The sequence below is a fragment of the Ailuropoda melanoleuca genome, chromosome 10 (assembly GCF_002007445.2).
Source record: "Ailuropoda melanoleuca isolate Jingjing chromosome 10, ASM200744v2, whole genome shotgun sequence".
Lineage (NCBI taxonomy): Eukaryota > Metazoa > Chordata > Mammalia > Carnivora > Ursidae > Ailuropoda > Ailuropoda melanoleuca.
In genome coordinates, this window is record NC_048227.1 from 76,522,413 (window position 1) to 76,802,038 (window position 279,626).

Here is a 279,626-nt window from a genome sequence, read left to right on the forward strand (position 1 = left end):
GGTATTTTCAAAATAATAGGAAAAGGAAGAAAGCTAATGAATAAAAGGGCATGGTGTGGGTGTGAAATTCTAATTGCTTCTTAGAATGTCTTTGTTTTCAAAGAAGTTATGCTTAAAACACAAACACTTAACAGAAAGGAAAATTAGAAGCAAAGACTACAGATCTTATACAGTGATTTAATACTGTGTTCTGTACAGGGTCTATCACACTCAGTGTTTAATGAATGTTCATTGACACAAATAATACTATCTTACATTTACGTAGTGCCTTTATCATGTGCGGTGCTGTTATATGCATCTCATAAACCTATTCACTCTTTACAACAACCCTATCCTTCAGTCAACCCTGAAGTCCTTGTGGGCAGAGACCACTTTGTACCCCCAAAGGCTAGCAAAGGGCCTGGCGCACAGTGATTGTCCAGGAAATGTCTGTGGAGAGGGGCACTCATTGACATACACTTATTATCTTCATTTTACAGATGAAAAAAATAAGATCCAATGACTTGCTCAATATCATTGAACTAATGATCAATGATAAGCTGTCTTCTGATTCCTAAATCAGTGTTCTCCCAAGTATTAGATTTAAAGCTTCCTAAAATTTTGGTTTCCTGTTCCTTATAACAGAATAAACTTTTAATAGAAATTTAAATTGTCTACTATTATGTTCTTCCACTACCTTCCAGTTTAACCTAAATAAATACCAGTTTTCTATTATTTTTCTCATAGATGAACCTAGAAAACAATAAAACAGGTATAGGCTCCTTGGTGACTGTAAGTGTCATAAAGCGCCCATTTAATGCTTTCAGGAATATCCTACTTTATTTAGGTTGGGCATATTGACTATAGTAAAGCAATGGTATTCTCTGAAACCATATATACCCTGTATATAACTCTGTATATTTGAGGAGTGGGAGTTAGAACAGGAATCAGGTAACTATCTTGACTCTCTCTGACTTTCCAAATGCCCACCCCCCATCCACTAGCTCACTTCTACCAAATTGTTCTCTTTAATGATTATTCCTGAGTCGCACCATCACCAAACTCTGACTTCTTGTTTCTTTCACATGGAAGCATCTAACTAAATATACCCAGATGCTGTCATGTGAAATATGTTATTTACATATGTATCTTATTGATAAGCTTCATTTCCATATCCCCACTTCCTTCTGATGCTTTCCACATACTGGGTTCCCAGCCACCAGGCCTAGCTTTATCCGTCCTGTCCCTTTTGCTCCCCAAAACCTCTCCTTTCTTTCAATACTCTAAGGCAGCCTCACTCTTCATCCTCATAAAGCCAAACTTCATCAACGGCAACAAATAATCAAATTAAAAACCTACCTCCGCGCCAACTTGTTTATAACAATGGTATCACCCACTTCCAGTACTATTATTTCTCCTCATAGTACTCATAAAATCTACCCAAGAATTCCTAAAATACTGGTTTTTAATTCATAGTCACTTGGTACAGATTTTAGGAAACATAAGAGAGAAGGGCGACAGCAAATTTCAGACGAAATGGGATAATGGGCATGATCAGCAAGCCCCACTTTAGTGAGCCAGGGCGCACAACTAGTCTTCAGTAGCCATTACAGGATGCTTTCTGATTGTGACCAATCTCGAGGCAGCTTTGGAACAATCAAGGAACAGTTATGCCCTATAGGTCAAGTAATCTTTGCAAGAGAGAAGCACACCAGAACTAAGAAAGTGTAATTTCTTAGAAGAAATTTATAATACCTTAATTTTCTTTAGATTTTATACAACCTTAGACCGATTTTAATAGCTAGTGGACCATTTCTAATAAGCCCAGAAAATGTCCTTGACCTTCTTTTTTACCCTGAAATGATATTTTTTTAAAAAAAACTTAATAAAGATTGTCATGCATCTTCATAAAGTAGGAAAAGAGCTGGTTGTTCTAAGTTAGTGTCAAGTCCAAAATTTGCTAGTGACCGTGGATAAATTACTTGGCCTCTTTGAGCCTAAGTTCCCTTATCTATAAATGAGAATAACATTGTCTGCTTCCTAAGACTATTGTGAGGAATAAATGAGATCGTATATGAAAGGATTTCAAAAACTATGAAGTGGCAAACACCTGGTAAGTGCTATCATCCAATTCCAGCACAAGAGCAGATTAGAACAACCCGTCAGATGAGGGAGGAGACCATAACACATACGCTCGGGAGCCCCATTTCCCAAACAGCAAAATTATTCCTGTTTCTAGTCACCATACTGATTTTTTCCCTTTCTTTTCTTTCTTCCTTTCTTTTCTTTTCTTTCTTTCCTTTCTTTCTTTCTTTTTTTAAGTAAGCTCTACACCCAATGAGTTCAAGACAGGATCAAAGCCACATGCTCTACTGACTGACCCAGCCAGGTGCCCCTGATTTTTCACTTCTTAAGGAAGACCTATCTTCAACGATAATGTGTGGAGATTTACAGCGCTCTGGAAAATGGTACTACTGCTGTAAGTATAAGAAAAATAAACACAAATACTGATACTTAAGTGGATCCATTATATTGCAATTTTGTTAGAGTTAACTAGAAAAAAAATCCCAGAAGATTTCATATAAAAATGTGGGTTTTTTACAGAAAATTAATATCTTCCTCTATGTAAAAATAGATAACTAATTTTCTTTTTTCCCCCCCAAGATTTATTTATTTTATTTTAGAGGGGAGAGGGGCAAAGGGAGAGGGAGAGAATCTGAAGCAGACTCCACTCTGAGTGCAGAGCCCCATGGGGGGCTCGATCTCATGACCTTGAGATCACAACCTGAGCAAAAAACAGGTGTCAGATGTTTAACCGACTGTGCCAACGAGGAGCCCCCACACAACTAATTTTCTAAGGTAAACTATATTATTTTTTCCTACAAATGTTGCAATCATTTCTAATTTAGAGTTTTCAATCACCCCTCATTTCTTGTACTCTAATCTGCATGGGTGGCCTCTGCATATCCCCGTAGCCTGCTTCCATCCCCTATGTCTCTCATTTGTTCAATCATTTAAATGCCATGTACATGCTGTCAACTCCAGTCCAGATCTCTCTTGATGGACAGACTTTTTATCCAACTGCCACTTGGATGTCTAACTGGACTCAAACTTAGCATGCCCCTGATCTTTGCCCTCAGTCCTACTTACTCAGTTTTCCCCATCCTTGCTAAAGACTACTCTATTCCCTTTTCGATTACACGAAATATATTGGAGTTGCACTTCCATATGCATTCCCACAGGAAATCTGGTTGACCCCACCTTTTAAAGCATGTCCAGAATCTTACCACTGCTCACTGATCCCACAGGGACCATTTTGATTTGAACCAACAATATCTCTTCCTTAGGTTGTTACAACAGCCCTCTCACTTGTGTCTACTTTCATCCGTATTATCCCCATCCCCTCCCCAACTCTGGATTTATTTTCAAAACAGCAACAGAGTGATTCTTCCAAAAACCTGCTTTAGTGCATTATTTTTTTTAAAGTAGTCTCCACATCTAGTGTGGAGCTTAATGCGGGACTTGAACTCACAACCCTGAGATCAAGACCTGAGCTGAGATCCTGAGCTGAAATCAAGAGTCAGTCACCCAACCAACTGAACCACCCAGGCACCCCTTTAGTGAATCTTATGGCTCTCTTCAAAACCCTTCAAGACTAACCCACTTTATCCAAAGAAACACCTTAGATGATTGGCTCCACTATTATCTCTCTGACCTCATTATCCTACTACTTACTCCACTCTGGCCCACTTTGCCTCAGCCACACTGGCTTCTTACCATTCCACAAACATGGCAGGTATATTCCTTTTCATGGTCCTTGTACTAGTTTGTCTATCTGCCTGGAGAATGCCCTTTCATATGTCCATATGTCTAACTCCTTCAAATTACTCATTTTTTCACTGAGTCTCACATTGACCACCTTATGTAAAATTACAATTCTCCTCCTGTTCTTTTTCTTTTCTCTAAATACATAGCACTTATAATTCCAACATGATAGCTATTGTTTATTTTCTGTCTTCCTCTGTTAAAATATAAAGACCATTAAGGGCAATATCCTAAGTAGAGTGCCCGGTACTCAACAGATATTTGTTGAATGAATGACTTCTGTTTCTCAGTTATGAAGACTCTTGAAAGCTGAATGTGCGGTTAGTTTCCTACTGCTACTCTAACAAATTACTTAAACAATAGCACAAGACAACACAAATTTATTCTCTTAGTCAAAAATCTAAAATCAAGTTGCCAGCATGGCTCTGTTCCTTCTGGAAGGCTCAGGGAGAAGCAGTTTTGCTGTCTTTTTTTCTGGCTTCTAGAGGTTGCCTATATTTTTTGGCTTCTAGCCCCTTCCTTGTAACTCCAACCTCTCGCTTCTGTTGTCACATCTTCTACCGCTTGCTTCCATCTCCTGCCTCCTCTTATAAAGACTCTTGTGATACATCAGGCCAGCCCAGATAATCCAGGATAATCTCCCCATCTCAAGATGCTTAATTCAATCACTTCTGCAAAGTTTTTGTTTTTGTTTTTGTTTGTTTGTTTTTTTGCTATATAAAGTAACATTCACAAGTCCTAAGGACTGGGATGTGGACATCTTTGAGAGGCCATACTTCAGCTTACCACACGTGGAAAATGGTTTTCTGGGTTGGTATGTGAAGCATGGCATAACCAGACGACAGCTGAAGAGATGTGATAAAACTACTGTATTTGCCAGTGTGTCAGACACAATAAGGAACAGCCAAGCAGGAGCTCAGGCTCTTTTTCAGATAACTTGAAAGCCAGAAAATACAATTTCTACTTGAATAGGCATATACCAGAGATGGGAAAGAAAACAAGCAGAAGAGGGTTAGATAAGTTTTGAGTAAAGAGGTAAATACATGAGGCTGAGAACTTGGTCAGTGGCGAGACATGGAACTCTACTAAGCCACGTTAAGGATTCTGGACCTGGTTCCAAGGGAAATTAGAAACCACTCAGGGGACCTACACAGGGAAGTGGCCTGATCAGATTTACATTTTAAAGCATACCATTCTTGTAATAATGTGGAAAAAAGAAAGTGAGAGCACGAGGACATGTGAAAAGACCAGTTGGGAGAATTTGCAATAATCTAGGTGATGGTGGCTTGCTATTACACTGAGCTGTAGTTTCTTCTCTGAAAATGAAGATCATATTACAATCAACCTCACCTGCCTATTGCAATGATCCACTGAGAAAACACATAAAGCAGTGAGTCAGACATATAAACTGTGCTGGCTCCTGGCTTGTAACACTGAATCAGACTTTAGCCATCCATTCCTATCACAAAATTGTGAAGATACTGCTAAAAGGGAAAAAGGTATTGATTATATCTAATGCAAGGTATTTAAAAAACAATAAAATATTGACATAAGCACGACGGGATAGTAGCTAGCCTCTGCACTCTTATTAGGTCCAGAAGACATGTCTGTTAAATACCTCTTCTTAAAGGAGATAAGAGATGATTACGAACTCGGAGAGGATGAATGCTGGATCCCGGATTTCAGTAACAGTGAAACAAGGAGAAACAAAATCGCCACTGGGACTCTTGGCTGCCAAAGACCAAATATTACGAAAATGAACAATGTAGAGGGTTCTCAAAAGTGTTTTTCTTCATGTCCCCAAGCAATGAGTTATAACAGTATTGTGTGCAGAAACATTGACTTGGACAGGACGTGTGGCTTCAGGTCCTATCTCTGCCACTTACTAGGTTTGCCAATAGGAAAGTCATGTAAACTCTGAGTCTCAGCTACCCTTTCTGAAAATTGAGATAATTCTAGAAATACCTCACCATGGTTCTTCATCAGAATTTAAGGAGAAAATGCTTACAGACTGCTAACACGGTGGATGAACCAAAGGAAGTACCCAAATGGTTACTGTTGTCATTAATGTTATTCACTGTTGTCCCTTTTTTCTTATATATCAGTTTGATACCTGAAGGGTAAGGGAGGCAGAAGAGAGGCCAGCAAGGAAGCAGCACAGGGAATGTTAAGGTCAATACCAACTCATCTTTTCAAAGACAGAACATACTTGCCTGTGACTCAGGCAAGGATGGAAGAATTGTGCTGCAGTCAATGCATGTTAGCAAAGAGCAGATGAGGAGCAGGCAAGGAAAGATGAAGGCGGGAGCCAGGGGGAGAATGACAGTATTGATGCGCTGAGAGCAGCTCATCTCCTAGAGTGTCTGGCTCACTGTCACCAGGAATCTGACAGCGCACGAGGAAGAGGATAAAAGGGAACACTGGCCATACTCTCGGGGGTGCAGCTGCCCTCTCTCCGAAAACATAGGCACATTCACCCTCCTTAAATGAAATGTGGGAAGAAGCTGTTTGCAGCCTTCTCCAGAGGCCGTTGTTGGAACATGAAAAAGAACCACTTAAAAATAACAAGAGCGCCATTGTCAACAAATGAAATTCTGCAGACCATCTCATTAGATATTATCAAGACCCAGAGAGCCCATGTTTTGGAGCTTTCCAACAGATTTGGACTGCCACAGCTTTTAAGTTGCACGTGATTAGAAGAAAATTTAAAAGATAATCTAATTCTCCAAAAGCCAAGGGTTAAGTGTAAGTCAAGGAGAAGAAAAAGAAAGATGTCTACATGACCAAACCTCATCAAAAAGGAAGGGAACTGAAGAATCACTTAAGCTGACATTCTTTCTTTTTGATGCCCCATAAACTTAGGCTGAGCCAAGTGCATTTAATCCTATGGAAAAGAAGTAATTTGGTTTCATCTCAGCAAAGTACATTAGAGCAGGCACTTGGAATGGCTGTCATAAGATGAATTTAGCAATTTTCAGAACTAAGAAGGATTAGATGTCTTTGGCAGACTAGATATGATTGATTACATGTCCCCCTCATACAAAAAAGATTTTAGCTCCCCATTGCCTACCCTGATTTTGAAAAACCTTCTCTTTCTCTCCTCAGTCCCCACGATGGGATAAGGAAACCCTAAGTGTCCCAAATACAATCCCAGTTAGGTATGGAGACTAATAAGAGGGTGCTTGGTCTAAATTCTAAATTCCCAGGAAAAAAACTGTCCATCTCAAATCAAGTGTCCACTCTTGGTCCAATTAGACTGGCAAGTTTCACACCACAAACATGCCTCAAGGAAGGGAAACTGGAGACTCAGTAGGGATCCTAAAGTGTGCCCAGCTTACTTGTTCCCTCTCTTACTTTCCTGTTCCCTACATGTGGCCACATCACACCGTTTGCTATTCCTTCTGCTTCCTTTCTCTGGGCTTCCCTCATGATTTCCTCAGGGTGGAATGCCCTTTTTCCAAGATTTACCTGTTGGAAAAAGAAATCAGACACAGCCCTCAAGAACTCGATTTGGGAACTGTTCAGAATACATGCTCAGACTCATAGATCTTAAATTATATTTTACTATGGTAAGCAGAAAGGACATGGATCTTAGTCAAGGTTACAAGATGACATCCCCAACAGTTGGGGATGTTCAGAGTGGGGCTTCTCTGGTATACGCTGGTTCCTTATCCACATATGTGGATACTGGCATATGTGCCATGGAAGCCTGGTACTTGGATAGTTTGAGTCTCTTTAAATCCCAGCCAGGCATTTTGAAATCATAACATTATTACCTTCAAAATATCTCCAGTGCTATATTGTTGAATTAGTCCCAGTTGACATAGCAACTCATAAATATAGTCACAGAATGATATCTGGCTGTGAACGATCTCTCATCTGCAGAGCTACAAGCCCTTGGAGGTACCGAGCATGACAGTCTTGGCCTGCCATGCACCATCTCATGAGGGGGGTCTCTTCTTTCTCCTCTGAAGTGACGTAATACTTGAGCACTTTGTTTTTACCTCCTGGATTGGTTTGTAAACATTATGGTCTATTGTGAGTGGTATGTGCTTTGTTGTCAGCTTGTATCCTGATGCAGCCATTTCACTGACCTTGTTGGAGAAGGTTCCTTACTGATAAAACATGGTATAAAAATATCGCCCTCTTAGATGTAGTGTGAAAGTTAAACAGCGATGTATATAAAAGACATGATACATGGCCTGGTACAAAGTAAGTACCCAATAAATGCTAATAACATCATTACTATTTCTTGTGGGAACAGTCTGTATCTTACTGGTATTTGAGTACATTGCCTATACCTAAGGACAAAAACAATAAATGAATTAAATAGAAAAATGGCTACTTGAGGACAATGCCTCCCATCACCTGACCTAGAATCCTGCCTAATGCCTAATGCGGTGACATGGACATCTTCCCTGATGACAACTTCAAACAGGACAAAGATACCAGCTTCTTTAAGCTAATTATGCCTCTGTTATGGTTAAACCTGCCTGTTTTCTTTGAATCCTTTTCAGAATCCTACCTACATTACACGTGTGTAAGCTCGAGGTGTTTATGAGCCCCAAACATTCACTGATCACCCACAATTTGCCAATTACTGCATTAAATACTGCAGACACCAGATGAGCAAAAGCAGCCTCTGCACTAATGTGCTGACAATCTCATTCCTGGATGCGTTACCTACTTTAACACTTGGCGTAACGCTCACCTCACATTCGCCAATCCACAATTCATACAGCTTCATATTCTCAAGCTGGAGAATCATATTTCCATGGAGGATGCTGTCACCACAAACCCTAGTGCAGACTTGCTCTGGTTACATTAAAACAACATCATCACCACTGCCATCATCATAGCTAATATTCACTAGATAACATGTACAATTTACAAAGCGCATTCACATAAATGTTCACATTTGCTGTACTCAGACTTCACATAGGGGTTGGTTTGCCATAGCTCCATGGAGTATAGTCTCCGCTGGGTTTTTTTGTATTTGATGAGCCTACCATTTGTTCAGTTTGCTTTTTGGCCACAACGTGTCACTGGGTCTTTTGTCTTCATGGAACAATCTACATAGTGTCTGCCAAGTTTCTACTTTAGGTTCAGACCCGAGTAATACACTGTATATTTTAAATGTAAATGAATGTTTCTCCTGTATCTTCGTCTTTGTACTTGCCATCCTTTGTACTTGCCATCCTTTGTACTTGCCATCCTTTGTACAAAGGTCATCTGCTACCTTTGCACCCATTCAGAGATCTGCAAGTTCTTCTTACAGTTCGAGGTCAGATGCCAAATGATCCTCATTCCAGAATGAGCATATGTTGTCCTGAGGCCGAAAGGTTTTTTGGTGTTTTTTGTTTGTTGGTTTACTATTTTTTATTTACCAACCATATATCTCTGGAATCCTAGTCACTGTATTTCTCTACCTAGAGAAGTTCATTTTCCTTATTCTTTATTATTGCCTCCATACGTTCCCTAACCAAGTGACTGACAGTTCCATTAAAATTGCACTCAGATATACCTTGTACATAAATACGTGTTGGTATAAAAGTTTGCGAAACCACTTTTACATCTCAAATATATATATCAGTTTCCAAATACTCAAATGCCTCTTAACCCTCGTTTAGCATAATTTTCAGGTGATATATACCAGTCCAGTGCAAAACCAGGTCTGCGGTGAAATACCATGTTCATTCTGCTGGGCCAGTGCCCATGCCACACCAGTGATTACAATTTGAGAATCACTCCTGTGCCCACAAGTTTATTTGCATATATTTTTGATATAGGATGCCCCAGTTTTATATTGTGTAACTTTGTAGAAAACGACAGATAGTCAGGAAACCTCGAGTTGAATGAAAAATGGCTGAAAGGGAGTTCCTCTTCTCTAGCAATTCCTACACTTAAATCAACAAATTAAAGGAGATGGTGAGAATCAACATCATTTTAAACACTATCTTCCCAAGGATAGATAGTCTACATTTCTAAGGAAGCATTCCTTGTTAAATAATAGCCTCCCAGTTCAAAAGAACTCAATACCTAGAAAAAACAATATGAAAAAAGGAAGTTTTATGTTTTAAAAAAATCAAATTATTTAAAGCCAAACTAAGGAAAAAACATGATAATGAGGATGCCAATGCCAAATGACATTTGTATCACTTACTATGGGTCAGGTGCCCTTCTATATATAACATTTATATAATATCTACTATACATTTATTCTCACTGAATACAAAAATATGATAAATCTAAGTATCCTAATAGGTTAAATATCAAATATGCACATAAATATTTCTGTAATAGAGAAACAAAGACTAAAGAGCTACCTTTCCTGATTTTGCTAATTCACAACATATGAAACATAATTAGCATAATTACCCACAAAGTGCAAATTAAGGCAGTGAAATATAATTTCTTCAACCACGAAATTAATGAATGTTAAAGAAAATAGTGATAGTAAGAAGACATTATCACTTGACTGCCATTGATAGAAGTATAAATAAGTACAACTTTCCTAAAATGCTGTTTGACAACATATGCAATAAGAACCTCAAATATTTTTATACTCTTTGACTCAGTTATCATTTTCCGCCATACTTCTCAGAAACCGACAAAATAAATTACTATAACAACTGAGTTAACAAATCTGTATATGAGTCAAATTGTTCCAAATTATTTGCTTTCAACAGTTATGAAGAAGGACCAATTAGCTAGTACATCACAAATAATTTTGGTAATAGATCACAGTGATTTTTGGCATGTAATGAACTTTAAAGGAGTTTAAAAAACTATCACTGCTATAATTAAGTTTTAAACTTCCGATTTACATGTGTATGGTAACAACTTTCTCAATGCCTACATATTTATATATGTTATATATATATATACACATAAATAAAATTGAAAAAGATAAGAATTGAGGGGCGCCTGGGTGGCACAGCGGTTAAGCGTCTGCCTTCGGCTCAGGGCGTGATCCTGGTGTTGTGGGATCGAGCCCTACGTCAGGCTCCTCTGCTATGAGCCTCCTTCTTCCTCTCCCACTCCCCCTGCTTGTGTTCCCTCTCTCGCTGGCTGTCTCTATCTCTGTCAAATAAATAAAGAAAATCTTTAAAAAAAAAAGAGAATTGAGGTTAAATAATTAGGAATAAGTTATATCTATCCATTGACAGTTGAGAAAAAACTAAAAACCCTATCTTGCTAAGTAACCCCATTTTTAATAAAATGGAAATTTTGTATTTATTAACTTTATCAAGATTTGCAATATATTTTTGTTGTTTTATCAACTATTACTTCAATATATATTTATTGTGCTGCAGAGAAATGTAATTAATCTGTGCCACTGAATATATTACATTAGGATACATTTCTAAGGAGGAAGTACAATGGAAATAGGAAAAAAATGATGTGAAATTTCTTGCTATAAATGAAGAGCTTTCATGTATTTTTTTAAAAACAGATAACAGTATCAAATCACTATGGCATTAAATTTCACCTGAAACATGTTGAAGTATTAGAATTCCTTTGTAGTTATTTAAGCTTATGATAAAAATTTTAGATTCCTATGAAAAAATATGCAGTACTTTGTAAAAATCATTTTTGAGGGTAAAAAACTTGAACAGAATTATATAGCACTTCAACATATTCTGTTCATCACTCAAAAATTAAGATTTGGAAATGAACACGTGTCTTCATCTTGTTTCACATAGCATGATATTTTCCAATTTATCTAACATGTATTTCCCAGGTTTTGCTATATAGATTATAGTGGGCAGAACAATAACTCTTACCACATGCAGCAATGCAGAAAAGCAGTGAGAGACAGAATGATCTCTCCCAACCGAGGGTATTTTCAAAGAGCTGCTAACATGGGACAAACTTAATATATCAAATCATCAACCTCTTAGACACCTGCTTCCAAACAAGCTTATTTTATAATCATCTGCTTTACAGAATCAGACTATAGATACAGAGAACAAACCCGCTTGGTTGCGGGGAGAGCAGGGAGGGATGGAAGAGGGACACAATGGGGGAAGGGGAGTGCGAGACACAGGCTTCCAGTGTTGAAATGAATAACTCAAGGGAATAAAAAGTACAGCATAGAAAATATAGTCGATGATATTATAACAACATTCTATGGTGACAGATGTTAGCTACAGCTATGGTAAGCATAGCATAAGGTACAGAGATGTGCAATCTCTATGTTGTACACCTGAAACAAATGTAACATTATGTATCAACTATACTAAAAAAATGAAATAAAGTTAAAAAAAATCCTTTGCTTTCAAGTTAGGAAAGAGTCTTAAATTTAAAAATCACAAAAACAAAATTAATGATGTCTCTTAAGGACAAACAACATTCTTAGGGATTATTTTACCTTTATCACGGTCAGTTTTCTTCAAGCTACTCAATTATTTTGAGGATTATTTTAGATAACGGGAGGGAAGATGTTCTTGAATTAACTGAAGAAAGAAATACAGGTAATATCAGGTATTAGGAATTATGTGTAAAAACTATTGTATGATCAAGATTCCACCCCTTTGCAAAATGTCAAAGGAAAAAAAACCCACAATAAACCTTATTGTTTTTGCCCCTTGCCAACAATCCCAACTAAATCCATAGCTTCTAGTTCCTATGTACATCTTGGACTATCACGAGAGGCTTCTGTTCCCATCACTCCAAAACTACTTGCTCTCTGGAAGGTCAGCCAGCCCTGGATGTGTAAACTTCAGCTTCAGCTTCTACTCAGCCTTCATCGGCTTCACTTTCCTCAGTTATTTGACACAGTTGACCATTTCTGACTTGCTAAATCTGTTGCTTTCCATGACATCTGCGATTTTGACTCTTCTGGACTGAACTGCTCCTTCTAAGGCATCTCTTCTTTTTTGCATCCCTGAAGTGGTGGGGTACTTCAAAGTTCTTCTTAGCCCTCTCTTGGCTCCACATGTTCAGGGGATGATTCCTTTTGCTCCCATGGCTTTAACCATCACCTCTAAGCAAATATGTTTTAAATATACATCTTTCAGAGTAACCTTTCTTAAAAGAGATCGCATTTCTGTTTAAGTTTTTCATACATCTCAAGTTCAACATATTCTCATTGTCTCTCCCTACCAATTCATAATACCCCCTTTTCTCCTACCCCAATCCCTTTTGTTACAAACCAGCACTTCCCGTTCTGGGGTACAATGCAAAATACTTTCATCCTCTCCCAGGAGTCTTTTTTTTTTTAAGATGTTATTTATTTGAGAGAGAAAGAGAGAGACAAAGAGAGAGAGACCATGCGAGCACAAGCAGGAGAGGGGGCTGAAAAAGAGGGAAAAGCTGACCCCTTGCTGAGCAGGGAGCCTGACACAGAGCTCAATCCCAGGACCCTAAAATCAGGACCTGAGCTGAAGTCAAACACTTAACTGACTGAGCGGTCCTCCCAAGAATCTTTAACACCGACCTCTCTGTCATCTCCACCCCATAGACTCATCAAGTCTTTTTGACCTCAACTCTGGAACATCAATATAACCCACTCTCACTCATTTTTATTCTGAGTCTCATTGTTTCTGGCCTGGTCTAGTTTGCGGCATCCTAACTGGGCTTCCAGCTGAAATGCCACAGCCTCCTTTAACAATTTCCCAATCAACAGCATCTTTTCTCAATACTCCCACTAAATTTTAATCTATCATTAGCTGCACCCATTTCCGCCTCCCTCCAATCAGAGTCCATTTGCTGAGAATACATGCCCTATCACTAGCCCACATTGATGGTATCCACAAATCTAAATCTAGTGTTCTGTAGGAATGCATCAGATGATTGATTTTTTACATCTCCAAAATATAAACCAGTGCAGCACATAGCAAATACTAAAATGTTTGAAAAGAAAGGGAGGAAATGGGGAACAAATGGAGAACCATGTTTTTTCCTGAACCTTTAAAGTATTCCTTATAATAACATTTTCTAAGGAATTCACTCTCTAAGGCATTATCTAATAATGCCTAATAATTTCTTCAGAATAAAGAACATTAATCCCTTCCCCATTTTTAACATGAAGAAAAGCTTGAAGATGAAAGAGGCGTGTCTGAGAATGTGTTTCTAGATTCTTGGACAAAAGGTGATGCATAATCTCTCAATAGTTAATTCTTCCTGTTCTCAGAATTTTCTCTTGCTTAATACAAACTGGGTGATACAAGCAACCAAAGCAAAGATGCCCTAAGAGTTCTCACATTGAAATGAGAGTTTTAAAGACACATGTAATGATGAAATCACTTCCTTTTTGTAAATACTGTCAGGTGAAAGACAGAAAAATTTAACTGATCTACTATTCAGAACTGAGCCACTCTCTGTGACTATCTTTATGACCTTCAGTCCAGGGTTAAGTTCTTTGTTCACTTTGGCCCTGGCTGAAGGGGAATAGGATTTAAGACAGAGATTACATGAAAGCCGCCATTTTGTAAAAGTTATAGGAGATGCAGCAAGAACCGAGCTACTCAGGTGCAACAAGGGGTGAACATCAAACAAAGAATAAAGACAGTGGAGAGTAGACTGTTTTCTCTGAAGCTTCTCTGAGTTCCTTTGGTTGAGAAATCAAGACTTGAAATCTCAAGATAAAAAGCTCGCTTTTGACAAAGTCAGTGCATATTGGCTTTAGTTGGAAATACCATAGAAGCAGCTTTCTGGCAACCAATCTCTTTCTCTTATTACTGTATGCAGCTATGTGTGAAAATAGCTCATGAAACCCTTCAAAGAAATCTTAAGGAGTTTAAGAGAGTTATATGGAGGGGGATTCTAATGTTTCATATAATACCCTTTCTATCAGAGGTAAGTTACCCCATGTAATACTTAAGGTTAGAAATGAAAAAGAAGCTGGATGCCACGTCCAGATTCTAAGACGTGAGGCCAAGTGAAATGGAAGGAAAATTACTATTGCTATATTTATTAAATTTAAATTTGAGAAATCACAAACCCAGAAAATCCAAGACCATGGAGTGGGAGCAGCTAACACCAACTGAAGAGGCCCAGGATTCTGCTTTGAGCAAACAAGGTATCAGGTTAAGAAAAGAAACTGGGTAAGAGTTTGTTTTCTTCTGGGACCTGGCGTACAGGACAGAATTCTCTCTGCATCTCAGACCAGTCTGTTTTCCTCCTAGACCTCCTGGTCTGAGATGCAGAGAAATTTCTGTCCCCTACCCAGTTTACTTTAAACAAAACAAGTCCAATTTAAAATTTGCATTGACCTTGAAGTAGAGAAAACTTGTTATGGAATTATTTCTGTGCCCTTTACAGTATCACAGATACCCTGAGGAAGAGTTACTGCCAGTGATTTCTAGGTGGAAAGTAAGTAGTAGGTGGAAAAGTAATATGGCATTAAAACCAATAATCCTGAATGATAGCAATAATATTGTATCTAATAATACTGATCACTATACTCCTAATGAAACTAATCAAGTTTATTGAGTACTATCAGGCAGATATGCTGCTAAGCCTGCTGAGCCCTTTATATAAATTGATTCTGTAAGCTGCCAAGAAGTAAATATTATTATTCTCATTATACAAAGTATAAAATGAGACCTAAGTGACTTGTCTTAGGTCACATTAGCTAACCCAGGTAGTTGGGCTCCAGGACGCATGTTACCTCTTAATGTATTATATAATTGAATAAATTCCAAAAACTATTTAGCCCAGCATTCAAGGCCCTCAGTACACCTCCTACTTCTTCTGCTAGCTATTATCTCATTTATTTGCTCCCTTGCATCATAGAATTTTAAGAGCTGTCCATACTCACTTGGATTTCTCTCTCTCTCTCTCAACCTGGCTATAATCTTTCAGCCTCTCACTTTACCTAAACTGCTCATCAAGTCAGCAATGACCTCCACATAGTAAATCCAGGGGTCAATTCCTGGCCTTTAGCTCATGTGAGCTATAAGTAGGATCTGACTTGACAATTACTCTCTTCTCTTTGATTGCCTTTCTTCACTTGGTTTCCAGTACATCACAATCTCTTCATCAGCTCAAAGGTCATTTCTTTTCAATGTCTTTGCCGGTTCCTTCTCCTTTTCCTAACCTCTAACAGTGGGCATTTCCAAGGCTTACCTCTTGGTGATGTTCTCTACTATATCCACATTCAGTCCCTTGGTGATCCCAGGCAAGCTTGTAGTTAAAGTTAAAAGTTCATGAACATGCTGCTGACCCCAGCCCAGACCTCTCTCCTACCATCTGCACAAATCACTGCCTATTCAACATTGCCACTTGGATGCCCAATAGGCATCTCAAATTCAACACACCCACAATTGAGCTCCTAAACCCATACTCCCTCAGAATACCCAATTTACCTTCACCTTCCCTATTTCTGTTGTTGGAAGCTCCATACTTCCAACTGCTCAAGTAAAAAATCTTGTGATTTGTCTTGATTAAAAATGCATACCAGAAACCCTATAGACTCGACCTTTAAAACTATATCCAGAATCTGACCTCTTCCTATCACTCCACAGCTACTGCCTTTACCAACAGTGCCCTGTTTTGCTCTCAAAAATGTCTTAAACCATGAATTACAGTTGTCCTAGTACAAGGCCATGAACTCGTCCCCCAACCCTATCCCAGTGTTACTTCTCTGATCTCATCCATTAGTCGTAGCTGCTTCACTCTACTCCAGCCCTGCTTGTACCCTTCTAACCGTTAGTTAAGTCAAGCATACTACTGTTTTGGGGTCTTTGTTCTAATTATTCCCTCTGTCTGGAATGCTTTTCTTCCAGATAGACATAGGCAATTTTCTCACTTCCTTCTAGTCTTCGTTATTAGATGTTCAATGAGAGACTGCTTACTACTACAGTAAACCTATTCCTCCACCCTTCATCCTACTAACCTTGTTCATCTCTGGGTCTACTGCACTTATATCCTTCCAACATATTAGATAATTCTTATTAATTCATTTTTACTTATTATTTTGTTCACTGATTTATCTCAAGGGTAGAACATGTCTGGCATATATACGTAAATGTCCAGTAAATGTTTGTTGATTGAAATGAAGAAACAACTACATACACACTAAAGACAGATGTCATCATGCCTCTTTAGACATCCTTCTTTTTACTTTCCTGGTTCACTGTCTTTCCTCTTGCCCTGATCCTTCTGCTTGAGATAGACATTGTCAAAAAACAAAACGAAACAAAAAAACTCTTGGGTTTTTGGTTCAAAAAAAAAAAAAACCCCACCTCGCGTCTCTCCCTCCCCACTCACGGGTTAAGAATAAAAGCAGACTAATAAATAGAACACAGACAATCTGAAATTATTATTATTTACAATTTTCCAAAAACAGTGATTAAAGTGAGAGATCCATGGTATTCTTACCTAACTGCCTTGTAAATTCCTGGCACTGAGTCTCAACCACTTACCTATGAACTCAGGTTCACTTTTAAAACTTCCCATAGTTCAGATGCAAAGGAATCCCTGACCAATACTGCCACCTACTGATCAAGAGGATGAGAAATCAGTACAATGAGGGAGAAAATGAAATCAGTTTAACAAAAATTAGGAAAAGACAATTCATGAAAACTTTCATGAAGTCAGTAAAATAAACTGCTTTTCCCAAAGAGCACTAGCAAGGAGTTTACATTGAATTCTACAGCAAAGATTGCAAATAATTACAAAACCCTCTTCAGAAAAAAAGAAACATCTCTGAAACATTAACAGGGCATCAAGTCTTCTATAAAAACCAGCTCTTCAACTTTTCAACAGCAGCTGTCTCAAGAATTAAGATGTTTGAGACTCATAACAAATATGTTTGTTGTTTTTATTGTCCCTCACAAACAAGCAAAAACTAATCTACCACAAGATTTAAAGTTCACTAAGAAAAAAAAATTATAGCAAAAACATATGGGTTAATTCCAGGCCATTTATATTTGAGGCTCTACACTAAGTTTCTCCTCTTTAGAAGTGTAGAGAGACATCTTTCTTGATTATATAAAAGCAATATTATTCAATATCAAGGAATATGGGTCATGAGTTCTAAGGACTCGAAATGCAGTTGCATCTTTGTATTTATTTACCAAGATCTGGAATTCTTTTATCAAAAGCCTCTTGTGCTCCCCCCACCAACACACATAGCAGGGGACTAGTAAATGTGGTAAAAAGCTAGTTGACATATGCTTTAGCAAGCCATCTATCTAAATCATTATATTCACTCCTGTCTTTTTTTTTAAATTGTGCACCCCTAAAATTTATTAAGCATTTAATTGAGTTTATATCATTAATTGCTTTCATTAACTTAAGCTATTAATAAAACATTTTGGGAAATTAATATATATTGTCAAAATCAGAAACAGAATACAACATGTTTTTAAAAAATCCTAAAGAACAAAAGTTTGCATAAGGAAAACACTAAGGATGGAAACAGTTTTTTATCTTCCACACGGCTTCCCAATTTAAGTATTACACAGGAGCAACAGGAACAATAAAAGAAGTGGCTTTTAACAAAAACACAAATACAAGCAAAAATATAGTACATTCATAAACATATAGGATTAAAAGTAATAATTCCAAGAGAAGATAATTTAGAAAATTGCATTTAATTATAAAAATTTTTTAAATAAAAAAGCAATGGCACAAATCACCACAATGTTATTTAAGTAATCATATCCACAGGCTGCTCTTATAATTACACACTAAAAATTTATGGCTGTTCTCATTAACAGCATTTTCCCTCCTAACCGGAGTGACATCAAGAGCTTCTGAGAATGTGTATAATTTTCCCTAAAATACTACTAAAAGTATCATAAACACAGTGTGTGCAACATTCATTTACATCACCTTTTATTTACTACACTCTAAACTCATAAAATATTGAACATTTCTCACTTCGTTTCTCTTATTTACAGTTCAGAGACTCATCTCTTGTCACAATATGGTTTGTGCATTAAACTCCCTGGGAATAGTACTTTCCACAGCATTTTAATAAATTTACTCTGATTATTTAAAGTACACAAACAAAAACTTGTTCATATGACTGTGTCATACCCAGAAAAAGAAAATGCTTCCTGCAGTCTTCTTTAGGAGTTAAAAAAAAAAAAAAATCCCTCTTTCAGTAGAATAACATTCTTAACCATTACTGGATTTTATTATCATGCATATTTGTACTAATATGACAATAGGTAAAGCCAGCTAAGACTTCATAAATTTCACTTAGGAGAATAGAGCATACATGAAGTGATTTGGCTTTCACTCTCTTGTTATCCATAATCCAGTTATTCCACATGGATATATTTTATTTATTCTTAGTATGTAAGTATTTAATAGTTCAGTAATAATTGGAAGTTTCTGACAGTTGTATTTGCTTAATAGTGGATACGGTTCTGTGCACATACGTCAGATGAACTGAAAACAATGCAAATCATTTCATGCGGTAGAGCAGGAAGAAGTGGAATGTTATTGTTTGAACAAATGATTAAAAGGGAGGAATATTAACTTTCAATAGTGACAGGAATACTGTTGGATTCAGTCTACTTTAAGATGCATTGTCTTCACGACTTGCCAAATACCTGGTATTTGTGATCTTTTCAGTTAAAAAGCAAACCTAGTTCGGGGGAAGGCAGACATGAGGAGGAGAAAAAGGAGAGGAAGCACATATTACCATGTATATGATTTTAGGAGAAAAAAGTGAGAGGGAAGAGTGTGTTTTCACATAAAATAAACGGTCACATCCAGGCACTTTTCACAGAGTATAATGGCCGCCACGCTAATTAACCCTTTTTCCTCTCACTCCAGAGATATTTGTTTGCTCATTGTATTATTAATAAACATAATTCTGGCAGCAGCATAAATCTGTAACTTTTTAAGGCTTCAGAGGGTCACTATTCAATAGTTGGGTACATTGGAACAATAGAAGGGTCCTGCCGTTTCTTTTATTTGCACTCTTGCCCCAGCAATAGTCTCAGGAGGTCCTCGTGGTTCTCTGCAGCTTCAGCCTCCTATGACGGCTTTGACTTTATGACCCACTCGGCGTTGGGGTTGAGCTGATACAAATCCATCATGTAAGTGTCATCATCAAGGCAGCGTTCTCCTATCAAAGAGACACCGGATCAGCTGAACACAGTGCAGAGACTGGGATGCAATTTTAAACTTATTCCTCACAGTTTAACTCTGAAATCTTAGACTTCAAAATCTCTCTCATCCTTTCCCATCTCCCATAACATTACAAGACGTGGCCAAAATATTGAGAAAGTCAATTTAGTAGGCTTTCTCTAAAGGAATGGGTTTCAAGTTAATTTAGGAAGTTGAAAATACTTTGTGTGAAGGGCTCTGCAATGGCTCATTAAAAGCTTATTCACCTTTTTAAGGGGTGGCAACAGTTTTGGGTCTACCTAATTAAGAAACAATGCTTCATTCTCAATATCCAAGGATAGAAATGCAAGATCAAATACATATAAATATTTAAATAAATCTTTCTTATTTGAGTTAACAATTCCAAGCTTCTAACAGAGTTGCAGTGTATTTAAATTTTAAGAGTAAGCCTTCATATTTCCATGTTAAAGTTTCAGTATTTACTAACACCTTTGTGTCTCAGGAAAAAATTCCACAAAACTTAAAATCTTAAAATATTTTCAATTATTATTTTGAATTAAACACTATTTCATTTATTTGTTAACAATTTCACCTGTACCATTTTCAAGGGTCAAAATAAAGAGAAAAAGTTTACTTCAAATTTTAATAGAGATGAGTATGACAACCCACTGATAACTGAAAATGGGCATATAAAATATAAGGCATGATCAAAATTAATCCAGTTGATCTATTTTTATTTCCTAGGTTACCAATGTGCTTATATTTGTATGTGTGTATATCTGTGTTTGTCGTTGTGTGTGCGTGCGTGCATTACTCAGAAGGCAATCGACAATGGCAAAAATAACTCCTGCTTTCACTAAAAATATCTAGTACTGAGCCATAATAAAAATGTAATCCTGGCCTTAAATAAGCCCAGCCACTTCCTTCATTAAGATGTGATGTAAGCATATCAAAAAGAAAGAAGTTTTGAAAAAGTTCATTACCATTCTAGAAATTGCTACTATTTTAAGAGAATTTGCCCTTGCTGAGGTTTAACACAGATGGGTGAATGGAGGAGCTCAAATAGAGCCTGAAAAGTCAGACCACTAAACAAATCCACAAAATTCATCAACTATCTACAGCATGCTATATTTAACTTCTGAGTTTTGCCCTCAAAGATATAAATAATAACCATTGGCAATGTCAAATCAGCATATGTAACACAGAAACAAAATGTGCTTACCAATATTTCCTCCAATTTCATACAAAAAAACTTCCCCTTTCTTAAGAGTCTGGGCAATCCCACTATTAGGGACAAAACAAACTCATTAGTTATATCATCAAACAGCTTGCAACTAAATCACTTTAATGTGCTTGGGGAATTCTGGCTTGTATGGGAAATTCATAACTTAGACACACTGTAATTATCTAACATTTGTATTTTCCCATCTGTTAAGTGTGCCAAATAGGTAATAAAAATGTCACACCTGTAAATTAAAATAAACAAATGGACTCATACATCTGAAGGCAAAATAATAAATCAGCATCTGAATTTGTAAAATTAAAAAGTAACATTTTAGCTGCCAATAAAATTATTAATATGATCAACTACTTTGCATAGGGGCCAGAAAGGTCCTCCTAAAACTACAAAAAGAAGTATTTCCACCTTCATTTTCACACTGCATTTATTCAATAAGTATCTATCATGTGTTTGCCGTGCTGACAACTTTCATCGTACGCAAGATGAATGTAAAGAATAGGACGTGGTTCACAACCCTTCCTGTGTTGGCCATTCACATACAGGAGTTACATGCACTCAAAGTAGAAGCAAATAGTCATTATGAAGCCCTCACAAGAAGGAGACACATTTACAGAGTTATGCTCTTCAAAGAACAAACTCTTCCAGAACGTTAGGTTTGAATAATAAAAACTAGTAAAATTCAGTGGTTTTCAAAACTCTGTATACAAATTACCTGAGAAGCCTGCTAAAAATTCAGACCCAGAGCTCTAAAACTGATTTTGTACGTCTAGGTCAAGCCAAAGAATCTGTTTTTCAAATGCTCTCTGGTGGACTGTGATGCACGGAAGGGTTTGTGAACCACTCCTGTAAGGCCCCGAAGACACACTCCCTGGAACTGTAAAGGGAAAAGCAGATCTGACTTTTATTCAAACCATCATGAAAAATATGGCACAGTAGACGCTTTCCTAACCAACTGTCCAATGACTCATCGGGGTTATCCAACTCTGACTACTCTCTGTCTGGAACATGATAGACACTCGGGGCTTTACACGCCCCCACACTTAAGGCCCACCTGCTGAGTTGTATCCTCACTGAGGGACAGCTCACTTTAGTCCGAACCAGTGTATGCTTGTTTTTAAAATTAAATAATTGTTTTTATTTATAATATAGTATATAATGCAATGAACTAGGAGTAAAAAAAGAGCCATTATTTCTATGAAAACCAAGCTGAATGATTGGGGAGACTTGATCAGGGAAAAACGAAAGAACCTAGTTAGATATTGCTCTCAGATTGTTTCTCCAGTTATCTGTGTTCTTGTTCTACTTTAAAGAAATCTCGACTGGATTTCCTGGTAAATACAAGCTTTGCATAATGCTAATCAACAAATCCATAATTAGAGAAAAGGCAACAGCCTTTAACAAGACTGGTGAGTAAATGTGAAACTTATTGTACATTCACTTTATGTCATTCATGTGTTCTTATCTTTGGTGGAGAAAGTTGGGGAGGAAAAAAGATGGGGAGGTAGGGTTTCCAACTGCCCCTACGCTGGCAGAACGCAAGTGGGAGAAGAGCAGAACGTGGTGGAAGAGAACGTATATATAAACACTTGCTGAGAATTTCACTTATGAGGCCCAAACAGATAGTGCTCTGTGCTTCACAGTCATTTTCCTAGTTCATTATCACAAGACTATAACCCAGGTCCTATTATGGTCTACTTTTACACATGAAAAACTTCGGACCCAAAGGGATTATAAATCTAGCTTAAAATGAAACAGGAGCAGCTGGGGTGGGGGGTGCTTAGCAATGGATGGAGACGTCTACCAGACTTCCCTCTGGGTGGAGCAGGATGGGGAGAAAGGAGGAGGTAGAGAAACGGACCCCACTCCAGGGGGCAGCAAATGCTTATTTAATAAAAGCATCCCAAGCAGAAAATCCAAATATGCAGAGGACAATTGTCAGAAATCTGGTGCTTTCTATATCAATCATGTTATCCCCTAAATATTAAAGTCACAGTTGACTTCACAATCACCTCTTCTGCCATCTGCAAGGACAGCAGCAAAAGTAGACTCAACTGAACACTTGGGTCCTTAGAGTAAATACTCTGTAAATTAACTGTATCTAGGCTGAAAGAGCTGCTTGTATATCCGAAGTACGGCCAAGTGATCTCCAGGTACCCACTCTGGGGGAAGATGGGCAGTCGTCCCTGGGGAGGAGAATGGCAAGAGCTGATATCTACTAGGTCACAGCAGAGAGTAGACAGGAAGTGGATTGATTTCATGAAGCAGAGACACCTTTTAGGGAGCAAAGATACCTAACTGCTCCAGGGCTTACTCCCCTAAAATTCCATCTCCTCCTTGACTCTGCACCAATGGCCCCAGATCCATGATGGTTGCTAGATCCGGACTTACAAGGAGGGTGTTTAAAGGGAAGCCTTTGGAGATGGAAACCGTGCATTTGGAATTTAGCACCACCACCTATGAAATGTGTGACCTTGAAAAGTCTCGGTTTTCTTATCAGTAAAACAGAAGTAATATTAGTGCTTACTTCACAGTACTGTTGAAAGGGAGTTGGTGCTGGCTTACTGAAAGCCCAGATACGACCAGGAAGCCTCTCTTCTATTTCCCCACCATCTGCTCCTGCTCAGGCTCATCTCTTCTCCCAGTTTATAAACGCTGAGGGAAGACACTTCAAAATATATCTTTACACCCCTTCTGACATCTAGCAGAGGGCCTTAAACAGAGCAGAGGCATGTTAAATACTTGTGGTACTGTATTAACGCTAGAGAGGTTTTGGCAGAAAACTTCACTGATGCCCTTGAACGTTACGATGCAGACGTGACATTCTATGGAAGACTGAATCAGAGAATTCATAAGCTAAAATACCAGTGCCCTGGATTTCCTTTTTAAAAAAAATTTAGATTAATTTTCAATGGGGGGGATCATTAAAATAAAACTTTAGCTAAAAAATAAGAAGGATAAAAACTGCAAACCCAATACACTTGTTAAACCTCTAAAATTTAAGAAAAGTTATTGTAAGATGTTTCAGAAAGCGTATGTTCTAATATCATCAGAGGGATCCCAAAGGCTTTCAGAGGACTCCTCCTACCCCATCAGCACCAGAACAGAGGAGAAGGCTTGGTTGTCCCTGACCTGGACGGTGTGCTCTGTATCCGGGGGACCTCAAAGCTCCAGGGACTGGTTATCCTCTCTTGATTCTTTAGACCTTGCTTTTCAATTTAAGCATTTCTTTTTATTCATTATATTTCATACAAAGAATTGTATTTTTTGTTTCTTTGTTTTAATCCCACCGCATCTTATTTAGTGATTTTCCTAACAGCCCCCATGCAGTAATTAACCTCCAATCCACATATTCTGGAAAGAATATCGAGTGGTCTCCTGTGCTAAACCCACTGCAGGCGGAGTGAAGGCAGGCTCCAAAACCCTGCTCGCAACAGGCTCACCTGCACATAAACTACCTCAAATGAACCCAGCTCATTCCAACCGTCTAATTATTAAGTCTGTTCTTCTTTTCTGCTGGGAAAACAAAATTCTGAAGCACTTCACATCACCCTCGTGATGGAGGGAGAGCGCGCACGTGCGGGGGTGAGTTATACCATGGAATGATGAAAACAAAACAGGCCTCTACCTTTCTTGGCTGAGAAACCTGGCAAGTACATCACTGGCTTTTAGTTCTTCAGTTAGCTGTATTGCCATGGAAACTTTCGAAAGATGGGGAGCTTGCACTCGAATCACTCCCTGAGGAACGTCAGCCTGCAAAGCAATAATGACACTGGAACAAAGCTGGCAGCAGCTGGAACATGTAACTCTGTACAATGCATTATATGGTAAGTGTGCTTAACTACGACGCATTTCACTTCACTACATAAAAACCTTAACTACTGTATAATGTAATTTGCTAAATTACATCAAACCTCAAATATCCTCTTAATGGTGATAGGGGAACTTTATAATGCCTATGCAGTAATGCTTAATTATTTTTAAAGATGTAAAGAATGACAGCAATAACCATTACTGCCATATTAAGTGCTGATTTCTGAGTATTATCTACTAGAGAGTGCTTCTTCATGGAGCAATTTATGAAATTGAATCAGAAAGAAGTTACTTTGTGTGCTATTGCAATGTATGCATTTTAAACATCTTCCTGTGCACTGACCAAATTTCACAGAAATTTTTGTTCCTCAGCGTCTTTGGAAGAAAATGAAACAGACTTTTCTATCCATCTGGATTGCGTCTGCTTCTCCCTTGCCTGTTAAGCTTCCACTGTGACCACATACTTCGAACTTCAGAGGACCAATTCTAAATCCTCTGCCTATAGATGTTAAGAACTGTTTATGTATTTGGTAAGATGTCGGTGAAAGGTTTTGAGGACTATAATACCAAAATATCAGCTGTGACATTCGAAATAGTAAGCTTAATTAATTCCTAATCATTCCACTACAATAAATAGTTAATTGATTATTTACAGTTATATGTCAAGAACAGACCTTAGGACAAATGGCATGCACAAATTATGTTTAAAGATAATGCTTTAAATACTACAAAACCCTGTTTCATTAAACTGAAATTCACTAAGCATTGACTGAGTACCAAGCACTGTGCTCGGTCTACTTACCTAGGAGGTAAGACACAAGTCTCTTAGTACGCAGTATTTTTTGTACTCACAGTATCATTTTTTTTTGTAATGTACATGGTCTTGAATTGCTGTTATCCCCCACCTCAACATAAAGCACAGATAGACCATGAGTGGAATTAATGTGATAACTTTCAAAGTTCAACAAAAATAACATGGCTTTAGAATTAGGCTACATCAAAATGTAAGTGCCTCCAAAAAATTTCCACTTTCTTCTCGGTAACCTGTGAAACGTAGTGTGAGAATAACAAAGAAAAGACGCGATATTCATGTAAGACCATACAAGGAAGCATGGGATTGGGTAAGACCATGGCTTTGCTCCCCAGAGGGCTGCAAGCCCCCGTTACATCTGTGGAGACATGGCAGAGGGCCTCACGCCAACGTGTGAGACTCTGCTGCCCTCACCTGACCACTCAGCGAAGGGCCACGGGAGCCCTCCCTCCAGCCAAAGACAGACAGTGCGTTCCAGGGCTGCCCACTCGCCATCCTGCTGGAAGAGGGACTGCGTTCCTAGTGTCCTTTAACTTCTCTTCCTGGGGGAAATGTGCTCAACCCCATCCCTGAAGGACCCAATCCCAACCCATTCCCAGAACCCTCAATGTCTGCTTCCTTCCCAACCAGCCTTGCCCCTTGGCTTGGTTTGTTGACTTTCAATTTCTGGGGCATGTATTTTGGTCCTATAACTTAGTCTAGTCTCTCACCTCCCTCTCCCCTCAGATTTAAATCTAAGTTACATTTTTCCTTGATTCTGTGACATTTTCATTTGTAACCCTGGAAAGTGAGCTGCTTCTTACAATGGATGGGACATTTTATGTGGTAGTGTGCCCTCCCCCCCCAGCGGATATTAATTCCAAATGGTGTATCTTCTAACTCAGCGATCATGCTACATGCCCTGTTCCCTTGGGTTTCATCACTAGCCTATATCCCACAGTGGTCCTTCTACCTGCTGGCCAGACTTCACCTGTTTCCTCAGAGGAGGTTGCAAACAATATGCTTGCAGACAACACGAATGTTGGGAGTAAAATTGTAAGAGCAACAATGAAGCACAGAGTCTGTGTCCATAAAACCTTAATCTACCTTGTCCACTCAATTAAGAAACAATTATTGGTATTTTGGATTCGGTTAGTCTATTACAATTATATTTGGAGGGCCCTGAACGGCGGGCTAGGGTTTGCAGACACCCAAATACTTTATGCTCATTTAAGAAAGTTAGGAAATCTGCTCAAGTCATAGTGCCAGATATCCTTACATACAGGTTTTCTTTGGCAAAAATAATAGTGACAAAAACTGCCCCCATAATTACATCTTATCCAACCCTAAAATATCAAAAAGGCAGGCAAATCTATGCTGACATTGGAAGTGAAGTAAGGTGATAATAATTTTTTACATATAGAAGGTCCACAAGAAATGAGTGACAAAAGCAAAATGTTCCAGAAAAATAATACACTGCCACAGAGTTCAGGGACATGACAACCTTTCTCTGCTGCCTGCCCTTTTCCCCACTATTCCGGTGGTACATTCTATTGTTCGGATTAAAAAGGCCAACCAAAATTTGCTACAAACACCCAGGCTTTCCTATCTTTCTGTATGCCCCACTCCTCTTCTGTAGTATCTTCTGCTATCAATTTTTCAAGCCCAACTTAAATACATCAAACTCCATAGAACCTTCCATGATCCACAGAGTCAAAAGGAATTTTCTGCCTTCCACTTAAACTCTTCTACGATGGGACTCTAACATATGACACATGCATTCTCATTACATACCACATATCTGAGTCAGCTGGAGCCAGCTAGCAAATATTTATTGATTAGATGAATCACTCCAAAACATTTCTAAGAATGCTATGCTAACACTGTAGTTATTTCTCTAGAATAAAATAACATAGACCAACGTGTATTTCCTAAGTAGCAAAAAGACTGCCTGAGGAACATTTTCTAAAAGAAACAAGTTGCCCCCATCTATAGTACGGTATTTCCTCTACTACTGAGGAAAGACCCCTCATGAACAACGGAAGGCCTCTAATTTAACTGTGGCCATGGCCTACACCTTCTATGTGAGCTCAGAGTGAGTGCTTTAGAGAGAACCACCATGCTTCTTTATACAACACCGCACTGACGTCAGTGTAATGTTGGGGGTTACGCCCAAGAGCAGCCCGTGTGACACAGGAATCCAGAGTCTCTCTGACAGAGTTTGGAAGGAAGAGGTCCAGGGACTAGCTTCTGAGGACACTCGAGAGCTCTCCTGTGTATGTGAAATGTCAGGTAATTGCCGTATTACGGCTCTTGCCAGAAGATGCGGAGTGGCATGGGGACAGATTCCCTCTGGCTGTGAAACTACACTTTCTCACCCCTTCGCCTCTGTGAGCAGGGGGTGAAGCTAGGCCAGTTCTGGATCAGCGTTAGCCCTTCCCAAACTACTAACTATACTATTTTGACTCCTTTCGCATAGCACTAGAGTATCAGCACCTGCGGAACCCTCTTCTCTGGGCTAGCAATGGCACATGGCACCCTCCTAGGTTGACCGGCCACATTCCCTGACAACTAAGGAGACTGTTCTAGGAGGGAAGGTGTATGTGCGTATATGTGCCTGTATGTGTGCCTGCATGGGTGTATATGACAGGAACAATTCTTAAGTGTTTGTTTCTGTAGTAATACATCCCATCCAAATTTTCGCAACAAAACATACATAGAAGAGTCTGACTTACTTTGAATCTGCCATGCCTTTCACTGTTGGAGAAGAAATGCATCTAACTGGTAGATATAATGGTGAAAGAGATATAATGGTGGAAGATGGAGAGTTTAGAAGTTGTTTCTGGAAACTTTTTTTCTGGATATCTTGACAAGGGTGGCTAAATGATATTTGCTAAAGACAATAAACAATAAATGATGCCAAAACGCTGGTTTAAATGGTGTATGACAAATACTATTAAGCTCCAGAATCATGGTGTATCAAGTACTCAAGCTATTAGTATACTAATTACATTGAGCTGCCAAGCTTTGAAGAGACACAACACGCCTGATCATTAAGCCAGTCTGTTCTTAACTTGTGCCATAGTAATAACTGAGTCTACGAATAGTATAATCTTCATAACCTTCCTATTTCACAGGTTTTTTTTTTTTGTCTTAACAGCTGTGACTTTCTTATTTTTTTATGTATTTATTTTTGTTGTGCTGGTGAGCTGAAGTTATGTGATATACGGCAAGACTGGAGAAGAGCAGGATTTCACTAACACACCATTAAAATTTAGTCACAAAGGATTTTACAACTTACAAAATAATAATCTCTTATGCATACAAAAACTGTTATAATGGAGAAAATAATCTCATATGGTCCTCACGTGTTTCATATTTTGAACTAAAGTATATTTTTAAAAACAAGATTCTATTTCTTGTTATTTATTATTTGACCAAATAGAAAGTGATTTTAGTATTTCTTTGTAACACATAGATGAACACAGCATTGCTCATATTTTTGCATCCTAGATTAGAAATTCAACGTCAGACCTTTAAAAGAGATATTAATTTCTTTTTTTTCCATTAAAAGCTAAGTTAAACGTAAAGCTGAGATTTTTAATGCTACAGAGAATCTTTTATCTTCAAAAGAGCAAACTGGAAATACAACTTTCTTAAGAGAAAGAATATAACACATATTTTAGGAAATTAAACAAGGACATTTTAGCAAGGTATCTTAAACTAAAATGGCATATTCATCACCTTAGTCTGATTGGAGGTAGAAATATCAAAGGCATTCTCTGCTATCTTGAACTGCCTAAGTCCTGATTATAATTGGCCCTTTATTATCTAAATGTTTAAACTTTTGTCCAACTCAGATTCGAAGACTTTTAAAGAAGAACCTGAAATAACTTCTATAGTAATATGTGTTTAATTTACAACAAAATTAAGTTCTGATATTTTTCTCTTTTAATATGGTATTTTTATGCACTATAAAAAAATCACAAAAGGTCTTGGGGCGCCTGGGTGTCACAGCGGTTAAGCGTCTGCCTTCGGCTCAGGGCGTGATCCCGGCGTTGTGGGATCGAGCACCACGTCAGGCTCCTCTGCTATGAGCCTGCTTCTTCCTCTCCCACTCCCCCTACTTGTGTTCCCTCTCTCACTGGTTGTCTCTATCTCTGTCGAATAAATAAATTAAATCTTTAAAAAAAAACACACAAAATGTCTTAAAAAGAAACAAGATTTTTGTGCTTGATACTATAATTTGATTTTCCATGTGAGTCCCCAAGTAGATCCACAAACTGTTTCCAGACCTACAGCAGATGCTTAAAACAATACCTGTAATGATGCTCTGGGTCAGGCTGTTAAATGAAACCAGAGATGGAATTCTAAACAGAGTTATGACCATAGACATGCAGCCCTGGCTATAAACAACCCCGAATCTGCACCGCACTGCTGCCAACTCTGGGATTCTTCTGGAGAAGAATGGCAGAAAGTGGCAGCAACAGATTTCTTTTCCATGCCCGAAGCCCTAAATGTTAAACTGTTACAAGATCATTTTGGATCTTTTAGCAAATCATGTAAGCTCTCTAAAAATTGCGTTCCTCAACTGTAAATTAAGGATGTGACACGAGATCATCCTAAAAACCAAAGTTAACCACAGAGGGAACATTCCCTCTACAAATGAGGGAAGATGTGAGGAGCTCGGCTTAGTTCGCAAAATCGCTTTCTCATAAAGGTTCAGCTTCCCAAGGCACCTGGGTGGTACAGTCAGTTGAATGTCCAACCCTTGGTTTTGGCTTGGGTCATGATCTTAATCTCGTGGTGGTGAGATCAAGCCCTGCATCCTCCTCCATGCTGGGTGCAGAATCTGTTTGGGATTCTCTCTCCCTCTCCCTCTGTCCCTCTTGCTCATGTGCATTCTCTCTCTCTCTCTCTCTCTAATAAATAAATGAATCTTAAAAAAAAAAATGTACAGCTTCCCTTTACTTTGAAAGGTGAGCTTGAATGACAGTAGAAAAATCATACAGATCAAAGTCCACAATGGACTGGAAACCTGCATGATTCCGCAATTCATAATCAGATGCTCATCAAAGCTGCCCTAGACTCTTACTAGGCAGAGATGTGATTTGAGGTAATTATGGGCAAAATGATGACATGTCTGTGATTTCCTTAAAAATACTAAAAGGAAACAAAGTGTGGGAGACAGGATGGAATGAGATTAGAAAAACAGTTTGATTATTGGTCATGGGTTTATGGGGTTCATATACTACTTTTTTCATGTATAGGTAAGAAAAATTCAATTTACAATAATACAATTAAATATATGTTTACACACACATACATACCAAATGGGGGGAAAATCACACTTACAGTTTTTATATAATACACATGGCAAGATCCTGCTCTGAGAGATTCTGACCCTGGGTCCAGGGGGTGGCCCAGTCATGTTTTATAAAAAATACTACTACAGATAACCGTATTGAACACTTTGGATGAGATAGCATTAATCTGGTCTTACCCCTCATCTGATAGAGGAAAGTGAGGCTCAGAGAGATAAAATGATTTGTCATTAATGTCTCGTTGATGGCAGAGCTAGAACTATATCCTCAAGCCACATGACTTCTGGTATGTGATGTGTGTGTGTGTGTGTGTGTGTGTGTGTGTAATATCAATCCCAACTGCAAGTTAAAGGCTATCACAAAATTGTTATTTTTAATGGTCTACAATTTTGTTGTTTTCACCAAGTGTTTCCTCCTGCTGCAATTGATGTGTCTTTAGGACTCAAGAAATTCACATTTGTATCAAAAAATTAAGATGCTGCAGTCATTAAAAACATTTGTCTTATTAAGTAGATTGTGTCCCTTACAACCTGGTTCAAACAATTAATTTATCTAGTCAAGCACGTCTCAATCGCATGAATCCTGATTATATATAGTTAGCATTAATAGCATACAGAATGCTTTAAAAAATTGATGAATTTTCATGATCTACAGTCTCTTGTCATTTCCCTCTTCAATACCTGGCAATCTGGCTTCTTCCATCAATAGATACTGACAATGCTTTGGAGAAAGTCAGAAGTGACCTTTCAAAAGCAAAATTCACTGGACCTCTGTCCAACGTTAACCTTACTCAACCTCTCTCTAGCATGGGGTACTACTAACCAAGCTCATTTACCTACCTAGTCTCCCTCCCTGGGCTTCTAAGACTCTATAATTTTCTGCTTCCTCTGACTTCCTATTATTTCTTGGCGTTTTTTACCAGCCCTTCTCCCATGGCCCACCACTAAAATATTGCTGTTTTTGGCTCTAAGGGCAATCTCTCTGCTAGTCCCAAAACCACACCTCCAGCTTTGGCCTCTTTCTGAGCTTCAGACCCTTGTAGCCAAAGCACGTTCACACAGACAAGTCAGCTACAAATGTCAAAAAATGACTACCTCATCAAAGGCTCTTCCTTTCGCGTAGTGGTTTCTCTCAATGAGAAAATCATTGAGAGTCAAATAAGCGAGTCATTCTAGATTTCTCCTCATTCTACATTCTTCATATCCCATTAGTTTCCACATCTTGTGGGTCCTCCTGGCTTGCATTTAACCTTCCTTTCCATTCCCATTGCCGGGTCTTGGCATTGCCCAGGACTGTGTTAAAAGCTATCCATTAGGGGTGCCTGGGTAGCGCAGTCGTTAAGCGTCTGCCTTGGGCTCAGGGCGTGATCCCGGCATTCCAGGATCGAGTCCCACATCGGGCTCCTCCGCTGGGAGCCTGCTTCTTCCTCTCCCATTCTCCTGCTGTGTTCCCTCTCTCGCTAGCTGTCTCTCTGTCACATAAATAAATAAAATCTTAAAAAAAAAAAAAAGCTATCCATTAAACCCATGTTAGTAATAGCAGTAATGCATGTTCGCTGTATTACAACTCATTGGCCCAGGACTGGGGTACATATCCTTCTCAGAGTTTTTCTATGCCCTATAGAAAAATAGAGGATAAAAGTAAAGAGACCCGGACTTAAGGTCATCCAGATTGGGTTTCAAATTCCAGCTGCCCCACTTTCTATCTAGATAACCTTCAGTAAGTTATTTAAGATTGCTGATGCTTACTTTCCTCATCTATTAAAAAAGCGAGACAATAAAACCGTATACTTCAATTAAACTCCTGTAAGTATTAAATGAGATGATGTTTGCAAATGTTTAGCACCATGCCTGACCTCACGATAATTATTACCCCTTACAAATATGGCAATATTCACTAATTTGTAACTTTTCTTTAATATACTAAGAACATCTTCCAATGTCAATATATACACTTGTATTTCCATCATATTTCACCACATAAATATCCTATAACATATGTAACCGACTATATCCTTTTGGACTACTAATTCTCGCCAGGATCAAGAATATGGCAATGAACTTAAGCATAACTCTTTGCACATTCATCTTATTACTCCCTTTGAAGGAATTTCTGAATTCTATGACGAGCATGGTTTTCTGGTCTTTGCCACATGCCAACTGCTCTCCAGAGGGATTCTACCAATTTATGTACTCCCATCAGCAATGAAATTTGCTGGTCTCTCCCACCTAACCTCCTATTTTTCACTGCTCCGAACTTTCCTTCGTCTGACATCATAGCAATGATTTTAAAATGCAAATACAGGGATGCCTGGGTGGCTCAGTGGGTTAAGCATCTGTCTTCAGCTCACGTCATGATCCCAAGGTCCTGGGATCAAGTCCTGAGTCAGGCTCCATCCCCAGCAGGGAGTCTGCTTCTCCCTCTGCCTGCTGCTCCCCCTGCTTGTGTGCACACGTGCTTGCTCTCTCTGACAAATAAATAAAACCTTTTAAAAAAAGGGCAAAAATAATCCTGTAACTCCCGGAGTCAAGACTTTCCTCAGAACAGAAGCCTGGCTCCCACTAGAACCCATTCTGGCCTTCGTTCTACCGCTGCTCCTCCATGCACCTCAATGGCCCCTCTGATCTAATTTTCCCACCAAACACCCTCAAACATCTCTACTTACTTTTCTAACACAAATCTCACACTCAATCTTTCTGCCCCTTCCCTGTTGAAGGGGCAATTCCATCCTTCCAATTTCTTGGGCCAAACACCTTGGAGTCACTGTTTACTTCTTTCTCTTACAACTCATATCATTTTGACTCGAAGGAGTTCTAATGGCTCTAACTTCAAGAGACAGAGAATATGACCACATCATCTCCACTGCTAATATCCTGGTCTCTCACTTGGATTAAGACATGAACCTCACCCTCTTACATGGTCTCCCCACCTATGCTGGCTCTCCTAGAGTCTATTCTCAACCCAATAGTCCAAGGGAACATTTTAAAACATAGATTTTCAAGCTTTTGCTCAAATCCTGCAATGGCTCCACTTCACTCACGATAAACTCAAATTCTTAAAGATGGCCTATGTAATCTATTGGTCCAATGGTCCCTGCGATCTCAATCTCATATTGCCATCTCCCTTGCCAGCTCCAGTCGGGTCACAAAGCACTCCTTGCTGGTCCTCAAATACCTCAAGCAAGTTTCTGCCAAAAGGCCTTTGACAGACTATTCCTCTGTGCTTCCTGAGAAATACATCCAGCTTGGCTCCCTGTCCCCCCTTCCCGTCTTCATACAAATGAATAATACCTAGACCACCCAACTGAACATTGCAAGGGACTCCCTCTCTCAATTCCCTTTTGGTGTGCTATTTTTATTATTTTTACAGCACTTACCACATACTATGTAATTTGCTTATTAATTTTTAGTTATAGAATTTCAGCTGCACAAGAACAGCAATCTTCATCTATTTTGTTTAATAATGTATTTCAGGCGCCTAGAACAGTGCCTGGCACATGATAGCCATACATTAAATAGTTGTGTAGCAAATAAATAAAATAACCCAGGCAATTTTATGCTCCATAATCTCATGCTACACATTCAAATGATTTGGGGAGGGGCGAGAAGTAAAGAAACACAAACTAACAAGAGCGAATGGGATTGGGAGGCCAATCACAAAGCAGATGGCCTGTGTTCCATCCAATAACATCACTGTTGTTGCTCTGTAATTGTTTTCTCTGTGTTGTTATTCCCCCTATTAAAATGAAAGTACCTTCAACAAAATTCTGATAAGTGACTAAAATTTTTCAAACAAAAGGACATCATGGGTCATGATTACCTGGGGTTACCACTCTGCCAGGAAGCTTCTTCTGCTAGTGATACCTCTCTATGCAATTTTCTGCCTAAATAACACCTACGTGTTTTTCACATCTCAGCTCTACTTCCCAGAGAAGCCTCTCTGATGCCCACTTCCTGATTTGTAGCCCAGGACACCCCTCTCAGGCTTCCATCACACCTGTGGCGGCTGTGAGCTCAAGCCTCTGGATCACTCTCCCAGCTCCCTGTGGGTGAGCACCAGCCTCCTCTGTCTGTGAACACCTGACAGGGGTGGGGGCTCCGTGCCAAGGAGGCAGGTAGTAGCATTTCATGAAAAGAAACACTGAATTTCTCAAAAGAGAAATGAACAACTCAGAGAGACTGAGTAACAGGCTAATACATGATAAAATGGAGATTTAAACCCAGGTTTCAATCCCAAGCTTTCAAATGATAATATGGCATCCAACTAGTACAGAGATAATTCTCAGGCCAACTAAGAAATCCAAGTTAACACAAATTCTCTGTAAATAACAAAATCAAGTCAACGTTTCATCTCCAAAACACAACTTTTAAATTTTTTTGTCTGAGGTTTTGTTATTTAAAAGGTACAGGACAAATGTGTCCTCAGATCGATAACGTACCTCAGAGAATCATGTTATAAAAAAGACGGGGCTATAAAGTCACCTAAGTTAATATGAACAAGCAGAGCTATGAAACATGATGATATTCACATATTTGTAATGGTTTTAGAGGAAATAAAATGTTCTAAGTTAAGCAAAAATGGCATGTCAAAAATCCTTTCTAACGTATGACAATATCAAGCCCTTTCTCAAAAAAAATAACACTAGTTAAAATTCCCCTTTATTAAATTTTATGTTCTTAAAGATACTTAAAAATGGACCAAAAATATTTCATACCAAAAAATATGTTATTTTGTAATTGTGAGAGCCATAATATAGAATATATTTATATACTTTTTACAATGACTAGATCCCTAAGTAGGCCAAAGCCAAAAAATAAAATAAAAATTAACATTAAAAAAAAAATCACAAGGTGATAACTGCATTTCCACATTATTCCACAAGATGTCAGCATGTAACTGAATAACTTCAATGGTGGCGCTGGTAGAGGGGGGTGTCTCCACCATAAACAGAACAATAGAAACCCTTTCATTTCAGGATCTCAAGTTAGCTCTGGTAACTCACTTCATAAATGTGTTTTTACATATATTATTTTAAACCTAATTCTTAATATATTCTTACAGCAGTTCGTAAATGCTGATACGTAGATATTTCTTTTTTGAAACATTTTAATTCTCTTCATTCCAACATAAATCTCACCAAATTCTTCTGGTGATCCAATGATTAACCATTTCAGTACCTCCTGAAACCCGGGAAGGATCCTAGGCGTAAGCCAACCACTGACCTATATGTTTTTCTGAGTTAGTTCTTTTTCCCCATTTTACAGATGAGAAAACTGAAGAAAACAGATGGGTGGTTCACACAAGGACTCTTTACTCGGTAGAGATTACACATTCAGTGGGCAACTGCAGTGTCCACAGAGCCCTTTGTGTGTGGGGTGGGTGGGTGGGTGTGTGTTGAGACATTCTGGTCCTGTTCTTTTCCTTTGTTCCCCTTTAACAGCTCACATGCTGAGTCACCAACACCTGAGCAACCGTTAATACTGATCTTTAGAAGCACAGTTACCCTTATTGAGGCTTTCAACTTATAAGTAGTACCAAGGCCCAGGAAGTGTGTAGAAAGTCCTACCACTACAGAAACATACGAAACTCTTTCTCGTGTGTGATAGTAAAAACAGTACTGAATCTGCACAAATACATATCTTCAAGTTTTTCTTACATCACTTGTACTCTTATCTTGCTTTTCGTATTTTTCTCGGTCATAAGCCATTTTCTTCAGCAATTTCTTCATGGCTTTTTTATCTTTTTTATGATTTTCAGTATTTTGCTTCCTCACTTGGTTGACAATAAACTTGGGAATCTATGGAGAAATAAAATTAAGTTTGGGGAGGAAAAAGAAGTGGCACCATTTTTGAACTATGGAAATAATTATCTTTATGTTTTAAATGAGAAGTAAAGGTTTTGTCCATTTCGTAAGACTATGCTATTTTACAGGCACTATTCATTAAATATGCAAAAAAATGCATCGTATTATTCATTCACCATGAGTACAAAGCACGCACACAAAGTAATTTACCTCCCATTGTGTAAGTGAGGTTCAAAAAGAGGCCTGGTGAAGTTCAAGGACATAGTGGCCATCTTCTCTGCCTTATACGCCAAGATTAGAGACTGCTTGAGGTGACTGGCATTATAGGCCACCACCCTGATGGTTGGTCCCTTTAGCAGCCACCTGTCAACAACCTAGCCTTTAGCTAACCTGCAGTCCCTTCTAAAAACCAGCCTCACCTCAAAAGAGAAAGAAAAACTCACCAATAAAAGCTGATGGGTATCTAGCAATAATCTAGGAAAAACTGATCCTCAGAAATTAGCAAACATAAAATATTTTAGGAGTTACCCAATTGAAACAATGAAATAATGCTGGTATTTTAAAAATTGAGATTTAATAAGTGGACATGAATTTTTTTAATTTTAATTCCAGTGTAGTTAACTTACAGTGTTATATTAGTTTCAGGTGTATGGACATTCATTCTTTCAAATTGCACTGAAAATTACCTCTATTGGTTCCATTTTTATAGAAAATCTAACCCTAAAAAGACTTTAGAAACTAGGTATCACCACTCATTAACAGAGCTTAAAAATATACACTTACTGTCCACAGAAGTTGTTGATGCTTAATCATTAAGTGCATGATATTAGCTGTCCCAGCTGCCATTACAAATTCTTGCTGTTCGCTGGACTTCAAACCCAACGTGTGACACATGAAGAGATTCGGGGCCATGACCATTGCTACATTCATGGTTGTCATCTTATTTTTCTCTCTATTGTCTATTACTCTTTGGAGAAATTCAAGCAGGGCCTGGAACAGAAATGACTCTTGGAGATTTGTGTTTTCATGAAGATAAGAGATTAAAGCACTGTCACATATGGGATTTTTACTTAGTTAAAAACAAGCAAGTTATGCATAATAACCACAGTCAGCTAGCTACATTCAATGGGCCTTGCCATCAAAGCTTCTCCGTTTGGTTAGCACCCTGAGGTGGTGCTTTGTTCTGTGAAGGGCTATGGCACAGGGGAATGAGGCAGACAGCACACACATCTGAACTCAGCAGTGGGGAGAGGAATGGAGAAGCGTCAGACATAGAGCCTACCGGAGCCACGGCGCACTGAAAAGCAGTTTCTAATAGCCTACACATATTCACTTGCTTCAGGAAGTGTTTCACTTCAATCTTTAAGAATTAAAAAAAAAAATTCCCCTTAGAAAGGCTCATTTAGCCTCAGTTTCATGTGCTTTAAGGTACTCAATAGCGAGCTGACATGAAATCTAAAAAGAATGGAGATTGTCATGTGGAGGAATGGAGGGAGGAAGAGAGACCAAGCGAAGAGTTTTTAAAAACTGAATGCGTTGGGGCGCCTGGGTGGCTCAGTCCTTAAGCATCTGCCTTCAGCTCAGGGCGTGATCCCAGAGTCCTGGTATATAGCCCCACATCAGGCTCCTCTGCTGGGAGCCTGCTTCTTCCTCTCCCACTCCCCCTGCTTGTGTTCCCTCTCTCACTGGTTGTCTCTCTCTCTGTCAAATAAATAATAAAAAAATAAAATAAAAAGAAAAGAAAAGAAAAGAAAAGAAAGCTGAAGAACCTAAAAAAACAAACAAACAAAAAAAACTGAATGTGTAAATAAAAAGGAACTTTTCACCAGAACAAGCTGGCTTATGCTCATTTTGATACCGCCCACCTCCCACCTCTACTGCCAACACTCCTGTGTGCTCTGAGCCTGCCCTCTGTAACAGCCACAGGCAACTTCGATCGCCCTCCTCCTGACAGGACTTAATGCTTTAAGTTCTTCTTTTGCCTTCTTCCTCGAATTAATTTTGGTCTAGAACAGTAACAACAACAATACAAGTATTCGACGTTCTCTGTGAGTGAGGCATTGTTTTAAGCACATCCTAGACATCATCTCACTTATTCCTTACTGGAGAGAGAGGCTGTAGTCATTCCCATTGTACAGATGAGGAAACAAGGTGTAAGAGAACTTAAGTAACGTACCAGAGATCATAGAGCTAGCAAATGGTGGAGAAGGTCTACTGGCTTTTGTTTCTGAACTCTTAACTACAAAAAGAATGATGTTTTCATATTTAGCTTAAAATCCCAAACCGAAAGGGGTCAAATAAACTGTACTGAAGTAGAAAAAGAAAAAAAAACAAAAAGAAACTGTTCATCTCTCACACAATTTAGGGAGAAAAAATTCCTGGGTTAACAGGTGGATCTTAAATCAAGGTTAGCTGCTACATAGACGTCAAAAATTTGAAACAAACTAAAGGCACAGCCTCTATATCTAACAATAAGATTTATGTATTTAATTTCTGGTACAGCTCTCAGAAAGTTAAACCATAATCCAAGCATAGGTTATATAGTAAGAATACCTTCTCAAATGAGAACAAAAGATTAATTGGTGAAGTTTGGGGAAAAAAATTTAATTTTGTTCCAGAGACCAGAATAATTATTCAGGGACCAGTGTATCTCTTTCTTTACAAAGCATAAATTACAGAGGTTAGGTAATAAACCACTTTAATTGTGGTGCACATATGCAATAAGATTATTTAAACCATTACTATCAGAATATTAGAATGTGTGTGTTTCTGTGTATGTAGATATGAAATTAATAAAATGTTAGCCTTGCCTTTGCTGAAAGCACTTCATCTTCAGATATATTTTCTCTTTACCCAAAATAGAAGAACTGACCTTTTTAAAAAGTATCGGGACTCCTCAGTGGCTCGGTCAGTTAAGTGTCCCACTCTTGATTTCAGCTCACAGTCATGAGATTGAGCCCCAACGCTGGGCTTCACGAGGGGCATGGAGCCTACTTAAGATTCTCTCTCTCCCTCTCTCCCTGTGCCCCTACCCCCACCTCTAAAAAAAAAAAAAAAAAAAAGTATCTACCACTAGTCTGGTATTACCTAAGTCTCACTGGACCCACTCCCTGAAAGCCAGTTTGAATCCCAGCACAGTTACTTATTTCCTGGGTGAGATCTTAGGGTAAACTTTTGACATCTCTGCCCTTTAAAGTCTTATTACTCGTAAAACAGGAATATTAATCTCCCAGCCTGCCAGAACTGAGCAAGACGATGTATATAGCTAACTTCCTAAAAATAAATAAAAATAGATAAATAAACACCAATAATTATATTAATGCGGATCCCCGACTGATATCTTGATACCGGTCTTCATTAATCCTCCAAGTCGAAAGTAGTTATGATCATGATCCAAATATACAATAATCCAAGGTCAAAAAAAAAAAAAACAAAAAAAAAAACCCCAGTCAAGCAGTTTGCCCAGACATCTGTCTCTTCAGGCTTAAAGTAGGACATGGTGCTTAACACAGTGGCTCCTAACCCTTCCATGTGCTGTAGTAGTAGTCTACAAAGGTCATGCACGTGATCCCATTCCTCCAAACAGCAACTGAAAGAGTGATACCACGCTCGTAAAAATTGGAGAAGTTTGCATTAAGCTTCCTGAAATGACCTTGTAATAAGAGTTTTCCTTCACTCTGAACTAAACGTAAATGGTTTATTTTCTTGTACATATGGTATTCCGGTTTCAATGTTTCTATTATTAGAATTCCCGTCTGAAACATTCGTCAAGGCTAGCTGATTAAGCTCTTAAATAAAGCTGAATTACTTAATTATGACATTTACATTTTTTTTTGCATTTTTCAATTTTTTATCCCAAGAAAGTATTTCCCGCTTGATTTATAAAATTGTACTCCCAGTAAACTCATATGCAAAAATTAAAGCTATTTTAAAATTTAAAAAAATATATCTTCTCTTCAAACAGAATTTCCAAAAGACCGTGCCTGGGACTCTGAAGGCAAATTCCAAAATTGAGTTGTAGACCAGCCTTGCCCAATAGAAACCATACTGGAATAAGTGTTTCCTCTCACAATTATTTGAACTCATTTGCATGCAGACATGTTTGAAGCAAATCACGTGTCTTTCAATACCTGCCTTATATTGGTCATTCACAGAGCCATCACAGACAGGTACCTCTATGTGAATAAGAAAAAGATGGATTAAATTTCTCTTTTAAGGACTGTGTGTCAGGGCACAGCTGACAAGCTGATGGGAAATCAGTCCCCACGCTGTCCTATTTCAGCCACAATCTACCCTTACACAGCAACCCTGGTCACACAATGTTTAAATGTAACCCTTTCTGGAGCTGGCCTTTGTCTCCAAAACAACACAACACCTAAGGCTGCCTTCTCAGCCTGTATCAGTGAAGCAAAAGACTTTTTTTTTTTTTCTTCCTGACTTAGTAAAGGGAATAACTCTTTGGAAGTTCTCCTGTAGAGATGCAGGGATTTTACTCCAGTAATCCTCATAAACTCTTTCATCCAGAAAAGTTGAGTATTAACATTCATTCCATAGGCATGAAAGAATATTACCTAGTTTCTGTCAAGGAGTCTTAATGAGGTACAGGAAAAACTTTCAAGATTTACCAGCTGGTTTTGTTTTCTTGACATGAAATTTCTTGGCATGATTTTTCATTTTAAACAGAAAGAAATGTAGGGGGTAAAGGGGCAAGGGTTCTCTACCATTAACTTTATAAAAACAATTTTTCAGGGCAATGGCAAAACTTAGGTAAATACTCTTCCTAAATTTTTTTAGAAGTTTCCTTTTTCTTTCGTAAGTTCATAACTAAACCTTTACAACTACTCTAAAAACTTTTGCTGTTAAGAAAATAAATCAATGTGGAACAATCCACTGATTATTATAAAAGCCTCTGACAATGCTTATAATAAATGGTATTAAATCATATAGGCCAAATCACTTTGAAACGATGATGTAAATCAAGAACTCAGGGTGAGCCCTTAGAGAAATAACTAGAATTTGTTTGAGTTGCTCTATCTTTTGGCTAACCAAACATTTCAAAATCATCGTTATGACTTCTTTCAAACTCTACTGCTTACAACTACAAATATATCTTTAGGCAACAGTAGGTTTTATTGGATGAGCCTTACAACTTTCTTTTGAACATCCATTTTTCAACTTACTACATGCTTTTTTAAAAAAAAAATTGGAAAACATAGAAAAATAAAAAGGAAAAACCAAAAGTACCCGTTTCTATGGGAAAAAAAAAATGAGCCTCACTCCCTGGTTTTGGTAGAAGCGTTACAGCAAAATCAAACACCTGATAATACTATAAACGTGACTAGCCTTGTAAATACAGTAATAAAGAGTTAAAAACTTCCACCATCTATATTTAAAAGTCAGTCTTCTCTTGATAGACTTAACTAAGGAACATTTCCATGAAAACATCACTTTGTTTTGCGACCAACAACAAGCAATGACTCTGCTGAGTTCGGAGGGATATCTAATGTAAATTAATCCGCTGACCTTAAGCATGTCTCTGTTTGCATCAGGCAGGAGGATGACAAGAAGGTTCAAAGCCTGGAGTTGTTGCTTCCTGGTTGGAAGATCTGCAGACAGATTAAATAAATCTGAACTCTTTTTCTTTACCAAACATTTTTTTTTACTTCCTCTTTATCATTTTGTAAGAAAAAAAAGTTATTTGGCATAAACATCACTGTGAAATTTAAGACACAACAACTGAGCAGCAAGCATTCTTGAGAGCGTGTTTGAGAGAGATCAGGAGAAGCAGCTGCCGAGCTAGAGCTTTCTCTCGGAATGCTCACTTCCAACTGTGATCATATGACGAGCGGCCTTATGTTTGCAGACACACAACAGTGCTTTGGAAATAATTTTAACTTCTGCGTGATAATTATTCCCCAGTGAAGAGACACAGAAAGTTGGCCCTTCCACGGTATGGTGTCAGGGAGCGTCTGCAACAGTGAAGGTTGTTTCTTCACTGGTGAGTGGACAAATCACATGGTGAGAGTCCATCAATTCCAATGGGAAGACGTAAAACGGAGCCTGGAACACAGGAAGTGTTCTATAAATGTCTGTGGAATGAATCAGAACACCAACCAGCATATGGCTGAGTCTAAGAGGCACGTGATTATCATTGATAGTTATCATTTTTAGTGACCCTTGACCCATGGAAGTAATACTCATGGATATTTGGAGTCATTCTGGTATTTTGTTCTTCAGTAATCGATTTATCCTTGAATCCGTATCCAAATAAAGTATGCAAAATAGCATGACTTAACTATTATAAATATTTTAAAACTCAAGATCATTTCAGTCATGTCTCCCTTAGAAATTCTGAAGAAATGATATGAGATGACACATGGGAATCATCTCAATATTACATGCTTTAAGAATAGCCTGGAAAACAATGGAATATTACTCAGAATAGGCTGGACATGATGGAATATTATTCATAAAAAAAGAAATCTTGCCATTTACAACAACGTGAATGAAACTTGAGGGCATTATACCAAGTAAAATAAGACAAAGACAAATACCATATGATTTCACTTATATGTGGGATCTCAGAAAACAAACAACAAAACAAAACAAAAAATAAGTTCATAGATACAGAACAATTGGTAGAAGCTGGGGAGGGAGGGGAGTGGGCAAAATAGGTGAAGGGTGTCAAAAGGTACAAACTTCCAGTTATAAAATAGTTAAGTCATCGGGACATAATGTACAGCATGACAACTACAGCGAATACCAATATATCGCATATTTGGAAGTTGCTAAGAAAGTAATCTTAAAAGCTCTCATCACAAGAAAAAAGAATTCTGTGACTATGTGTGGTGATGGATGTTAACCAGACTTACTGAGATGATCACTTCACAATAGATACAAATATTGAACCATTCTGCTGCACATAATGTTGTAGGTCAATTATATCTCAATTAAAAAAAAAATTAGAGTAGCCCAGAACAGTCCTGGCGGCCCTTGTAGCTCACCATAATCACCAACAGTGGCACCCCTTCCCTCTCAAAGTGCCCCAGTTGGGAAGTTAAAGATACAGTCTTTACAATACGGTGATGGCATTTTTCTTCTTTTGATGGCCTCTAGACTAAAAGGAATAATTACAGCAGTGCATAAACCTTGTAAGATCTCTGTGCTCACTGGAAAAGAATCAAGAACTATTCGAGACCTTAATTTGGAGCTTGCCCAAGACCACAAAATGGCAAAGTAGCAGAAGTCCGTAGCCCTCCTCCAAGGAGACAGCCAGATAATTTGTTCCATGTTTCTGTGTGGCAATTTCAGAACTTAATTTCTCAGGAAATAATCACAGACTCTGCCCCATCTCCTTGTGCGTTTATGATAACTGTTAATCCACAGCTTCGCCAGTAAGTGTTGCTTTTAACACTTGGTAAGAAAAATGTATCAGATCTTACGTGACTCATTCTATTATGAAAGAAATGTGAAGTTCCAGGTTTTAACAAGAAAATATGTTGTACGGCTTAATGGGCATACAATTAATCTGTACCTGACGAGAACATTCTGTCATCCATTTACTCAGAGACGTGTATTTATAAAGGAAAAGGACAACAATGTAGGGCATGTGAGCTGTCGCTGACAGAGAGTCAATACGTCCCTCCGAATATATCCGGTTATATTCTTTGCAAGGCAAAGTGTCATTAAAACAATTAGTATGGATGGCACAGCACCAGGGCTGCCTCAACGAGAGATGGCACTTACGCTGGACGGCTTGAAAGGCTCTGAGATACTCCACACTGAGCAGCGGCTGGGGCAGCTCCCGGATGAACAGCTTCAGCAGGCTGGCCGCATCGTGCTGTTTGACGCTTTCCCAATTAAAAGTCCCTTCATAAAACTTTGCTTCCAGTTCTTGGCAAAGATTCTGAAAGGCAGAAGAAGGAGGAAAAAAAAAAAAAAAAAGCTACAAGTGCACTTTTTTTTTTTTCCTGCTGAGAGTGTGATACACTTCCCACTTTCTGAGAGATTCTACTCTTTAGAAAAGAATCTGAAAGTACTAAAGGCAACTCTTCTCTGTCACTCAGAAAAATACTACTTGGCCACGGGTACTTCGCCAGTGACAAATTATAGCCAAGGCCACAGACTTGAAAAACTGGTATACATATTTTCCTGAATCCGCAGCAGACCTTAAGCAGTAAAGGTTTAATCGTGAAAAGATGAGTTAAAATCGACATTCCATGTGGGGGTTTTACTTCAGTTGCTATGATTTCTCGTTCGATTTTAAAAATCATCTTTTAAAAAGTGTGTTTTAAATTATTCAGAAGTACATTACATAACACAATACATAATCCATCTCTAGGCCTAAAGCAGGAGGCTACCTCTGATTAGTCACCTCTGGGAAAGGGAAAACCAAATTCCACAGCAAATGAGGCCTGAAAATACATCAATACCCCTGACTCAGGTGCATGAGCCCTAAGTGGCACAGCCGTCCTGCCACCAGCTGCAGAGAACAGGGTGAGTCCAGGCAGAATTAGAAATACCTAGTTTGTTTACCTCGAGGACTCTATGAGATTTGCCAGACAAATTATTAGTAATCAATTTAGTTTCATAATTACTATTTTCCACAGGCCTTTTCATTGTGGCATAAATCCTATTAGGTTAGAAATCCTTCCAAGTTTCTGTCAGTTCCTCCATTATTTTAAACTCTTCTCCCAAAGAATGTTCTTCGTTTTTCTCGTGAGGTGAATTTATTACACTTTCTCTTCCCCTATACAACTCCATCCTCTCCTCCAGTTATTTCTGTAATTGGTAAAATACATAAAGGTGAGCCTAGAAATGGGGGTAAGGGAGAGAGAGGTAAAGGGAGAGAGGAATGAAATAAGGGAGAAGGGGGAGAAAGGGAAGGAGGAGTGAGGAAGACAGAGAAAGAGGAGAGGGAGAAGGAGAAAGGGAGAGAGGGAAGGAGGGGGGAAAAGAAGGAGGGAGAAAAAAGGAGGGGGATGGAGGGGGGAAGGAAAGAGAAGAGTACAAAGAATTTGGTGGGGCAGGGGAGAAAGACAACCAAAAATTTTGCATATTATCTTTAAATTATTTATAATGGACCAGCTGCTGCATAATATGGATGTGACAACAGGCCGGGTTGAAGAGTTGAGCCAACAGAATCCACTTAATTGACCTTCTTAGAAATTACATTTAGTTGAACTCATGCTTCTGCCAGCTATCCAGTCAAAAATGTAAAATACGCATTCTGTTCACCACTGCGTACTAAAGTAAACGTGTTTATGACTCTTAGGAGTTGGCCCTCACAGTCTGCTAATTAGTGCTGTGACCAGTGGACTGAGAAGAGGTATTCTTGCCCATGCGGGGAATATGAAGTCACGTGACCTGTTTCTGAGGGATTCGTTCTCTGTAAGAGAATTTGCCTCTCAACAGAACTTATCTCAGAATCACACACGATGCCCATGTTTGTGGGTAAAATCGCCCTAAATGTTAGCACATGGAGACAATGGCTGCTTATCAAACTTACACGGGCCCCAAAATGGTTTCAGGGACCTCTGTGAACCAGACACCAAACCCAGGGGACACAAGCTGAATGAAATTTGTCCGCAGGGTATATCAGGTTACTCAAATCCGATTAAACTGAGATCGCTCTATGCAGTAAGAGCCAAGTAGGCCGAAACTAGCATCCTACATCGAGGAACCTTATCAAAATAAGCAGGTGATGTAAACCATGTGATGTCTGAATAGTAATTGCCATCCTGGCAGCCCCACAGCCAGTCACAGGCAAAAAGCGTGTGCACCCACCAACAGTCACTTCTCCCTGATCCAGCTCTAAAAATGTCATATAGAATAAGTCTTAAGGAAATGGACAGAAAAGATCTCTTCGCTCTATTCTATTTTCGCATGGCTTTGCAAAGTCAGGAAGACAATAGATTGGATGTGGGCAATGATTTGTGCCACCTCTGTTGAAAGCTAAAGCTGAATTGAGAGGCTCGGGAGGCTGTTAATGGCTGCTGACTGAAAACTTTTCCTAGATACATTTTCCAGATAGAGCTACAATTCCAAGCATGAGGCCCCTGTAAAATGCAAATCCTCCGGGAGGCTTATGTATTATGCATCATCTGTAGGGTAATTCTACCTTTGCCATGCATTTACTGGATGCTTTATTCCCCAGAGCAGGGGCTGGGCAACAGGGAGAAAGGAGGAAGGTACACAGCGTCCCAAGATAGTGGGAACAAAATGCCAGCTTGCCGGGAAAGGGGGCAGGCGGAAGGGAGAAAGCGAAGTCTGGGAATCACCTTGCCTCTTTCACAAGCCAGACTCGGGCTACCCTGCGTCGGGTGAGACAGGAACTGCGAAAGTCAGTAAAGGAGTTGAGGCAGAGTGTCATTTTTGTCAGCTCCCATAGACTGGTGTATGGGGACTACGGTCACATCTCCTATTCTGCTCACCTGGTGGAGTTTATCATTCTTTTTTTTTTTTTTTAATCCAGTTGCTATTACCAATGCTGACTCCATCTATCACCAGTCTCCTACTAACGTTTTGACTCATAGTGTTCTCTTTCCATCAGAAGGATGGAACTACTCTTGGCTTTTGCTGGTTTACTTTTGTTCCTATTTTATGTTTGCACAGCAAAGAGATTAAAATCATTTGCTTCTCTATCTTAATGCTATTACAGCTAATACGGTGATTTTGAAGAAGAATCAAAACTTAGAAAAATCAGCAGAGACTCTAGAAAAACTGAATATACACTGTATGTTCAGAGGTTTTATCATTATGTTGTATCTACTTTACTAACAATGGGAAGAAGGGGTGGGGAGGACAAGTTAGCTTTTAAAATGCAAAAGCGTAATTAAACAATACAGTGTTAACAGGATTGGAACCCAGAGATTACCTTGATTCTAATAGCAGCTCCAGGTATTCTTAAAAGTCCTTCTGTTTCCAAACCTCCCTCTTCAATTCGAGAAATCAGCTGTGTGTAAACAGAAGAACAGTCTGACTTGGGTATTTGTAAAAGGTACCATTCCAAATTTAACATCTGCTTCACATATAAATAAATGCAAACTGATTACAATGACGTGTAAACTGGCTTTCACAGCGTTTTGAATGCTACTGCCCTAGCACTATCCTTTCAACCAGGGAGTCTCATAACTTGACTTCCCATTTAGAAAAAGTTGGGTTTTATTCTCCTTTGTTACAGCAGTGGAATCATTTCACACAACAGCTGCCATACTCCAAACAAACAGGGACTGGAGATGTTCACCGTGTAAAAGCAACTAAGACCATCGTGTCTTCTGCTTTTCCAGAAACATACATTCTGCAATCAAATAAATCTTATGAAATTCCAGTATTTGCACATTTACATCTCATTTTTAGTTTGTTTGAGAGACTTGTTTATGGTATGAAGGAAAAAAAAAACCTGTTTGCAAATATTCATTTTTAAGCTTTTCAGCTTTTAGTGGCAAACCAAGATAAAAAACAGTTGTTGTATAGGGTTTCTAAATCACCCCCTATACCCAAAGAATATACACAGATCTCTCTACCTCCAGAACCCCATTAAAATAACAAAGATTTTTTTTTAATAATGCAGAACGCACAAGAATGAGGCAAATGGAGAAAATACAATGACATATTGTCGGAAGCTAGGAAGATGATAAAAAAAAAGTGGTTAGTTTCTTGTCAGAGTGATCTTCCAATTGAAATATGTATTCCCTGGGCAGTACACAAAGGCTTTACAGGGGGTATTCTGCTATTTTTAGGAAATCAATTTCCGTGTCCTCAGGTTAAATATAAGGCAATTACTAGCATCTCATAGGTTTTCCTACTTACTACCTACCCGCATTCACCACAGCCTTCTACTTTACAAAAGACAGACCTACTCTTCACTCATCCCCAAACTTACTATAATCTCTCTGCACACCCTAAGGCATAAAATCTTCCAGAGTACCAAAGGATGTAAAATTTTATTTTGTTTTTTTCAGGGAAACCTCCTTTAATGATTTACCAAGACTCTATAAACTACAGAAAGCTTACCGTTTCTCCCTTGCTTATAAAAGTGTCTATTAGGAGCAGAGCAAGGTATCATAAAATGAGGTCTTTTGACCTTTGTCTAGATGCTCTGAAATCAGATATACTGTAGTGTGTAGACACTGGAAGATAGGCAATTTTTCTTTAATGACCTCATCTCTCCTATCCCTGGATTATAGCCAAAGAACGCACCAATCTTCAGGGAGTCAGGTAAGAATAAAGCAAAGAGTAGTCTCAAAATTCTCTTAAGGATTTATTATTAGCTAAGGAAAGAGCCATCTTTGTCCAGTCAAAGCAGTGCATGATTTTTAAAAATTCAACTGGAACGTTTGCCAAGACCACATTTTTCAAGTTACACTAGATAACAAACCCACGGCAAAAAACCTTACAGGAATTATTTTAGATTAGATGGGCATTACTCAATAAAGAATTTAAAACCAAACTTATCAAATAATACCTTGTAAAATTTATTCAATGTTGGAGCAATTTTCATTTTTATTTCATCTTATAAAATGTTTAAAATGTTCTGTTAGCAAAAAATATAATTCTATGCTAGCTGCTAGAGCAAATTAGTTTTTAGCAAGACTACATGCCTTTCATTTTCATCAAATACACAGGAAAAATGGATGATTTCTAAACAACTGAATGAGAGTAGGATCTGAATTTTTGTATTTAAGTTCTTTTTATTACTCTCTAATGTGGAATGCTAGCATTTAATAGAGATATGTATATATAATGCCTGAAAGAATGCCATGTGGTTTTTCATATTTCTCACTTTTAAAATAACTTTTTTAGTCACATTATATTGTATTACTAAAATATAAATGCTTTATAGCTCTCCCTTTATTTTCAAGACTTAAAAATGGAAAATAACTACATTGTTCTATATATTTTAATCATGCTTTTTAGTAATTTATCTTACAAGAGACATTGCATAATTTATCAGTAATGTCCACAGCATTTCCTAAGAGAGACCACATATTTACGTGAATTTATGAATTGAAAATGAAGTCAGCAGTTTTTGACACAAAGTATCTTTAATTTGGCTTTTTAGTCTGACAGTGAGAATAGAATTTACTAATTTGTCAGAATTTTTCTATAGATAAAAATTATTTCCCTTTTTCTAAGAATATAGTTTAAACGATGTACCTATGAGCAAAAACAAAACAAACAAGAAAACAACAGATACAATTCACAAGAAATTAGATAAGCTTTGCTAAAGCCCGTTTTTGGGTATCATTCTTAATAAATGAGTAAGTATAATTCTCTAAAAACTGGTAATAAGCCTTTTGTAAATCAGTGATTTCCAATTCTTTCCTTTGTACAAAATTGAGGAAATACCTAATTGAGGTGACGGTTGATAGAAAAAAAATTTTTCAATGCTAGATCACTGTGATTTTTTTTGCTTTTAATTCAGAGGGGATGTAAATAGATGAGTGTTATCTAATAGTAAACTCTTCATACTCTCCTCTATTTTTTGTGTGAACGAAAAAGTCTTTAAGGCTATTATCTAACAACTTCAAACTGGTTGGAAGCCCAAGTCTTCAGAATATTGAAGAGACCAGAAAGGTAAAATAACTACATAAATAAAACAATTTCAAGAGAAAATGACACAGGATTGCATGCAACCCTCAGCCTGCCTGATCAGGAGACGTCACTGAATATTTGTGGAGATCAAAACTTACTTTTCACTGATGTGATGGTGAATCTGATACAGTCGAACACGACACATCATTGGTTTTTTTGGCCAAACACCAGCCTAGATGTTGCTGTGAAGGTTTTTGTTGTTGTTGTTGTTTTGTTTTTGTTTTGTTTGTTTGTTTTTAGATGCAATTAACATTTAAATCAATACATTTTGGGATGCCTGGGTGGCTCAGTTGGTTAAGCGTCTGCCTTTGGCTCAGGTCATAATCCCAGGGTCCTGGGATCGAGTCCAGCAATGGGCTCCCTGCTTGGCTTGGCGGGGAGTCTGCTTCTCCCTCTGCTTGCCACCCCCCCACACTTGTGCACACGCTCTCTGGCAAACGAATAAAATTAAAATCAATCCATCAATCAGTACATTTTGAGTAAAGCAAATTACATAATGTGGGTAGGCTTCATCCAGTGGGTTTGCGCCTCAACAGCAAAAACTGAGGTTTCCCAAAGCAGCATCAATTCTGCCTCAAGACTGCAATACGGAAAGCCTATAGGAGTTTCCAACCTACAGATTTTGGACTCAACACTGCAACATCAACTCTTGCCCAAGTTTCCAGTCTCTGGACTGCTCTGTTGCAGCCCCCACAATTGCATAAGCCAATTCTTTAGAATAAATCTCTCTCTACAAACATGCGGCCATGAGCGTGCACACACACACATGTGCACACACACCCCTTATTGATTCTGTTTCTTTGGAGAACCCATATCCATTTGGAAAGGATGCTGCTGAGATCCTTGCCTTGCACAGTCAACTGTGGTGGTAACATGCACCTTTTACTTAAATGAATATGAATATATGACCCGCATTTGTCAGTACCTCCCGGCTCATCACAGGCACAGTTGACAACTATCCATACAGATACAAGTTCTATCGGCAGCGGCTGGCAGAGGCTGGTGAGTAGAACTAACTCAGCAGAACAAACTCCATCAGGAGACACAATGAGATACATGTTTGGATGTGATGGTGAGCATGAGAAATAATGGAATCAGAGGTGAGCAGATGAGACAGCTAACGACCGATTTGGAACAGCAGAAGCATCAGTGCCAAGTAGACTGAGCTTTAGTACCAAATAAGTTTGTTGAGCCAGTCGATTGTGAAAGTTCCCACTGCCATCCTTGCCATCCCTAGAACTTTCAGAAATTATGATGTGCTGGGGCTGCTGCAAAAAATCCACATCTTGGGTAGTCCGTAACTGATCTGACGTACCTTCCTCACTACGCATTCCTGGCTTTTATCACATGTAATCTGTGTTTCTGAACAAGGATGGCCCAAGACCAAAATTTTTATATTGCTGTAGATAATCCCCTTATGAATAATTGAGTGCTGATGACAGCAGTGACTTGATAGTTTAGCAATCACTTTCTAATTCTACTTTATGGTTTCTTTGCCTACTTTGGAAGTGGGCATTGGTAAATTAAATTGGACATCCTCACTGTAAATAGGAAAGCTTGGAAAATACACAGTCATGAAATATTCATGAGGATTCAATTCCCTAGAAAGTTATAAGCAGTTCCCACTCCTGTGTATTATAGAATTGAAATCTCAATTATACAAAGCTAGCTAATATAAGACAGGAAAATGATGCCAGGTAATCACAGTTATAGTAATAACACAGAAAACATCACCATGGAATAAAAATTATGAGCCCTTGAAACAAATTTGTTTCCTGAATAGAAAATCAAAGTACAAAATAAAAGAGCACATCAATTGGAAAACTATATTATAATATTATGAATGCCAAAAAAGAAAAAAACTTCTATTAGTTCAAGTATGTTCTCTCTATGCTGACCCATTTAGGCCTACTTACTTTTTGAAATATCAAGGGTATTCGAGTTCCTGGTATTTTCCTCTGATCTTGTTCTAACAACACTGTCAATGGAATACAAAAAAGGCCAGAATCTGCAACAAAAAATAAAATTTCTTAACTTCCATCCATCTATAAAATATTAATGCAAAAATATTAAGGCATCAGATTTCTGATATTGTCATTCAAACAAACAACTATTTATTGAACACCGACTAAGTGAATGACACTGTCTAGCCATTAGGTACATACATCTGCATAGGAAAATCTTGACCCTGTCTTATAGAGCAACCTAGCAAGAAAGACAGCTAAGTAAATGATTGCAAATAATCACCAAAATAAATAGAAAAGTTATACTGTCATATAAGAGAAACAGTGCCATGGGAGTATGTGAAATATGCAAATAATTTACTAAAGGTAATCCAATTAAAAGTTTTGGCTAAAGCAAATACTACTCATCTCTTCCATGCTTAACTGACATTTAACATTCTACAATACAGCAAAACATAAATGTTTGCTTTTTGAGAAATCAGTCAACATTATGATCTTGTTCTACAAATGTTTTTCTTTAGAAAATATAGACACTTGGTAATCTTGGATTGAGATTTGTAGTTTCATATAATTGGGAATAACTCCAGAAGAACTGGAAGGTAATAATTTATAATTTTTCTAAATTAAAATCATATGCCTTCAGGTTTGGTGCAAGCATAGCTTCTGCTTAGCACCTCCCACCTCACCCCCAACACTGAATGAACAGTTAGCACAGAAGTGTAACACACATCATCAGGGGAGATATAAATCATTTGTGAACAAGGAAAGGGGGAATTATATTGTGGAATGAGGACACTGAAAACTGACACTCGATAGAGATGCCATTCAAGAGAATATCAGTAACCTAATAATTTGTAGCTTAAGAACTATGAAAAAAATGTAATCTTCAAAAATGTCAAGAGTCTAGTTTATAAGATGAATATATTAGATGAGCTACAAAAATATTTAAGAAACTGAAAGAAAATCTACTCTTTTAGTAGTTATACTCTTAATGAGAATGGCTTAATATTTCTCTCTCGGCTAGGAAGCAATTCTAAAACATAAAAAAGTCTTTCTAAGCCATTTTAAAAGTCCTGAGCACTGAGTCACAGCTATTTAAATTATATTTCTATTTTATATTTGGAAAAGGCTTTGTGACAAGCTTCTGAAAAAACATCTAAAGTCTTTCGTTATCCATAATGGCCTTGCGGAAAATCAGAAGCACCATTTAACTCAGAAATTCACCATCCCAAGCCTTAAGCTATAATACTCAGAGGAGCTGAGCACAGAATGAGGTCTTCTGAGGCCCAGCATGGAAGAGAGGACCTTGAGGGAAGGTATACGTCAGTCCCACAGAGAAATTGCCTCTAAAACTTAAATCAGGTGAATATGTCTTTATTAATGTTACCATAGCAACTCAATAATCCTCATTCTTGGTATCTCTTTAGGAGAGAACTTAAAAGTTAAGTAAGAGGTCAGAGATTTCTAAACAGTTAAACTTTGTTAAATTAATAGAGAATTATCTGGATTTCTAGACCAATAAAATCTTGGATAAAAACTGAGGAGATGTCTGTTCTCTATCATGTTATAAAATATAAAGTCTGTTTATGTAATGGGTAAAGCAAGTTGCTTACAAAAGAAAAACTACATATATACACAATGAGTACAATTTAGTGGTATTAGGTGCCACAATGGCATTATATTTCTTAATGGAGTGAAGAATGTTTTTGTGAAATAGTTACAGGTAGAATGTAAATGAGCAAAGGGACGGGCTACTAACTACCATATGTATTTCCCATCAAATAAATATGCAAAAGTAACTGACCAGGATCAACTACCTTAAAGTCATTTTCCAAGATCTGATTTTGGAAATAAAGAAGTTTATGCACCAAATGTATCTTTTACACATAGTTTTCAAAGGAGAGTGCATTTAAGATTCCTCAATTCAAAAAAAAATTCTTTAATTCAGAATTTCCTTCCAAGATAATTAAATATCTGATTATCTCTTTATTTTCTATAGTCTAGGAGAATAGTGCCTGTTTATCAAGTTACAAAATTTTTGAAGGCAATGTTTTAGAATCTGAATTTTAGATGTATTCAAGTGGTGGTTTATTTTGTAGGTGTTTCCCCCTCCCAGACAACTGCTAAGAAGCCAAGTTCATCTTTGCTTCTTTTGAAGTAAATCCAACTGTTTTTCATTCCAAAATTACCTTTTGTTTTGATTTTCACAGCTTTTTGTTGCTTCAATTCAATACCCCAAATATCATAGAGGGCAGTCAGCTCAATGAAGGCTAAATTGCAGACTTTCTTCATGTCCTGAGGTGCTAGGTCACCAATCCTGGTGGTGCCTGTTTTGTCTTTTGGCAATCTGAAATTCTAAAATAAGTACCATTAATAGAGTAAGGGTTTATAGGGTCTAACCCCATTTTTAGTGAAAGACGACAATACTGTAACTATAGACAGAGGCTGTACTCAGAGTAGTGACCATGAAAGCCATGGCAAAATTGCTCCAGTAAGAAAGAAGATCCGTCTTGTCCTGATGACACACTCAAAGCTGGGGGGAGTCAGTATGTGAAGTCCAACAGACAAGGTGACCAGACTAAGGACCAGGGGTACTAATCCCAGTGGCTAAGAGCACAACAGAGACAGTAAAACTGAAGGAGTCAAAGAGCTCTGGTTACTGACCCTCAACAACAAAGGAAGATTAGGAGTCAAGAGAAACCATGAAGAGGAAGAAGAGGAAGAGAAAGAGGAATAGTAGCCGTGAGTGTGTACTTAGAACATACAAGGTACCCTTTACCTACGCTACTGTCATGAACATTATATGTAGAATATGATGTGAAATATTGAATATTTACAATGTAACAGATATTATAATGTTGTCGTAAAACCCCAAATAAGGTAGGTACAGAAGGTCTGTATAGCATTGGGGCGACAGGGAGAGTGGAAGGGATAGTAATGGCATGGACTTTAAAAGCCAGAATGCCTACCAGTCATCTAGCTAATGACCAGCTACTAATAATCTGGCAATTGATAGACTACTCTTTCCGTAAAATGGCAGAAAGGGAGGGGGGAGGACAAGACAAGGAGGGGCACTCCCCCAGCACCTGTATACGGTTCCTATTATTATTATTTTTGCTGAATAGAGAGACTTAGAGAGACTACTATCACAGGCAGGTAAGTGGTATTTAGTTGTTTTCTGCCTTTCGCAAATATTATCCACTACCTATTCAGCCACTTTTAATTTTAAATATGTTAAATATAAGAAAACAAACCACAAAGTAAAAACATGAATTTCTCTAATACACTGAATACAAATTATAGTCCCATGGTATTTACTGATTATTAAACTGTGATCGTTCTCTACTGGTTTGATTAAAAAAGTTTATAAAGGTTCTCTCTTTGGGGTTTACCCTTGACTTCCTCATTTAATGGCCAAGGATGATCAACTGGTTCCCTTTTATTCCCTTTACTTTGCTCATTTTTTCACATAAGATTAACACTTCTGGTCTAAAATCTAGTGCAAAAAACATGTCTTAGAGCAGCAGTTCTCAAAGTCAGGTCCAGGGAACCAAGACAAGGTGACCTAACACCCTTTTTCAAGGAGCCTATGAGGTCAAAACTATTAATAATTAATCCTAAGATATTATTTGCCTTTTTCATTCCCATCCACTCATGATTGTACACTGGAGTTTTCCAAAGGTATAAGATAGGTGCTTTTGCAACAGATTGAATACAGATGTAGATGTGAGAATCCAACTGACTTCTCCTAAAGTGAGACACTGGAGTTGCTAAAATATAAAACCATGGCATGCTTCTTAATAATTTGTTTTGAAAATAGGACTATTTTTCATAAAAAAATGTTATTTATGCTAACTGTAATAATGTACTTAAAGTGGATTAATAATTTTTAAATTTCTCAATTTTTAATTTTGAATATGGTAAATATCCATAGGTATAACTGACATAAACAAAACCTCTACTCCCAGTCTTTGTTGTTCATTTATCATGAGTAATGATTCTTGAGCCTACATATTCAGGTTTCATAGTTCAAGAACACAGGCCAGTGACAAAATTCCATGGAACTCAATCCAATGAAATTCTTCACATTCCAAAATCACATATAGCAGTCTTGTTCATCTCCTCAAAATCTTTCATGAAATCCTAATTTCTGTAGAACTCTGAATATGCCTTCTTTCTTGAGCTACAACATACTTCCACAGAGCTGGAAGTCCAGGGAGACAACAGAGGCCCCAACACTAGTAAATCACAGATTCTTGGCCAGAAAGCTGCATATCTGGGGTTTCGTCAAAGTGCTGGAAGCCGTGGTAGATACCATCCTCAATACCAACATCCTTCCTGACTGGTGAAACAAAAGCTTTTTGAAGTCCTCCATGCTTTTTAAGAACCTAAAAGGGTTTTGAGACCAAACTGTTTAAGTATCATTGTTTGAGAGCATTTTCTAAAACCTACAACTTTTGGTAACTGAGCAGCTAAATCCTTTCCAACAAACTCAACTCTAAAAGAGAACCTCTTTACATTGTTCTTTACAGAAACCTCTTCTATAGAATCTGCTATAATTTCAAAAAGAGTCCACTACAGGAGAAAACAGGTCTTTCTTAACTTTTCGTAATACATTTTTTCCCCAATGAGAACATGAAATAAACAGCAATAGACATCATTAAACATGCAGTCTAAGTGAATTTCCAGCGTAATTGTTAATGGGCAGTGCATGCATGGGGTTCGAGAATGTGCAGCCAGACCGCAGATGGTCCACCCTGTCTCTATCACTTACTAGCTGTGTGACCTTTGGCAAATTACATCACCTCTTTGGCAAAATACATCACTCCATCTGTAAAATGGGAATAATGACAGAACCCACTCAGAAAGTGTTATCACTACCTTTCTTTCACAGAGCTTTTTCAAAAATTTCAAGATTTCATGCTTTTCTTCTTCTATTACTGTAAGGCAAGGAAAAATGATAAGGCTAATACTCTTATTTGATAAATGGTCTTTTATCCTATCCTGCCAAAGTCTCCATAGATAAGAATTACTACAGCACATTCTCGGTGGGGAATTGAGGCTTATTGAGAGACTAAATATGGCCACACAGCCAGTGACAAAATAAGGATGCAAATTCAGATCTTCTAGATCCTAAATTCAGCAATAACCATTCTGTTCTGCTCCATTTTCTCTGTCCACCACAGCACACAGGGAGGAATCTGGGTTGATCAGTACTGACAGAGGACTGTGAGCCCCTCAAGGAGAAGAGCCATTGTCTTAATCACTTCCCTATCCCTACTGGACCACAGGCCTGGAACACTGCAGGGGTTCTGTCCCAGGCTATTCAATGAATGAAGAAACACATCCTACAGGAAGAGAAGCACAGAATCAAGCTCAGGGAGGTACGGAGCCACTGGCTGGGTGCTTCTCCACTGTCCTGTGATTCGCACCGAGCCTCACGTTCAAAGTCACACATAACTTTTCACATTTTCTTCCAGGCCTGGCCCCAGAGTTCTGTTCATTGCATTGTTTTCCGAAGGGCTGAACCAATCCTATTTACCAACTTTTTTTTTTTTTTTTTAGTTCTAAATGTTTCATAACAATCAGTTGCTATTGATCTCATAAGCCAAACATATGTAATATAATTATTTAAAGCATTAGCCAAGGTAAATGTTTAGAGAAAACTGAAATATTATTAGTTCAAACATTTGATTTACCTAGCAATCTATGTTGTGAGCTGTATTTATTTATTTATTTAACATTGTGCTTTAATGAAAGGAGTTAGTTCTTTATCCCAATGTTTAATTCATAGCTGCAGCTTTAAATATTTATGAAGTTTCCTGTCATTTTTGTTTAGTTAATAGACTGGATGGTTCAGTTCCTTGGCTAAGAGAAGGCAATGCAATTTCAGCAAAAGAAAGGCTCTTTGCCTTTTGAAAAATGTGCTTCAAGAATGAAGTGAAATAAAATTTTTCAAAAATTATAAGGTTATCGGTTCCCACATGTTACCGTAAATTAATCAGGTAGCTCTCTCAGACCGCACCCCTCTTTTGCAGGCCTCACAATACAAAGGGCCCCTTAGGCACTTCAGTAATGATGGACTCTGATGGACTTGACTTTAATACATTAAGTCACTTCTAACCTCAACTTGGAAAGAGGAGAATCTACCCTCACCTGGTCAATTTCCACAGATGACTTTTTCTTTTTTCTGGTCTGCTAGGAAATGCATTTCTTAGCTAAGATTTTTCCACATGTAAAATGTGATTTTGTATTTTACAGTATTTCATTCATTGTCATTTCCAGAGGATGAATACTTTTCTAGACAAATGAACTTTTGAATTTAGTTTTTTTATATTTCTTGCATTTTTTTTTAAGGGAGAGCAAAGAGCTATAATTTAACCTTTTCTTGACAATTCAGGACCATAACCCTAAACACCAATTTTTGTATTGTGTACCAGTGTGTGTCTGCTTATAGATTTTCAGTGTCCTCAATCAATCCTGAAACAACACCTCTTGCACTGTCCTTCGGCTTCCTCCAGAGGTATTCTTTTCTCTAGCAAACTGCCAACTTGGGCCTCCATGCCTAGTTTTCAGCCTTTAGTATCCATGGAATTGTGTTACCAGACAACCAAAGTCATTATAGAACAAGAATTTACTTGAATTAAACATAATTCAATAAGAACCCAAAAGGCACTAAATAAAGACTTAAGAACTAAATATAGGCGTGCATCTAGGATAATAGGCTTTGCCAGTTATAATTTTAAAAACGATGATCTTAAAAATTTCTGCATAAGCCCTTAATGTTTTGTCTCCAAAGTAGGATGAAGGAGTAATACTAAATTTCTATTGTATATGGTGGACCCAACAAGCCAAAATCTTATTTATATAATATCTCAAGCTATCCTGAACAAGTTGTCAGCAGCACCAATACAGAGCCACTTAAACTCACACCTAAATTAAATGCATTTATACCTTCAGGGCACATTAAATGGAGTCAACATGGTCTTCCAGGAAGAACTCCAGCGCCAAAAGTTGAGTCACGGAAGCCAAGCCTTAGCATGCCACATGTAATCTAACCTGTTTCCTTCCATGAGAAATAGAAATCGAAATATCTACCTCACAGAGATCATCTGATAAATAATTACAGAGAATATTTTCTGAGATAAGTGGGTACACAAAACACAATAAGTAGTAGCTACATTTTCAAACTGAAGCCCGTTAAAAATTATGAAACCTGATCTCCACATTTAAGAGGAGAAATTTGAATCTGTTATGAGAGATCATAAAGAATTACCCAATGTTGTAAGAAGAAGGACATGAATAAAAAAATGAAGTCAACAGAGAACGATGTATTACATAAAGCTTACCACTTATTTACAGAAGCAGGGGAGCGTAGAGTAGAAACGGAATTTAAGGTTTATCTGCTTAGACCCCTGCCTCAGAGTGATGAATATAAATATTCATTCCATCAACCATGCTGAGGACTTGTGAAAAGCTTACACACCCATGCCTTCCAGAATACATACGGATAAATGGTTGCATAGCTGAACAGATGCGTATATGCATAAATAAATACAAGAATACACTGACAATAATATTCAAAAGCATGCCATCTTAATAGCTTATAGTATTGTTTTATATATTGTATCTAATGTAACTTCGCAACCAGGGAAGACTTAATAATACAGTTAGATACTAAACTAGACCCCCAAAGAATGGGCTAAGACTTCCTTGGTAAACAGGGAACAACAGAGGTAGAAATGGGAAGGTCATTTCAAGCTTGGGGCGCAACATGAATAAAGTCAAGAAGGGAGGTTAGCACAGATGTTAAGTAGAGAATGAAATAGAGAGGAAGTCTCAAGTCTCTGAAATAGATATGAACTTCTATTTTATTCCACTTTTGAATTAACAACTTAAAAGTCAACGTCTTCATTTTTTTTTTAATTAGATTCTACTGTCCTTCACTTAAAACCCCTTCCATCTGTTGACATATAGACTATCACCATCTTGAGAGTCTGGGAGTGTAGGTCATTTCATTAGGTAAAAAAACAGATTCTTAAAAATATACGGTAAAACCCGGAAACAACTTAGATGTGCCACATTAGAGAAACGGTTGAATGAATTATGATGCAGTTTCACAATGGAGTACGATGTATCTCTAAAAAAGAATGAGAATTATTTCTGTATATAACTATGGAGTGATCTCCAGAACATACTAAGTCAAAAAAAAAAAAAAAATTCTAGGTTGAGAAAAGTGTGTAGAGTGGGCTACCATTTATCTAAGAATGGAAGGACAAACCATAAAGTTAAAATGAAAAGGAGTTTACCCAGAAAGTAAATTTACCTGTGAGGAGAGGGAGAGAACAGAAGGATAGCTCAAAGATAGAAGCCAGATTTTTAATACATCTTGGTTTTCAATCTGACTTCTGGACCACGTAAATATTTTACATGCTTACAAACAAAATTAAATTTCAAAAAAGCAATCCCTAAAAATTGAAAATAAAATGAAACCATTAACCCAGTCAGGTATTCAGTTGGTAGCTTAACCATACGGACAATAACAGTCTAACGCACAGTAATTTTATTATTATAGTCCTTTGGGGATATATTTTAAGGCCACAACTGATGAAAAGAAAAACAAGTTTAAGCTGTTTTTTCTAGTAATCGTATTGTTGATAGCAGTGGTAGTAATGTTATTCTGAGAATGCTGGGCATTAACTGAGGATACAACAAACAAGTAATTATATGTGTTCTAATCATATCACCCGGGGTATCCTGAGAATGACTATTCTCGGCATGAAAGGAAGAAGATACAGGTGTACTTCTGGCCTCTGCCTCTGAAAAGGCTTTAAGGAATGACCAGCCCACAGAAAGAAACAGTCCAAGTGTCCTAATGATCATTACAGAAGTACACTTCTACTAAATGGAACCATGGTTTCTTGCAAAAACATAATTAGAACAGAAACTATAGCAGATAACCACATATATGATGGGAAATTGTGCCTAGGGTCACATCAGATATGTCTACATCTATGAGCTAAATTCTATTTTTATAAGAAAATTAAAATACAACACTAATTGATCACTAGTGAAAGACACTAAGGAATCAAAACAATGAACACAGGAAAATAAAAGCCATTTTGAGAAACTTTTTCTTAAAAGTAGTATTCAATAAATGAATAAAAGAAGAAATGAAAACATCATCTTGTCAACATTAATAAATGAATCAAGCATTAATTAGGAGCAGCTGCTAATTTCACAAAAAGAGAAAGACAATCAGCTGCTCTGTGTCTTTTGATACATGATCGCATATGAAGTAATATGGATTTTAAAAAAAACACTGAATCTGATAAAACTATAGTCAAACAATCTATAAGAAACGAAGAACATGAGGAATGAAAAGGGGAAATTCTCTACAACTTAATAACCAGGTTTCTTCAACAAATAAATTTTGAGGGACAAAGAGAGAGAATAGCGGATGGAGAGAGAGGAAGGGAGGGAGACAGTAAGTCTCAAAAGACATATCAACCAATTGCAATGCATCAACCTTATTTGGATCCGGATTCAAACAAACCTGAAAAAAAAATGAAATTTGTGATACAATTTGAAATTCAAACACTGACTAGTTATTGGAAATTAAGAATTGTTAACATTTTTTAGGTACAGTAAGGAGAATCTGGGGATGTTTTTAAAACCCCTCTTTTAGAACTACATACTGAAATATTTACAGATGAAAATATATAATTCAGAGCTGTGTTTCAAAATAACACAGAATGGGGTGCCTGGGTGGCTCAGTCATTAAGCATCTGCCTTGGGCTCAGGGCGTGATCCCAGAGTCCTGGGATCGAGCCCCACATCAGGCTGCCTGCTGGGAGTCTGCTTCTTCCTCTCCCACTCCCCCTGCCTGTGTTCCCTTTCTCGCTGGCTGTCTCCCTGTCAAATAAATAAATAAAATCTTAAAAACAAACAAAACACAACAACAACAACAACAAAAATAACACAGAATGGAGCACTGGTCAGGGGTATGGGAATTAGTCATGGGTTAATGAATGTTGGGTTGAGTGGCGAAGTACTGGAAAGTTCATGACACAATTCTTATTAGCTTTTACAGGGTGTGAATTTCTTCAAAATAAATACGTGACTTTTCTTAAATACGTAAGACACACTCAGTAGTAACAAGAACACTCAGTATATGGAGCTTGGTTTCTAAATACTATTTGCTACTAAGAGAAACCAGGGCTGCTTGAAGAAATGGATTCTTTTAAGTCAGAGAGAAAAGTACAAAGTGAGCCTGGACCATTTCATACGAGAAAGCAAACAAGTAAAAGAACGAGGACATGTTAAAATGACACAGGAACCAGCCTGAAGGGTTCCCGTGGGTCAAATTTAGCCAAATTTGAAAGAAAAATAATAATGATTTATAAAACACTGAAAAAAGGAAGCCCTCCATTCATAGTGATATTCAAAAACAAAAAGAGAAAAGGGAGGGCAAGAAAATTTTACAGAAAATTGCCAACCAATCATAATAGAATAAAAAAAATCAGAAAATCACCATTTCTCAAATGCTAGTTTAATTATTGTTTCAGGCAAGGATCACAAGTGTACGGTGATACTGGTGGGCAATGGCTGTTACTGACAAATAGGATATTCACCCAGAATCACAAATTACTATTAACTGCATGCAGGAAAAGGTATCTTCGTAACAGGGAGACCTGGTGAACATCTCCTTAACCAAAGGGTCAAACTTCCATCACCAGTAAAGGGACCATGTGACGCCATGCCCCTTTTCTGATGATGTAATCAGAGGCATCGACCTCATCTATGTGGGAGTTTCGCCATTGAATCCAGTCATGAGGAACAGTCAGATGCGATTTCAACTCTTCAAAAATATTAAAGACAAAGCAAGGGACGTGATCTAAATTCAAAGAAAGCAAAAAGATACGACATCAAATGCAACATCAGACCCCAGAATTCCAGAGGGGTGAAAAAGGTGGAAGCTGTAAATGACAATATTGTGATAATCGGGAACATTTTAATGTGACCATATGTTAAATATAATTATTGCTTTAGTGTTCAATTTCTTAAGTATTATAGCTGTGTTTGTATGTCTTTGTTAAGCTAAAAAAAAAAAAAAAAAGTTGGGAAGGGGGCACCACGCTGGCTCAGTGGGTAGCCCATGGGAGTCTTGATCACAGAGTCGTGAGTTCAAATCCCATGTTGGGCATAGGGCTTACTTAAAAAAAAAAAAAAAAAAGTGAGGGGTGCCTGGGTGGCTCGGTTGAGCATTCAACTTTTGGTTTCAGCTTAGGTCATGATCTCAGGGTTGGGAGATGGAGCCCCGCAGGCCGGCTCTGTGCTCAGCACACAGTCTGTTTGAGAGTCTCTCTCTCCCTCTCCCTTTGCCCCCTTCCCCACACTCTAAGAAATAAATCAATCTTTACAAAAAAAAAAAGTGAGTGCATAGCTGACAGCACAACATATAAACAGACAGATGTAGAAAGAGGAAAAGCAACGGTTGTAAAGTGTTAACTATTAAATGGGTCTACATGAATCCCGTAGGGGTGTTTGCTATACTCTTCTTCCAGCTTCTCTATGGATCTGAAATTTCCAAAATAAAAGCTGATGAAAAATATACTCTTCTATTTTAGTAAAATCTGAATAGTGTACTACATACAGCATCACCGTCTTTGCTCTCCTGGGCCTTCTCCTTGGAGCTCTCTTTCTGATTGGCAGCTTGCTCTGCAAACGATACCACCAGGTTGGTATCTGTTTCAGAAGCAGGGGCCTCCTCAGGAACCAGTGGAATCAGCTCTTTTTCACCAACAACTAGGCTAGATGCCTGGTCTGGGGAAAAAACACAAGGCTCAGTTAATATATTTTATTTCTTTTTTTACTTTTCCACTTCTTTACATCAACTACATAAAAACCTTTGGGGGGAAAACCTATTTACTATAGTCAATAATTAATGGGTATTTTAAAGGCAAAAAGTTTACTCCAAGAATTCTACCAATGGTGGATGAAGGGTATTGGTGGGAAGGTGGAGACTAGAATCCATAGTTCAATTGTGGAATCCTTCTGTGAGGTCACAGTTCTTAGACTGGGTCGAAGTCCAACATTGATAGATGATCTCAAACTCTGAATGAGAAGCCTCACAAAAATGTAGTAGACTTAATTGTTGTTTTATTTTACAATGGGAGATTAAAAGCAAAAGCAAAGCAAAAACAAACAAAAAAAAAAGTGGGGGGAGGGGAGTTGAAAGAGGTTAGTTTTACTCTCTCGGAACTAGTGATACACCATTTCATTTTCTCACAGTGAAATAGATTACTGGACTAGACCTCTTCCACACCCTGCATTTCCTTTCTGGAATGTTATCTACCTATCAGAGGAAGAATTCCGAAATAAGAGTGAGTGCCAAAAACTTGCCACAGTGGGAGTCAGGTCTGGAAGTACCTGGTACAGGAACCAATAGGTTCTGTAACCATTTATATCAAAGACTATTAAGGTTCTCACAACTATAAACCTAGCCAAATAAATTCTGGATATTTACATCAACACTTCAAGGGTATATAATAAGTTTAACATTTTTTTGTCTCTTGTTAATCTTCTAGGAAAGAATTAACATTGGAAAGCCTCTTTGCTGAAAACACTAGCTTTAAAGCTTTGGAGAAAACAGTTCTAATTGACACAATTTGGTAAGTTTTTGGTTTAAACACAACTCACATTAGAAAAACCTTGGAACCAATGACAAGATGACTGGTTTTGTTTTTTCTCATGGCAGACTTTTAATTCATGGTGAGCAGCTCTGAATTACAAAATAAACTTACATAGTGCATTTACACGCTTCTACACTAATGAAACAAGGTGACAGAGGGTAAAGCTAATTTAAAATTTTAATAAAGGCATGCCATGTATATACATGTGTTATTAACACTGCTGCCTTCAGAAAAATATGTTTCTAGTCATCTAAATTTAAAAAAATACATTTTTGTTTCACCCAATAGAAAATTAGGAATAAACATATCTAGCCTCATTACTTTTGTCTGATAAGCAGGGCGGGCTTCTGGGCACATGACCTGAGCGGTCACAGGCCTCTGTGTTCAGAAGGACCCCCCTCCTGTGTTGAACACTGCTGTTGCCACCTTGGAATCTGAGCAAGAAGTCGCACATTTTCGGTTTGCACTGGGCCCTGCAAACTACATCGGTGGCCGGGTAGCATCTCCCAGTTAAAATAGTAAGTAAACATTGACCGATGCCAATTCCAAAAATAAGAATAAATTTGAAGCTCCTCGACGGTAATTATCTGTTACCATCTATGGCACATTTATATATTATTTATGCAGCTATTCCAAGAGCCTGTGAGAATTTTTTTAATTAGAATAACTAGACTGCTTTACAATTAATTTTTATAAAGTATTAACTTAAATGTCAAAGCACAATTTTAGTTTTCCTTCCCCACTGGTTTCCACTGTTATGTGTGTTACTGTGAATATGTATGTTAGGTTTCCTAGGAAACCATTCTGAGAGGGGGAAAAAAATGATTAGCCATTTTCTTAAATTAGAAGCTACCTTTCCAGAAGCAGAGTGCTTATGGACAAGATTTTTAAGACTATTTTTTTTTTCCTCGACACTCCCCTATCACCACTCCTCCACACAAAAGGTCCTGTGTTGGTTGCTGGAGGGGAGGGAGGGTGGAGGGATGGGGTAACTGGGTGATGGACATTGAGGAGGGTATGTATGGTAATGAGCACTCAGTATTACATAAAACTGATGAACCACAGACCTGAACCCCTAAAAAAAAAAAAAGTCCTGTAATGATTACAAAGCTGAGTAGAGAAATTATAATTAAGTTACAATATATTTAAAATATACAGATTTCCTTCAAACTGTGGCAAAAACAAACAAACAAACAAACCTGGAGTATAACAGCTTAAGAGTTCAAATAGATCAAGTTAAGGTACATAGTAGGAAAAACAGTTTCAGGGGTGATTCAAGAAATGGATGAATTGGCTAATAAAGATATCTATGAATCAGTGATCTACTCTCACAGAGAAAAGTTAACAGAGAATTCTGACATAAGCCTTTTGACTCTTAAAGTCCTAAAGCATATATAGTATAATTTCTTTATTCTCCTTTGGTTTTGGGGTGAACAATAGCCCTGTGTTATAAATACTTTACACAACTCCTTAAAGTATCTCAACTGTTCAAAATATTCCAAAGTGCCTTTATTTTTAAAAAAGAATTATTCCTCCTCCAAAGAAATCAAGAGAAAATAAGTAAATATACATACTAACATGAAAGTTTTAAAAATTATTTAGGCATTACTAATGTTTGTAAGTGTATGTATAAAAACAATGGGCCATTCCATAGAGTTTTATAATTTGAAGAAAAGAATAATACTTAGATTAATTAATTTGAAATCTGACAACCCTTGTGACATTAAGACTTCTGTGATTTTTCATTTAGAATAAATATCTTTCACTGAACATATATAGAAACCCAAGTATAGGAAAACATTTAAAAGAGACGAGGTCACCCACACTTTCGGATTTCAAACAGAAAGAGCTCCACTTTTGAACTCCAGACCGTGTTTTTCTGTGCCCTTCGTTCTGAATCTTTCAGTGTTTACATGGCACTGGCGAATTCACTGACTATCAAAAGACTATGGCCTTGCCTACAACAGGTGCGGTGGTAAAAACTCAGTGACTCGGATGGTGTTACACATACTCTCTTATTATTCTGATTGGAGGCTCTATGCCCGCCTCATAGCCTTCCAGCAAAAGCAGATGTAAATCAGGCAAAGTTTGTCATGTTTTACCCGGCAGCTCCAAGCCAGCCTAGGAAGTACTCATATAATGAACTTGTCTTCCAGAATTTCTGTTTATATAGCCTACATCATCACCTCTGGCAAGGGAGGAAAGCATCAAGAAAGGACAATGTTTTCCTCAGTATTCATTAGCAATTGCCAGACACCCTTCCCCAAAGCATACGGACATTGGCACAAAAGGTTCATCTGTCTCTCTCAATGACCGAGCTCTCCAGCAGGCCAACACTGGCTCTTCTAGCTGGCTTGCCACTTCAGCGTTTGCCAGTCTGCAGACTTGGGGAAACACCCAGTAATTTCATTCTGATATAAAAATATACATACAACTAAAGAAACCTCCATGAAATAGCAAGTGCTTTTATTGATAGAAACATATAGACATGTCTGCGTCCATACGCACACATGCACACACTTATTTACTTATTTTTAAAGGCAGGGGTGCAGGAGAGAAGTTCTGAGAAAAGTATGGAAGGAACAAGAGAGATGCTAATGTTTCAAGACTCCAAGACGCCCCGTGTAATCTTGGACTAAGTCGATTGTGAAGAGAAGGTGGGATACACTTCCCGGTCCTCCGCAGTCGGCCTGAGACCGCCCCCCCTACCCAGTACAACACTATTACTGGCATGAGTGCTCCAGGTGCCGGCTCTGAAGATCATAAAACAACAGGACAAGTCCCTGAGCTGCAATCTGGCAGCCACAGACCACCACTGTTACAGTTTTTAAATAACACAGTACAGATTCAATTTTTAAGTTTCATTTGGAATATTTTTTTCCTTTTCACAAATAAGCAGAAAAGCTATAAATTCTTTCTTGATTAAGTGCTAATGAAGTCTTAATACTTATTTTCACCCATGCCATGAATTTCTATTCCATTTCTGAAATAACAGGCATAGAAGAGAAAAAGTATGAGAAGAATTATAATGAATTGCCCAAAAAACTATTTTTTAAGTCTTTATAAACTTTCTGAAAAGGAATCCATTTATGAATTAAGAACTTATGATTTCAGAATGAAGCTGCAAATTCCTTGGCTCCACTCACTAGCTCTATGGCCTTGGGAAAGGGACTTCACATCTCTAAACTTCTGTAGTCTCATCTGTAAAACGGGTTCAACACAGTACCTACTACGTAGAGTTCTTGAGTAAATTAGGTAAACATCTTCACAAGTACCTGGGCCATGGTAAAAGAGTTGGGAAAACTGTGCATAGAGATGTTAGAACAGAGATACAGAAACATTAAAAAAAAAAAAAAATCAAAGGCCCACTATATTCCCAGCCTTATGTAATTATCTACTTGGGCACTTTATATTAGCATTTTAATAAAATTTGCTTACTAGAATTGAAGGTGAATGTTTTAAAAGGTTGTATCTGTTTGTTATGCTAATAAACAGGAAAATACAAGAGAACAGGTTCAACATACCATCTTTTCCTTGATATTTGTTTTCATTTGTTCTGACTGACTGTGAGTCGTTGCCATCTGGAGCCTAAAGATAGAAAGTGGGCCATTGAGTCATCTCCAACTCACAACCAGAGAAATGGTATTGTAAATAATTCCATTACTAACAAGAAACACACTCAGAATTGTAACAACCACAGAAAAAAAAGTACTGTATTTATTATCAACAAGCAATCATCCAACAAATATCAGATTGCCCCCAACTTGTAAGACACAATACTAAGCCCTGTAGGGAAAATAAAAAACATTAAGAGTGTCCTTGCCATTGGGGTGCCTGAGTGGCTTAGTCAGTTAAGTGGCTGACTCTTGACTTCGGCTCAGGTCCTATCTCAGGGTCCTGGCATTGAGTCCCACATCAGGCTATCAGGCTCCACGCTCAGCGGGGAATCTGCTTAAGGATTCTCACTCTCCCTCTGCCCTTCTCCCCACACTCTAATAAATAAATCTTTTTCAAAAAGTATCTTTGCCATCGAGCACACCACTACTTAGTTGAGGGGTGAAGACAAACTTAAAAAAACTGATATCCAGTTACAGTAAACAAAATGTGGTCTATCCACACAATGAAATATTATTCAGCAATAAAAAGAACTTAAGTACTGATACAAGCTACAAGGTGGATGAACCTTGAAAACATTATACTAAGTAAAAGGAACCAGTCACAAGATAGGATTCCTTATCTATGAAAAGCCCAGAATAAGCAAGTCACAGAGATATACAAAGTACATTAGTGGTTGCTTAGGGGTGAGGAGGGGAATACAGGAATGACCACTAATGGGCTTTCTTTGGAGAATAATGAAAATGTGCTAAAACTGAAGTGATGGTTATAAATCTGTGAATGTACTAAAAATCGCTGAATTGTAGACTTTAAATGGGTGAATTAGACGCCATGTGAATTATATTTTGATAACGCTGTTAATAAAACAAAATTACAAGTTGACATGTAGGTAATAAAATCAAAATTCTTCAAATTCAAAAAAAAAAAAAAGCCAGTAATAAATGTGAGATAAATTAAAACTAAATTACCAAGCAGGTAATATGAACTCAGATATTCAAAGAAACTCTTTTTCGAAGGGGTTGGGGCAGTGACAACTGAAAACTGCAGTCCTCCAAGGGTTTAAAGGCACAGTAGAACATGGCTGGCTCCCCTCATCAGTAAGTGTGGCTAGGCAATACTTCCTCCTTCCAAGGAAGTCTTCAGAAGGAATTCAGGAATCAGGAATGGGATTCTAGATCAATCATACACAGAGGTCTGTCTGAAAGAATTATTTTTTAAATAGTCACTCTATCGGATTTTCGTCTCTATTCAAATAAGGCGTTTGAAAGCACGACAGAGCCTACATTTCACCTCATGCTGTTGGCCAGGAAGGGCTCTCCCCTTCACCTGCAGTCTAAGAAGAGTCTAGAAAAACACCAGGGCAGATACATAGAGGCCACCGGTGCACCTCTTAGAGGCAGAGGTACTCAGGACAGTGAATAGTGACTACTCAGTCCCAGAAGGGGTATGAGGGTCACAACACTATTTCAACCCCCCTCAAGACAGAGCACATACCATCCTCCTTTCCTCGCCCACAAGCCTGCGGAAGGCCAGCCCTCCACAGCACCACAAACACAGTGAGCAACGCTAATCTTCCATACGACCACATATTTTGGAGCATGTGGTCAGAACTGTTTTCCTTAGCAAGTGAAGATAACAGTGCAGATGGTATTCATTTCTGTATTATATTTCCTAGTGTCAGCAAGGGCTTCGTGAGGAAGCATTTAAAATGGAAGAGCTGAATTTGTACTTATTTGAGAACAGAAGAACTTCAAGTGAAGATGACTGGCCCCTGTTTCCTTGAGAAATGGGGGACATATTTCTAATGGGTGGGAGTGTTCCAATTAAAGGCATGCAGTGTAAGCAAGTTAATGTGATTTTAATTTACTTGTGCGATTTCTCTGTTTAATGGGGCCATCGGATGATACAATCCACCCATTACCTTGGAATCAAACCATGTGGCTTAGATATTACCAGGAATTTGTTGGAAAATGCTGCTTCTAGCATTGAGTAGCAATGGAGACTGGCAGAGATCCCACAGTAGATATTTTGCTTAGACTCAGTTCTCTCCCCCTCCCCCTTTTTACTTCCTCTTAACTCCCTTAGGGAGGGTTCTTTAATTGGGAAGGAAATGTCATAATACTGTATTTCCTTACCATTCATATTCCTACATCTGGAAACCTAGTCCAGTCCTTCAACCCCAGTGGCTGTCCCAAATAACCACTGGGTGGTAAGTGTTTAACTGCCTCGCAGCAGCAAGAGACCGGCCTGGAGCAATCCAGTGACCCCAAAACGCCTATCAAACAGACTGGATTTGATACACAATTGCCCATGCAAATAGAGTAGCAATCTGAAGCAATTAAGGATTTCTCGGAAGATAGGATGTCTACAAAAAACAAAAAACAAAACAAAAAACAAAAAAAAAACACAAAAAACCACAACCCAAAACCTCTACGTGACAGAAAGATACCTAAATACAAGGTACCTTTCTTTTTTTAGAATCATATGATTTTTGTTACCCTTCACTTGTAGTATAAATAGAATCTCATGTTCAGATTACTGAATATCAGAATCATATATGGAAACCCAAATATAAAAGGATACATAGTGGTGAAACACACATACTTCGAAGTCACACAAATTTGGGTTTACTATCTATGGGACATTGAGCAAGTCACTTAAAGTCTATGAGCCTCAGCCATAGAATGGAAATGGTAATACCTCACTCACAGGACAACTGTAAGGATTAAATGCAAGGCCAGAGAAGTAGTTAGCACAGTAAGTGTTCAGCAGTGGCGGCAGTAATTATTACTACTATCGTCACTGTTCAAGATTCCTTTTGTTTGTTCTCATTCCAACAACCCTCTTGGGTCTTCCAGGCCAGGACTATTCAGTACACCTGAGAATAATCCAGACTATAAATCCACTTTCTCCCTAAGAATACCATTGAGTTCAGCTGACTTTTTTTTTTTAAGAAGATTTTCCTGATAAAGGAAGAGATGATGTTAATTTACGTTTTGTGCAAGCTCCTTAGGTCCTCATGAATGAGTAACAAACAGCCCACCAAGGGAGTGTTCTAGGCCACAGAGGTCTCTAGCTTTCCCCATGCCTACCCTGATCTCTTCATCCATCAGTCCCACAGTCTCTCCCTGATTTCAACAGCTTCCATAATAAATTAATCATCTTGACAAATATTTACTCAAATCTTCTAGATGCTAGGCACTGTGTTAAGCACTAGACACAAAGGGGAAGTTATTTCATGTTTCAGGGTTCCTGCTTTCTAATTATATTGCAGTTAGCTCCCTCACCAACCCCCCTCCTGCCCCACCCCCACCCCCACACATGCACTTCAATTCATCCCCAAATGAGTCTAAGGAAAAGCAAATATTCCTGCAGGAGTTAAAAATAAGGAAGAATCCCTTACCTCCTACTTGTCTGTAAGTAACAATTGGTAGTCCCATGTGTGAGGGGTTAGGGCCACTCCTAACACCGCAAGCACAACTAACACAAGGATTATCACACTGAATTTTAACTTGTTTCATTTTCTGCCCCAGTAGTATAACTTCTAGAAGGATTTCTTGATCCCTGCGAGCACAGAGCTTTAGTGCCTGGCTTACAAGTGCTCATTAAGTTTTTAATGATCTGAATTAAACTGGATTGGTCCAATCAGTTCAAAGCAATTATTCCTTTAACATCAAAAAAGAACACCTACTTTTTCTTTTGACTCTCTCTGTTGAGCAAATATGTCTCTGACGTCAGGAATCTGGTACTGTTTGTTTTTTTTCCTCAAGGTCTGGGAGACTGTCTCTACCCGTTTCTGAACAGCAGCTGCCTGGGTCCGGGTCAATGTTGACAAAAACACCATGCTTTCTTGGGGATCTCCAGCAGACTCGCCAAAGAGATTGGACAAACCAGCCTCCTTAAGCCACTCTTCTTCCAGTTCTCCCTCTAAGACAGTAGAGAAAAATGAGGTTTAAAAATCACAAAACATGAAAATTTTCATTTTTTAAGCTTTTCAAACACGCTTACTGACATTGTTCCATCAAAATCAAACCGCAGTGTTAAGAATCATTATCTGAAACTTGAACAACTGCCATCAATTCCGGCCACAAAGATATCAAATTTGAGATCCATTTCATATATACTCAATTAAAAATTTTAAATGACTTCACATGTGATTAACCTCGATAACTTCCCTGCAGATTAACTAGGGCAAAATAGTACTGCTCCCTTTCTAGAGATGAGCAAGCAATGAAAAGATAACTTACTCCCATCAAGTTACAGAAGGAAAGTCAATGCTGGAGATATCCATTAAAGCCCTGTTTCTTGGCTTAAATTCAGCACTGCCCCAGAGTCCAACACTAATTGATGGAAAGGCTTGTTTCTCTGCTCACTGTAGCTGACACAGAGTATGGCAAAGAAGTAAAGAGTATCCGGACATCAGGAACTAATCAATTTCAAATTAAGTTTTTAATCCCCGTAGTAAGCACATCAGATTCATGTTTTTTACAAATTAAAAAAGAAAAGCACACTATTTTAAACAAAAAAAAATACATACAGATTATGGGAAACTAAGTACATAATTCAGAATACTGAAAGCAGAAAGTAAACAATAAAGCAAATACTGTGTAAGATCTATGAAAATTACAGAAAAACAGAAAGATGAGAAAAGATTCCCTCCAAGCACTAAGTTTCTAGAGGAAAATCAAAGACCGGTGACTTGAGACCCAAAAGACCTTCATCTACACTCCATTTCTCCACCTTGATAGCCATGTGACTTTGGACAAGTCACCCAGCCTCAAGCCTACTCTGTTCTCTCATCTATAACCTAAAGCATAGCAGTCCTGGCTGCCTCCTAAGCAAATGAGAGAACGTTACATGGGGAGAGCTTTGCAGAGCTCTGTTACAGCCTCTGTATCCTTCCACATTGTATAAACTCCTTGAGGGCAGAAATCTAGTATTAAAATATCCTCAGTTTTAAGAAACATAACATAGTGCCAGGCATCCTGCAAGCCGGGCAATAAAAACTGCTTACGGACATAAAAAAGTCAGCCATTATTATGATGCTGTTAAGGTAGAACTCAGTATACATGTATGAAACCAATTGGCCAGGGGAAAGAAAAAAAGCAGATCTAGACGTGATAGGTAAAGTAAACAAGATCTGAATACAGAGTCACTTGATCCATTAAAAGTAGAGGTAAAACTCAGCAAAGGCATGGGCATGTAGGAACATTCCCAATTCTTCTTGACAGCCACATTATGAACAACAATCGATAAACTCATTTTAGTCTTGGAAAATTATGAAACAGATAATGATACACAGCTGTGTATCAGGCTTGAATGCTATTTTCTGTGGAATATTTTCACCTTATTCGGCAGACCACTGGTATGCTGCTTCCATCTCGAAACACTGAGACAGCACGTTTGAGCCATGCACTGATCATCACTAGTTAGCTCAGTTTTACTGGTAAAGTGAGAAAGAATGAGAGTAAAGTAAAGGAGAACCCAAACAAAAGAAAGAGTTGATTATAATGGTACAAATATAAGAAATGTTAAATTTAGAAAAATTGGAGATTTTTCTTTTTGAAGTATTATTGGTAGATTTTTTTAAAAATGTCACAGCAAGGGGAATAACCTGTGTATGTAGATTCTATTGTAGAATAGCTCAGGGCTAAGTCATTTGCTTAAGTTCTCTATTGGGTCAGGAGGCACTGACTGTCTATTTTTTTGGCATCCTGATCAATTGACACCCCAAAAAATACACTTATAAATTTATGGGTGGCACAACGCAGAGAACGTTAAAATGGGGTGTCTGGCTGGCTCGGTCAGTAGAGCATGTGACTCTTGATCTCAGGGCCGTGAGTTCAAGCCCCATGTTGGGTGTGGAGCGTACTTAAAAATTTTTTTAATAAAAAAGAAAGAAAGAAAAAAAGCTAATATAATAGATGCCAGAATTGGTTATCAAAAACTTGGTGACTGCTTGAATTTACGAGATAGAAAAAAAAAAAACAGTATTAATTTTAAGGGGAAAAAATGTTTTCTATGTTTCTTCTATAATATCAAATATAGTAGTAGAGATTGTGGGAGATATAGCTGGAAAGAAACTGGAGACAAATTATGGACCAAACAGAAGAAAGAAGCAAATATGGAGGCTGAAACACTAATGCCATACACTCTTCAAATCTATAGCCTCAGGCTAGCTGGCGAAACCTGCAGCATTATATCCAATCTGGCATACTATACTTTGACAGAGAGGATGACCAGGACTGAGACAGGTCCAAAAACCACCAGAAGGACTAGTATGTAAATATTTTTTTTTCCTTCTAGAAGGACTTGGTGAGGAACAAGATAAGCATCTTCAAACATTTCTAAAGGTTATCCCGTAAAAGTAGGAGAGGCTTGTTTTGATCTTCCAAATGGCAAAAAGTATGTCCAAGGTAGAGGAGGGCAGACTGTCAATCAACAAACTAAAGAACATAGACAACTCAAGCTGACTGAAANTCAACTCAAGCTGACTGAATAGATAAGCATCTTCTAGAAGGACTTGGTGAGGAACAAGATAAGCATCTTCAAACATTTCAAAGGTTATCCCGTAAAAGTAGAAGAGGCTTGTTTTGATCTTCCAAATGGCAAAAAGTATGTCCAAGGTAGAGGAGGGCAGACTGTCAATCAACAAACTAAAGAACATCAAGACAACTCAAGCTGACTGAAATAGCAAAACAGCATCACTGCAAAGCAGTGAGCTTTCCAGCAGCATCTATACTCACTAGAGAACAACCAACCATGTGGCTAGAATACCGCAGAAGGAAGGTTAGATCATTTCAAAGACCAAGTCGAATCCTAGGGGTCTAGGATACAGGAAGCCTAGCCAACAAGAATCTAGCCACCTCTAAGACGAAGTGAATTTACTCATGCTACGTAACTGTGGCAGCTGCAGCCATCAACCTGTCACAAGCAAGTAACTTTCAAGCTGGAAGGCCAACCAGCATTATCTTATTTTGGTTGTCCTATCTTTAATTTTTGTTGCTGCTGCTGCCCTCTTCCTTCCCATGTCGTCATCTCCCAGAAATACATATACGAACAAACAGAATTGTATTTCTTTAGTTATTACCATCAGGCTCTTTGACAACCACCACCTCTTGATCTTGTCTGTTCTCGCTAGATTTCTTGATATTTTCTATTTCCGTCCAATAGGTTTCCAGAGAGAGTTCATCCAAAGAATCCTGAGAACTTGATCGGTCAAACGGAGGCTTTTCGGGAACATTGGTGAATTCCTGATTCATAGTGTACTGGCCATATTTGCGGCTATAAATTCAAAAGAAAACATGGTTCATGTTAATACATGAGGAAGTAGTACAATTTCTAAGACATCAGAGTACTGACTGAACAATTTGGGAACTCCATAAGTTCCCCTTAATACAACCAAAGAGATTTACCTGGAGAGACCAGTAATTACAATATGCCTGTAGAATGAACAAAAGGTTTCACTGGCAAAAAAACAAACAGCAATGTGATAAACCATTTTTCCTTTCCATTTTATGTAAATTATTTTAAGACTTCTTTAAACCTAAAGCTGTTCTTCGAAAGCAACAAGTTAAATCTTGATTAGAGGCCATTAGTTAAAACTCAGTCAGCCCTTATATACAAATATCTACAATCAATAAATGAGATACTATTTGAATTTCCTTTTTATTTTTGGAACCAAAACATAAATAGAAGGATGACATATTAAGTTTGCTATTACATTCTACTATAGAAAGCAACTTTTAACCTTTATTTAAAATTGTACCCATTACTGGTATGTATTTTAAAATATGGTAAAACTTCATTTATTGGGGAAAAAAACATTTATTGGCAATTCTGAATAAGTAGCTAGGAATTACCTCTTAAACATTTATCTCAAATATTATCTATGAAGAAAGAAAAGGATAAATTGAATAAATGAAGGTATTTTTATGACTTCAAGTTATTATACTCTTTTCTTTATAAGTCACATCCCACCTACTACTAAAGTTGAACTAAAAGACCTCATAATAGGGGGCGCCTGGGTGGCACAGCGGTTAAGCGTCTGCCTTCGGCTCAGGGCGTGATCCCGGCATTATGGGATCGAGCCCCACATCAGGCTCCTCCGCTATGAGCCTGCTTCTTCCTCTCCCACTCCCCCTGCTTGTGTTCCCTCTCTCGCTGGCTGTCTCTATCTCTGTTGAATAAATAAATAAAATCTTTAAAAAAAAAAAAAACCTCATAATAAATAAGTACATATATATAATATATATATCTCAGATATAATAGAAATTTTAAATTTTTGTTTTACTTTTTTTTATATTGAGATAGATGGGGAGCCCAATTATGTAAAAAAGGAAAATTTTAGTTATGGCACTTCTTCTTTATATTCTTTTTTTTTTTTTTAATATAATTTGAGGGGTGCCTGGGTGGCTCAGTTGGTTAAGCATCTGCCTTTGGCTCAGGTCATAATCCCAGGATCCTGGGATTGAGCCCCATGTTGGGCTCCCTGTTTAGCAGGGGAGTCAGCTCCTCCCACTCTCTCTGCCCTCCCTGCTCATGCTCTCTCTCAAATAAATAAAATATTAAAAATATATATATATAAAATTTGAGTGGGGACAATAACTGGGGAACTAGTGTTTTGTTATTCTAATTTCAAATTGCTCTTTTATCTCCCAGGAGGATGTTAGGAAGTAATACTTTGCTACATTGGTTTTCTTACTACCCTTATGAAAATAAAAAAAATACCACATAACAACATTCTTTAATAGTGTGTGAACATTTTCACATTTAAACTGGCCTTTCCCATAATTATTTAAAACAGTAGGATTTAATACTACATAAGGAAGAGGGTCACTAAACTCTGGTCAATTCTACCTAGCAGTTTAATTCCAACTGGTTTCTTAGAAAAAGTCAAAAGACTTAATTGCCTATTGCTACAAATAAATACAATAGAACTGAATACTTAACTGTAATATGCTAACAGGCCAATTTTATTCCTTTGAAGATGGTTCTCTCTACCCTGATTATGTACTTTAATAATGCCTATCGCATGAATGAACAGTCGCTATAATATCTCCCCAGTAGCAAGTCTGGGGGGCAATGGGTGGGCGTTAGGAGTAGGGCCAGCTGGAGGAAGTCTAGACATATTTGTGTGCTTCTCTTTCCTCCAGTCTCCATTGTCCATTGTTTGCCTCCCCCATCCCTTAATTCAAGGGGCACTTCCTCCCTCCCTGCCCCAACCCTTGTTTACATCCCTGTATCCCATCCTGGTCCCTTGCTCTTTCCCCACTGGCCACACCTTCGGTGTTGTCATTTTAGAGTTTACACTCCTGCTTCTTAAATTAAAATGTGAATGTAAAAGCTATCTCTCTCAGAAACAAAAACATAAATTATATTTCTATTCCTCTGATCAGCAGCTCAACCTATCCAAACGTTCTATTCCTTAATCCTGCTTTACCAGGATAGTTAGAGCTAATTGACAGCATGTCTCCCAGATTCATTTTTGGTTATTTCATGTCAAATACATAGATACCACATCTTTGTTTTTGTTTTCTCTCTCATTATAATATAAGACTGTCGACCTTATTCCTATCTCCTGCAGCCCTTAGTTCCGTGGGAGACCACAATAAGTACTGTGGAATGTGTGAAGTGTAATGACTAATGCCAAATAATTTGGTTTATCTGCTCACAGAAAAGAGGTGCAGCTGAACTAAAAGTACGTTAAGCTTTTCACTTCTGAAGGAATGTGTTTATTCTGGCAAGAATTTTCCAGTAAATTTCCATTAAGATAGCATATGCAGAAAAAACGCAAGGGCATTGAGCAACAGTATTGTTACGTAAATACACCTTCTATATCAAGCCCTGCTTTCAAAACAAGCATAAAGCAAAAATCTAATCGCCTAGTGCTAATGAATAGACTCAATATTTTCACTTTAATAAGATTCAAAGCTGAATAGGTTTTTTTATAATAACCTGATGATACGGAGTACTAGAATGGAGGCTTTTTTTTTTTTTTTCTTTTTTGGATCATTGGTAAATGTTGGAAGAAAACGTTTTCTTTTTTAAACATTAAAGCATGGAGAGGAGGGAGGAGGCAAGCATTCTGTGGTAGACTACCCTTCTTAGCATGCCATGGATGTTACATTTTCTCTAAAAACGTAGCTGAACATTTTAAAATTACAGTTTACATCAATGAAGACATTGTGTCACCTCTTTTCTTAGAATATACTCTACTTGTGAACTCCAGACAGCCAATGACTTAAAGTGTGGCCCTTCTTAAACCTGCCCAGGTAAGAAGCCAGTTAATCAGTTCCTTTCTTCTGTTTCTAGGAGTACGCTATCTGATAACCACATTCATTCTGCAAATTGGGTTCCGGACCATAAAGTAACATCTGCCAGACATAATGAAGTGCAGAGCACAAATATTTTACATTTCCAAAAGACCCAAGCCAACACATGGTGCTGAAATCAAAGAAATGCACAGTTTGTACCGCAGGCAACTACCAATTACCCCCTCCTGACTTACTGGCAGACAATTGTTCTATGTTTTTCTTCCTGACTTGCCCCCCAAAATCCCATGTGCCAACCATCCTAGGACGACTCTTCAGAAACTTTCACATGTCTCACCTTTTGCAGCTCTAACCACAGAACTAGACGCTGTCCTCTGAAAGGGGTGGCTTCCAGCTGGCTGCAAACTCAGGTCCTATGCTGCTAGCATTCCTCCATGGCACAGTATTATCGCCATGCCTTTTTTTTCCACACTAACATTATCAGCAAATAGTAACTTAACAGACCCTTATGGGCCTTCATGGAATGTCCCTTCTTTTTCCTCTTGCTAGCATGTTCTTACGCTGTGTTTATAAAAAGCAGGGGTTTGTTTTGTTATATTTTCCCCCAGGTATATTTTATCCTATTTTTCTGTGATATTTTTTTTCCCTGGTCAGTGAATTTCACACACAGTGTTATCACTCAGGCCTCTTATTTATTTTGTCATAGAGAATGTTTAATTGGCCTGATGCAATTTGTTCTTCGCAGGGAAGTGGACAGTGCCATGCATTAGACTGTGGTCTGCTAGAAGAAAGTAAGCTGATTGATGATTCATCCTATGGCCAATGCAGAGAAATGACATGCAGATAGATGGGACTGGGAGTCCTAAGTACCAAATGATTCACTTTCTACTTAACTATCTCTATGATTTTGGAAAATCATTTGACTTCTCTAACCCTGACTTTTCCAACCTGTAGAATGGGAAGAATACCGATAGCCTTGACTGCTTGGTGTGTTGTGAGTTACCAAGCGAGAATTCACCCTGAAATGCCTGCTGGGTAACCATGAAGAAAGCGTACAACTTAGTCTCACTGTTTACATGTAAAACTGCTAATAACAAATAACTGCCCCTCCCATAGTTTAATAAGGTCACCTTTGCCCTCTTCTAAGGTTCAGAAAAATTACTTAGCCTCTAGGACAGCCATTTTTGAACATTCTGGTCTCAGGACTCCTTTATATATTTAAAAATGTTCAAGGACCCCCCAAAGAGCTTTTGCTTTTATAGGTTGTATTTATTGAGATGTACACTATTAGCTATTAAAATTGGAAAGAATAAAATACTAATTCATTTAATAAGAATAATCAACATCTTAACATAAATAACTCTGGGGGGGACCTATTTTCCATACAAAAAGATAAAAGTAGTGAGATGAGTAGCATTGTCTTACATTTTTTGAAACTGTCTTTAATGTCTGGCTTAATAGAAAACATCTGGATTCTCACATCTGCTTCTGCATTCAGTCTTTTGTGATACTGCACATCATGTAGTCTCTGGGAAACTCTACTGTGTTCTCATGAGAGAATGAGATTGAAAAAGGCCAATAACGTCTTTGTGTTATTATGAAAACAGTTGTGATCTCCTAGACCCCTGAAAGGGTCTTGAGGCTCCCAGGTGTTCAGGACCATACTTTGAAAACCACCAATCTAGGATTTCTCAAGAACACCACCTAATGGATCTCAAAAAGCACTTTTCAATTCTATGGGCAATGCTCCAGAAAGCCTTACTGAAAGAAACAGCCATGATTTCCTGGTGACTCTTGACCTACTTCTTTGTTTATTTTAGTTTAGTTTTACAGCCTTTCATCAAAACTGGGACTTATTCCAATGATATAACCATATTTAATTTGTACTTCAATGACAAAGAATAGAACATCATTTAAAAACCCCTGTCTTGCCAACGTCTTTCATCATTTGCTTTTATTTATCATGTATAAGGGGCAGAAATTCTCTCTAAGCTTCCCTTTGGGCCAGTGCATTTTTTCAAATGCATTTTCCTTAGCACTCCTTTGTCATCCATACCTCTTCCTCAACCATTTCAAGGCCAATTTTATTTGGAACTAGGATGTTTCTTTGAACTTATATTTAACTATGTGGTCCAATGTCTACTTTCTGTACCCCACCCCAACAAGAGTACAGTTGCGACACTCATTAGTTTGTCTCCTGTTCTGAGCCTTCTAGAGACACTTTTATGGCCCAAAGTCTGCTGTCTTCAAGTCCTTTGATGCTGGGATTCAGCTGTGTTTGTTTTATTTTCTTACAAGATCCTCTCTAAAAGAGCTACACTTTCTTTCATGCTCCTTACCCCAACATTCATTTCCAATGCACAGAAAGAAGTGACTGGGTTGGGAGACACAAAGCAGAAGAATAGGTTTATTTTTGTTTTGTTCTTGTTCTGTTTTTAATGCACCAAAAAACAAAACAAAACAAAACAAAAAAACCCAAAACAAAACAAAGTTCTTATGCCATAACTTACCATCAACCATAATGACCAAGTATATTTTAGATAAAGCCGTATTTATTGAAGCATAAACTTTAGAATGGTATTGGACCCTAGGGATTTAAACCTATCCCATCATTTTCTAGATGAGGTAATGAGGCCCTAGGGTTAAATTTTCCCCAAATCACCCAGTAAAGTGATGGTAGAACCAAGATTAGTGTCCTCGCTTCTTCTTCAGTAGCGATTTTATTATGCCAAATAGACTAGAAAGAGAAGAATTTACTTTTTTTTTGCATCAGATGCTCCAATCTTTCTCAGTTTGTACTGCACACAGCAAAATCAAAAGTGATCATGTTGACACAGTCTATAATTAACGGTTTTAAATGACCAGTGTACTTATCTAGAGAAAAATACACTTAACAATCAAACCATATCTCTTTAAAATGCATGAGACATCTTTTCCAAGGCATTTTCTAAAATACCCCTTGTGTCACTCTGGGACGTGACTTCAAATACACCTGTTTTTAAAACACTTTGTTTTGAAGAAGTCGGAAATTTTCAAAAATGTTTAACTCACTCTGCTTCTCCATTTATATTATCTCTGCATTAAAAAAGAAAGAAAAAAAAACAGAAATAGAAAAAAATGGTGTTTCTGCTGTGTGGGTTTTCTTTCAGGAGGACAGTGGCATTCAAGAAGTAATCACTGCCATCAGGAGATGGCAAAGCTATTAATACTCTGTAATGGCTCTGTCCATCAGAATACACCGAATTTGAATGACTATGAAGAGCCGAAGCCCATGAATGACCCAAGTCATTTTTTTCCCTTGGAAGTGAATGCCTGCTATTGTTTAGCTGAAAGCAGTAATTATTAGAAGTGGTGCTGACATCCAGGAAGAAGGAACACTGAGGATGCCCCGAAGGCAGAAAGAAGTGGATGAGAAAGCAATACCCCATGGCCTCTCCCCGCACCCAGGCAGCTTTCAGAACCCAGGAAAAGGGATCCCTCCTCTCTTCTATCCAACCCAATGGCTGTAGTTTAAAGATCTGTTAAGTCAAATTTCACATTTCAAGTAAATTCACTTTTCCCCCCTTTGTATACATTACCCCTTTCCTTTGGGGGGAAATTAAAATTTGTCATTATTTCTTTCAGCATTCTTTTTCTTTGAAAATAGGAGTATGTGTACAGCACATTTAAGTCTGCACAGAGTGTCCCACCACATATCAACACACAGCAGAACAAGGAGCAAAGAAACGGGATTGCCCTCTATTTACATAACATTGCCTAAGAAGAACTGAGGAGAGTAGCTCCTTCAGTGACCTGTGAAGAGCTAGTTTTCAGAATTTGGCTTTATCACTTTTACAGAAAACTAGGACAAAACCTACTGATGTGCAAACAACGCTAAAGGAACAGGGATACAGGTGGCTGCCACCAGCAGGTGTGGCAGAAAGGAGGGAAGGCACAGGACCAAAAGGCATGTGGGAAAGTCAGGGGGCAGCCAAGGCATGTTGGAAAAGCTCCATTTCTATGTACAGACACAGGCAGTGTACCCAAAGGGGAAATTATGGGCCTTGGTTACAGGCATAGGCCTTTCCTCTTTTAGACTCTGGTTCTGTGTAGAAGCGAGATCCTCTTGGCTCCCGGGCTCCCCAAACATCTCTCAGGAGGCACGTCTCCCTCCTCACTTGGGGGGACAAGTCAACGTAACCAAATGGGAGCCTCAGGATCTCAATGCCAAAATCATTTTCCAAGACAAGGGGAGAGGGATTTGCAGTGGGGCTTTGACATAAAATCTCAAGATCTTGGAACAATGGTGCAAAGCAGAGCAAATTGAGTTCTCCCTCTACACTTCATTCAATTATCCATCCCCATGGTTTACATCTACCCACCACGTTTCTACTCCAGAACTCTTTCCTTTTCTCATTCAAGTTAGCTAGAGAGCCACCTGGAAATTCGTCACCAGCAGCTACTTTGCGCTCTGGTCATAGGCTCTCCAGTTGGATCTGTTTTCCACTTGTTGTTACTCAATGTCATATCTTGGTACCTTTCTCTGTGGGGGTTGGAATAAAAGCATTGCCCTGCTTCTTCAGTCTCCCCACAGCCCTTACCGCATCCTGCACTGTGATGCTCATGCCTTGTATGTCTACCCCTACACTGTGTGATCCTTAGGGCAATAATCCGTGTTTTGTTTTGTTCACCTGGGTATCCCTAAATTCTGCAAACTGCTTGCCATAGCAGATGCTTGTAAATTGTGTAATTATTAATTGTTCAATTATTGCTGCCTCTAAAAAAAAAAACCCCACCTCCTTTTAATTTCCAAGGTGGTTTTTATTAAATTGCACAAAACTACAAAGGAGTAAGACAGGAACGTGAAAAGTAGAGGGTGAAGAAATTAGTCATCAGGAAACCCTAAAAGGCAATTAACAAGTAATTATTCTATGTCTCTGTAATTCTTGAGTGTTCTGTTTGAAAGGAGGCTTCCTTGTGAGAGAATAGAGGTTATAAAACAAAGAGCTGATTTCATATTAGACTCTACCTAATACTAAATCACAAATAAGCACTGGCTTACATTTTATTAAGCTCACATGCCCTGCTTCCATCCTGTCAACTCAATCTCTCAAACAAGTTTTAAAATATTTGTTGAATGCTAACTGTATGTCAGGCACCTTATCAGAGATGTCTGTTCAAGCAAGCTACTCAAACATTTATCATGAGATAGATTATAAATGACACCAACACCAGGTAAGGGTGGAATTTTCCAGTTCCTCACGAAACTTGTGGCCCAGACAACTCTCCAGCATGAGCCTCTGGGTCATGACCTCTGCTTTAGCACTGTCCCTAACATGCTTCAGGCCCTGTGTGGTTCACCATTCCTTCCTCAGAAAGAAGTTCACTTCCTATTACTGCTATCAGCTTACCTCCACCTCATGTCTCCCACCACTCCCCAAACATTTCTGTAGAAACCAATAACTTGAGGTTGCCTCCATAGCCCATTCTGGGATCCCTCTCTCCTGCTCTGTTTCTCACAGTCCTCAGGGCTTTGCCTGAAACCCACTCGCCAGCCTATTTGTAAAGTTTTCCATTCCTGAGATGGAGTCCGGCTTCCTCACCACTCTTGTCTAACACCTCATTCTTACTTTACAACAGTCATCAATTTTGAAGGTAGTTATCAGCATCCCAAGTTTTTGTCAATTTTCTTTCCATTTATTTTTATTGCTCTTAACAAATCAATGTTTTCGCCTTTTCTGTCTCAAAGCTGTGCTGCTCTTCTCTTCCTGAGGAATCCATCAAGTTCTCAACACATTTCCAGACGTGAAATGAAGAAGAGGATTCACTGACGAAGACCAGAAGTCCTCCCATCGTCCCTCGTATTCTTGAACTTGTCATTCAAAAGCTCCCTATCAAGCTATTAGACTAGAATCTCATCATTACGGTTCACAAGTGTGCCTTAAACATACATCAATACAAACGGATAAATTTACACCAGTGTGCAACTGTCACATACAACACTTAACAATATACTTCAGAATCTGGGATCCAGGAGAGATGTTTAACCATTGGCCAGTTGACAAATTACAATCTTCCAATATCCCCATCTACTACATAGAGTAGCCTGCTATTGATACATAAGATACCTATCATCTTATAGGTACTAACAAAATATTTGTTGATATAACACCAAACCACAAACATTAATATTTTTTAATTTAATGTTGGAATAGTAATGAATATTGGTTTTACTTACTGCCTAAGAGCAAAGCTCTCGCCTTTCATAAGACTTTTATATACATATTAACATTAACTTTCCTATGCTAATAAAAACATGAGCACAAGGGATAGTTGGAGTTTTAAAAAAAACCCTTTTGATAATAACTAAAGACAAATATGTGGGCATATTCTAGAAGAAACATGCGCATTATTATTAAACTCTTCTTGCTTCTGATTTTTTTTATTTATGTATTTATTTATTTATTTGAGAGAGCGCGTGTACGCACACACACACACACAGGAGCTGGGGTGGGGTGCAGAGGGAGAGGGAGAGTAGAGAGAATCTTACTTAAGCAGGCTCCACGCCCAGGTGGAGCCCTACACAGGACTCAATCTCATGACCCTGAGATCATGACCTGAGCAGAAATTAAGAGTTGGATGCTTCACCAACTGAGCCATCCAGGCACCCCTCTTTGTGACTATTTATTGAAATAAGATAGAGAAATCATCTCTTATCTCAGTGGGGCCGTAGAAATATAAAACCAACCCTCACCAGCCAGAAGAAAGGCCACAGACACTGGAAGAAAATGTTAAAAGGGAAAGGATCTCTTTGTGTTTATTCTACATACAAAAAATAGGAAGAGGATATTTATACATTATTTCAAAGCATTAATGAATAGTAATGAAACAATTGAAAACAGCAGCAACAGCATGGCAAATACTTGGATAAGAAAAAAGAAATCTGCTTCACGTAGGCTACAAAGTGTAATTTTATGGATAGCTCAGAATGACCTTCAAATACCATAATGTTCTGCAGATAAGTACTGAAGGCCAGGAAGTATTTTTATAGGCCAGGTGCTAAAAGTCAGCTCTGCTGAGGAGATGGAGGGGGTGGAGAAATAATTTCCAGCTAATCAAATAATTTAGCCAAGCTTAGAAACAATTCATCCATAATGGTTTCACTACATGTCTTCCGCAATCAGTTACAAAGTAGAATATGTGAATATTAAGGGGCAATTTTTTCCTCTTTCAATGAGATTATCTAAGACCCCTATTTTCCTAGTATGTTTTAGAATCTCAGCTGACCCAACACAAGACATGTGAATGCACGTAACCTGAAAGATACATGAAAAATAATAACACAGGGAACTAAAGGTCATTTCTAATTATAAAATACTGCTTGCGGAGGGGGACTTAAAGCCTAACATTTGAAGGAAAACAAAACAAAAATCCCGCCAACATAAGTGTTTTCAGTAAAAGCCTCTGAGCTCTGTTTACAGTTCAGGAACAGGGCTCGGGGGGCAGTGAGACCTAATGTGACCATGAGGGATGTGTAAGGGTTTTATGGGAAGAAATTAAGGGAACATTCAGGGGGTGAGCAGGCAATGCAGAAGAAAAAAATAATTTAATATGAAAACATAACTGAAGCTATTCCTTAGCATTACCACATCATCCAGCAAATTATGGGCACACGGAGCTCTGGTAAATGCCACCCACAGGCACATCAAATTCTCAGAGGATTAAATCCTCCAACTGGAAGTATATGAACCTAGCCTTGTTTAATCGCTGTCGTAAAAGGAACCCTCTCAATGTCCTGCTCAGCACCAGGCTTAGGCTAGCCTACTGTTCACTTGTTTCGATATGGCATCTGGTTCCAAAAATGCCATCTCATGTGGGAATCTGAAACAGGCCAAGAAATCCACAAGAAGTTAATGCCCTTGAGAGTTCCCTCCCTGGACCCTCTGTAGAAAACTGATACTAAATGAATGTTCACCTCGAAGATCCCCACTTCTAGTCTTCCACTATCATCCCTCTTGCTCTCCTCTACTTTCCCCATTGCTCTAGACCTGGATTCTCTTTCTGCAGTCCCTACAAAGTAACAATCCAGGTTGATTGATTCCTACTTTTTTCCCCAAAGGTCACCTGATGGACCAGCTTTGGGAGCCCTTCATTCTGCACGGGCCCAGGCTCCGCAGACCTCCTGTCCCAGCCAGGTCTTGTACCAATGATGCTCGTTGTCAGAAAAGAGAGGTAGAAGAAAAGAACTATTGTCTCAGGAGGGAGAGATTAGCCAATGAGCTACTGAACAGAGAACAGAGCCTCTTGACACCAGAACAGAGTCTGAGTAAGTTCTAAAAGGAGACTACGAAAGGATTCAGAGGGTGTAGTTCCCACCAGGGCCGAAGGCAGCATTTGTGCAGTGTACACCAAGTAGTCAGGACGAATGATGGCATCGAAGACGACCTTCCTTTACGACCTGCCAGGGTGAGTCTTCAGGAAGACTTAACTTATCAGATAATTTATAGAAGCGATCCAAGACCAAGAACCGTTTTCTGGTCTTTGTCTCCTTTTCCTTCTTTTATTTTCACTCAGGTGTTTGAGGGTCAACTATTAAGGGTTCCCACCTTGGGGCCCCTGGGCAGCACAGTCAGTTAAGCATCTGACTCTTGGTTTTGGCTCAGGTCCATGATCTCAGGGTCGTGAGATCGGGCCCCACATTGAGCTCGGCACTCAGTGTGGAGTCTGCTTGAGATTCTCTCTCCCTCTCCTGTTCATGTACATGCTCTCTCTCCAAAAGTAAATAAATAAATCTCATATATATATATATATATATATATACATATATATATATATATATATAAAACCAGGTTCCCACTTCATAAAAGACTTCAGTTATTTGCTGAAGCAGGTTCTATAAAGTCAAATGCATAGTTTTTATAAGAAATACTTGTGAAGCTCTAAGCATATGCCAACTACACTAGGACAAGAATGTTAATTTCTTTATCCAGTAGCTTTACGAACAAAAAGTTTCACTGAACAACAATGCTTACATTTATTCACCGGTCTCCCTTCATTATGGATATCAGTCAGAATTCTGTATTTAAGTTTTATTTTTAAAAATCACTGTGATTGTGATTTGATGATGACATTAATCTACATAATGAATTATATTTTCCATTTCAAGTAGTAAAGTAGATACTCAAAAGAACAGTGTGACTGGAATGAAGTCAATACTTCAGTGTTTTGGTGGAACAACGCTCTAGAGACAGATCGCAACATTGTAATTCACACGCTCATCCAACAAATGCTGACTCCTCATTCACTGCAAGGCACTATCCATGCTGATGTCCAAAGAAACACAGGACTTCACCGCTGATCCTTGAGAGGACACACATTCTAATAGTGGAGATAAAGCCCGTAGAAAAAATAACAATACCAGGCAACGGTGGCCTCCTGCTGTGAGTGGCGCAGCCAGTAGCTTGCGTCGCAGTGCCCACTTCCAGTGAAACAAAGGCAGACACAGATGCCAGAAAGTGTACGAAATCTTTGCAGCACAGTGAGAGTAGGTAAGCAGGGAGATTCCAGTCTCTTGCTATACCTCATTCTAATTTTATAATGCTCTCCCCAGAGCCAACCATGTCTTCCTGTTATTTGATTCAAATTTACTTCCCTCTAATTTAAGCCCATTTCCTCTGAGCAAATAATTAATCAGTGTCCTCTTTACATTAACCCCTTTGTTGGGAATAGTCTTCAGTCCTTACTGTATGCATTGAAGTCCCTTTACTTTCTCCGCCTACAGTTTAAGCGTGAATGTCTTAGATATATACCCTATTGCACACATGCTTAAGAGCATCTGAATCGTGAAGAACTACCTACAGGTAACCACATATCATCCTAAAATTTCCCTTTGGGTCTTTTTCAGATTGGCTTTTGCCCTGCAACTGAAACCTCCAAGCTCATGATGATTTTAGAAACGAGAACCTTTTTAGGCCCATGTGGGTGGTCCTTGGCACAGATACCGAAGTTAGAAACCTAATCATAAATGTTTTCTCTTCCTCACTGAGGCAAGGGAGCACTGTTATTAATTGCTTTCTGTGGTTCTGCTTTTTTTTTTTTTTAAAAAGCCTTTGCTGATCATTTGCATTAATATTATGCTAATAAAAGTAAGGGAATGCTAACTAATTCAGTCTCTTTAGTAATAACTAAGGATCAGAGAGAGAGAGAGAGAGAGAGAGAGAGAGAGGAAGGTAATTTGCATATTTTCATGATTGGAGCGAATTGGCATTTAAATACTCGTAACCATTTTTGAAGAGAAATAATAATGCATGTTGGGCCAGCCTGAGCAGAAGTAATTTCTCCAGTGGAACCATCGAAAGCCCAAGTATTTCAGTATACATTCTGCTTCTAAGCATGAATATCCGATGACAAGGATAAGCATTCAAACACAGGGCACCATCTGCATCATAAGTACATTTCAGTTCCTCTCTGCAGAAGGAATTCATTTACTGTTGAAGGCCATTCACTTCCACTTCTGACTGCTTATTCCTCAAAAAGCTTCCAAGTATCGTGAGAACAATGATTAAAAGAAGATCTTTCCATCTGCACTGCATTAGGCTGCAAGACAGCCCCTCCTGCAGAAACAGCTTTTGCATAATTCATTGTGCCATTTTAAACCCTAATCAGTGACTTGCAATGAGCTATGAAGAGAGTAGGAAAGAGAAACACATTCATTGGCTACCTCCTAAGCACTCACCCAACCCGTACTTTGGGATACTGCTCCATGAATTGTTGTGTGTGTGTGCGCGTGTGTGCACACCTTCACCTTATGCCCAGTAGGTTCTTACTCCCTTCTGAAGAGCTGTCATCACTCCTAGGCCATATTAATGTCCCAAGAAAGAATATTTCTTAGCCTATTATAACAGGATAGTTTAGGAAAGAAGATTCTACTGGCAGACAGAAGTTGGCTTATCTCCAGCTCTGCTGTTCTTTGTGTGAGCATGACAGATAATTCTCTCTACGACATGAAGAATAATACCTCAAATATCTTCCAATTTTAAAAATTATATAACTCTAATCTGTTCACACTGATTTTTCACATATAAAGCCTTAATTGAACCTGCCACTTTGCCTTCGTGTTTCATTTTCCAAAGCAGGGCAAACTGAGGTGGTAGGGAAGGCCCTCTCTGGGTCCCCCACTTACCCTTCAACCACAGTAACTTCACTTTGATTTGAGATCCATTTAAGAATGCACTGGAAAAAGTACTTAATGTCTACAGAAAATCAGAAAAACAACTGCCTTAGGCATCTCACGTTTAAAAAAAACTTTTATAGAATCCTTAAGCTTTAAACACTGAAAAATTAATTAGGCAGAAGGTTATAAGGATGGTATGCAATGTATGTGATTTTGATCCAGCACAAGCAGTGAGAAACTATGCAGGCAGTAGAGGTGAGGACATGGATTGCAATTTTTTTTAAAGATTTTATTTATTTATTTGACAGAGACAGCGAGAGAGGGAACACAAGCAAGGGGAGTGGGAGAGGGAGAAGCAGGCTTCCCACTGAGCAGGGAGCCAGATGCAGGGCTCGATTCCAGGGCCCTAGGATCATGACCTGAGCCGAACGCAGACACTTAAAGGCTGAGCCACCCAGGCGCCCCCGGATTGCCAATTTTATAATAAAATTTATCACTTTCCATTTCTTATTACTCCATAGACAATGGTAAAAAAAAATGAATAAACACTTCGAGTTTTTATAGATAGGTGACATTAATATATAGATGAAATTATAGTAAAGTCCCTAAGATTTAGTTTGGCAGTTCAGTAAAGAATCAAGAGAACACTCTCAAAAGACACTACAAATTGAAAACTGAACTCAGTGGTAGTATCTCTGAGTAAATGATTTTTTTTTAAGTAAACTCTATGCCCAACATAGGGCTTGAACTCATGACCCCCGAGATCAAGAGTCACATATTCTACCAAGTGAGCCAGCAAGGTACCCATAAGTGGTTTTATTTTTAACTAAATAACTTATAATGATTGAAATTTTGACCCTAAACATTAAATACTTGACTGAATCTTAGAAAGCACAATTGGAGGGTGGTAGGAAACCTTCCTGTATTATTCAAATTATTGTATAACATTGCTATCCAACTGAAATAAAGGCAAGCCACAAAATTAAAAAATTTTCTAGTGGCCACATTAAAAAAGTAGAAAGAGGGGCTCAGTTGGTTAAGCATCCGACTCAATTTCAGCTCAGGTCATGGTCTCAGGGTCATGGGATAGAGCCCCACATCGGGCTCTGCACTCAGCACGTAATCTGCTTGTCCCTCTCCCTCCACTTCTCCCCCTGCTTGTAGTCTCTCTCTCTCTCTCTAAAATAAATAAAATCTTTAAAAACAAAAGTAAAAAGAGTCAGGTAATTGTAATAGTCTACTTGATTTAACCAAATATCCCCTAAATACTATCACTACAACAGGTAATCAATATTAAATTTATTAATGAGATCTTTTCTCTTTTTTCATTCTAAGTCTTCAAAATCCTGTAACTTCCGTTTGCATTCAGTTTGAAGTAACCATAGTTCAAGTGGTCCATAGTCCCAGGTGGCTGGTAGTGAGCTCCTTGACAGTGCAGCTGCAGAAGGAATGAGGCAGGAGGCAGGTTCTCTTTGTAGAGCCCAATATATACAAATGATGTAATTCCCCCTCCTTCCCACACGCAAAAGTTAATGCCTGTTTGTCTCCAGAATATTCGTTTTTTCATGGGCTCAGAGAATACTGGTTGAAAAACTACTTTATTCCACACTATGCTAAACTACAGAATTCAGGTGTCTTTTAGACACAGTAGATCTAGCATTTAGCAGGCAACAAAGTCCTGTGCAATGGGAACTCCGAAATACTTGCAAGTGATAACTGCTACGGAAGCACAGGTGGCCGAAGTCATAGGCGCTAGGTTGGTGACTTGGTAAAGGCTTCACACAAGAGCAACAGGAGCTGGATCTTGAAGGCTAAATGGGACTTTGCTAGGTAGGACATGACAAGAAAGGCATTCAAGGCAGCGGCAACCACATGAACAAAGCAGGAGAAGCCTCTCCGTGAGCCTGGGAAACTGAATAGACCGAAGCAGATGGACTGCACTGATATACAGGGAGGTGTAACCAGGTGGAAGGGTTGGGGGGGTGTTAGGCATTGGGGGGCAAAAAGGTTACAGCCAAATTGTGCTGGCTGTTGCTTATCCTCTCAAGACACTTGGAATGCGAGAGCAGAAGGTTTTTAAACAAGCAAATGTCACTACCAAATTCATGATTAGGAAATGAAGTTTAAGAAGTAAAATACACAGAGACAGCCTGATGTTACAATGCTCTGGAGTCAGGGGGTCCCTGGGAGATGGTAAGGATTTGAATCCAGAGGGCATGGGTAGAAACAGCAGTGAAAGGACAAAGTCAAGCAGCTTTTCCCAAGTAGATTCAAAGTTATATAAAGTGGATGAAGGAAATAGAAGACATCAAGATGACCATACAGTTTGTTCTCTGATAGGCAAGTGGACGGCTGTCACTCCCTGGGAGAGGGATGCCAGAGCAAAGGGTGGGCTTGGCAGAGAATATGCGTTCAGGTTGGATGTGCTGGATTTGAAATGTTAGAGCCCCCCTGGATGCCCATGGCTCACACCCATCTTCTAGGAGATTCATTTGCTTTCACCTCTGTATTTTACTCCTGGTCATTTGGGTACAAAGTGTGTTCCCAGAACAGGCAGCATCAGCATCAAGCTTGTCAGGAAGGCAGAATCTCAGACCCCACTCTAGACCAGCTGAATGCCAATCTGCATTTTACCAAAATTCCCAGGTGATTTCCATGCACATCAAGTTAGAGAAGAACTGTGGAATACCTGAAAATTGAGATCAGCAGCTTGCGAAAGAGGTACTGACCACTGACCGAAGGGAGGATGATTTTCGCAGTCAGCAGCACATACAGGAGTGGAAACCACAGGGGTGAAAGAGAGCATACAGAAAAGAGAGACATTTAAATAGGATAGAAGAAGCTGTGTGCTGAGAAGAAGGCCACATGTTTGGAATTAAAATAATCATCATAAAGGCAAACAACGGGGCTCTCCTGTTCAGTCCTTTTAATAAAAACCGAAATTTCATGAAGAAGAGGAAGAAGAGAAAAAGGAAACAAAACCTTTCAAAATAATGAAAGAACCACAGTGGTGAATCCCCATTAAAGCTACAAAGAACTTCTATTTACGATGAAGAAAAAATCATATTAATGTTCCTTAATATTCAAAAATACTGAACAAATTTGTTTGTTGAAAAACAAATCTGATGCGAATGGAGGCAGAACTCAATGGAAACTTGGGACCACTGCTTGCTGGGACAGAGGTGACCAGTGTGAGTGAGAGAATCGGAGGCCGGGATTCTAGGCTAGCTCCCCCAGCTCCCACCACACCAGGCTGGGCATCTCACCCCCAGATGCCTGTCGCCTCAACTGGATAATGAGGGGGCTTGAGAACAAGACCTTCTCCTCCTGGAGATTTCCAGCTGCGACTGCCTATTACGTAAATTGGGAGGAAGGTGAGACTGACTTACTGCCTCCAACACTCCCTAACAAGAGCATGAAGATCTTCTATTCCCCACCCTCTCAGCCCATCCTGGCAACCTCATCCCACCATCTCACCCGGCGAACAACTTTCCTGAAGCTTTGTCCAGACTCCAACAGCTGTGCAGAGCTGATTTCAAGTTCACCCAGCATTCTTGTGCGTCTTCTGTTTCCCAGGTGACACTCACTTGCTGCCTGCTGTGTTGCCACACACACTCACACACACCCCAGAATGCTGAGGCTTTGCAACCAAGAGCCCCTCCCAAGGCCCATGCAGGTCGCTGCTCCCTGAGGCCTGAGACCCTCTGAATGCTTCTTGCTCCAGCCAAGTGATTAAAAACCACTGTGTGTAATTTCCATCCCATGTAAAAGCCTTAAAATATATATATTTTTAATTTGGCTTTCCTGCGGGTCACAGAAGCCAAGCTGGGAAGAGCAAGCTGTGCTTTTATGAGGGAGACAGAGCCCGTGAACACACATATGGCAGCAGATGAAAGTGCAGCAGACACGGACAGCCCGCTCTTTCAAGGAGCCACGGCAGGCCCGTCTGAAGGGCCCACGAGGGCGCCACGACTGCTTCTCGGCCACTCGGAACACACACTCAGTGTAAACCTGAACTCTTCTTTTGAAGTGGGCGCAATTTGTCTATTGTCATGCTCTAGCCTTAAATTATGCTCTGGTATGGATCTGAAGAGGTGTTTCGTTCGTCCAGTGCAAATGCCCTTCCCACCAGTACAGGAAAGGCACCTTGTCGCATAGTAAGCTCTTCTCTCCGCAGCCTAGTGGCCTCAGGTGGTGTCTTTCGGCTAACACCAAATCCATACGTAAAGCCTTTGGTTTCACTGTGCAGGGGCTCACGGGCACACCCACCCAGCCACAGATCCCAAAGGCAGCTCTTTGGTTATCATTAGGACTCCTACAACTGCCATCCGCATTGATATAAGATGCACTTGGCTCCACCTCCAGCCTTCATCCATCCGTGTTATTCCAATCCCCAGTGAGACACTAACCCTGCCGACTTTTAATTCCAACACATCTCAGTTCCTACAAAGAGGCTTAAAGGGCCCAAATCTGCTGGGGAAAAAGGGAAAATTCCCAGCTGTATTTCATATAAATATTAAACGTCCAGCAGCGGCTCCAGGAGAACAAAAAAAGGAGCATCTGATGTTTTGCTAGGACCAATGATCTCAACAATAAGACAGTGAGGCGGTCACTATTATTCTCTCCAGCTGACCGTTGGGGAAACTGAAGCTTAGGGAAATCAATCAACATGACCAAGAAAGCCAGGCTGCAACCCACGCCTTAGGGCCCCAGGAGCCACCCATGCTCTTAGGCTCTTTGGTTTCTACCTGATAAAAACCTTTGAAACCTGTCCTGAGAAAGGGAAATTCAAATTGTAGTGGAATCTGGAGCTGGAAGGACCCTGGCAATCACCAGGTCAAATCATTCTCACACCATCTGAGCTTCACAGACCACACAGGAGAGGGACAGCAGCAAATCCACTATAATTATCAATATGCTTACGGACCCATATGATACATAGAAACAATCCATTCCCTGTCCAACACAGGCTTTTTTAAGGGACAAAGACAGAGAACCAAGTTCAAGTCCTGCATGAAATCCTGGCATCCTTTGCTTCCTAGGCCTCGTAGGTCCAGCCCTTAAGGATTCACACATGAATATGGCAGAGCAGAAAAACTGGGTGATGTGTCCAGTGACATATAGGTAGTTAATAGCTGTGCCAAATCTCTAAGAAGGTTTCCTGATTCTCGGTCAGTAAATAGAATAACCAAGTACCTTCCATTAGGACAGATGGTATTATGACAGAGAAAACACATTACTCTTCAACTTTATCACCAGGGCAATAAAGATAGGCAATAAATACTCTTTTATTGATACTTATTTTCCCTCTGTGAACTTTGACAGCCCAACCCACTGATCCTTTGGCTGGTCTAAAGAACAACGAACTACAGTGACAATACTTTGCATATTCTCCTACATCTTCCCACTTACTGAATTGCACTCCTCTGAAAAGAAGAAAAGCTGTTCAGACTAAAACTTCAGCAGTCGCAAACTGGGAGCCTGCAGGCTAGATCTGGCTAGCAGAAGCATTTGGTTTGGTCAGCAGGGTGTCTCGAACATTTTTAGATTCAACTACCACATCTTTCTCTTGTAACATGTTTCTCTGGGCAGGCAGCAGGTGCTGCGGGGCTGGCCCCTTTGATCAAGGGATATACTTCCAGCTTGCTGGAGTTCCCACCTGTGCTACCTGAATGTTAGGCTATCGGCTGGTCCCCGTGGGTATCTGGTTCACAGTCTCCACTTCACTGCATTAATATTAAGGCACTGAAATAACGTGACCACATTATTTCAAAGCCATCACTGATGATGGATATATGAATTCTGCATCAAAATGGGGCTCATTCTATCAAGAAGAAAGCAAATGCAGCAGGGTGAGGGGGAAATGAACTGGAGATTGGGGATGGTCTGGTCCTTCCTCCATCAGTAAAGTGCAGTATTACTTCGATCAAGTCACCTAACCCCAATGGATCATGGTTATTTCCTCATTTGTAGAATTGGAAAGTTGGAATGGCTACTTGAGATTATCCCCTCTCTAAAAAAATCCTGTGAGAGGTCTCTGACTCTGATCTTGTAAAAATACATGAATTTTCCCAGAGGAACATTAATAAAAGGGGATCATGAGAGATTTTAAGAGCCACATAGCCTAGAGTTTGATACGTGGTTCCATCATTTTCCATGAGATCTTAGGCAAATTATCTAAAATTCTGAGAGCTTCAGTTTCCTCCCATCCATTCATTTACTTAAAATGATTTATTGAGCATCAACTATGTACTAGGTAACTTCTAAATGCTGGGAACTCCACAGTGAACAAAATCAAGTGTCCACTCTCACAAAGCTTACGTTCACGTGTTAACGAGACAGAAAAAAACCAAAAATATTTATAGCCTATCAGGGGTGGGAAATGCTATACAAATAAATTAAGTAGGTTAACAGTGTGGGGGAGGGGAGGTTGGATTGTTAGAGATGGAAAGAGAAGACTACTCTGATGAGACACTTGAGCAGAGACCTGATGGAGTTGGGGGGTAGGGGAGGTTTAGCCATGTAGATATTTGGGGATAGACTGTTCCAGACAAAACACCCAGGGGTTACTAAAATTTAATGATGTGACAAGCAGAACTCTTGACGGAACAGTGATAAGCTTTCTTCTCCATCTCTTCCCTTCTAAAGGGGCACAGTCTTCAGGATCTGCTGTCTGTCTTTGTATCATCACCAAACATATGAAAGCAAAGCAGGCCAAGGGTGAGAAAGCCTCACTTCTAATTCCATGTTTAACCAATGACAATCTATGCCTATCAAATCCTATTTTTTGATAGCCAAGTAAGACAGCCAAATTGTTTCTCAACTGTGTTTTGAGAAAAATCCTTTCATAATAAAGTATATTCCCAAATACATACAGGTAGTGAATATTTATGATCTGCTCTCCTTGGAGGGCAGGTGGCAGAGTGTAGAGGTTAAGATCACAGTCTCCTTGTCAGAAAAGCCTGGCTCACATCCCAGCTCTCTGTTTGCTCCCTGACCTTGGTCAAATTAGCCTCCCTGAATCTCAATTTTTTTCACCTGTAGATTGGGGCCCAACATCAATACCTCCTTTCAGAGTTGGAGTGAGACTTAAATGTCCACAAAACACATGGAACTTTCTTGGCTTAAAGAACAGGGCTCAATAATGTGTATCTATTTCTAACCGAGCTTTTAGACTGTAAGTTATAGACATCAGTTCTGATTAAGTAGAAGAGAATTTTAATGAAAAACCCACCAGGAGGCTCCCAGAATGTCCAGCACCCAGGAATAATGTCCCCAAATCAGGCCATGGATCGGTTCAAGCACAGTGTGGAACAGTAGGTGATGCAGCTCACTGTGCCAATACCCACTGCACTAGACACTGTCCTAGTTTTCAGGGAAAGGAGAGCCCTGCACCCCAGCAAAGCTCAGGAGGAGTTCCCCAAATCAGAATGGATGCTCCCATATTGAGCAGCCAAAGGAATGCCAGGTGGTCAACCACACCACTATTACATTCTCACTGAACCCCTCTGGAGCACCCACTAGTTTGTTCACACCCCTTCCCTCACCAAGAAAGCCCCCAGCACTCCCCATACATCTCCATCCTGGAGGCTCACTGCTCTGGGAAGCCTTCCAACCTGACTTCAGTACCTGCTTCCTCTCTTCCCCAGCTAATTCTCTTACAAGGTACCTCATTATAAACTGATTTACACCTGGACTATAAATACTCATATACAGACACAAATCCTTTTGGGAATACACAGGGTAGAGATTAAAAACAAATGCACATGTGGTTATAAATAACACTAGCTGGTGCACTAGTCATTTCGGGTGTGTATATCTCAATGCACAAATGAGGTTATAACTCCTTGTTGACAGGGAACACCATCCTTTTCTCCTGTACCTGTTAGAGTCTATTTCCTGTTCTTTGCCATGCTGAATACCTCCTGCCTTAAATCTGAGATGAAGAATAGTTCTTATACTGAGGATCAAATATCTAATTTATACACAAATATTCCTTTGTTAAGAAAAATAGATTCAAGGGACACCTGAGTGGCTCAGTTGGTCAAGTGTCTGCCTTGGGCTCAGGTCATGATCCCAGGGTCCTGGGATCCAGTCCTGCATAGGGCTCCTTGCTCAACGGGGAGCCTGCTTTTCCCTCTGCCTGCCACTCCCCTTGTTTGTGCTTGCACATTCCCTCTCTCTCTGACAAATAAAATCTTGAAAAAAAGAAAGAAAAAGAAATATAGATTCAAGCTCCCATATAGAATGGAGAAATTAGTCAGTGTCAATAAATTTCACAAAATATTGAAACACAAAATGTAATAATCATTTTATAAAATCATTTTTACTCCTTATTTTCAGATCTTAAAAAACCACTATCTTCCCGCTCTGAAAAGTGGGGAATCCCACACTGCCCCAGTTTTACCAAGAAAAGAAACAGGTTTTGTTTTTTTTTTTTCTTCCCATGGAATAACATCCCCATCTTGTGGGCACTATTGTTTAATGTTTTCAAAAATCATGGTGACATCTTCAGAACTGTGACAATGCAATAGTTTACAGGGGTAAATAAAATGAAACTACAACCCCTATTTGGTCCATAAGCCAGATGTTCCCTATGTCTTTAATAAAGGCTTCCTGCACAGAGCACTTATAAATTTAAAATAACTGAGTCAGGCATCAACCAGGTCTACAGAAAAAGAAATATATATTTATATCCACAGATAGCTAAGGAGGAAGTCTTCCCATGAAAGGGTTCTCTTCTCCCAGTGAGTAACAAACTCATTCAGGAAACATTTACTGAGCTCCAGAGTGGCTTGCACAGTATGGGCTACTATCCTCAGGTTAAGGTCTGCCAAGCAGAAGGCAATATATATGTGAAGGGCAAAGAGAAAGTGACAAGAACCCCAGTGGTTCCCAGCAGGCTCCTGGCCAAAGACTGGAGGCTGTTAATGTCTGCCCGGGCTCCTAGCCAAAGGGAGGAAGGTCATCAGGAATCCTGAAATATGTGTGTGCAAAAGAATCGAAAAACAAAAAGGGAGAAGGGGGTGGAAAGACAATGGAAAACTAGAAAAGCAAGAGGAGGAAGCATCACTGGTATCCTTTCTTCCAGAGGAAAATGGACATGCACGTCTATCAAAAAGAAGTACAAACAGAGAATGAGGAAAGAGGGGAAGAGCGGTTCCCATCTCTCTCCTTCTGCTGGCTTTCAAATGCCCCCGCTGGGAATTTAAGCACGGCTGTAACCTGCAGACACCACACACATTTAAAGTCCCCTAGTCACTACCTACTATCCTTTTGGAATTATCATACAAGTTTACTTGGTATTATTATATTCATTTTTCCTCATTCAAGTAGTCCTTTTCTAGAGGTAGAGGGAATCATGTTTTTTAGGCCAAGACATGAAAGCAACCCACTGCTTTTCGCCATCATTTGAGAACAACCTTTTCTTTATTGAATAAATTCATCACTGCATGATAGAGCACGTGTGCAGTATCAACGTAGCGTCCTCAACCATTCATCCTCAAACCATCGGTTTATCCAAATATTCACCCAAAACTATGGAAAAACATTTTACAGAGTCAACAAGTTTCATCATTTCCAAATTATCTTCTAATGCTCTTTGTAAACCCTAAAAACAGTCAGTACAGGAGCAGTCTGGCTCATTCGGTCTCCAGACCCTTCAGTCTCCAGACCCTTTGGTCTGCCTTTCAGGAGCTGGGAGCTGGGACCTTGGGAGCTCTGCCCCAGCTTCATCCCCCACTCTGGACTCAACCTACTTCTCCCTTCAAAGACCCTACTCTGTCCAACAGCATTTGCCAAGCCCATCTGACTCAGGCACCTTTCCTTCCCAAGATGCCTTGTCTGCACATTCCCCATCCTGTCTCACACTCTCCCTACTTTCCCTGACATCCACCGTGAGTGTATGACACAATCTCAGATTCTCATGGGAGTCCTGTCCCAAGAGAGTCCAGCGCTACAGGGCCAAGTGCAGGCTTGAGTCCAACAACCCTATCACTTACTGCACAAACAGCCTTGGGCAAATTGTCTAACCTCTTGGAACATCCCTTTCCTTATTTGTAAAATTAAATACCGATACCTACATTGCCTGGCTTACGAAGATGTAAATAATACATGCAAAGGGCCAAATACTACACAATAGAGACCCAAGGGGCACCTGGGTGGTGCAGTCAGCTAAGCATCCGACTCTTGGTTTAGGCTCAGGTCATGATCTCAGGGTCCTGAGATGAAGCCCCACGTTGGGCTCTGCCCTTGAGATTCTGTCTCCCTCTCCCTCAGGCCCTCCCAGTCGTGCTTGCTCTCTCTCTATAAATTAAATAAATAAATCTTAAAAAAAAAAAAGATACATATTAAACCAAGGTCATGATTCAAAAAGGAAACACTGTGAGTGCTTCAAGTGCAAAGAAATAAAGCCATCGCAAGAGTGGCTGTGGTACAAGCTGTCGGTCCTTGGGGAGCAGGGTGTCTTTCTCTCGTCCGTGAACTTAGGGTGCCACCCACTGTGCTTCACATTTTTTTAATTTATTTATTTGACAAAGAGAGAGAGACAGAAGCAGGCTCCCCGCTGAGCAGGGAGCTGGATGCAGGGCTCGATCCCAGGACCCTGGATCAAGACCTGAGGCCTAAACCAAGAGTCGGATGCTTACAACTGAGCCACCCAGGCACCCCCACTGTGCTTCCCATTTAATGGCATTTTTTAAAAAAGCAACAGAATAAAAATGACTAAAATAATATGCACCAAAACATTAACATCACCATCTCCAGGCGCTGGTGTTACAGGCAATTTATGTATTTTTTTTAATTTGTGCTTTCCAATATTAACTCAGTTTTCTAGAGTGAGCAATATTACAAAAGCTATGCTCAGTATATTCAACATCTCACCTTAAGTTTGGAGCCCAAACCCCATTACACGTTGCAAACAGAAGTTATATCAACAATTGTTTCCATTTTCACTTGATTTTAAATCTATCGATCCTTTCAAACTTCATCTAATTTTTCTCCTCAAGCACTTACGCTTACATAAAACAGCTGGGCTGAAACAGTTGTTATTAAAGTCTCCTTAAATTTGACTCCAGGGGCGCCTGGGTGGCTCAGTCGGTTGAGTGTCTGTCTTCAGCTCAGGTCATGATCTAGGAGTCCTGGCATCCAGCCCTGTGTGGGGCTACTGCTCAGTGGGGAGCCTGTGTCTTCCTCTCCCTCTGCCCCCTCTCTACTTATGCTATTTTTCTCTCTCTCTCAAATAAATAAAATCTTTAAAAAAATTTGACTCCAAAATATCCCCTCAGAATTTCACTTGTGATCATAGTGAGCATTGGATATCAAGTTCAAACATTTTCTGGTTTAAAACCAAGCTAAAAGGAAAGAAAAAAAAAAAAAAGTCCATTGTCCCTCAGCAGATGAATGGGTAAAAAAGATGTGGTGTATATATACACAACAGAATACTACTCAGCCATAAAAAGTAATAAAATCTTGCCATTTGCAACAACACAGATGGATCTAGAGAGTATAATGCTAAGTGAAATAAGCCAGAGAAAAGACAAATGCCATGATTTCACTCATATGTGAGATTAAAGAAACAAAACAGAAAAAAGGGGGGGGACAAACCAAAAAACAGCCTCCTAACTCTAGAGAACAAGCTGATGGTTACCAGAGAGGAGAAGAGTGGGGGGGGGGATGGGTGAAATAAGCGATAGGGACGAAGGAGGGCACTTGCTGTGATGAGCACTGGGTGTTGTAGGGACGTGCTGAATCACTACATTGTACACCTGAACACTTGTGCACTGTTGGTGGGAATGCAAACTGGTGCTGCCACTATGAAATATTGTATGGAGGTGCCTCAAAAATTTAAAAATAGAACTACCCTAAAATCTAGTGATCTCACTATTGGGTATCTTCCCAAAGAAGAAGGAAACAGTAATCCCAAAGGCTATATGCACTGCTATGTTTATAGCAGCATTATCTCCAACAGCTGACCTACGGAAGCAGCCCAAGTGTCCACTGAGATATGGATGAATAAAGACGACGTGGTGGATATATATACAATGGAGTATTATTCAGCCATAAAAAAAATAAAATCTTGCCATTTGCAACAACATGGATAGCTCGACATAGTATAAATGCTAAGGAAAATAAGTCAGAGAAAGACAAATACCGTATGATTTCATTCATATCTGGAATTTAAGAAACAAATGAACAAAGGTGGGGGAGAGAGACAAACCAAGGAAAAAAACCAAAAACCAAAAACAAAAACCCAGATTCTTAACTATACAGAACAAACTGAGAGGAGGTGGGGTGTGGGGATGGGGTGATAGGGCTTAAGAGTACACTTATCTTGATAAGCACTGAGTAATACATGGAATTCCTGAATCACTATACTGTACACCTGAAAATAATATAACATTGTATGTTACCGACACTGGAATTAAAATTATAAATTAAAGGGGCACCTGAGTGGCTCAGTCAGTTAAGTGTCCAACTGTTGATTTCGGCTCAGGTCATGATTTCAGGGTCACGGGATAGAGCCCCACATCAAGCTCTGCGCTCAGTGCAGTCTGCTTGAGATTTTCCTTCTCCCTCTCACTCTGCCCCTCCCCCTGCTCACATTCTCCTTCTTAAATCTTTAAATAAATAAATTTTGAAGAAAAGGAAATGAACCTAAGAAATCCCACACTGCATTTTAAAGGAGGTCTCATTATTCTGACATTTATACTTTTTCTTATGGCAGGTACCTACAGTCACTTGTAGGTCTACTCTTTAAGGTATTCTTTAATATAGGAGTCAAGCTTACAAGCAGAAGATAGAGAAATTCTCCCATTTGAAACTGAAGTGGCAATAGTGGGCCTATTGAAATAGAAAGGAAGACTGCATATCATGGGTAACATTCTTCCTGCATTTCGGTAGAGGACCTTCACGATAATGATGAGTGATGGTACCCTGCCATAATGTAAAAAAGTAAACTTCCAGAAGAAGGGGATACACACTGGAGGGTAGCTAAATTATTTGAAAAATTTCTTACACCACCTACTTCATATCAAAAGGAGAATCATCCAGATGAAGCTAAAAAAAAAAAATGAGTGTAAAGTCCTAACTCCTATTTTTTAATGCCCTCCTCCCTCTGCTCCCCAGCTCCATGGGCTGCCAAACCAACACACTCTTCTCCCCCTCATCCCATCTGCCTACATCAGCAGGAAACACTCTCTCCCCAAGGACCCATCACGTGCTTCCCCTCCAGATAGATCTCAACCTCTTCAGGCCTTCCTGGATTCGCAAGGAGTGGCTGCTTTCCACTCAACTCCCATCCTGATGCTGTCAGTTTTCAACATCTCCCAGTACAGAAAACCCACCTCTTCAAATCATAACATTCACAGAGCCACAGGATTTTAGAGACGTCACAAGTTAGAAACCTTGAAACCTCTCTAGTTAAGTGGTTCTCAACCTTAACAGACTTGCTCTTAAGAGAATACATACTTTATCATCTCTGCCTTTACCGTACTAAAGTGAAATCCTGATCATTTATCTCTATATAATTTTAATAAGATACATGCGTATGTGCATATGCCCTTTTATCATAAATATTAAGGAAAAATAAAGAAAACATATATTTCAGTAAGTGGATGTCTGGATACCCAAAGATGTAAGGAAGTAGTCAATTGCTTCTATCTACTTATAACAAGTGAGTCTAGATTTGGGGAAAAAACAAGATCAGAAAAAATTCCTCTTAAAAAAATAGAAAATAAGAGATCAAAGGGATCAGTGGCACATGGAATTAAACACCTGAGTTAAGATAAGCAGATACGAGGGGCGCCTGGGTGGCTCAGTAGGTTAAGGATCTGAATCTTGATTTGGGCTCAGGTCATGATCTCAGGGTCGTGAGATCCAGCCCTGCCTGGGGCTCTGAGGTCAGTGGGGAGTCTGTTTGTCCCTCTCCCTCTGCTCCTCCCCCCTCTCACACACGCACTCTCTCTCTCTCAAATGCACCAATAAAATCTTACAAAAAAAAAAAAAAAAAGATAAGCAGAAATGAAACATTTCTACAGCACAGTCTTCAGGAATGCCAACTGGGTCATTCTAAAGGCATGAAGGCCACCCAACAATTCTGTTTGGCAGGACTGTCCTGAAACTGCAGGGTATCTAACACAACAGCAGCCCGCCCTGCGAACAATGAGATGGTATCAAGCAGCCCCACCAAAATGCCCTTTAGAGGGCAATACTGCCCTCACCGAGCAGTACAGACAGTTCAACTCTCTTCACCCTCATTTTGCCTCTGAGAACAGAGGCCCTGTGAGGTTAAGTGATTACACTCACAGGTTTTTCACAATGACACCCCTGGTTTCAGAAACAAGTCTCACAATCAACACACAAGTACTTCTTCCCCTCCCCTCTTTCTCCTGCTCCTGGCTCAGATTTTTCACCCTTGCACTCTGCAATCCTCAGCCGCAGAATTTAAACAACTGTGTCACTCAGCCCCCGCACCTCATGCATTCTCCCCCAAACTGGGTATGCTGACTTGTCCCCATTGCACAGCGCGTCTCATTCATGTGGTCACAGCCTGAGCGTTATTTTTTTTTTTTTTTAGATTTTTATTTATTTATTTGAGAGAGAGAGAGAGACAGCCAGAGAGAGAAACACAAGAGGGGAAGTGGGAGAGGAAGAAGCAGGCTCCCAGTGGAGGAGCCTGATATGGGCTCCATCCCATAACGCTGGGATCACACCCTGAGCTGAAGGCAGACGCTTAACGACTGAGCCACCCAGGCGCCCCAGCAGCTTGAGCCTTGTTAACTCAAATCACAAAGATCTCTAATCCCGTGTTCCCCATCTTGAAGCAGAGCCAACCTCCTGACAGTCTTTGGGACCTTCTAGTTCTCAGCCAGCTCAGTCCCTCTCCTCCCCCGCCTCCCTCTCAGCACCCAGGAGAACTCGTTCCACAAGGCTCCCTCTGCCCAGCCCAGCAGATGTGTCTTCAGTCTTACTTTAATGCCCCTCTGCTAGCTTTTTCCTTAGTCCTGCCTTCATAAAAATGGGAAGTATGTTAAAGTTCGCACCGAAGCAGACCCGTGATCCTTCATATTCACCAACTTCAATATACCTCTATTCAAAGTAGTACTTTCCTTCTGAGGGCTTGAAAATTTCTTTCAATGGCTATCCCAAATCTGCTGAGGTAATCCCTGATTTAATCCCCCTACAGAGTTAATGACTACCGCTTGTCTAATAACCAGGCAATAAGTTACGAGGATGCCCCCTGCCAATGTCTCTGTTCATGTGCTATGTCCAAGACAAATGCCCTCTTGCTGAAAAAGAAGTTTAAGATTTCCTTCAAAGTCTGGTTCCTGTTAATATCCTCAAGGAAGCTTTCAAGCTCTCAGCCCATATTGATCTCTGAATTCTCCAATTATTAATAATGACGGATTTGCAGAGATGAAAGACATCTTTAGATGACCTAGTCAAACCTTTTTATTTTTCAGATGTAGGAACCGGGATCCAGGGAGGTGAGGAAAACAGTCTCCGGTCATAGAACTGGCGGTTTTCAGACAGGCTGCAGCTCCATTCTCTGCCTTCCTGCCCACTTTTCTTTCAAATACTTCAATGAGTGACATTTGCATGCCTCCCCTGCCCCCCCCCAAATTTTTTTGTTTAAAAACATGATTTTGGATAAATTTAAGATAATTCTACTTTGCTTCGTATTGTCGTTCATTCAGTACTTAAAATAGAAAGGTTTTTATTTGTTACATATTTTCATACTACATGGAAATTGAATGCAAATATCCGGTTTCTATTTCCCTTCTTCATTTGTGTTTTATTTTTTTTTTTAAGTAAAAAACCACCTCCAGTTTGCTTTCAAGGATAATTCAGCCATGCCAAACAATCTACAATAGAGCAACCAAATGAATATCCCAAATGAAGCTTTTTTTTTTTAAGTTTTGGTTTCAAACCAAGTTTATTTTACATTTGTCTTTCCTCTTTATTTTATAGCTATATAGGAAGGATGAAGTACAGAAAATCACAATATTTAATCTGAAATCATTTCTTAAAATTCTGTATTGTGGCTTGTGTGCCTTAACCACCGTTAATTAGTCAGCAATAATTCACACACTTTCAGCTCAGGATGGCTGTGTCCTTGCAATTTCTCAGCCCTCAGTCATTTAGATGATAAATGCCTTGAACAACTAGATTGTTTCCACTCTTTTTGAAAACTTCTTTTCGCTATTTGCCTTTTTAAAATTAATGTGCCATCCGTGGATTTGTTTTAATGGTATCAGAAGAAAACCACTGCCAAAACCCAGAATAGCAACTCATTTCAGACGTGCAGGTAAATATTACTGTACTGAGTGCACTTCGTCAGCCTTAAAAATCTGACCTTTCGATCCTTTGGAAAACTTCTATCCTTCAAAGTTATTTTATGCTCTATTTTAAACACAATCAAAATGTGGAAAGGGAAAGTGATAGTCTCCCAAAACCACTCAACTGAATGACAAAATAGGAAAAGGCTTCAAAGATACTGGCTCAAATTGCATTTTCTTAATCTCCTGACCCAGAGTAATTCACACACACACATTCACTCCTCTCTTTGAAGGAGGTTTTTTATCACTGATCTGTTTTTAGCTTCTTCCCAACTCTGCTTCAAGCTTTTCCTTTCCCCATCATTAAGGAAATACACCTTATTGAAGCATTTTATAAACTGTCTAAAAATCTCAATTAGCTATTTTTATCCGCATGAGAAGTGTTCAGTGAAATTCTCATTACAACCATCTGATATCGAAGCAAACTAGTGTCAGATGCTAGCTAAGCACGTGATACTCATGAAAATCTGCAATACATGTCTATGACACAAAAGAGTGAGGCCATAAGCTGCCTGCCTAGCTCTATTATTAACCATGTAATCTCATGTCACTTACCTCTCTGGCCTACTTCCTTCCTTATAAATCAAGGGAGTAGTGAATGTGAACATAACATTTATTTAAGTTTCAAAACTCTATGGTTCTAGGAAATAACCCCCCCCAAAAAAATCAACATTTTTCTGTTACATGCCTAAATGAAGAAAATGTATTTTTCTTAAATACACAAGTGCGTGTGCACGCGTGCGCGCACACACACACACACACACGAACAGCCTCATGAGAGCTAAACTAGGACTCTCATTTATAACATCAGCACATCATCTCATATTAAATGTGGCCAGTTGAATCTAGAAATAATTCCTAAGTTTTATTTTCATAAGGTGCCACTTTTCCTTTTTTTTTTTTTTTAATATTGACAAAATTGCTAGTAAAAACACAAAAGAGCCAAGAGGGAGTAACAGTCACAACGATGCCGGTAGCTTTCCCTTCCTGAGCTCTCGCCATCAGCCCAGAACTCGGTTGGGTGTTTTTGCATTTCCTCCTCACAACCACCTCACTCTTCTGATTTGCCAGCTGAGGAACAGAGGGACAAAGTGGTGAAGAAACTCGACAGGTTCTACCCTAAGTAGGAGATCCAGACCTGGCAAGGCACCTTCAGCTCACTCAGGTGGCGAACCCCTTCACCTCACAGCCTCGAATGAAAGAGGCTGAGGGGCAATATGAAGGTCGGTTCAGTCAGACACTCACTGGCTACCTATCCCTAGAGCTCATTTCCCACATCCACAATGAGAGTGGATGTTGGAGCAGCTTTACCATTCCATGACCTAGCGCTGTAATCTGGAAAAATCCATGTAAGTATGTACCACAGACATCTAAAAAGACTGGCATTTCTCTCCAGAGCATCTCTTACAGCACAGCCACCTGCTGCTCTTTGCCTGACTTTGTATAAATGGATGTCTACCCCAGGAAGCAGCCTTGGTTCCCAGCCCTAAGAGATGGGAGACAGTATTTCAGAAGGAATGAGAAACAGAAACTTGTTTTTTCCACCTCTTGCTCCCCGTATGACACCTGTAATCAATCCCCCTCCCTATGTCCCAAGGACTACCTATACTGCCAATCAAACAGTTCTCAGTGCCAGTCCAACTCTCACTCCAAGTTCAACCAATTGCTACCCACATCACCCCATCCCACCCCACTCTGGTTGTGCTTGCCCACCACTGAAGAAGCAATCGGATTCCATCTAAGGACTGACCAGTAAGTGGCCAGAGATCACTTTTTGAGAGAGCGAGCGAGCAAGAGCAAGTGTGAGTGAGCTCATGAACAAGTAAGTGGGGGAGGGGAGAGGCAGAGGGAGAGAGAATCTTAAGCAGGCTCCACACGCAGCATGGAGCCCAATATAGGGATCGATCTCATAACCCTGAGATCATGACCTGAGCTGAAATCAAGAGTAGTCAAAGCTTAACCTACTGAGCCATCCTGGTGCCCCGCCAGAGACCATTTTAAATGGACGCTCTCATTTCTGCTACAAGTCTAAAACAGATCCACCCAAAAAACCCTGGTTGGCATCACTGAGGTCAGGCAGTTGATGTAGCATATCAAGTGTGAGGCTCTGATTCTCTGCTGGCTCCACTCCAGAGGGGGTTGTTGGATGGTGAGAAACGTGGAAGAGAATGGGGAGAGCAGACGAGGCCAAGCTTCCTCACATCTGACACAGCCGGTCGGCGCTCCTGTGGCAGACGGGAACGTAATACAGCTGTGGCAAGTGTCGTCAATGTTTTCTTACATATGAAAGTGGTAAGTACTGTTAGTTTTGCTCTCTGATCACCCATAGGGTTAAATGACCCTCCACCGCCATGAGCTGCAAACAGGCCAACAGGTTAAATACCCCCACTAGAACCTACATCGGGGGGCCATCCATTAGGTACTTACGGTACTCCTTGAATCTTCACAAGTGTGTGAAACCACCAAATGATCTCAAACAACCAGTGACTCTCAAAAAAAAAAAAAAATGGTGTGCATGCCATGAACCCACTCATCAGCCCTACAGGTAGCTTCTGAGCTCTCACACCCTGAGCACCTCCCAAGTCAGAGCTCATGCTAAAAACATTCCTTTACAATCTGTTACGAAGATGGAATAAAAACACTCTACTCATCTGTGGAGTTCAACATAAGCACTACACTTTGTGGAATTTCATATTAGATTGTTGTAGTCATACTTCTTTTTTAAGGATTTTATTTACTTCTTTAAGAGAGAAAGAGACAGAAGAAGCAGGGGCAAGGGCAGAGGGACAAGCAGACCCTCTGCTGAGTGGGGAGCCCAACATGGGGCTCGATCCCAGGACCCTGAGATCATGACCTGAGCTAACAGCAGACATTTAACCGACTGAGCCAGCCAGGTGCCCCTGTTGCACTAATACTTTTTTTTTTTTTTAAGATTTTATTTATTTATTTGACAGAGACAGCGAGAGAGGGAACACAAGCAAGGGGAGTGTGAGAGGGAGAAGCAGGCTTCCTGCTGAGCAGGGAGCCCGATGCAGGACTCCATCCCAGGATCCTGGGATCATGACCTGAGCTGAAGGCAGACACTTAATGGCTGAGCCACCTGGGTGCCCCGCACTAATACTCTTTAAAATGCTTGGAAAATAAGCAGCATGCAGCAGGTACTTCACTTAACAATGTTGATCAGGGATTCCAGGTTCTGTTCCTTCCATCACCAGCTGTGTATGAGTAACCTTGACCAGCCCTTGAACATTCATCCGTGATGGTAGGTTCTGTTCTTGGTTCCATTACCAGCTGGCTGTCGGTTACCTCCAACAGCCACTTTAGCTCTCCCAACCTCTGTCTGCTCATGTATAAAAGACTTAAGCCAAATGATATTTGAAGTCCTCAGAATTACAACATAAAAGTATTATCCCTGAAAATTATTTAAGAAAGTGATTTATCTGAAAACAGATGAAGAACTGCTTGTACATTTTTTAATTAAAAAGCGGGGTGAGGGTTCCTGGGTGGCTCAGTCCATTGAGCGTCTAACTCTTGAGTTCAGCTCAGGTCTTGATCTCAGGTCGTGAGTTTAGGCCCCGTGTTGGGCTCCACATTGAGCATGGAGCCTACTTAAAAAAAAAAAAAAAAAAAAAAAAAAAAAGGAAAACGGAATATTCAAGGGCAATAATACCATTGAATTTTTATATCTCTGTACCTAGATAAGTAAATGACTAGGCCAGATCTGAAACCGTAAATTAAGAGATTGTCAGGGTCCTAGTGCCAAAGGTCAAATTTAAATAGCTACTTTCGTTAGCTGATATATTCACCATCTTTTTTGGTTCATAAAAATCAAACTTATAATTATGAGTAGCTAGTTTTAGGTAGGTTGGTGAACTCTTACTTTCACTAAGCACAACAACTTAAAAATTCTGGCTCTAAAAGAAATAAGGCACTGTTTTAAAGCATTTACAGCCTACCTCTTCGTTCAATTAGATGTATGTGTGCTATTCATCAAACTCCTAGAGCCATCCTAAAATTGAATGTTGAATGCTTGGAGAATATTCATTGATAGACAAAAAAACAGCAACGGTGAAAACGCTGTTCAGAATCTTGTCACCAATAAGAGAGAAAGGTTCCCTGGCTCTTTCCCCGGACACACATTTCCCAAAATCTTGTCTCTTACCAATGCAATTTAAGAGTTGCTCTTCCTATGACGGTGTTTTCCTTGTCCTTGCAAAAACCTGTGCTCCCAAACCCCAAAACTCTATCAAAGCTAGGAGTAATTTTAATGTGTGAAGGGAAAAGGGAATACAAGAGAACAGTAACTTAAAAGTAAAACATAAAACTTTTGTATGAGGGGCGCTTGAGCGCCTCAGTAGTTAAGCATCTGCCTTTGGCTTGGGTCATGATCTCAGGTCCCTGGGATTGAGCCCCACATCAGGAACTCTGCTCAGCGGGGAGTCTGTTTCTCCCTCCGCCCCTCCCCCACAACTCATGCTTGCACGCTCTCTAAAATAAATAAAAACAAAACAAAAACTTGTATATGAGTACTGTCCATATTTTGTTTACCAATTATGCTTCACATTTCCACAAAGTGGAATTAAGCCTATGGATGTAAGAAAACGAAAAGGCAATTTGTGCTCACAAGAACACTAGGGTCCCCCTGGGGGAGGGACAGCATTCCCAAGGGTGGGGGAGGGCATATTCGAACTGTGCCCCACTGATTCATATAGGTGGGCCCTTTCCCATCTCTCCAAGCAATGTTTACACAAAGCACGAAATAAAATTCCACCTTACTTCTCTGGGCATGTATGTGAACCTAAATGTATCATTGGTTAAAAAGGTGCAGTTCTTCATTAATCTTTTTTCTAAATCCAGGGTGACACATTTGTGCTCAAGAAAAATTGTGTAGGTGAAGATGTTGCTCACACACATACAACGTGCTCAACAGATGCCCAGCAAAGTGCAGGAGTCACTGATTAAGCTCCTGCAACCTACAAATGTTTCTTGATCACCTGCTCTGCTCTGGTCCCTCTTCTAGGCACTGGGGATACAGCAGTGAACAGAACAGACAAAAATCCCTGTCCTTGTGTATCAAATACACTGTAGTTTAGAAAACAAAACAGCTAAAAAAGGGACCTAGGGAAACACTGGAAACTTTAATATGGATTGTGTCTTAGACCATAATTATCTTTGGTGTGACAGTAGTATAGTGCAATGGTTTCCAAACTTCTCTGCACATTGAAATGTGCTGGGAGCTTCAATCAATCAATCAATCAATCAATCCTGATGCTACCGACCTACCCAAGAATTGCGATTTAATTAGTCTGGAATATGGCTTGAGTTTTGGAATTTTAAACTTCTTTAAATCTCTAAATCTAGGTGTAAGATTTGTGTGTATTCATTGACCACTTTAAAATGTTTTTAAGGGCTTACATTTTTCACAAAAAAAGTTGGGGAAATGGAATCTCAATCATCTTGTTCACTAGATTGTCTTAGAGAGGATATTGTTCTGTGTACTAAATTCACCAATTCCCAAGCAGAAAACTACTTTCAGAGGCCAGGAACTGTTCCAGAATTCACCAAGTGAATTCTTCATTTGAGCTTACTACAATCATTTTACTATAAACTCCTTTTGTTTCAGTGCTTGTTGTAAATGTTTTTAAAAGTTTGAGTTCAAAACCATCCTGTCTTTGAAAGAACAGTGCCTCACTGACATTATTCTGAGTATCAACTGCCTCTGGAGAATGCTGCAGGCATAGAATACATTGGGATTTTATCTATACCAATCCTAAAAACACACTTCAAAGTACATTTTTAAATAAATCTTTACTACACATTTGATTTGTCCTAATTTGCCTCTTTCTCCTAAAGATGTAAAAAATGTTCCAATTAATATTACAGAATCAGTCCATTCTAGTGCCATCTGTCATCTGGACAGCTATTATTCATAAGGAAAACTGTAGTTATAATTCATTATTTATATCTTACCAACTTGATTTTTCCCCCTGGCAAGAACATAAAAAGGAATAGTGAGAAATAGAGCTGGAAAGGCAGATTGGAGCCCCGATTAAAGAGAGAGCCATACTGAAGCACGTACTCATTTGTGAAGTCCTTACTAAGAACCTACTATGCACCAAGCAATGTAGAGACCATTATGAACAAGCCAAACAGGATCCCAAATGTACAGTCATGTTGGGAATACAAATAAGCATACATGACCCAATTAGAGTGTTGCTTCTGAAAAGTTAATATGATGATCAGAATTAAACTAGACTAGGCTTGCATTTAAAGAGTACAATGTACACAATAAAAGGAGATTCTTTCTGAAAACTAAATTTAATGGTATAGTCCTCCTGACCCAGTTGCTTTCCATTTCACTTTTCTCCTCCCCACTGTATTAGTTCCACATGGCTGCAAATTACTATAGACCGGGTGGCTTAAAATTTATTCTCTCATAATTCTAGAAGGTAGACATTCAAACTCAGGATCATCGGCACCAAGGTGACAATGAAGCTATACTCCCTCCAGACCCACTCCTTGCCTCTTCCAGAGTCTGTTGGTAGCAGCATTCCCTGGCTCTTGGCTCACACGTGGCATGACTTCAATTTCGGCCTGCATTTTCACATGCCTTCTGGGTGTGTCTGTGAAGTCTCCCTCTGTCTTTTCTAAGAATGATGGTGATTGCATTTGGCGCCCAACTGGATAATCCAGGGTATTCTTCCATCTCAAAATCCTTAAATTAATTGCATCTGCAAAGATCCTTTTTCCAAATAAGGTGACATTCACAGATTCTGAGAATTAGGACCTTAAATCTTTAGCAGCCATTATCAGATTACCATACCCACATAGAAAGACAAAGAGAGAAGAAGGACAACGGGGAGAAAAGCCTGCTTGCCTAAACCAGAGCATTTACCGTGTTCTGCTCCAAATACATCTGAAGAGTTCACCTGCTTCAATTTGGTCCCGAAATGCAAGGCTGTTTGCTCCTCCGCTACATCCATGTATTTATGGTGAGAATTTAGTTAAGTGAGATGGGAAAGGACTGTACAAACTAAAAGTAATATTTACTATTTTTCTCTCTTCTGCCTCCTTAGTCATAACCTCAAATATCTTTGCAAAACAGCCCCTGTAAGTTTCACTTACTCATTTCAGGACTCTGGCTTGTTTCTTTGCTGTATTAAGTATGGGGAGAAAGAGCCCAAAAATGTTCAGCAAGGTAGCCCAACACAGGGCCAGTTCTTTGGAGTCTTTAGGACCATAGTTCTGGTGGAACTTGGCAGCCAGAACTTTTCCAGTCTCTAGAATAAGAAAAGTGACATGGGCATTCATGCTGGGACATTCTAGTTACAGTCACTTTCCTATAACTACAGAAGTCTTGGCTACAAATGCTTAAGAAGTCTAAGGTCAGGGGTGCCTGGCTGGCTCAGTCGGTAAAGCATGGGACTCTTGATCTCAGGGTCGTGAGTTCGAACCCCATGCTGGGAGTAGCGATTACTTTAAAAAGAAAAAAAAAAGTCTAAGGCCGAAATCATACAGACAAGAAGAGTGATAGAGAGAAACCTCCAAATTTCCAGTCCAAAAAAAAAAAAAAAAAAATTTCTAGTCAAATCAGTGAGGAGCCTTCATGCCTTTTGTACTTTAGCAATTACAATACTGGAGGCTAGGCCAAATCTTTGCTTTCTTGACCAAACCATTTGACTAGAAAAATAAAGAGACCATCTTAATCCTGCCCTGCCTCATTATCTGGTCACTTAGATCTGGAAAAATCCTGCTATTCTAGAATCCACTAAGCCTGTGATCCTTAGCTAAAATTCTTACAAGTATTTAATATTGTTAATACATAAGGTTGAACCCTAAAAATGAAAACATTCTGATCTAAAATATTTAACATGAATCAATAATGGCCTGTATACAAGCTCCGCCCACTTTCTTCCCACTCCAGACCCGCACCAGTATATAAATTCAATACTTAGCCTCTCAAACTGGAATAAAGATACCACCTCATATGCTATGACACCATTACAAATACATTTCCATTTTATTTAAGCTATTAACATTTTGTGCTTTCATAAACAGAATAAATAAAACATTTCATTGTTGCATTGGCTTAAAACACAGCAACAAGAAAGCAAATGCAAACTGAATAATACACTAAAATACACATATTACTCAAGGGTTATCTCATGTAGGGCAAGCACTATGGGACAGTACAAACACATAAAAAAATCTGAATTTCACCTTCTTGTTTTCTAAGAGTATGGTGAACAATCTCGTGGGTTACATAACCTATACATGATCATGGATTACCATTTATCGGCTTGCCTCAGATAGCAGATGTGACAGGCAGCTACCTAACATGTATCGTGTCTCCTCCACTATCTCACCATGCAGGAGCCCTCCGCTGCAGTGAAAAACCGACATTCTCTCATAGAACTCACTGTAACTTCATAAATTTAAAAACGCAACAATTGTGCCAGTTCAACACACTGTAATTACAGAACCACAGAATTTTTAAAAGGCAGGGTCACTGGAGATCATATGAAAGCAGACATGGCATCAATCCATATCACACTTTCTGGACAAACCTCTTTCTGTCCCTCCCCTTTCATCCCCAGTTTTTGGTTGAAACAAGGCAAGGACAATATTGGTGTCAGTGTGAAGGAATGCCAGGGCCACCAATGGCCAGGGCCACTAATGAGAGAACCCCAGCTTTGGAATATAAAACAACGTATGCAGTTTGTCTTTGCCAAGCCGGAATACGGCTATGACCACTGAAGCACACTTGTCTCATTTCCATGTGGCCTTGGGCTACTTCCTTCTCTGGCCCAGTCCCCAAAGCAACAGATGAGGTCTTAGAACGAAACAGCAGCACAAAAGGAGTCAAACCAGATCTGCCACCAACACAGGGTACAAATGAAATCTCCTGGACAATTGGGTATCATTATCTGTGGATAGCTGTGGAAACATGAATTGCTGACATTGGGGTAAGAGAGTCACATTCTTTCATATTTGGGTAACACATTAAGCTGACACCCTAGGGATACAAAGAAAGGTGATTAGGCCCCCAAACACAGTCATATAACCAGCAATCATGCATTGATTGTACAGAGCATGGCACCCATTAACAAGATGTAGAGATTCGGGGATAAAGAAAACACCATGTCCAATGCTTTCATGGTTAATATTCTAGACAGCTACAAGAAATGTATACATTTGCTGAGAAGAAACAAGGGACTACACAATAAAACACAAAAGAAAATGTGTGTTCTTGAAAAACTCACTCACATAAAGCATTTTATCAAAGAAAAACATACTCATAACAACACATTTTTATCAAAGGACATAGCTTGATAATATTACTATCTCCAATTGGCTGTTCTATTTCTCTCTCTCCTGCCTCTGCGTTTGCTTTCTTATTTTCCCTTACTCCTATGGTTTAAAGTCGTTATTCCCAGACTTAATACTCTAGAAAAAAAAAAATTACTTCGGGGTGGAGGGAATCAATACAGAGTTGCAAACATCTTATTTGTCAAAGAACAGCATTTTTTAAAATGAAAAACTAGGTATCTATTTGCACTAGCTTCATTTCAGCAAAGACACTTGATCACATAAAAGAATGTGATCGCATTTAATTAAGTACAAGCCACCAATATCAGAACCTTTCATAACTGATTAGTAGCGTGAATTATAGGGGCGCCTGGGTGGGACAGTTGGTTAAGCATCTTGGTTTCAGCTCAGGTCGTGATCTCAGGGTCATGGGGTCAAGCCCCGCATGGGATTCTGCTCTCAGCACAGAGTCTGCTTAGGACTCTCTCTCCCTCAGCCCCTCCCCTCCCCTCAAATAAACAAACACGTAAATCTTTAAATAATAATAAAAAATGAAAAGAATTATAAATTATAGAGCAAGAAAGGTACCAAATAATAAACTGGAGAAGAGAAAAACTCCAAGGGATCAAAGATGCAATGAAGAACAGAGTCTGGAGATGGCAAAGACTCTCCCCACTCCCCAATTTTCACTAGGGCGAGCCCAGTTTACCTTTAACAATGTGATACAAAGAATCAAGGTGTATCTCTGTCTGCATGGAGTGGCTGAGGAGGAGGAGGACACCATCAAGAATCTTAAAAATGATGCTGGGAGAACTGGAAAGTAATACAGAGGTGTTACCGTGGGAGGGGTTTTGCTCACAATACAATGCTGAGAAAACACTGGTGAGAAAATGACTTCTTAAAGTGTAGTTTGAAAAGTGCAGAAGCTAGAGGCCAAGAAACAGGCACTAACAGCATGAGATGGCTGAAGTAGAGATTAGGGTTAGAGCAGCTGAAAAATGAAGGGCAGAACTGAGAAACTGGCGGGGGCGGGAGTGGGGGAGGAATAACAAAGCTCAGTAAGGGGTTCCTTCAGCAGGCCTGGGGAGAGAGATGTCAGTGATGACTCAGATGTCATGAGTGCAGAAAAGGCAGGCCAGCAACAGGACTGCCAGTGGCACAGAGGAAGTAAGAGAGGAAATGATGCATAGGATAGCTAAGAGCCACTATAAATAGCTACATGTCTGTGATCTCTCCAGCAAGAAGACATGTGTGAAACAGTCTGCATTCTACCCCTTGGTTGAAATTTAACTGGGAGAATAACAATGTATTAATTGACACAAACTGTTGCTTTCCACAAACTGTTGCTTTAGCATAGATGTCTAGGAATGTGCCTGGAGGAAAAAAAACAAAAAAACAAGAAAACACCGAGGGAAAGTTAAGTTCAATAGTGCCTAGCCCTGGAGCAGTGGTATAAGGGGCCCTTAATTTCCTTCTTTGCACTTTTATTTTTCCAAATTTTCTCTAATAGGAATGCTATTTTGTTGGTAGAATTTGTGGAATTTCATAACTAAATATGATAGAATGCTGTGTGTTCATTTCTAAGTTTCATGGGCCCACATACACACACACACAACGGGTCCACCTACTTTAGGTATCATAGAACTTTTAGCACACTGGGAGCACTTCGAAAGAGCACGAACACATCCACAGACATTAATGTGGATCGTCACAGTCTGCCATCTGCCGATTTTCACATACACCACATATATCAGAAATGTGCAGATGGACTATACTTCGAACACGTGAATCACGAAAGCCAAGAAATTTCAGCCCACTACGTTACATTATTTAACCTAAAGCCTGACACTGCCAAAAAATTTTCCATCGAGGTCTGTAAAAAATCCTTCTAGAATTACAGAAGATCTCAGCACTTAAGATTTCCTAGTACTAAATAAGGCACCTCATGGTAATAAAGAATGGATACTTCCAAAGTAAATTGGGCAAATCCAGTATGCAGGGTCACTAAAACAGACAATGGTGATCACTCCTCCCTCAAACTCCGCCTGTGGACTGTGGCCATGCAGCAATCATTAAGACAACAGACTCTGGTTAGACTGCCAGGGTTCTGAGCCCACCTCTACAACTTTCCTAGTGTGTTGTCTTGAGCAAGTTTCTTAACCTCTGTGCTTCGGTTTCCCCAACTGTAAACAGAGACAATGATGATACCTAACCTTCATGATATTGTGAAATTTACGGAAGTCAATATTCATATACAAGACACTGTGATGCACACAGTGTAGTACTAGGGAACTACGGGACACTGCATAGAGAGGTTAACTAGTACTATTTTCATCCTAAAGTGAGATGTTGAAAAAGTCTCAGCCTTCTCAGAAGTTATACTCAGATGCAACCAAAGACTGTGCAAATCATGTTCATAATCATTTGATACAGTTTTGCCATATTCAAAAATACAAAGTTGCTTTTTTTTCTTCCCACTTCCTCTTATTTTCCCTCCTGACCTATATGCAGAGATGAACACAGCTGATACTGGTGTTCTGCAAAAATAATGGCATCCCAAGAGTAGGAGGCCTAGATGATTTTTTCCCCCAACTGTATCATGCTCCTCCCTGCTCAAACCCTCCCCTAAGACACCAAGGAAAATTCTTTACTCAAAAACCCAGTGTGTTGACAAGTTCTAAAATCAAAAGCAAGTTGACTCACTGTAAACACAAAACGTCTGTACTAAAGGAAAATTAAATAAATATATATTTTACAAAAGGCTCTAATAACTAGATCTCCTGCCGTGCAACCCGGTCTCTAGGAACTCCAACTCTGATTATTTCCTCAAGACACCTCTCTGAATAAAAAATCTTTTCCCAGCAGGGCCATCCATTTGTGTACTGAGTGCCAGCACAAAGTGAAATACAAACTTCTTTGAGAGCCAACCCTCCACCCCCTGACCCCACAGCGGTAGGTTGCTGTCTTCCTCAGCCATGCTGTCATTGGCTCCTGCCCTCTGAAGCTGGGCTGCTCATCTCCTAGTGAGTTTGTCTTTTCCCAGCCACTCACACAAGCTCTATGAGAATTTTACTTTTTATTATTAGGGAGCCCCAGAAAGCCCACCCCACCCCCCAGTCTGGGCAATGACAGTACCTTCTAGCCTAGCACACCACCAGTAAGAAGTCGAACCAAAGTTTCCCCGTTGGGTAAGCTGACAAATGCCAGAGGCGTACCCAGAATTGCCTTGTCTCCTCACAGGGAACTTCTTCCAAGCTCAGCCTTTTCCCTGGGATACTAAGAAAGCCAACCACCTGGATATACCAGCAAAAACTGGGCTGAGAACTTTCAGAATCCTCAGATTTTTCGGCCTGGAAGTATTTGTACAATCTTCTGTCTTTCTCCAGGTTCACATTTCTTTCAGAAGTCATGGGAGTTGCCTTGTCAACTCTCACTGAATTATCTCCCTTAAAAAAATAAAATAAAATAAAATAGGGGCACCTGGGTGGCTCAGTCGTTAGTCAAGCTTCTGCCTTCAGCTGAGGGCATGATCCTGGAGTTCTGGGATCAAGCTCCGCATCAGGCTCCTCCACAGGAAGCCTGCTTCTTCCTCTCCCACTCCCCCTGCTTGTGTTCCCTCTCTCACTGGCTGTCTCTCTCTGTCAAATAAATAAATAAAATCTTTAAAAATAATAATAAAATAAAAATAAACCTTTTTTTAAAAGATTTTACTTGAAAGAGAGAACACTCACGAGAGAGAGAGCGCGAGTGCACACACACAAGTGGTGGGGTGGGGGGAGGACGGAGGGGCAGAAGGGGAGGGAGGAACAGACTCCCTGTTGAGCAGGGAGCCTAATGTGAGGATCCCGGGGTCCTGGGATCATGACCTGAGCCAAAGGCAGACACTTAACTAAGTCCCCCAGATGCCCCAAAAAACCTTTCTTTATAAGCACACGGTTTCATCACTTCAAGATGTCGACTGGCTGCAAGTGCTAAGGAAGGATCATGCTCACTTGCTTGCTTCTATATACCAAACCCTCGGGACTTGCAACTCTAGTTCACGGGTCTCAGAGAAATTGTAAACTATCACATTTTCCCACCTTCCATATTACTGCGAATGGTAGAAACTATAAATGTTAACTCTGGACACTCAAGGGTCTGAGGGTTTACTGACAGAGCCTGTGGCTAAAACCTCACTGCCAGAGTGTTAAGAAGGTGTTTCCTGCCTGTCTGGTGCTGACAAGCCATAATCTCTTTCCTCGAGCATCAAGTAGTATTCCTCAGGACACCCCAAGCACAGGCTCAAAGCCCACCAAAGTAGGCTGGCCTGAGAAAACTTCCTTCATTCTCTTTTCTAAGCACGGGGAGGAGGTAGACAAGCATCCTTGTCTAGGAAGGCAGACTCCACTACAGGAAATGAATTTACAGGCAGCTACGAAAAGCCCCCCTTCCTTCTAACCTACATCTTCACCTGCGCTGACCACTTCCCTATCTCCTCATCACGTGTTGTGTAGCTCTGGATAAACCGTGAGCTGCAATAATACTAGGACAGATGGAGGAGACTCTCTCAGATAGCCTAACAAGTTCAGCAGGGACCAAACATGTTTCTTTTGTTGCATGCAGTTTATGTGCTTTACCTAATTTAATCTTCATACCACCACTGAGGGATCAAGGTCAGCAACTTGTCCTAGGCCACATAACTAGAAAATGATGGATTCAAGATATGAAACCATGTTGTCTCTCAATCCAGATCTCCCGCTTTTCACCACAGTGCCATTACATTATACCTGTCTCAGTTCAGTGGATCCAAGGAGCCATGACGGAGCAGGTGGGTATTCTGAAAAGTAGGAAGGTCACATGCTAACACTGATGGAAAGAAATCCCAATTCCTCAGTCAAGATTGAGCTCTAAGGCTTGCCACAAATTGGCTTCAACCTCCCCTTCCAGCCTTCCCTTCCACCTCTCTCTAGCATCCTGTTCTCTAGCCAAATTATAATCCTCATAGAATTAACCTCATACTGTCCAGTATGAATATTGGGGAGAAAAACCTTCCTCTACCCTACGGTCTTTCTAGCTGGACTTAGAATCAAATTGACAGGAGACAGATTAACAGGAGAAAATCAAATTCAATAGGCATATGTACAGGGAATCCACACAGGCCTCAAAGTCTGAAGACAAAGAGGCAACAGGAAGCTTATAGGAGCTGAGGAGAGGAGCAGGGGACTGAGGACACAAAGGGAGAAAGCTCATTAGCAGGAAGGTGAAAGGAAAAACAAGGATGTCCTATTATGCAGATGAGTTCCTTAGGTAAAAGGGAGTCTGTTTACAGCTCTGTGCCTGGTACAGACACTTCTTCCCCATGTAAGATGCTTTTCCAGCCTCTGCAGGGTTGGATTTACTTTTAACTCAAAGTCATCTTTATGCCAAAGTGTCCCATCTTGGGGCTACCTGCCCTTGGCCCCCACATGAACCTCCCTCAACTCAGAACGCTCTTCCCCCTCAGACCGAATCCTACCTAAACCACTCTAACAAGATGAAACTTAAAACTTGCTCTGATCCTCTTAGTTGAATGTAAGATGTCCTTCCTCAGAAAATACCCATAACAGGATTGGTTTTTGTTTTACCTCTATTATAGTGATCGTAACTTCCTGTACTGTATCCTAGATCTGTGATACGGCAGGCTACCGTGGGGTGTTACACACAACTAATGAATCATTGACCACCACATCAAAACGAATCATCTACTAGACAGTGGTTGACTGAACATAAAAAAAAAAAGGCAATAAATTCTGAGAGAAGGAAAGGAAAGGAAAGGAAAGGAAAGGAAAGGAAAGGAAAGGAAAGGAAAGGAAAGGAAAGGGAAAGGAAGAAAGAAAGAAAGAAAAAAAGAAAGAAATTTGAAAACTCCTTACGGGGTTTTCATCTGAAGAACAGTGTGTATGTAGCATAAGACAGAACACGGAGCACCTGTTCCACAAACCTCAAGGAGTTAGGACAGCACCGTTCGTTTGTTTGCTTGTTTTTAAAGATGTGCCCTCCTGCACAACGGCTGCACTGGGTAATGAAAACAAATGTAGCCACGACCGGGGGTGAGGAGTCCACCTTTGGGAGAATCAGTAGACGGATTCTAAGTGCACTGCATGTCAGTATTGTCCAATATAAAAAAATAAATAAATAAATCTCTCTTTTCCTTCTACCTCCTTGAGGATCTCCGTGTCACAAGACCAAAAAGAGGTAGATTCTAAGTACTTCAACATCCAAAAATGCATGCCTTGTTCTTCTTCTTTGTCTGGAATTTACTGAACAAGCAGAATTCAAGGGGCAAATGCTAAGTTTCCCACTGCTGACCACTTCACCGGCCTCTGAGGCCTCTTCAGCAGCTTGGGGACGAACTCATCCATCTCTAGCCTGAGAGACAAGAAGAAATCTGACAACTACAAGGCAAGGATTCTCCTCTCCAATAAAGACGGGAGCTGCCCCGAGGAAGCAGAAATGGGCAGATAATGTTTTTGCATTTGAAAAACGTCACCGGACTCACAGGACTTGGAGGAAAAAATGCAGGAAGAACAGTCCACGTGCACATTATTTTGCAGGAGATGGCCTTTTGGCAGAGTTTCAGAAATCACTGCAAGTGTGAAGGCAAAGCACATACATAAGACACATCTCTCTGGTCCTCTCTTTCATCCCCCTGAAAAATCACTCATTTTTTCCATTTGCTTCTCCTGGGGACTTGAGAAAACAGAATCCCTGGAACAATAATTCTTGTCATACCTCCCTCACCCCCTGGCATCCCAACCTTCAAATCTCCATTCTGAACTCTGTAACGAGCAGAGGTTTGACTATGTAAGTCAACTTGTCATTTAAGTTTAAAAGGGGACTAGTTAATTTCTGTTTTTAAAATGATTGCATAAATCGGGGCACCTGTCTGGCTCGGTCGGTAGAGCATGGGACTCTTCAGCTCGGGGTCCTGAGTTCAAGCTCCACATTGGGCCTAGGGCTTACTTCAAACAAACCAACCAACCTAAATTTAAATTATGAATGTAATGCTAATAACCAGAAAACATGATTGCTTTGGCTAAACAGTCCATTTGTAACATTTTATCCATCATGAAATCAATACAAATTTCCTGCCCATGTAAATCCACATGTACGTGTGTATACAAATTGATTTGCACGGCAATTATAAGTGAAAATGAACCAAATGACTTATTTATAAAGTACAAATATTATCCTCACCTATGTGCAGTGTCTAAAGTGGCACAATGCCATTAAAATGAATAAAATCACTGAACTTATGCTTATCAGATATATTCCTACAAAGGGTGATACATAATATAGAAAAGTCTTAAATATCCGACGTGGCTTATTACCTTAGTCTCATGTTATCTACCCCTACATACAACATATAAATTCCCCAAATAGAAAATGATTTATGTTTCAAATACAATAAAACATGACAAATCAGATAGTAAAGAAACAGCTGATTATTTACATTTTTCTCAAGTATAATTTTAGAATCTGTAGATAAGGTTCATTTTCAAACAAATAATTAATACTGTCCTCGCTTACTGTTTATCTGAGATGTAATGCAAATAAAATATTAAATAGGGTAAATTCACTTTGAAAATACTGATGCATGGGGAAGAGGATACATGTCTACAGCTCTGAATGAGGTACATTTGTAGCATTTACTATTCCTCTCAAAAAGAAGGAAAACATTTCCTACTATGATTTCATACATGTCACAATTTAGATGATTCATTAGGGATCAAATCAATCTTATATGCTTTCACAACATTTGGAAGTTTTCTTAAAATCTCCGAAACCACAAATTCACGTCAGTGCTGTCATCATTTATTCAATATCAACTACTTTTGAGTTATGGAAAAAAGATGCCAGTGGTATGCAAAAAAAGCACAGTGTAACAATCGCTTTGTACTTTCATCATCTGTATATTGGCCTCTGTTTAAGCTGTTCTCTGATGAGTAATGTAAGGCATGTTCTATTACTGCACAAAATCCTCACAGTTTAACAGGCTGTTCAATCATGACTTTAGTTCAATAAGAAAAAATGAGGTGAGGGAAGAAGCAGGGAGTATGTGAGCGGGAGGCGAAGCAGGGAATGACCCAGGAAGGGTCACCTGCAACACAAGTAACACCAACACTTTCCCTACCCCAGTTGATAAAGGACTGCCCAGACTTTGGCCCCAGCCCTTATCAGCTGAAGCCCTAGGAACCCTGGGGACTCCACTTAAAGAGCCAGCGGATAGCGATGGGGGCAGGGAGATCTTGAATGAGCCAGACCCTTTGCTTCAGCCATCACCGTGAGATGACCTCCCTCCATCTTACAATGAATTCTGTGAACTTCCACATTTTGCTCAGTAAGCTAGCTTTTCCTAATGAAATTCACCCTTTCAGTAATTCCTTCAAGATGCTTGGGTTATTGGGATATCAGGTGGAAATGTGAAGACTGGCTTTCTCCAAGCCTTCAAACTCACTGGTCAAGGGTTCCCAGAACAAAACCTAATAAGAGACATTTTTCATTTCAGTGCCATCAATTAAAAATAAAAGAAGGTACACCCAAACAGGTGTCTCCCTAGCCTCATACCCAGGAAGCGTAGTTGAGGGGATGTGAGCTACCCCCTCACAAGAGAAGGAAACAAATGGTCTCTGGCAAATAGCTCATCCATGTAATCTCCCCCCTCCCATAGTCTGTTTTCAGGTCCCCAAAAGGCTGCCAAGCGGCTACATACGTGCCTCCCTGTAGCCAAGAGCTCTGGTAACTTCTATGCGCACCAGCCTGACGTTCCCACTACTGGTCAGCCCACAGTGGCCTTCCTGGGTCCTTGGCTGCTCCTGCAGCCTACCTCCATTGCCTTGAGGGCCCCAGATATAGCCTCAGTGCTGACGCTACCTGACACTCTGTAAGGTGACAGGAGCCACTGTCCCTCACTTCCATGACTGCTCTCCTCTTCCAGGCTCTGCCTACTTTTTTGTTTTTGACCCTGAAGCCTGGGGCCCACCCTTCTTCCCTAGACTGAGACCAGCCCACTGGCCTCACAGGAGGGCTGGGCTGCCTAGGCCTTTTTGTCAATTTTGTTTTTATACCATGAAATGTTTCACTCTTTAAGAAATGCATGCCTTCTTACTTCCTTCTCCCAGGGAGGCAAGTTCTCCAGGGGGCTAAGCTTGCCTCAGTAGGCCCCCTTCTCAAGACTACTCCAGCATGCTTAGGCTCCTCTGCAACACACAATTCACATCTTCCCTCCCCCTCTGTCCTTCCTGCACTCGATCTATACACGGGGCAGTTAGGTAAGACCGTTCCCTGCAAACCATTTGCCTGGGTGCAGAAAACAGATATGATGTGAAAGAGCTTAAAAAGGCACAGAACGCCAGTAGACAAATAGGAAAGCAGGCAGACATCCCCCAAAGAACTCTCCCTGGTAAAGTGACACAAGAATGGCATCCTAGGAAAGCGAGAGCACTTTGAGTGGACACAGAATTCTGTTTTTGCTAAGATTAGCAATTTGTGGCAGCGGGACATTTACGGGAACATGTCATGCAGGGACACCTTGGCCTGGAAATCAGCTATTTATAAAACAGGTCTAGGTTTAGGACCAAGAATAAGGCAGTCCCAAACCTTCAGCTTTCTGACAAGTTTCAAATGACTTTGCCTACAAATGAGAAGCTCAGGAGAGGGCTGTGGGGAGGTGATCATTTGGTTAATAGTTATAAACTAAGAGAAACTATTTGCTATGAAAAACATCCATAGTTAAAAGATAGTTACAAGTACATGCTTCCCCAGCCAGCCAGCCCTCACTCACCACCTTCTTAAGTATTCGATTACCAAAGAGTAATCGAATCAAAAGTGCTTTTGAAACACCAAATAGGACATTTCATTTTGTACCATCTGAGTCTGTGGTGGGTCAAGGCTTTAACGTCCTTGCAGCCCCCTGAAGTATTTGAATGTCTTGAATTGTTTCTTAGCAACTGTGAGAATTCCACACTTTCACCGCTCAAGGGAATGCTCATTTGGATTTCAGTGGAAATTTCTCATGCAACAGAAAGGGCACTAAGACCATCCAGATGGTTGGGGAAGGCCTACAGACAGCATGGACTCACAGCTGTCTTACTGTCCTATTTCCAAGGCTATTTCCCTCTCCTTCTGTGGGCGTTCTCTTGCTGTCTCTCAAATAAATAAATAAATAGTCTTTAAAAAAAAAAAATACAACCACCTAATGGCAAAGACAGTGGTGGTGGTGGTAGTAGTGATGTTTTAAAGGCGTATCTTGTTACTGTGTCATGCTGCTTCCGGAAGCTTCTCAATGCATTTGAAGACAGTTTCAAGTTCATAAACGCCTGCTGATGGAGAGAGAAAAGAACTGCCCCTCCCCCACCCAGGGCTTTCTCCTCTATCCTATTTACAGGAACTTTCCCTTCCCCATGAGCCCCTACCACATCCCTGGCATGCCCAGACTTCTGCTTGGAAAGACCCAGATCAAGGCCTGCCACGGAAGACATCCTTCCCGAGAACAGAGGCCTCACAGTCCTTCAGACACACGTGCCTTAAGGGAGAAAAATGAGAACTGCACTTACTCTGTGGGTCTCAGTAGAAAGACAATGACCAGGCTTCACACTGGAAGTGGTCTGTACACAAACTGTGTGATCTGAGACTAGTTATTCCACATACATGAGCTGCCTTTAAGAAAAGGATAATAATTCTCACCTTATGAGGATTACACAAATTCCATTTTAAAGGGCTTTGCACATAGAGTACTCAATAAATATTTGTTTTTCTTTTCCTCTGTGATTTAATTTGCCCCAGTTACATGAATAGCTGACCACAAAATGCCAGGAGACACCTCAAGGCCACACAAAATTATTTACTAAATGGAAGAATTTAGTAAAACTATTTCTCCTTCATTGCAGTAAAGGGTATCTTAGGGCCTGAAAGTAGTTGGAATGATCTCCCAAAATGCCTATTTTATTACCAGTGAATTGCTTTGAATCCAGATTGGCATAACCTTATCTCAATACCAAAAAGAAAAGAGTTTTTACTGCAAACATGCACTCAAACTACTAATCAGGTGTTCTACTGGAATTTAACTTCCTCTGTATATACTTCTAGAAACCACATTCAGTTACAGAAGTTGGAGACAAGTAATTTCTATGAATGGCCGAGTGGTGAAGACCCCGACGGACGAATGCCCAGGTCCAAACCCCAACCCTGCCACTTATCAGCTATAGGACCTCAAGTAAGTTACTTTACCACTCTGTGCCTTTATCATGTGTAAACTGGGGCTCATACCACCTACTGCTGGGGTTGTTATGAGGAGTAAATGAATTAAGATGGCCTCTCTAACTCACTGGTAGTAATCTTTACCTGAAAACCTATGTTCTGCAAGAAAACACTGAGATTGTCCAATTATTTTGAATGGAAAAAGCAACATATGAGGGTCTATCCAAGACCCTCAATCGGTTTTCTAAAAGGTAACACAGTAAAACTCCAGTACATAATTAACAAACCACGTTAAATGGAAAATGCTTGAAAGGCTGTTCAATGAAGATCAAATGATTAGTAAGATTAAATGCTGTTTCTAGGCAGTGACACGGCACATACCCTTTTTAGTGACACTGGGTATGTTTTTCAAGATGTCCACATCATACTACAAATGTAACTTGAGATATTTCCCCAACATATGTGTTTAAAATGCCATATTAGGTTTGGAGGCATACCTATAAATTTTCCCTATCAACACAAAAACTAAAAAATGTTGTATTAAAAACCTTGCGTTCTGTGAAGCTTGGGTATTAAAAAATAAGAAACCTTCTTACTGTGGAAACATGTTCACAAAGGAGAGACCCTACCAAGTATGACTGTGTTGGTAAAATGAATTGCGGCCAGCAGAAGGGTGATTTAAAGAAACTCCTCCTCCTCCCCTCCCCTCCCCTCCCCTTCTTCCTCTGCCCCTCCTACAAAAAAGCCCAAAATATATGACTGGTTCCATGGGTGCCTGGGTGGCTCAGTTGGTTAAGCATCAGACTCTTGATCTCAGGTCCTGAGTTCAAGCCCTGCACTGGGCTCCAAGCTGGGTGTGGAGCCTACTTTAAAAAAAAAAAAAATGTTCCTATATTACTAATTCCAATATATGCAATTTTTTAAATTTTTCCACATACAAAGAATAGCAATATGTTGAAATTTCACAAATTGTGTTCCCTGGAACACTGGTAATCAGTGTTGTGCAAAAAAGGAAGAGCTTCTAGGCCAAATAAATTTGGAATATGCTTCTTGTTAAAATTTTTTTTAGGAATTCATAATACATGCTAAGGTATTATATGCTACAACATATCCTATAGCAAACGGCTTATGTCAAAATATTACCACCACAAACCCATTTTTTTAAGATTTTATTTATTTATTCATTTATTTAGAAAGAGAACATGAGTGGAGGGGGGGAAGGGAGGAGGGAGAGGGAGAGAATCCCAAGCAGACTCCTCACTCACTGAGCATGGAGCCTGATTCTAGGCTCAATCCCACGACCCTGAGAAGAGGACCTGAGCTGAAATCAAGAGCCGGATGTTCAACAGACTGAGCCACCCAGGTGCCCCTCCACAAACCCTTTCTAAATGGAACACCCAGTGTCAGTATTCCATACACAATTTCAGAAACAGAGATCTAACACTTTGGCTTATTTATTGAAGAAATTTGCTTTAAGCAGATTAACAAAGTATTAGTCTCTACTGAAATGTGTAAAAAGCTATTAGAAAGGGCTTTGCGATTTAAGGACACCTAACATGGACTCTGCTTTCAAGTTTCAAGCTGAAAAGGGATTAGTCTCTTTCTTTTGCCTGAAAAATGGTGACGATACAATTTTAATCCATCATATAGGAATGAGAAAACTGGTGAAAATGTACTTCTCCAAATGACCCTAAAATCTTAGGAATTCAGTGATCTGACGAATAAACCATTACCAGCATTTCTATAGACAAATCATTTGAATGTATGTAATGCGTTCTTGCAAAAACAGTAGCAGCCCTAAGTTGGAGATACAAAGTATTTTTAAAATAGAAACATCGTCTAAACTTAAAGTACTGTTTAAATTTTTTTTTCCTTAAGAGAAACACACTCCACTCCCTGAGTTCATAGGGTGTCCTAGCCACTTATCTTCCTCCTTGCTTTGAAGAAAGTGTGGCAAGAGGCCAAGAGAGTTTAGTAATATATTAGTAAAGCAAAAGTTTCTAAACAGGAAAGGAAATCATACAGTGATGCTGTTTGGCTATGTTAAGGCTCAACGTTAGGAGTTACTGGACGGCCAAATGTAACTAACATCCTGGGAGTAGAAAAAACAAGTAGCTCCAACACTAGCAATTAATTTCTATAGAGCCTCTGGGAGCTTTTCCATATGTACGATGTGATCTCAAAAATATTATGTACTCCAAAACACTACACTGGAGCCCCAACAGTCCCTTGGAGAAAATACCGTTGGATGTAAACAAACAAGGGCCTTTGGCAACTCTGGCGCCATGGAAGAGAGAAAATACGTTCTTTACAAGAAGTAGCTCATTTCTCTGCACTATATTCTTCTCAAATTCACATTCACTTGTGCCTAAAATCAAATTCAAATTTAGATCCTTTTTTGAAAATCAATTTTTGAGAATCAAGCATTTTTTTTTTTTTGGTAGAAAGAAGAGAAGGCTGTATAAGTTGTCTTGCACACAATAAAATCTAACCCTTCCGATATATCAAATATCAATCAATTCACTAATATAGTTGAATTCCTATCACATACAGGGCACTGAATCCATCTAGCGCTTAATGTAAGAAAAATTAAGTCCCCACTTAAGGCATTCACAGTCCACGAATACAAAAAATTCTCTAAAATAAACTTACCTGATAAAGCAAGGCAGAGGAATAAATACACATAGAACATTTCTAGACTCACGGAGAATTTTAAAGTCAAGCTCCAGGGAACAGAGGTTTCTGTGTAAGAGTGGTAGGCAATAAGACCGAAAAGGCAGGGAGCGCCAGACACAACTGGAATGATAACGGAGTGGTTTAGGCCAAAGATGGCCTCCCTGGTGCAACCATTCCCCCACTAAGAGGTCAAGCTTATTCCTCCATGCTCTTGAATCAGAGCTGGCCTAGATTAATTGGCCAATAGAATATGCTCATGGCCCTGAGTAACTTCTGAGACTAGGCCCTAGAAGCCCGGCAAGTTTCCCCTTCACTTCTTGGAACACTTACTCTGGGTAAGCAAGCAAGAGTGTAGGAAGTCAGACAATCCCGCTGCTGTACTGCCTGAGAGGAAGCCCACACTCGTCGTGTGGAGAAGATGCACACCAAGCAATGACCCACCAGCCCAGATACCAAACCAGTATGTGAAGAGGCCTTTGGTGACCTCCACCCTCAGCCCACCCTGCTTCACAGACCCCAAGAAAGAACTTGATTGTGATGTTCCAGAATCATGAGAGAAAAATTACTATTGTAAGCCACTAAATTTTGGGGTGGTCTATTACAGAGCAACAGATACCTGAAACCACCACCTTGACCTTTAGGAGAGAGGTCACCAACCAGAAGTGCCTGTGTCATATCCAACTTACAGGCAGGATTTTTGGGGGCTCAGTATTTTTTTAATTCCAGTTAAATTTTCTACCCAAACTCACATTTTTCTGAGGCCTGCACTTTCCAGTCATCCACTTCATTCACTTATTATGCAACCTGCCAGCCCTCTATTGATTTTTTTTAAGATTTCATTTATTTATTTATTTGGGGGGGTGCAGGGAGGGAGGGACAAGCAAACTCTGAGCTAAGCATGGAGCCCAATGTGGGGCTTGATCCCACAACCCTGAGATCATGAGCTGAGTCAAAATCAAGAGTCAGATGCTTAACCAACTGAGCCACCCAGGAGCCCCCCTCTATTGATTCTCAAGTATATAAACCTTTATCTAAAGCATGCAAAGCAAAGGATTAACACACTTACAAAATTACCTGAATACATCCAGTGTGTAACACTGTGTGATTATACTATAATCACAGAATGACTATAATTTGAAAGAATTTTAGTCTGCAAATACTAAAACATATATATACCCTTTTTCAATAATAACAGTGATTGGTTTCAAAACATAGAACACTATATAAATTTACTTCTACCTTGACCCAAACAACTTCTATCAGATGATGGACCGTATTATTTGGATCAGAGAGAAATAAAAGACAGACACTTAGTAACTCTAGTAAAAACATTAATTATAGAATAAGTTGATTGAGTTACATGTTTCTAGACCACCTATAAATAGCCAAAGTTCCTTTCAACTTTCAGTGCCAACTCACCTTTTCTTAAAACCAAATCTCAATTATTTAACAATAAATTATTTTAAAGTTTTATGCCTCATGCCTGGACTTCCTAAATAAGACACTGAAAAAAAAATATTTTAGAATCCATTTGAATTACATTGCAAGCTCCTCCCTCAGAGCAGGAATTCTTACATTTATTTTATTCTGGGCTTATCATTTACACCCAAAAAGGACCTTCACAGCTTACTTAAAATACCTATTAAAATGTTTTAAACAATTTAAAACTTAAGATAGATAGTCCATATTAACATATCCTAATACCTTTCTAAGTTACCTGAATCTTTCTAGGTAAGATTTCAATTGTATGCTTATCAATATCATTCCTATGATTTTCCTCAAAATACAGATGATATCTGATAGACAGTAGCATTCAGAGATAAACCATATCTCTACAGCCCAACACCCAAACCAAAACATACTCGTTAATGAGAATCCAATATCCTCCCTCACGATTCCAGTTTCATAGCAGCCTGATATTAAACCATTTCCCACTGAATCACATATTCTTCTCACCTGATTCAACTAGGATCACAAGAACATCTATCAATTTCCACCTTCCTAACTCTTCCAAAACAAAGGATAAATGGAAAACAAGTGCGTAATCCCTAATGGAAGACAGGCACGTGTGTAGGAGACATGGAAAGTCTTCATTGGGGGGGATGAGCAGATCTCCCCTGTGCCTCAGGAGGCACACGGTACTAGAGTAAGGCAAAACTACAGGCAGAAAAAAAAAAATACAAAAAAAAGAAAAATAGTAACTCTCACTTCTCAATTCATGAAGGTCCTAAGAGGCACCAAAGAAACACTGAGTAATAACCTCCAACTTAGTTGAAGATTTCATTTGAGTTTGAAAAATGTATTTGGGAACCTGTTTTTGGGAGCTCAGAACACATTTTCCCCATAGCAACAATGCTACAAATAAACAGCACGTTGAGTTGTGTGGCTAGTGAAAAAAAATCTAAACTCTAAAATGGCACAATTGGAGAATTTACAGCCCTATGGAATTTAGACCTCATTTATACCATCATTTTCCCATGGAAAACAGCTTTTGCCTTTCTAATGGGTATCCATCTCTCCCCTCCTGCCAGGCCACCCCCTCATTTCTTCCTCTAGTACCTCTGCTTCCACCAAAAAGTCCCCAGTCTCCTAGAGCTGGAAGCAAAACCGTCTGCTCTTGGGAGCCTTTCGTATGCAGGAGCTGCGGAGTTTTTAAGCAATTTGAAATGCAGGTGCAGGGATGGATTTGAGAACTGCTGAAGAGGACAGAGTTTCTGGCCTAGGGCCCAGGGCCCACTAGGCATTTAAAGTAAATTTATTATGTCTGACACAGATGAAGAGAAAAACCAGCAGTACAGTTTTCAGATTTGTGTGCTAAATGGGAAAGGGGATGCGGTTCAGGACTCAGGGGGAATTGGGGGGGGGGACATACCCCCCCAGATCTGTGCCATGGATATCATACCCTCAAGAAATCTGGTCTATGGAACATCACTTCCTTTCCTTTTTTTTTTTTTTTTTTTTTNTTTTTAAGATTTGAGAGAGAGAGAGAGCGAGCACGTGGTAGAGGAGGCAGAGGGAGATGGAGAAAGAAACTCAAGCAGACTCCATGCTGAGCGTGGAGTCTGACACGGGGTTGGATCTCATGACCCTGAAATCATGACCGGAGATGACACCAAGAGTCAGATGCTTAACCGACTGCGCCACCCAGGTGCCCCCATCACTTCTTGGTTATGAAATCAACAGTTGTTCATAAAAGCACATACATATATTGTAAGGGGAAAAAAGCAAAAAGTATTCTTTCCTCAAAGACTTTGCTTTAGTTAATAGTAACATACCAGTACATTTACCTGTAAGTATTCAAATAATATAGAGTCAGTTTACTCTTTGAGGAACATGAGCAAATAAGTCTTCCTTGCTCTATGTGAGATGATGTCATGTATTAAGAGTAACAAATGATTTAGAAATGTACATCTTCCCAAACTATAAACAACTACTCAAAACAGTCACCTGAGCCCAACAAGGGTTCAATACCTTTAAACCCTTAAGATATTTTTTGTATTCCCAGTAGTTATTAAAATAAATATAATCTGAGATATTTTTATAACTTATTCCACAATTATTATTTTTTTCCACAATTATTTTTAAAATCAAGAAGTTATACCGCCTATCAAACATTCTTTTCCCCAAGTCATTTACAAATCAATCTCAAAAATGCTTTCTAAGAGTATTTCCAAATTAATTCACCAACAGGTAATTTGACTCCCTTACATCATCATAGAAAAATTATGATTTTAGTCAAGCACTCTTCTAAGTACATCACATATATTAACTCATTCAATCCTCCTAACAACTCCTGCATTAGGTATTTTTCTCCCCCGTTTGCAAAAAGAAAAGAAAAAACTGAGGCCCCATGACATTTAACAACTTGCCCAAGGTCTCACAGCTATTAAATGACAGAGCCAGGATTCCGACCCAAACCTCCTAGTTCCAAAGGCTGTGTGTGTAATCACTACACCTTATTCCCTCTCACATTCATTCATTAAAACTTTTATTACCTGCCTGAGGCACTTTGCTAAGGCCTAGGTGTAAAGAGACCAAAAAAACCGAAACAAAAAAAAGGCAAGGTCTCCAACCTCAAGGAACTTACATTTTAGTCCACAGCAGAAGTAAAATGCAAATTAAACCAAAAAGTTCAGTATGACAATTCAAATTAAGTGATTCGGATTTTTAGTAATACTCCTCTATTTTTTTTTTGAAAACTCTCAAAAGCCACATATTTGGTCTTTATAATTAATCTTGTAAAGCAGACAGAGCATTATTACACCCATTTCATAGATGAGGAAACAGATAAAGGTAGGATGTGCTCAACAGCTTATTAAGATGCCACATCCCTTCTGAGGATCTGCTCTACCCACAGAACCTGCTTCACTAAAAAGACCCCGAGTCGTCAAATCATAAGACTCATAGGCTTCCTGGGGCAGCTCAAGAAGATTAACTGGGCAATTTGATCCCCTTTCAAAACTTCCAAATTAGGAAACAGAGAGATGGGTCAGTTTGCTAGGAGATACAAGTTCATAGAGGGCAACAAGGCTGGGGCATCCATTAAGAGCTGAGCTCAGGTTTAAAATGATGAGATTATAAAGCCCGCAGACAGAAAAGAATAAAAGAGTGTCGACAGTGAGCAGACATGCCACATGACCCGTCAGTGAGGGAGAAAGACAGCCAATGCTTCCTCTGCCCAGGCCCCAGCTGCCTGCAGTAAACCTCATTTTCCCTAAAGACACTCAAGGGCTCTCTGCCAAAGCAACCACCAAACAGTATGCGTAAAGGAGATGATGTTTCACGCTCTCTTTCAGCACAGGACTTCAGATATGTAGCGCACTTGAGTTTGGAAGAGACTCCAGATGCAGTAACTGGCCACACCAGTCTCCATGGCTTCTGTTTACTTCTTGCAAAAATGGGATAAACTTGGCCAGCTCGCAGCAACAAACACAGCAGTCCAAAGAATGTGTCTTCCGAATTATCCGGACATCAGCCCTTCTGCTCCATCTACCCTAATTCACTCCTGACACCTTTATCTATCCCCACTCCCCTCAAGTAAAGAGATTTAGTCTTTATCTCTTATCAAAAGAGCAAAGAAGTCCTTAAATATCAATACACACTAAAACATTACAGCAATTTTTTCTCAGATTTAGGTCAGGACAGAAATCATCTAGAAGGGATAATTCAGGAGAGGACTGCATCACACCTAATCTAGCACACCTTCTTTCCCAAACCAAGCATGGAGAACCCTCTGTTGACCTCCCCCGACCCCACCCCTGCCTCCCCACCATCATCAAGCTCTCAAGCTCTCCAGTTCTGCTGCTCTAAGCTCTCTCCCAGTGACACCGCTAGGGTGACAAGTAGAAAGGCTTCTGAGGACCCTTGGGCAGAGCTGAATGAAGAAAAGGCAGGAGACAGAAGAGAGAGAAGGCAGCCAAAGGAAATGAGGCGTACAAATCCATGACCATGGAGCACAGGGAACCCTCCACTTTGGACAAGGGCAGGCTCAACCTCCAGGATGCAGGTCTTTTTGCTAATGAATGAATGTTACTCATATGTACAGCTGACAAGGAATTTAAAAAGAAGAGAAAAAAAATAATTCATTTTGGAGGTCCAATTGTTAAAAACAACTAAAGCCTAAGGGGCACGCAATCTGGTAGCAATCAAGTCCATCATTAAACGCATCAATTTTTGTGAGTTCATTTTGGGTCAACACTCCTAAAAGCATGACAAATACCAAGAACTTAAAACATAAGAAAGAACATGAACCTTGATTTTTTAAAAGATTTTATTTTATTTGAGAAAGAGAGAGCAAGGGAGGAGCAAAGGGAGAAGGACAAGCAGACTCACCACTGAGTGCAGAGCCTGACTCAATGGGGGGGGGGGGGGGGGGCAATGCCAGGATCTCTGAGATCATGGCCTGAGCTGAAATCAAGAGTCAGTCGCTTAACCAACGGAGCCACCCAGGCACCCCAAGAACATAAAATTTTAAATAAGCATAAGTTCCACTTAGAGAGACAAGAGTAGACAGGGCAATAAGTGGACCGTGGAAAACAAAAGGGTTTTGGCAGGGTTTGGGTTTTTTGTTTGTTTTTGTTTTGTTTTTTGTTTTGCAAGTAGATGAGGGAGCGGTTCTTGAGATTCATAAATCCTTATATTTGAAAGGCATAAACCTAATATAAGTTCCATGAAGATCACTTTAAACAGGCCCGCTGAATTTTCAAACTTCACAGATGAGGGCTGTTAAAAGGCAAATATCACATAACTCTAAATAAAGGTGAGACCTGCCCAGTTGGAGTACTGGGTGTGTCTTTTAACGAATCAAGAGAAAATTCTGGATAAGGTTTCTAAACTACACAGTAAAGAAGTTTTCAGAAAATACTCTTATGTCATGAAACGGATGACAAGATTCATCTAGAAGCAGTTATCCATATGGACAGGTTAAAAATGCATTTGGAATGCCTTAAAAGCTAAGGTGGGAAATGCAGAGACACTCTTTGAAACCACAACCCGCTCTGTTCTTCCAGTGTTCACTATCCTCCCCCAATCACTGGCTTCGCATCTCACTTTGTGCGAAAATTAAACTCAAGTGGGCTACAAAACCATCAGATCTATCTACCTGCCCCAATTAGTTTTCTGCTCCTCAAAGCCACTTACTCCCAACCACTCCAGCCAAGTCCGGCTCTTTGCTCCTCTGGGGGCATTGCTCTAGGGCTAACTCCAGGCTCTACCTTGAAAGCTCTTCCCCTAACGCTTGTCCCCAGACATCTGCAAGTCTCACCTGCTCAGGCCTTTGCTTTCTACTCTGTGTCCGCCCCTCCACCCCCACACGCAGGTGTTTGTCTGTTGTTCCCCCCATTACAGCCTCAGCTCTCGGACAACAGCCTGACGCATAGTGAGAGCTTAATAATCATATGCGGAATGACTGAGTGACCAAAAGGTTATGCTTATGACATAATTTTGTAGAACCAAGAACTGGGTAGGATTTGAAAAAGTCTAGAATTAAACAAAGCATATAAAAATGGCCACCTTCTTCCATTTGGCATATGCGGCAGTAGTTCTTAAAGGAGGAGGAAGGAAGTTTGGGACAAGGAGTCCAGTTGCCTAAAGGAGACCCACCCACATTCCATCTTGCCATAAAAGTCTGTTTACAGACCTCCGTGTGGCCCATCAATGCCCCAAGGCAGGCTCACTAAAAGCAGCCCTCACTAGTCCAAATTCTCAATGTTGCTATGGATCAAAAGGACGTTTCCAAGGTCTTTCAAACGCCGAGGCCTGAACGTGTACATTACGGTTCATTTTCAGTTATGCCAATTTTAGTTAAGCACATAAATCATGCCCATGTTTCTGAACACATGACAAAATGATATTTATGAAAATGCTCCTGAAATGAGGAAGAACACTTTATATGCTGCAAAGCTCCATAGTTACTTTAGCTAAGGTCAAAGAGAGGAACAGCTAGCTATAAAGCAGACACTGTTCTGTGGGCATTACAGGGAAGAGCCCACTTGGTCCTCCCAATGAAGCAAGTACTATTAAGTTCAGTTTACAAGTAGAGAGTGAAAGAACCCCTCGGGGGCCACACTGCTAATGAGCGTGAGAGTTGGGATGTGAATCCAGGCAGGTTGGCCCAGGGTTTCAGAGCCTACGTCACCATGACACACTGTCCCTTGGTTCTGCTTGCCCAATTCCAATGGTCTGCAAATGGGGTCAAAAAAACAAGACCTTACATGATGAATGCCATACATATGTTTATGGAAGACATAAAAATACCACAAATGTCAACTAGAGGTAATAGTTTCAATAAGAAAATATCATTTGACATTAATATTTATTAAATATTGACAAAAACGCATATAAAGCAAGGAAGTTCTTCTTAAAAAGTCAAAGGAGGGGGCGCCTAAGTGGCTCAGTCGGTTAAGTGTCTGTCTGCCTTCAGCTCAGGTCATGATCCCGGGATCCTGGGATCGAGGTCCCATCAGGCTCCCTGCTCAGCAGGGAGCCTGCTTCTCCCTCTCCCTCTGTCTCCCAGCTTGTGCTCTCACTCTCTCTGTCAAATAAATAAATAAAATCTTAAAAAAAAAAAAAAAGAAACTCAAAGGAGAATAGTAAAAATAGACAAAATGCAGTATCCTTTGAAAAACTCCTTTACTAAAGCAAACAGTAAGAAGCCTGCTTCAAAATTAACAAGTAAATACTCCATCAATATAGCTAGTCATAAAAAGTGGTTTGCTTTGGAAATATCTGTGTATAAGTCAGTCAGAAACACTTATGTTAGCATAGTTCTTCAAATCCTAATGTTTTAAGGAATAGGACAAAAAACTGAAAACAGGATTCTGTAAATATTTGAGAGACTCTAACCAGGAGGAGGAGGAATTCCTTAATCAGTCATCCAGTGAATGTGTCCTGATAAAGAGGGAGAATGGAATGGAATGGAATGGAATGGAATGGAATGGAATGGAATGGAATGGAATGGAATGGAATGGAATGGAATGGAAGGAATTTTAGACTAACAGATTACTTACAAAAATATTAATTCCCTACTACCCCAGCTTCTCCAAAGACCAAAATAAAAGTAAAAAAGGAGTTGGTTAGGCAAAGCTAAAAATCAAACACGCTCTATAAATACCCTAAATCATATGCATAGCCCTTTATACTTTTCAAATGACATAAATGAGTCCATTTTATTGAACTAAACATTTGATTAAATAGTTCAAAGTGCATATCATTTGGAAAAGACATAAACTTGCAATAAGCAAAGTTAGACTCCCTTGCTCCCTCCACCGACTGTTAAATGGGTGGGGGAGAACAGAGCCTAACTTTGCCTCTCTTTGAGTTTTGTTTTGGTTTGGTTTGAGTCTAAGAGCTTTTTAAAACAGGCATCAACCAGCAACTCTGCACCTCAGAGCAGTTTTCCAGTGCTTAAAGCACCAGGTAACCAATCCAATCAGAGTGAAAACCCTGTGTGCCCGACGCCCCCATATTTAGGGGGTCACTCCTGACCCCATCCCATCCTCAAATCCCTCCCGCCTCCATCCAACCCGCTCCCACTCCACTTGTAGTATCTCAACCTTTCCAGGCTAAAGAAGGTGCCTCCCAAAATAACGCTAAGCTAAATTATTCCATACTTAATGATAAAAGCCACTAAAGACTGTCCCTTCTCCCTCCTTCCTGCCTTTCCTCCCAGCCCTCAAACCAGGGCTCCCATCTTGTCCAGCCAATATAAAGAACTGCCCCAGGGTGCCTGGATGGCTCATTCAGTAGAGCATGGGACTCTTGATTTCAGGGTCTTGAGTTCAAGCCCCACACTGGGCATGGCACCTACTAAAAAAGAAAAAAAAAAAAAAGTCCCTATGACTCTAATTCAGTGGTGAGAATTTGGGGCCAGAATGGACAAGCAATATGGCAGCCAGCAGGGGAAGCAACTGGGAACAGAGCCGATGCTGCGGCCCCAGGGGGAGCACTCACAGCATGGTCAGCTGCTGCCTTAGCACCTCTTGATTCTGCTTTAGCATAGATGGGGAGTTATCAGTCCTCTCTTTCGTTCTCTCAACCCACTCAAGTACAGGCCACCGACAACAGGCTGCAAACCTGCAAATACAGAATAAAGCTTCCAGAACGGAATATGCAGCCCCTTGGCACAGGCCTAGAACCACAGGCCTTGCAACACCCTAATAATTCCTGGGGTTTGAGGACTCAAGGGGAAAATGAGAGGTTTGGACCCTATGTCCCTAAGGTTCTTTCCACTCTCACAAACAAGATCCAAAATTCGGCTCAGATCCCCAGGCCACTCCAGAGTAAAGCCACTGGAGAAGGTACTAGGTTTGCCCCATTCTGGCAATTTTGGCTCCGATGTGGACTCCAAGTTAGGGACGACATAAGGCCGGGTGTTACAGGCTGCTTACTGCTAAAAGGTTACTAATACATTGATGAACTACAGAAAAAATGAAAATGCTGAATGATCTCACACAAAATGCCTAAAGTGACAGAAAATAAAATGGTAGCACAAGTACCAATTCCCTTTTATCTCTGGAAATGAATTCATTCGACGGAACACATACTGTGGCAGCTATGTGAGGAAAAGTTCTGGTCAGCCTGAGAATCTAATCGAGTACTACCACAGCCATTCCTTTGATTTGTATTCCCCTCCTCCACATTTGAGGATTTTAAAACAAATGAAAGAAGGCATTATTTCAGCTTTAGGCATAAGCATAAGTCATATAAGAACAAAGGTTTTATTATCACATTAAACATCAAGGAGGAAATACGCTTGCCGATAACTAATTCAGGTTATGCTACACTAGTAGGTTAAGCATTTGCTTTTTGCAAGCTTCTAGGCCAATATTTACAATTTATATCTAAGACTGGAGGTAAAAATGTTCAGCTAGAAAGAAGGTCATTAAGGGAACGAAGGGGGAAAAAAAGCCCTTGAAAAAACAGAACAAAGTACACGGAGAGAACGGTACTCTTTGCGCCTCAGTGGTCTATAGGACACTTGCCCTCTCTGCCTATAAAGTGATTTAACATTAACCACATTTCACTCTGGCCCCAGCATACTACCTCCTGATTAAAAAAAAAAAAAAAATCCTTTTTGAAAACTCTACCCCATGCCCACACATACACAAAAGAATGTGAAACACACTGCCACAGGCCAGTGTCTTGGGCATTTTGCCTAAGAAGTTTGCTTTCAGCGAGGAGAGGGAGGGGGGGAAAACCCACACTCTAACAACAGATTGTACAATGAACAACCTCCTTACTTGTTGGCACACTTCCCCAACTAGCAGTTCCAGCGGCTGTGCCTTGAGCCCATTCAAGAATTCCATCTCATAGGAAGTGTTTCAAACATAGTCATTTGATCTTTCAACATTTGCAAATGCACCTGCTAAGCAACAAGCCTGATAGCCACGGCCCCAGTTCCTTCCCATCCATCTTCACCAGGAATCGGAGGGGCTATTTCAGGCATGGACTAGAGGAGACGCAAAGTACACGAAACCCCCGCCAAACACTCTGGCGGCTGCAGGACGTTAGGCTCGACGTGGGATGCCCTTCCGCTCTCCCCGCACCAACTTCCCTGTCACTTTTTTCCTGGAGCAGGTAAGAGGTTTTGTTTTACTCTCGGGCTTTCGAACGCCAGGGCTTACCTTGAGGTGGCTTCCTCGCCGCCCTTGCCATGGTTCCCGCCCACGGCCTGGTCCTTGCCGCTGGGGTGGTAGGCAGTGAGGACAACTCCCTGGGAACTGGAGAGCCAGTTCATGGTGACAGAAGGGGCATAATTTCTGCGATCCTGACAACGAGAAGGGGAATGAAGTTCCTCTAGGCAGCTCGGCTCATTAGCATTGGCCGGCTCCGCCTCCCGAGGCCGGTGATTCACATGGGAGGGGAGGGGCCTCGCCCGTGAAGGGCTGGCTGACGCTCCAATGAGAAGAGCTGTGACTCAGAGTATTGTTTCCACACGGGGCAATTCCAGTCCCAGCCGCTTGAGTTAAGGAAGGGTGGGGGTGGGGGCTATTGAATTGCCCCCATCCCTGAATTATTCTGATTAAATTGCCGGGTTGTGGACTCTGCTCTTCAGTGAAGTACAAGCTGTCTGGGTCAGAAAACAATGAGTTACTACAGGGCTTTTTTCCCCCCTCCTTCCCAATTCCTGTTTCCATCTGATAATTTCTGCTACTTCATGTAACATGAGTAAGGGCGTTTCTTAACCCCTTCACGTTTCAGTGTTAAAATTAACCAAAGCAAAAACCAATGAACCTAAGCAAAAGTGTGCAATACAGGAAACAAGGAAAGCTTTACCTCTGTGTCTGGTTTAAAATGTCCTCATAGAATGGGTATCCTGGAACGTCATCTTCTTTCACGTAAAAGGCAATGCCAAATCTACCTCTTGCTTTTGTCAATACACCCTTCAGCACTAGAAAGACACATCTACTGATCCTCTGTTAAATGTTATTGCTGAGAATACCAGAAGTGCTTACCATTTGTTGAGCACCTACCATATGCCCAGGCCCTCTGACACGTGATTCATGTGTATTATCCCTTCAATTCATTTCAATTATTTCTCTCTCTCTCTCTCTCTCTCTCTCTCTCACACACACACACACACACACACACACACACAGACACCCTTACAAGACAGGCATCATATCACCTAAGAAAAGTAAAGCTGAGGGGTCAGGCTAAGTAAGTTCTCTTGGCTACAAGCGCACATTTGTTCTGTGCCAGAAGCTGCATTTGAACAGAACTCTAAATTCCCTTCTTTTTAACCAGGGTGCTGTTCTTTATCTTGTAGATTAGGAAACTAGCTCAAAAGTTATGAAACATACAAGAGATGTTTCTGTTCTTTCTCCCCCTCAAAAAAAAAATGTCTCCACCCTTCTACATACCCAGTAGTCTGAATTGGTTTCTTGTTGATCTTGATAATTAGTCAATGTATCTAAAATTCCTCATAAGCAAGTTCTCAACTTCATCATTCCATAAACATTGTTTACACTTTTTTCATTATTTAAAATCATCATGAGAAATAAGTACTTTATTCATGCTTACACACTTATTTTTTTTAAGATTTTTATTTATTTGAGAGAGAGAGAGAGAGAGCATGAGAGGCAGGAGGGGCAGAGGGAGAAGCAGACTCCCTGCTGAGCAGGGAGCCTAATGAGGGACTCATCCAGGGACTCCAGGATCATGACCTGACCCAAAGGCAGTCGCTTAACCAACTGAGCCACCCAGGCACCCCACTCTTAAAATATTTTTAAAAAATTTTAAACCCTCTCTTCCTTGTCTACAGTGAACTCTCACTTACAGAAGTCTTACCAAAAAAAAAAAGAGAGAGAGAGAAAGTATATCTTCATCCCTCCTCCTCCTCAATTTTTCTTTTTTTTTTTTTTTTAAAGATTTTATTTATTTATTTGACAGAGATAGAGAGAGAGGGACAGCCAGCGAAGAGAGGGAACACAAGCAGGGGGAGTGGGAGAGGAAGAAGCAGTCTCCCAGCAGAGGAGCCTGCTACGGGGGCTGGATCCCAGAAGGCCTGGATCATGCCCTGAGCTGAAGGCAGATGATTAACAACTGAGCCACCCAGGCGCCCCCTTCCCCAACCTTTGTATTTCCATCTCCACAGGCTCTACCTGCTGTCCTCTTTCTATCTCCATTGCCTGAGTCCCTTCCCTTATAGTTAAGTCTTAGTTCCAATATTACAACAGTCTTTTTAGCTCCTTCTTTGCCTTCTCTTCTAAATTATCTTGCACATTACAGTTGGCCCTTGAACAACATGGATTTGAACTGCAAAGGCCTACCTGTAAGTGGATTTTTTTCAATACAGTACAGTAAATGTATTTTCTCTTATGATTTTTTTAGTCTTTTTTATTCAAGTGTAGGTGGCTCTTATGATTTAATTTTTTTTTTGAGAGAGAGAGAGAGCAAGAGTGAGAGTGAGCAAAAGCATGGGTGGGGGACAGAAGGAGAAGGAAATGGACAATCTTAAGCAGACTTCACACAGCGTAGAGCCCAATGCAGGGCTCAATCTCTTGACCCTGAGATCATGACCTGAGCTGAAACCAAGAGTCAGATGCTTAACCAACTGAGCCACCCAGGTGCCCCTTCCTTATGATTTTCTTAATTTTATTTTCCCTGGCTTACTGTATTGTAAGAATATAGTATATAATACATAGAACATAAAATATGTTTTAATCGACTATGTTATTAGTAAGGCTTCCAGTCAACAGTAGGCTGGTAGTAGTAAAGTTTTAGAGGAGTCAAAGTTATACACGAGTTTCTGACTGCAAAGGTGAGGGTATGGGATCAGTGCCCCTCACTGCCACCTACCCCCCAAGTTGTTCAGGGCTCAACTGTATTATCACATCCAAGCACAGCCCTGATGGTGTCTCTTTCTTCTTGCTTAAAAACTTTCACTGGCTTCCCATGGCCTACAGATCCAGTTCCAAATTTTTGAGTGGACCACTGAACATTCCTGCTACCTTATTCACACGCACGCCTTCCCATCTCATCTGCCAGACACCATTCTCTCCGGTCCCACTGTCATTCCTTCCTCTTCCTTCCACACCTAACTGAATCCTTCCACATAGTGGGCCTTTAATGAATGTAGACTAAATAAAAAACTGAATTTCATGTGTCCTTAAGATTCCTGGGGTGCCTGGGTGGCTCAGTCGGTTGAGTGTCTGACTCTTGGTTTCAGCTCAGATCATGGTCTCAGGGTTGTGGGATCAAGCCCCACATGGGGCTCCACGCTTACTGGGGAGTCTGTTTGGAATTCTCTCTCTCTCTCCCTCTCCCTCTGCCCTCCCCCGATGCTCACTTGCTCTCATTCTCCCTAATATTTAAAAAAAAAGAAAAAAGAAAAATTACTAAATTTTTAGTCAAAATTGATAATACTGGGGCACTTGGGTGGCTCAGTTAGTTAAGCATCCAACTCTCGATCTCAGCTCAGGTCTTGATCTCAGGGTCATGAGTTCAAACCCCATGTTGGGCTCCATGCTGAGTGTGGAGCCTAGCTAAAAAAAATGGTAATATTAAACAGGTGATTGGTAATACTAAAGAGTGCGAACCCATGATGAAATATTCAAGAGTTCAGGCAAAATGATGGGGCGCCTGGGTGGCACAGCGGTTGGGCGTCTGCCTTCGGCTCAGGGCGTGATCCCGGCATTACGGGATCGAGCCACATCAGGCTCCTCCTCTGTGAGCCTGCTTCTTCCTCTCCCACTCCCCCTGCTTGTGTTCCCTCTCTCGCTGGCTTGTCTCTATCTCTGTCGAATAAATAAATAAAATCTTTAAAAAAAAAAAAAAAGTTCAGGCAAAATGAAAACTACAGGAAGAGAGGTGAAAACAAAGTCAACTGGCATATATGAGTTTTAAAAACGTAAGGCCCTTATGTATATAAAATAGAATGTAAAATATAATATATAAAAATTAATAATGCCCCTCACAGTCACCCTTCTTTTTTTAAGTATCTGCTCTCAAATGCAAAAATAGAAGAATCACCACCTTCTACAGTTATTGGTGGTAGGCCACATATTCCATCTTTTGGAAATGCTTTTCTTCTCTGTTTCCCTTGCCATCCCACTCCTTCTTTGCCCTTAATTCCCTGGTTCTCCCTTTTATCTTCTTCCTTCATTTTTCTATTTTTTCCTTCTTCTTTGCTATATCATCAAGCTGTCAGTGTCACACATACCCAGTAACAGCATGAGCACTGCCATCTCTCACGAAACAATTCATGATAGAATCTTCGACCACTTTTAACCAAAATGATGCTTAAGTTATATCTTTGCCTAATTACACTCTCTTCACTTGTTTAATTACACACCATTAACATATTAACCTATGCACATTAACATATATTTTATAAGCTCAGAATAATATTTGGGTTCATAATAACCATGGCCCATGGCTTTTTAAAATTTTTGTGAAGCAGAAAATGTGGCACAAGTCGATTTACATAGTTTAGTACATAGGATTGAATCCTATTAATTGAACTGCCAGGTATAGGGAAATGCTCTTGGCTCTTTTCTTCAACCCCGTAAGCCCTGTCGTTACTGGTCTGAGGATGTTGCTTGTCAGAGACAGATAGTAGTAGGACTGTGCACACACACTGTGCCCTGGGGCACACAGCCTCAAATACAGGCTCAAGTAGATAAAAAATGATTTTCAGAATTTTCTTCTGACCATCACAGAAGCAAATCTCACTACCAATATGCTCCCTTGAAAATGTTGTTCTTATTTCACACCTTAAACCCTACCAAGTTTTAACTAGAGTCCTCCCTTAGATCCCAACACCCTTCCTGCTAGAAGCTTATTTTATGAAAAAAAAAAAAAATACTATTTTACTCCCTTCCGTAATCACTTTAAACAAACACTGAGAACCTAATGTCCTTGAAGATGTTAATATTCCAGGCTATTGATTGCATGCCAAACACTTTCCTGTTATGAAACATCTTACCAAGTAATTAATAACAAACATCAAGACAATTTAAACACTCATTTCATTCATTCTCTTTAAATGGGACATACTAGATGACATAGGGAGGAAAAAGGAAGCTGTGATTTTTGTACCCAAATAGGTTGTTAAAAATAGTGTGGAGAGAGTACTGAAGCCTCTGAGAATTTGACAATCGTGTTAAAAAATAATGACAAAATTATTATATTCAGTGCTTGTAATGTCAAGGAGTAAATTTACTAACTGGTTTTCATATTTTGATTTAGGAGCCTTTTTAGTAGCATGGAATTAAAACTGAATTAGAATCAACATATTTATCAAATTTTTCTCGATCCGTTTCTATTGCTTTTAATGGAATTAACTAAGGAGAATGGGTACTCATACCCTGTCAGATTACCGAAAGCTATAAACAGATACAAGGCCGTGTGAAAACTGACCTTTCAATTGGCAAAGTAAAACTCAATTTACAATAATATAATAAGAACTTGAATACATTAATCAACCGTGAAGTTAAAGTTTTATATAAGTGATAAAAACTAGATTTACACAGTAGCACGGACTAATTAAGAGAGTGTTCCAATCTCCCCTGCCTGACCTTTATCCAGACTTTGAAGGAGGGGTGCCTAGGTGGCTCAGTCCTTAAGCGCCTGCCTTCGCCCCGGGGTGTGGTCCCGGAACCTGGGATCGAGCCCCACATCGGGCTCCTCTGCTGGGAGCCTGCTTCTCCCTCTCCCACTCCCCCCTGCTTGTGTTCCCTCTTTCGCTGGCTGTCTCTCTGTCATAAATAAAATCTTTAAAAAAAAAAAAAAAAAGACTTTGAAGGAATAGTTCTTGTGAACTTGCAAGCACACCAATTCTGTACTGGGGAATTGTTCCTGAAAATTATTGCATACACAGAATCTACACCCACTTCCTTGGAAATTGCATTCATTTTTACTAATTCTGCCTCTGGAACGATAAGGGGGTGGGGGAAACCTTATGCCTCTCTCCGGACAGCTCTAAAACTTTCTCCATTCTCAAAGTTATTTTCTTAACTGCTCCTCCAGGGAGAAAATACTAGCCATGCCTGGGATAATTATAACTGCTATTGCCAGAGGCTAATTTAGGCTTCTTGGCAAACATCTAGAGCAGATCTCCCTCACAGTTAAAGAGTTTATGACCAATAAATAATAATAGCTAATGTTTGGGGCACCTGGGTAGCACAGTTGTTAAGTGTCTGCCTTCAGCTCAGGGAGTGATCCCAGAGTCCTTGGATCGAGTGCCACGTCGGGTTCCTCCTCTGGGAGCCTGCTTCTTCCTCTCCCACTCCCCTGCTGTGTTCCCTCTCTCACTGGCTGTCTCTCTGTCACATAAATAAATAAAATCTTTTAAAAAAATAATAGCTAATGTTTGAGTGCTTATCCTTTGCTGGACATGGCATACACAGTCTCACTTAATCTAATCGTCTCAAAAACTGATAGATTATAATTATGCCCATTTTAGAGAGAAGGCATGTGCGGTCTCCCAGCTAGTGGGCAGCAGAACAAGGACATGTACACCAGGGTGTATTTAACCATTGAGCCTGAGCTCTTAAACACTGAAAAGGTTACAGCTGTCCTGGAACTGACTCTCTTTTGTTTATGAAAAAACCTGCATGCATGAATAATTAATGAGGTAAAATAAGCTACAGCAAATCTAAAACGTTTAACCAAATAGAATAGTGATGTAAATGCAATGCTATGGAAATTTACATTCAAACAGGCACAAACAGTAGTTTCTTTTCTGGCACTCTGAAACTTCTTTTTTAAGTCAAATTACTGGGGGAGCATGACTTCAGTATGCATATTACTGTAGGAGATCCTCTATACCATCTTACCTAAAATTGTTTATTACTGATAGAAATTAAAGAAAAGTACTCAGGTCATTATGATTACAAACATCTTTTTTTTCCCCTAATATTAGGCAAAGACATATTTAGGTTTATAGACCTGAAGCTTACAGAATTTGTTAGATACAGGGTTGTGGAGGGGGACTTGCAGGAACAGGACTCTAAGAGTTTAACTCCATTTCGCTTCATAATAAATCCACCTCTTATCAAAACTAGCCCAACTTGGAAATTAGCCAAGAAAAGAAGGTGCAATGAACCTAGCTTCTCCTTTGGTTTTTCCTCTTCATTGCTGAATACAGTAAGACCCATGCTGCATACACCTCCAACTGAAAGTATGAAGTCAGGAAGACTGACGTGTAATCTCTGGAGGGACGTACGCTCTGGAAAGGTAGCATTTTGATTATAAACGAAGACTCAGTTTGAAACATCTAGGATTGTATCAATACCCAGACTTGCCTTAATACAAAAGCCTTCCTTTTTTTTTTTCTTTTAAAGATTTTAGTTATTTATTTGACAGAGAGACAGTGAGAGAGGGAACACAAGCAAGGGAAGTGGGAGAGGGAGAAGCAGGCTCTCCACTGAGCAGGGAGCCGGACGCAGGGCTCTATCCCAGGACCCCTGAATCATGACCTGAGCCAAAGGCAGACGCTTAATGACTGAGCCACCCAGACATCCTCAAAAGCCTTCCTGAAATAGATTATGTAGAACACTTATTTTTCTCATAAAGTAAAAGAAGCCAGTGTGACTGTGGAAGACTTGATGAAGCTGACTATCTAAGGAAAGAGCTCAGCTGATGTGTGGCTTGGGGAGAAATGTAGGAAATAGAACCCATGGTTCTACTGGGGGAAAAAAATGGCAGTGATCCACTCCATAATGAAGGCGGGTCTCCTAATGTTTTACTGTAACCACTCCAGGAACAACTCTATTTTCCTCCTCGACCAAAATACTTGATAAAACTGCACAGAGATATATCGTCAAAGAAGAATTTCTATTTTGTGAGCCCCTTGGGAAATTGCTAAGGCTAGAAAGGACTTCAAGAATGATGAAGCATCATTTCACTGGGGGGAAAAAGCAAACAAAAAACCTGGTACCCTACTTACAGATGGAGTACCTAAAATGTTCAGCAACACCCCTGGGTTTTGCTTTTCTGGTGAAGAAATTAGATTCAAAGGTCATGATAGAATTAGCTTTACATGTTGACTGCTAGTGAGCACCTGATGGCCAAAGCAACTACCCCAGAAGCATGCAGGTTCTCGTTGTGGTCAGAGTTTGGGCCTTAAGCACGATCTTTTTAGGGAGGGGTGTGAAGCAATAATAGAAACACATCAGTATGCTTTTGATTACACAGAGCGTCCCTAGTTTTCCAGAGGACGTTGACATATGTCTAATTCTATTTTCTGGAGAAGTTTTAGTTTTTAAGAGAAAAGACTCACCCTCAAAATAATTTCAAAGAGGCATTTAATCAGGGAGTTTGGCTCATTTAATGATAATTGTAGCTGGCCAGCTGAATGAGTAAATCTTCTCATTTTTAATGGTGCAAAATAAGCAGAGTTGTTTTAGACAAACAGCCGTCACGCTAGCAGAGATCAGAAATTGAAATACTGGACAAACTTTTGAATGCCATAAATGAACGCTGGCGTAGAGAGGGTCTCCTACTTCTCAGTGTTGCTACATGCAAAAATCTCAGCAGAACCCTTTTTCACTTTTGCCTCTACTCAGATGAATGGGAGAGTAACAGTCCTTGACTTCCTAACATGACTTCAACTCAGGGCCTTAGAAGAGTCTAGCTAGGCCTGCCTTAACATAGGCTGGTGTCTAACAAGTTATATGAATTCTGACTTTCTCTGCTGCTACTACTACATACCTCTGGGAATTAGCGTTTTTGGGAATTTCAAAATGAAATAAAAATAAATTATATAAAATAAACTGTACATATAACTTAAATATATATAAGTGTGTATATGTGTGTGTGTGTATATATATATATATATATAAGTTTAAAAAGAAAATATGCATATTACTTTGTAGAAGAACAGCCTTTCATTAAAATTATGTTGGGAAGAACTTACTTTGTTTCTTGTTTGACCATTTTGTTCCTTGGAAATATTAATATTTTTTTCAAATAAGTGAGTCACGGTTCCTGGTTTTTAAAAAAAAATTATACCATATTCCCTCAATTCTAAGGCACAGACTTCAACATTTTTGCAGTCAACTAGACTATTTCACATGGTGGCAACACTTTTATTTCCCAAAACTCTATTAACTTGACTTGTTTTTACAATAAATGGCAATCTAGTATCGTGAAAATATTCAGTCTCTGCAAAATTATTGTATAATATACTTCATTGGGTATAATATAGTTGCTTCATCGGTTACAATTTACTTATTTCATCGGAACTTTCTCTGTGAAAGAATAAATTTCTAGTGAAAGAAGTAAATTATATCCAAAATTTTGAATATAACTGTTTACACTGATTTTTTTGAGCTAGAGTCTGTTTAATATTTCCAAGGAACAAAATGTTTGCGTCGACAAAAAAAACGTAGAACAATGCTCACGCAATGCCCCGTACCTCGCTCTAACTGAGAAAGATCTTCTCACATTAGATCCTAGCTCCAAACTGTTTGTGTTCCTGAAATATTTTCTGAGAGTTTCTGGGAGTTCGTTCATCTTCATTCTATTTAATAATTTGGCTAGCTGGTTTGTTACAAATCTCAAAGGACATAGCGATACTCATGAGAACTGTGGTCTCCTGAAATTTTAAAACCCCAAAGTATAGGGTTGATGTTGTCTAAAGGTTATCTGTATCTCATCCAAATGACTTCTTTAATAGAAGCAGCTGCTCTAAGGAAAGAAAGGTTACACAAAAGCTGGTCAGGCAGATGGTAACAGAGCCCGGTCTCAAGGATTTGCGGAAAACACCACATCCTGGCACCAGGATATTTCCTTGCAGTTCCAATTGCTCAAGTTCAGAGACAGCCTCAACACACAGTCACTGGCTCAAAGTGTGTTTTGTAAGAACTGATCTCTAGCTCTTATGAATCACTCCTAAATAATACCTCCAAAATTTCTATCCTACCCACCCACCGCCCAAAAAACCCCATAAGATTCTCTACTATTCAATTTTAGTGAAAACATTTGAATTCCACTACTTAGGGTAGAAAATAGATTCTTTTCCATCAACCTGTCTTCCCGCTAACTGGATTTTGTTTTTTAATTTTTCTTTAAAAATATGTAAGATACAGATTTTCCTTCCCCAATAATAAATTTATATGTTTAATATTAGATGTCACATTCCTACAGGTAAGGATAAGTAACAATAGTAACAATGCACATAATAAAAGTTCTTTCAGTCATCGTTCTTCCACATCAAATAACCACAAACTCTGCAGACTGGAAATATTTGCAAGGAGCAGCTTTTATCGCAAATTGGCATGAGAGAGGAGAAAAGCAGGAAGAGAAGTGCCTCAGTGTGACAAAGTTAGATTATTCTTTCAGAGTTTACACACACACACACACACACACACACACACACACACACAGAGTCTATCACATTGCCTCTTCCTCTTAAACGAAATTAGTTTTTAAAAATGTTTCCAGAAGGTGAATATAACTTTCCGAGTTTTTAAGTCACTCGCATGTTCTGGAAATTTATATCACTATAAATTATCAAGGATTCGAATCAAGGCAGTAGATCCACATTTTCGGTCATGAAAATGAGACCAACATCAGCATATTCCTTACTGTGAGTCTGGCCCTGTGAAAAGAAATACTTGTCTGTCCTGCAAAGACCATCAAAATAAAGCTGTGGTGAACGAATGAATAAATCACTTAGAAAAAACAAAGTGAAATGGGCAGAGCCCTCTAGGAACTGATTTCTTTCAAGAGGGGCCACCTTCGTGGTATTGCCTGCAGCCAGAGCTTTCACATACTGGAGGGAAACAGAAAGAAGCTTGATAGAGTTGCCATCAAACACAACAAAAATACTTGCAAAGATTTCAGTCCAGAGCAAACATTCTGCCATGTTGATGTGATCCACAGGCACAAAAGGAGCCCTCTGGAGATTCCTCGAATGTCCCAAGGGCACATACCATGGACACTAGTAGGCCTGCCTCTAAAATAGCAAAATTCCCCAAAAGCCTATGGTTTCACCACTGAAGTCACAGGTGGACTTATATTGCATGGCCACTGGCTCGCTTCAAACAGATAACCTGAGGGACGTAGAGGTGAGTCAGAAACAACCCAACCCCAGAAGGTTATTTTTAGTTAGGAGGGATAAATATGTATGTATTCATAATAGGAAGCATTACATAATAAATCCAAAAGTAAACACACACACACACACACACGCTAAGGGAACAGCTAGAACACCTAAAAGGAGGTATAGAATTCCAAGATCTATTAAGATTTAGAGGAAGAGGGAGCGACTAAAGTAATGTGTATGTGTGATTCCCCCCCCAAGCTTTCTCTATTAAACATTTATTATTTTCCAATTAGAGAAATTGCCAGTAAGTAGACATCAAGTAATAACCACCCATTAGGTCTGGAATCAGGGCGGGTAGAGCAGGTCTTTCCATGGGAAGGGAGAACAAACGCAGCTAAAGCAGATTCCAGCGGACTGTTTCCACCAAGTCAAGGCGCGTGCACAGCCCAAGTGCTATGAGGAATGCAAATCAGGGAAGGGGAGACAGGAGAGGGAGAACTAACCTAAAAAAAAATAGAAATCCGTGCCAGATGTTTAAGGACTTCTAGTGCCTTGCAAGTATTTAGTCTATATTCCACAAACAGCAAGGAATAATCAGGCTACTGAGCAAGATAGTAACATAATCAGCTCTACTAGGAGAAAGAACACTCCAGTGGCTGTAAATAGCATGGAAGGCTGGGAAAAGATGAAAAGAGCTCTGTGCTCAGAACTTATCAGTGAGGAGGTGCTGTAATATTCCTATAGAATTACAGCAGTGGCAGCCCTGTGTGTCCTTCTACACTCGCAGCCCATGCTGCACGCAGCAGGGGCAACACACACAGCCATTGGACAATGGAATCTTTAAGAACCTGGTAGATGTGCGGAGGTGGGAACAGAGAAGGGAGGAGTCCAAAGTGACCCCGCCATCTCTAACCCAGGTGAATGAAGGTGAATGACGAGGTCTAACAAATGGTTAAAAACAACTAGGAGCCCCTGGTTGGCTCTGTGGGTTGAGCCTCCCACTCTTGGTTTGGCCAGGTCATGATCTCAGGGTCATGAGATAGCCCAGCACCAGGCTCCGAGCTCAGTGCAGAGTTGGCTTGTCCCTCTCCCTCCCCACACTTGTGCCTGTGCACGGGTTTGCACATGTGTGTGCTCTCTCTTAAAATAAATAAATAAAACCTAAAACAAAACAACTCAAGGACAGTCTCTGATGTGTTCCCACAATGGGAAAGCCTCAAGCAATATTTGGCCATGAAGCACCTGGAGATAGCAGATAGGTTAAGAAAAAAATGACGGAAACTTTGTTTCCATACTTAGTTTGGGTCCCTAGTCAGCCCTCCCCAAGACAACTAGTAGCCTAGTAGCCACAAGAGTTTCTTCCTGTGCCTGCGTCCTTGATGAGTGCATTTCTCAGGGACACTCAACTCCCGCCCTGGGAGTCCATTAGAACCTGTAAGCTTCAAAACTGTTTCAGACAATAAATATTTTTAATCAGGATAAAGGATTAAAAAGGAAAGGAGGAAGAAAGATGAGAAAGGTGAATTTACTGAGCACCGATCAAGTTTTAGACACTGGCTCAACTCTTTAAATTTGCTTCTCTCTCTCAACCCCCTGTTTTCCATACAGGGACCCCAAGTTTTTAAGATGCATCAATGCACTGCCCACCACCGCCAGCCAGAGAGCCAGCCAGCCTGGGCACAGTCTGCAAGCAGACCAGGCTCCCTCAGAAATCCAACTGCAATTTCAAACAACAGGCACCCGCTCATCTCCTCTTCATTTGATATTTTATTCCCGAAATAAGACTATTTGCTTGTTATTTGATCCATTTGCAACCTAATTAAAAATGCAATTACCAAACAGGAAAGAGAAATGCCCAGGCAAAGAAAAGAAGATCCCGTAATTGAAAAATTTCAGGCAAAACTGAGAAAGTATAAAAGCAATTTCCACAGCTCCTCTGTGATCCCAGCCTGGATTAGGCCTGGAGGTCTAATATCCACTGTTGGTTGGTCTATCACAGTACGGAAATGATAACTTGCTTTTGGTTTTGAACCAAGCCCTGAGGTTTTAGGATTGATCTCTAATTTTAATGCATCATTTCGTTCTAGCCAAACAAAAGAATAGTATGAATTGATTTATGGATCACAGTATTTTTCAACATTTGGTTTATACCATCTTGAACCAATTTTCTGTGAACAATGAGACGAGGAAAACATCTGCTCCCAAAAATGCTAGGCCAGGTGATATAATATCCTTTTCCCTCTTCCTTTTCCTCTTCTTTAAATAGAAGCCCATCCTTGTTTACAGGATGAGGGCAAGAGGTAAATTCCTTTCCAAAAAGGATGTAGTTGTGGGACATTGTTATTAAGGTATTGTGTAAAATTGTTAGACGTGCTGCCTCCAGAAATTTATCAACAAAAAAGTAGCTAAATTCTCACCTACATCAGTGGTTACCTGTGAGAAGCCTAATAGCACTAGGGGAATAATGGAAAATCAAAGGCTCCAGGGAGGTCTTTCTCTTAACTCACTCATGCTGCTAAGCCTCTGTTTCTTTTTTTTTTTTTAATTATATTATGTTAGTCACCATACTAAGCCTCTGTTTCTAAACCTGTAAAATGGAAATTACATATTCTTACCTGACAGAGCTATCCTGAGGTACAAATAGGCTGATGGAAAAGGTAGAGAAAAAAAGAAAGGCATTCAACTAAATTTCTTCATTGAATGTCTTTAGTGCAAAACCTTAAAATGAATGCTTTATTCCCATCATACAAATGAGAACACTGCAACCTAAAGATTAATGTCAGGGCAAGCTCTTTGCTCAGATTTAAAAAAAAAAATGCAGAGCCAGGATTCACAATAAAATTCCTCTGATTTAAAGCCATGCTTTTCCCATTATCCTATCCTTGCGTAAAGCCGCCAATGCATTATGAAGGTGAGATACATACATATATATACACACATATACACACCACACACATATATATTATAGTTTATCATATTTAAGAAACCTATCCCTTTTTGACTCACCATTAGTTTGCAAACCACTGGTTAAAACAAATGCTACCAGAAATAATATAAACACCACCAACTCTAAGTTGCATCCCAATTTCAGAGATGTTTAAATGTTAATGAAAGAAATATACATCTTAGAATCAATGAAATAGAAGAATCAAGTAGAACCAATTTTTTAATTTCACCAAAGGGTCATAAATTTGGTTCTTTAAAGATCTATCGGGTATTTCATATTTTTAATAAACGATTCTGATATAGTCATTTATTTAGTCTTTAATTTGTACATTTATTTAACTACTATGTGCTTAGCACTGTCTCAACCCTCAAAGACATATTACCAAAAAATAACAATCAAGCTGCTAAACATGTTATCAGAGAATAGCCATGTTGCCTAAAACAGCAATCAAGTGCTCAGGGTATGGGAGTGCGAGACTGCAAAGGTTGGCAGGAACACAAAACATGCGAGTAGTCAGCTCTTTCAGGGAGGAAGCAAGTCCTCAGTCTTTCCATGGGGAACACGAAGGCTAAGTTACTTGCAAGTAGTTACCTTCTCATCTCTGAAAATAGCTGGCTTCAGAGGCAAAGTTCCCACCTTTAATATGAAAACCCCACTCTGGATTTATTTGGTCATCTGTTTATCTTTCTTCATCTTTAAAAAGGCTCATGGCCTTCCAGAGTGACACAGAAGTCCTTGCAATGGGGCATGGTTTAACTGGAACCTGCCCAGGTCTGGATTCTTCCAGACTTCACATGTCCCCACCTATACCCATTACATTCCCTGGCTTGGTTGTGGGCTCCTGGAAAGCCTCTGGGACTGTCCTTTGGCTGACTTCCACTTCAGCATTTTTGCTGAGCCAATCCTACTGGACGAGATTCTGGTTCTCTAGGAGTGCACATGAGCCTCCCAGGGAAGTCCTAGAAACCATCTGATGTGCCCTGGGATCACTTGGCAAGGACATGGCTTACTTCCTTTCAGATCTCTGGTTTATGCCAAAGAGTGAACTTACTGTAGCCCGGAAGACTTCAGATATAAACATTCATTTTTCAACACCAAAGCCACTTATCTGCCCCATTAATTGATACAGTAAACTTTAAATTTATTAATACAAGAGGAATATTCCTAAATACCTGTTGATAGTTGTGAAATTCTCTTAATTCTCCACTTCCTGGATTAATGTGAGGGTTGCCAGATTGGCCCTAGACTATCACTCGTGGCATAAATATTGTCAGTTGTTTATTGTTTATTTGTTTATTGTTTATTGTTTATTTATTTATTGTTCTATAAGGATGTGTTCCTTGGCCATTCATCAGTTTATTCATTCAGCAAATACTTTTGGCCTGCACCTACTACTGCCAGGCACTGTAATTGTTGATGGTAATAAATTAAAGAATGAGATAATAATGAACTTGCAAAAAGCTAATGGGCCCAAATTCCTAGACCCCCGAATGGAAAAAAAAATGCATTTATTAAATGCCAATTATATGTTACTCTGTGCTATTTCATTTGTATGATCTCACATATCTCAGTTCTTTGCTTGTATTTGACAAATAAGAAAACGATTAGTCAGAAAGATTAAGCAATTTATCAGAGAGAGAGAGAGAGGGGTTCACATCTGAGCCCAGGTCTCCTGACTTCATATCAATCTTATGGTCTTTTTACTAAATCATGTTGCTCATGGCATCTGGCAAAAGGAATATTTGGGTGCTGTTAGAAGTGCCAATCTCAAGCAGATTTGCATTTTGTTGGTTTGAGCATTGCTGCGTCATTAATGGAAACCCAGAACACAAATTACTAGCAGCGGAACCCAGTACAAGAGCTGTAGTACTCTGAACACTACGACGTCTTTCAGCTCTCATATTTATTTTCATTTGACAAAAGAAATACCACGGATCCATATTTTAATCACACAAGTGCCCTACACATTCTCTGTAGTGAGCTAGTCTTAACCTTCCCAGGGAAAGTGAAGCTATTAATATTTCTCAGACTTTGTATTGGTGTAAAATTATATTGTAGTCCTTGGAACCTTGTAACAATGAATCCTGGTTCATAACAAAGGACTGTTCCAAAGGTGACTCTGACACAGATAATAGTTGGTTTTCCAGTAACTAAACCCCCTTGGATTAGAGTCAGCTCTGTAGGGAAGCACTGGCTACTTGCTTACTTTCCTTTTCTCTCTATACCCTATCCTACTCTAAGAGGGATTAGAGGCTGTTCTTACAGACATTTTAGTTAAATGTGTACTGTAGGACATATACATAGCTTAGCATTTAAAAAAGCAAAAGCTTTTATTTCTCACAGGGAAGAGCTAGGTATTAACTTAGATCTCCTTTGGAAGGTCGGCAGAAAGGCTGAATAAGTAGGACCAGCACTGCAGTATAGGGTAATTTCATCTAGAACATTCTCCCAAAAAGATGTCTGGCCCTCTAGTCTGCCACTCATCCTGTTAAACTGAAGTTATTTATTTTCCTGACAACTTCCTCCCCTACACACACACACACACACACACACACACACACACACACACACACACAGAGATCCTATACAATTATAGATTCTTGAGGTACTCTCAATGTATGGTACTCTCAAATTTTGGACATAGTCACTCACTAGTAGTTACTGACTGGAATGCTGAAGTACTCCAGTTAAAGCCACTGAACTGGCCAAAGACATGAGTAAAAGCCTCAGGAGTCTGGCTTCCCCACAGAGGGGGTGGAGGCATCAGTGTGAAGGCTGAGAATGGTATACTAGCGACATGCTATAGATTTCGATCCCTGCTGGAATAGTCTCTTGGCTGCTAAGATAAATGCTGGAAGTCTGTGGTAAGAGTAGGCTCTTCTATTGAATCAGTCCTTGTTAATACAACCCTATATCACCTGTGAAGCCATATGCATTGTGAAATGGGAAGGAAAAAAAAAATCATCATTTCGCTGAATCCTTTCACCTTCCCTTTCCTAAAGAAATCAGAATCACTATCACACCAGAATTGACTAATTTGTCAATAGTCTCAACTAGTCTTTATCTTACTGAGCTTCAGGATATGTGATAAAAAAAAAAATGCACGAAGAGAGCAAAGTCCATAATTTCCCACAGCACAGCACTAAACCTAGACATTAGAGATGTTATTAACTTAGCTACTTGAAATCATTCCAGGGCCAGAAACTATTCATGCATTCTTGCCTCATGTATCTGGCCTAGAACCAGTCCTGTAATCGGCAACCTTTCCTTAGGCTTCTAGGGGTCAGAGGCAGCGACCATTTGGTGAGAGCAGAGCATCTCTGAGAAGGTTACTGTATGCTACCACCCAGATCTCTCTTCCACTTAGACCTGAAACATCCCTTTGGATTTTAGATTTTTTCTTTTTCTTTTCTTTTTTTTCTTTTTTTCTTAAGATTTATTTGTCAGAGAGAGAGCACAAGCAGGGGGAGCAGTAGGCAGAGGGGGAAGAAGGCTCCCTCGCTGAGCCCGGACTCGATCCTAGGACCCCGGCATCATGACCTGAGCTGAAGGCAGACACTTAACAGACTGTGCTACCCAGGCGTCCCATTTTAAATTATCTTTTACTTGATCTTGATTCCCTGAGGTCGTGCTGTGATTTTTGATACGAATAGTCCCAGCAAATGTGGTAAATACAAGCCCTATCAGTTTAACAAAGACTTGACTAAGGGAGGACCCTGACGTGGGGAAAGTGTCAAAAGGAAACGAGGCTAACGCAGACTATACACAAGTTTGTGGCAGGGCAGGGAGTACGTAAGCCCCTTGCTCCTCGCTCTGCACCACTACCGCTTATATTTTGGATGGGTTTGAACATTTCTAATTAGAATTGAGACAACCAAAGTAGTGTCTTTGCCAGGTAGAAGTATTGGGCTAAGAGAGGAAGGAGAAACCATTGCAAGTATTCGGGATAGGACAGCCTAATGATGTCCTGCTGAATTTTCCAACTTGTAAAATGAAGGGTTGCACAGCACACGGGGACCTCTGCTCTCCTTAGAGCCCCAAGCTGCTAGGTCTGTGGTATATCAGTGCATGAATTTCCCTGACAGTGTGATGCACCGCACTCCCACACCGGCAGGTTATGCAGAAGTGATGGTGCCTTATCAACTGATTCAAGGCACAGTGTCCAACACTCCCTGACCTCTACAACTACTGGATGGCACGAGTGACAAGCAGCGTGCTACATAGGGGCTGGGGGAGAGGTTTGCTCCTCTGGCCTCCTACTCCTTGAAAGGACTTTGTAGGGAAATGCAGATCATTAAATGGAGCTGCAGGGTAGCAGCTTTAACAAAGTGAGTGCCGCTAAGTCATTTTTCTAGAACGTGGGTGGTGATGGTGTTATTACCCATTCCTGACAATCACAGGATGCTGAACAGGATGCATATATCAAGTACAATGCTAGATGGTCTCCCTGTTGAGAGAAAGGTGGCACAGCAGGGACTTGCTTTGAAAAAAAAAAACAAAAAAAACCCAAAACACTAGTATCAGGGGTTCATCTTACTATGTGGAATTAACTTCTCTCAAAGCACAGCAGCAGCGTGTATCATGTGACTGTGGTTTGCTCAGGACATCTCTTGTAAACGCAGCTATCACAGCACCTGCCATTCCCACTCTGCTGCCACAGTCCCTGGAAAAGGGGTAGCCAGTCCTCAGCAGCCGTGTTCTCTACCGTCCACCTCCACCCAGAGCGAGTGATTAATCCAGGGGTATCAGTGTTAAGAAGAACAGTGGCTTCAGGGGATCTGGTATGATGAAGGCGTTAGTTAGACCCCTCCCACCTTCCGTGATTCTGCGATAATATAAATCCTCTAAAGAGCGCCTTTTGTTATGTTGGCTTACTGTGTGCCACACACCACAGTAAGTGCTCTTCACACACCACCTACTTTATTTTTCACAACAGTACATGATATTGTCCTCACTTCATAGATTAAAAAACAAAACAAAACTAAGACTCAAAGACAGAGTTTACAAATGGCTCTGTCTTGCTTACACCTTTTAAAGTCTTTTTAGTTAAAAGGTGGACTTGTTAAAGAATGACACACAAATTCACAGAGGGCGAACCAAACAAAATCACATACAACCAGACTGAAAAGAAAATGAAATAGTATTTTTATAAGCACTCTATTTTACCAATGGATGGCTTTACTTCTTACTCTGCTTTTTAAACTGCCAAATCAAGTGAATGGATTCATTATTTTAAACACAATGTTGCAGAAATCTGGATGATTCCTCCGACAAACTTCTAAAAAGATGTACGGCTGTGATACTCTGGTATTGAAATCAAAAGCAGCCTTAAGGAAACTAATCTGAATCTGGGGCTTAGTGTTAACAATGCCTTAGCCAGGAGTGACTCCGCTTCAGAGCGAAATGTTTTTCATTCACCTGTCATTTCCATCATGCATTAATATGAAAAGCCAATATTTTTACCAGTTATCATAATGAGGTGAACTTTTAGCTTTAATTTGGTTGCCACCTGCTGGCTAAAAGACAAAATCTTCCCTCTACAGCAAAACCAGCTTGGTAACTGAGAACAAATGTAAGCAAACGAATTCTCTATCATCAGCAACCCAAGTCCAGGTGACATCAGGTTGTTTTCTAAAGGGATACTAGTATTTAGGGCTTCCACTCTGCGTGAGACGCTAGAGATATATTATTACATTTAATCAGCCCCCAAAGATGTGACTGATATAAGTATCAATGCCACTCTTTTAAAGAAAACAACGGACTTCAGATTGCACAACCAAAGAATGGCCATGAATTCAAAACCAGGTCTCGCTGGACATCAGCTTTTCTTCATCAACCCATGATCTTTCCATTACACTGTGATTCTCCTTTACGGTGATACATCCAAGTAATCCCATACTATAAAGAAAACTCTGATGAGTTGAGGCTTAGAAACAGAGCTACAACTCACTGCCTAGAGTCACAAAACCTTCATGCTATTTCACAAGTTGAGAAGAGACAAGCCAGATAAACATTTTGTAAATTTGGCAAGGGAGACCCAACAACGATTAGTCAATGTAAGGGAGAATGACTGTACTGTGAGAGCCATCGATAAAAGCAATTTCGGGGAACCAGGAAAAAAAAAAAGAATTTTATTTTTTTTAAAGACTTTATTTTTATGTAATCTCTACCCCCAATGTGGGGCTTGAACTCACAACCCAGAGATCAAGAGTCACATGCTCTACCAAAGGCGCCCACAAAATAATGAATTGGAAATTATAATTTCAAAGATTCAATCCTTCAGAAAAAAAAAATTGAAAAAAGGAGGGTTGGGTTATTTTCATTCATCCATTTGGGAAGCAGCCACCTGCACATCCATCTGCTCAGGACCACCTGTACTGGGTGCCCATGGGACACATAGGCAGCCTAGCTCCTGGCCTCAAGGAGCTCATGATCCAGTTGACCAAACCCAATAGAAAGAGAGCTTCTGTACTCTGAGCCCCCTTCTCGACCCCCTTTTTCATCTACAGTCTCATTCCTCTCCGAGAGGCACTAGGCATTATCTTTGAAAACAACAATGGCTAGTGTTTGAGTGCTGGTTCTAGGCACTGCTCTAACTTGACATATGTTAGCCAACTTAATCTTCATATAACAATATGCTGGTATCTTTAACTGGTATATAACTGGTACCTCTAACCTACTCTTTTACTGAGGCGAGGGGACAATTGGTCTAAAATCACACAGATCTCTTAAGTAACAGAACAGTGTTCAAACTCAGGCACTTTGCTCCATGGTTTATAAAGACGAGGCTATGCAACCTCTAAGAGAAGTAGGATGGTCCTGGTTTCAAGAACAGGAACATAAAATTCAGGCGACTTATCAGATGTCGTACAGTTAAGAAGTCAGAAGCAGATCCTGCCCTCCAACCATCGGTCCAGGCCTCAACTACTACCATCACGTTCTCCTGAAAACAGGAACAAGGATACAACGAGCGTGGAGAAGACCCATCCACACCACCTGGGGTAATGCAAGGTCAGGTTTGGGGAACAGAACTGGTAGCAGTGATGACTATGGAGTGGGCCTAGTCCAAGTGAGGCTGCTTGGAGGCCATGAGTGACTTCCCACTAGGCTCTGAACTATTTCCTCCTCTATCTTGGAAGCCCAAAAGGGCCTGACCCAAAGTAAATTCTGTGGGGAGAAATGATTAACTAGACATCTCAGATAGACCCTATGCTTTGAGGAAGCACTTGAACTCCCACTTACATGGTTTATCACATTAGAATGATCACCAGCTTTGGGGGCAAATTTAAAACGCAACTTTACATTCTGGAGTCAATTGAAAAATAGGAGAATTACAATCTACTCCAAACATCACTCCAGAAGTAACGCCTACACAAAGTCATTCTCGGATGAAATTTTACTTAGAAGTTTTGAAGGAATAACATTATTTAATAACCGTTTCTCACATTCCTCTAATACTGCTATAATTGGAAAATACAGTTATAACTAGTATTTACCACCAACCAAAATACTGACACTGAAAGCAGGGTGAGTATAATGAGATACACAGACAAATCTGGAAAGTAATCTGTACCGAATTAGAAAGACAAAGTCATGGCTAATGATCACTGACACATAGACCTAAAGGAATTTGATAAATGTATCTTTTTTTTTTCCTTCTTAAGTAGGCTCCATGCCCAACATGGGGCTTGAACTCATGACCCCGAGATCAAGAGTCACATGCTCTACTAAGTCAGCCAGACACCCCTCTTCTTTGATTCTTTTTATTCAATTTCTCAGGACATTATTGTTTCTATAGCTCCATGTTTTCTTCCACACCCCGCTCACCCCCCACACTGCCATAGAATGATGTGGTTGTTTTCCTTTATGAGGGCTACGGGAGGGGGGAAATGAAAAATGCAAGTGGAGAAAAGAACAATGTACTCTGGTAAGTGTAGGTGATTCCATAGAGAATTTTACAAGTGAGTTATAATTTTCATCGTTCTAAAAATCTTCATAATTATTGCCAATAGCTTGAAGATAAATACATCATCCTCTGTCCCTGAGCTAAATAAACTGTATTTGTTTTAAGCACTAATGCCACATTTCAAGAAAAATGTGTACCTAGAGATGATGATTGGGATGGTATAAAAATCCCAAAATGTATGAGAAAAAAGGAAGTGGGGATGCTAATCCTCAAAAGGAAAAAAAATATTCAGAAATAATAATAGCAAACTTTTTTTTACTGAATGTGTATTATAGACCAGGCATCATGCTAAATAGTTTACATGCATTATCTCATTTATTTCTTACAGCTACCATACTAGATATTATTTTACAAAGAAACTGAGGATTAGAAATATTCACCCAAGGTTAAAAGGTGATGGATAGGGAAGGTAAAACCTCTCTGTAGGTCTGCCTTACATGAAAACCTAACGTCTAGTTCAATCTGCTATAATGACTACAATTTAAGAGACAATGCCCCAGCCTCTCTTGTAGAGGATGTGGTGCTGGTACCATTGCTGCCATCAGCCGGGAAAGACGACTTCAGGTAAATTATCACCTCAATACATGACTGTTGGCTCATCTACGAGAGTTGGGGTGATTGCTAAAAACTCCTATAGCTCAAATTCTGAAACTCCAAATATTGGAAAATATATTGAACAGACAATGAATTTTGTGTTGGTCTCAATGGCAGAACCAGAATGAATGGGATGACTCAGTGACTGTCTAGAATATATGGGTGTTTCTGGTACTACTCAGGAATAAAAAAGAGAATCTCAGAATAAGAGAATATGTAAATGTAAATACAGATTTTAAACTTATTCAATGTTGAATATATCCATACCTTAGGCATACAATATTTTGATTTATTTCCTAACAATGGTAAAGTAGAACCGAAAACTGACCTGGAATTCAACTATTATAAAATTCTAAAATTATATTCTGTGTACCTTTTAAGTGATATTTTTTCCTCACTCTATTCAAGCCAAGGCAGTGTCTTTTTTTTTTTAACTTTATTTTTAAGTAATCTTCACACCCAACATGGGGCTTGAACTCTCAACCCCAACATCAACCGTTGCATACTCCACAGACTGAGCCAGCCAGGTGTCCCAAGGCAGTGCCTTTCTTTTCTTTAAGATTTATTTAGTTTTATAGAGAGAGAGTGAGTGAGAGAGGGAAAGTGAGAGGGGAAGGAGGGGCAGAGAGGGAGAGAGAGGGAGAATCTCAAGCTGACTTCCTGCTGAGCATGGAGCCCTACACAGACTTGATCTGACAACCCCAAGATCATAATTTGAGCCAAAATCAAGAGTTGGATATTCAACTCACTGAGCCACCTAGGCACCCCCCCCCAAGGCAGTGTCTTTCAAAACACCCACACAAATTCTGAATCCCCTAAATACTAAAATATTTCCATAATTGCAAATAGCTTAGATATATAACTTGATAGTGCTAATGAAAAACGTTTTAAAACATCCATAATCAACAAAAAACTTTCATGTTGTTTATCAGAACAATCCATTCTCAAAAGTTTTTAGGTGACAAATTTATTTTCCTGTCAAACTAAGGTTATGATATAAAAACAATTGAGACTGATAGAAAATCCATATTATACAGCCATTCTTCTCTAAAAATTATTTCTACATAGATGACTCACAGTCTTGATTTCTATTCTCAGTCTCTCCATTTTAATATGCCAGTCTTTCATTCTGCTACCTGCTAGATATCTCTTATTGGGCATCCCTTCAATATCTGAACTCTATATGCCCATGTTGTCAGTCTATGGAGAGTAGACAAAAGCTTCCAAAGAATTGGCTCCATGCCCAAGGCGGGGCCTGAATGCACGACCCTGAGATTAAGAGTCTCAAACTCTACAGACTGAGCCAGCCAGGTGCTCCTCCCCCAAGAACTTTTAAAAATGGCTGCAATGAGGGGCACCTAGGTGGCACAGTTAGTGTCAGACTCTTGATTTTGGCTCAGGTAATGATCTCAGGTTGTTGAGATCGAGCCCCGTGTAGGGCTCCACACAGCACAGAGTCCGCTTGAGATTCTGTCTCCCCCTCTGTCTGTCCCTCCCACTCATGCTTTCTAATAAATAAATCTTTAAAAAAAAAAATGACTGCAATGAACAGTCCTGGGTCTACTGATCCAAAGTAATGTGAAAGACCAATCGACTTTCAGGAAAGCAGGATCGTGCCAGTGAAACAATTTATAATCTTACTGAGTGAACATATTTAAACAAAGATCAAAGGGGTGAGGGAGGAGAGATTTGGGCCAAGCAGGTAGAGCAGACTGATGTATGGAAATGGCAGTAAATTGCAGGAAATGGCAGTACCTATCCAAATGACATCCAGGAGACCAAGAGCCTTACCAACTGATGCATCGAACACCTCTTGTTTTTAGTGACAAAATCTTTTTTTTTTTTAATGGCATGGCTTCACGTGGTCTGTCTAGAAGATACTGTGCTAATCAAACACATTCTTAAGAATTTCCCATTTCTGTGTCACTACTAATCCCTAATAACATGTCAGTAACATGGTTTCTAACTGACCTAACTTACAGAGTATGAATTGGCCATGTCTAAATACATCATCCTTGTGAGGCAAATATAATATACATAAAGAGAAATAAACAAATATGTATCTTTGTAACTTGTTGCATTGATATGTCACAATGCAAACACTCAAGTAACCACTACCCCAGTTAAGAAATAGGACACTGACAGCTCCCAGAAGCCTTGCACTCCTTCCTTCCATGCCCCTTCTTTATTTTTTTTTGGAGAATTGCCACCTAAGCATACATCCTAAAGCCATGATTCAGTTTTATTTCTTTTTGAACTTCATATGAATTTAAAGATACAATATCTATTCTTTACTGCCTGGCTTTTTCTGTTCATAATCTATGCTCATCAGGGGCACCTGGGTGGCTCAGTCAGTTAAGCATCTGCCTACAGCATGGGTCATGATCGCAGGGTCCTGAGATTAAGCCCCACATCAGGCTCCCTGCTCAGCAGGAAGTCTGCTTCTCCCTCTCCCTCTGCCCCTTTCCCCCATCTCATTCTCTCTCTCAAACAATTAAAAAAAAATAATAAATGCTCATCGGATTCATTCACATTGTTCAAATAACTGTAGCTTATTCATTTTCATTTCTGTATAGTACTCCATTGCATGGATAGATCAAACTTCATCTGCTGTACTGTGAATAGAAGGCTGCTTCGAGTTTTTATCCATACAAATAACACACTATGAAAATACACGTATGTCTCTTGGTACATAGGTGAACACATTACTATTGAAGTATTTACCCAGGAGTAGAACTGCTAAGTGACAGGTATGCATTATCTTTAACTTCAGCAGATCATACCAAACAGTTCTCCAAAGTGTGCACACTCATACGTCGGCTCAGCAGTACAGGAGAGTTCCTACTGTTCACACCATTGTCAACTCTTGGTGTTGCCTTTTGCACTTTAGTCAATTTGTTGGGTGGTAAAACTTTTGTAATCATAAAAAGAGTTGAATTTTATCAAACAAATAGTTTTCTCCTTTTTTCCGTTAATGTGGTAAGTTATAATGATTGAATTTTTTAATGTTAAACCAACGTTACCATTCGTGAGTAGGCCCAACTTTATTTCTACATATTATCCTTTTCATATATTGCCAAATTTGGTGTGCTAGCATTTTGTTAAGGACTTCTGCATTTAGTGTCACAAATAAACTAGGAATATACACTGTGGCAGACAGAATAATGCCCTCCTCCCAAAGATGTCCAAAGTCTAGCCCTTGGAATTTGTGAATGTTACATTACACAGCAAAGGAAAATTAAGGCTACAAGCGGAATTAAGGTTGCTAATCAGTGACCTTAAAATAAGGAGTATATCCTCAATTATCTCGGTGGGCCCACTGGAATTATAAAGGTCCTTAAAAGTGGAAGGAGATGTAACAGGAGGTCAGAATGATGCAATATGATAAGAATTCAACTGCTATTTTTGGCTCTAAAGATAGGGGAGGGGGTTACGAGCCAAAGAATGCTGGCAGACCTCCAGAAGCTAGAAAATGCAGAGATGTTCCCCAGAACTTCTAAAAAGAAATGCAGTCTTACTAATACAATTTTAGCCCAGTGAGCACAGTATTAGATTTCTAATCTAAAGACTATAAGTTCATTTGTTTTAAGCCACTAAGTTTATTGTAATTTGTTACAGCTGCAATAGAAACTATTACATAAGCTTAGGTGGAATTCCACAAAGAAAAGCAAATAATCATATTATCATACCAGTTTCTTGTAGTAACCTTCTCAATGTTTGATATCAAGGTCCTTGTGATCTCAAACAAAATGTTGAACATTCCCTCTTTTCCTCCTATCTCAAAGAGTTTGAAAAATACTCTTTTTTTTCCTAAGTGTTTTGTAAAATTCATCACTGAAGCTATCTAGGCTATATCTGTGTGAAGGTTTTGTTTGTTTTGTTTTTTAAGTAAGCTTTACACCCAATACAGGGCTCAAACTCACAACCCCAAGATCAAGAGTCACATGTTCCATGTACTGTTCACAGGCACTCCTTGTCTAAAGCTTTTAATCACAAATTCAACCTACCTAGAAGTTATATGGAGACTCCAATGTTCTATTTCTTCTTAGGCTAGTTTTCTTAGGTTATATTACCCAGAAATTTATTTCAACTAAGTTTTCAAATACATTTATATGAAGTTGTTCATGATATCCTTTTATTTAATGTCCTTACAATTTACGGTTATGTCATGTTTTTTTCTTGATACTGGTTTTTGTGCTCTTTTCTTAATCTTAGTATTGCAAAGAAGTTACTACATTTCATTTGTCCTTTCAAAGAATCTACTTTAGGATATGTAATTGTTATTTATTGTACTTTATTTTTTGTGTCATTAATTTATCACCTTTATTTCTTCTATGTTTTTAGGCTAAATTTGCTAGTCTTTTTCTAGTTTCTCACATTAGATGCCTAGCTCACTGATTTTCAGAATTTCTTCCATTCTAGCATATACATATCAAGCTATACGTTTCCTTCTAAATAGGACTTAGGTTCACCTGTATCTCACAAATAAACAATACATAGTATTACATTTTTCATTACTGTTCATTGTAAAATATTATCTAATTTTAGATTAGGTCCAAGAATTAGTGTACTTATTCCCAAACATTAGAGATTTTTCTAGTATTTGTTGTTGTTATTGATTTCCAGCTTATTTATATTGTGATCAGAGAACATACTAAGATTTTAATCCGCTGAAATTTTAGGGAACTGTCCTTTATTCAGCATACAGTCAATTTTAATGTTTTGCATATACTGGAAAGAAGGTCTATGCCACAGTTGTTGGGATCCATATATTCTTATAAGTCAGGTTTGCTAGTCATACTGTTCACATTTTCTACATATTTACTGTTGTGTGTGTGTGTGTGTGTGTTTTAATCTTCCTGCTTATTCTACTACTTATTCAGAGAGAGATGTTAAAATCCCCCCATGTGGTTGTGGATTTGTGCATTTCTTATTGTAGTTCTGTAAATTTTATGTGGCAGTTATTTCTTATTGCAAATTAATGAACTGGCATTCTGATCTTTACTTCATCCTTCCATGGGTGCTATTTGGATAGAGTTAATCAGGTTCTTAAATGGCCCAAGAACCCCCAAGAGTCAGGGGTTCTCAAATATTGTGCCCTGGGTCCCATTGTCAGTCTAGTGAAATGTGTAGGCATTGTCTCGGAATAATGTTTTTAAATGCATTAAATAAATAGGATAACAAATGAACTACTTTAAAATGTAGTTGACTAAATGTTAAAAAAATAAATTTGGAGGACATAGCAAAGCAATTCTAAGAGGAAAGTTTACAACAGTATAGATCTATCTTAAGAAGAAGTTACCAAAAATATAACCTTACAACTAAAGGAACTAGGAAAAAAAAAAGGGTAGTCGGGTGGGTGGGGACAAAGCCCAAAGTTAGCAGAGGAAGGAAATAATGAAGATCAGAGAAGAAAGAGAGTCAAAAAAAAAGAAAAAAGAAAAAAGAAAAACAATAAAAAAGACCAATGAAACCAATAACTGGTTCTATGAAGGTAAAATTCATAAACTTTCTAGACAGACTCATCAACAAAAAAGGAGCAAGCACTCAAATAAATAAAACCAGAAATGAAAGAGAAGAATTACCAACACCACAGAAAAATAAAGGACTCTAAGATACTACAACAAAAAATTATATGCCAATAAAATGGACAACTTAGAGGAAGTGGATAAATTTGTAGAAACATATAATCTACCAAAACGAAAACAGGAAGAAATAGAAAATTTAAGCAGACTGATAACCAGCAATAAAATTGAATCAGTAATCAAAAAACTACCAACAAACAGAAGTACAGCACCAGGTAGCATCACAGGTAAATTTTACCAAACATTTAAAGAGGTAGTACCTATTCTTCTCAAATCATTCCAAAACATAGAAAAGGAAGGAAAACTTCCAAATTCATTCTACAAGGCCAGTGTTACCACGATACTAAAATCAAATAAAGACACTACCAAACACACACACACACACACACACACACACACACACACACACCAGGCCAATATCCCTAATGAAAGAGAAGTAAAAATTCTCAACAAAAAATTGACAAATGGAATTCAAAAATACATCGAAAGGATCATTCGCCATGATCAAGTGGAATTTATTTCAGGAACCCAAGGATCATCAAACCAATAAACACAAATCAATAAACATGATACATCACATTAACAAAATAAATGATGAGAGCCATATGATCATCTCAATAGATGCAGAAAACACATGACAAAATTCTACATCCATTCACAATAACAAAGCTCAACAAAGTAGATTTAAAGGGAACATACTTCAACATAATAAAAGGCCATCTATGAAAAACCCAAATCAAACATCATACTCAATGGTGAAAAACTGACAACTTTTCCTCTAAGATCTGGAACAAGACAAGGATGTCTCACCACTTTTATTCAACATAGTACTGGAATTCCCACCCATAACAATCAGACAAGACATAAGAGGCATTCAAAATGGTAAGGAGGAAAAGTGCCTGTGTGGCTCAGTTGGTTAAGCATCCAACTCCTGATTTCAGCTCAGGTCATGATCTCAGGGTTGTGGGATCAAGCCCTGCATCAGGCTCACGCTCAGTTCAGAGTCTGCTCGCTGTTCCTCCCTTCACTCTCTCTCTTTCTCTAAGTAAAATTAAAAAAAAAAATTGGTAAGGAAGAAGTAAAATTGTCACTGCTTTCAGATGACATACTGGATATGTATGGAAAACCCTCAAGACTCTCTGAAAAAATTTTGAATAAATGAATTCAATAAATTTTGGGGGTACATAATTAGTATTCAGAAATCTGGACTTCCAGGGAAGATGGTGGAAGAGGAGGATCCTGGGCTTACCTCATTCCACAGATAAACCTAAATGATACCCACACCAATGTAAATAACACAGAAAATGGCCCAAAGACTGGCAGAACAGATTCTCCACAGCTAAATGTAAAGAAGAGGCCACATTAAAGTGGGTAGGAAGGGCAGACATGCAGTTGGGAACCAAACTGACTGCAGGACCGTCCACAGGAGGGAGGGATGCCATAACACCAAGAGGGGAGGGGAACAGATCACTGGGCCCCCAGGCATGGGGAACCCCCATTGGGAAGATGAATCCTCATAACATTTGGCTATGAAAATCAGAGGGGCTTAATTTCTCGAGTTCCTACAATTCATGAGGCTTAAAGATTTATTTATTTATTTGAGAGAGAGAAAACAAGTGGTGGGGAGTGGCAGAGGGAAAGAGAGAGAAGCAGACTCCCCACTGAGCAGGAAGGCTAACCTGGGGCTTGATCCCAGGACATAGAGATCATGACTTGAGCCGAAGGCAGATGCTTAACTGACTGAGCCAACCCAGGTGCCCCAACATCTGGAATTTTAAAAATCAATGAGCTTGGCTATGGGGGATCCAGAGGCCAATGGGAAACTGACTTCCCACCTTGAAGAGATAGCACAACAAATAGCGCCACTGGGATAGAGTACAGAATCAGCAGTTTGAAAGATGCCTGGGGTGTACAAGAGGAAGATTTGTCTGCTAATCCCAGTGCCTGTGCTGGAGGGGTAGGACCTTTGGAAGACTTCAAGAACAAAGGAACTGGTGGGTGCCCTTTCCCTCCCATGTCCCAGCACAGATATACAGACACCTGTGGGAACCAGCACAGTGTGAACACTCTCATGTACCTTGCTAACAGCATGCTAACCCTTGCTAACCCCCAAGTAATTCAGCAGATCTGCCCCCTCCAAACCAGCTTCACCTCCAAGTCCCCTCCCACAGCAGACCTGTGCAAAACTTGTTAACACCATGTGCCCCATCCCACACTCTACTGTGAACGACTTCCTCCTAATCGGCCTCCTCCCACAGCAGACAGGCACAAATCTTGCTAACACTGCACACCCCACACCCACATTCTCCTGTGAACTTGGCAAGAGTCCATCCAAGGTGGTACCACAAGCATGGCAGGGTGCAAGTAGCCCTGACAGGAGTCAGCACCACCCCAAAATCACTCTTGCCTCAGGAACAGAGAAAGATAACCACATACACCTGTTAGACTGCAGTCCCAGCAGTGGGCTGGGGCAGACATCTGCTCCGACTACAAGACCTGCCCACCAATAATAGCTTCTCAGGTGCCAACACAGGGAGAGTGCCCTGCAGTTGAGTGTTACTACATCTCTGGAAAACACCTGGTCTGACCCAACTCAAGCCCAAGGTGGCCTCAGACTGGCCCACTCACAACACAGTCACCAAACCCTGCCCACAACAGGTAATGAAAGCCATCACAGACAACGAGAGTGAAGGCAAATATGGCAACACTTCAACAGTAGGGCGCACACCACACACGCAGGAGATATGCATGAAGCTCCAGGTTCTGGTGAAGAGGGGACATTGCACTGCAGGACAACATAGGACCTTTCCTTCCTCAGGCCACTATTTTCAAGAGTAGGAGATGTAGCTGACTTTCCTAACTTATGGAAACAGACACAGAGAGACAAAATGAGGAGACAGAGGAATATGTCCCAAATGAAAGAACAGGACAAAAATCACAGCAAGAAAGCTAAATGACATGAAGATAAGTAATATGCCTGATAGAGAATTTAAAGTAATGTTCATAAAGATACTCAATGGACTTGAGAAAAGAGTGGAGGACATCAGTGAGATCCTCAGCAAAGAGAAAACAAAAAACAACCAATCAGAGATGAAGAACTCAATAACTGAAATTAAAAATACACAAGTTAGAATAAATTGCAGATTAGAGGAAGCAGAAGAATGGAGGAGAGACATGGAAGAGAAAATAATGGAAAGCAATCAGGCTAAACAGGAAAAAGAAAAAAAATACAAAATGAAAACAGATTAACGGAACTCAGAAACAGCATCAAGCATAATAACATTCACATTATAGAAATCTCAGGAAAGAGAGAAAAGGGGGCACAAAATATATTTAAAGAAATAATAGCTGAAAACATCCCAAATCTGGGTAAGGAAACAGCAATTCAAATATAGGATGCACAGAGAACTCCCAACACAGCCAACACAGAGGTCCACACCAAGATACATAGTAATTAAAATGGCAAAAAGTACTGATAAAGAATTTTAAAAGCAGAATGAGAAAAGAAAACAGTTACATACAAGAGAAATCCCATAAGGCTATCAGCAGATTTTTCACCAGAAACTTTGCAGGCCAGGAGTGAGGGGCAGGATATATCCAAAGTGCTGAAAGAAAAACCTGCAACTAAGGATACTCTATACAGCAAGGTTATCATTCAGAATAGGAGAGATAGAGTTTCCCAGGCAAACAAAAGTTAAAGGAATTCATCACCACTAAATGAATCTTACAAGAAGCGTTAAAGGGGACTCTTTCAGTGGAAAGGAAAGACCACAAGCAGCAGAAAAATAGGAAGCACAAAAGCAGTAAAATTAAGTATATCTATAAAAATCAATCAAGGGATACACACACATACACACACACACCGAAGCTGTGGGGGAGAGGTGAGAGGAGTAAAATTTTAATTCTTTTAGAATGAGTTCACGGGCGCCTGGGTGGTGCAGTCGTTAAGCGTCTGCCTTGGGCTCAGGGCGTGATCCCGGCGTTATGGGATCGAGCCCCACATCAGGCTCCTCCGCTATGAGCGCTTCTTCCTCTCCCACTCCCCCTGCTTGTGGTTCCCTCTCTCACTGGCTGTCTCTATCTCTGTCAAATAAATAAATAAAATCTTTAAAAAAAAAAAAAAAGACCAAGTTCAAACTTAGGTGACCATCAACTTAATATAGACTGCTATATGCATAAGATGTTACATATAAACCTAATGGTAACCACAATTCAAAAACCAGTAATAGATATGCAAAAAATAAGGAGAAAGGAATCCACAAGTATCACTCAAGAAAACCAGCAAATAGAGAGGGGGGAAGAAAAGAACAGAGAACTACATAAACAACCATAGAACAAAATGGCAGTAAGCACATACCTACCAATAATCACTTTGAATGTAAATGGACTAAACACTTCAATCAAAAAATATTGGGTGATGAAATGGATTAAAAAAAAAAAAGCAAAACCTGGGGTGCCTAGCTGGCTCAGTTGGTAGAGCATGTGACTCTTATTCTTGGGATCACAGCTGGAGCCAAAGGGTGGGTGTAGAGATTAATTAAAAAAATTTTTTTAAAAAAGCAAGTCCTACCTATATGCTGACTCATTTCAGACCTAAAGACACAAGCAGATGATTGAAAAGTAAAGACATGGAAAAGCATTTATCATATGACTGATAATGGTAGCAATAGGTAGCAATACCTGCATCACATTTAAAAAAAAACACTTTAAAATAAAAACTGTAGCAAGGGACAAAAGAGAACACACATATTTATAAAGGAAACAATATAATGAGAAGATATAACAACTGTAAATATCTATGCACCCAACATGGGAGCACCCAAACACATAAAGCAGCTAATGACAAACATAAAAGAAGCATTCAATTGTAAAACAATGATAGTAGGGAAATTTAACACCCCACTTACATCAACGGATAGATCATACACACAGAAAATCAATGAGGAAACAGTGACTTTGAATAACATGGTGGACCAGATGGATCTAACACATATATTCAAAAATCCCATCTTTTTTCAAGTATGCATGGAATAAATATTCTTTTCAAGAACACATGGAACTTTCTCTAGAATACATCAAGTTAGGCCACAAAACAAGTCTCAACAAATTCAAGATTGAAATCATTCCATGCATCTTTTCCAGCCATAATGCCATGAACTTAAAAATCAATAAGTAAAAATCTAAAAAGACCACAAATACATAAAGGTTAATTAACATGTTACTAAACAGTGAATGGGTTAATCAAGAAATCAAACAGGAAGTCAAAAAATACATGGAAACAAGTGAAAATGAAAACCCAATGGTCCAAAATCTCTGAGATGCAACAAAAGCAGTTCTAAGAGGGAAGCTTATAGCAATATAGGTCTACAAGAAGCAAAAAAAAAAAAAAAAAAAAAAAAAAAAAAAAAAAAAAAATCTCAAATAAACCTAAACTTGTACATAAAGGAGGCTAGAAAAAGAAGAATAAACAAAACATAAAGCCAGTAGATGGAAGGAAATAATAAAGATTAGAGCAGAAATACTGGAAATAGAAACAAAAAATAGTAAAACAGATCAGTGAAACCAGGAGCCGGTTATTTGAAAAGATTAACAAAATTGATAATCCTTCAGTCAGAATCAGAGAGAGAGAGAGAGAGAGAACTCAAATACCAGAAATAAAAGAGGAGAAATAACAACTGACACCACAGAAATACAAAGAATTGAAAGAGAATATTATGAAAAATTATACAGCAAAAAATTGGACAACCTAAAAAAAATGGTTAAATCCCCAGAAACATATAATCTCCCAAAACTGAAACAGGAAGAAATAAAATTCGTGCAGACTAATTACCAGCAATGAAATTGAATAAATAATCAAAAAACTCCCAACAAAGTCCAAGACCAGATGGCTCCATAGGTGAATTCTGCCAAACATTTAAAGGGTTAATACTTATTATTCTCAAACTATTTCAAAAAACAGAAGAGAAAGGAGAGCTTCCAAATTCATTCTATGAGGCCAGCTTTACCCGGATACCAAAACCAGATAAAGATACTACAAAATAGAAAACTACGGGTCAATATCTCTGATGAACATAGATGAAAGAATCCTTAAAAAAAAATAGCAACCAAATCCAATGATACATTAAAAAAAATGTTAACCCCAATCAAGTGGAATTTATTCTTGGGATGCAAGTTTGGTTCAATATTTACCAATCAATGTGATATATCACATCAATAAGAGAAAGGATAAACACCATATGATCATTTCAATAGATGCAAAAAAACAAAAACATTTGACAAAGTACAACAACTATTCATAATAATAACCCTCAACCAAAATGGTTTAGAGGAAACATACCTCAACATAATAAAGGCTGTATATGAAAAATCCACAACTAACGTCATACCCAATGGTGAAGAAGTGAGAGCTTTTCCACTAAGATCAGAAACAAGACAAGGATGTCCACTCTCATTTTTATTTAACACAGTATTGAATATCGTAGTCACAGCAATCAGACAAGAAAAAGAAAGAAAAGGCATTCAAATTGGTAAGAAAGAAGCCAAACTTTCACCATTTATAGATGACATGGTACAACATATAGGAAAAACTAAAGACTCCACCAAAAAAAAAAAAAAAACTACTAGAACTGATAAAGGAATTCAGTAAGGTCACAGGATCCAAAATGAATATACAGAAATCAGTTGCATTCCTATACACTAATGATGAAATAACAGAGAAATTAAGAAAAAAATTTCATTTACAATTGCACCAAAAATAATTAAATACATAGGAATAAATTTAACCAACGAGGTGAATGACCTGTACTCTGAAAATCATAAAACACTGAAGAAAGAAACTGAAGATGATACAAACTAATGGAAAGATAATGAATGCTCATAGATTGGGAGAACAAATATTGTTAAAATGTCTATACTACCCAAAGCAATCTACAGATTAAAGCAATCCCTATCAAAATGCCAACTGCATTTTTCACAGAACTAGAACATATTATCCTAAAATTTGTGTGAAACCATAGGAGACCCCAAATAGCCAAAACAAAATTAAGAAAAAAAAACCCACAAAACTGGAGGTATCACAATTCTGAACTTCAAGTTATATTACAAAGCTATAGTAATCAAAACAGCATGGAACTGGCAACGTAATATATACATTGATCAATGGAACAGAAGTAAGTCCGGAAATAAACCCATGCTTATATGGTCAATTAATCTTCAACAAAGGAGACAAGAATGTGCAATGGGAAAAAGTCTCTTCAACAAATGGTGCTGGGAAAACTAGACAGCTACATGCAAAAGAATGAAATTGGACCACTTTCTTACACCATATACAAAAATAAGCTCAAAATAGATTAAGGACCTGTGAGATCTGAAACCATAAAAATCCTAGGAAAAAGCACAGGAAGTAATTTCTCTGACATTGGCTGTAGCAACATTTTTGTACATAGTTCTCCTGAGGCAAGGGAAACAAAAGCAAAAATAAACTGTTGGAACTACATCAAAATTAAAAGCTTCTGCACAGCAAAGGAAACAACTTTTAAAAAGACAACCTACTGAATGGGAGAAGATATTTAAGAGATATATTTGATAAAGGTTTAGTGTCCAAAATATATAAAGAATTTCTAAAACTCAACACCAAAATAAAACAAATAACCCAACTAAAAATGGGAAGACATGAACAGACATTTATCCAAAGACATACAGATGGCCAGCAGACACATGAAAACACACTCAACATCATTAATCATCAGGGAAATGCAAATCAAAACCACAATGAGATTATCACCTCACACCTGTCAGAATGGTTAAAATCAAAAACACAAGAAACAACCAATGTTGGCAAGGATGTGGAGAAAAAGGAAGCCTCGTGCACTGTTGGTAGGAATGCAAACTGGAGCAGTCACTATGGAAAACAGTATTGAGGTACCTCAAAAAATTAAAAATAGAACTACCCTATGATCCAGTAATTCTACTAATGGGTATTTGCCTAAAGAATATGAAAGCACTAATTCAAAAAGATCTATGCACCCCTATGTTTATTGCAGCCTTATTTACGATAGCCAAAGTATGGAAACAACCCAAGCATCCACTGATAGATGACTGGATAAAGAAGATGTAGTGTGTGCACAATGGAATATTATTTAGCCACAAAAAAGAATGAAAACTTGTCATTTGCAACAACATGGATGGATCTAGAGGATATAATGTTTAGTTAAATAAGTCAGAGAAAGACAAATACCATGATTTCACTCATATTTGGAATTTAAGAAACAAAACAAAGAAAAAAAAAGAGTCCAAAAAACCCCAGACTCTTAAACATAGAAAACAAACAGGTGATTACCAGAGGGTAGGTGAACGGGAGAAGGGGTGAGATAGGTGAAGGGGATTAAGAGCACACTTATTGTGGTGAGCACAGAGTACTGTATAGAACTGCTGAATCATTGGGGTGCCTGGGTGGCTCAGTATTAAGCGTCAGCCTTCAGCCCAGGGCATGATTCCAGATCGAGTCCCACATCAGGCTTCTCCTCTGGGAGCCTGCTTCTTCCTCTCCCACTCCCCTGGCTTGTGTTCCCTCTCTCGCTGGCTGCCTCTCTCTCTGTCAAATAAATAAATAAAATCTTTAAAAAAAAAAAAAAAAGAACTGCTGAATCACTATATTGTAGACCTGAAACTAATATAACACTGTATGTGAGTTATGCTGGAAATTTAAAAATAAATGAATACATAGCAAAAAAAATTTTAAAAAGAAAGAAATCTGTTGTGTTTCTCTACACTAATAGCAAAGTACTAGAAAGAGAATTAAGAAACAATCCGATTTACAATTACACCCAAAAGAATATACCTAGAAATAAACTTAACCAAAAAGGTGAAAGATCTATACTCTGAAAACTATAAAACACTGATGAAGTAAATTGAGGACAACACAAATGGAAAGATATTCCATGCTCATGAATTGGAAGAATTAACATTGTTAAAATATCCATACTACCTAAAACAATCTACAGATTCAACACAATTCCTATTAAATACCAATAGTATTATTCACAGAACTAGAAAAAATAATCCTAAAATGTGTATAGAACCACAGAAGACTCCAAATAGCCAAAGCACTCTTGAGAAAGAAGAACAAAACTGGAGGTATCACAACCTCAGCTTTTATGATATCCTACAAAGCTATAGTAACCAAAATACTGTATAACTAGTACAAAAATAGGTTGATCAATGAAACAGAGTAGATAGCCCAGAAATAAACCCATGCTTATATGGTCAATTAGTGTCTGACAAAAGAGGCGGAATATATAATGGGAAAAAGTCTCCTCAAGAAATGGTGTTGGGAAACCTGGACAGCTACATGCAAAAAATGAAGCTGAATCAATTTCTTACACAATACACAAAAATTACCTCAAAATGGATTAAAGATCTAAATGTGACACCTGAAACCATAAAACTCTAAGGTGAAAACATAGGCAGTAATCTCTTAGACATTGGTCTTAGCAACATTTTTATGGATCGGTCTTCTGAGGCAAAGGAAACAAAAGCAAAAATAAACTATTGGGACTATACCAAAATAAAAGACTTTTGCACAGCAAAGAAAACGATCAACAAAATGAAAAGACAACCTACTGAATAGGAGAAGATATTTGCAAATGGTATATCCAATCAGGGGTTAATATAAAGAACTTACACAACGCACCGCCAAAAAACAAAACTCAAAACAAATAATCTAATTGAAAAATGACCAGAGGGCCTGAACAGATATTTTTCCAAAGAAGACATACTGATGGCAAACAGACACATGAAAAGATGCCCAACATCACTCATCATCAGAGAAATGCAAATGAAAACTACAATATTACCTCATACTAGTCAGAATGGCTATTGTCAAAAAGACAGGAAATAGAAAGTGTTGGTGAGAATGTGGAGAAAAGGGAAGCCGTGTGCACTGTTGGTGGGAATGCAAACTGGTGCAACCACTGTGGAAAATAGTTTGGAGTGTCCCCAAAAAGTTAAAAATAGAAACATCATACCAACCAGCAATTCCATTACTGGATATTTACCCAAAGAAAGCAAAAAACTAATTCAAATAGACATTTGCATCCCTATGTTTATCACAGCATTATTTAAAATATCCAGAATATAGAAGCAACCTAAGTGTCCCTTGGGAGATAAATGGTGTGTACGTACATACATACACACACACACACACACACACACACACACACACAGGAATATTACTCAGCTGTGGAAAAAAAAAAAAAGAAAAAAAAAAAAGAGAATGAGATCTTGCCCTTTGCAACAGCATGGATGGACCTAGGGGCTGTTGTGCTAAGTGAAAGAAGACAGAGAAAGACAAATACGGTATGATTTCACTTATATGTGAAATCGAAAACACAAAACAGAAATGGATTCGTAAATTCAGAGAACAAGCTGGTGGCTGCTGGGAATTGGGGGTGGGAATGGGCAAAATAAATGAAAGAGATTAAGAGGTATAAACTTTCAGTTATAAAATAAGTCACAGGGATGAAAAGTACAGTATAGGGGAAAAAGTCAATAATATTGTAATAATGTGGCATGGTAACTAAGCCTATGGTGGTGAACATCACACAATACACAGAATTGTCCAATTACTACCTTGTACAACTGAAACTAATATATTCTATGTCAATTACACTCCAACAATAATTTTTAAACATTAAAAAAAAATAATCATGATATTGTAACACGATTGTTTCTTTACTGGTGCTTTCAATAACAAGATCTCATGGTGGTTTTTACCACCTCCAAAATCCCAAACTAATGACAAGCACAAATAGCTCTTCAAGATCTCTGCAACTGGTATGTGATATGAAGTATCTGTGATATCAGTGACAAAGTAAGGTTCTGTTAGTACTACAGTGCTTTACTGCCTACATTCTTATTGAAAGGAAATGTTCGAGTTCAGTAAGACATTAGTGAAAATAAATTTGCAATTTTTTTCTCCAAATTCACAGGTACACTGAATTCTGTCTATTCAGAGGTTCATGTGTCTGGATCATAGAATAACCTCTGCTTCAAGTTGTCAGATCAAAGGTGGACCTTTCAGAAGGTGCCTTGATGGTGTTCTCACCTCTAGGTCACTAACTCCTGTTTATGCATTTCTCATTCTTATATTTTCTCCCCCTCTCCCTCGCTCTTGCTATTTCTCATTCTTCAGTTTATAATAAAAACAAATGCATAATCCTCTCCCATCCCTCAAGCATCTTTTCCCATAACTTCACTATTTTAGTAAATTATATAATCTTTTTAAAGAAATAGGATGGTTTTCCTTCCTCAATCCTTATAGCAACTCATTTCTACTATTGCATTTATCATATTATGTTTGGCCTTATGGATGTTGGTGTACTTGTCTTATCTACATTCATAAATGATAAATTTCTATATAAAGCTTTGCTTATTTTGTATTTAATGCAGTATGAATAGGTGTTCAATAAATGTTTGTATACTTTGTATCCAAAAAACCTTACCTTCTGAAACCTTTTTCATCTTTAGACACCAATTGAGTAAATGGGAAAAAACAAAACAAAAAAAACCAAAAAAACCCTGCCTCTGATAGTTCCTTTTTTATGGCCCTATTTCTTTCTTGAATTACTTAAATCTAGATGAGATCCTGATTTTATTTATATTATCCAAAACCTGGAAACCATCTAAATGCCCATTTACAGAAAAATGGACAAACTGTGCTATTTTCATACCATCAACATTTTTTAAATTATTTTTTTGATACGTGAAACAATACAGGTGAATTTCAAAAGCATTATATTTAGAAAAAAGCCAGATACCCCCCAAAAATAGCCAGACACAAAAGCATATATGTATTTCATTTTAAACAAAGTTCATTAATATACAAAAATAATCCATTGTGATCGAAATCAGAATAGTGGGAGAGTAGGGGCAGTTTTTGACTAAAAAGAGCACAGGGCACATTTTGGGATGATGGGTTTAACTTTATCTTGATCGGGACTGATGGTTACACAGGTGCATACATCTGTACAATCTCATCAAGCTGCATACTTAATACACTTCCATTTTGCCATTGGTAAATTACACCTCAAAAGTTAAAGGAAAAAATATCTGCAGCATTTATAAGAAAATCTTATAGGCACTAGTCTATGCACTAAAGATAGACCAGTAAACAAAACTGTGTGATAGAGAAAAATGAATAGTATATTGTGATTTTAAATTTCTTTGACCAGAGTAAAACATACAGCTAATACTGTAACTTGAATGACAACCTTTAAGAAGCAGTCCTTGTTGATTTCCTATTTTTATTACAGCTTAATGTCTTTATATTAGTGCATTTTAATATGCAAGTAGTAAATGCTCATTGCAGAAAATAGAGAAATTACAAATAAGCATAAAGAAAATTAATTATCCATAATCCCACCGCAGAGATTAGTTTCTTTTTATAATGGCTAAATTTTTTGTTCTACTATGGGCTACGTGCAAGATAACAAGGAGTTTCTAACCATAAATTACAGGATCCCTTTAACATTGAAAATATTCCATTCTAATCAATCTTCTCTCATTAAAGAAACAAACAACAAAAAAACTTCACTGGGACAGGCTTTATGTGTAGCTTTTCACAGTAAATAAAGGGAATAAGGATCTGTGCACATTTACAAAATAAATTTCAATCACATTAAAAAAATACACTAAGTTGGATGCAACTTTTTTGGCTTTGAAGATCCTTGATTTTAGCCACTGGTTTTGGAAATTTTCAATATGTAAAGGGTTCATACCCAACTTTATAGAGAAAATGGGGTGAACACGGAGTTGGTCTGAGGAATCAAGTGTTTCCACGGGTCCCCACGGCCTGCGGCAGCAGCATTTCCCCATCAGAGGTGGAACAGAGGGCAGGCATTCTGCAGTCAGTGTATTTAGCAAACAGGCTACAGCCACCTGGCTGGCTCAGTCAGTTAAGGGTCCAACTCTTTATTTTGGCTCAGGTCATGATCTCGGGGTTGTGAGATTGAGCCCTACCTCAGGCTCTGTGCTGGGTGTGGAGCCTGCTTCTGATTCTCTCTCTCCTTCTGCCTTTCTCCTCCCCAAAAACCAAATTTTTAAAAAATAAGTAAAAAATAGGAAACAGACTATGACATTTCTTACCCTAGGAAAATGTGCACAGTAGAGTGAACCTCTCAGAAGTCCTACAATGGGAAACAAAACCTTCTTTTTTACTAAATATTTCCCAAACTTCTTTGGCTACCTACGCCACTTTTCCCCACTTCTCAACACAAGTAACAACTAAGAACCCCTCAGAGTAAGGCCACACCTTGGAAACACCAGCAACTCATCATGATGGTGCCCACCAGCCTTCCACCCTCACCTCTACGTCCTTCCAGATACACCAGCCTATCACCACGGTAAGGTCACTGCCACTCCCTGCACACCCTGGTGTCCTGCAAAAGCCCCGCCTCCGTACGCATCGTTTCCACACTACTCTCCTTCAGCCTCCCTAGCTGGTAAATTTCTATTCATCCTTCATGCTGCTCAGCTCTCTGCCTGCCTAAGAGGGCAGGGCCAAACCTTCCTGGAGACTTCCATCTTCAGTGCCATTTGCGTCATCACAGACCTTTCCACAAGAGATTATAACTGGCTGTCTCCTTGTGACTCCCTGTAAGTCTCAGTGAGATCCCTCCATGGTGGGACCCTCACCTTTTTGTCTTTTATTAAGGGAGACTGGAATATAAGCGGTTCCTCACATGTATTAGTTAAACGAATGATAATTGAATAGTAAATTGACACCAGCTCTTTTCACAAAGGGGAATCAAAATGAAATAACGGTCAGATGAAGGTACCCGTATTCTTGTTTCATCAACGGATTTGTGGAGGCAGAATTCCTACCAAAAGTAGACTTCTGGATGGCTCCAGATACCTCCATCTGTTATCCAGTGGGGACGCAAATGCTCTCAATGCCACTAAACTGTATGCTTAAAAATGGTTTTAAAAAAGCAATCAATTTTATACTCTATATAACTTGCCACAATTTTTAAAAAGCAAATAGAAACATGATGTATTTATAAGTTTTTTTTTTTCCTGAGTGTTGGGAGAGGAACACCATAACTACATTTAAAAACAAAACAAAACAAAAACAAAAACAGCCAACCATTTTCTTTGGATAGACCAGCAATTTGAAGATGCGCTGAGCTGAAATTGAAAACAAAAACTGAGGGTAACTACAAACAAAACCAGAAGTGAAAAAGTTATACCAGGGAAGATACAAGTTTTTATTATGTAATTAAAACACAAAGATCCCACTAACTAGAGAAAACAAAGCAGCACTTCTACACACACAATCCCATTAGTTCCCCTTAAATTGCCAGGGACAGCCTACAGCTCACAAGTGACTATAAAGTAAGTCAACTGGTTTTACAATAAAACACATTCTAATACCGCAAAAGAACTGTCTATGCAAGAGACTTTTATGTGGCTCTTAAGCCTATTCCAAAAGATATTCCAGTAGAGGGGTTGCTGGAGTACTTTGATCCATGACACGCTTGTAATAACAGGTCCCCAAGGCATTTTCTCATAAATTTCCTTCAAAGGGGACAACACTTCTGGTTTGTTTTAGAATAATCTGTAGTAACTTTATAGGCAAGCTGCTTCTTTATTCTAGAACCTTAATCAAAAGCTCCAGTATTTATGCAGAAAAATCAACTATATTTCAACTTTAATCCATTATTCACATGACTTATAAATACACAGATCAGACACCCTCTGGTACTTTTTACTTTTGCTATCCCTAAAAATAAAGCACTTTTTAAATTGGCTTAACTTAAGATTTTCCAGGTTTCCCTTATAAGTAAGGTAACATGTAACAATGATGAAAAGTGATCAATGCAGAAATACAATTAATCACATAAAATGGGCCAACACCACTAGACACTTTCCTACAAACAGTTAAAGCATAGCAGGTAAATAGCATTAATAACAACTTTACAAAACACAAACAATTCTAAAATTCTCTGTTCACATTTTGTAGCTATCCTTTTTCTTAAATGGGAGAAGTCAAAGAAAAAAGTGTAATCCATTTACTTGCATGATTTCGCAAGAGACGATAAGTTCAGTATATTCTGTCACCTTATTTTTATTGAAACTAAGGTAAAGAATTTACGTACTGTTGGTCATTTCCCCCATGATCTGCTATAGGCTACACTGAGTTAATGGATTTCCTTTTCCCTTCCTTTTTGTAGATTGATAACCCAGGTTCACAAAGTAGAAGAAACCAGTTCATCTAGAATGAGTAAGTATAGCCAAGTGGCCACCAGCTTCTTCCTCTCTGCGCCACCGAGCAATTAACAAACAGTTGAGGTGCACAGACACTAACTGAATGTCATCCTCACCACCTCTCATTTCTGCTTCTTGCTTCTGACCCCTTTAAAGGCTATACCGAAGAGGTGAACTTTGCAGGTACCTAAATAAATAATGAGAGGAGTATTTATCAATTCTGCATGACCTTTTGTGCTCTTTCCCTCATTATTGAGACATAACTTTCCTCAAATGACTCCAGGATCAAGTGCCCTTATTTTGCTGCTACGTGATCTGTTCCTAAGGCCCAGTGTTTAGATGCTGACACATGGAGTCCTTAAATACATCTTCCATCCTCCTCCCTGCCCATTTCTCTGCCTGGTGCCATGACCTTCTCTCCGTAGGATTCTAAACTTGAGTTTTTGACTCATCTCTCTGTTAATTTCTTGGAGTTGACAGTTTGCCTGCCTGGACTGTGGTCCTGGTTCATCCCTCCCAGCTTGGTCAGCTTCCCTCAAACTTTGACTCCTGACATGCCAGACTCCTAATATGAACCAGCCTACCTTTTAGTGGACCCAATTCCAGACTCTGGCATGTCCGGCCTGCCACTCTCATTGTAACTTCTAGACTAGATAACCCACAAAATGAGCCTGCTGTTATTTTGCAGTAATGCAAAATAACACCACTTTGGCAGGTGGGACAAGAAGAAAACAAAGATGCAGGCTTCCTAATAAGGACTCCGATTCTGGAAGTGACATATACCAAGGGGAAGACTACACCCTTTTAGCAAAATGTGAAACATGCAGGAGATTCGATAGGACTCTAATATTTGACGTACTGAATAAGGTTGATCATCAAAATATCAGTAAAGACAAACTGGGAATTGGTCTCAGAACACTGTATTATTTAAAGTATACAAAATTAGTAAATAGGGTGCAAGTTTGGTCATTGTCAACAAAGTGTTTTGTTTTCTTCCTATAATTACAAATTTAAAAGAATCTCTGGGGTGATGGTGGAGATGTCACAACATGGTATGTATAGTCTCCACCAGTTTAATAGATGCCAAACACGTATACAACACTTCTCCCAACCCCATGTGCAGCCCGCCGGCAGAAGCAGAATGCTGGAAACCTGCAGGCTTCTGTCTAGGTTGGTGACGCTCTCCTCTTACCATTTGAGTTACATAGGGTGACCAAGAGTTTGTAAGTTATTCAGACCAGCTTCACCTGTTTTTTTAATTAAGGAATTTAATGATACATTATTCAAATTGATGAATTAGAAGTTCAGAAAGAATGGTTTCTGTGAAAACCAAGCTGGATGCCTTGGAAATCCTTTACAAAGGCAGGATGCCAAGACAAATGCTGTTGGATTAGGTGAGAGTGAGACAACTATTGAAAAAAAAAAAATGAGAGGGAAATGGATAGAAATCTAGAATTCTACATTCAGAAGAGGTTTTAAGCTCTAGTAGCATAAGATTCATATTTTTATAAAACACACCTCAAAATACATTACGCCCATATGTTTCTATATGATTACACACCAGGTTGTAAATAGGGATTTCCTGTTTTTGTAGAGTTTTGAAAGCAGTCATGGCAGCGAGGGGAGAGAAAAAAGACTATGAGAAAAAAATTACACAATAAATAACATCAGGTATTAAAAGAATCACGAAAGGAGGGTCCTTAAACTGTTAATAGTAGTTATCTTGGAACAATTTTAGCTTTCAAACATTTCTTTATGTTTAAATATTTTTTGAGCGCTTTACATAATTACAAGAAAAATGAGGCTGTTTTTCATTTTGGATTTTTTTTTTTTTACTATTATCACAAAAAGAGAAGAGACCATAGACTATTCGTAAGAGCAATGCATTTGCCTCTGACATGCCAATAGATAGCAGATAGGAAGGTGTTAAACGTGAGGGTTAAGGGACGTTAAATTCCAATGATGAATTCCCATGTACATAAAAAAAAAAACTTTTTTCTCTTAAGATTTTATTTGAGAGAATGCATGAGAGAAAGCATGGAGGGGTGGGGAAGGTGGAGGAAGAGGGTGAGGCAGGCTCCCCATTGAGCAAGGAGCCCAAGGCAGGGCTCGATCCCAGGACCCCAGGATCATGACCCGAGCAGAAGGCAGCAGCTTAACTAAGCCACCCAGGCGCCCAACCTTGGCAAATCTTAATTTTTTTTTAAATTCACTTAAAAAATGTAGTAGGGAACAAACTCTAAAAGAAAAATTATAACTTTGTAGAGAAAGACAAATAGCATATGATTTCACTCATGTGAAATTTAAGAAACAAAATAGACGAACATAGGGAAAAAAAAAAAGACAAAAACCCAGTTTCTTTAAATACAGAGAAGTGGTGGTTGCCAGAGGGGAAGTGGGAGAGCTAAGGAGGAAATAGATAAAGGGGACTAAGAGTGCACTTATCTTGATGAGCACGGAGAAATGTATAGAATTGTTGAATCACTATATTGTACACTTGAAGCTAATATAACATGTTAATTATATGAATTTAAAAAATTAAAACCACATTATAATGCAAACTAATAATTTGACATGAAAAGTCTGGGACCAGAGAGAAGAATCCAGCTCTTCTTACTGTGTTATGTTCTAGCAATTCTTTGTGGAGTTCTTGGGAAGTGACCATTCATGTATTTTTTTTTTTTTTAAGATTTATTTATTTGACAGAGAGAGAGAGAGAAACAGCCAGCGAGAGAGGAAACACAGGCAGGGGGAGTGGGAGAGAAAGAAGCAGGCTCCCAGCGGAGGAGCCCAATGTGGGGCTCGATCCCAGGACTCTGAGATCACCCCCTGAGCCAAAGGCAGATGCTTAACGACTGAGCCACCCAGGTGCCCCATTTCATGTATTCTTGAATACTTTTTTCTAACATTTTCCCTTTCCAATAAATCTCCATTCTTAGACTTCGGTGCTGCTTAAAGAAAAAAAAAAAAAGCCACCTTCCTCACAGTATTTTCTCTTCTCTGTTGATTAGGCAGGTAGACTAGCAGTTATCATTTACATATATGGTATGCTTCCAGTTCTATACCTAAGGTTAACTCATATATAGGGGGAATTCAGGCTCACAGGAAACTATCAAACTTGTGTTTCTATACAGATATAAGTGGGCAAACTAGAATTTAGACAAATCTGGAATCCCCTGGATTCTAGAGGAGAGCAGGTACAGTGGGTCCAAGATAGGGAGATGAATCCTCCCATCCTCTGTTTTCACTAATAGCTCAGTCTATCAAAATCTAACTTAGCAGATTCTGTAAGATTAGGTTTGCTTTGCAGGCGTTCCAGCACCTTGGCTGTGATCTAGAGCTGTCTGTCTCTAAATTTCCCCAAAGAAGATTTGAGAAATAAAAATGGAGTACTCTTGAGCTATGCCAGACTGACACCAATTTTCCGAGTCCACTGCAAAAACACATCCACGCCCTCGGAGTTAAAAGGATCACGATGGAGAAGAAGCCTTCCTGATAGGGTGTTTCCGTTCATACCAGGCTATAACGGAAGCTCTTGCATTAAGAGGCTCCTGGCGGTAGAAATTGGAGCGCGTCTCAGCGCGGCTGTCTTGGCTTATGCAAGAGTCTTGACAGACGCTGATCAGGCATGGCTCGCCTCATCCTGTCTTAATAATTCATTTGGTTTTACTTTCACTTACACACAAACACATACCACACAAATGTATTATTAGAAGTTACTGCTATATTGAATATTAATGTTAAGAGTACGTACTCTAAGCCCATCAAAAAATACAATTATTTCTCACTGGGAAGAAAATACGGTTAATTCCACATACTTTTCTCCCAGAAGTAATAACGAGATTATTCAGATGCCGTGCACTCTGTAATGCATGAAACCAGAACTTTCCGTCTCGGTGTCAAAAGTAGAAGTCAAACACAAAAATCAACGAATTCAGCAGGATTACACAGTTTGCAGATTCTGTGCTTTCCATTTTTCCTCCCCATATCAAATGACTGCAAAGACAGGTGATGTGATGGGGAGGAGGAGTTCTGAACTTGGGTGCCAGGAGTTCTGGATTCTAGTCCCAGCTCTAATATTAACCTGTCAAATGACCATGGGCACATGCTTCAGTTTCTCTCCTTACTTTCCTTACATGTGAAAAGGGAAAGATGAACAAAGAACTTCTAAAACCTCTTCCAGTCTAATCCCTTCCAATTCTAGTTTCTGCTTTGAAGCCCACTGATCCAACCTATAACAATACTTGCCCACTTTAAAGCTTCTTTTTCCTACTTGACACTTTTATTTCGACTAAGTATGAATTTCTGTTATAATTGTCCAGCATCCTCATTAGAAGAAAAAAAAAAAAATTCAGTTACAGGCATGCCCAAACATCGGCTCCACTTTTTCTCCCCCCAGTTTTACTGATGTAATCAATACACAGTATATTAGTCTAAGGTGCACAATATAATGATCTGATAGATGAATATATTGTGAAATCATTACCACAAATGTAGTTAACGTCACCTCGCGCTTACATTTTTTGCTGTGATGAGATGAGAACTTTTAAGATGTACTCTCTCCGCAAGTTCCTAGTAGACCACACAGTACTGAGAACAGTAGTCACCGCGCTGTACGTGACATCGCAAAACTAACTTATCTTATACCTGGATGTTTGTACATTTGACCACCTCCACCCATTTCCTCCACCCCCAGCAATCACCTGTCCATTCTGTCTTTCTGAAGTCCTTTTTTTTTTTTTTTTTTAGAATTCCCACATAAGGGAGATCATACAGGTACAATGAAGAAATATAGAACTGACGAAGGAGGAGAGATGCTTCTGTGTGCCGTGGAATCTGTGGTTAGTTGATACTGTTGACACAGGATGTTATTAGACTATTCAGAATTACAAATGAGGTTAGAAGTACTATTTGATATTAAACAGATTCTATTTCGCAATAATTAACAAGGGTAGAAAACGCAGCATGCTAAATCACATCAGAAATTTCCTTGGGCTCTGAGGCATGCCAGGAAGAATGTGAGTCGCTTTTATTACTTTTCCTATTCCTGTGCTCCTGAAGCAGGAGGAAGAGCCTTAGTCATTCGCAATTAATTACTCGTTGAATCTTCTAAGCCATGATCATCTTTCCTTTTGAGCTTTCATCTAAGTATCTCTAAGAACTTTTGAATATTAATTATGACAACACTGTCCTGAAATAATTTGGGGCTGTGATTAAAAATTGCGTGCCCTACATTTGGTTACTTTCTTCAGGAGTGAAGCTTACAAAAAAAAAATCTTAGAAGGTTAGAGCTTGGACAGATGTTAACACCCACCAGGTCCCCTTCACATTTATAGATGAGGTTCTAAGACGACAAGAGTTAAGGGACGTGCCGGATTCCACCTTGCTAGCCACGAAGCCGACTTAGCATACAATAAACCACATCCTGTTCTCCAAGGCCTCACTCGAGCTTGTGCCAAAATCACATGCTTCTTAATAATCTTTTACCCATTCACCTAAGTTACTAAAAAAATTAACTTATAACTTCCTTAGAGACAAGGCCAGCATGTAGGTGGGAATGGTCTGGGAGCCTAAACAAAACCTGTTTTCCTTCCTGAAATGTTTGGTATTTGTCTAATCTTCTCAAAATGGGTAATTAACATGAGGTCAAACATCCCCATGTAACAAGTTGTATCCAGTTCTGGAGTTGGAGGTAAGTTGTGTTTAAGTCCAAGAAAGCAGCCTCCAAACATCAAAAAGTCTCTTTATCTGGCTAGTAACAGAACAGCTGGGTTCAAGCATTAGGTTGCCTGTTAGGGGTCACAATAACTGGGAAAGTAGCTTTGGTTTTGGTTTTGTTTTCTTAAAGTGACCTATAGTGTCCAAGGTTCTCTGAGAAGGAGTGGGACCCTAGGGTGGGAGGTAAACACTAGAGCATAACGGAAAAAGAAACAGGGNGTAAGGACACTGGAGCATAACGGAAAAAGAAACAGGGCAACACTGAAAGAATATATTCCAATTAATGGGGCACTTGGGTGGCTCAGTCGGTCAAGAAACCGACCCTTGGTTTCAGCTCAGGTCATAATCTCAGGGTCTGAGCTTGAGCCCCACATCCGGCTCCACTCAGGGCAGAGTCTGCTTGGGATCCCTTCCGTCTTCCTCTCCCTCTGTTTGCCCCCGTCCCCACTCTCTTTCTCTCTCATATAAATAAATAAAATCTTAAAAAAAAAAAAATTCCACTTTCCTGGAGAGAAGAAAAATAGTAGCATTAAAGGGGTGCCTCATGAGTGTCTTTGCTCTTCACAACTGCGTAAACCATTAAGGGCTGAGCACTTGGGGTAAGGATGGTCCAGCTATTTTGAAGCATGTTTAAGAGTTACTTTATGGAGCACTTATTATGTGCCTAACATTTGCTACTATTTGTATTAGCTCATTTAATTCTCCGAACAGTTCTGAGGGGGGATTCAGTTATTATCCCCACTTTACAGATAAGAAAACTGAGGCTTGGGGGTACAGTATCAAGCCCAGGGTCACATGGCTACTGAATTGGAGGAACGAGGTCTGATTCTTAATGTCCAACTTTGAATACCAATATGGTCTTGAGATAAGTGTGCCATTTGAGTGCCAGACTTATGTCATGTTGTGGATTAATTGGAAAAAAAAAATTTTTATGCCAGATTTAAGAGAGAGAGGGAACAAGCAAGAAGGGTGGGGATGGGGGGTGGGAAGGACAAGCAGACTGCACTGAGCACAAAGCCCAACACAGGGCTTAATCCCATGACCCTGAGATCGTGAGCCGAGCCAAAATAAAGAGTTGGTTGCTTAACCGACTGAGCCACCTGGGCGCCCCTCCAGGGAAGCTGTTTTTAAAATTAACATAGGCTAGTGTATCCCTTCCCAGTGTTTTATTTGAAGGTACAAGCCTGAAACTCATCCTTCTGTCCACGATTATTTTTCATTTCTTCGGAGACATTCAGAAAATGTGGTGAAATGATATCGACCTGGGTCACATTAGAGCATCTAACCTGAATAGTTCATGCTTTGTCTTTACTCTTGTAATTTCCTTCCTTTGTTTTCTACCTTGTGCTTCATTCTACCTCACCAGGCTCTGCAACTCCTCAAAGCAAGCACAGATGATCAAGAGAAACAAAAAAAAATTGGTGATATTAATATTCAGGCTAATAATTTAGTAATAGTTAAAAATATAAATTGAATTAATAGAGGCCAAAGTCTAGAAGTTTCATGACCCCACAAAAGGTATCTAGATATAACTGTGTACCCTTTCTGGTCATTTTCTTTGTGCTCTGCATAATGTCACAAGCCTGTGTTCCTGGTAACATATTGTAATGCCCAAAATAGCATAGAAATTCATTTATAGAGCTCACAGGAGTAGTCCTCGACATACCGACTTTTTCAGATATTCAGTTTAATTTAATTTTGCCACAGTAGAGCTAGAGTTACTTAATCGAAATAATGCCAGATCGGTTTGGTTAACGTTCTGCCAAAAATAAAGACCTGGCATTCTATTAGATTATCAAAATTCTACTCCAAGTTGGAGATAAGGCAGAGTTTTATGCTGTCAAGATATCGGGTCAGGTGTTCCTTCTGTTAGTTATCGGTAGTCTGAAATTCGCAATGATTCACTTCAGAAAATAAATTCTACCGCAATTAGAATGTGTCCTGTAAATGTCTTCTGTCTCTTTTGTTCTTGTGCGCCATCTAGTGTTCTGTAAGAGAATATTCAGCTTAATTTTCATCCCTGCTGAGAAGATGAAAGACCTAGCGTAGAAAGAGACCATCTAGCCCAAAGCCCAGCTCTCATTTTCTGTATGAGGCATTCACTACTTTATGGAGATGAAACACATAATTGCTGAATATATATTATATATTCAGCAATTATATATATATATATATATATATATATAAAATGATTTGATTTTATTCTAGAAGAGTGGGGGACATTCTCCATAATACCCTGTTGACTGACTTTACTGTTCATAATTATATTAACAGTTTTAGTGGCACAGACCTGAGAAATACACAATATTCAGAATAGAACCTTAAGTATTACAGTGGCTTTGGAGACAAAAAAAAAAAAACTGATTTGGGCAAGGTTATACACTTCACTCAGGCTCAGTTCCATCATCTGTAAAATGTACATCATTGTATCTATCATCGTCATATCTCAGGGGGTTATTATGGACAAAGAAAAATGGGTGAAGTCCCTAATAGAGTTTATGATTTGTGGAAGTAGTCAATTAGTGGCAGCCGTTTTTTTAAAGACTGTATTTATTTGAGAGAGAGAGAGAGGAGCAGAGGGAGAGGGACAAGCAGACTGTGCTAAGCAGAGAGCCTGGTGAGGGCTCCATCCCACCCACCCTGACATCGTGACCTGAGCTGAAATCAAGAGTCGGACAATTAACTGAGCCATCCAGGTGCCCCCAACTGGCAGCCCTTTTTAATATTGTAGAAGTATCCCTATAAAATGGGGTTCTCAGAAGCCAATATTGGGTTGAATCAGCACCCATCCCGGCAAATCAAATCTGGATCTATACAATAACGAGAGGGTCCTTTCTCCTAGCACTCCTCCTCCCGCAGTACACCCGGTACAGCGTAAAATGTGAGAGTAGTGGGTTAGTGCTCAGGTAGGTAGAGACCCCACCTTCACCTATCAGCCAAGTGACTTCAGGCTTTCCACCTGACCTCTCTGTGCTAACGTTTCAACATCTGTCATATAGGGATGATGATGACACCTATCGCATTGGTTTTTTGTGAGGACTGAATGTGTTGCTATATGCCCCTGGCATACAGCAAGTGCTATATTATTTCTGTTAAGTATGAACTATACTTTAAAGCAAAATAAAACAAGTCATTTACTTGTAATGTGCTAATAACACTGTTATAGAATGGATATTTAACTAAACTTAATTTTCAAGAAAAAGATTAATACAGAGGCCTATTTCCTTCATCTGAAATAACCAGGAACACTTCTATATTTTAGGGGCTCCCAATATATGTTGTTTAAAAGGGTCATCTTCTTGAAAGATCTATTTGATAGAAGGATTTCTGGGTTGGGTTTTTGTTTTTTGTTGTTGTTGTTTTTAAAGGATTTGTCTTAAATAATAATTATCCCCAATTTCTTTCTCTATGCAATATATTACACCAAATGCTTGTGGTAATTGTGTCCATCGATCCCCAGTACAATGCTTCCAGGGGGAAGGACATGACCGTTTTCCAGACTATACTGATGAGGAACTAAAGCCTCTAGAGAAATTTCATAACTTACCCAAGTTTATAGAGCTGGTGTGTATGGAAAACAAACAAAACAAAAAAACCCAACCAGAATCCCAATCCAGAATGGGGAATATTTATAACTACTATGTAAAACAGCCTTTCTACTTAGAAATGGTTGAAACCGGTTTCTGTAAATACTTCAAAGTGAAATAATCCCCAGATCCTAAAGCAAATTGTTTCGCTTCTCTAAGTCTCCATTTTCCTCACATACAAGATGACAGGGATTAGATCAGGTGGTCCAAAATAGTGGAAACACCAAAATTTAAAGAACATATTTTTACTTCATACATCTGGCTGGTGAATCTAGAAATTTAAAATTTGAAAATACATCTACTTATGATTTTTCTGTTGCATTCTCTAATTGGTGTTCTAAAAGTTATCAGTTATTGATATCGGTTCAGCAAAAGTTTAAATTTGATTTTATCTAATTCAGAATTCAAAAAGCATATCTGTTCTTATGCATATAGCATATTAACTCTATATTTAGTCATCTTAATAACACCCAAAATTTCTATAAGCCCAGAATTTAAAAACACCAATTATCCCACATGGTCTGACTTGTTAAAATTACAATGTATTAAATCTACATGAAAGATATAAAATATGATAAAAATTGCTTGATTTATTTCACATATACTCTTAATTTTTTAAATAATTTTTTATGTTAGGTTAGGTTAGTCACCATACAGCATATCCTTAGTTTTTGATGTAATGTTCCATGATTCATTATCTGCGTATAACACCCAGTGCACCATGCAATATGTGCCCTCCTTACTACTCATCACCGGCCTATCCCAATCCCCCATCCCCCTTCCCTCTGAAGCCCTCAGTTTGTTTCCCAGAGTCCATAGNATTTATTTCACATATACTCTTAATTTTTTAAATAATTTTTTATGTTATGTTAGGTTAGTCACCATACAGCATATCCTTAGTTTTTGATGTAATGTTCCATGATTCATTATCTGCATATAACACCCAGTGCACCATGCAATATGTGCCCTCCTTACTACCCATCACCGGCCTATCCCAATCCCCCATCCCCCTTCCCTCTGAAGCCCTCAGTTTGTTTCCCAGAGTCCATAGTCTCTCGTGGTTCATTCCCCCTTCTCTTTACCCGCCCTTCATTCTTCCTTTCCTTCTCCTCCGGATCTTCCTGCTATTTCTTATGTTCCATAAAATGAGTGAAACCATATGATAATTGTCTCTCTCTGCTTGACTTATTTCACTTATACTCTTGTTTTATAGTAAATGTTTAATGGTAAAAATGTCACCTCTTTAATCATTGGCCAGTCTCAATTTCTTTATTTGGGTAAACACAAAACAAAGGGGAAATGTGCCACAAGTCAACCTGAATATTAGCAGAGGAAAACATTACCTGTTGGCATTTTGTTTTTATTTTCAAGCCAGACAAACATTTATGATAAAAAGAAAGAAAATATGTATTCGTGAAACCTTACATTCTTCATTTATTTGTAACACTTTTAAGTAAGCTCTACGCCCACTGCGCAGCTTGAACTCACAGCCCCAAGATCAAGAGTCACGTGTTCTACTGAGCCAGCCCTGCGCCCTGAAACATAACATTATTTAACACTCAATTAATACATACTCAATAATTAGAATGGGGCTACTTGCCAGTATAATACTGACATAATAGACATCACTAAACTCAGTCTAAGCCCCCCATAAATTATCCCATACAGCCAAGCGTATTCAATGGCCTGGCCAAGCATGTGAAATAGATAATGGGTCAAAACAAAAGGGAACTGAGCCCATAACAAAGTAACAGGTTACTGTAGTAACTATATTTGGCGTAGAAGGAAGGAAGAGGACTCCCCCCCCACAACCCCCCGTCCCTGACCACCACTGTGAGCGCCACAGTCTTTCCCATGATACTATTTGCATGCTCTTCACAGCACTCATAACTCTGACATGTTGATTCATGGTGTCTCTTTCCCACCAAAATTCAGGTTCCCTGACATCAGGAATCATCCTGTCTTCTCACTCCTGTGTCCTAGTGCCCCCATAGTGCCCGGCCCATTAAAGATGCTCAAAACACAGTTACTGAGTAATGAATGAAAGCAAGCAAGTGGTTAAACAATGACTTTCTGTTTCTAATTTTTTTTTATCCCTTGCTATTAGTTGTTGTCCTTTCTACAGTTCCACCCATTCTAAGCAATTTCCTCTTGCCTTGGTTAATAACTAGGCCTTCGTCTGAACACCCTTCATAGCCAAGGATGGCCAGGCATTGTTTAGCGCCAAGCTGTCGGCAGCAGCCTGCTCCTGAGCTCTGGGGATGCCTGCGCTCGAAGGACACAACTTGCCTTCTGGTGAGAGACACTTCAGGATGCTTCCCCCTCTCCTCGTGAGACTTCGTTCTCAGGTGTTGCTCACAGACTAGATGCTCTCATTCAGCAGCGGAACTTTGCATCTCCAGCGTGTCTAGGGTGACAAGGTTCTGTACGTGTGAGGAGACGCGCATCCTAGAAGCTTCATCTTTCATTAAGGGACGCACATCATCGCCGCCATTCTGACCCGTGACTTGGATAAGGTGTCCTCCTGCACTGGATCATTCCTTTCTGACAGGCCTACATCCCATAGACAAGCCTACATCCAACCCACAGCTACCTGTAGACACTCTCTGCTCTGCCCCCGGCCCCCTCAAATCTGTAGTGGTTCTGGCAAGGCCCACATCCAAGCCGCACATGAAGGCACCAGGCTGACCATCGGGCCTTTCCAGGCTCCATTACCCTCTAGTTACTTCCACTTGGAAGTAGATCCCATGTTGCCAAGCCTGAGGAGAGGGCAGGGACTGCAGGGGCCGCAGGTGCTCTATGCTCTAGCATGATTTGTAAGGCCAACCTTCACTCACGCTTTGGGAGTTAGGAAGCATAAGCTGCACAAAGCATCAGATCCCTTCCAATGGAGACATAAACAATCAGACAAATGGTAGCCTTGTTGGTATCACAGACGTATCATCGGGGACCTGGGTGTGTTATACTCTCTTAGCCTGGCCATGTCCTGTTATGTCCTAAAATGCATTTGACGTCACTTGAATCCGGCCCTTTTTTATTTTGACAACCTAGATAAGCCAGAAACCCATGTCCACGGCAAAGCAGACCTACAGACCTTCCAGAGCTCTATGGGAGAAGACCATACATGCCCTGTGCACAGACACTAGAGGACCTAAGAAGCTTTTTCAATCACAGATTCCTCATCAATCTTCACAGAAAATGTTGATTCAGGAAAACTGAAGTGGAGCCGGAGAACCTGTACTCTTTCAAAGTTTATTCACCACCCCCACTTCCACCTAACCACTCAAGCATCCGCCTCACTGTATCTAAGAATATTCATCTTGGGAACCCACTGACGGACCAAAACCACACTCCTATGAGCAACTCAAAAAGCAACAATAACCAAGTCATTTTGCTCTCAGAACAAGGGAAGCTCACATTCATTCACTCACTCATTTGTGCATCAGGCACCGTGCTAAGCATGTTCAAGAAAATCAAGGTGAATAAGATACAGTCCCTGCGGGCAGGGCCAACTGCACTACTGTGGGGTCCAGGACAAAATAAAAATGCAGAGCCCCTTGTTCAAAAAGTATTAGGCATTTCAGGACAGTGACAGCAGAGCATTAAACCAGGCATAGGTCCCATCTGAACATGGGCAAAGCATATTCATACTGGGAAGCCATGGACCTATGGGGCATTCCAAACAGCAATGCAGAAAACAACAGGAAGTACTTCATTTGGCTCTCAAAACCAGAGCTCTCAGCTATGCTTATGATACAGGCCTTGCCTGTAAGGGAGGAATCTAGAACATTCCCACCTGAGAAATGACATTCAAACAGGCAAAAAGTGATGAGATAACCAAAAGACACTTACCATTACGAAAGAGTCTCCATTTCAATCAATTCTTCTAGTTGAATAACTAGTCCTAACACTTCCAATGAGGGAGCTTAAAATAACCCCAGAATAATGAATTACCATTCTCCATTACTTTGGGGTTTTCCTGGGTGCTACTGCTTTCTAGAAGCTATAAAAATTAACACATAGTAATAAAAGCCCCTCTTTGTAGAGCGGACAGAGGCATAAGCAAGTGATATCCATGAGTTCATGAAACGGAAAAAAATAACAAGTCTTCAATTCTACTTAGCTCACAATACCTTCCTAATATCCTTTCTAATCTTCTAAGGAAATGCAAAAAAAAAAAAAAAGTGAGAATTTTCATTCAAGACAGCTTGAAACTTAAATTAATCCAAATGCACTAAATAAATGAGCTCTTCCATACTTTAGGACATTATTCTTGTTAAGCCATTTGTCAAACTCATATTCTGACATTTCATGTGAGTAACCATGATTTCATGATGGAGAATTATGTAGTTTAAAACATTGACGGCTCTTTTGTTGTCTGGATTTGGGGATCTAAAAATCTTGGTATTTATTCCTATCCTTTTAAGGCCAAAGTGAGGGGAGAAGAGAGTACAGACCAAAAGCATGACCAAAATGCTTGTCTCTTTATAAACACAGCACTTAAGGGTTCTTTGTATGGCTCATGATGGTCAAGGTTACTACGTTAGCTGCCTAAGTACCAAAGACTTGGTTTTTCTACATTTACTACGTCGTGGTTGCTTTGCCTTATTTGCATTCTGACATAACACTCAGCTCCAGAACATTACAAATAGCAATCAACAAAATTAAAAGGAACACAGCTTTATAGCATGCTGAAATTGTGGTCGAGGGGAAACAAGTTCTCTGAGCAAAAGGCGCCTGTAGAGCAACAGGGCTCTGTATTATTTCAAAAACACCTACCCAGATGTTAAAGAATGTTTCCTCCCTGCACACAGGGGAGGAAGAGTCAGGAAAGACGACCTCTCGTGCCATCTCTAGCAGGCACTTGTACATTTCCACTTGCCGTCGGGAACCCAGAGGTGATGGAATAGGAGCTGTTCAGGCCCCTATTCAAAACAAAACCTCACATTCAAGCAAAGAGGAAAAGGGAATCATCAAGTACCGATTTAAAATTAGTTTTACTCAGTGAAAGAAAATTTACGAAGTAACATATCAAGTTTGCTAAGGAAAAGAAAAACTTATCTGCCAAACTGAACACAGTGTACTTTTTGGACTTTTTTTTTTTTGAAGTCCACTGATAAATGTAATGTACATACATGAAACCAGATTCCAGTTTAGAGTTTTTCTTAAGACGGAGAATATAATGAAATCTGTATCTCACGGTTATTTTAAACTTATTAGTCAAAACATCTTATACACACCTTACTCAGCAAAGGTCGTATGAGAGTTTCAAAAGTATGTCGACTAAGTTTTCTTCAGAATCATTATTTTTAAAATACAGACCAATGCTGGGGATTCTGACTTGGTAAGTCTAGGGCAAGACTTGTTTTGCTCTTTTAAATAAAATGTTTTTAAATTCGCTAGGTGACTCAGAGACGCAAAGAGATAAGTCTCAGAACCATTGTTCTAAACTAATGGTTCTCAAAGTGTGGCCTCCGGACCAGAAGCATCAGCAACATTTGGGAACTTGTTTGTAAGGCCCTTTCTGGATCACCACCCAGACCTACTGAATTAGAACCTCATTGGACGAGGGGCGCACGCTGCAGTTGAACAAGCCTTCCAGGTGATTCTGATTCATGCTCAAGTTTGAAAATAGCTGTTTAATTCAAAACTGAGGCCAAATTCGTTTGTCTTATAATTACTAAAACAAAGCAAACAGACCTTTCAAGCAGATTTTTATGGTTTCCTTATTCAACACACAAATCAAAATAAATATCAGAAATTTATTTCTCGCTGAAAGGACCTAACAGCTGCTACCTTGGACACGTTTCTATAAGCAATCACTCTGGCCACCTTGAGCTCAGCCTCCAGCTCCTTCCCTGGGTTACGACAGAGGTCAGCAAACTTTTGCTATAAAGACCCAGATAGTAAATGTTTTCAGCCCAGCAGGCCATATGGTCTCTGTCACAGCCACTCAACTCTGCCATTCACAATGCATAAAAGATGGGTGTGGCGGTGTTCCAATAAAACTTTATTTACAAAAACAGCTGTCAGACCAAATTTGGCCCAAAGGTTACAGTTGGCTGACCCCTGAGTTTAAGAAAAATTGGCAGACTAGTTGGGGGAGGGGAGGTGTGGAGAGGAATGAAAGTTACCATCCCTTACCCATGAGTGCACATTCTCCATGAGCACAAACTTATCCAATCTGGAAGCTGCTTCCAGGTGAAGGAGAACAGACTACAAAGAAAAGGAGAGAAAGAAAAAGTGGTGTGTCTCATTTATTCACTTATAGCTTATTCACATAGAAATACTAATTAGGTGCATTCTATGTGCCTGGAAACAAACATCAAAGCCCTATCCCCATAAACCCAAGTCCAACAGAAGAAAAAATAAAAATTAGAAACAATGCCATGTGATACAGCCAGACAATGAAATATTATTCAGTGCTCTAAAGAATGAGCTATTATGTCATGAAAAGGCAATGGGAAAACAAATGCATATTACTAAATGAATGAAGCCAATCTGGAAAGACTACATACTGTGGGATTCTAACTATAGGGCATTGTGGAAAGGGCAAAATGATGGAGACAGTAAACAGATCAGTGTTGCCAGGGATTAGGGGAAAGGGTAGATGAATCCACAGAGCACAGAGGACTTTTAGGTCAGTGAAACTACTGAGTAAGAGACTATACTGGGAGACACATGCATTATAGGATATGTCCTAATCCACAGAATGTAGGAAACCAAGAGTAAACCCTAAAGTAAACTATGGACCCTGGGTGGTGACAATGTGTCAGTGTAGGTTCAGCAATTGTAACAAATGCCCTACTCTAGTGAGGGATGTTGATAATGGGAGAGGCTATGCCTGGGTGGGGGCAGGAAGTACATGGGAAATGTCCACAATGATCTTCTCAATTTTGTTTCGAATTTAGAAGTGTCAAAAAAATCCATTAAAAAAACAATATTCCCAAAGCATAGAGTGAAAAAGAGATCTGATAGGACTATTAATAGAAGGATAATAGAATGTAAAAATAATGCCAATGAGACATCTGATTCTATACTGTGGTTCCAATCATGACAGTTTTATTCCATTAAGTCACACTACCTGACCATTAATTCATGGACCTCCCGCTCATGGTTTCAGGATTAAGGGAACTAATTGCATAATGAGCCCACGGGGCTAAAGAAAGAAGCCTTGTCCAAAGACAGGCCAAATTCTGTCATAACAGTAATAATGTCTCCAAACAGCATCCCCCTCTTCTCCCATCATGGCCTCTCTCTTTGTAGGTGTCTTGCCATTAGGCTGTACATTCATAGAGGGCAAGTCCATATTCTATTCCTCCTTGTATCCTCAAGAACTAACGCAGTATCCAACACATGGAAAGCACACAATAAAAATTGTATAATAACATGAAATGAATAAATTGCCACTTATCGAGCGGCCACTAAAAAAAATGCTTTAAAATTGATCAAATTGCTCTGGGAATATAGAAGTGATGACTAGCAAGCCTGAAGAAGCTAGGAAACAGCACTAGGTCTGGACCTCCAGGAATGAATGGCATTACGCCACTTGGAGAACAAGGAGAAACATATTCCAGGTAGAGGTAACGACAGGTGCAGAGGCAAAAAGCTCGAGATTAAACATTCAGGAAACAAAGACAAAATCAACACAGCTGCACCATCGGGTAAAATGATGAGAAAAAGAATGAGATTTTTTTTAAAAAAGAAAATGAACACAAATCGAGATGTGCCTTATGTCTGAGAAGTTCGGAGATTATCCAAACATATGGCATTGTACCATATAATCTGGAAACTGTCATGATCAAACACATAAAAGTAAAAAGCCCTAATAAATCACTCTCACTGTAGTACAGAGGCCCAAATAGAGGAGTCTGGCAGGAGCATGCTTAATGGACCCACTGAAATAGTTGGCTACCAAAACAGTGACCAGTAGAATGGATGGGGAAAAAATATTGAGAGGCTTTTCTGAATTTGCATAGATATTCTTTCCTATTAGATGGGGAAGAAAGAGCTAAGGAAGATTTCTGCCCTTTTCCATTTGGGAGACTTTAGAACAGGTGAGACTCTTACCTGAGCCAGGAAACCGAGCCGGAGAAGCAAGCAAGCAAGCTTAGAATACAAAGATAGATGCTATTCTGTTGCAGATATGCTGAACTTCAGATATTTGGGGAAAGATAAAGTGTAGCCTCAAATTTTTAATAGTGTAACTTATCTGAAACCACTCTGAAAGCTTGAAAACAAAGTGCAAACTACTAACACTTTTAATAGTAACCAATATACGATGGGCCTGTAAAATGTAAAGCATGTTGAAACCAGAGTAAGAGGTGAAATGGTCACATTTTTAAGAAGCCATAGAAGACTACTGCCAGACTGACCCCTTAACAGGAAGTCCTCTGGAAAGCAAAGGCCTATCAACCAAAACCTAGAAAAATAAATGTTTGGTTCCCTTAGCCACAAGATTACCCTTGGTCGAGGTCATAGCAGGCCAGGCTTACCAAACTCACTGGGCTACCATTAGTGAAAAGATTCCAGAAACAGCCAAAGGGTTCTAGTATCCACGTCTTCTCAAAAAGCAGGGACGTGAATAGCACAACTTACATCTAAGGTCAAAGGGTCAAATTCAGCCTTCCAAACCCCAAGGTATGTCTTGGTATTGATTTGGGACATGGGAGGGGATGGTTTGTTTTTTACAATTATTTATTTGAGAGAGGGTGAACATGGGGGAAGGGTAGAAAGGGGGGGGAGGGAAGGAGGGAGGGAAAGAGGTTCTCCAGCAGACTCTCCACTGAGTGCAGAGCCCAACGCTGGGCTCAATCTCATGACCCTGAGATCACTATTTGAGCAGAAACCAAGAATCAGATGCTTAACCAACTGAGCCACCCAGGCGCCCTGGAAGGGGATGGTTTATTAAGACAGCATTCACCACAGATCATAGGACCCCAGCATCTGGAGTACAGTAAAATATTTAATGAAAAAAGAAGGGATTGACTCTATGGCACATAAACTGATTGTTTCATTCAGACTTAGGCCAGACATTTTCTAGTTTATTTAAACCTAAAGATATTTTATGAGAATATCCAGAATAAACCAGTTTTCTAAAAATAATATATTGGCTTCCAAAAAGATTCACACGATAGATACCAAAAATATTACATGTAAAATTGAGTGGTAAAATTGTGGAATATTTCATTTCTTTTGGGAACAGGTCCCTGCATTTTCTAAGTTTTCCATAGGACAGCTACTGAAAATATTACGGGGATTAAGCTTGGGTGGTAGGATTATGATTTAATATCTTTGGGGACATTCTTGTGTATTTTTTAGGTTTTCTATAACAGAAATACATTACTTCTGTAGTCAGAAATAAACTGTAATTTTGCAGAGGAAAGAAAGTTTATTCATGCCGGCTTCCACCTCTACGCCACCTTAGTTCAAGTTACTGACATCTCCAGTCTGCAACACATCTTCCAGCTTCTCTCTGGCCCTACGATGCCTTCTCCAGTTAGGAGCCATAGTTCTCCTCTAAAATGTAGAGTCCTCCAGCAGCTTCGTGGCACTTAAAGAATTCATTCTCTGCAAGACCCATGCACCTGGCCCTGGCCTAGCCCTCTGATCTTATCTCCTAATTGACCCCTCCCCCCACACCTGTGCCTCATTCCTACCCACCCCCACCCCCCTCCACCACCACACCTTTCCCTAACCCTCTCCCTGCCCCCATGCCTTTCTCCGCCCAGCCACACTGCTTTACATCTGTCTCTAGAACAAACCAAGCAACCTGGAACAGGTCTGTGGGCTTCACCTCCATACTGGTCCCAAATCAAATATTGTCTCTTCAGAGAGGGCTTCCTTAATTCCATACTATTTCTTGGTCTGCTCTTCACAGCTCTTACAAGGACCTGAAATCATTTTATTTACGGTCTGCCTCCCCATTTGAACCACCATCCTCTCCCACCATACTGTAAGTCTCTCGAGAACAGGAACCTTATTCATCTTGTTCAAACATCTGCCCTGAATATCACCACAGAGCTCGTCACATAGCTGCACAATGACCTTTTGGTAAGGGGTGGGGGTTATCAGCTGGCAAGATTTTATCTGCACATTGCCTTCAAGTTTATTTTCTGCGGTGTTTGAGAAAGTGATTAAGAGTGCACGTTTTCTTTCGCAGCACACCATGACCTCACCATTGCTAGATTGTGTGATATACTGAAGCAGGAGCAGGAAACGAGGATTTAGTTATGTTTGTCCTTTCATGTGCTTTTACTGGGGGCTACTTGGAACTGAACTAAGAGATTCACCAGGTTAATTCTGCAATGGCTTTTATTTTTTTTTAAACATGTGATATAACCAAGACATTCAAACACGAGAATGCAAGAAACTTCACGATAAAGGAGGGAGTGGAATGTAGATACCCGTATGTTCAAAAAAATGCAGATATTCAGATTCAAACTGGATTTGTACTCTTATCCTCCCATTGCTGAGCTATTCAGCAGAAAACAAGGTCACAGAGAACCAAAACCAGGCTTATCCTCAAACCTTAGGATGCCTCTGTAGTCCCAAATTAAGTTCCTATCAGTGAAAATTTGAAAGTTGCTGACTAGGCTAAAAGTGAACTATGCCCTTGAAAAAGACCCAGAATCTCTGGGATTTTTGGACGTAAATATATAAACTCTAGAAGTAGTTCGATGTCTGGCTCCTTGCCTAGACCCCAGTTAGTACTTGAGAATTTCTAGTTCTGTGCAGGTACAGTTATCTTTTCCTTAAATTGCTAAAACCAAAGCTAAGAGTTGTCCTAAATAATGGAAAACTCATTTATTCAATCAAAAGCAGTCAGTGACTGGCACCTTTCATGCCCTACAAAGATACTTGATTAGCTCTTTTTAGACCGCCACAAAAACATACGATGAGAGGGATAGCTGAAAAAGTTCTATATAACACAAACACATTTCTGATTAAAACAAAACACATTTAACAAACACATTTCTGATCCCATGGCTCCTCTATTGAAAATATGTGGGATTTATCCTGATCTAGGTTTTGAGAATCAACACATTGCAGCTGAACTGGGTTCGAATCCTAAGCACTACGTGAGCCTGTCTCCAAAACAGCAGCAGAAACAGAGAAGCAGACAGAAGTTCGTACTTAATGACAGAAAAGACTGGAAAACATACCTATGAGGATTGAAGTTCTAGTACTATTTGATTGTTTAGAGGAAAAATGAAATTCATTTTATTTCAAGTGTTCTCTTCACAGACTGAGGGAGTTTGTGAAATCCCACCTGTGTTCTGATATGGAAGAGACATGAGCAGCGGGTAGTGAGACTGGGACAGGCTAGTAACAGACATAAAGGATGGGATGGCCCCATCACCATTCCAACTCTTCTAAAGGGAAACAAAGAGTTGCCCTGGAATCCTTATCCGGTGTTATGACTGGATGACAGGAGGGAGAGGAGAAGGAACCGAATGGCCTACCTAATATCCAAATGTAGAATAATTTTTTTTTTCCTGTTTTCTTCTCCTTCCAACTGATCATTAAGACACCCTTCTAGGTGATGGCTGATAGTTCTCAGTATTAGAACAAACTTTGTGTCTAAGTAGAACCGGAATGATCACTGCTAATTAGGTGAGGAAAAAAGCACCTCTCAGAAACCATTCCACAAAAAGAGACCAAGAATGAGCAAAGGCAGGCCTCTGATGACAGTTTTTCTCAGTAAAATCCTGAGTCTTTTGAAGCTTCTGAAAAGGGTGCTTCTTCTGTTAATTCCACTGAGGGACACCTGGATTGGCACTCAGCGGGTATGAACCTGTAAAAGCCGGAGGCCGGACTATTAACCTCAGCGTCCCTGGGCAGCTTTTGTCGTGCCACAGGTCAGCTGAGAGTTCAGAACTCTGGGGTGTCAGAATGTATAGAGCCAGGATATTTACACCAGAAAAGGGAGGAAGGAATGGATTTCTCCCAGTTCTCAGGCTAGCAAAGCGACTTTAAAGAATTTTGTCCCTTCTGTAGAACAAAGCCTGCTGAACTCAAGGCAGTTGGTTCCAGTCCCTACAAAATAAACTAGAAATAGGAATTTTTAGGTCTGGGCCAACTTGATCCCTCACCCTTTCTTTCTAGAGGTTGTTTACTTATTCGTAGGGACGGCATCACAAACACCTGTTATGCTAAAAAAAAAAAAAAGAAGGCTTTAGGGGAGGAATGGAATGGGTGAAATAGGTTAAGGAGATTAAGTGATGAGCACGGAGTCCTATGTAGAATTGTTGAATCACTATATTGTACACCCGAAACTAATACAGCACCATGTGTCAATCCTATTTGAACGTAAAAACTTAATAAGTGACTAAACATCAACCCTCCCCAAACAAATAAATAGGCCTTAAAAAGCAATAATCTGTCCAGAAATTCTAACTTTTTTCCACTCAAGTACTTCCTACAAGATTAGTATTTTTTTTCAGTTTGGGTCCTTTGCCGTCTTAGAGAAATAACATACTGTTTTCAAAGGAGTTGTTATTAATAAGTTTATCTTTAAATTGAGGAAATGAACAGCTGATTCGAAAGACAACATTTTTCTGCACCCTTTGATTACAAGCGCTGAATGTTAGGGAATACGTGTAGACCTACTCTTAATAGGTTGGGGTTTACTTGCAAAAGTGATCCTTTCTCTCAAAACCTCCAGCTGAATTAACAGTAATGGAAACTGTAGCCACTACATGACATTTTGGACAGTTTCTTTAGTAGTGCAGAGTTCACATTTATCTGAACGCTCTGTTTGTGTTCTGAAAGCCTCTTTTTTACGTGAAGATACATCTGAAGATGTTGACTCCAGCTTTCATCAGAAATATTAATTTGCAACCACGAAGATGAGTTACAGGTTTTTTACTTTTTAGCTGATGCTTCTGTAGAGAAGCTATCCTGCTCAAGACCCAAAGGATGTGAGGGGTGCTAGTTTTTTTTTTATTATTATTTTTCTTTAAATTTGTGGACTCCTATTGATCTCTCAGGAGTAAACCCTGAACGTTTGTTTTGTTTTTTCAAATAACTAGATACTTGTAGTATGAACGTTTTCTTTCTAGTCAGCTGAAGTTCAATGGTGAGCAAGGTTGGTGTTGAATTTTAATATTATTCTCTCTTGGCTGTAAGTAAAATTAAAATCATTTCAAAAAGGTTGCCAATTATGATATCCATTTGTCTATAGGGCATAAAGTATGTTTCCTTAGAATACACCAGGAATTTTTTAGTGCTTTTAACCTCATCTTGTAAAGAGAGACCAAATTTTACCAAGCAGGTCGGGGACAGCGCTAAGAATAACAGGTAAATAACACGAATGCTTATTTCAACTTCACCCTGCAAGGGTTTTTAAATCACACAAGAAGTCCTGTTTCTCAGTCTTCGTTAAAAGCAAACTTGAAATGTGAGAACAAGGCCAACAGTTATAAAATCTTGCCTTGCTGTGGATTTCAGAGCTAGCAAAAGCCCTGAAAAAGAGAAGAGCATGCAAAGGAGCCCTCCTTACCTGAAGTGAAAGCAGTACACCAGCTTCGTTACTACTGTAACCATCTTTCCCAAGTCAAAGAGCCGGGAACGCCGGAGTGACATGAAGTGAAGAAGGAAGCCGAGGCTGGAGCTGCTGCAAGAATCTTCCCAGGCTCCTTTCTCTCGTGACACACCTCCTGTCTCTGGCTCAGAACACCAGCGGCTCGCACTCGCCCTTCACGCTTACCCACAAGCCTGTCATATCTGCTCCATCAGCCAGCAGCTGCGAGAAGCACCGGCTGAAGCGTGCACACCGGGGGTGTGAGCACGAGCCCCGCGCCGACCAGGCGGAGCGCCGCCCGGGGAGCCCGGGAAGCCCGGGGCTGCGCGGCAGCAGCTGACGATCCTAAAGGCGCACGTTACTGGGCAGAGAGCAGCTTTCCAGGAACGAGGACCTGCTGCGGCACAGCCCCGGCGCTTCCCGGAGCCCAGGGCAAGCCCGAGCTCGCGGGGAGCTCAGGAAGCGGCCGGCTACTGAGCATGCTCGGCTCTCCCGCGCGGCGAGGGCCTTTCAACCGGTCACTTCTCTTCCTGATTTGAGAAAGGGAGAATGGAGAAGTGTGCGGAGGGTGAGATTTAGGGGAGGTGACCTTCTCCCAGCCCCCAATCCCAACCAAAAAAAAAAAAAAAGAGAAAGGACATATTGCATTGCAATTAGCAAATATTGATTGATGGGGTTGATAGAGGTGTTTGGAAGCTATTAGTGCTGTTTAGTCTTTCTCTCCGCACAATTAAGTTGTCTCTGGGGTCAAGTATGTAGTGTAGACAGTGAAAGGATTTTCATCCTAGAAAATCACTATCAGCCAAAGATTCGGTATGAAAATGCCTATATTTGAAAGTCTGAGTAAGCAATGTGTCATGAGTCAGTTGATAGCTACACAATGAAATCTACCTAAAGACAATGACCTTCTTAAGAAAAACATTTTATAAGGTGTGCAATTTTTGAGATTTAAATGTTAATTTCTATCATAATAACTTACGTTTTGAAGTTTAAATCTTTCAGATGGCAAGCTGTAGATACCGGGGAATGTTGCTTATTCGGGACTGTAAACCCAAATCCTTTATCAGGTCTTGGTAAATGACAAGTACTCCATAAATGCTTGCAAGAGAATAAGTTGTGGGTTGATCCGTAAATGGCACAGGAAAGCTGAAGTTCTTGAATTTGATATGAACTCTTGACCTTCTCAGCTTTGCATTTTGGGCTGGCCAAGTATTTGAAAATAGGAATACACTTAACATTTGTCGTGTAAGTGTCCAACATATAAGCAAATAAGTTTTTAAATATGATTTTCCTTTTCATGTTGTTGTTTTGTGTGTGTGTCCCTTTTTCGTCTCTTTGCAGTCCGCTAAGATAACTCTTTGGCAAGCTTAGCCAAACCCAGAGCACGTTCTTTCTGCTACTGTTGAAACCAGGGACATTGACTCTCCGTGCTTTGCAGATAACAAAATTATTTCATTTTGAAAAACTTCAAGCCAGTCATTTCTGACAAGTCCGTGGAGGGTGAATCCAAGAGGCGCTCATGGCAGAAAGCTGGGCCTGTGAGAATCCATACAGAACAACACATGGGTGAGCTGAGAGTCAGGTGTTCCTCGAATTCTTACCAGGTGTTGTCTTGGCCCCTTGATCCAATCCCTTAGGCAGGAAAATTCTCTCTCTCTACTCCCCCTTCCTCCGTCCTTTGACCACCTTTTAATCTCCAGTTTGGTGTCTCCTGAGTGCTTCTGGAGTCCAGAACTTTTCCTAGCTCCCCTCCCCTGTGCCTCTCCAGTGCATACTTTTATAACCACACTTCCTGCATTGTCCTCAGCTAAATCATGCCTCACCGACCACCAGCTGTGAATTCTTTAAGGACTGAGACAATGCCGGCTGTTTGCGTCTATACAATTGTGTACATTTGCACAATTACTGGTTTTCACATGCTTTCAGATTAGTTGAGGTACCATAGGGAGTCTTTCTAATTGTACTGATCAATTACAAAATTGGTGGTGTTAATTTAGGAACATTTCCTAGAAGTGATTCCAGAAGGAAAAATAATTTTTTTAATCGAGTCAAAGATTTCATAGCTGGAAAGGAAGATATAGGCTAAATACAGATAACTAGGCTAGAGCAGTTTGGTCTTTAACATCTGCTTCTCTATCCCAAACAGAAACAGAGGTGGAGGCACATGTGCCCTTACCATGGGTTCTATGGACACACACATTTCATTTCATAGCAAAGACTCCTTATACCATCTCCCTCATTAACATCCTACATTTTTTTCCTCTTTGTTATTCATCATTTTGCAGTGAATCTCCTTCTCAAAAGCTTTCCAACCAGTCACTCTGTTTTAATCTCTTACTCTCCAATTCTTTTTCCATACTTCCCCTAGATTCTCTTCCTAAAATTCCTTCATCATTACAGTGAGCTTCATTGGGTGTCTTGGTGAGTCCTCCCAAGTTTCTCCTAGTAGATCCCCGATTACGATTATTTATTCATCCATCAAATAATCCATTTGCCCAATAATACCTTGACTGGTCTAACTAGTCTAGTTTCCCACACCTTCACCATTCATTGGTTAAAGGGCTGGTATGTGACCCAATTTTAACTCATAAAGAGGCTAAGAAAGTTTGCAACAGGCATCAGGGAGGCTCTTCTTTTCTCATAAGTGAGAATTATGGAAAACCAATATGTCTCATTTTTAAACAGCCAAACATGCAGCCCCTAATGCTACTGGAACCATCTTTCCACCTGGAAAAGATCATACTTGTAAAGAGCTAACATTGTACATAAGCGAAAAGCAGAGATGGAAAACCCAGGTCCATGGTGACTATCACTGAATTGATCTACCTATCTAAATGCCTTCCTACCTCCCCTCTTGGAATGTGAGCCAGTGAAATCTGTTTAAAGGCACTTTAAACATCCAAAAGCGTCCTGCCTGAGATAAGCTTTTTTTTTTTTCAATTTCTTATTCAAAATGCTAGAATGATTATGAAGTAACTAAGTTTCTTAGCCTAGCATTTGAGAATGTTCTCCTGGCTCCTTTGGATCTGTACATTTGTTTCCCATTATTTTCTGTTACGCGTTTTACATTTTAGCCACGCCGGGCTACTTGCTATAATCATGTCATTTGCTATCCCATAGCGCAGCCTGTCTTTGTCCTGCATTTTCTTCTACCCAAATCAAACTCTTCATTTAAGGTCCAGATTAAAAGATACTTTCTCTGAAGTGGGTTTTCAGAATTAATATTTCAACCTTCTATATTTTCATACATGTTGCTTGTACCTCTGTGTGTAAGTTTGGGTCCCCCAAGAAGCCGAGCCAAAATGGGATTAAAAGTGCAACAACTTTATTAAGGAAAATGTCTGAAAAAAACAAAATGGGGAGAGAGCTGGGGAAGGCTGGGAGCCATGAGACTAGAATCGAGTCTGACCCTGAGTGAAGGAGAGAGAAGGAAGGAAGGAAGCTGGATGCAGTGTCGTTTGATGGAAATTCAGTGAGGCTGTTGAATCCTCAAGCCAAAGTCTTCCATTGGAAGAGTCCAGCTTCTCCTGGAAATGAGCAGCTTTAGTACCACTGCTGCCATCAGTGGTTGCCTAGGAGAAGCCTGTGTGGTATGTGGTTTCAGCAAAAAAGCTGTGTGACTGTCAGGGGCATAGGAGCTGTGGCCGTAGTCAGCTATGCTCCCTGCACCTGGAAGGGTAGCAGGCACTTTCCCATGGTGGCCATGCTTCTCATTAATCCCCTATTCAATCTTGTCCTACATTCTATTTGTCATACAGATGAGTCTCTTCTTTACTAGATTATAGACTCCTTAAGGGTAAGAATTGGGTCCATCTTTGTCCCATTGTATGTTTCACATAGTAGGATCCCAGCAGATTGTTACTGTGTTACTTGAGCTGAATTCTAGAATATATGGCCTCAAATTTCTGTATTAATAACTCCTTACAGAAGTAATAAGGAGTGGGGCACCTGGGTGGCTCAGTGGGTTAAGCATCTGCCTTTGGCTCAGGTCATGATCTTGGGGTCCTGGGATCGAGCCCTGCGTCAGGCTCCCTGCTCAGCAGAGAGTCTGCTTCTCCTTCTCCCTCTGCCTCTGCCCCCTGCTAGTGCTCTCTCTCTCTCTCTCTCTCTCTCTCAAAAAAAAAAAAAACCTAAAAAGTAATAGGGAGAATGCCCCCCTAAAGTCCATGAGAACTTGCTTCCAGAAGATATCAAATACTATACCATGATTAATATTTTTAAAGAGAATGAATAGTCTCAGTCCCCTGGCTACTAAACCCTGCAGGTCAAGGAGTCTCCACACAGAAGTTCTACTCTGAAACTTCAGGGTCCATGAGGCAGTGAAGTTGAGTACTGGCTGATTAATGCCCCATTTTGCAAAAACTCAATCCCCAAGGCCAGTGGATTCCTGAACTTTTGGGTTAAATTTATAATGCAGTTGGGTTCTTGACTGGGAAAATAAATTTCTCTGGCATGCTACACTTTGTGCTATTTCCTCAGCATTCATTTTTAGGTCGTATGAGAATGGATCTTTCAGGTACTTTTCCAGATAAAAATAAGTTTAAAATGATTCCCTAAGGGGGGAAATAGATGTTAGAAAAATCTGTGATTACTTAAGGTAATTAAGTATTATTAAGCAAAGAGGAAAAATATGTAAATATAGCTATCTTGGCATATCCTTGCATTCCATTATAAATACTTTTCTATGTATCATTGTTAATTGAGGGCTAAATGGTTAAGATAATAATATAATAATAATTTATTATTGGTTTTTATTTATGGTCGATAATAATAATAATAATAATCGTATACGTCAAGGTCTAGTAAGGAGACAGAAACCTCAATAATTTGAAAAGAGAGAGCTTAATATAAAGAATTATTATTGATTAAAAAAAAAAAAACTGCTAAAAGGGAGTGAAGAGAACTCTGAAGAATGCCCTGTAGGAGCCCAGGGCAGGCTGCCCCAAGGTGGGCCACTTTGGAATAGAGATTATTTGGAGGTAAAAGTAAACAAAACAGGGCACCTGGGTGGCTCAGTGGGTTAAGCGACTGCGTTTGGCTCAGGTCATGATCCTGGAGTCCCAGGATTGAGTCTCACATTGGCTCCCTGCTTAGCAGGGAGTCTGCTTCTCCCTCTGACCCTTCCCCCCCATGCTCTCTCTCTCTTTCTCTCAACTAAATAAATAAAACCTTTAAAAAGAAAAAAGTAATCAAAACCCTGCAGATGCAGGAAAAGCTCTCACCTCCCCCATAACTGCCTAAATTTACATAGGAAAGGAGAGTCCCAGCAGGAATAGAGCTATTAACAGAAACTCCCCTTTACCTAAGAAACTTATCTGCCTAATAGGACACCTTATTTTTCTAAATACCTCCTTTCACCTTCCTGCTAATGAGCTTTCTCCTCTTTGTGTCCTCAAACCTGCCCCCCCCCCTTTTAGCTCGTATAAGCTTCCTGTTGTCTGTCTTCGGAATTTCGTGTCTGTGTGGATTCCCCATACGTACACCTATTAAATGTGATTTTCTCCTGTAAATCTGTCTCATGTCAATTTGATTCTAAGTCCAGCTAGAAGGACTGTAGGGCAGAGGAACATTTTCCACCCTAACAACTCCTAGGCTGAGGGAGTGCCCAAGGAAGGAGGCCCTCCTCAAACCTGGGACCCAGCCCTCTTTGGGATAGTTATTGCCCACTGGATGGTAGAGAAGTTTGCTGGGTTTCTCAGGCCAGAGCTTGTCCACAATCAGCAAGCTGAGGCTGGCAGGCATGAGCTGTAGGGGCTGGGACTTCCAAGCTGGAAGCTTCCTGCAGCAGTGCGAATGGGCTAAGGCTAGTTTAGCAATCCAGCATTGCCCGCTGGGATCCTGATGAGACTTTGCCGTTGAGCAAAGCTAGACAGATACCAGCTGGACTTACCAGAAAAGTCACCTGGAAGAGGTATGGTAGAACTCTCTGACACCCACACGACCCACCTGAATCCATGGGCAAGGGTATGCTACTGAACTTACTGATCTCAGGCTAGCTGGAGTGACTACAGAACTCATCCAGCAGCTGCTGCCTGGAGGTGGGGAGATGCCGCTGAACTGCCCCCCCCCCAGCCTGCTCAAAGGACTGCAGAATTCACCTGCTAACTGCCTGGGAGGTTATGTGCTGCTGTACTTATGGCTGGAAAGCCTATTGAGGCACTTTGGGAACTTACTGCAAAGACTTTTATGGAGACACTGCTGAAACTCACCAGATGTGAGCTCTACTTAAGTGTCCTGCATGTCAGCCCAACGATGCGAGAGCAAGAGCCCTGGAAGGCATGCTTCCAGAAATCCACCACCAGGAAGGGACCTCCCTACCTCCTGCAGTGTCCCTCCAGCACCCTCTACTGACAAAGCTTACCAGATACCAAGAGACAAATGTTTCAGTGTCACAAGCAGGCAATGAAGGATGGATTCGGAGCTGAGAGGCAATAAATTAATAACTGACTGGCACTGTGCTTTTGTCAAAATCACTACTTTATATTGAGATTATCTCTTTATTCATTTATCTCTTCCACAGGCAGCTGATGGGTAAGTGTCTCAAAGGTAAGGATAATTTTTACATTTTATGTGTAGCATAGTGCCTGGCACATATTATGTGTTTAAAGAACATTTGTCAAAATGTGGTTCTGCATATATAAATATCACATCCTGCACTAAAAGCCTCACTTGGTCTGGCAAGCATGAGATCTGCTCAAATTTAGTTGGCATGAAGGGAGACCATTACTTTCATTGTTTGGAAACTTGCAATGGCGATAATTGACACATTACTCATCTGTAAAGTCACCATTTTCCAAAAACGGGATTTCTGTAGTCCCTAGGAATTTTGGTTGGGGTTGAATGACTGGAAATCCTCCTCTATGAATCACTAGAGAGAAAAAAAAAACTCTTCTTTTTAGAGGCAGATTATTCTATGCAGAAGCTTACTGAGAAAATGAGAAAAGTAATTATACTTGTTAGCTCCATGATGTCCACCTTACATAGACTCTAGTAAAATGGAAAAATAAAAATAAAATGATTCAAATATATAAGAGAAGTTCATTGTGCTTAGGTATGCAGCAACAAGATCCATTTTTGGTGACATTCTAATTAAAAGACTAACCTTACGTTGAAGAAGGTTATCTGCGCTCAGTGAGTCTGGGAGTTGAATTGAGAGATGAATTTACTTAGTCAATATCAAGTATTAAACCAGTGCCTCCTATAGAATAGGGACCAAAGTATAACTAAGGTATAGACTTAGCTACTACAGTAATGGAGCCCAAAAATACAATGACTCCAAAGAGCTATAAATCAATTTCTTTCTGGTGTTATAGACATTGAATGGACTCTACTCCATGAAGTCTTCCAGGACACAGGTTCCTTCTTTCTTGTTGTTTGACCATTCCTTAGGGCATGGTCTTGTCCCCATGTAGAAGGTGGTTCAGTAGCAAAAGTAAGACCATGCTTTGCCATCACACTGGCTTAGGGATAAGTGGGAGGTTTGAACAGCAGCTGGTTTTCATTAGTCCACGTGAAAGGGCACCTTTTTGTAAATCATCTCAGCAAGGTGAGTGTTTTTATTCAGTTCGATGGCAAAACAAGGACATCTTTATTCCCAGAATGGTCACTTTTTAAAAATTTGAACAAAGATACACTGTATTCATATTGGTTCTAACGTACATAAAAGAGAAAAGAAAGAAAGTAGAGGATAAATAATTCCCTTGGAGAGAAATAAGGTTGATGTTGCACTGTCACTCAATTCCCTTGACTAGAATGTGGTCACATGGTCCTAACTCTCTGCAAGGTAGGATGGGAAATGTAGCCTCTAACTAGATTGGGGTTTGTCTTAAAAGGGAAGGCTGAAGAGAGAAAGACCGTTAGCAGTCTCTACTATACAAAGATCTTTATTCTGATATTATTAAAATTGTTGCTTGGTTTTAAATACTTCTCATTTTAGAAACATGTTGCATACTTAAATTCTATAATATTAGCTGATTAACTAAAAAATAATGTTAACTATTCTGAATATGTTAAATATGTTAAATGATTAGAGAATTGAGGTCAGCTTTATAGTTTCTATTACCATGTTTCATTAAATTAATATGTAGGCCACTAAAAAAATATAAACCACTCACCTTTACAAAATAAATTTAATTTTTAAAAAATCAGAAATGTCTAAAGAAATATAACAGACTAGGAGCAGAGGTACAAAATTTAACTTGAAAGACAAAAATTACCTAACAACAGCAAAAAGTACATCAATATGGAGAAGTGGGCTGTAACATAATTCATTAATGTTTGAAAAATGTCACCCAGAGCAAACCAAAGATATTAACAACTAAGAGGCACAAAGATGCAAATTGAAATTGTTTTGAAGTCTCACTCTGATACATGTAGTTTGAAGGAAAAAGTTATTACAGGAATAACCACAATTGAAAAAGAAGCATAGGGGCGCCTGGGTGGCACAGCAGTTGGGCGTCTGCCTTGGGCTCAGGGTGTGATCCCGGCGTTATGGGATCGAGCCCCACATCAGGCTCCTCCACTCTGAGCCTGCTTCTTCCTCTCCTGCTCCCCCTGCTTGTGTTCCCTCTCTCGCTGGCTGTCTCTATCTCTGTCGAATAAATAAATAAAAAATCTTAAAAAAAAATAAGCATAAAATATTACAGGATAAAAGTTTATAGAACTAAGCAAACAAATGTGAAAACTTGAAATAGATGATTTCCTAGAAAAATTAAAAAATAATAATCATTGACCCCAGAAAAGATAGAAGACCTAACAGATGAACAACCACATTAGAAGCTCAGAAAGTAATCAGATAAACTCCAAACAAAAAATGGTCTCGTGGATAATATGTTTCAAACTTCCAGCATGCAAAGAATTTCAATGTTGTTTAAATTGTCTCAGGCACAGAGAAAGAAGGAAGTCCTCAGCATATTAGTCCAGAAATATAGAATCAACAGGATGTGTGTATTAGCTCAATCTGCCATAAGTAGACACCACAGACTGGCTGAAGAGCCAACTGGAGCCTGGAAAACAGAGATCAGAACACCAGCATAGACAGGTTCTGGTAAGAGCCCTCTTCCTGACTTGCAGTTAGCTACCTTCTTGCTATGCTTTTATACAATGGAGAGTGATGATGGAGAGAGTAAGCTCTTTGGTGCCCCTTCCTGTAAGGCCGCTAATCTCATCATGAGGGCCCCACCCTCATGACCTCATTTAAACCCAATTACTTCCCAAAAGTTCCATCTCCAGGTACCATCATATTGGGGGTTTGGGGGGAGGGCACACAATTCCGTCCATAGCAATGTGTATGGAGGGGGGTGAGAGAGAAGAAAGAGAAAATGTTAATGCAAAAATCCTACACAAAATACTAACATATAGAATTTAACAGAGCATTGATGGTGTAAAATATTATAACCAAGTGGAGTTCACTGAATGAATGCAGAAACAGATCAATAATAGAAAAGATGTTTACTCCCATTAGCAGGTCAAAGGATAAAAAGAAGAACAAACACTATGATCTTAGTAAAAGCTTAGTAGGACCATTTTTTTCTGGCCAGAAGAACTGAGAAAAAGGGGCCTTAGGCGCCCTGAGAATATAGGGGAATCCCTGAAATGACAGGAATTTACCCATTTTATTTAAGTAGTTGAATTGGTTGCTTTTGTTGACTCCCTAATTATGTGTCTAATTTGACACAAACCAAGCTTCCTTCTGATCTACGCACAAAACAAATAAAAAGAAGCCCAGCAGGACTTGGAGAACTGAACTACAATACAAACCAGTGCCCAGTTTCCAGGCTGGCCTGTGAGTGGTGTGCGCACAGAGCAGACCACATAGCCTCACTTACGTTTGAAAACTGAACTGACAGTGGAGCCACAGCCCACAGATTGCAATAGAGCCTTCCATCTGACGTTGACCAACTCCAGTCAACAACGCCCAGGGGATTTTAAGAGGACCCACAGCCTCACAGCATAATATTCAAAATACTCATGATCCAATACAAATTTATAGAAGGTACCAGGAAAAGATACATAAAGGATCATATGTAAAGGATACATAAAGGAAAAGATACATAAAAGATAATCATCAGATGCAAACCCTGAGACAATGAGATATTGGAATTAAAGGACAAAGACTACTACTCAGGAATAAAACAGACAATAGTGAATATGCAACAATGTGAGGAATCTCAATTGCATATGTTAAGTGAAATAAGCCAGACTCCACAGAGTAGGACCTGCAGGATCCCATTTACATGGCAGCCTGGAAATGCAGAACGACAGGGATGGGGACCAGATCAGTGGCTGTCAGTCCTCAAGAGTAGGGAGAGGGATCCTCTACAAAGGAGGGGCGCATTTTGAGGAATGGAGCTGTTCTGTATCTTGATGATGGTATGACTCCGTGACCCCAAGCATTTGTCAAAGCTCAGAACTATACAGCAAATTGAGTGAATTCACATTTTGTATATTAAAAAATAAATATTAAAAATATTTTTAAAAATTACTCTCTGTTTTCTCTTCCTGAAGAGTAATTTAACTGTGATGAGCTACCACCTATCTTACATGCTATTATTCTCCAGAATGTTCATATCACCTTGTTTTTACAGTTGCAAATTTGTTATCATATTTATCATTTTATATACTCAATCCCCTTTTAAGATTTACCAAAATGCAAAAGAGTGATTTTTCCCTCTCACATCTCATTGCCTTTTGCAATTACCGTTCTTTCTGAAGTACGTTCCTTAATAATTTTGTTAACAGTAAATTCCCTCAAGTTTTATTTATCTTAATAGCCCTTCATTTTGACCTCACATTTGAGTAATAGATTAAATCTAGCTTCTCGGTTATTTTTCTCTGAACATTATGAATATATTTTTCCACTGTCTTTTTGCTTCTAATGATGCTGTTCATAAGTCTGTTTTTGGTGTCTCAGTGCTTAACATCTTCTGACATTTGAGTAGCTTATCTAGGTATGTAGTATTGTTATCCTACTGATTGCTTGTTTGACTTACAAAGCATGGATTCCTATCTACATTAAATTTGGAAAACTTCCTAATATATATTATTTTAAAACTTGCCTCTCTTAGATAATGCTAAGTGAAATAAGTCAAGCAGAGAAAGACAATTATCATATGATTTCTTTCATCTATGGAACATAAGAACTGATGATCGGTAGGGGAAGAAAGGGATAAAGAAAAGGGGGGTAATCAGAAGGGGGAATGAAACATGAGAGACTATGGACTATGAGAAACAAACTGAAGACTTCAGAGGGGAGGGGGTGGGGGAATGGGATAGACTGGTGATGGGTAGTAAGGAGGGCACGTATTGCATGGTGCACTGGGTGTTATACGCAACTAATGAATCATCGAACTTTACAACGGAAACCAGGGATGTACTGTATGGTGACTAACATAATATAACAAAAAATCATTAAAAAAAAATAATAAAAAATAAAACTTGCCTCTCTTGTATTCTCTACAGTGTCTTCTCATGGAATACCAGCTATGCATATGTTAAACCTTTCTCATTCTCTCCTCTGTGTCTGTCTATTCACAGCTCTTTTACATCATCTCTTTTTTAACCATGTTGCTTTGGGGATAGTTTTCTCAGCAAAATCTACCAGTTTGCCAAATCTCTTTCTATATTCATAAATCTTATGTTTAACCCATTTAGTCATTGTTAAATTCCAGTGACTATTTCTTTTCTACAAACTCATTTTTTCTTTATAAAATTTGCTTGGTAATTTTCATAGTGACTTACATAGTTTTCTCATGTTCTTGTTTGTTTAGTTTATAATATCTTAATCATTTAAACATACCTATTTTATACTACATGCCTGATAATCCTATTCTTGGGGTAGGGTCCAATCATATCTTTTTCTCTGCTGATGTTTTTCATGGTAAATTGTTTCCATGTGTGTTTTATAATTTTAGATTGTGAGCTTATCTTCCTAGGACATTATGTATAGTAATCCTTTGTGACCTGATTTGAGGTATCTTGGGATTATAACTAGTCTAGAACTAAAATTTATGTTGATTTATTGGTATGTAGTTACCAGACTACAGAGATGGTGGTAATTCACATCTCAAACTTGTGTAATCAAGTTCATGAGTATAAATTTGCAAGGGATTGTTCATTTTTTTCAACTAGAGTCTTAGTTGAGTTTTTCTTGTCACCTACCTATGATAAGGCTGAGTAATTTTTAGTCTATCCTTCACCATATGTGTATATAAGTTCTAACTCCTTATCTTTCTGTAGTACCAATTCCCTACATGCTATTTCAGCATGGATTTATGCTCAATTCATTTCCAAGCCTCTAGTTTACCAAGAGTATACAGGGTATGTGGATACCCCTCTAAAAAAGCTGAAGTATCAACTCACACTTACTCTTTTTGTGGTCAGTTTCCTTCATATTTTTATCCTCTGGAGATTTTCCTCTTTCTTCTGAGTATAGTTGTGTGTATCAAAATGATATTTGCTGTCTTTTACCACTTCTATTATATTTTATAGGAAAGATTGTCAGTTTATGTTTACTACCCTAATTTTCAGGAAGCCTTTTTTTTTTACATGATGTTAAAATATATTAATTTGCTCACATCTTTCAAACTCCTCAAAATATTTTGATATTAATTCTGAAGATATTTTTGGTTTTGGTTCAGGATGAAATTATACAACATGACCAATAAGTAGTTAATGTTAAAAGACTAAAATGCTGACATTGGGTTAATAAACAAAATGGTAATCTAGAACTTTTGCAACTGATTTCTTTTAAAGAAAACTGTGAATACAGAAATGATTAGGAAGGGATGATTGTGTAAATAACTTGAATTCTTCTCAGGCAAAATTTTTCATTAAGAGATTCTAATTCTAGGAAGAAAATTGGCATAGAAGTTTGAAAGTCCAGTGTGCTAAATTAATGGTTCTGGATGTTTGCTGTGCGTCAATTCTTAGAGATATAAAGATGATTTAGTTAAATTGTTGGCAGGGCTTCAAGGAAATAAGTAAATGCTTTTATGACTGATGGTAATATAAATGGGTACCATTTTTTCAAAGAGCAAAAGGGCAATATGTAACAAGATCTTAAAAATATATTTATATTATTTGACAAAAGAAAGCTACCTATGATTATATAGCTTTCTTCCATTTTCATCCATTCATTCCTTTCTTCCTTTCTTCATTGGCCAATAGTGTTTAGGGAGCCAATTATGTGCAAAATATTATGATTATTCTGTGAATAGAAAGATAATCTAGATGTGATTCTTTCTCTTGAGAAATCACAGGCCTAATTATCTAACAGACCTCATCTCTTACTTACAATCATACCCTGCCCCCAAGGAGAAGCATTATGTACAAAGATATTAAAAGCTTGATTATAATAGCAAATTTTTTTCTGTATAAGCTCCCCTATCAATACAAAGGAATACAATAATAACATGAATAATGAATATGTGGAATTCTGTTTCTTCCATGAGGGAGTAATATAGTCAAATTAACTTCCAGCCATTAATATCTAAATAGTTGAAAATTATAGGGGAAAACTATTTTTAAACGTTGGAAAACTGCCAACACAGGACTGTAAATTCCGAAGTGAAAAAAACTGATGTAAAATCTACCATCACCTGTACTTTCTGCCCAGAGGTAATTCTCTATAGCATAGGTAGGGGAAACTTAACAAGATCTGACAATCAGTCTGAGTTGGGTAGACCAAGGTTGTTGGTCTAAAAGGATGAATCAAATAGAATTCATGGGACAGATTACCCTAAAGAAAGAAGGTTCACAGAGAAAAATCTCTAGAAATCCACAATAGAGAACCCTTGAGTCCTTATCTGAATACCAAAGTGCTCATCTGTAGGGGGAATGCTCCATAAGGACAGACAAAAATAGCTTTCAAGGAAAGAGCAATTACTGAGAATTTGAAAGACAAATAATCCTCAGAGCCCACATAGAGTCAGAAATTGTTGAAGTACTGAGTGGATAGATCTCATTAAAAACGTGAGACTAGAAGGACCACACCTTATAAGTAGAGCAAAATTGTTCCTAGAATAAAGGAGACCCAACTTAAAGAGCTTAAAAACAAAATCCCACAAGGAATAAACTCATCTAATGGAAATTTGACTGCTTTCCAGAAACTAATCAAATATTATTTGAAAGTACAACAAATCCAGCAGTCAATGATATAAAATTCATAACACTCAGCATTCTCTCAAAATTCACTTAGATGTGAAGAAGGAAAATGTAACCCATAACCATGAGAAAGTCAGTCACTAGAAATAGAAAAGAAATGTCAGAGATGACAGAATTTGCAGAAAATGATATTGAAGCATTATTGCAAACACGATACAAATGCTCAAATGTGTAAAAGAAAGTAGGATCATGATGAAGAAAGAAATAGAAAGTGTAAAAAACAATGAAATTCCTAGAGATGAAAAACACAATCTCTGAATTGAAAATTCAAAGGAGGGAATGAACAGCATATTTAATTTTGCAAAAATTAAAGATTAATGAAATGGAGGACGTAGTGATAGAATCTATCCAAAATGAAGTTCTGGGGTGGGGAGGAGGGCATGGAGAATGAAGTACTGAAAGATAAATGACAGAAAATAATAAACAGAGCACAGTGACATGGAGAAAACTATTAGTTTAAAATATATGCAATTTGAGTCTCAGAAAGAGCAGGAGAAGCAAAAACAATCAACAAAAATTTCCAAACTTGATGAAAACTATAAATCCACAAATCTAAGAAATCCAACAAACTCCAAATAGAAAAAACAAAGAAAATTACACCATGTGATATTATAACCAAACTGCTAAGAACCAGTGATAGTAAGAAAATCTTAAAAGCAGCCAGAGGAAAAAAGGCATGTTACATACAAAAGAATGATGATTAGAATTTTTGCAGACTTCTTGCCTAAAAACAATATAAACCAGAAGATGATGGAGGGACATCCTAAGAGAGCAGGAGAAGAAAATGATACTGTCATCTTAGAACTCTTTACTCAGTGAAAATAGCTTTAAAAAATAAAGGCAAGGTGGAGCACCTGGGTGGCTCAACTGATTAAGCATATGCCTTCTGCTCAGGTCATGTTCCCAGGGTCCCAGGATTGAGCCCCACATTGGGCTCCCTGCTCGGAGGGGAGCCTGATTCTCCCTCTGCCCTTCACCCCACTTGCGTGTGCACTCTCTCTTAATCTCTCTCTCTCTCTCAATAAATAAAGTCTTTTTAAAAAATAAAGGAAAGTTAAAGTCTTTTTTAGATGAGCAAAGCTAAGAGAATTTATTGCCTGCAGAACTTCATTACAAAAAAATGTTAAAGGAAGTTCTTCAGGTAGAAGGGGAATAATACCAGATAGAAATTTGGATCTATACAAAGGAATGAAGAGCACCAGAAATTGTAAAAGTGTGGGTAAATATAAAAGATTTCCCCATCCCCCCATTACTTCACCATGTAAAAAATAATTGATGGTCTAAATTTTAAAAATAGCATTATTTATATTAATAATACATGTAGAAGTGAAGTGTATGTAACTGTAGTTTCCAACAAGGGCTAAAAAGGGCAAGATGGAAGTATACCATAATAAATTGTTATTTGAAGGTATACTGGGACTAATTTAACATATTGTAAACTCTAGAATAAATACTTAAAAATACATTAGTGCTAATAGATCAATGGAATCTTGAAAATTATTAAATTAATCCAATAAGGAAAAGAGGTAAAAAGAAATAAAGATCAGATAAAATGAATAGAAAACAAGTGGCAAAATGGTGGATTTAAACCAATGTATTGATCATTTCTATAAATGTAACTGGCCTCACACTCCATTAAAAAAGCAGAGATTATTTGATTGAATAAAAAAGAGGGGACAATTACATGCTGGGTACAAGAAAAACTTGCTTAAACTATAAAGACAAATGACACTTCTTTTTTTCTTTTTAAAGATTTTATTTATTTGAGAGAGAGAGCACGCGCACAAGCACGCAAGTTTGGGGGGAGGGCACAGGGAGAAGCAGATTCTCTGCTGAGGAGGGAGCCTGATGCAGGGCTCCATCCGAGGCCGCTGAGATCATGACCTGACCTGAAGGCAGCCACTTAACTGACTGAGCCACCCAGATGCCTCACAAATGACACTTCTACCAGGTGAAAGTGAAATGATGAAGAGAAATATATCATTCTAACATTATACAAGAAAGAAGTGGTATTTTTCTGTTAGGTAGATTACAGAGCATGCAATATTACCAAGGATAAAGATGGACATTTCTTAATGATAAAGATAATCATTTATACGCTCGTGAAGAACATATAAAAATTAAAAAAAAATTTTATTGTGTTATGTTAGTCACCATACAGTACATCATTAGTTTTTGATGTAGTATTCCATGATTCATTGTTTGCATACAATACCCAGTGCTTCATGCAATATGTGCCCTCCTTAATATCCATCACTGAGCTAACCCATCCCCCCACCTCCTTCCCTCTAAAACACCTCAGTTTGTTTCCCAGAGTCTGNGCAATACCCAGTGCTTCATGCAATATGTGCCCTCCTTAATACCCATCACTGAGCTAACCCATCCCCCCACCTCCTTCCCTCTAAAACACCTCAGTTTGTTTCCCAGAGTCTGTAGTCTCTCATGGTTCTTCTCCCCCTCTGATTCTGCCCCTTTGTTTTTCCTTTCCTTCTCCTAATGTCCTCCATGCTATTCCTTATGTTTCACAAATAAGTGAAACCATATGATAATTGTCTTTCTCTGCTTGACTTATTTCACTTAGCATAATCTCCTCCAGTTCCATCCATGTTGATGCAGAGGTTGGGTAATCATCCTTTCTGATGGCTGAATAATATTCCATTGTATATATGGACCACATCTTCTTTATCTATTAGTCTGTTGAAGGTCATCTTGGCTCCTTCCACAGTTTGGCTATTGTGGAATTGCTGCTATGAACTTTGGGGTACATGTGGCCCTTCTGTTCACTACATCTGTATCTTTGGGGTAAATACCCAGTAATGCAATTGCTAGGTCATAGGGTAGCTCTATTTTTAACTNTGGGGGGAGGGCACAGGGAGAAGCAGATTCTCTGCTGAGGAGGGAGCCTGATGCAGGGCTCCATCCGAGGCCGCTGAGATCATGACCTGACCTGAAGGCAGCCACTTAACTGACTGAGCCACCCAGATGCCTCACAAATGACACTTCTACCAGGTGAAAGTGAAATGATGAAGAGAAATATATCATTCTAACATTATACAAGAAAGAAGTGGTATTTTTCTGTTAGGTAGATTACAGAGCATGCAATATTACCAAGGATAAAGATGGACATTTCTTAATGATAAAGATAATCATTTATACGCTCGTGAAGAACATATAAAAATTAAAAAAAAATTTTATTGTGTTATGTTAGTCACCATACAGTACATCATTAGTTTTTGATGTAGTATTCCATGATTCATTGTTTGCATACAATACCCAGTGCTTCATGCAATATGTGCCCTCCTTAATATCCATCACTGAGCTAACCCATCCCCCCACCTCCTTCCCTCTAAAACACCTCAGTTTGTTTCCCAGAGTCTGTAGTCTCTCATGGTTCTTCTCCCCCTCTGATTCTGCCCCTTTGTTTTTCCTTTCCTTCTCCTAATGTCCTCCATGCTATTCCTTATGTTTCACAAATAAGTGAAACCATATGATAATTGTCTTTCTCTGCTTGACTTATTTCACTTAGCATAATCTCCTCCAGTTCCATCCATGTTGATGCAGAGGTTGGGTAATCATCCTTTCTGATGGCTGAATAATATTCCATTGTATATATGGACCACATCTTCTTTATCTATTAGTCTGTTGAAGGTCATCTTGGCTCCTTCCACAGTTTGGCTATTGTGGAATTGCTGCTATGAACTTTGGGGTACATGTGGCCCTTCTGTTCACTACATCTGTATCTTTGGGGTAAATACCCAGTAATGCAATTGTTAGGTCATAGGGTAGCTCTATTTTTAACTGCTTGAGAAACCTCCACACTGTTTTCCAAAGTGGCTGTACCAACTTGCACTCCCACCAACTGTGTAAGAGTGTTCCCTTTTCTCCACAACCTCTCCAACATTTGTTGTTTCCTGCCTTGTCAGATTTTGCCATTCTAACTGGTGTAAGGTGGTATCTCAATGTAGTTTTGATTTGAATTTCCCTGATGGCTAATGATGTTGAACATTTTTTCATGTGTCTGTTAGCCATTTGAATGTCTTCTTTGAAAAAGTGTCTGTTCATGTCTTCTGTCCATTTTTTTACTTAATTATTTGGGTTTTTTGGTGTTGAGTTTGAGAAGTTCTTTATAGATCTTGGATACCAGCCCTTTATCTGTAGTGTCATTTGCAAATATCTTCTCTCATTCCGTGGGTTGCCTCTTTGTTTTATTGACAGTTTCCTTTGTTGTACATAAGGTTTTCATCTTGATGAAGTCCCAAAAGTTCATTTTCACTTTTGTTTCCCTTGCCTTTGGAGACGTGTCTTAAAAGAAGTTGTTGAGGCTGATGTCAAAGAGGTTACTGCCTATGCTCTCCTCTATGATTTTGATGGATTCCTGTCTCACATTGAGGTCTTTCATCCACTTAGAGTTTATCTTTGTGTATGGTGTAAGAGAATGGTAGAGTTTCATTCTTCTGTATATAGCTGTCCGATTTTCCCAGCACCATTTATTGAAGAGACTGTCTTTTTTTCCATTGGATATTTTTTCCTGGTTTGTCAAAGATTAGTTGACCATAGAGTTGAAGGTCCCTTTCTGGAGTCTCTATTTTGTCCCATTGATCTATGTGTCTGTTTTTGTGCCAGTACCATGCTGTCTTGGTGATCACAGCTTTGTAGTATATAGCTTGAAATCAGACAACGTGATGCTCCAAGCTTTGTTTTTCTTTTTCAACATTTTCTTGGTGATTCAGGGTCTTTTCTGGTTCCATACAAATTTTAGGATTATTTCTTCCAACACTTTGAAAAATGTCATTGATATTTTGATCAGGATGGCGTTGAAAGTATAGATTGCTCTAGGCAGCATAAATATTTTAGCAATGTTTATTCTTCCGATCCATGAGCATGGAATGTTTTTCCATCTTTTTGTGTCTTCCTCAATTTCTTTCATAAGTGTTCTGTAGTTTCTAGAGTATAGATACTTTACCTCTTTCGTTAGGTTTATTCCAAGGTATCTATGGGTTTTGGTGCTATTGTAAATAGAATTGATTCCCTAATTTCTCTTTTTACAGTTACACTGTTAGTGTATAGGAAAACAACTGATTTCTGTGCATTGATTTTGTATCATGCCACAATTCTGAATTGCTATATGAGTTCTAGTAATTTGGGGGTGGAGTCTTTTGGGTTTTCCACATAAAGTATATGTCATCTGCGAAGAGAGAGAGTTTGACTTCTTCTTTTCAATTTGAATACCTTTACACATAAAAATTTTTTATATATTCATTTAAACACAGAATTTCAAAATACACAAAAAGAAAATTGAATAACCTCAAAGAAAAAATAGACAAAACCACAACTATACTTCTTTCTCCATAATTGAGGGTACATAGACAGATGGTCATAAGGATACAAAATACTTGACAATGCTATCAGCCAACTACACCCAACAAATAGAATACACATTCTTTTCAAGGGCAAGTGGGACAGTCACCAATATAGATCATATTCTGGGCCATATAACAAGTTTCTCTTTTTTTAGGATTTATTTATTTATTTANGAGAGCACGCGCACAAGCACGCAAGTTGGGGGGAGGGCACAGGGAGAAGCAGATTCTCTGCTGAGGAGGGAGCCTGATGCAGGGCTCGATCCGAGGACTCTGAGATCATGACCTGACCTGAAGGCAGCCACTTAACTGACTGAGCCACCCAGATACCTCACAAATGACACTTCTACCAGGTGAAAGTGAAATGATGAAGAGAAATATATCATTCTAACATTATACAAGAAAGAAGTGGTATTTTTCTGTTAGGTAGATTACAGAGCATGCAATATTACCAAGGATAAAGATGGACATTTCTTAATGATAAAGATAAACATTTATACGCTCATGAAGAACATATAAAAATTAAAAAAAAATTTTATTGTGTTATGTTAGTCACCATACAGTACATCATTAGTTTTTGATGTAGTGTTCCATGATTCATTGTTTGCATACAATACCCAGTGCTTCATGCAATATGTGCCCTCCTTAATACCCATCACTGAGCTAACCCATCCCCCCACCTCCTTCCCTCTAAAACACCTCAGTTTGTTTCCCAGAGTCTGTAGTCTCTCATGGTTCTTCTCCCCCTCTGATTCTGCCCCTTTGTTTTTCCTTTCCTTCTCCTAATGTCCTCCATGCTATTCCTTATGTTTCACAAATAAGTGAAACCATATGATAATTGTCTTTCTCTGCTTGACTTATTTCACTTAGCATAATCTCCTCCAGTTCCATCCATGTTGATGCAGATGTTGGGTAATCATCCTTTCTGATGGCTGAATAATATTCCATTGTATATATGGACCACATCTTCTTTATCTATTAGTCTGTTGAAGGTCATCTTGGCTCCTTCCACAGTTTGGCTATTGTGGAATTGCTGCTATGAACTTTGGGGTACATGTGGCCCTTCTGTTCACTACATCTGTATCTTTGGGGTAAATACCCAGTAATGCAATTGTTAGGTCATAGGGTAGCTCTATTTTTAACTGCTTGAGAAACCTCCACACTGTTTTCCAAAGTGGCTGTACCAACTTGCACTCCCACCAACTGTGTAAGAGTGTTCCCTTTTCTCCACAACCTCTCCAACATTTGTTGTTTCCTGCCTTGTCAGATTTTGCCATTCTAACTGGTGTAAGGTGGTATCTCAATGTAGTTTTGATTTGAATTTCCCTGATGGCTAATGATGTTGAACATTTTTTCATGTGTCTGTTAGCCATTTGAATGTCTTCTTTGAAAAAGTGTCTGTTCATGTCTTCTGTCCATTTTTTTACTTAATTATTTGGGTTTTTTGGTGTTGAGTTTGAGAAGTTCTTTATAGATCTTGGATACCAGCCCTTTATCTGTAGTGTCATTTGCAAATATCTTCTCTCATTCCGTGGGTTGCCTCTTTGTTTTATTGACAGTTTCCTTTGTTGTACATAAGGTTTTCATCTTGATGAAGTCCCAAAAGTTCATTTTCACTTTTGTTTCCCTTGCCTTTGGAGACGTGTCTTAAAAGAAGTTGTTGAGGCTGATGTCAAAGAGGTTACTGCCTATGCTCTCCTCTATGATTTTGATGGATTCCTGTCTCACATTGAGGTCTTTCATCCACTTAGAGTTTATCTTTGTGTATGGTGTAAGAGAATGGTAGAGTTTCATTCTTCTGTATATAGCTGTCCGATTTTCCCAGCACCATTTATTGAAGAGACTGTCTTTTTTTCCATTGGATATTTTTTCCTGGTTTGTCAAAGATTAGTTGACCATAGAGTTGAAGGTCCCTTTCTGGAGTCTCTATTTTGTTCCATTGATCTATGTGTCTGTTTTTGTGCCAGTACCATGCTGTCTTGGTGATCACAGCTTTGTAGTATATAGCTTGAAATCAGACAACGTGATGCTCCAAGCTTTGTTTTTCTTTTTCAACATTTTCTTGGTGATTCAGGGTCTTTTCTGGTTCCATACAAATTTTAGGATTATTTCTTCCAACACTTTGAAAAATGTCATTGATATTTTGATCAGGATGGCGTTGAAAGTATAGATTGCTCTAGGCAGCATAAATATTTTAGCAATGTTTATTCTTCCGATCCATGAGCATGGAATGTTTTTCCATCTTTTTGTGTCTTCCTCAATTTCTTTCATAAGTGTTCTGTAGTTTCTAGAGTATAGATACTTTACCTCTTTCGTTAGGTTTATCCCAAGGTATCTATGGGTTTTGGTGCTATTGTAAATAGAATTGATTCCCTAATTTCTCTTTTTACAGTTACACTGTTAGTGTATAGGAAAACAACTGATTTCTGTGCATTGATTTTGTATCATGCCACAATTCTGAATTGCTATACGAGTTCTAGTAATTTGGGGGTGGAGTCTTTTGGGTTTTCCACATAAAGTATATGTCATCTGCGAAGAGAGAGAGTTTGACTTCTTCTTTTCAATTTGAATACCTTTACACATAAAAATTTTTTATATATTCATTTAAACACAGAATTTCAAAATACACAAAAAGAAAATTGAATAACCTCAAAGAAAAAATAGACAAAACCACAACTATACTTCTTTCTCCATAATTGAGGGTACATAGACAGATGGTCATAAGGATACAAAATACTTGACAATGCTATCAGCCAACTACACCCAACAAATAGAATACACATTCTTTTCAAGGGCAAGTGGGACAGTCACCAATATAGATCATATTCTGGGCCATATAACAAGTTTCTCTTTTTTTAGGATTTATTTATTTATTTGAGAGGGAGGGAGGGAGAGAGAGAGAGAGAGCATGAGTGGAGGGGAGGGGCAGAAGGACAAGCAGACTCCCCACTGAGAAGGGAGCTGGATGTGGGGCTCGATCCCAGGACTCTGAGATTATGACCTGAGCTAAAGGTAGATGCTTAACTGACTGAGACACCCAGGCACCCCATAAGTTTCAATAAATTTTAAAAGATTGAAATTGCATGAATTATGGTGTCTAAAATCAAAGATATTAAACTGGAAAAGACATCAGTAGAATTTAAAACACATTTCTAAAATTCTAATAACCCATGAAACAAAAAGAAATCACAAGGATAATGAGAAAATTTCTTGAACAGGGTAAAAATTAAAATCAACACCAAAATTTATGAATGTAGCAGAAGTAGTGCTTAGGAGAAAAGTCAGAATATTGTATGTTTACAGTGGGAGAAAAGAAAGATCTCAAATAAATGATTTAAACTCCACCTTAAGAAACCAGAAAGAGAAGAGCAAATTAAACCTAAAATAAGAAGTAAAGAAATAATACAGATAAAAGCAGAAATCAATAAAACAAAAATGAAGACAATGCAGAAAATCAATGAAAACATTATTTTTAAAAAGCTCAATAGAATTGATAAACTTCTAGATACATTATTTAGGAAAATAAAGGAGAGACAACATAAATTGCCAATATTCAGAATGAGAGATACCATTACATGTGCTACAGATATTAAAAAGGCAGTAAAGAAATATTATGCAAAATATAATGCCAATAAATTTGATAACTAAGATGAAGAAATTTGTTCCTTGAAAGACACATGCAAACAAAACTTACTCAAGAAAACACAGATTACACAAAAAGCCATATAGGTGTTAAAGGAATAAAATTCATAGTTGACGATGTCCCCATAAAGAAAACTCCAGGTTCAGAAGTTTCTTTTTTAAATTTCATCAGGCATTTAAGATATAAATAATCTCGATTATATTCAAACACTTCCAGAAATTAAAAAAGGGGGGAATGCTTCCTAACTCATTTTATGATACCGTCATTATCCTGACACTAAAATTAGACAAAGACATTACAAAAAAAGAAGACCACATTTTAATATCCCTCAAGAACATAGACTCAGGAACATTACAGAATACTTGGAAAAATAATCCAGCAATATTTAAAAAGGCCACCATGACCCAAGTTGAGTTCATCCCTGAAATGCAAGTTTGGTTTATCATTCAAAACTCAACATCACCACATTAACAAACTAAAAACAAACAAAACAGAATAAGAGCATCAATTTCTTCCTCTGAAATTTCTGGTATAGTATTTTACTATCACTTATATTATCACATTCTACAAAGAACAAAATTTTATCATTTATTTTTGTTTGTTTCTTGTCATTTATATACACGAAGAAATTCGTCATTTTAAACCATGTTGTTCTTTTTATTTTATTTTATTATTTTTTAAAAAGATTTTATTTATTTATTTGACAGAGAGAGAGACAGCCAGTGAGAGAGTGAACACAAGCAGGGGGAGTGGGAGAGGAAGAAGCAGGCCCACAGTGGAGCAGGGAGGCCGATGTGGGGCTCGATCCCAGGACCCTGGGATCACGGCCTGGGCCGAAAGCAGATGCTTAATGACTGAGCCACCCAGGCGCCTCTCTATTTTTTTGATAAGATGGAATGTTCTGGAAAAAACTGGCAGACCAGCATGATATAAAATGTCCAATGGTGTTTGTGTGAAAACCAGAAATGTGTAATAAATACATTAAGTACTCATAGAATTCAGTAGAACACAATTATTTTTATTAATAAAATTGATGTAATTTTTAAATTGGTAGAACTTCAATATAGATGATAACAATAGCTAAATCAAGGAAGGAGATAATATACTAGCTCTCAACATCACCATGACCTGCTATTAATTCTTTTTTTTTTCTTAAGTATGTGATCTGATTTCTTTTCCATCTTTTTTATTTGCCTGAAATGATAACATAAATATTATAACTGATTTTTGGACACTTACAAAATTAGCAAATTTCTCTAATTATTCATTAACAGTTTTTTTAACTCCTCTAAGTGAAATGAGATAATTATTTCAATAAAGTGTTATATACTGAAATATAACAAGGCATTGGATGGTCATGAGAAATAGAGTCACATACAAAAATAACAACCTATGCTTTATTGCTATGATTCCAAAGAAACAGTGGCCCAAAATTGGAGTGGCCTAAGGTCCTCAGTCAAGAATTTTTCTGCACTGATGCAGAAACTTCTAGAGATGTGGGTGATGGGTAACTTACAAAACAATTTAGGGTGTCCTGATTCTATGTCATGTCATGTGTAATGTCCTGAAAGGAGAGTGAATTTCACAAAGGCATTTGGGGCACATTCTCTTCAGTCCCTTGAGAACTATGACCTCGAATGTGACATGTAAACAAAGCATTAAAATACTGACTTGAGATGACTCACATTTTCTAGTAATTAAAAGAATTACTTGAAATTTTTTAAGAAAAAAAAACACAGTTGTAACATTTTTGGGTACATTTTATTGATGTTACCTTTTTTAGGTGTGAATCTATGTATAAAACACTGAGTTGTTTATTATTATCACATTTTATTTTTATTATTATTTGAGGAACTACCCTTTTAAGTTGGGTACCAAGATCCAAGTTAACTACATTCTCCCTAGTTGGTATTTGAATCTGTGACGGAAATACAACAGGTAGGAGAGAAATCACAATGAGTTATCTCAGATACAGATGACCACAAGTTCCTGCTAAGATGTTTTATTGGTATCTGTTTACAGAAGCATATATNTGTTTTATTGGTATCTGTTTACAGAAGCATATATCTCCCTTCATAAATACTTTCCAGATGGTTCCTCTTGGTCGTAATCTAAAATATGCCCATTTCAAAAAAAAAATGTGAAGCGGGTAGCATCTTAACGAAAAATGATATAATACTACCATTTATTAAGAACCTAAAATGTAAAACAGGCTACATATACAATCTATAACTATCACAGCGTCCCTACAAAGTAGATAAATGACCTTCCTTGCAGCAGAATGCAAATACTTAATCCATTCTGCATCTTGAGTCTTATTACAGTCTCTGCTTCCATATAACTAAATTGCTGTTCATTCTGTAACTTTGTCCCTGTGTTTCTCAGTCAGTTTCATCTCTCCAGACTCAAAATCTTGGCACACCTTTACATATTGGTTTCATAATTATGTCTTGACTTATTTGTAGGCTCCCCTCAGTTACCCCTCCCAGTTCAGGCTAGCCCTTTGCTGTATTTTTCCAAATCACAAATAGTGTTTGTTCATTCAGTAAACTGGAGGACCAGTCCACCATCTATTTAAGAAAAGTCAGATCTTCTCCTCCATTCCGTGTGGCTAGGCAGCTGTCTCTCATCTATCCTGGAGAAAGATTGGAGCTTGGTCCCTGGAGAGAAGGTTTCTGGACTGGAGACGCCCAGGCACAGCTAAGAAGAAGGGGTGATGGAGCCCCACGTCTGGCTCCGCACTCAGCAGAGAGTCTGCTTGTCTCTCTCCCTCTCCCTTAGCCCCTCCCCCTGCTAATCACAAGTAGCATTTGTAAACTGGTCCTCCTGTTTACTGAATTGGCCCTAAAACCAGGCCAATTAGAAGATATAAGCAAACCGGATACCGAGACCTGGTTATTTTATTCTCCACTTCTAGAGTGCTGAAAGCCAGGCCTTTGTTCATAATGCAGGAGGTGCAATGGCCTTCTTCAGAAAAACTTCCTCGTTCCAGGAAAAGTCCTAAAAATACCATCATCGTAGGCTCCATCATTAAATGTTCCAGTCAGATCACATGACAGTGAAGCTCATCATTCATGAGCCCCGCACATGGACCCAGAGCTTCTAATCATCCCTCTCTCACCAACACACACAGACAAGCAAATGCTAACAAATCTGATATGAAAGATATGGACAAAAGAAAAAAGGAAAGAAAAAAGAAAAACAGAAGCCACCTAAGAGACACATACATTAAATAGGAAGAAAAAACCCTATCATTAATATCTTCAGCAGTAAATAACTTTTATGTAATTTTAATAATGTACAACACTGAATATCAATCCAAGAATATCAAGCCAAAATTATGATACAACTGTCTTGGGGCAGAAGGGGATAGCACAGGTATATATATGAGTGGGGAGTGGGGAAAGGAAAGAAAATTAAGTCCTCATCTCTTCCAGGGGGAAGTCAATAGGAAATGCCTAAAGCTGAAAAATATCAAAGAGTAGCAATACACCGTATTATTTAGGAGATAAATACCTAAACAATCAATTAAAATTGGTGGTGGTAGCTGCCTTTAGGGAAATGACGGAAGAGTGAATAGGGGATGGGTCTTGGCCTTTTAACAAACTTTGTGAAACCTTTTGTCACTTTCTGTACATGTATCGCTTCAACATTTTTTAAAATTAAAAATAGATGGGAAAAGAGAATAAATGGGGGCCAAAAGTTACATATTAGTAAGAAAATGTTTTTAAAAGTCTGTGCAAAAGTGATGTAGGTTTAAATTAAGATCATGCTAGAGGACATTTCAGAAATGGACAGGTGAGGGGCGCCTGGGTGGTTTAGTTGGTTAAGCATCTGCCTTCAGCTCAGGTCATGATCCTAGAGTCCTGGGATCAGGTCCCTCGTCAGGCTCCCTGCTCAGCCAGAGCCTGCTTCTCCCTCTCCCTCTGCCTCTCCCCTGATTTTGCTCTCTCTCTCTCTCTCAAATAAATAAGTCTTTTTTTTTTAATGGACAGGTGAGCTATCAATTGATTTCTAAATTTTGTACCATCGTAGTCAGAAGAAAAGATGCTTAATATAATTTTGACAGATAACTATTTCAAAGTCACAGCACCCGAAAATCAGTTAAATGTGGATATCTAGCTGGGGAGTAGGAAGCATCCAGGATGACTACTAGGGATCTGGATGAACAGCTGGGTGGCTGGAGGTGCCATTTGCTGAATGAGAGGATCAAGGGGCAGAAGCAAATTTTAGGGAAGAAAAGAATGAGTTTTTTCCTTGAACTGTTTCATTTGCCTATATATTTTCCAAAAAAAAAAGAAAAGAAAAAGGTAGGGCTGGGAAGTTGTTGAATATGAAGTTCTAGAATTCAAGACCCATAATTAAGCTAGAAATAGAGGCAGGAATATAACCGACAAAAATTGATAAATAAGGCCATGGATGTATATTTTGTTTTCTTGACTACTATCTCTTTCCCTTCTTCAGGAGGACACCTGTGAGGACACTCAGGTGTCGTGGCTCAGACTCATTCTGCCCTACTCCTACCACAGGGGTGGGACCCAGACTGACTGCCTAAGTACCCCATCCCTCTGGCCACAGTGCTTGGTTCAGTGTAAGCATGTACCGAGGTGAGTTTATTGGAACTGTCTTGGGAAGAGTGGGAATAGATACAAGAAGAATGTTGGTCTCTTCCCTTCTGGAATCCTGGGCCATATCAGTCTGGAGCTGCCAGTGGCTCTCTTGGATCTTAAGAGAGAAAGCCTGACTGAGAATGAGGACAACACGTGGAAAGCAGTGCTAAAGAACAGTGAAAACAGGACAGCTTCTTACTTCACTAGTCACCCTCCTGGATAGAGCTAAGTTTTCATCCTTTGGAATCCCCAGGCACGTGAGCAGATAATTTCCCTTCCTAAGATGGCTTGGGTTGCCCCGACAGTGTTTTGCCATGGGGGCAGGAGTGGGTATGGTTGCCATGTGAGAATGTGAGGGGTAAGTAGAAGCAGTATCTAGAAGAGCACCCTGCAAACCTTGGGACTGAGTAGACGAGGAGCTGCCAGGGGCAACTGGATAGACCCTGCTGGGTAGATAGACAAGGTAAGGCAATTCCATAAGAGTCATGAGAAGACAGTGTTTTGTTTTGTTTTTAAAGATCTTATCTATTTATCTGAGAGAGACAGAGCATGAGCAGGTGGAGGGGCTGAGGGAGAGAGACAAGCAGACTCCCTGCTGAGCATGGAGCCAGACGTGGGGCTCGATCCCAGGACCCCAAGATCATGACCAGAGCTGAAGTTATACACTTAACTGACTGAGCCACCCAGGGACCCCAGAGAAGACAGTGTTTTAAGAAGCAGAGAGGGATCAACAGTATTAAATGCTGTCCAAAGTCAAAACAACACCTTGAAAAATTGGCTTTGGCACCATGGAGCTGACCTTGAAGATGTTGATAGGAGCAGTTTTGGTAACATGGAACCTGATGGAAATAGTTTGAGGAATGTGTGGGAGATGGAGAAATTGAGACAATGGATAGAGACAACTCACTCAAGAAGTAGGTTTGTAGAAGAGAGATAGCATAGGGGTTAGCAGGTGACAGGTCTAGGGAGTGTTTCTTTCTGTGGTTTGTTCTTTTAAGAAAAGAGAAGCGTGAATATAATTAAATAGTGATGGGAAAGACCTAACGAAAAGAGAGAAATTGAAGTAAAGGGATCTAATGATTTATGAAGGGAAATCCATGAGACATCAGGAGAAGTGTGATTAGGAATACAGGCAGAAGGGGGCACTTAGATAAGAAGTGAGAAGGTGGAGCATGGTTGGGTACAATGAAGTTAATTTTATAGGTTTGGTTGAGAGAGTTCCTATCTTATGAATTTGTTTTCTCCATGAAGTAAGGCAGGGTTAGCTGCCATGAAGTAAGGCAGGGGGAGTAGAGCATTTGATTGAGGCAGACAAGATCTAAAATAGTCACTGGGCTAACAAGAACAGTTGGTAGGATTATTGGGTGGGGTTGGGCCTAGATTGGTTGTGTCATGAATTTAAAGAAGTACGCCCTGCCGTGTTGAAGGAGTTTCTCCAACAGTGGGGGGCAGCCAGGGTGCCAAGGTTGACATAGAATGGTAGTCACTGTTTCCTACAGTTTGGGGGAAGCAGAATGACTTCCTTGGGCATGGAATTTCCTTCTTTAGAAAACAGCCCATCTATTTTTTTTATCTGAGGTTATGTCAGAAAGAATGGATAGAGCATGTTGGTTAAACAGTGGTCTAGAGAGTGGAAGGAAATTTTATATCAGGAAAAATGAAAATAGGTATCTATCAGTCAGCGAACAATTTATTTTATATATATATACACACACATTTATTTTATTATATATCAACTCATCTAATCTTTATAACAACTCTAGAAAGTAGTTTTATTGAACCCATTTTATGGCTGAAAAAACCAAGACTCAGAGAATTAGTAGCTTGCCCAATGTCTGTCTCTCAGCAGAAAAATGGCAGAGAGACTGTTGCCTCATAATAGAAAAGTGCAATGTTTGGTATCAGAGACATATGTAAATTCAGTTACTTCAGACTCTTTTCACCATGGAAGAGCTACACTCATCATTGCATTTGGTCCCAAACACTATGTGACTGATTAGTATAACCCTGGGGAAAGCCGCCTGACATAGGTCTTGGGGACACAGCCATGGTTGGAACATATATACCATGAACAGGTTTCCCAACCTTGGGTCTCACACTTCAGAGGGCCCCTCATATCACAAACTTCTGTGAATGAGAGCATAGTCACCTCTGTCACTGGGATCTGTGCAACACTCAGTTTTGACATGGCAGGTTGCAGAATCCTAAACACCAGCTCTGGGGATTAAGACTTCCATCCTGGATAAATACTTCACATCTCTTTTTTTATATCGTCTAGACAAATGCTGATGCCACTGAATGCCATCACGGTTTGTGCATTGTGTCGCTGACACAGCTCCCGAACGCAGCAAAGATTGGGATGTGGAAGCACTTAGGAAACAGAAAAGACAAATTAACCAGCTCGTTAAATTGTTCCTCTCAGATAAAAGAAGTGGTATCAAATGTCCATGTTCTTCTTTTTCTAGTCGTCTACATTCACGGCATTCATCTGCAATTCGTTGTTGCACATGGCATCAAGGTAACATTTTGCAGTAGTAATTACTCTTATATTCATGAGTGTGTATATCTCTATCTACAAACACATAAGTCCAGACATGAGTAAAGCATAATCTAAATTTTCTAAATGTTGACTACATGGACATTAAAGGCTGGAATTGCAAATAATTTTGTTTTTATAAAAGTATTTAATGAGAGTTTATTAATTTCCCCCCCAAAATAAATAATCTCAGACTCATTTAAATAATTTACATTAAAATCTGTATTGTTATAATTTTGTTCTGCATTTTAATTTTTATATGCCATTCTGAGCATTTTAGAACATAATATTTTTTAAAGGTTTTATTTATTTATATATAAATATATATATAGACAGAGAGCACAGAGGGAGAGGGAGAGGGGAAAGCTGACACCCCCACTGAGCAGAGAGCCCAATGTGGGGCTCGATCCCGGGACTCTGAGGTCATGACCAGAGCTGAAGGCAGACACTTAACTGACTGAGCCACCCAGGCACCCCCTAACATAACATTTTTTTTAAAGATTTTTATTTATTTATTTGAGAGAGAGAGAAAGAGAGCACAAGCTGGGGGAAGGGCAGAGAGAGGGGCAAAGGGAGGGGGAGTTTCAGACTCCCCACTGAGCAGGGAGCCCAACACAGGTCTCAATCTCATCACTCTGAGATCTGGACCTGAACTGAAACCAAGAGTTGGACACTTAACCAACTGAGCCACCCAGCCACCCCCAAATAAACCAAAATTTTATTTTACATTTTTAATGAAAATACATTCAAATTAAGTTCACTTTGAATATAATTGCATTTTATTTCTTAATCCTTTAGGTTAGTGAGAATGAGTTCATGCTGAGATCATAAGAGAAATAAAAAATACCAAAGTAGAGCTCAGGGGAAAAAAGCTGAAAAGCATAAAGAAATAGAAAATGTTCAAAGAGACAGTTTGCTTAAGTTTTTAAAAACAGGAAACAACAAAAGTGAAATTTATATTGATCATGACCCACATAAAATTTGCAAACAAGACATTATAAATTCTTTATTAGATTCAGATTTAATTACTGACCAAAACAATGCAAATGAACTAAAATTGTTTTTTTTTTAATTTTTAAAAAAATATTTTATTTATTTATTTGGGAGAGAGTGAGAGAGAGAGAGAGCACAAGCAGGCAGAGCCACAGGCAGAGGGAAAGGGAGAAGCAGACTCCCTACTGAGCAGGGAGACCAGCCCAGGACTGGATCCCAGGACCCTGGGATCATGACCTGAGCCAAAGGCAACCGCTTGACTGACTGAGCCACCCAGGTGCCCCTAAAATTATTTTTATTAGACAAACAACTTGAACAAACCAAATGAAATCCCTGCAATTTTATATAGGTTTATGAAGATATTACTCTAAGAGATAGTGAAAATCACTATGTAAGGGATAGACACTTATACAATGAAAATAAAATATTTCATAAAATTTTCTTAATAATGTTTAAATTTTGTAAAACTTTTGTTTCATTCCCAAATATATACATTGCACATTTTATTAATAACTTTGTTGGCTATTCCTCAGTTGAGCAGTTTCTAATTGAAAATAGTCTAAGAGCTACAGTGACCTGATATGGCATTACTCTTAATAGAACCCAAATTATGAGAAAATCCTGATTTTAAAACCAAATTAGTATTTTTCCCTGAAATGAAGTCAATAAATAAATTTTATGGAATACTTAATAATGATTTATGAATAATGAAGGGTCTTTATTTTGTTACTCACTCAAATATTACCAGCAATCAACAAAGCACCCAAATTTGTACCATAACAATAAAATTACATCTTCTCAAAAGCTTGCTCTCTTTCAGTTATATAAAAGTCATGGTTCACATATTTTTAAAAATTTTATTACTAAGATATTTTTGTCAAGATAGGGAATAAATATATCGTGCTTAACAGTTTGATAGCTTGATTTTAATGTTTAAATGTTTAGTTACATTGTGTATGGGTCTTCATTTGCACTATTTCCACAGATAGTTGAATAGTTAGCCTTGGGCTGGAGACCGGGCCACAGTTATTAAATCAGAATCCATTAACTTAACCACATTAATTTAACCATCATTAATTTAACCAAGGGATTCAGGAGAACTACCTGATAACCGCCCTTAATACCACATTGGGATCATCTGGAAACCAACAATGCAAGCAAATTAACCTAAGAGATTCAGCTAGGATAAAAGAAATCAGAAAGGAAGGATGCATATAAGATGATCTCACAATCACTGGCTCCCATCAGAACCTTCATGAAGCATTGAATCAAGTTGACAGGACTCATTACAATTTTCACTTGGAAAAGGTTTGGGCAAATTATTTTTAGATTATATGCAAATCTGGAGTGGCAATAAGTTCCTTATTTATTTTTGTTATTATTTTCCCTAAAAAAAAAAAAAAGAAGAAAAGAAGAAAGAAAAGAGTGGTGCCAGTATGTGGAAGCAATTGCTCGAGAGCATGCTTGATGTGACTTAGTGGTATCATCTTCTCATTGAAAAACACCTCAACCTCATCCTACCTGTAATGGAAATAGAAGATTTCTTTAGTGCCTATAATGGAAAAAAATTACAGCTGTCAGAAATGATAGTCTAGACTACTTCTATAAAGCATTTCCTTAAAGCTGTAAATCACCAGCGTTAGCACGATCTCATAAATTTTCTTCCCATTCCTTTTCTATTCTTCTCCCAGTTTACATTTCCCCTCCTCTTTATTTCTTTTTATTGTTCTCCTTATGAGTGTTTATCCATGCTGTCATTTTGAGTAATACTACTCATTAAAATTTTAAAAATAGTCTTCACACTTTGAACACATTAGGCCTCAAAAATTTGGGGTCCTTGTGATATAGTAATTTCTGTTTGGATTTACTACATGTTCGGGGAAAGGATGCTTTTAGTTCTGACATTCGAGGAAGTTTTTACCAGTATTAAAACATGTGTGATAATATTTATTAGGATTTTTATATCAACATGAAAAAATAAAAGCAAAGAAAACAAAAGAGCAGCATCAGTGGAGAGCATTGGTTTAGGTTAAATAGACCTCAGTTTGTGTGACATTGGACATTGGCTTGACCTTCATAGGCCTGAATTTTCTCATCTGCCAAGTGGGTGTAATAATGTTCCTATCTCATAAAGATGTGAGAATTAAGGAAAATTATCTGTGTAAAGTACTTAGAACTGTGTGAGCTTCATCTGACCTTCTTTTATAAAATAAAGGAGTACCTACCCACAATAGAAAATGTAGATGGTAGAGAAGCATAAAATAGTTTTCTTTCCTTGCCTCCACCATCCCCTACTCCATTAATAGTTTCTCACGTGTTCTGCCCAAAAATTAGTTTGGGAACCAGGGTATACACAGCCTTTTCTAAAACTACACAGAGAGATCAGGCTTTAAACCCTATCTTGTACTTTCATCACTTAATATTTTATCTTGAATGTCTTTCTCCATGCATACCTATACATCACCCTCATTGTTTATAATAACTGTGTCATGTTCCACTCAATAAATGTACTGTAAGTCCTATAACTGATCTCTTCTGCAGTTTTTGTTTTTGCAATTGTGTTTGTAAGGAAAAGTCCTAGCAGAATTTCTGAATTAGTCTATGTGTGTTTTTTACTTAAATGTATTTTGCTGAACTACCCTCCCCAAAAGTTTGCATTAATTTACTTATTGGTATTTTATGAATTTGGATATGGTCTTAAAAACATGTATGTAAACACATTGTTTGAAATAGATTTTTTTTAACTAAATGTACTGGGGATATATGGTTTATGTTTTGTCAGGGTCCAAAACCCTTTTTGATCATTTTGGAAAAATGTGGACTTCCATCTCCGGATGACGTGCATTAAAGAAAGTGGACATAAACACACATGTTTAAAGGAAATCCATCTACTGTAGGCTGAACAGTAGTTCTCAAAGATGACCACTTCCTCATCCTTGATTTTCACCTACTGAGACTCGTCTTTCTCGGACTTTTGACATCCCTGAAAAAGATACTGAATTTGTGTTGTGTTAAGCTGCTTTTTATGGTCATTTGTTACAGCAGCAATAGGAAACTAATACATCATTCATGTATCCCAGATGAGGCTCCAGCCATGTGGGAACTTGCTGCATTGGAATATATGAGAGCATAGCTTTAGAAAACAAAATAAAACAAAATCCTTTAGTACACAAAGTAGTAGAAACTTGAGCTGGCTGCTCCATTTCACCTGTCCTCCCACTGGCATAGCCCCTGAGCATCTCCTTGGAATCCTCAGTGTTCCAAGAAGCAGATTAAAAACTACTCCTTTAGGAAATTAAATAAGCTTTCCTCCATGATTTGAGAATGTATATATAAATCATATCTTTAAAAAAACATGTATTTTTCAATTAGTATTTATTGGCATGTATTTTAGAGTAGCTACTATGCTAGACTACAGGACCCAGCTCTAACCAAGACAGACTTATCCCTGCCCTCACAGGTTATAGTACAGTAATGAAGGTAACTAATTTCAATGTAATGTGACAAATGTTTTGATGGGGAAAGACAAAGGAGCTGTGTGGATGCACAGAAGAGGTACTGTCAGCAGTCTGATATAAGGAAGCTGTAACATATGGGGAAGGGACAAACAAGTTAAGACCAAGCAGAGTTACTCAGGAAAGAATGAGCCTGTGCAGCTGCAGAGGAAGGTGTGGGGTAAAGATAAGAGGCATGGCACATGGAAAATCATTCTGATAGAAGGTACAGCATTTCTAAAGATATAGAAGTGAGAGAGTAGGGTAAATTTGGGAAACTACAGGTAGTTCAACATGGCTGAAGCACAGAATGCCATGGAAAAATGGAAGGAAATGAGGCTGAAGCTAGTGAGGGGCCTTCCTGGTCCCGGGAAGGTATTTCCACCTCAATCTCTTGTCCAGGCAAAGCCACCCCAACAGGTCTAGGGTGGAGATCCATTCAAATTTAGCAGACTTATCCTGGCCAGAATGTGGGGGGCAGAGGAGAAGGCAGAACATTGGAGACTATAGCAGGCATCAGGGCCAGAGCCATAATGGCGGTGGACATTGACCTAGGGGAATGACCTGAGATATTTAGGTCACATGCTTGACAGGGCCTGAGGATGAGTGGATATGTGCAGGTTGTGGCAAGAAGAGAGAAGATTGCAGAGAGATACCCAGATTCCTGGCTTGACAAGGAACTCTGGAGGCTTCCATCCTGTAAGTGCTGAATTTGAGAACCAGTTAGGTTTTCTCTTGGAGAGTCTAGTAAATCGGTGCGTAAACAGATCTGGAGCCCCAGAAAGTAATTTGGGAGAGAGATACAGAGATTTATGAGTTATTAGTTTATACTTGGTAAGTGTTAAGCAAAGTGAAAGGAGTGAATAAAATCTCCCAGGGAGAGGGTATGGGATGGGAAGAAGGTTTAGGACAGGATCCAGAAGAAAACAAATCTTAAGGAAGGAATGAAGGAAGAGATGTCCACCAAGAGGCTGAAGAGGAGCTGCCAGGGAAGGACAAAGAAAGGCAACCAAGTGTGAGGAAGTGGTCAGCTGTGTCAAAGCAATGCCATGCAGGGCTTAAGAGAAATTGTTGCTAAAAATGTCTCTTGATTGTTCTACTGAAGAGGGTCTTGAGCTTCACTAGAATAGTTCAGTAGTGTGATGATTGCAATGGACTGAAAGGTGATTGGGAGTCTGTACTGGTGGGAAGAGATGAAATTCAGAACACCGGTGGAAGGAAGAACCTCAGATGAGAGAAGGAAACCTGTGCCGTTGTAAAAGAAAGAAGGAAAAGATGGATGAATTTGTGTTTTCATAAAGGGAAAATTTAGGCATGTCTTCAAATATTAGAGAATGATTTTCTGGTACCTAAATTAGAAGAAAGAGCAATTAGAACTCTTGAGTTGTCTCCTAGGACAGAAACAGGATGAATGAGGAGACTAAGGGGGAACTTGCCAATAATTATAGATACTCAAAATAGAATGCTTGTATTTAAATTGTTAGTTCTCGGTCATCTGTATGATTGAAGTGGAAACAATAGCTACTGTAAGAAAGAGTAAAGAATAAAACAGAGTGTGAAGGGAGAGTGGGAAAGAATTAACCAAATGCTTTCTAATACTCTCTTCTGTCCTTGACATTCAACTCTGTAAACTACAGCAAGCCTATTATATATTGAGCATTGCCCCTCAATTCTTTTTTGTTAGAGTACTGTCCAGTTGCTGTTAGTTAAAATTTCATCCTGTAGGCTCAGCCTCCAGACCCAGAGGCAGTTCCAAATATCAGATCTAGGAACTGCATTGCCTCCAGTGTGGAGAATGGAATGAGTTTCTTGACCTATGCCTAGTTTCCAATGTGTCTGAGTTAAGCCACGTAGGTTCCTAAATGACCATGACACCCCAGCCTTTCCTCTTAATCATCATATCTGCTCATTACAACGGACCATCTTCTCATTTGTTACCGAGCACTTGCTATGTTCCAGGCATCGTGTTAGGTGCTGAATATATAATGATGAATGTACATTCCATAAGGAGACAGAGTCTTGTCTGAATACATTTCAGTGATACATTTCTAGTGCCTAAAACAGTACCTGGCACAATGCAAGTCTCAATAAATACTTGTTCAATGAATGACAGACTCTGTTTTTAAGTTGCTTGAATCTAATGTACAAGACAAGCATACAATACTGACCATTTCAGGAGAATGTTGCAAGTACAATTATGGGAAATTGCACAGCAGGAAAGGAGCACCTTCCTTGGCCTGGAATAATGATTTGTTTTCTTGTTCCCAACCAACACTGGAGTCTAGCCTGACCTCAAATCTGACCACTAACCTGTCAATATTTGCCATTCTTCTCTACCTGTACAGCTGAACCATATCACTCTACCCCAAACCACTGGCTGGGACCCTTGTTCAATCAAGCCACTGCCGCCATCATGACCATGAATGGATATTGCTCCTAGTCAGAGGTAGAAATTACATCTAGCAGGTCATAGTTCTTAGAGTGGTATGTCAGTCCCAATTGTACCTTATTAGACACTGTACCTTGAACAGTTAGGCAAGCTCTTAGAGGCCAAGTCTTGCTGCCAAGACAGTGTCTCTAGCACTGGCTACCCTCCTGCCCCCTGTGCTGGCTGCCTTAGAATCCCAGTATGACTCACAGGGCGTTCAAGCAAAGGCTCTAGGAATTAACAACCCAGCTGCTAGCCTAGATCATTCCCTCTCCTAAATGCAATACTACAGTACAGAAATGTCACCACAGAGAGTCAGGGACAGATACGAGGGAAAGAGTAGGATTCTGAGCCCCAGACATCTTCTTTGCTTCTTTTGTATGATTTTGGACAAATCATTTAAATTCTGATTCTCCATCTCTCTTTCCTTTTTAAATTTTTCTCAATTTTTTGAAAGATATTTATTTATTTATTTATTTTGTTATATTTGTCACCATACAGTACATCCCCAGTTTTTGATGCAATGTTCCATGATTCATTATTTGCGTGTAACACCCAGAGCACCATGCAATACGCGCCCTCCTTACTACCCATCACCGGCCTATCCCATTCCCCCACCCCCCTCCCCTCTGAAGCCCTCAGTTTGTTTCCCAGAGTCCATAGCCTCTCATGGTTCATTCCCCCTTCTGAAAGATTTTACTTTTAAATCTCTACAACCATCATGGGGCTCAAACTCACAACCCCGAGATTAAGAGTCTCATGCTCTACTGATTAAGCCAGCCAGGTGCACCATACTTTTCTCTATTTTGACATACCAGATTCACAGAAAAGTTGCAAAAATAGTACAAAGCATTTGCATATGCCCTTCATCTAGATTCCCCCAATGTTAATAGTCTCTAGCTAATTTACCCTTTCCTCATCTCTGTGTATACTTGTGTATGCACATACCATACATATCAATTTTTTCCGAAATGACTAAGAATAATTTGCAGATACAATGCCCTCTTTCCCATAAGTACTTTAGTGAATATTTTCTACAAACAGGGATTCTTTTGTTCGTTTTCAAACAAGGAATTCTATAATTATAGCACAATGATCAAAATCAGGAAATTAACATTGAAACTCCAGTATTATATAATCTATGGACCTCATTGAGATTTTGTCAATTGTCCCAGTAATGTTCTTTATAACACAAGAAAATCCCAGATCGTGTATTTTATTTATTTTTTAAAAATGAAGTATAATTGAGATATAACACGATAGTAATTTCAGGTATACAACATGATTTGACATTTATATGTATTGTGAAACAGTCACCATATTAACTCTATTTACCATCTGTCACCACACATTTACAACATTTTTTCTTGTGATGAGAACTTTTAAGATTTATTTTCTTTGAAATTTCTGAATTTCTTATACAGTATTATTGACTATAGTAGCCATATTGTACAATTGGAAGTTTGTACTTCTTGATCTCCTTCACCCATTTCCCCCACCCTTCAACTCTCCTTCCCTCTGGCAACAACCAGTCTGTTCTCTGTATGTCTGTCTGTCTTGTTTTGTTTGCTCATTTGTTTTGTTTTTTTGTTTTGTTTTTTCACATTCTAAATATAAGTGAAATCATATAGTACTTACCTTTCTTTGACTTATTTCACTTAGCAGAGTAACCTCAAGTTCCTCCATGCTGTCACAAATGGAAAGATCTCATTCTTTTTTATAGCTGAGTAATATTTTATTGTATGTGTATACCATACCATTCGTCTATCAATGGACACTTGGATTGTTTCCATATCTTTACTATTGTAAGAATACAGCAATAAATATGGAGCGCATAGATCTCAAATTACTGTTTTCGTTTTCTTCAGGTAAATACCCAGAAGTGGAATTGCTAGACTGTATGTTATTTCTATTTTTAATTTTTTGAGTAAACTCCATACTATTTGCCACTGCCACATCAACTTACATTCCCATCAACAGTACGTGAAGGTTCCCTTTTCTCTACATCTTCACCAACACTTATTATTTCTTGTCTTTTTGATTATAGCTATTCCAGGTGTAAGGTGATATTTCCTTGTGGTTTTGATTTGCATTTCCCTAATGATTAGTGATGTTGAGTATTTTTTTAATGAATCTGTATGTGTTCCCTGGGAAAATGTCTGTTCAGATCCACTGCTCATTTTTTAATCATATTGCTGTTTAAAAAAAATATTAAGTTGTATGTGTTCTTTATATATTTTGGCTATTAACCCCTTGTTGGATATATGATTTGCAGATATTTTTTCCCATTCAGTAGGTTGCTTTTTTATTTTGTTGATGGTTTCCTTCTCTGTGAAGAAACTTTAGTCTGATGCAGTCCCATTTGTTTATTCTTGCTTTTTCTGGAGCCAAATCCAACAAAATATCATGAAGACCAATGTCAAGGAGATTACCACCTATGTTTTTTTTCTAGGAAGTTTATGCTTTCAGGTCTTACATTCAAGTCTTTAATCCATTTTGAGTTGATTTTTTTTTAAGATTTTATTTATTTATTCAACAGAGATAGAGATAGCCAGCGAGAGATGGAACACAAGCAGGGGGAGTGGGAGAGGAAGAAGCAAGCTCATAGCAGAGGAGCCTGATGTGGGGCTCGATCCCATAATGCCAGGATCACACCCTGAGCTGAAGGCAGACGCTTAACCGCTCTGCCACCCAGGTGACCCCATTTTGAGTTAATTTTTGTGTAAGGTGTTAGACAGTGGTCTAGTTGCATTCTTTTGCGTGTGGCTGTCTAATTTTCCCAAAACCATTTATTAAAGAGACCATCCTTTCCCTGTTGTGTTCCTTTGCTGTAAATTAATTGACCATATATGCATGGGTTTATTTCTGGGCTCCCTATTCTGTTTCATTAATCTTTGTATCTGTTTTTATGCCAATACTATACTGTTTTGAATACTATAGCTTTTAGTATAGTTTAAGACCAGTGAGGGTGATGCCTCCAGCTTTTTGTTTTGTTTTGTTTGTTTGTTTGTTTCTTCCTCAGGATTGCTTTCACTATCTGGGATGTACTGTGGTTCCATACAAATTTTAGATTGTTACATTTCTGTGAGAAATACCATTGAAATTTTAATAGGAATTGTATTGAATCTGTAGATTGCTTTGGGTAATATTAACATTTTAACAATATTAATTCTTTCAAATCATGAGAATGGCATATCTTCCCATTTATGTGTATCTTCAAATTCTTTCCTCAGTGTCCTATAGTGTACCGGTCTTTCAGTGTACAGGTCTTTCATCAACTTGGTTAAATTTATTGCTGGATATTTTATTCCTTTTGATGCAATTATAAAGGGGATTTATTTTCTTAATTTCTCCTTCTGATAGTTCATTGTTAGGATATAAAAATAAAATAGAGTTTTGTATACTTATTTTGTACCCTACAATTTACTGAATTCATTGATTAGTTATAGCCAATTTTTGGTGAAGTTCTTAGGGTTTTCTAGATTAAAATCAAGTCTCTACAAATAGTGACAATTTTACTTCTTCCTTTTCAATTTAGATCCCTTTTGTTTCTTTTCCCTACCAAATTGCCTACATCATGTCTTTTAAATCTCCTTTAAACATTTCTGAGTGTTTCTTTGAATTTTATGAAATTAGCATTTTGAGAAATACAGTCCAGTTATTTTGTAGAATGTACCTAAACTTTGGGTTTGTCCCTTGTACTCTTAAGATTAGATCCAGATTATTCACTTGTGGCAGGAATGCCACAGAAGTGATGCTGGGTTCTTCCTAGTGTATCATAAAGGAGGTACATGCTAGTAATTAGTCCCATTACTGGTAATGTTAACTTGGATCATTTGTCTAAGGTGGTATCTGCGAGTTTTCTCTATTGTAATTATATTCTACCCTTTGCAATTAAAGAAAGATCTTGTGGGGATATCTATTTCTCCTTAAACTAGATGAATCAATTATTTTTATGATGGCTGGCAAATGGCTATTTAAAAATCCATCAATCCTTCTAGATTTATGAGTTGGCTTTCTCCTGTAAGGAAAAGTTTAGCTTTCCCCCCAGTTTGCTTACTTGGTTTTTTGTTGTTGTTGTTGTTGTTGTTGTTATTGGTTTTGTTTTTGATTTTACTCATGAAATCTCCTTTTATTAATAGTGTATAATCCTTAAATTTACTATCTTTATTTTGATACTCAAATTGTCCTGGATTTTGACAGTGGGAGCCCCTTCAGGCTGGCTCCTGTGTCTTTTTGATGTCCCCAACCACTTTTGGCACCACAAAATGTTTCAGACTTATCTTACTCTTTCTCTGATCTAGCCCTTAAGCAACCATTTCTCCCAAGGAACACTGTTTTACTGAAGAATGGTATTTAGAAAACAAGATCTGGGGGGCTTCTGGATGCCTCAGTCAGTTAAGCTTCTGCCTTCAGCTCGGGTCATTATCTCAGGGTCCTGGAATAGAGCCCCACATTTGGCTCCTTGTTCAGTGGGAAGTCTGCTTCTCCCTCTCCACCCTGCTCCTTCTCTCTCTCTTTCACTCAAATAAGATAAATAAAATCTTCAAAAAAAAAAAAAAANTTAAAAAAAAAAATTTGGGGNATTCTCACCTCAAGAAACTGGAACAGCAACAGAGGGACAGGCCTAACCCACTGACAAGGAAGGAGTTGACCAAGATTAGAGCAGAAATCAATGAATTAGAGACCAGAACCACAGTAGAGCAGATCAACAGGACTAGAAGCTGGTTCTTTGAGAGAATCCATAAAATTGATAGACCACTGGCAAAACTTGTCCAAAAACAAAGAGAAAGGACTGAGATTATTAAAATTATGACTGAAAAGGGAGAGGTCACGACCAGCACCATTGAAATTGCAAGGATTATTAGAAACTTTTATCAACAGCTATATGCCAAAAAACTAAACAATCTGGAAGAGATGGAGGCCTTCCTGGAAACCTATAAACTACCAAGACTGAAACAGGAAGAAATAGATTTCTTAAATAGGCCAATTAACTATGAAGAAATTGAGTCAGTGATAAACAACCTTCCAAATAATAAAACTCCAGGCCCAGACGGTTTTCCTGGGGAATTCTACCAAACATTCAAAGAAGAAATAATACCTATTCTCCTAAAGCTATTTCAAAAAATAGAAACAGAAGGAAAGCTACCAAACTCATTCTATGAGGCTAATATTACCTTGATCCCCAAACCAGGCAAAGACCCCCTCAAAAAGGAGAATTACAGACCGATTTCTCTAATGAATATGGATGCCAAAATCCTCAACAAGATCCTTGCTAATAGAATCCAACAGTACATTAAAAGGATTATCCATCATGACCAAGTGGGATTCATACCTGGGATGCAAGCATGGTTCAACACTCGCAAATCAATCAATGTGATACATCATATCAACAAGAAAAGACTCAAGAACCATATGATCCTCTCAATTGATGCAGAAAAAGCATTTGACAAAATACAGCATCCTTTCCTGATTAAAACCCTTCAGAGTGTAGGAATAGAGGGTACATTTCTCAATCTCATAAAAGCCATCTATGAAAAGCCTACTGCAAGCATTATTCTCAATGGGGAAAAGCTGGAAGCCTTTCCCTTAAGATCAGGAACACGACAAGGATGCCCACTCTCGCCACTATTATTCAACATAGTACTAGAAGTCCTTGCAACAGCAATCAGAAGACAAAAAGGGATCAAAGGTATCCAAATCGGCAAAGAAGAAGTCAAACTGTCTCTCTTTGCAGATGACATGATACTCTATATGGAAAACCCAAAGGAATCCACTCCCAAACTATTAGAAGTTATAGAACAATTCAGTAAGGTGGCAGGATACAAAATCAATGCCCAGAAATCAGTTGCATTTCTATACACGAATAACGAGACTGAAGAAAGAGAAATTAGGGAATCCATCCCATTTACAATAACACCAAAAACCATACGTTACCTTGGAATTAACTTAACCAGAGACGTAAAGGACCTATATCCTAGAAACTATAGATCACTTTTGAAAGATATTGAGGAAGACATAAAAAGATGGAAAAATATTCCATGCTCATGGATTGGAAGAATTAACATAGTTAAAATGTCCATACTACCCAGAGCAATCTACACTTTCAATGCTATCCCGATCAAAATACCGAGGACATTTTTCAAAGAACTGGAACAAATAGTCCTTAAATTTGTATGGAACCAGAAAAGGCCCCGAATCTCCAAGGAACTGTTGAAAAGGAAAAACAAAGCTGGGGGCATCACAATGCCGGATTTCGAGCTGTACTACAAAGCTGTGATCACAAAGACAGCATGGTACTGGCACAAAAACAGACACATCGACCAATGGAACAGAATAGAGAACCCAGAAATGGACCCTCGGCTCTTTGGGCAACTAATCTTTGATAAAGCAGGAAAAAACATCCGGTGGAAAAAAGACAGTCTCTTCAATAAATGGTGCTGGGAAAATTGGACAGCTACATGCAAAAGAATGAAACTTGACCACTCTCTCACACCATACACAAAAATAAACTCCAAATGGATGAAAGACCTCAATGTGAGACAGGAATCCATCAAAATTCTAGAGGAGAACATAGGCAACAACTTCTATGACATCGGCCAGAGCAACCTTTTTCACGACACATCTCCAAAGGCAAGAGAAATAAAAGATAAAATGAACTTATGGGACTTTATCAGGATAAAGAGCTTCTGCACAGCCAAGGAAACAGTCAAAAAAACTAAGAGACAGCCCACGGAATGGGAGAATATATTTGCAAAGGACACCACAGATAAAGGACTGGTATCCAAGATCTACAAAGAACTTCTCAAACTCAATACACGAGAAACAAATAAACAAATCATAAAATGGGCAGAAGATATGAACAGACACTTTTCCAATGAAGACATACAAATGGCTAACAGACACATGAAAAAATGTTCAAAATCATTAGCCATCAGGGAAATTCAAATCAAAACCACACTGAGATACCACCTTACGCCAGTTAGAATGGCAAAGATAGACAAGGCAAGAAACAACAATTGTTGGAGAGGATGTGGAGAAAGGGGATCCCTCCTACATTGTTGGTGGGAATGCAAGTTGGTACAGCCACTCTGGAAAACAGTGTGGAGGTCCCTTAAAAAGTTAAAAATTGAGCTACCCTATGACCCAGCCATTGCGCTACTGGGTATTTACCCCAAAGATACAGATGTAGTGAAGAGAAGGGCCATATGCACCCCAATGTTCATAGCAGCATTGTCCACAAGGCTAAATCGTGGAAGGAGCCGAGATGCCCTTCAAAAGATGACTGGATTAAGAAGATGTGGTCCATATATACAATGGAATATTACTCAGCTATCAGAAAGAACGAATTCTCAACATTTGCTGCAACATGGATGGCACCAGAGGAGATTATGCTAAGTGAAATAAGTCAAGCAGAGAAAGACAATTATCATATGGTTTCACTCATCTATGGAACATAAGAAGTAGGAAGATTGGTAGGAGAAGAAAGGGGTAAAGAAATGAGGGGTTATCAGAAGGGGGAATGAAGCATGAGAGACTATGGACTCTGAGAAACAAACTGAGGGCTTCAGAGGGGAGGGGGGTGAGGGAATGGGATAAGCTGGTGATGGGTAGTAAGGAGGGCACGTATTGCTTGGTGCGCTGGGTGTTATACACAACTAATTGAATCATGGAACTTTATATCAAAAACCAGGGATGTACTGTATGGTGACTAACATAATATAATAAAAAATATTATTATTAAAAAAAAAGAAAATAGAGAACAATAAACTAAATGTTGAGCTATGATTTCAAGCCTTACCTGAAGTCAGCTTAGTTCTAGATTTTTCAAACATATGAGTCAATAAATGACAATTTCCTTTGTGACTAGGAGAACTCATTTGTAGGAAAAATATCAGTTAATAACCATGAAAATGAATTCACATGACCAGTCCAAATGACAAAGCCAAAATTTTGTACCATTTATCCAATCCTTTTCACTATATAAGTAGGAGCACAAGAAGGAAAAATGAACATTTTAATTTAAACTTTCATAAAATTATCAAATCAGATTCAGTTTGGATTTTATAAGTAATAGGAAAAATACCCCAGTCTTTATACATCATTATATTTCATTTATACAAATACATCCTGTAAAAATTGAAGTGTGTTTAACTCTGGCTTCGTAGGACTAAACAACAAATTTGTCCTCATAGCCAAGAAGAATCACATTATGATGACTGAGCTTCACATAATGATGATGAATTTCACCTACGTTTATTTTAAACAATATGACATACAATCTGTCTTGTTTGTGCCATGATATTTCGAAGCTACATTTGCAACAGAAATTCCTAAGGATTAGAATCTTCAGTAAGTTTATGACATTAGTAAGTTCTCAAATTATGACAGACCTCTGCGAATTGTCTTTTTATTATAATAGTTTGATCATTCATTATTAACTTTAGATTCACAAGCAACATAAGAAAAGCTCTCTGAAATAGGCTACCTGTGACTTAACTTCATATGCCCAGTCACCAAGTATTTCCATTTGAAAATCCTATTTTCATCAACCTAATAAATTAAGTCATTAAAGAACTTCAATTAGGCATGTACAGTGTCTTGTGCAGGCTCTCAACGTCATTCTCCATGGAGTACAATTAACAGGAAAATGCAGAGGAATAAGTGTTGGCCAGGATATAGGGGCAGAGTCACTCATATATTGCTAATGGAAGTGCAAATTGACTTTGATGTGCCATTTGGCCATGTCAAGTAAAATTGAAAATAGATTTTGATTATATCAAAGTTTTATTTTAGGCATTTTCTCATTTAGTAAAAAGTTATGTTTTATAACTATTTAAAATAAATTTTTCTTGATTTCTAATTTTGTTGGACATCTTTTCACAGGTATATTGACTTTCTTTTCTTTTTCTTAATTTCCAGTTTATATTCTTTGTTCACCTTTTTTTTGTTGGGTTACTCATATTTTCTTCCTTTTTTTCTTTTCTTTTCTTTTTTCTTTTTCTTTTTCTTTTTCTTTCTTTCTTTCTTCTTTTTTTTTTTTTTAAGTAGGCTGCATGCTCAGTGTGGAGCCCAGTGAAGGCTTAAACTCATGACCCTGAGATCAAGACCTGAGCTGAGCTGAGGTCACGAGTCAGATGCTTAACCAACTAAACCACCCAGATGCCCCTAAGTTGCTTGTATTTTCTTATTTAAATGTACAAATGCTTTCTGTATTCAGGATACTATATACACTGCAAGTAACTTCACATTGCATTATTTATCTTACTAAACACGTCTCTGGAGACAAGGGAAACAAAAGCAAAAATGAACTATTGGGACCTCATGAAGATAAAAAGCTTCTGGGGCATTTGGGCGTTCAGTTGGTTAAGTGTCTGCCTTTCGTTCAGGTCATGATCACGGGGTCCTGAGATCGAGCCCCTCATTGGGCTCCCTGCTCAACGGAGAGCCTGCTTCTCCCTTTCCCTCTGCTGCTCCTCCTGATTGTGCTCTCTTCCCTGTGTGCTCTCTCTCTCAAATAAATTAATAAAATATTTTTTTAAAAGATAAAAATTTTCTGCACAGCATAGGAAACAATCAACAAAACTAAAAGGCAACCCATGGAATGGGAGAAAATATTTGCAAATGACATATTAGGTAAAGGGCTAGTACCCAAAATCTATAAAGAACTTGTCAAACTCAACACCCCCAAAATAAAAAATCCATTTAAGAAACGGGCAGAAGACATGAACAGACATTTATCCAAAGAAGATATACAAATGGCTAACAGACACATGAAAAAATGCTCAACATCACTCATCATCAGGGAAATACAAATTAAAATCACATTAAGATACCACCTTACGCCAGTTAGAATGGCAAAAATTGGCAAGGCAAGAAACAACAATTGCTGGAGAGGATGCGGAGAAAGGGGATCCCTCCTACATTGTTGGTGGGAATGCAAGCTGGTGCAGCCACTCTGGAAAACACTATGGAGGTTCCTCAAGAAGTTAAATAGAACTACCCTATGACCCAGCAATTGCACTACTAGGTATTTATCCAAAGGATACAAAAATAGTGATTCGAAGGGGCACACGTACCCCAATGTTTATAGCAACACTATCCGCCATAACCAAAACATGAAAAAAGCCCAAATGTCTGTCAACTGATGAATGGGTAAAGAAGATGTGGTGTATATACATACAATGGAACATTACTCAGCCATCAAAAAGAATGAAATCTTGCCATTTGCAGTCATGTGGATGGGATTAGATGTATTATGCTGAATAAAATAAATCAGTTAGAGAAAGACAAAACAGATGAACATAGGGGAAGGGAAGGAAAAATAAAATAAGATAAAGACAAAAGGAGGCAAACTATAAGAGACTCTTAAACATAGGGAACAGAGTTGCTAGAGGGAAGGCGTGGGGGGGAAGTGGAATTTTTCAGTGCTTTTTTAATGCACTTCAACATACTTTTACAAATTTTACACATAATTTTTTAGTTTTATTCCTGATAACCTAAGATTTTATTATTATTTTATTTATTTGTTTGTTTGTTTATTTATTTATTTAGAGGTTGGGGGAGGAGAATTAGGGGACTAGGGAGGAGGAGAATCTTAAGCAGGCTCCATGCCCAGCGCAGAGCCTGATGTGGAGCTCTATCTCACAACCCTGAGATCACAACCTGAGCAGAAATCAAGAGTGAGATGCCTAACTGACTAAGCCACCCAGGTGCCCTGATTTTATTGCTACTTTAAATAAGATCTTTATTTGAGATATTTTCTAATTGGAAGTTAGAAATTTCCTAATTCCTCTTGGAGAGGAATACTATGAATTTTTTTATGTTTATCTTATTTCCCACAACTTTGCTATATTCTTTCCATGGTTCTAATGGAGCTCTGTGGCTCCTAAAAATGAAAAGTTTTCACTCACTTCAGGTTCTTGGGGTATCCCAAATGACACCCTGGGTGATCGGAATGGGGGGAAGTAGATTATCCCTTTCATGGGACTGAGACAAGGAGGCAAGCCAAGGCCTTTAGGAGGTCCTGTACTTACAGAAACACCTATGATGACTGCCCATTCTAGGTAAAGTGAAGCTGTTGATATGGAAAGCAACTGGATTTGTGTCAAATCTACCCATGACATTTGCCAACCTAGATCGTCAAAGGCAGCTTGTTCAAAGCTCTGCTCTTGGTGCTAACATCCTCCTTTATGACTGGAATTTTCCATGGTGGCTAAGATCTGCTGCTGGCTTTGGCACAAATCTTCCTGGCATTTGCCAAGACCAGAAGCAGGCATTAATCTGCTTGCAAAAGGATAATCTTGCCCAAAAACCTGGTACAGAAGGATGGAATAAAGAAGGGGAGAATAATAGTCAACTCATTGGATCAAATAAAGGTAACAATTCCACAGTGGAAGGATGCTACCCAAAGCATCAGAAAACCCACCTTCATCCTTGTGTCTGTCTATAAGCAAGTTCCCGTGTCAGTGCGCCTGTCAACAGTGATATGTTGTATGCAGTGCTTAACATAGAGTATCATACTGTAGTAATCAGAAAAACCTCACCGTTTTTCAGAAGTTTTACAAGGGACCAAATACTAATTTTTCTGCCTAGTGCCAGCCACATTCTACTAGTATCTTAGTCATCTTATTACAGTACTTTTCTAGAAAGAGATGCCTATAATTTACAGCCAGGTACCACTGACACACTCATTACAAGACTTGCTGACTACTTTGGATTGCCCGAAAATAAAACCACAAGTCCAACTTGATAGCTCCTTTAGAAATCTTAATTTACTAAAATCTTTTTTAGTGTCAAATAAAAGACTGAAAATATCTAATCTAAAAAGACTATAAGAGCAGCAAATTAAGAAAATGTTATAAAACATTTTTGGGGAAAGTAAAAAGGGTAGTTATTACCACGGGATCAAATACATTTGACAGTCTCTTCTGGAAACAACCAGTTAAAACCTAAATTATTCTCAGAGCTAATTTAAGTTCTCAAACCATTCAAGATATAGAATGATGCACAGTGGTGAAAGCCACTGTGACCATAAAAATAGTTACGTAATATGGTATGCAATCCCTATGCAGTCCAATTCCTCGTCCAATTCCTATGCAGTTTTTTCCACGACTCCGTTAATCCAATTGGAAGCTGATAGTTTTACTACTACTTAAGTGCTCCTCATGGTCTGAAAACATGGTATTAGTTATCCAGGGGAAGATCAAGAGGCCTTTAAAAGGAAGGAAAAGAAGAGCTAAGTTTCCAGATTACAAATTTCTGTGATTTTTTTTTTTTAAAGCATGGCTGGCACAGTTCCACATTTAAGAGTTGTTGATCCTAGACACTCATGAAAGGAAAAAAAAATTAAATTTCAGACATAGCTCCAAGATAAAAGTTACATTTTTCATATGAAAGAAAATAAAGACACCAACACATTGTTTATTACTGAACAATGTACACACAGCCTTTGGGCATACTCGCCTGGATGACAATCTCTGGGTTTTCTATACTTTTTCCTTTGGTTCATCCTGAGTTCCAGCAAACTGGGCTGAGCTCCATTCCTAGTCCCACTTAGGCTGTGCTCACTTTACAGTCCTCTGAAGAATGTAGTACATGATGGAAAATGACTTTTCACAAGCCACTTCAAGATTTCTCGGCTGCTGTTGTGTTCATGCCAGGCCATGGCAGAGAACATATTCTCCCTGACACCAAGACAGTGTCCGGTTTGTACATCTCCATCTGTTACTATGGAACTGATGGGTTTTTTAATCCTCTGATTTCCCAGTGCAATTGAACAATTGATTACCAGAGAATGGGGGACATCAGATCTAGTGATGACCATGAAAGGAAGCATGTCCTTTACCTCTAATACATCTTTTTGTGAATGGATCTTTCTACTCTTTGTAATAGCTTAAAACTCAGCCTGATTGGGGCACCTGGGTGGCCCAGTTGGTTAAGCATTGCTCTTGATTTTTGGCTCAGGTCATGATCTCAGGGTCTTGAGATCGATCCCCACATGGGGCTCCACGTTCAGGGGGTTTCTGCCTCTCTCCCTCTCCCTCTGCCCCTCTCCTTGCTCACGCATGTGTGCATGCTCTCTCTCTCTCAAATAAATAAATAAATCTTTAAAAAAAAAACGAAAAAACCTCAGCCTGATTGGCAGTTATAATATCTGCAGATGGTACTATTTTCCCCTTGTAAATGGGAAGGAGAGTCTTGAGATCTACATTGTCCAATACAGCTGCCACTAGTTTAAATTTAAAATAATTAAAATTAAATTTTAAAAAATTCAGTGCCTAAATCACTGTAGGTATATTCGAGAGCTCAATAGCCACTTGTAGCCAGTGGCTACTGTACAGGACAGCAGTAATCTAAAATGTTCAAAGAACATGGAAATGGAAATGTTTGTCATTGCAGGAAGTTGTTGGAGAGAACTGTTCTGAAACATACACAGAGTATTTCCTTTTCAGCAGCAAAATTTGGCCCCAAGAAGAGATTTGATGTCTTTACCTTTTGACAAGGTAAAGATTTTGCAAAGTCATTTGGGAGAGTTTAGGGTGATAACCTGTAAGGACATGTCAGGAGAACAAAGGATAGTTGTTCTTCAAGTAACAATAAGGATTTTATTTTGGTTACTCATATATATTCACTGTGGTCAGAACCTGACTGGCATATAGGGCATTTTTAGAGGCTATGTGGAGAGAAGGTGAGGAAGAAAGAGACCTGGTCATTGGCCGCAGGTAGGGAAGAGAGCCAGGATGTCTAATGAGGAGATGAGTAAGTGTGCTGCGATGAGAGAAATACAACCCTCTTCTCCATCTCCCCCCCCCAAAAAAAATCTTGTATAAAGTACACATTACTCACCAATACCTTGGGAGTTGAAAATGTTTTTCTGAGTCTACTCTAACATGAGTATAGTGAAGGTGTAATGTATCCAATTATGTTCAGCTTAAACATTTTATTCCCTTGCTACTAGGTATCCTCTTTCTCCAAGGGCAATCTGTGCATGTCTTTTCCTTTTGACACTAAAGATTTTGGCTGGATCAGTACGACGATCAATCCCATCCCAGGTGTGCCAGTGTTGGACATGTTCCCAGAGTCTTCCAACATGCAACTAATTTGAAATGAACTTTTTCCCCTCCTCATTTAACAGATATGTTATGTGCACATGATATGTGTGATACATCCCAAATCCTATTCTAGGAGCTGGCTATATGACATTGAGCAAACCATATCCCTGTTATCAAATAGCTTAAACCTCCTCTTTTACGTCCTCTCATCTACCCAGCAGCAATTAAAGACATTACAAATACTAAGTATGTTGCTTTACCTGCATTGCATTTGATCATTTCTAGTGCCAAGTGTGACAATCCCAAAACCTAGCAAAGTATTTGTGGGCTGATTAGATGAAAGGATAGATGGCTGTGTAACCGGTGTCCTATACACAGTAGGCATTTGATCTATATTTGTTGTTAAAGGCTATCTCAGAAGTAGGATGCAATTAAATTCCTCTAAATTAGAACTGGCTTACTGGCCATCTCAATTTAGGTCTCAATGACAGAAATCGTTTTGTTGTAATAACTGAGGCATTCAAATGCACTGCAAAAATATCATTTTAATAGACACATACTAATGGTGTAAAAATGAAAATTTTGGGGTTGGAGGAGTATAGTAAAATAGGGCTTTCTGAATGGCAATTTGGAAATATTTTTCAGTAGTTCAAAGACATTTATACCATATGACCTAATAATTTCACTTCTAGTGACCTATTTTAAAGAAATATCTGTGAATGCAAGTGAAGGTCTATCTATTTACTTAATTTGAGAAAGAATTATAAAGAACTTAAGCATCAATAATAAAGAAATGGCTGTTGGGGCACCTGGGTGGCTCAGTCAGTTAAGTGACTGCCTTCAGCTCAGCTCATGATCCCTGCGCCCTGGGATCAAGCCCTGAGTGGGGCTCCCTGCTCAGCTGGAAGTCTGCTTCTCCCTCTCTCTCTGCCCCCCACCCCCAGCTCATGCTCTCTCTCTTCTTACTCAAATAAGTAAATAAAATTTTAAAAAAAGAAATGGCTATGTAAGTTTTTATTCACTTATATTGCACACACACACACGTAAACACACAAATGCTGACTTCAGATTATGAATTATCTTTATTTTCTTTTTCAAACTTTTTATCTTTTCCTATTTTGAACAATAAATAATATATTACAGTGATAATTTCTAAGAGTGTTAATACATAAGAGATATACAGGAATAGTAAGAGATTTGAGCTCAGTTTTAAATAACTATGATTCCAGCTAGATTAACAAACTGATATTTTGTGCAGGTTTTTTTTTTTAAAGATTTTATTTATTTATTCGACAGAGATAGAGACAACCAGCGAGAGAGGGAACACAAGCAGGAGGAGTGGGAGAGGAAGAAGCAGGCTCATAGCGGAGGAGCCTGATGTGGGGCTCGATCCCATAACACCGGGATCACGCCCTGAGCCGAAGGCAGACGCTTAACCGCTGTGCCACCCAGGTGCCCCTGTGCAGGTTTAATTAAGGTAATTATTAGCATAATATATTTAATTCCTTCCTGTTCGAATTATTGGTCATATGGGAGAGAGTGAATATCCTTAAAGAAGAGAGTCAGTTGGTAATTAACTCTGTTTTTAAGGATGCTTTGGAACCTTGTTACTGAAATACCAGAATATTTAGATAGAATAAAAGAAAATCTAAAAGAAACCAGTAGGGTAAGTAAAACATGATACTCGGAAAAGTTGTAACTTCATTGTCCTCAATTAAAAATGTGAAACATTCTCAAATTTTTACATCTTTTATGAAGCCTTTCTCTGCAGTGGAAAATTTCTGTAGAAGAATTACATTATCTTCATATGAACCAAATTGTATTTCTTCCCTTTTCTGAGATTTTTACCACAACCATATCTATGGATACTCTTGTTACAGATTTATTACCTAGCACTTTGGGTTTCCAAAGTTTATAGAGCCACAACTTTAGGGAATGCCTTTGTTTTTCCTTAGGGTGTTTGTCATAAAACTCTCTATCTCATAGTATATTTGCTCACATATTTTTTTTAATTTTTTTTAAAGATTTTATTTATTCATTTGACAGAGACAGAGACAGCCAGCGAGAGGGAACATAAGCATGGGGAGTGGGAGAGGAAGAAGCAGGCTCCCAGCAGAGGAGCCCGATGTGGGGCTCGATCCCATAACGCCGGGATCACGCCCTGAGCCGAAGGCAGACGCTTAACCGCTGTGCCACCCAGGTGCCCCTGCTCACATATTTTTTAAATAAAATTATTTATTTATTTATTTATTCATTTATTTATTCATTTATTTAGAGAAGAAGAGGGGAAGAGGAGCAGAAGGGCAGAGGGAGAGAGAGAATCTTAAGCAGGCTCCATGGCCAGTGCAGACCCTGACATGGAGCTCCATCTCATGACCCTGAGATTATGACCCTGCACTCATGAACCTGAGCTGAAAACAAGAGTCAGAGGTTTAACCTACTGAGCCACCCAGGTGCCCCTGTTCACATTTCTATAGAATAATCCCTACACTCTTTAGAGTGATAGCAAACACCTTTTGAAATGATCCATTCAGCTACTGGGTTACATTGGCTTAACAAAGATCGAAGATAGGAGTCTAATCTTTACACTAGACCTATGAAAATAGTCCTTACACATATATTTTGAGATCATTGTCAGCAAAAGTAAAGATATTGTTCATTCATTTGGGAAATAATTCTTTTGAATAAAACATTGTTAAAGGAATATGCTAATTGATTAACATCATACCACAGTGGTATAATAACTAACTGTAAAGGATATTTCTGGAAAGGTTATGCATGACATAATAGTATTACCTTTTAAAAAAATATGTAAGTAATTTCAGTCCTGCCTGAAAAATATGCATCAAAATACTGGGTAGGATTCCATCTTCTTATGATTCTGTGAGGGACGCTGGAAAAGTATGTTAAATGGGCATGACTCTTGGTCTTTGAGTTAATATACCGTTCAAAACAATAAAAGCTAAAGTGAGTATTTAGTTGCTACGTCTGCTATACGATATATTTAACCTAAAATATGTACTCTAATTGTATTTTTAATTTTTGTGTGTCAAGTGGTGTCATCAAATAGATAATGATAATCATTTTAATGAGTAAGAGAAGAAAATCACAGATTATTCTTGTGATCAAGAGGGAAAAAAAAATAAAGAGAAGGATTCACACAATAGTAATTACCTGAGCAGATGGATTCCTAATCCTAGAAATACACATGCTAATTAAGCTACACTGCAGAATGACAAGATATTATGGTCTTTGGAGTCTGGAGAGATTGTTATTCTAACTTACTAGTGTAACTTAATTCTCAATATATTAAAAAGTACTTAATCAACCAAATCTTTTTTTAATTATCAAATGTATTTAGGCAGTTTTAATGTTTCTGTAAATTTCTTCCATGTGTGAGTTTCTATACGGTCAGACTTTCTCATCAGTGATTCACAGTTTCTTTGATACTTGTATTTTTCATAGAGAGGGACTGAGTTTTGTTATATATCTACCAAGACACTCTTTGCTGTATGCTGTCAGTGGGGTTTTAGTTGGAGAATCAAAGATCATAATGCTGACCTGTTCATAGCTATCCTATGCTGCCTTCCTTTAAAGATGAAAGAAAGTCTTTATTCATAACAGGAATTTACAATCCTTTGACTGATTTAGATGAGTTACATATTTTGCCTTTTCCATGACTAAATATTTTGGAGGAAAGTAATGGGAAGATTGAGGATAATGGATGGAAGATGAAAGTTTGTGGAAATAAAAGAAAGAAGCAAGGAAGAAAGTATCACTCTCATACTTGCATGTGCATGAGAAGTTTGAATTATCTAACCAGTCACTGATCAACACAAAGTAGTTTCTGGAAGGTTACCTGAAATACATATAATTAGCATGACATTTCTTACTGTCTGGATGCAAATTTTTATGGAAGACATAGATTTTTTTTTAAGATTTTATTTTTAAGTAATCCCTACAACCAAAGCAGGGCTCGAACCCACAACCCCAAGATCAAGAGTCACATGCTCCACTGAATGAGACAGCCAGGCACCCCAAAAGAAATAGATTTTTAGAGTAAAAAGAATCATCTAGGAAAAAATTTCAGATCTGGTTTAATTAAGTTTCTAATTGTTTCCCAAAATGTTTGTGTGGGGGAATATACGGATGGAAGAGAATAGGTGTATGTCACTTTCCTATCCTTTTTCTTATATTTATTTTTTAGTTCTAACCATGGTAAGCATTTCTTTTATATCAAAAGATATTTTAAGTACATTTAAAAGTGGTAAATATTTAACTATTATGTTAGTGTAACTGGCTTCAGTTTTAATCTAATTCAACAAACATTTATTGAATAAACATAGGACTGGCAGTACAGAGCTATATAACTTTAAAAAATATCTGGTCCCAACCACTTAGACCTTGTTACTCAAACTGTGGTCCATGGACCAGGAGCACAGGTATTTTCCAGGAATTGTTAGATACACAGAATTTTAGGGGCACCTGGGTGGCTCAGTTGGTTAACTGCCCGTCTCTTGGTTTTGGCTCAGGTCATGGTCTCAGGATCCTGGGATCCAGCCCCGCACTGGGCTCCATGCTTAACACGGAGTTGGCTTGAGGATTCTCTCCCTTTTCCTCTGCCCCTCTCCCATGCTCTCTCTCTGTCTAAAATAAATAAATAAACCTTAAAAAATGTATATACAGAATTTTAGGCTCCATCCCAGCCTCTCTAAACCAAAATCTGCATTGTTAACAAGTTTTCCAGGTGATTCAAATGCATACTAAATTTTGAGAAGCACTATGTTAGAAAAGCATAGTCTAAGGAAAGAAATAGACATTAATATTTTTTAAAAGGCAATAATTATACAAGAAATATGCTACCACAGAAACAAATACTGTGGGCCGGTAATAGAATCTAATTCTGCTTATAGAGATCTGTAAGAGTTTTAACTTCACTCTCTGCTATGTTCTACTTTCCGCGTGATACATCAGCATTTTCTAAAGTGTGTCCCTGGGTCAAAAACATCTGAGAAATGGTGCGTAATCTATACCACTGCTTTGAGATGCCCTGTTCACAATAATATGTTAAAGATTCTGAGAAGTCCTGTAACACATGTCTGTTTTACATAAACCCAGGAATACACAAATATACTCACACGTGCAACTTTTTTTCCTTGCGTGTTACTATTAACATATTACAGAACTAGTGTGCTATGGAACACACTTTGGTAAACACTGCATTTTATGAGTTGGCAACATTTCGCTCATGAATACCTTATAGGATTCTTCCGCTTCCCACTAACATCTCTTTTTCCTTTTATAGTTATAAAGTATCTAGAATAAATTCAACCTTGAATATAGGTGTGAACAAAAAAATACAATTTAGCTCCGACACAATGTATATAATAATATAGAAAGTCTGAGGCAAATTAATTCAGCTCTTCTGTTAAAACTCATCCAGATCGGGATAGATAAAGTTGTCTTTGAACAAACAGTACGCAAAAGCCTGGCCTCCACATATCATTGAAATTAAGCCGGATCCTGCAAGCAATGAAAGGAAAGTTTTGGTTAACTACCAATAATGAATAATTCATTGGTGAGATTATGAATAAGAACAATTGTCATGACTAAAATAATGTTCCTGAAACTGACATAGCATTTGAAATAGGGTAGTTTATAGATTCAGCTAAGAGACAGTAGGTATATATTCTGTGCTGATAAATTGTTGAAATTCAAAACTTCCTTCAGGGAATAGATGCGTGGTTCTGTCAAATTAATAGTAAGGAGCTCTTAAAACTCAGAAATTCAAAGGCAATGGAGTCAAAGCACATGCCAAGGATTTTACAATTCTCAATTCTTTTAGCTCTTCAGACTTGCCATTTGTTTGTATTGTGCTATTTAAAAATATTTTATAAGGTATTTTCTCTCTAATTATAAAAGGGAGATATGCTCTCCTCGAACTTGGAAAATATTTTTTAGTATAGAAAAGATTTTGAAAACAGAAGTCTACCTACTTGAGCTATTTGGTTATATGAGAATGCCTTCAGCTCTGATTTCATTGGCCCAATGATTCTTGTTTGTTTTAAAATATTACTCCAGCCTAACAGGGCTTTCATAAATCTGTTATTCCTTGTATGGCAGTAACAGTATGACTCCCATGAAAGGTAAAGGTCCCTGAGGGAAGAGCCCTTAGCGGATCGGAGGCTGGGCAGGACTGCACAACTTCCTCAAAGACGCGCATCTGGTACAAACCATGAGATAGAATTTCCAAGATGGTTAGCCTCTAGTCTTCTGTCTCTAAATTTTTTAACTCAAAGAAAATCAAAGAAGGTTACCTCAAACATCATTTGGCAACTGTTCTCTGCGTAATTCAACCCTTGATCTTAAAACTGAAATGGTGACCCAACTATTTTAGCAAATTCTATTGGCCATTCCAGTATGCCAACACTGACTCTCCTTGTCATCGAGGTAACTGAATTGCCTAGGGCTTAGTAAGTTTTGTGGGATTGTGAAGAAAATCCAAGGGATAAGTTGTTTTTCACAGAGAGAAAAGATCATCTCTACTTATACTGATAGCACGTCTTTCAGGTATCTTCTTTCTGATTCATTAAAAGTGTGCATTTTTTAATGTTTTTTTTTATTATATCATGTTAGTCACAATACAGTACATCCCTGGTTTCTGATGTAAATTTCGATGATTCATTAGTTGCGTATAACACCATGCAATAGCAGTTTTTGAAAGTGTCATGCAAAATAAAATATCAGTACTTTCTACATGTGTTTTCTGTATGAACCAAACAATATTGGAAAAGAGTACACACTAAGAATTAATGGATATGTAAGAGAAGTGGAAAATTAACCTGTAGTGAAGGCAGCTGAGTAATATAAATAATACTGATACTATAAACAGATAACTGGACTTTGGAGAAAACAAGGTGGTAAAATGCTGCATTTCCATTTCTCATCATTAAGTATGACCATACTTAAATAAAAACCATTGCCAAATTTACTGAAAGGGGGAAATGTAAAAATATTTGTATGCAATACCTAGCTTAAGCCAAAGGAAAAGCTTTGGAAAAGTCCACTTTAACTTGGCTAGTTTTCTTACTAGATGTATAATTGATGAATTCAGTTGCTCTATTTGTGGGAAGAAAAAAGTAAATGAAATGAAATCGTGCTACTGTAAAAATAGTAATGCCATTCATGTTGAAAGAGAACCAAAAGAATATATCACAAATATATATCCAGTGTTTTATTCCATGTAATTTTAGAACGATGAACTCTTTGAGCAGTCTTCTAGTCCAATCACCTGACCCACATAAAAAATATTTTAATGCCCCCACTATATTTATAAATATTTATGTGGAACATAATACGGACACATGTGAATAATATATATAGGTATCATGCGTATATACCTAAAGCAGCCCACCAATGTGATGTCAGGGGGAATTCCAACATAACTGAAAAAGAAAAAAAAAGAGTTTACTCATTTTTAAAACATGCGTTATTTTTTACACACGAAGAAATACTTCTGTTTGGTCAGATCATATCCACACGACAAAGAGAAATTTTATTCTCATTCATGAAATCAGGTGGTCCCAAAGCTGTACTTAGATCATAGTTGACAAGGTCATTTATTAAATCAGATACCTGAAACTCGTCTTCTAGAAAAGATGTTAGGCTCTTGGGTCAGCTCACAGAATTGATTTGAGCGTTATATAACAGAGATGGTCCTAAGGCCATCCCGAATCCTCGATACCTGACTTTCTCTGCAGTTCTGAGCCGCTTCACTCTGAACTCAAGTCTACTCAGCTGTATTTCTTAAGTATTTTCTATGTGTCATGTGTTAGATAATTACCTTGTAACTTTTCTGGGTCCAGAACCTATTGCTTATCTCAACCTTGAAGATTCAGTCACCCTATGCCCTAGAGTCCTTTTGCAAATATCCCATGGCTGTCTTCTATGTAAACTTAAGCCCCAAAGTAAAATAGAGAATTTGAAATATGCGGTTTAGTGGTTCTGAAAGTTACTAAGGAAGGGTGTGTCTGGGGACAAGGAGATTGATATACTAGCATTCTCTAATAACAGTGATGCTAGGATGTAACAATTTATTTGGAAATTGTGGATTCTTTTTTTTTTTTTAAAGATTTTATTTATTTATTTGACAGAGATAGAGACAGCCAGCGAGAGAGGGAACACAAGCAGGGGGAGTGGGAGAGGAAGAAGCAGGCTCGTAGCAGAGGAGCCTGACGTGGGGCTCGATCCCATAACGCCGGGATCACGCCCTGAGCCGAAGGCAGACGCTCAACCGCTCTGCCACCCAGGCGCCCCGGAAATTGTGGATTCTTAAATTGGAGACTGATGAAGCCATTAATAGATCACAGCACTGAGAAAAAAATGAGTAATTTAAGTTGCTAATAAATACTAATAACTTTGAATGATAACTTGTGGTTGATTCCCACCCATCCTTTGACTAGTATCTTTTTTTTAATAATGGAAGATGGGAAGGGAGAAAAGTTATAATAGAAGAGTAAATTTTGAATGGATGGATGAAGGAATGGATGAAACTGTCATTTACTGAGTAATTATTATATGCTTAAACACTATGTCAGACAATTTCTCATTCTGGTTGAAATATCCCTAGATCTCCCTGCTCCATAAAGGAGGCAACTAATGTGAATGATGTTTTGATTTCTCTTAAGAGTACACACCTCATAAAAAGGTAGGACTGGAATTTGAATCCATTTTCTGTTGACTCCAGAGATCACAGGTAGAAATAAAACCCCTTAGTTTAAGAACACAGTATTCTTGGTAAAGTAACTATTGTTGGGAAGTTTGCAAGCCTGCCATGGTGGGTTTCCTCAGGCCCCAGTTCCCAGTCTGGTCAATTTCTGCCTCAAGGAAGGGTTTTGGAAGAAAAGTATTCTGAATGGAGGCAAACCATGTACAAGCTGATGACAAGTTGAACATGAGAGGAGAATAGGAAACATCAACTTTCAGTACAGTTTTGAATCAGAAGATGTAACCAGTCAAAACCTCTCCCAGGAAGTGGTAAAAGAACTTAGTGGTGGAGGAAAAATGAGGGGTGGGGGGAGAATCAGCACCATAAGTTTTTATGATTAAGCCATCAGAGGACAATACACATATAACAAAGTTTTACTCTTGTGAAGCAATTTAGGTACAAACTCAGATTTAATATATTTTCTTTGTTTCCTTTATTTTAATTTGCTTACCAGTGGAAGTGATGACAACATGAAGAATAGTTACTGAAATGGCATAATCCCAGACCCATTCTTCTACAACCAGAACGGAAAGCAATCCGCAAACAAAGTAGGTGACCTGTGTTGAGACTAGAAGAACTGCAAATAGAATGAAAAATATAATTATTTGGAGCTAGAAAAACTAAGAATTTTGGAACACAACTAGAAACAGGACCATTACAACCTACTCTGCAAAGAAATTTTGGTTAAGAATTTTCAAAATATCCCATGTCTGAACAGTCCTCAAATTTGGTTAAGAACTTTTTAACATATTCTGTCTCTTAATAATCCTTTGACTTATAGAAAATAACAGCACATAATTTGTTTCACATTCTTTGTACTTATGATTTTAAAGGTAAAATACAATAAAGAAAAGTTACCATGTAACCAATACATGCTGATCTGTAATTGGATTGCAACTGTCTGTTTAAGATGTAGTAAAAACTAATGAAAAATCAGTTCTGAACAAAAGAAATATAAGAGTTATAACATTTCTTTGCTCCTAATTATTGCCTTACTTGGAAATGAGTTCCTTCGTGTCTTTGTAATAAAATGGCATGTTCATATTGTCATCTGGGACACATAACCAATAAGCATGGATGAAAGGAAGCCTCTTAAATGATTCGTGTGGATGGAAGCACTCTTCTAAATCCCCCCCAATTGTCACAGAGGGGTCTCCCCGAACATGTATAAAGAGCTAGTTATTTATAGGTTAGGACTGCAAACCTCTAAGAGCCTTGAACGTGTGAAGGGTCAACCTTTTGCCTCTTGTCAACCTTTTGCCTCTTGTCTTTGATACAGATCTTTAAGACTATAGTGGTTTCGAAGGACAGATCCATCAAACATATGTGACAAATATATGTGACATACCATCAAGGTCCTTTTGTAATGATATCACTTTCTCTAAATATTACCCTTCTTTTTTTTTTTTTTTAACAAAAACGTGGCAAATGATTACTATGTTCTTGTAATTCAGGAATCAATGAATCTAGACAGGCAAACTTTCCATTTTTCAAAGCAAAAGGTAAAATAATCACATTATATCATATTGTGCAGAAGTAATTTATTCACTAGCAAGCCAGGGATTGTTTCATGCTGAGCAAGGCACTAACCAAGTGAGCAAGTCCCAAGTGCCATCCTTTTGAAGGGCCTTACACTTACTCCTCCCCAATTTGATTTAATTTCACTTACCAGTTTTCAAAAAGTTGACGGGAGAATTCATACCAACTCCTTTTTTATCATATGGGAACAAAGTTCAGTTCAGCATGTCCTGTTCCCTAAAACTGAGGCTGTGGAAGGAACTTCATTGCTCTATCATACTGATGCCACCTCTATCCACATTTCCACGTCTACCTCTATCAGTGGCTCCCAGAGCTTCTAGATTATTATAGGGAAATAGAGATGCCTCTTTTAGCAGCATTGACAGATTTTATAGGTTAACTTGCAGCTACTTGGAGACATTGATTTTTAGCCTTGAACAAGCTGTATTTGCATATATTGATAAAAAAGGCTCAGGCTTTGTTTATAATATGAAAGAAAGCATTATTTAAGAAGAAGTCGTACAGAATTTAAAGTCAGGATACCAGGGTTATAGTCTTGCCTTAGAGCGTAGGAGTTATAAAACCTTGAGTATAATTTTAATCTCTGGGTCAGTCTTGTTTTTTTCTCTATAATTGGGAAATGGAGTGCTGTCTTATCAACCTCAAGAAATTGTTAGGAGGATTCTAATTTAAAATGAAAGCAATTTGTAACCTATTTTCTGCTATGCAAAGGAAAGATATTAGTAACCAAAATGTTTTAACGAGACTTAAACATTCCAGTGTCCTTGCTAAACCTACTCTCTTGGGTGACAAAAATCATTGAAACAGACAAGAAACTTGACCCTAACTACATGCCCAAGGCTCTGAGATTACTCTTACACTTTATCTCTGAGATTAAAGTCTAAATTCTCAAAATAACAACTTTGAAGAGTTATGGCAGTTATCTCCCCAAGCCCAAAATTAAAGATCTAATAGGCTAAGGTTTTATTGATATCTTCGTACAAACGTTAGTGTTTTGTGAGAGGAGAGAATGACATAAACTGTTCCAGGCATCCTGGGGATCTTTACTAATCTCCACTATGTAAAAACACAACCTTTCCAATAAGCTGTGTCATTCCTATCTTTCACTGACTGACCCAAAGGCAAGAATTAAATAGTAACAGTTGAGTTTTAAATCCCCTCCCAAAAAACACACATACAGCCCTTACTTAACTCTTTACTGTGACTATTTCTTTATTAATTGTGGACAGTTTTGATAGAAAATAAGTTAATTCTATCTTCAGTAGGAAAGCACATAAAGAGAAAGTGAAGATAGAATGTTAGACCTCTTGTGTCTCATTAGAATGAAAGTCTCTTTTTCCTACGTAGTCTTTGTCTATCCAAAATTGAATCTATAATAGCACCAAAGAAGGTTACCCATTTGAGAAGGTTGTTCTAAAGCTTTTTAATTTGAATTCAGTAATTTTAACTGACCAAGTTTCCTGTACAAGTCATATTCAAAAATCTGGTTTCTCTGGCTTCAAGCAATTTTTGTATATTTGTGTATTCGTTCAAAAAAAAAAAAAGTCCAGTGGTTTTCCAAAGAATTGTAGTGTTAAAAAAATCCACAATTCATTAAAAAAAAAAAAAGAATAGGAAGAAATTTAACAGACTATGAAGAATAATTATGTTTAGAAAGTAAGTTTCTGATCGAATTTCTTCTTTTTCTCCTCTCTACTTGTAGGTATTTTATAAGTGTTCATTAATTTATGTGTACTGTTTTATAATGGAAATAACATTAAAATCTCGTTTTTCGAAAGATGGGATGAACTTACCATGAATCCCCCCAAAACAAGTATGTTTGACATATATCCAATACAAGTGGCTATTATTATTAATATACATAAGGCTTATGAATGTAATAGGTACTAATTAATAATTATTTTTCAACCAAAAATTATGAATTTAAAAGAGATAATTTTTTTCTTAGTATACTCTCTATATTACTATTCCTTTGGAACATTTTTTCCCCCTATTTTGGAAAGAAAAATCAAACTAAGCAGAAACGTACAAAGCAGAAAATGAAAGTCCTCTGTCATCCCAGCTGGGAGATAACAGTTTGTTGCATAATTCTCCAGATTTCTTACCACTGACACCATGCATTTTACTCTGTTCTACAAAAATGAATAATTACACTACACAAACACTATTGTCATCTTCATTTTCCATGCCATAGCTCATGAGCATTTCTCTACATCAATATATTAAATCAGTCTTCTTCCTCTCCTTTGAAAAATATTTAACGTGCAAAAACTTGATCTACAAGATCACCAAATAAAAATTCCTATAATAATTCTATTTGATTATTTCACTATTCCATCCTATTCTGTCTTTCAGGAATAGCCACTTTAAAATTTTGGGTGGCATTCTTCCACATTAATTTTTGAAGTCATATATAAAATACAGATGGCTGAGAGGAAGGCCTGATATGTTATAAATTTTTCTAAAACAAAAACTATTTTGTTTTTTGAGGCATTTAACTCGCTCATTAACAAAGATTGGAAATTAAAACCAATTACCTTTATAATTTGTGTTGAGCCATGAGGGGTTTGTTTTGAAATCAAATGGTGCCAGGACATCCAACTCATACACCCTGAAGATGTTGCAAATGAAAATAGTTTACTACGGGGGAGGCGGTTCAAAACTTCGCACATCAAGTCTTTGAACATCCCTCTTCCCGCGATAGGTCATTCGCTTTGCCCACATTGTGGCGCATTTAGAAGCTCGCTGACTTGTATGGCAGCCAAATAATCTTTTCCACCACATTTTCTAATTTGTCCAGTGAAGTTCCCCTAGCGGACTTTGTTGTGTTTTAGCCCTTAGCTGTCATCCTGAAAGTCTTTTCCATCAAACATGAGAAGAGAGCGTAACCTAATTCTGTGGCAAGAGCATAGATGTGGAAATAAACCAGACCAGGGTTCTAACCCGGATGGATTGTGACACTGTGAATTTGGGCAAGTCAGTTCCATTTGGAGCTGAACTGCGGTGTCTTTTCTGTAAATTGAAAAGGTTAATCTCTGAGCTCTCTTCCTGTTGTAAAATCTGAGTCTATAAATATACACCTTCTAAGGCGACTGTTTGTAGTTGTGAACCGCTGGTCAACCCGTTAGCTGCCTCCTGGAGATGTAAGGCCCAAGAACTTCAAATCCCTCTCCTCTGACTCCCATGAACGACAAATCCCTGAAATCTGGCTCAGAGAGCCCTGAAGATTCTTCACTCTTCCCTGCTCCAGGCATGGCCTCACCATCTCCAGTCCCAGGAACAGCCGAGACTGTGTGTGAGCAGCAAATGCTGCCTCAGTGGGCTTGCCTGCAAGCGTGCTGAATAACATTATTCCCATTGCAGAAGTTGCTATAATTATTTTTGGTTACTCATTTGCATACTGAAATCAAAGGGTCCTAACTCCTTATTTGCACAATAAAATTAAGTTATATAAACACTCTACTTCTTGGAAATTATTTGTAAATCTACATAATGTATTTCAAGGCAATCAATGTATTGGCAACCTAAATTTGTAGAGGCCAAAATTAAACCATAGCAAGACAAAAAAATTACCTGGAAAAAAAATGGCTCACACTTACATAGAAATATTACTGAAAATACACATTTTACTTTGTCCTCATAATAACCCTCTTTTGATCAATTACTTCCATTTGACAAATGAAGACAATTACGAGAAGCTCTATGGCTTAGTTAAGATGTTTCCATAAAGTTAGTAAGAATCTGGGCCAGAAGTTAGGTCTCCTGACTTGGGTCCAAGAGATATTTCCAGTACATACCAGAAAATATTTAAATTTGATATGGATTATCTCTAAATTCCCTTCGAATTCAAATCTGCTCTGCTTCAATACCAGCCCAGGGAGTAAGAGCTTCATTTTCTTTCCATCACCGTCTTCCAAAGAAGTAAGAGAACGGTCCTGTCTGGTCCTATCTATCCACATCATTTCATGATTTTTGCTTTGATCATTTTCAAAGATGGCACATTTGCTCTCTTTCCTTTAAAAAGGTAAGAAATATGCCATTTTTTAAACATTGCATCCTCTGTTCCATGTCAAGTATCAAATATAAGCTCCTTTCACATTCACTCGTAGCTTTTTAATTTTGTTTGAAGGCAACTTACTTGAGCATCATGCAGCACACGCCCAGAACTGCATAGTACACGGTGTAGAGGAGGATGACACATATAAGAAGATTCTGCAAAACAAGCTGCAGAGAACACAGGCGTGAGCTCCAAGAGCCTGGGTTTTTTCACATGGTTGTTGGTAATGAGTCTGACAAACAAAAGACGATGGATGACCCCTTGATAGTGTTGGCTAGCTTTGTTTTGCTTGGAGACCCACAGAGTGGGAAGAACTTCAAAGTCCACAATGGAAGTTTTTCTGACTGGGAAGGCTGGCATGGTCCACATTTGTACCAAGGATTAATGCCATACAAAAATCCATATCACTTACCTTCCATCTCCTACCACACACTTCCTACATGCTAACATTCACAGTTTAATTTGACAGCATGATTTTAAATTGCAGCTATCTTAATAGTCAAAATAGAAGAGCTGAGAAATTTTGAAAAGTGTGAACAAAAAAGTACATAACACAGTAATAATTAAACCTGTGTGCAAGAATTTACAGAGCAATTGACTACAACACAATAGACAGTCCTAAAATGGCCTCTGCCACATATGAGATTTTTGAAGGAGGCATTGCAGATTAATGGGGACCAGATGGATTGCTCAACAAACAGTGTTGTGAAAATTGTCTAACTTCTAGACAGAAAAATCCCATTAGATTCCAGTCTTGTACCAGACACCAAAATAAACTCAAAATGGATTAAAGGCTTAAATGCCAAGAAGTAAAATGGGAGAAAATATTTGCAATATATATTACGAGCAAAGGATTGATATCCACAATACATAAACACATACAGATAAAAAAAGACAAACAAACCAAGAGAAAAATGGACAAAGTATATAAATACGCTGTTCACATGAATAAACATTTAAAAAGCCAATAAACAATTGAAAATGTCTGAACCTCACTATTAATCTCTCGAAATATATTCTTATGAATGTAATAAAAATGTCAGCATTTCACATAGAAATTTTCCAGTTTATTCTTTTCCCTTTTTATCTTTTTAAAAGTCTTCTTGTTTGGTCAACACTTTAACACTTTAGCATTATTCATTTTCTCTGAATGACGATTTTACCAAATTTACCAAATCTTTTAATTGGCCTGGGTACAGAGGAGCCCTCCACTAGATGCAAGAAGAGAAGATAGCACAGAGCACACCACAACCATTTAGCTGAATGGACCAAGTTTATAGACTTACCAAGAACTTACTTCTTTCAACTATGTAAAAATGGGTGGATTGTCTGGCCTAAGAGAACCAGAGGGAATCAGGACTAAAGGGTTCTAGCACCTTCAGGATCCCAGCCCCCCACCCTGCCCACAGCCATGCGGTCCCTAGCCCCTCCTACTCTTTGCCTGTAGACTCCCCTTTAAGAAGTCTCTTCTCTCTCCGCCCATTATTCTCATCCCCCTTTTGCCCTTCAGTATCTCCAACTCCTGGTTACCTAATCTCCCCTCCCTCATGACCTTTAGTCTCTTCTTAGCCTCATTCTTTTATTTATTCATTTGTTTTATTTTATTATTTTTAGTTGAAATATATTTGACGTATAATACTGTGTAAATTTAAGTACACAACATGGTGATTTGTTACAGTTATACACTGTAATATGAGTGCCATTGTAGTGATAGTTAACACTTCATCCTGTCTAATAATTATCGTTTCTTTTTCGTGGTTGGAACAATTAAGATTTAGTCTTTTAGCAAGTTTGATGCTTATAATACAAAATTCTTGTCTATTTTCTCTATCCTGCGCATTCGATATCTAGGACATACTACTAGCTGTGAGTTTGTAGCCTTAATACCTCAGTCTTTCTTTAAGACCTGCAGTCTTGTCGTTCATGATGGCTGACACGATCCTTTTTAAGGGAATAAGTAAAAGGAAGAAACCTTCTCACAGCTCTCTTTCTTTTACTAGAGAATAAAAACCTTTCCTAGAAACCCCCATCAGATATCCCATTCTGTCTTATTGACCACCACTTGAGGTCATGTGCTCACTTCCTGAATAATTGCTGACAAAGAGTAAAAGGGTCTAATCATGAGTTTAGAATATTGGGACTTTGCTCCCAGGGCTCAGCACCTACTGCTGTAATAAAATAAAAATTATTAGCAAGGAAGGAAAAAGGGGCGTGGGGTCTGCTAAAAGGGAGGCAACTCACAGTGTCTTCCAATATGTGGTAGAATCAGTATGGAAATAGTGATTTGTAAAGAAGATTATTTAGAGGTCAAGAGAACATGTGAAAGTTTTAGCTGAGTTGAAGGTCCAACTACTGTGCCCACATTTAATTTGGTTGAATTTCTTCCCAACTGTGGGGATAAGAATCTGCTGATGGAAGCTGGGTATGTGATAGGGAACAGACATTGGTGCTTCTGCAGCCTTAACATTTTCTTAAGGGTCATGAGTCTTTAGGATTGCTTTACTCTTAATCTATATATTAATAACAATTTGTTTTTCTTTTAATTTGAGCATTAATAAGGTCTAGTTGAAATATTTCTAGATGATCACTGTATTTCAATTCAATCCAAAATAAGATAAATGATACATAGTCTCTATACTAATATACAAACATGAAACTATTTTTGTTTCTATGTTAATATCAAAATTTAAATAATTTTTAAGTATAGTCACTTGCTATAAAATTTTATTTTTATAATCAAAACAGAATTGTGATACATCCTTAGAAAACACATAAATACTAATATGTGTAAGACATTTGGAGATATTTTTTAAAAAATGAAATCATAATTTGTGGGAGAACATATTTATTGAGAAATTTTACATATAGATATGCCTACTTCCCCCCAAATTTACAAAACACTGTATATAAATAGAATTACACATTTTAAAATTATTTTGAAAGAAATATTTTGATAAACAAAGCATACTTTTTGAAAGTAATTACCTTCTTTTCCATCCAAATAATATATTTAGATTTTCAAATAATTCTTTTCCTATAAGCAAATTCAGTTGCTTCTAGTAACTTCTTCCTATAATCTATACACAGCTTGCAAAAGTTACTTTCTAAAAGGTAATCAGACCATGACATTCTTCTGCTGGATATCCTCTGATGGCCCTACAGTCATCAGGATTCATTCATCCATTTTTTCATTTGACAAATAGTCACTGGGCTGAGTGGCAATGCAGAGTGAATTGGATGTGGTCTGAAGCATAAAAACTCAGTCTAGCAGGGTTTCTCAAATGTATAAGTATCAGACTCACCTTGAAGACCTGTTAAAACACAGATTTCTGGGCCCCCAGTCCCAGAGTCTCTGATTCAGCGGGTCTGAGGTGAGACCCAGAAATTTGTGTTTCTGACAAGTTCCTGGGAGATGCTGGGTCTTCTGTTTCTATAACCACACTCTGAGGACCACTGATCTAAAGGCAAGAATGATGAGTAAACAAATAGCTACAATAGATAGAGCGCTCTGGTTGGGGAGTGTATGGAGTGCTGTTTTAATAACATATTTTATTTAGTCCAGGATATCCAACATATTGTAATTTCAATGCATACTCAAGATGAAAAATTATTAATGAGGTATTTTATGGTTTTTGTTCATACTACATCTTAGAAACCCAGAGTACTTACTTACAACACATCTCTATTTGGACCAGCCACCTTTCAAGTGCTCAGTAGCATTGTGTGGCTAACGGCCACTTTATTAGACAAGACAGTTCTAACCATTGCCATTGCTTTTCCTGCTGGCCTCATCCCCTCAACTCTGTCCCAAATGGTTGATAGTCTAACTCTATTTACTATTTATTGTTGGATTACTATATATCAAGCATTATAACCATAATTTCTCAATTTTTCCACCCTCCCTTCCCCATACCCACCATTACGTGCACACATGAAAAACTTTCTGGGTATGGGTAACTATTCTCTGCATTTCACAGATTTGGAAACCGAGGTAAGAGGAGTTAAACTTAGCTCAGCTCAAGTGGCCTGTATATGACAGGGCTCCAGTCCAGAGCTGCTGATTGTCAAAGCTCTTCTTTGCCATGTACTGTCTGGCCTCCCACCTGCTAGGCTCTCGATAAAAGAATGTTGAATAGTCAATTCTAGTTCAACACTTTCTTTTTAAAATGATGGAAACTGATTCTTGACGAGGTTCAGTGAAGGGCCCAAGGTCATACCTTTATTTAGTGGCAGAGACAGGAAAAAAAAAGTGTATTCAATTACCAAAGGAAAGATAATGTTATCAAATTGACTGAATTGATAACTTTATTATGATACAATTATTGTACTTTAGGAAAAACCAATAATAAGAATCAGTTTGTAGAAGTCTAGATATTTAGCAACTGCCAAAATTTTTATTACTCCTTCAAAAAACAGATTTGGGTCCTGAAGCAAGTAAAGTGTAAAAAAAATTTGACATTATGACATTTGGCTGTTTGAACTTGACTGGATATTTGATATTAATATTTTAGGGTGTTATAATGATTGGAGATTTATCATATGCAAATGCAGATCATTATAAATGCAATTTCTTTATTAAAAAGCTCCCATGTTGTCTTATTTGTGCATAATAACAAAACTATTTTGAGAGTAGACTATATATACACAAGTCTGCAAAATGTGCAAATTTAGGATATGGTAAATACTTTATAAGTTGCTTTCAAAAGCACTGTCTGCTATAAGTCGTCTTTACACTGTCATCTTTTTGATGCAAAATATTGTGAGGCCAGCTCTCCTTCCACTGCCCTAAACACAAAGCAATTTTTTAATGCGTTGAAATTAAGGAGGGACTACACCTACTAAAAAAGAATAAAATTCTTTTAGTTTGGGGTCTCAGAATCCCCCAAACCACAACTACTATATGCAGGTGGTATGTCCCAGGTTTCAGAGCTTTAGTGGCCCCTGAGTGCCCCAGCTGCATAACTCCTTCAACTCTCCTGCCAGTTTCCAAACTGGTTTGACTGGTGTAGGAGGGCTGACAATACTGACTCCATCTTTGGCTCTCCATCTTGTTCACGCTCACACAATGACCTCCCTCAGGGCTATGTGTACAGAGGTCCCGTGGAGGTGAGGTGAATGCATGCTCTGCCCAGAATGTGGAAAGGCTTGTTGGGATCTCCCCGCTGGTGTGCAAATGGTCCCACTTTAGATAACTACCGTTTGCTCTATAAAATCCATGGGTTAAAGTCTGGACTTGGTGGAGAATAGCAGTGTAGCATCTAGATCATGATCCCCGATCCCCACAGTCACTGAGTTACCCTGAATAAAACTCTGTGTAAATGGTATAGAGTGGCTTGCTTAGTTTGTCGGTCTCAAAGTGCCTTCTTGGTCTGGAAGAGACTTTACTGTCCCTCCTCCTCCTTCTAACTCTGGGCTTAATTCAAAAAAGGAAAAGCTTGGGGCGCCTGGGTGGCTCAGTCAGTTAAGTGTCGACTTTTGGTTTCTGCTCAGGTCATGACTCCCGGCAGTGGGTTCGAGCCCCACAGCCGGCTCTGTGCTCAGTGCAATGTCTGCTTCAGATTCTCTCTCCCTCTCACTCACTCTCTCTCAAATAAATAAATAAAATCTTTAAAGAAAAAAAAAGGAAAAGCTCACATTCATTCCATTCTTCTGGAATCAATAGCTACCTTTCATTCTTCTCTTCATCTTTTGAATTTTTCCTGTTGTATCATTTCGTAACACCCCAGAGGGATGTCTTCCACATATTTTATAGTATTTCTTTGAGTAATTGGCTAAAAGATATGGGGTCTAATTGTTGTATGATACTTACCCCATTTTATCTAGAGGAGGAATGGGGCGTGTCCTTTATGCTCACTAATGTATGCATAGTGCCTGGTCTGGTTCCTGGCACGCAGTAGGTTCTCAGTGAATATAAGTTGACTGATTCACTACAGTTTTAAGGATTGAGAGAAGCATGGCTGATTTTCAGCCTACACATGGGTTAAGGAGTATCCATTATGACAGATCAGAGCCCAGGCCACACAGAACACCACCTCCTATAAGAGTAATCTTTGCTGAACAATAAGAGAGTAATCAATCACCAGATAGTTATTGAGTGTTGACATCGTGCAAAGTTATCACACAGTAAACAATTAGAACAAATAAATATATCCAATGTTTACATGACCATTTAAAGTATACCTGTAAAGTTTAGCTCACCCTTCAAAATAAACAGTTAGATTGAGCTAGGATAATCATCGCTTCTTCTCAGATGAAGAAACAGAGATTCAGAGAAATGAAGTGATGTTCACAAAGCTGATCAATGGAAAAGTTGCAATTTTATACCAAGTTTATTAACTCTAAGTCGGAAAGTAAATTTGGTGGTTCTGACCATGAGGGCAAAACTACTTCCCCGAAGGGAGATAAACTCGGCTTCACAATGACTTTGAGCTGTTAGTAAGAATCATAATGGTCCACATTCTTCATATTTAAATCAGATCACATGACCTGTATGTAAATGGTTCTCAAATTCTATTATTCTTAAGAAATACCAAATGTTTGCATGCGAAAAGTGCAAATTCCTCACACTCCGTATCTGGATATTAGGATTCTGTAGATACTGGGTAGAGGCCAGGTATCTGCATTTTAAGGATCCGCTCAGAGGATTCCAATGCAAAGATCTACTGAGGATGTAGGAACAAGTCCAGGTGATAAACAGAACATGGGTTTCTCCTATAGTTTCCTCCTCGGGTAGAATTTCTAAATGGGAATTGGATGAAGAGCTGGGAGAACTGGATTCCTGAGCAAAATGGGCAAGATGGATGAGAGAGAGATTTTCAACTGGAATGAACAAATATAATCTTTTACTTCACTGATAATAAGGAATTGCACACTGAACAACAATAAGACACTATTGTTCTCCTGTAGGCAAGATTTTTTTTTAAAAGAATCACTTTTTCTGGTGAATATAGTAAACATTATTCTAGACTGCTGGTGTGAGTAGAATTTAGTACAAGTCTAATAGGAAGCAATATATCAATATTTAGTTTTCAAAAGTGTGATTCTGAAGCTAAATACATATTTCTGGTAGGAAATAGAAAAGTCTTAAGAGGATCCATCTTTACATGGTGAAATCATTGGTGATTTCTCCCCCTTTTTTTTCTGTATTTTATAATTTTT

General features: G+C 38.9%; 2 protein-coding genes and 1 long non-coding RNA gene across 8 annotated transcripts; 1 reads left to right on the forward strand and 2 right to left on the reverse strand.

Annotated features, from left to right (window-relative positions):
* Nucleotides 1–17,561: 17,561 nt before the first annotated feature.
* On the reverse strand, nucleotides 17,562–208,485 carry ARHGAP18 (Rho GTPase activating protein 18). 6 transcript variants are annotated; one of them, XM_034669126.1, is made up of 18 exons: nucleotides 207,804–207,918; nucleotides 206,804–207,354; nucleotides 199,444–199,515; nucleotides 75,770–75,963; nucleotides 72,371–72,606; nucleotides 68,589–68,652; nucleotides 64,026–64,195; nucleotides 61,899–61,925; nucleotides 54,559–54,724; nucleotides 52,322–52,413; nucleotides 47,686–47,763; nucleotides 44,556–44,715; nucleotides 42,333–42,415; nucleotides 37,593–37,799; nucleotides 36,663–36,803; nucleotides 24,708–24,832; nucleotides 21,065–21,126; nucleotides 17,562–19,840 (listed from the first exon to the last, which is right to left on the reverse strand). In XM_034669126.1, exons 2-18 carry the CDS (start codon nucleotides 206,884–206,886, stop codon nucleotides 19,749–19,751), a joined length of 2,052 nt encoding a protein of 683 aa, XP_034525017.1. In that variant the 5' UTR covers nucleotides 206,887–207,354; nucleotides 207,804–207,918; the 3' UTR covers nucleotides 17,562–19,748. The 6 variants fall into 6 exon arrangements, with proteins under 6 accessions (XP_034525017.1, XP_034525019.1, XP_034525015.1 ...); XM_034669128.1 differs by lacking the exon at nucleotides 199,444–199,515 and having other exon boundaries at nucleotides 207,804–207,916; XM_034669124.1 differs by lacking the exons at nucleotides 199,444–199,515; nucleotides 206,804–207,354 and having other exon boundaries at nucleotides 207,804–208,477.
* Nucleotides 64,708–67,660, forward strand: LOC109490686. The gene is made up of 3 exons (XR_002144052.2): nucleotides 64,708–64,755; nucleotides 64,960–65,043; nucleotides 67,605–67,660. It is a non-coding gene; the product is annotated as an uncharacterized LOC109490686 (long non-coding RNA).
* Nucleotides 208,486–263,533: 55,048 nt separating the features above from the next.
* TMEM244 (transmembrane protein 244) lies at nucleotides 263,534–277,515 on the reverse strand. Its single transcript, XM_019806793.1, has 6 exons — nucleotides 277,357–277,515; nucleotides 272,550–272,635; nucleotides 270,949–271,022; nucleotides 267,324–267,449; nucleotides 265,506–265,550; nucleotides 263,534–263,628 (listed from the first exon to the last, which is right to left on the reverse strand). Exons 1-6 carry the CDS (start codon nucleotides 277,513–277,515, stop codon nucleotides 263,534–263,536), a joined length of 585 nt encoding a protein of 194 aa, XP_019662352.1.
* Nucleotides 277,516–279,626: the final 2,111 nt, after the last annotated feature.

What these genes read in the sequence shown, in the direction of transcription:
- ARHGAP18 (XM_034669124.1), bottom strand. Translation starts at nt 208,123, where the DNA reads ATGAAAAGGAAAATCATATTTAAAAACTTATTTGCTTATATGTTGGAC. An exon ending in GGTTGTCAAAGAGCCTGATG is followed by an intron (nt 72,607 to 75,769) that starts GTAATAACTAAA and finishes CTACTGTCTTAG; the next exon opens with AGGGAGAACTGGAAGAAGAG. An exon ending in CAAATATCAAGGAAAAGATG is followed by an intron (nt 64,196 to 68,588) that starts GTATGTTGAACC and finishes TTTTTTCCCCAG; the next exon opens with ACCAGGCATCTAGCCTAGTT.
- TMEM244 (XM_019806793.1), bottom strand. Translation starts at nt 277,515, where the DNA reads ATGGAGAGCCAAAGATGGAGTCAGTATTGTCAGCCCTCCTACACCAGT. An exon ending in ACCTGCATATAGTAGTTGTG is followed by an intron (nt 272,636 to 277,356) that starts GTTTGGGGGATT and finishes TGTTCTCTGCAG; the next exon opens with CTTGTTTTGCAGAATCTTCT. An exon ending in TGTTGTCATCACTTCCACTG is followed by an intron (nt 265,551 to 267,323) that starts GTAAGCAAATTA and finishes TTTCTTTTTCAG; the next exon opens with TTATGTTGGAATTCCCCCTG.